The sequence below is a fragment of the Coccinella septempunctata genome, chromosome 6 (genome assembly GCF_907165205.1).
Source record: "Coccinella septempunctata chromosome 6, icCocSept1.1, whole genome shotgun sequence".
In the NCBI taxonomy this organism is placed as follows: domain Eukaryota; kingdom Metazoa; phylum Arthropoda; class Insecta; order Coleoptera; family Coccinellidae; genus Coccinella; species Coccinella septempunctata.
Window position 1 is genome coordinate 18,053,153 of NC_058194.1, and position 237,703 is coordinate 18,290,855.

General features: G+C 35.4%; 10 protein-coding genes and 2 long non-coding RNA genes across 14 annotated transcripts; 6 read left to right on the plus strand and 6 right to left on the minus strand.

Moving 5' to 3' along the window:
• Positions 1-16,568: 16,568 nt before the first annotated feature.
• LOC123315361 lies at positions 16,569-17,503 on the minus strand. Its single transcript, XM_044901024.1, has 3 exons — positions 17,475-17,503; positions 17,054-17,235; positions 16,569-16,870 (listed from the first exon to the last, which is right to left on the minus strand). The coding sequence occupies exons 1-3, from the start codon at positions 17,486-17,488 to the stop codon at positions 16,674-16,676; spliced, it is 393 nt and encodes a 130-aa protein (XP_044756959.1). The 5' UTR covers positions 17,489-17,503; the 3' UTR covers positions 16,569-16,673.
• A 3,675-nt stretch (positions 17,504-21,178) lies between these two features.
• On the minus strand, positions 21,179-24,292 carry LOC123315075. 2 transcript variants are annotated; one of them, XR_006537905.1, is made up of 3 exons: positions 24,137-24,292; positions 23,951-24,078; positions 21,179-21,239 (listed from the first exon to the last, which is right to left on the minus strand). It is a non-coding gene; the product is annotated as an uncharacterized LOC123315075 (long non-coding RNA). The 2 variants fall into 2 exon arrangements; XR_006537906.1 differs by lacking the exon at positions 21,179-21,239 and adding an exon at positions 23,811-23,855.
• LOC123315074 (probable cyclin-dependent kinase 9) lies at positions 21,476-24,130 on the plus strand. The gene is made up of 2 exons (XM_044900633.1): positions 21,476-21,725; positions 23,947-24,130. The coding sequence occupies exons 1-2, from the start codon at positions 21,551-21,553 to the stop codon at positions 24,075-24,077; spliced, it is 306 nt and encodes a 101-aa protein (XP_044756568.1). The 5' UTR covers positions 21,476-21,550; the 3' UTR covers positions 24,078-24,130.
• Positions 24,293-35,772: 11,480 nt separating the features above from the next.
• On the plus strand, positions 35,773-41,260 carry LOC123315499 (trypsin-3-like). The gene is made up of 4 exons (XM_044901214.1): positions 35,773-35,932; positions 36,106-36,277; positions 38,028-38,427; positions 40,936-41,260. Exons 1-4 carry the CDS (start codon positions 35,809-35,811, stop codon positions 41,083-41,085), a joined length of 846 nt encoding a protein of 281 aa, XP_044757149.1. The 5' UTR covers positions 35,773-35,808; the 3' UTR covers positions 41,086-41,260.
• A 5,365-nt stretch (positions 41,261-46,625) lies between these two features.
• LOC123315501 lies at positions 46,626-50,017 on the plus strand. Its single transcript, XR_006537962.1, has 3 exons — positions 46,626-46,747; positions 46,920-46,981; positions 49,615-50,017. It is a non-coding gene; the product is annotated as an uncharacterized LOC123315501 (long non-coding RNA).
• Positions 50,018-51,739: 1,722 nt separating this feature from the next.
• Positions 51,740-54,015, plus strand: LOC123315985. The gene is made up of 2 exons (XM_044901896.1): positions 51,740-52,565; positions 52,749-54,015. The coding sequence occupies exons 1-2, from the start codon at positions 51,778-51,780 to the stop codon at positions 54,013-54,015; spliced, it is 2,055 nt and encodes a 684-aa protein (XP_044757831.1). The 5' UTR covers positions 51,740-51,777.
• A 3,275-nt stretch (positions 54,016-57,290) lies between these two features.
• LOC123315500 (trypsin-3-like) lies at positions 57,291-65,921 on the plus strand. Its single transcript, XM_044901215.1, has 4 exons — positions 57,291-57,422; positions 60,843-61,020; positions 64,985-65,213; positions 65,560-65,921. The coding sequence occupies exons 1-4, from the start codon at positions 57,329-57,331 to the stop codon at positions 65,884-65,886; spliced, it is 828 nt and encodes a 275-aa protein (XP_044757150.1). The 5' UTR covers positions 57,291-57,328; the 3' UTR covers positions 65,887-65,921.
• A 2,671-nt stretch (positions 65,922-68,592) lies between these two features.
• LOC123315986 (trypsin-7-like) lies at positions 68,593-76,060 on the minus strand. Its single transcript, XM_044901897.1, has 6 exons — positions 76,004-76,060; positions 73,416-73,633; positions 72,157-72,295; positions 70,910-71,023; positions 68,962-69,114; positions 68,593-68,771 (listed from the first exon to the last, which is right to left on the minus strand). The coding sequence occupies exons 1-6, from the start codon at positions 76,058-76,060 to the stop codon at positions 68,625-68,627; spliced, it is 828 nt and encodes a 275-aa protein (XP_044757832.1). The 3' UTR covers positions 68,593-68,624.
• LOC123316144 (elongation of very long chain fatty acids protein AAEL008004-like) lies at positions 75,891-83,670 on the minus strand. The gene is made up of 7 exons (XM_044902135.1): positions 83,509-83,670; positions 80,676-80,766; positions 80,393-80,574; positions 78,880-79,017; positions 78,582-78,824; positions 78,207-78,363; positions 75,891-76,088 (listed from the first exon to the last, which is right to left on the minus strand). The coding sequence occupies exons 2-7, from the start codon at positions 80,716-80,718 to the stop codon at positions 76,060-76,062; spliced, it is 792 nt and encodes a 263-aa protein (XP_044758070.1). The 5' UTR covers positions 80,719-80,766; positions 83,509-83,670; the 3' UTR covers positions 75,891-76,059.
• Positions 83,671-86,195: 2,525 nt separating this feature from the next.
• LOC123316142 (beta-1,4-glucuronyltransferase 1-like) lies at positions 86,196-93,397 on the minus strand. Its single transcript, XM_044902133.1, has 4 exons — positions 93,338-93,397; positions 89,538-90,475; positions 89,028-89,181; positions 86,196-86,570 (listed from the first exon to the last, which is right to left on the minus strand). The coding sequence occupies exons 1-4, from the start codon at positions 93,344-93,346 to the stop codon at positions 86,343-86,345; spliced, it is 1,329 nt and encodes a 442-aa protein (XP_044758068.1). The 5' UTR covers positions 93,347-93,397; the 3' UTR covers positions 86,196-86,342.
• A 2,739-nt stretch (positions 93,398-96,136) lies between these two features.
• On the plus strand, positions 96,137-99,908 carry LOC123316143 (venom acid phosphatase Acph-1-like). The gene is made up of 6 exons (XM_044902134.1): positions 96,137-96,355; positions 96,509-96,604; positions 96,800-97,042; positions 97,130-97,442; positions 98,523-98,740; positions 98,827-99,908. The coding sequence occupies exons 1-6, from the start codon at positions 96,257-96,259 to the stop codon at positions 99,022-99,024; spliced, it is 1,167 nt and encodes a 388-aa protein (XP_044758069.1). The 5' UTR covers positions 96,137-96,256; the 3' UTR covers positions 99,025-99,908.
• A 104-nt stretch (positions 99,909-100,012) lies between these two features.
• Positions 100,013-176,571, minus strand: LOC123316141 (acetylcholine receptor subunit alpha-like). Of its 2 annotated transcripts, XM_044902130.1 has the most exons (11): positions 176,520-176,571; positions 174,189-174,298; positions 147,735-147,915; positions 125,235-125,350; positions 120,510-120,678; positions 113,690-113,826; positions 112,653-112,799; positions 112,193-112,336; positions 106,976-107,207; positions 103,777-103,947; positions 100,013-101,041 (listed from the first exon to the last, which is right to left on the minus strand). In XM_044902130.1, exons 1-11 carry the CDS (start codon positions 176,544-176,546, stop codon positions 100,997-100,999), a joined length of 1,479 nt encoding a protein of 492 aa, XP_044758065.1. In that variant the 5' UTR covers positions 176,547-176,571; the 3' UTR covers positions 100,013-100,996. The 2 variants fall into 2 exon arrangements, with proteins under 2 accessions (XP_044758065.1, XP_044758066.1); XM_044902131.1 differs by lacking the exon at positions 100,013-101,041 and having other exon boundaries at positions 103,464-103,947; positions 112,193-112,339.
• Between the last annotated feature and the right edge of the window lie 61,132 nt (positions 176,572-237,703).

The following is a 237,703-nucleotide window of genomic DNA, read 5'->3' on the forward strand; positions in this document are numbered from 1 at the left end:
TCAGGAGAAGTTTGTCGTCATACTTGCTACTTGCATCATTATCATTGTTTTATGTAATATATCGAGTGACGTAGAATTCAAAACACCCAGTAATAATTAAGACATTACAACAATTTTTTCTGTCTTAATGATAGATAATTAACAAAGTTTATACAGGAGAAAGATAGCAAATGCCCCCATATCCCTAGTACCTACTAAATTGCGACTACGTCTTGATATATGTTTCACACATTTGAAAATGAGATGGCGCTGAAAACGCACTGTCAAACTGTTCAATAACAGTTTTCTGTTTTATAATTGAAGGGCGAAATATTCGAATTTCCTTGTATTGGATTCGAATATCCCCAAGAGACCAGTAACATATATGTTATGTTTTCTTCGGAGAGCTAATAGGGAACTTTGTTATGTGTTATTTTTTTGTAACCATTACTTGTATGATACTAAATTTGGGATGTGCCCATGCTGTATGCACGCATTCATATTTTGTGAATGTCATGTTCCCTCTCCATGATATCTAACATATTTGTAACTCTGTTTTATATTTGCTATGTATCAGTTTAAAATCATGAAGATAGTATGGCACCATTAATGTTTCAACTACCGCCGAGGGCGTTGTAAGACGAAACAAATATGGGGGATTGTGAGAAATGTTATTGACGCCGTGTTTTTCATTAGAGAATTTGTATTTATTATCATTTAGTTTATTGAGTTCACTATATGGAAAGTGAAGTGTAGATATTGAACGTTTAATTAGTTATTTGTGTGTCACAGAGAGATTTTTCAGTGAAATTGTAAACATTGAGAAGGAAGTGCTGTGGATGTATAAGTGTAGGTCAATGATTTTATTATACGTCCAGCATATAACCATTTTATTTGAATAAATTATGAGCTGCTTGGTGCCGATGAGATAGGCTATTCCTTCACATGCTGCATGTAATTTGTAAAAATAAATGAATAAATTATATCTTCCGGATTTTCTAATTATTTTTGGGAAACAGAAACAAACCCATCATGATGTAATATATTCTTTTTAGTGCTATAACTTTGTGCACTAATCTTTTCATCAATTTTGTAAACTGAAATTTATGAAAAAGGTAAGTAGATTTTGAACAACATATTTACATAATTCACCGAACTGATGTAAGATGTTTTTGAATTATCTTTTCAACAATGATTGTTAAAAACATACCACGTGAAAACACAAAAATTTCTAGTCCAATATAATTTGATTTGTTTCCCAAGAACAATTTTATTTCATACTATAATACATTAATGTATTACATATAGATCTCATTTGGAACAAATATTTGTATGATCCATATTTGAACTATTTATGCTCTCTTTATAAAGGAGATGTGTTCCTTGTTTGAGGCAGACATAGGAGTTCTACATTTGTGCCCTGGGTGCTATATTCGGGTTATAGGGCAAGGAACGAGGGATATATTTCTACTATATAGCTGCTCTGCAATGTGTTCACCTGTATCGACTTTGTCGAGGCCAGAAAAAGAAACATCCTGAGCGACAAAACGAAAGTAGGCCTTGTTTTTTGAACAGGACGAACAGCGATGTTTTCTTTTGATGTACTGACAACAAGCGGCGCCACTCAAGCTATAGACTCCTAAGGCTCGTGCGCTTGTCTGCCGGCTTGAGCATTACTTGCAAGCCACCGAGTTACATAAGCACGAGCACGAGTAGTACGGTCCGGCCTTTACGTGGGCAACAGTCCTAATTGATTGATGCAGTAAAATGTTTACTGCACATGGTGTACTACTCCATTTCTGTTTGCGTTTACCCCAATATTTGAATGTTCATTATCGTATTTGTGTTTGGTGTAATAGTGTTTCTATTTTTTAAGACTTTAAGACACTTCGTTGCCCAGCAGTGGAGTTAGGTCAAATTGAGGACGCTGATGTTGGTAGTGCTGATATTAACTATTGATATTAACTTGCATGTTTTTTCACATTAGACTCCTCAATACAAATTGAACCATGAAGGAAGTCTGAGTTCACAGCAAGACTTGGAGTTATGGTTATAGACACCAAGCAGAAAAGATGTATATTGCCTGGATATTATACGAGTACTTTAGATTCATTTATTCATTTACAATTTAACCCTCTTCTTCCATAATATCGGTAACTCTGCATATTCTCTTCGATACGAATTTTGATTCATCATCCTAGGCTCTGGTTATAATTTTGGACCAAAATCTTTCAGGATTCGAAACTATTATGAAATTATCAATCATCTGAACTGTCAGATAAGCTTGTGAACGACAAGAATTCATTCTACATGGATAAGCCACACCGTAATCTCAGAGTTCTGAATAGTTGTGATCGTAACAAATCTCTTAATTGGAATAATATGAACGAGAGTGGTGAAATAAAGAATAAGTGATTCAACCATAGGCAGAAATTAGTACCCAAAGCATTGGCTGTGCTAAATTGGCAGAGTTTCTGAGATACTATAGACTTGTTCTGGGGAAAGTTTGTAGAGCAAAAAAGTTTCCTTGAAAGCCTCACTTGCCTCACTCGTTTGGTGATATAGAATTTGAAAAGGAGTTGAGGAGTTGTCCTCCATCCCATATGAGAGAGGGAATGGCAGTAAAGCATAGCAATGGACCAGCTGAGGGAGGGGGTTATGTGTTTATCCGATTAAAATAAATTGGTAGAATTTGACCTATTTAGATAAATTTTCTATAGACTATAGATGCAGTTTTTCAGGAAAAATAGAGTGGTACTATTTTCAATTCTGGAAAATATTTCAATTAGAAGTTATGAATTTTTAAAAATTATCACCCCCAACAGATAAGAGAGAGAAGGTGCATACAGTGAGTTTTATGACTTATAGTATGCAGAGAGTTTACTCACGATGTATCAAAATGTAGGAGGTGATTCCTTCTGCAAAAATATTAATAATTTCTGAAGAAGCATGACACCCTTTTCATGAAAAAGGAAACTTTTCTCACTTTCGTTAAATTTTAATAATATGAAAATCATTATATCACTCGAATTCATTATTATTTACCTTAATAATTATTGGGGATTATTCATATCTAATATTTTTTCCCTGTTATAGATGTTACGGCTAAAGATAGGTGTGAGCATTAACTTAAGATTAGCCGGCTAAACTTAGGTTTAGCTTCGGGTATTTGCTAATGTTATAGTTTCTTCTATCTTTAGCCGGCTAAACTTAACTGTAGCCCATCGGCTAAAAATGTAGAAGCTAATAGAAAAAAAGAAAAGTATTGGCAAGGCTTGAGGCGCGCAAACTTTCGGCATAGAAATAGTAATATAATCAAACTATTAATGTTATGCATTTTTTTATGAATTTCACATATTTTTAATATCAGAAAAGCAATCTGTTAAGCAGTTGAGATATTGAGAATGAACATATTATATTTGTTTCTATTAATTGTGAGTCAACACATTCTTATTAGCGAATCAAAAATCGGAACGCCTGATGACCAAATTTGAGACGAAGATGCTTTTTTGAGTCTGAGGGTAAACTGTACAGTTGATGGTAATATTTGATCTTGTTATTATTCATAATTTGCAAGGGAATTGAATAAGCAAAAGGAGAGAATGAAGACAAAGGTCAAATTCTGTGTTGTAATATAAGTAGCACTACCCAATCTTGTTTGTAGGACTATTTCGCTGATAAGCTTTACGATGGCTGCACTTGAATCTTTCGGGATGATTCATCAAAGGTGTTCAATGACTTGGGAAGAAATATCAGCTAGAAAAACTATTTTTATGTTCATAATTTTTTGTTTGTTCTTTTTTGCAAAAGTATTGAGATTAGAAAGAAATTGCAACATCCTTGAAACTATCGTTTCTATTACGTGGAAAATTTTTCCGTAAACCCAATCATTGTATGGTAGGGAAAATATACTTTTGTTCACAGAAAAAAATACTTTAGATCTAATGTCTAACATTTCATTTCCTTGTGAGGTCATATTCTGATTTTTCACAGGACAATTGACTGTTCCTAGTGTCCTGTGGAAAACTGTATATCTAACATCTGCATGTGAATTGATTCAAAAAAACTCAGGCTCGATTTGAGCAGCATTAATCTCCTTGACAGTTGAAAATAACTCATAAAATGTTGAATAGAAAACCAATGGGCGTTATGTCACGAAACCTCAATACAATAGCATTCGATGCTATTTTGCATAATTCAATTCTAAAAATTGAAACAAAAACGTGGCCGCATGCGTTCATCTTCTCCCAGTCGACCATTCAAAAGACATCAAATAGGTACCTACATTTTTAGCCGTTACGTTTCGTTTTCGGCTAATCTTAAGTTTATGCCACGCCTATCTTTAGCGGTAACAAAGACATTATTTGTAACTGATAATTTCTTTATGGTATTATTTTTGCTGGAGGAACTTAATGTCGGTACTAGTAATTGAGAGTTTGGAGAAATTCAATTTTCCTTTTTCATAACCTTTTTCAGTGTGAATATATTTCAGTGAAAATCGTTTATGCGAAAAAACTAAATGCGAGAAATCCTATAACCAATTTGTTCGTGAAATGAGTAGGAGATACATACCATATTTCAGCAACAAAACCGTGTAGCCGGAAACGAGAATATCATCCGAATATGGATATTTCCGTAAAAATTGAATTCGTGAATCACATCAAACAAATAAAAATTCCGATATAGAGTAAATCCTCGATTCAATAGAGCGATCAACTCGGCCCAATGAAGTCTGTCAAATAAAACGAAACTTTCAACGATTGACGAGAACTTGACGTCCGTTCTGTTGCAGCAGGACGGCACGTTTTTCATTCTGTTCAAGTTTTATGTGGAACGGAATCCCAAACTGGGCACATGCATGAATTCACTCCAATAGGGCGATGTTTACCTAAGTTCCATCGACTCGTTGAGGGAAACCAACCCTGCCAGTCTCATCGACCAGATAACTTATGGCAGGCACATACTTCGCATGTAACAGACGGTAACTGTCACGAGATGTATAAATCACTAAGTATTTCGGTTATTTTATTCGCATGTTCAATTCTCGGCAACTTTCATGCCATTTAATATTATTGGATCCGATATGCAACAAAGAGGGTTGGAACAAAATAACTGTTCACCAAGGACCTCGAAGATATGGCTGGGAACATCACCATTTAATTCGAAAAGTTTTTCAGGAAGCACGCAAAATTTATTGATCAATGAGAACCTATCATAACCTACCATTCTGGAGCTGTAACTTCAGCCACAAATGTTTCAACTCGCCACTTAATTCTTCAGTAGTTACTCTGCTGGTGTGCTTTTATACCTAAGACAACAAGACCACAACTAAAATTATAATAATTTATTCACCCTAGCATACAATACAATTCAAAATTTGAAAGAGCTCAGAAAAGTCATCTAAGGCTTGTGTATGAACTCCCTCCAATCAAAGTAGTGGATTAGCAGCATGACTATGAAATTACAAACACAATGCAAATAATATAATTAACCATCAGAAAAGTTCTTGAACGTTTTGTCTTGAGAAACAGTCAAGTAACCAGCTATTCGTCTACGCTTCAGAGAATGGTAACTTTGTGGTCTTTTCAGATAGGTGGGAACAATATTGTGGATCTGTGGCAATCTATAAAGAGCAGAAGATCTGATCTTCTCCCTGGTAACCCTGAATCCTCTAACCATCACATTTTGTGTCTGCCTTGTGTTATAAGTAGAACACAAGAGTATAACGTTTTTTGGGGATCGATAATACCAAACTTTTTATGTACAGCTGCCTCGGGTCCATTATTCTCAATTCCTTAAACAATTTGTCACTAGAGTACAGCCAAGGTTTCTTGAATAAGATTTTTATAAGTCGCTTCTGTGCTCTCTCCACAGTGTTATAATATTTTTTCCTCAAACCGCCCCAAGCACGAATTCCATACTATAAAACCGACTGCACCAATGCGAAGTAAACAGTGAAACATAAATCCCTAGGTAAAAAAGCCCTGGCCAAACAGATTCTGTAAGTAATTTTTCTCAATCTCTTATGTAATTCCATGCTGTGCACATCCCATCTCAGATGACGATCAATATAAACTCCCAAGTATTTGACAGATCTCACTGCTTTTATTAATATATTGTCGGAGAGGAGCGCTTCAAAGTTCGGCTCTTGTGCACTATTTAATGAAATCGGCAGGAAGTGTGATTTGGACTCGTTGACTGAGAGTAGATTTAGATCAAACCACTTCTTCACAATCTTCAGTTCAGCTTGCGCCAATTCTCCAACCTCCATCCAAGAGTTATGCTCAAAGAGAATACATGTTTCATCAGCATAAGGAATTATTTTGCCCTTCATACTTAACTTCAGCAGATCATTCACATATATAAGGAACAATAGCGGACCCAAAACAGTTCCTTGGGGAACGCCACAACGAATAACCTCCGGTTCACTCACAACATCATAGATCTCAGTTCTTTGGGTTCTATTATCCAGATAACTCTCAAGCAAGTCAAAAGCACCACCTCTCACTCCAATATGAAACAACTTTTTAGGCAGGATCTCATGATTGACGGTGTGAACGCCTTCGATAAGTCGACAGACACACAGAGAACTTTCCTATTTCTGTTAATTGCCTTGTAAATATTTTCCATCAAAGCATCCAAGGCATCTGAGGTTGACCTACCTTGTCTAAAACCGAATTGACTTTCAGAAATGATCTCGAATTTATCTAGGTATTTGGTCAATCTGATGAAGATGACCTTTTCAAATATTTTTGCAAAGACAGTATGACTGACAGAGGTCTGTAATTGCCGGGGTCGCTCCTATCTCCACCCTTGTGGACAGGTGTGATCAATGCTGTCTTAAAACATGAAGGCACAGACCCTACCTGAAAACATGCATTTACTAACTCGACAAAGGGTTGTGCTATCAGAGGTGCCATGTCTTTAGCTAAACTCCCAGTAATCAAGTCACAGCCAGATGATTCAACCTTTTTCAAGGAATATATCAGTCCTGTGAGCTCCTCAATGTTTGTCGGTTCCATATATATGGAGCCAGGCCATGACATATGCTTAAACCCAGAGTCAGAGGATGGGCCCAGAATGGAAGAAGCCAGTTTATGTCCTACAGAGGCGAAGTATTTATTCATGCCATCTGCAATCTGTTTACGGTCATCCGTCTCTACCCCATCAACAACAATTCGGTCAGGAATGGCTCGCGTTACACTATTGGAGTTTGTAACCTCATTGATAAAACGCCATGTTTTCTTGATATCACCCTCTGCAGACCGGACTCTATGACTATAGTAAGAAAATTTAGCCTTCTTCAGAAGTGAATTCAGTTTGTTACGAAAAGCAGTATACAGAGTTTTAATCTCATCGCTCTTCTCCTTTAGGAACCTCTGGAATAGAAGATCTCTTCGGCGTATTGATTTAATTAAACCAGTCGTTATCCATGGTTGTCTATATGTGCTAAATCAATTACAAAAAGGACAAAAGAAGAATGGTTAATGCACCGTCTCTTGGGAGCAAGAATATTGCTGCATATTTCACTCTATGGTTAATTGTTTTGGTGTATTAGAAATATTTTGATTTTAACGAATTGAAAATGAAACTTTACAACATTTCCAATCAATTTTTTGAACAAAGTGATTGGTCGCAAATGAGGTCGTTAACCGCTGAGCCAAAAAAGTAATTGTATGTTTAGCAGGGTAAACCGTATCATAGTACAGTGCTTCCCAGTTTTTTCCTAGCGTACCACTCCACAGGAAAAAATATTTTGTGGACCACATAAGTATAATTATAGATCGATTATGTTTAAGTTTATTATTTTACTAAGCCCTACTAATAAGATATGGAAAAATAAGTATTTCTAGTACTTCAAGAATTCTTTTAATTTTTAGGATTCGCACACTCTGTATATCATAATGTAACAAATTTTTCAAAGGGCTTCTTCAGCATAATCTTCATAAATAAAATGGAGCCCTGTTTTGCGTTGTCATCACATCACGTAAAAACGGCTACACAGATTTTATTAATTTTTCTTTGGAACCTTCCTTATAATCCTCATCCTTTGTAGAAAGTTTTAACGGAAGAGAAATTCAAAAACGGGTAAAATTATCGTGCTGATTCAATATCACAAATATTTTGTAAAAATGATTTTTACATCCTAATTTCTAATCGAAATCAATAGGAAGTTTTGTCAAGAAGACCTACCATTTTATTTCATCATCAGAAATGATTCATGTAGCGGCCGCTATGATGAAATTTGAAGTACTACCTAAAATGAAATTCCTTTCCCAAAGTTATACCTCTGTGTCAATTTTTAAGACCATGAGAAACGAACGCTTAGATCAGCAAAAAATGAAAAAACTTCACTTTAATCTTTTTCCACAGCAATATCTCATTGAGTCCTATACCTATACTTCATTCAAATTTATTTTAGCAGTCGGTTGGCCATGAAATAATTTTCTCAAGTTTTTGTAACTAGAACGAAGATAGGTTGGCACTCATGAAATGTCGTTGATGTCATAACGCCGTTGCCGCAACTAATATCAATTTTTATCACGAAAATGCCGAAAGTGATTGAAAAAAGAGACAGGGTTTCAGGAAGTGCTATTTAGAATTCAGGTCCGCTCATTCAAATAGTTATACCCTGATATTCTAAAATCCACAATACGTCAGACGGTAGCGAACATATTCAATGTAAGAAAATGTATGTAATGTTTCATCTTAATCTAAACGACTTATACAGGGGTCGGCATAAGTCAGGCAACGCTCTCGAAATTTCGACATATGTCCGGCAACGCTCATAAGTCTGGCAACGCTGTCGAAAAAAATCTGAGCACTTACAGTAACCCTTTTTCGAATACCTTCTGTATTATTTTTTAATAAATATATTTTGACGCTGCATTTATTTATCTTAATGCAAATTGGTTGCCTGACTTATGCTGACCCCTGTATTTCAGCTGGATATTTCCACAATCAGAAAGATTTTGAATGAAGAGGATGATTAAGAATTTCCTTCTATTGGGAGACCCAAAAAAGTGGTGGCATTTGAGAATTTTATGTTTGAGTGAATTAATGCGAAAAGTTTACTACAGGATTTTCGATAAATTGCATCGGAGAATAAGTTCCCTAAAATGGATTTTTCTATTTTTCATTTGACTTGTCCTATACAATGTAAATGCCTTAAGGTACTAATAAATACCTAATTATTATTATTACATCAATGTATTAAGATGAATAGCCACAAATACGCGCAAGTTGCCCTGTTACTTGTTTATTCATCGGAAATTTTTGTTCAAAGGTGGAGTTCATCTTAACTTGAAACTTCCTTCAATTCCTTTTACTTATATTGATGCAAGATGATTTTTGTTGAAGAATTTATCATTCTTGTAATTATCTGTTAATTCCTTCGGGAGATATCCATTCCCAACCACTGCATCATATGTATTTCATCTTCGGGTTAATAATTTTGAAATCTACAAATGATGTAAGCCAAATAATATAAGGAACATTAACTCTCCTCAAGCTAGTGCATATTATGATATTATACTGATCTCTTGTATTTTCCATGCAAATAACTGGATTTGGTATGCTTTCAATCAGTTTGTATAAACTTCAATTATGTTCGTCACATATTTTCCGAAGAGATTCGACATTGTGATAAAATACGTAATAACACAAACTTTTACGTAGAACGGGCAACATAGCGTTGATTTAAAACCCAAAAATGTTTTGACAAGCTTCATAACCCCACATTTTCATACTATACAGAGTGAAATATGTCAAATTTCCATGGCCAACCGACTGCTAAAATAAAAGTGAATGAAGTATACCTAATCTCATCACCATATTTCGATTCAAATTATTATTCCTCAGGCAATGTCCCAATAGTTATCAATCAACCTGTATGATATTTTACAAGACTTGCATACATTGATGTATTATGTTTATCAGATACGTGTTGCCTCTTTGAATAGCTTCCTGAAATTTCCTCGTTTTATACGAACAGTTTATAACCTCAGCGAATTTTGAATTGACTTCATGGTATCTAATAGTTGGGGAGCCGACGATGTTAAATCGGGATTTACTCGAGCGCTGTGGGGACCTAGTGGTTTTTGAAGATTAGATTGTATAAAGAAAAAAAAAGTTCTTTGACGTATGCACTTTAAGCGGTGGGGAAAGCGTCTGCAGGTTTTCAAAGATGTAAAAAAAATCGTCAGGTGTACATACTCGGGTGTGTCAGATTAAGATAATGCATATGCCCTACGTGTCTCTGATAATAATAAATTCATGTTAACCAGCGTGTCAGATGTTCATACAGATGGTTAATCTCAGTGTTGCAGACGTGTTGACCCAATAATCTGACACTAATCAGGAGGGGTTTTCTTAATCTGACAGTTTGAAGATGATAACAAGGCAGTTTTTCAATATCTCCGTTCCTGAACCTCTAATCGTTTCTGTATTCATTATGAAAGTTGCAGATAATGAAATTTTATACAATTTTTGTCTGAACCAATTTTTCATACCCTCAACCGTTTTCGAGTTAGAGGGTGATAAGGGCGAGGAGCTTAGCCACAAAGGGGAAAGGCCAAGGTCAAGATAGAAAGCCAGTCTAATGTACATTCATCGTCATATATCTCACAAAACGTTCAAAAGTAGAAAAAATTGCTTCGGATAAAATTTGTAGAAAATATGATGATCTACAACTTTTATAATGAATTCGAAAATGCAAAAAACTTATTTTTGTTACCTTTATGGCTCGATAATGTACACAAATTTTCGTCACGCTTAAATTGTCAAAATAAGAGAATATATACTTTTCAACATATAATTTATCACATATATCTTAATCTGACGTGCGAATCGGGTATGTACAATTATCGTTTTTTTTTTAATATTCTGACAGGCTATCCTAGACAATTCGCCCTATATACAGGTCTAATTTTTGGTATTTAAAAAAAAAAGTATGAAATGAGAACTTTTCCAGTTTTCATACTATATCTACTTACTCAATTTTTTAGATTTAGAGAGCATTTTATCTGATGCTCTTTTCGCCACACTGATCCACCTTCCCCCTCAAATACTACTTTTTTGATCCGCGAAGTAGGCCGACAGAGGGCAAAGCTGAATTTGTCCACGAATTTCTCATCAGTGGATTGAACTCAGTAGGTGGAGACCCTTTCCGGCCAAAAAATTTAAAATTACTGAGGGACCTTTCCGCAAAATGAAAATATATACGATTGTGCATTTCGCCTTAAAATTAAAGGTTATTAATTATATGTATAAAAAATATAATTTGAGCTGAAGGAGGATTTCAATTATTGAAAATCTTTTTTCGTGGTGATCTTCGATCTTCACTTAGACCAAAGTACATTTCATATCAGTTTGTGCTTACGTCTCGAATTTCGTTGAGTGCCACCCGCATATTTTGTTAAAATTTTCAGTATTCTATATCATTGTATCATAATTTCTGAAATGCCACACCTTACTGATCATTCGACCTGAAATTCCATGATTGATTGATAACACTTTCCTGCTGCAACCGTTGTGGGACAAAATATAACTTTTATATTGTATCCTGAATCGCATGAAATAGACACTCCGATTCCATTTCGTTTCTTTTGTTGGTGGTTTCGATGATTGATGATGTTGTAATTACCCAACCTGTATTATTGTGGTGATGGAATAATGGTCCGATTGAAAATTGATAGTCACATTTCGCACATCATGTTCTGTCCCTAAATAGATTGATAATAAATGTAGGGTGGCATATGATTAGATTTTTCTAGTGGAGGGTATGAAAACAAATATAAACCGATATTCGGGTGGAAATTAACCGTATTAAATACTCATTATATTGAGTTTTACATAATTCATAACAGTTTATAAAAAAAACTGTGATATAATAAATAGTGTACTGAATACTGTAGGTAACAAAGGACCACCTTGCCATTTCGCAAATTTCAGGTGTGGAGATAGATAACTTCAAGTTACCGGTAGATTCGGGTGACTTGGGACAGTCCTGTAACTTGGGATAATTACTCCCCTTGCAGATTTCTTTGTTTCTTGCCATTCATAAGTGAAGGGACAAACTTATAAGACTGTGCAGCATCTTTTCGGTTAGTTCAACAATTAGTTCCTGTTGAGTTTGCTGTGACCAGAGCGTTTGAACTGACAGGAAAAATTAACTAATTGAGGAGAGTGAAAGCGCCTTTTTTTTGGCCCTTATACTTCCTAGTGTCCTGTACATATGTTTCACTTTGTGTATGTGTAATTTTTTTTCTGGATACGTGGGATATTTAGATATTAGATATGTCATGAAACAAGATTGTTTACAAATCAAACGGCAACACGGAACTCATTCATTTATTTTGTTGTTTCATAGGATGACTTGGGACAATGCCGAATAGATACAAGCGGCGCATTGGCAGCAGGAATTTTGCCGATTTTTCGCAGGATATTATTATTTACGTTATTTCCACAAAGAAATCACCAAAGAATGAAAGAAATCAAAGTTCCCTTGTTCTGTTTAGTTTTTTTACATTTGAGTTGCAATATATTTATGACTGGAGAATTGATCCATAGCATTAGAGACAGAATTAAATGGTCAGAAATGATCGCAAACATCCATTAGTGGATAACAGCGGAAGAAGAAGAAGAAGATATTTACTTTCGCTGTAATAGGGGTTCATCATTTAGTTTCCTTACCGAATTTCAACTACCTATATAATCGTAAATTCTAATTTTTCAAAACTATACCTCTATTTCATTTGAGAGTTAAGAAATCAATAGATTTCAACAGTGTCTCAAGCCTCCCAAATCGGTAGGTGACATGGGACAAGTATATTTAATTTTTTTCAAAATTTATATCCGAATTCTGAAGCATCCTAATCAATAGTCTGAGTCATTAAGCATATTGGAACCTCAGATAAAAATAGGTCACCGTTTTGAAAAATATGGCAAGTTGAATTTAACAATAGTTAAAGTCACCCGAATCTTACGGTAACGTAAATTTTATAGATTATTGATGGCTTGATTACCTATTGCATATCAGAGAAGGTACAATTTATTTGCAAAAGCACTTCCCTTTCCTTAATTTTCAAAACAATGAAAAAGTCAGTAAACAAGTTGACCTGGAATTCACAATCAAAATTTTTTTCAATAAAAAGCCAAAAGCCAAAACGGCTTTGTGTCGGATTCACAAGGTATCAAAGTGTATTTGAAGAACGAAACAAAGCAGCAAAATTAATCGTTCAAGCTAATAATTTCAAATATATTTCAATACAACAGCCATGTCAACAAAACTTGCTCGAAATTTCGTCCATTAATAAACGCTTTTGAGCGTCTTATTTTCAAGTTAAATAGCAACAACATCAACAAATAAGCAATTGATTGTTCCGTCCTGTCAACGCAAACTTATAAAAAAAAGCGAAAAATTGTCTTATCGATGGAACAATAATGATAAAAAAATGCATTCAGGACAAAATGTTTTTCATTTGGTTCTCTATGCCAAGAACGCACTGAGCAGTGAACTGCCTCTACTTTTTTCTTCTAACCTGCCAGTGTCCACCTCTACTATGAGTACGAATCTTTGTTGGTGTGAAAACCCGGGTGGGAACAGAAAGCACTTAGAGGTGAACCGCCGCATTTCAGTGCCGTCTGGCTCAAACCTTAATCCTGCTGAGTTCCGACATCATTGTCCGTTAAGTCATCACCCACCCATTTCACAAGGATCTACAAACAACATGCATAGCCTACTAGATATTTCATCTGCCTATCTAGTGATAGGGCACAACCTTCTTTATAATTCTCAATGAAACCAGAGAATAGTGTCATCATCATTTTTTTAAACAGTTATTTTTGTGTATGATGTAATGAACCCCAGTTTTCCGAGGAAAATTGAAGTTCATCTTAGTGAATTTTTTCGTTTTAAATTTCCGTCTTTGAAAATATTTTAATTCTCGAATATTCCGTACGTTCATTCCGACAGGCAGAGTAAACGTAAAAAACCGCTTATCTGTATTTTACGTCGTTTTTCTTACATGCCGCTGAAGATTTCAACGTTTTTCATCTGTTGATATGCGATAAACCGGAGCTGACGACGTTTTTCATTCTTGTCGCATTCTGGAATTTTCAGATTTTTACCGTGAGAGGGGATAAGCCTATAAAGGCAAATTTTCCCCCCGCGACGGTCACTTTTGACTTCAGTTCTTCGAGTTGCACTTTTCGACTTCTCGACTGTTACTTCAGTTCGTCGGCTGACTTTTGAATTTTACTTCAGTGCTAACGTGGTTTCTAACTTCTAGTATAAATTCAGTTGATTTTCCGTAGTACTTTCGCCGTTGAGAATAATCATTTTGTGTTATTTGCATCAGTGCTTAGAATTAATTTTTTTAGTTTTTTTTTTTTTTTTAAATCCTTTGAGTTTCGAGTGCTTGAAACAAAGGAGGTAGGTCCCCGTCTGTGCCGTTCAGTTTCTTTGTTAGACCTACGCCGTTACTTCTTTAACTTTGACACTGCTGTACTGTATCGTTTCCTGTTGTATTTTATCGTTCTTTACCCTGTTTCGCGAGTCTGACTTTTCCCTTCGCTATCAGTCATGGCGTGTTAACCCTTGGGGTACTGAAGGGAAAGTTCCGTCAACCCCCCTGTCCGCGTCATGAGTGTTAAGGCCGAAGTCTCTTCTTTTCTGTCAATCATGGCGTGTTAACCCTTGGGGCAGAGAATAAGAGATACCGCAAGTAGTCAGTGAAATCCCGTAGTTGCGCTAAAAATAGACATTTTCTTCGCTGTCAGTCATGGCGTGTTAACCCTTGGGGCAGCGAATAAAAGTCTCGAACAGATCCGCCCTTATTGTGTTTCATTCCCGGAGAAATACAACTACACACCGATACCGTATAGCAAGTCCTTAGCATTCGTCAGTTCTGGTTGGCGCATTTTTATTGAACCGTTAATTTTTCACTACACCCGGTATAAATTTCATAAAGTGCTCGTGACCGGATAAGATTTCCCGAATGTATTTTCACTGATAGAATCACTCATATTTTATATCACACATATCTCCCTTTGACATGTGATTAGTTTCCGAAGTTGTGAATAAACGTTTACATAGTTCGATTTTGACTTCTTCGTTGTCGCTACTACCCTAGACAACACCGAGCTCTGTCTCTGGCTAGCAGCTACCCTGGTAGGTTTGCTATTCTTCCTATTGAAAAGAATAGCTGGCGCTCGAGATTAAGGCTTCTCCGAGAAACGCACGTTACAAAAATGGCGCCCGAGCAGGGACCGTGCAAAATCCAGTAGGAAACAACAGAGGTGAGAAACATTAACCGGACAGTGAGTGAATTCCCGAAACAGTGAGTAAAACCTAAGAACAGTGAGTAACTATTTCTTGAACCGAGAACTGTGAAAAATAAACTTGAACTGTGTTTTATTACCTGCCACTCTGTATTGAACTGTTATACTGTGAATTGAATTTGACTATATTCTGAAAATTTTCCTATTGTTGAAACCTATTGGAAATAATTTAATTAATTTGTGATTATTCCTTTTGCCGATTACTTTATTGAGTTGTTGAAAACTGAACTATTGTTGCGCCTTAATATCAGTGAAAATTATTTCCGATTTCTTATTATTTCTGATTTATTGAATTGAACTGTTTTAATTTCGTATTGAAGGTGAGTGAATTTCCGAACATTGAAAATTTATTGTCACAATTGGTAAAATTTAATAGGTTTGATTTACCTATCAGTTAATAGTGAATCACCTATTACCCTATTGATAACTTGTCTACCGGCTTTCATTTTCTTTTGACCTGTACTGTTGAAACTTACCAATTATTGCTGATTTTTTCTGAAACCTATTGCGATTTATTTTCTGGATATTGAACTTGAAAAACTGTTTGGAAATTAACCTGTGCGTTCTGGTGCGATTCGAATTTCGGGAAATTTTCCGGACTATACGAAACGACTTGCGAGTGTGTGCGGTATTTCGCGAATATTTTCGGACTTTAGTGGGACTGATTGAAATTTTTTTTCGAGTAACGTCGGACTTGTAAAATTTTTGGTGCGATACATCGGGACTTAGATTATTTTGGTGCGCCGGGACTTGAACTTTTTTTTTTTTTCTTTTTTCTTTTCTGATACACCGGGACTTAGACTCTTTTATTTTGGGGTTACACCGATACCCACTTCGAACTTAAGTGAATAGGTTGGCTAACGATTAACTTACCGGGTTGGACTTAGAACTTAAACAGATTGTGAAAGACATACCGAGTGTGAAAGATTGGTGCGTTCTGAATCGGACTTAGTTGAAAATAATATGTCGAACATGGATGTAAACCGGTTACTCAGTGATGAACTTACATACGAATTACAACTGAGAGGACAATCGATACCGGGTACTGTGATGACTAAACGGAGTCTACTACGACAAGTACTTCAGTCTAATGAACCTCTATTACCCCCAACATCATTGAACCCCGCCTCGGAGATTGAGATTTGCCAAAATAAACTCACCGATTTAGTGGAATCCCTTCAGAACTTCAATCATGAGAATGCGGCTAACGAATTTTCGCGAATTTACACCCGATTGATACACATACAAGGAAGGCTGGACTTTATTGTTACTGCAGACACAACACAGTTACAACTAGTTGGACAAATGAAGGCAACTACAGCTAAGGCGTTGGAGACACTAGAGGAGCTACGTCAGAAGAGTAATCGTGAACGGCCGCAACCATCTAACCGACATCGGAGGTCTCTCTTAGATGTGGAGGTGCCCAGTTCGCCTGGTGTGTCACCAATCCAACCGGAACGGATTTCAGGGCTCCGAGAGCCATCGCTTATCGACTTGGGAGATGGTGTCGACCCTCCTGTAGCGGTCGATGTCTCACATACTGGAACACCTGTAAGGAACCCAACATTAGAAGAAGTCATGAATGAGACAAGGCAGACATGTACAGCATTACTGCGACAGTTACCAGCGATACCTCTCACGCAGTCACAGGACTGTAGAACAACAACACCTGAGGGTCTGACACAGGGTAGATGGATTAATTCTACACGAAGGGTGTCTTTTCCACACTTACCTGCACCGTGGATAAGTCCTAACCGACCAATTGTCACTACACCTGCCAGATCAGAACCGGAGTCCCGATCAACAATACCGACTGTCCCTGTACACAAATGGAACATTTCCTTTGATGGCACTGGAAGTGTGACCGGATTCCTTGAGGAAGTGGAGAGGCTGGCTGAATCCCGTAAAGTGTCCCTGGAACAAGTTTTCGAATCAGTTTATGAATTACTACGGAAAGATGCAAGGGATTGGTTTATTCCCAGGAGAGGTACTTTCGAGGACTGGGAAGATTTTTCCAACCAACTGAAAGAAGCATTTCTGCCTGTCAACTATGAGGAGAATCTGTTGGAAGAAATAAAAAGACGAACACAAGGACCTGAAGAAAAGTTGCTCCTATATGTTACCCGGATGCAGAACTTATTCCAGAAACTCACCTATACAAAACCATCCGAGGTGGAGCAGATCCGACTTATCCGACAAAGGTTAATTCCGCCCTTACAACAGGCCTTGGCCTTCCAGGAGACCAAGACGTATGATGAACTTCTCCGTAAAGGAAAAGTTTTTGAACTGGTCCAGTGGCAGATGAGCCAGTACACCCGGCCACCCTCGAAGCCAGGTTTCGTGGAGGAACCTCACCTGACGTACACTCCCCGTCAGCTAAACCGATATCAAGCAAGTTTTTCTGTGGATACCGGAGAACAGGTACAAACAACTGATCATAGGAAATCAATCCCGCCGGCACCAGCTGGCCAGACACGACTTTCTCCGCCGGGGGAAAGCCGTCCGAAGCCACTCAGATCCGGAGAATCAGTAGTCCAGCAACAGGAATCACACCGTCAAATTTCTGGAAACAGGTCCGAAGGTAGATCCGGAACTTCAACACCGCCACCCCGCCGTCGAGCCGAAAATAGCCACGCTGACCGGACCCAATCATCATCAGGAAGGAGAGTGTCCTTCCAGACACAGTGTTTCCGATGTGGTGGATATGGCCACATGCGTCGAGAATGTCGCAGGCCACCAAAAATATTCTGTTCGCGATGTCAGAGGGAAAACATTCTATCACGAGACTGCCCGTGTTCGGAAAACTAAAGGGGAGATTGGAGACGGAGTCGACCACATCTCCCGGAATCTTGACTCCACTGACACCGACCACCTGTAATGATAACCGACCGTTAATAGAGGTCAAAATAGCCGGCAAACACTTCCGAGCACTGATAGATACAGGAGCGACCAGGAGTTTTTGCAGTCAAGCCGTTTCCGATCGGTGTGAAAGTAAAGGAATCACAGGACAAACAATGCACAACAGTTTTGCAGTAATAGCGAACGGAAAAACCACCGTCACGCCGAAACTGTACACCACCACCGTGCAAATTTCCGATTACACACTGCCTGATTTGAAATTCTTACTGGTGCCAAGCTTACCGGTAGACATTATTCTGGGGATGGATGTTCTGTCGACTTTCAAGTTTTCCGTAAATCTCAGTACCGCCGAGTGCTTCCTGGAGGGCCGACTGATCTCGAGGCCGATGACTCCCGTCGAGGCCACCGCGGAGGTTCACACCGCCGAAGAACACCTATTGGAACTGACGGAATCTCAGAAACAAGAACTGGAGGCATTTCTGACCGAGGAATTAAAGAAGTTCGAAGACCTGTATGGTACAACCGACCTGATTGAACACAAGATCAAACTGAAACCGGGCACCGAACCGATCAAACAACGGTACCGACCCCTAAATCCGAAAATGCAGGAGATCTTCAATCAGGAAGTGGACCGTATGTTGGCTGAGGGAGTGATTGAACCCTCCAAGTCACCGTGGAGTTCACCTGTTGTATTGGTCAAGAAGAAAGACGGAAAGTACCGTTTCTGCATCGACTTCCGTGCTGTTAACCAAGTGTCTGTGAAAGATGCATACCCGTTGCCGTACATTTCTGGGATTCTGGACAAACTCCGAAAAGCGAAGTACATCTCCACACTGGACCTGAAACAAGGATACTGGCAGATACCATTAGCAAAGGAGAGCCGTCCGATTACTGCATTTACCGTCCCCGGAAGAGGTCTGTTCCAATTCACCGTGATGCCGTTCGGTTTACATGCAAGCCCAGCCACCTTCCAGAGGTTCCTAGACACCGTCATTGGCCCAGAAATGGAACCGGAAGCGTTCGCTTACCTGGACGATATAGTTGTCCTGGGGGAAACTTTCGAGGAGCACCTGGAGAACTTGAGAGAAGTATTCCGACGGTTGAGAGAAGCTAATCTTCGTCTCAACCCCGACAAGTGTGACTTTGTGCGAAAATCCCTAAAATACCTTGGACATGTCGTCACCTCCGATGGCATCTGTACCGATCCCGACAAAGTGTCTTCGATAGTGTCTTTACCAATACCGAAAACCGTCCGAGAACTGCGTCGATTTCTTGGAGTTGCCAGCTGGTACCGTCGTTTCATAGAGAACTTCTCTGATTTAGTTTCTCCGTTGACTCGATTACTGCAGAAGAAACACCGTTGGAAATGGGGAGAAGACCAGCAGAAGGCCTTCGAGCTTCTGAAACAAAAACTCACAGAATCTCCGATACTGGCTTGTCCAGACTTCACCCAACCGTTCGTTCTGCAAACTGACGCCAGTGACATGGGCCTTGGAGGTGCCCTAACACAAGTGATCGATGGAGAGGAGAGAGTAATCGCCTATGTGAGCCGAACACTAAACCCCGCAGAGAAAAATTACTCAGTGTCAGAAAAGGAATGTCTCGCCATAGTATTTTCCATAGAGAAACTGCGACCGTACCTAGAAGGATTCCATTTCACAGTAATTTCCGATCACATGAGTCTGAAATGGCTTAACTCCATCAAGTCGCCGTCCGGAAGAATTGCTCGATGGGCCGTTTTCCTTCAGCAATTCGACTTCGAAGTCCAGTACCGTAAAGGATCGATGAACAAAGTAGCCGACAGCCTGTCCCGAAACCCGTTGCCGTCCCTAGATTCCGTATGTTTATCCGAGATAGAAACAACTCAGTGCAAATGGTACAACAAAAAGTTACAGGAGGTGGAAAAAGACCCAGCAAATTTTCCTGACTACGCCGTTGAAAATGGAAAACTGTTGCGACATTTCTGGGACTCATCCGACTTCACAGAAGATGGAACCGGCCAACCCTGGAAACTCTGTGTACCATCCGAACAGCGAACAGAAGTACTGCAGGAAAACCACGACTCAGAACTAGCAGGTCACATGGGGATTGCTAAGACGATTGCACGGATAGCCAGAAATTATTACTGGCCAGGGATGTTTAGAGACATTGCGAAATACGTGAGGAACTGCACATCGTGCCAAAAGTACAAAGTTTCACAACAGAAAACCCCTGGTAAGATGCAACCACACCGAATGGCGGATGCGCCGTTCAAAGAAGTATCCACGGACATAGTTGGACCATTGCCACGGTCAAAAAAGGGAAACTCCTACATCGTGGTAATGCAAGACCGGTTCACGAAGTGGGTAGAGTGTCGTCCGTTGCGGAAAGCCACCGCCAAAACTGTTTATTCGGCCCTCTACGAACAAGTCATCCTGAAATATGGTTGCCCAAAACTAGTAATATCCGACAATGGAGTACAATTTGACAGCAGACTATTCAAGAACAGTCTCCGAGAGCTGAATATCGCTCACCGTTTCACACCACCGTATACTCCTCAGTGCAATCCTGTAGAAAGAGCTAACCGTACCCTAAAGACCATGATAGCACAGTTTTGTGAAGCCGATCAACGAACCTGGGATGAGAAGATAGGAGAGTTAACGTTTGCCATCAACACCGCTAAACAGGAGTCTACTGGATTTACACCGGCATTTTTAAATTATGGAAGGGAACTAGAAGTCCCGAGGGCGATTTATTCGACAAACCCCCACAATAACGAAATGAACAGAGAATCCAACCGTATAGAAGAAGCAAACAGAGACATGACTTACCGTACTCAACAGATCAAACATCTCCAGGAGGCTTATGAGTTCGTCCGTACTAAACTGTACCGTGCCTTCCAGCAACAGGCTCACCACTACAATCTTCGACGAAGAGAAATCCGATACCATGTGGGAGATAAAGTTCTACGCCGGGACCGTCCTTTATCCTCTGCCGTTGACAGTTTCGCCGCCAAGTTGGCTCCGAAGTTTTCCGGACCGTTTACCGTTGTTAAAGTTGTTTCACCTGTCATCTACGACCTGAAAGATACAGAGGGTAGAAAAATCACTAACATACACATTAAAGATTTGAAACCATTTCATGCATAATATATAATATTGGCATGATCCGTTAACCGTTCTATAAAGATAACCTCTGAAAGGAGGAAATCCGTTATTTTTTTATCCGTTACCGAATATATATTATTTTTCCGTTACCGAATATACATATGTATATAATTTTTCCGCTACCGATTATATTATTATTTTCCGTTTACCTGTTGATCTGAATAACTGTAGTTGCTCGGCCAACCAGAACCAGTGTTCCGTAAGACAAAAGGTGTCTAGTTAACATGTTTCAGATGGAACATTTACACCTGGGGGAGATCTTGGGAGAAGGCAGCTTTGGGCGTGTCTATAGAGGCCAACGACACGGCCAAGCAGTGGCGGTGAAAAGGACTATGTTGACTCACCACGCCATCCAGGAAGTCGACATACTCAGGTCCCTAGAACATACAAATATAATACCCCTGCAAGAGGCCATCATAGAGGGAGACTACCTTTTTATGGTAATGCCTCTGTGCGACGAGGACCTAAATGCCTTCCTGCGTCGAGAAGGGCCGAGGAACCAGCCGTCTCGGTTCTTCCGCGTGATGCGGCAGTTAGCAGCAGCCGTGGCGGAGTGTCATCGTCGGCAAATAGTACACCGAGACATCAAGCCAGCCAACATCTTACGCCGCCGGTGCCGATTCCTGCTGGCAGATATTGGGTTGGCCGAAACACTTACTACCACCCAACCCCTGCTCACCGAGCCAGCAGGAACCATGGTGTACTGGGCACCGGAACAGCGCAGGCTAGAGCCGTATGACACGTCCGTCGACCTGTGGGCGTTGGGGTTAGTGGCCGTAGAGGTGGCGACCGGCCTACCGTGCCGTCAGGGTGAGGAGGAACAGCATTGGGCCTCATCCCTGGACGACAAATACCGTGCGGAGATGGAGCGGTTGAGACTCCCCGTCCGATGGTACATCGAGGGTTTGCTCCAGGATAACCCGTCCCACCGGAGACCTGCTGCACAGTGGGAGTGGCCTGGAACCGATACCGTCCTGTTAGTTGAAACCGTAGCTCAGCCACCCCCACTGATACCGGTGTCCACACTGAGACCAGCACCGCTTCCACCAGTTGCTCCGTTAACGCCACCACCCCAACTGTCTCCCGTCCCACAGGAACCGCCAGCACCAGGGAAGACACTGATTTTGCCGTCAAGAATAGCATCCAAAATCCAGGCTCAACCGAACCCCCGTCTGTGGTCACCCAGTCTTCGGACTGAGGTCATCGCCCTGATACCGACCACCGTCAAGGGCAGACGCCGGCTCCGGCTGAAGCTCAGGTTTCCCTCCGGCACTGCCCACCGTCTCTGGGTGCCAGTGGATTGAAACCGTAAGAATTATCTTCCTAAAAAAAAAAAAAAAAAAAAAAAGAGAAATTTGCGCCAGTCAAACCGTGTGTTCACCGTATAGAAATGAAAATACCAGGTAATAATGATCTTACCTCTTTTCAGAACACCGTCTGACGGCAGCAACATGAGCGACTCAGACTTTCTGGAACGACTGGACGAGGAGCTGGGTCTTGTCGAGCCACTAAAAGACCAGGAACCGGAATCTCCTCCCCGTCCTGTGCCGTTGCCGTTGGGGGCACTCAAAGCATTTGGTCGCCCCAAACCAAACACCTCTTCCGCTGTCACCGACCGTTCCACATCATCACCCAGGAAGCAGGAACTACAACAGGCGGCTGTTCCGGCTCAGAGGCGGAATGCAATGGAAGTAGACTTTCCAACTGAAAAGAGAAATAAGCAAGATAAACGTTATTTCATAAACAAGGGGAAGATTTCCAAACAACCGGATAATCGTCAACATGATATCCACCGACACAACAACCGTCCAGATAACCGTCAAATAACAACCAAGATTCCAGCCCGAGTACGTACAGTTGGCACAATGGGGCCCAATGTCTATTTAGAACTTCGCCCTAATATGTGTTGGAGATGTGGCCAAGGGGAGCACAGTCGAGCACACTGCACCGGTACCCCGATTCTCTTCTGCAGCAGTTGCGGCCTGCTAGGTACATTAACCAGAAATTGTACTTGTCAGTCTCATCACCGTCAACGCGAGGCTGCCGTCCAATGTGATATCCCCAGCGCATCCACCCAATCCGAACCGCCCCGGAAGAAATCGAACAAGGTCCGTATGCCAACCAGTAGGGAGTTAGCCCTCCGTGCCTGTCCAAGATGTCGAGAACTCCGTGAGGCCAAGGACAATAGCAAGGAGAAATCACGTACAACTGAAGCCCGTCACTAACTTAGTTATAACCGATTACACCGTAACAATTCCGTTCAAATTCCGTACAGGCACCACCGTTGACCGAAATACCGTATCTACAGATTTTTATCCGTTCAACATGCAATTATAAATCAAACCTGTTAAAACTGTCCGAAAAATCTGTTATTTATGTAAGGAATACCAATAAAGGATACTGTTTCACATTACAACTGAGTATATCCGTCTATTAATCCAATAGATCTAACCAATTTCTGTCCTGAACCGAATCGAAATCACTGTACCGTCAATTTAACACTGTTTACCTGAAGAAAACACCGTCTACCTGAAAACAGAGTACCGAGAAAAACCGTTCCAAGAAGAAAAGTTGACCACGAGGAACGATGAAGATTGGAGAGTTTATTGTTAGAAATTACCCACCTGCAAGTTTCATACCGGATCCGAAAGTCTCAGCGTCCGTGCAGCCGGGTCACACCAGTCCATTGAGCCCCCACGTCGATCTGTTGGAGGCTTTCCACCTGTTGCAGCTCCCACGATTCCTGGGTAACCTACAAAACCACGATGGAATTCAAACACCCGCCAAACACAGTTAAATTAGGTACTCACCGGAGGGATGAAGCATGGCACGTTTCCGACCAGCGATGAAGATGAATTTCCACATAGAGAAAGAAGATTTTCCACTATTAAATACCCACATCATGTGTCCACGGAACGCTGAACAAGGTGCTTTGACAAGATGGCGGAGACCTGCGCCGAAATGACTGACGCTGACATTTCTGCGTGCGCATTGGAACTACTATTCCAACCATAGAGAGGATAAGTACTTGAGTTGTAAACTGGTCACGAGTACAGGTGGCGCGCGCGAAAGTAAGGTCATTATTTCTAGGGATAGATAGAGTCGTGAAATTAAGCTCACTATTTCATCGTAAGTTAATTTCTTCCGAGGTGGAGGTGGTGTAATGAACCCCAGTTTTCCGAGGAAAATTGAAGTTCATCTTAGTGAATTTTTTCGTTTTAAATTTCCGTCTTTGAAAATATTTTAATTCTCGAATATTCCGTACGTTCATTCCGACAGGCAGAGTAAACGTAAAAAACCGCTTATCTGTATTTTACGTCGTTTTTCTTACATGCCGCTGAAGATTTCAACGTTTTTCATCTGTTGATATGCGATAAACCGGAGCTGACGACGTTTTTCATTCTTGTCGCATTCTGGAATTTTCAGATTTTTACCGTGAGAGGGGATAAGCCTATAAAGGCAAATTTTCCCCCCGCGACGGTCACTTTTGACTTCAGTTCTTCGAGTTGCACTTTTCGACTTCTCGACTGTTACTTCAGTTCGTCGGCTGACTTTTGAATTTTACTTCAGTGCTAACGTGGTTTCTAACTTCTAGTATAAATTCAGTTGATTTTCCGTAGTACTTTCGCCGTTGAGAATAATCATTTTGTGTTATTTGCATCAGTGCTTAGAATTAATTTTTTTAGTTTTTTTTTTTTTTTTAAATCCTTTGAGTTTCGAGTGCTTGAAACAAAGGAGGTAGGTCCCCGTCTGTGCCGTTCAGTTTCTTTGTTAGACCTACGCCGTTACTTCTTTAACTTTGACACTGCTGTACTGTATCGTTTCCTGTTGTATTTTATCGTTCTTTACCCTGTTTCGCGAGTCTGACTTTTCCCTTCGCTATCAGTCATGGCGTGTTAACCCTTGGGGTACTGAAGGGAAAGTTCCGTCAACCCCCCTGTCCGCGTCATGAGTGTTAAGGCCGAAGTCTCTTCTTTTCTGTCAATCATGGCGTGTTAACCCTTGGGGCAGAGAATAAGAGATACCGCAAGTAGTCAGTGAAATCCCGTAGTTGCGCTAAAAATAGACATTTTCTTCGCTGTCAGTCATGGCGTGTTAACCCTTGGGGCAGCGAATAAAAGTCTCGAACAGATCCGCCCTTATTGTGTTTCATTCCCGGAGAAATACAACTACACACCGATACCGTATAGCAAGTCCTTAGCATTCGTCAGTTCTGGTTGGCGCATTTTTATTGAACCGTTAATTTTTCACTACACCCGGTATAAATTTCATAAAGTGCTCGTGACCGGATAAGATTTCCCGAATGTATTTTCACTGATAGAATCACTCATATTTTATATCACACATATCTCCCTTTGACATGTGATTAGTTTCCGAAGTTGTGAATAAACGTTTACATAGTTCGATTTTGACTTCTTCGTTGTCGCTACTACCCTAGACAACACCGAGCTCTGTCTCTGGCTAGCAGCTACCCTGGTAGGTTTGCTATTCTTCCTATTGAAAAGAATAGCTGGCGCTCGAGATTAAGGCTTCTCCGAGAAACGCACGTTACAATGAGTTTAGAACTGGGACGAGAACCAAGAACGAAATATCAGTATTTGATGAAATTCGTGCTCCTCGAACAGGATTTATTCATATCATGCGAATTTACAAGTCTTCCCCTTTCGAGAATCCTAATTTGAGTTCCTTTCGAAAAACGATGATTTCTGACGTGAGTTTTTTTCTTTAGCCTTGTCAATTTTATATTGGGAGATAATATTAATTGACACAATAAGCTCGAATCCGGAGTTTTCAGTGGGTAGATCTTTTGTCGAGAAAAGAATACTCCTACGCTCCTTCGTTACTTTCAGCAATATTGGATATTTCTGTTTATCCTGTGATAAATTTTTATCCTGCAAAAATTCTTCAATTAATGGAAGTTTTTCCCAAGGAAAATGGAAGGAAAATTTGACATTTTGAGAAATTCATTGGAGAAAATTAAGATAGGTTCCTCTTTTTTAGAACAGAAATAATCTTCACAGATGAACAGTCTCTCAACCCTTGAATCTACTCTAAACAAGTGTTTTATTATTAGAAAATGCTTAGTAAATAATGTTACCAATGAACGGATGAAGTTTTCCCATCAACCAAACAAATAATTATTCAGAGAACTCAAATAACTTCTCTTCTTGGGGTATCATTTGGGCCATTTGTATGAAGACTGAAGAAAATGTTTATTTCTTGAAAGAAATAAAACCCACTCTATCATCTTTTCCAGTCGTATCCACAACTAAAATCATCACCATATATCCTGCAATATGTCAGGAACGTAAATTCATACATATACAACGACAAATCAATAACTCAAGAGATCAGCAAGATCCTACCCTGTCCGTGTCTGTCTTGCCTTGGCATTTCATCCCTTCATGAAAAACCCTAATGATCAGAGAGAATAAACTCGCCAGGAATAAACAAGTCATCTGTTATGTGATTATGATGTCGGCTATGATTTATTTCAGTTTTGCATTGCAATAAAACGGAGAACTTCGTACAACATTATATTTCCCATGATAAAGGAAGGACACGTTAGATGGTCGTACATCATCATTTCTGAGAATCTGTTAAATTCTAATGAATACTAGACATGACAGATCCTTTATGCAGTGAAAATTCAAGGGATTCACATTGCACCTCATTTCTCGCCGCAATCATGAAAATATCTCTCTACCCTTGAAGTCTTTGATGGTGAATTTTATTTCAAAGAATACGGAAAAAATCCCATCCTAAGATTGAGCATAGAAAAGTATGTTGGTGCCCCCCTTGGTGCCCAATTTTGGTTTGGAAAATGCTAGAGCTCAGACGAATGGTGATTTATTTTTCTTTACACTTAAATATAAATATCTACAATAAAGATTGGAAAATTTTCACAATATGACAAATATTGAATAGATGAGGCCAATACTTGATGAAAATCCATAATTGAACTAAAAATAACACGTTTCGCTGTAGCATTCACATCTTCATTTGAATAACTTAAGTCGGTCCTATTTATTCTAAGTACCAGATATTCCGTGCTGGTAGGATTAAATTATCCGTACCTAAATACTTTTGTGTCATTTATGACCAGAAATTGTCAATATGGACTTTCATAAGTGGACGTTGGTTTTGGATATTTTCACCTATTAGCCTTCTTGATCTTAAGAGGAGTTTATATCACGGAACATTCTCGCTATATGTATAAGTCGTAAGGGGGAAATGACTACCAGAATCTCAGATGTTGTCAGAACAGTTGAACAATCAGTAAAAGTTAAATATAACAATAGTTTCGTCGAAAAGATGGCATCGCCTTACGATCGTCGTTTTTCAATTTATTTATTAATGACTTATTCATTCCATGCGATACAAACAGGTATTGCTACCCATCAAAGTACCCACTTTTAGTAGGTTTCGAATTGTAGCCAATAGCGAGGCTTTTCGAGAAATTTTTTTATATGGAAATTCATTGAAAAAATCATTTCACCTCGGAAAGTTAATATTATGAATAAACATTTGTTCTTCAATGAAATCATTTGTTTTTTCGTTGGACGATTGAAAAAATTTCAGTTTTTTCCAGATGACGAACTAATGGAATTGAATTATAAAAAAAACCCCATATGGTTTCTGACGTAAGATATAACTTTCCGCTTTTTGTTTAAACTGACCACTGAAACTGTACATCCTTCTTGAATAAATAAAATAAATGAATAAATAAATATCCAAATCGATGTATTTTTTGAGAAAGGGATTCAATTTCCAATCGACTATGTGGTAAATTACCTTTGTGAAACAATGATTTTCAAAGAGATTCATGATCGTCTGGATCCACAATATCCACAATATAGGTATCGTCAGGTACTTTGCGATCGAAAATATGCCTGATTAAAAAACTGTTATCTGCATTATATTAGTAGCATTGCGATTCCATTTCAATGCACTCAGGAAATTATTATTGCTGTGTCTCTGTGAACAACTTTCATCTAGGCATAATCTTCTGAATACAAAATCTTATATGGAATTCAAATAGCTATGGAATATTATTATTATTAATATTATTGCTTGAAACTAATAAAAAGTGAAGAGTACATTTTTCAGTCTAACAAGATTATTTAGGATTTTTTTGTTTGAAGAAAAAACCTGAATATTCATCCTAATGTTTGGTCAATGGGATTGGTTATACCTTGCGGTATGACCTTGAAATAAAATAGATTAATTCATTATAGGCAAATTTTGAAAATATAAGAACCCTCAAATTTAAAACGTTGGATCTCCAGATAACGATCACAAAAATAAAGATAAAAACATTCATGGAAACAAAGGAAACATGTTATTTTCGTATTAAAACTATACTTAATCATAAATCATCAACTTTCCCAGTAATCCATTCAAGTCAACTAAGTCCTTCTCCAGTAACTGGATCTTAGTTTTCGTTTTCATCGATTATTTTCAGTCTGAGCTCCACTCGTTCGCAGTTCTGTCGATTCTATAAAATTTTACTTACGACTTCTCCGCATGCGAAATTATTATGTTCAATAATTTCTGGTGTTTTGAATTGCTCAAGTGTGCTTCAGTTTTTCAATCACATCTTCTGTTTTCAATAAAAATTTTGAATTGTATCTAAGGCATTCTTTCCTTAAATCCATTCAATTATGGAATATATATTATTATAAAATTTTCCGTAAATTTAATACGAAAACATTCCACATATACTTAAAATATTCCACATTATGAAACTCAACTTTCCCAGCATATCTTGGACACGTTATTTTTCTCTTCATGGGCCCCAAAATAAGAGCATGATCGAACTTCTGGACTATAAGTATAAAATTTGCTGTAAAGAATAATTGGACACATTTATCAATCGAGTGGACTCAACATTAAAGAAAATGTATATCAAATGCAGATTTTATCAAATTTTATTATCAGTTGTTTTGTCATTTTCATTCATACTTTCTTCTTTCGGTTACAATACGAAAACTTTTTCTCCAATTCAATTTTCACCAATTATGTCCACTCTCATTGAGCTCTTGAATTTCTGTGTTTCATTCCACTCAATATACTTCAATTTTCATCAATCTGAAGCAAAATCACTAAAAAATTTTTGGTATCCTGCTCGTCAGTTTTTCGAATGTATTCGATATGATTGAAGGAGAAACGCTATTTAGTGAATTCCTATATCAATATTATAGAGCAAAATTCCGAACACAATTATCAAATGTAACAAACAGTGCCAGTCGAAAACTCCATTAGATCATCCAGCATTCCTGCTGAAGAACAATAGATTCACCCTAATAGATCAGTGGCTTTGACAACATTAAAGCCAACAATTGCAGGCCGAATAGGTACACACTTCTGGTGGACCGCATAGTTACCGCTTTTGAGTCGCAGAGAGAAACAACCGCAAAACCTACGGTTATTGGCGGTCAATAGAGCAATTGGGTTTTAGTTACATCGGATGTTTTGGAACCGAATTGAGTTCGAATTATTAGGTATCCCGTTCCCGAATATTGAGCTCTGTTTGGATAATAGTTTGTCATAATTAATATGCCCTGGTTCCATGTCAATGGACGAATGAACAGGTCCAATGTTGCCAATTCTGAAGTCTGAAACAGAGATAGATTACATATTTTCATTATACCTACCTTCTACCATCTCTAGACAAGTGAAAAAAAAATGTATGAAAAAAAAAACAAAATTCTTGAATCAGCCATATACAACAATGTGGATTGTTTTTATGTAAAGAGACATGATAAAACCACCGCCGAAAATTTTCGTTCTGATAAAACAGTTTTTGAAGAAATATTTTTTTGGTAAAATTTGTTACGTGGTTTAGTCCCTTTTTTCTCTATCCGACCTTGAACATGGTCATTCGGTTTCAGATTTCGCCAATAATTCTGTAGTACCGATAAGCTGAAGCAAAGTCATTTTCGCAGACGCAAATTTCACCATTTGGAAGACATTCCTTTTCCTCTTCCCTCATTTGGGATATAAAATAGAATATCATCCTGCTCGCGTCATTCATTGATGATTTTTAATCGACTGAGTGTTGATCTGTCTTAGCGTTCAGAGTCTCTTTTATTTTACCTGAGTGAATAACGGGTTGCTAGTGTAATTAGTACTTATTATTAATATTCCAATTTGTACGCAAAGCTAATGAAAATCTACATTTTGCGAAAGTAATGACTTTCGAGTTTAGTGAGTTTAATTGTAAACCAATTCCCCCTCCCTTTCGTACTTAGGTGAACCGCACATGAAGCCAACCTCGGCCTAAAGTGACTGGCGGTGCGCAAACCCCTGCTAAGGACGGAGAAACCTGCCATTGAGCTTGGACCTGTAAACCTGTAGTTTTTGAGGCTGAATTACGTCTTCATTTTCCGATAACTGAATATCTTGGTTCTGGCTGCCGAACAAGTCGGATTGCGTTCGATATCGTATATCCTTTAATTTACTCTGTAAAATTACCATCTGGCACTGCCTCATGTACATAATATTAAGGGAATCGCTTAAATAACTGTGTGTAGGAGACTGTTCTATTTCCATCTATTGAACACTTTTATTCGACTGATACCAGCTTACATTTATTTTAATTGGTGTATTTTATGCATTAGTGACTATTGCGTTCCCTATTTCAAGATACTGGATAAATTTGTGGAGTCGGATTTTAACCTTACATCAATATGTAGACGACTGGGCAGTTATCGCTAACAGCTCAGAGGATCTACAGATAATGTTGGACACCTATAAACATATTTACGAAGCTCTAGGCCTTAGACTAAATATCGACACAACCAAAATCCTGGTAAGTCCGCCAGAAGCCTTCAAACAGATATCAGCACCTGGAGGATGAAACTCTAGAACAGGTCGAGGAGTTCAAATACTTGGAAAGCTTCATAAATACTAGGGCTAACCTAGACACGGAAATACACAACCGTATCAATTCGGCATCACGGGCATTCTGAAGGCTAAAGGACAGACTGATTCAAAATCAAGACCTCAATCTGAAGACCAAGACAGCTGTTTACATCTTTGTAAACAGCTGTAAGAAGCTTCTTAGTGGTCGTCCCAACGCTTCTTTACGGAAGCGAAAGCTGGACGCCCTACAGGCGAACAATTAAACAGCTTGAACAAACGCAACAACACCATCTAAGACAAATAACGCACATTAGATGGTTCTACAAAGTTTCAAATGCAGAAGTCTTGCAAAGCGCGAGTTGTATAACAATTGAGACTCAAGTAACGAGGGCCCAACTCAGATGGAGCGGCCACATTCTAAGGATGCAAGACACAAGACTCCCCAAAATAGCTCTGTATGGCGAATTCACAGAGGGAGCCCTGAAACCAGGAGGCGGTTTGAGGATATACTACATCAACCCCTAAAATCAGTTAATGCCAATCATAACTGGGAACAACTAGGGTTAGACAGATTACAGTGGAGGTCTGTGGTCCATAGTTATAATGGAGACTCGATCAGGATACAGCGGCGGCCAGATCTGGTTGGTGACTATCCATGCCCGGAGTGTGGAAGGATCTGTAGGTCACGGTTGGGTCTCTTCAGTCTCAGGAGGGCAAACAGTCGCAATTAGCCCTAAGAAATTATAAGGCCAGGCGCGAATAGAAACGCAGGTTAGTGAGGTGACGCAGCGTGAGTTTTTGTAAAACATAGAAAAAAACCAGACCGCGCAAGTAAAGCGTGACAGTGACTTGTCAGATAGTACGAGCAGCGCAGGAGAAAGCTGCGACACCCTGCGTCACCTCACCAACCTGCGTTTCTATTTGCGCCTGGCTTTAGTCTGTTCGCAACGATAGTTTTTTTTTTAGTCTTTTTGTAGATTTATTCTCTGTAACGGGATACAGCAATGAATGAATGAATGTACATCCTAGATAGTAGAGAACCTTGTCTTCGATTAGAAACCATCAGGGTAGGCTTGCTATTTCTCCTGAAAAGCTAATGAATAGTCAGCGCTCGAGAACTGAAAGAAAGAACCGTTACAGCACAAAAAATCCTAATGAGTTTTGAATCTGTAACAATTATTAATATTTACTCCATTCATGAAACAGTTGAAGTTCCAGGTCCCATACTGGCAAATGTTGAACATAAGGTAATTACGGAACTTCCACTGTTTATAATAGCCTTATCTGATTTCATATTAACAAAATGTTCAAATAGACTTGGAATTAAATCCCATACTACATTCGACCTCAACTCTTATTGTCGCCACTTAAGCAACCTGAATGGACAAGAGATAAGGAAGGGGATTTGTACATCCGCTGTGCACACCCCACGAATTTCATTAACGTGAAAAGTTGGACTGCCACCTCGTTACATAAAAGCACAAGCGATGTCGCTTTCGCAAGATAACATAGGACTATCTGGAGACTCCTGATTTACTATTATTGGAAAGATGTAAATTTTGTAGACTTTTCATTTCGAGCCGGCTGGGTGTTATCGATCGTTTTAAATCCGACATATTGCTTTCAATCTGGATTTAACTCGAATGTCACTCGGTCTGGTTTATTCCTCTTCTCGCAGTATACTGTAACACTCTTCGACGGGGAAAACAAAAGAAATATCTAGAGCGCGAAAAAATTTTCGAATGCATCGATGTTTATCACGTCTTCATCAAAATAATTTCAATTCGGTTAAAAAAAAATGGAAAATGGACTTTTCGCCCATTCGAAGATCTTACTAAACTTTTCGTTAAAAACTTTCTCTAATTTTCCAGAGATACAGATAGTTGGGAAGCCCACGATGCTAAATCGGGATTTTGAAGATTGGATGGAAGAAAGGAAAAAAGAGGTTGTAACTTCCTACTTGATATCATTTCTATTGTATGTTAAAAAAAAAGGTTTTATGATATACCTATGCACTTCGAGCGGTGGGGAAAGCATCTAAAGGTTTTCGAAGATATAAGAAAAAGTTGTGAGATATAGGTACATACTCTAGCGTGTCAGATGAAGATGCTGATAATAAATTATCAGGTCGATCGCGTAAGATTTTTGAGTCGATCTCATAAAAAATAAGCCGATTCTCATCTACAGGGTGAGTCTTTGAATCGTACAAATATTTCAACAGTATATTCTTGAGGTCAACAGAAACACTGTTTTTCTTCACGATTTTTTACTATTCGGCTCGGTTCAAAAGATACAGGCTGTTGAATAACCATAAAAAATGTTATTTTTAGTTCTCAAAAATTCTCACAAACGGTTTTATCGAATGAAATGAATTTTGAAATATAGGTTTTCATTCATTTGATAAATCTTTTCGAATACAAGATGTCACCCAGGTCTTCCATTTTTCTCCTTATAAGCATTTCGTAGCCTGAAAATACCAAAAATTCAAAGAACCCAGCTCTTGAAACTAAGTTGGACGCTATCTGATGAATATTTGAACGTTTTGTATAATCAAAATTTTCTTCATATTTTCTCGTATAATGCGCCGTTTTCGTGTAATTCAAAAATTAAAAATTATCCCTGAAATATGAAAATTGGGTACTTTTGCTGAATAGAACTCTAATGAAAAGATCCACAGATGGCACAGATTTAGCTAGTTATTCTGAAGGTTATATATTAATTTAGTTTTTCCAGGGGTGGCACAGCTCATTATTAAAACAAAAAAGGGCTACCTATATCTTTTTATCAGGGATGAATCGGAAAAAATGGTATAGGAAAAAAGTGTTTCTTTGGACCTCAAGAATCTACTATTCAAGAATTTGAGCGAGTCAAAGACTCATTCTGTATAAATAACTTCCACTACAGTACATATAGTTGCAGTTTATCAAAGTCGATCGATCGGAGTCTGACAATATTTAAGTAGATCGCAGGCGATTCAAGTCTGAGCACCCCTGTATGTACCTACTCGAGCAGGTTAGATTCTCACCCAGATAGTTAATCTCGGTGTTGCAGACGTGTTGACCCATTAATCTGACATTAATCAGGGGGGTTTTCTTAATCTGACAGTTTGAAGATGATAACAATGAATTTTTTTTAAATATCTCTTTTCCTGTAGGTACCTCTTATCGTATTCATTGTGAAGGTTGTAGATAATAAAATTCTATACTATAACTTTCGCTGAAGCAATCTTACATATTTTTAACTATTTTCGAGCTAGAGAATGATGAGCTCAAGGAGCTTAGCTATACATGCGAAAGGCAAGGTCATATATAATCCCGTTCTAATATACATTCATCAGATCTCAAAAACATTTGAACGTAGAAAAAATTGCTTCGGGCAAAATTTGTAGGTAATGTTATGCTCTACAACTTCTAAAATGAATAAGAAAACTATTTGAAGCCCAGAAGAGGAGATAATTCAAAAAAATTTAATTTTGTTACCTTTGTGGCCAATTTTTATTGTTTCGGCTTGCTAAAACTGTCAGATTATATGATTATATTCTTTCTGTTATTCTTGAATCATTAGCTTCAAAATAATAAAATCGCCAACGCGCTCGAGAATATACACGTTACTTTTTATTGCAGGTTTTGCGCCCTCCCATACATTTTCGTCAAGCCTAAATTGTCAGATTAAAAGAATGTAATATCGACACGCTCGAGTATGTAAAATGATTGGTTTTCTTTAGTATTCTGACAGGCTGTCTTAGACAGTTAGACAATGCAGGTCTAATTTTTGGTAGAGCTACTCTACAAGGACCAAGGTATCTCCCCTTATATTAATCTGACACGCTTGAGTAAATCCCGAATTTCCCTCTTGGGCTTCTCAACTAAGATCTTCTCATGTCAAAAATCAGTTTTCAACTCTAAAGTGACATTTCGAAGGCTGAGCAAATTACGATCCTCACGAACATCTATACTTGTTTTAGTATCGACATTCTATCAATACTTTCTGGGGACCAAACCAATAGGAGCGGTATTTTTTAAACATTTCGAAAAAATGTAGATGAAAATAACTCAACATCTAAGGAATTTTTTACTTCAAACCAATTAAATTTCCTAACTCGTTTACTCCGAAATTAACAGAGTTTGATGACTTTTCTAGATAAAAAATCTGAAAAAATAAGAGAAATTTTGGTAAATGCGTAAAAGAGAGATCAACACATCAAAAATTTTTCCTTTTTTTATGCATTTCTACGAAATTTTTATCGTTTATACACCTTCCCATTATTCACATATTGATAAAGAATTGTTTTAACACATTCATCAATACTGGGTATTCTGTTTCTTCTACATAAATCATCAAAATGAAAATGTCAAATTTGACTCATTTACATCAGTGTTCTGATATCTCAAAACGTGAGTATACTCTGAGGAACTCTCAACCTAGGTCAAAATGAAGTTCCTAAATGAAGTTCCATACTCCATTCATCACCTTGTATCCCCATTCTAAATTCTCAAATATCATTTTAGCGTGACTATTTGAAGCAATATAAGATTGATATCTCGCATATCATGCGAAATCATTGAAATTCAAAAGGATCGGAAATAAATCAGACACTCAACAATGGAAAGATAAAATGATTTCATACACAAATAATTTAAGTCACCTTTTCATTTTCATCAAGTTTCCTTCCACGTATCTACGTTCGAAAATGATTCCACTTTCCTTTATTATAATAATTACTTCGCTACTCGCAACCTGTAAGTAGAGTTTCATCAGAATATCGATCAGTGAGTGAAAAGTCATAATTCATTATGCAAATAATAACGGTCAAAATGTTCACATTTTCGAAATGATAAGAACCAATGACCAATTTAAAAGAAGATAGAAATAAGTTATGGAGAATTTGAATTGAATAATAATAATTTTTCAGCTTTATCATTACCTCTCAATGCATCTGGGTCCAACCTTAATATTGCTGGCGGTGAACCAGCAGATATCAAAGACTTTCCATACCAAGTTTCACTAAGACTGGGAAATGCAAAATGTGGCGGAGCCATTTTGAATGAGAAATATATTCTGTCAGCCGCTCATTGCACCTATGAGTAAGTTTCGGATTATACTAACAGTTTTTCCTTTCGAATTAATAATAATAAATGCTATATGCAACGCAGAAAAGATATGCACTTTTCGTTTCAAAGGAACCAATAAGAATATATGTAAATCGATATTGAAAATTTGCTCCTATAGAAGTCTTTTTCTAGAATTATGATCAATCTACATTCGCGTCTATGTACACAGAAAAGAGATTGCTGTTTCCTCGTTTTCTCTCATACTGCAGAGTTGATACTTTCATGTGGCTACTGCCCAGTCCCATTCCCTATGTTTATACTTTCTATACAGGGCGAGTCTTTAACTCGTACAGATATTTTAACAGTAGATTTCTGAGGTCAAAAGAAACATTTTTTTTTACGACTTTTTCCGAATCGTCTTGGTTTAAAAGGTTCAGGCTGTTGAAAAACCATAAAAAAATGTTATTTTTAGTTCTATCTGGTTCTATCTCGAAAACTGTTTTATCGAAAGAGATGGATTTCGGAATATAGTTTTTAATTTATTTGATTAATCTTTTTTTTTTAGATAACACCCATGTCTCTCAGATTTCTCATTATGTCCATACCATGAAAATACCAAAAATTCAAAGAACTAAATATTTGAAGTGGGACGCTTCCCAATGAATACTTAAACGTTTTGTAAAATGAAAGTATTCTTCATCTTTTCTCGTATAATGCGCCGTTTTCGAGTAATTTGAAAATAATAAAGTATATGTGATATTTGGAAAATTGGGTACTTTGGCCGAATGCAACTCTGTTGAAAAAAAAAAAACACAGATGTGTCAAAGATTTAGCTTTTTATTCTGAAAGGAATTTTGTTTCTTCAGTGGTGGCATAGCTCATTATGAAAACTCAAAATGGTTATATCTTTTTAGAGGGGTGAAACGGAAAAACTGGTATAAAAAAGTGTTCCTTTCGACCTCAATAACCTACTGTTCAAATATTTGTTCATACCTTCGGTTTTCACAGTTTTGTAGAAAAATACCAGAACATATCAATATTCATTTAGTCGCGAAAAATCATGTTTCAGATAATACAGAATAATTTCATTTCTATAATGAAGAAACCTTAGAAAAAATTCTCATCAATGACCAAATCATTCTCAACATAAGGTCTGTCCATTTCTAGCACAAATTGTAAGGGTTGCTATTTGAGAGCAAATATAAACAAAATATCGAAAATACCAATTTTTATCGAATATAATCCTTCTTGACATTTTCCAGTAAAAAATCTACCCAGAATCCATCCAAATTTTTTATCGCGATATTTTTCCTGTAAATCATTATTCTTACAGGCAAAGATTTAAAATTGATTGCGAACTAAAACTGATTTCGAGTCGGAGCAAAGAAATGGCATTCAAAATTCAATATTTCGAATCATTGTTGAAATATGTACCAGCTTGAAGCAAAAGCTATTGGCATTTCATTTAACGTCTAATCATAAAATATTGCATATTCATGATAAAATTTATTAAATTATGAAACAAATTTCAGTATTCCGTGAAAAGTAGAAATTGATTTATTGAATTGATATGGCCTATAGGTACCTACTTGATGAAAATCCATAATTGAACTTAAAATAGATTATACGATTCTCACAAAATGTTGTGAAAATGTTATAAGTTTAAAAATAGATTAACTTAACTCCAATTCATTCAGAAGCCATTGAAGATGATTGGTTGAAATAACTCAACTGATATTGAATATTTTCATTATCTCTAATCGTTTCAATTCAATTTTTTTAGTGTAGATCCTAAAGAGATAATGGTGCGTGCTGGTTCGAATTTGCTGAATTCCGGAGGGGTAGTAATAGCTGTAGATGCTACATTCCAACATGAATCTTTCGATCCTGTAACATACGATTACGATATCGTCATACTGAAACTCAAAGAAGACTTAACCTTCACTGACAGTATAAGTCCAATCGATTTGGTACCAGCTGGTTTTATTATCGAGGATAACAGATTAGCTATAGTTACGGGTTATGGAGCAATAGGACCTGATGGACCCTTGGCAAAATCACTACAAAAAGTTGACTTGCCCCTTATTAGTACTGAAACTTGTCAGACAATATACGGCAGTGAATATATTACGGAGAGGATGTTTTGTGCTGGTTATGCCGTTGGTGGTAAAGATGCATGTCCGGTAAGTACGAATTTTCGGATTCGTTTACTTTTTACCGTATTCAAATGTAAGTTTCAGTTGTGACGAAGTGATACAAATTCTGAAAGAAATGATTATTTTTAATACCACAGTAGGTACAAATTACCTACTGGAGAACGGATCTTTCGATTTTAGAGTCGAAGCGCAACAAAATTTGATCTATTTTCATATACAGGATGTATTGAAAGGTGAGGCTTTTTTCATAGAAGGTAAAACCGTCAGAATAAATTGTTTCACCTAAAATCACATATACAAAACTTTCAAGATGATATGTTAGAAAAAATTTGAAATGATTATTTAGGTACTGAAATTGATCCTTATAGGTACGATCCTTGATGGATAATCGCAAAACAATGGACAAAAACTTATCTCATGGTGACTGAGTAAACCATATGATATCGTTTTTCTCATTATCAAGTAACTTCAACGATTTTATGAAAGGGCTCATTTCGATACCAACTGATGGAAAAAGATTTAGGACACAAATGTAAAGAAATAGATAATTAATTCAAAATCTCATCAAAAAAACTCGTCTGAATAATTCATTCACAAATTTTTTCACAATGGTCATCATTCGAACCCTCCAACAAGCGTCCTGAAAATGGGGTGATATAAGGTAACAGTAATAGCACTTTGTCAACATAAGCACATCAACGTTCAAGTATTTGAAAATAGTTCGAAGTTTTCTAGCGGGATTTTTTAAACTTGAACATTGATATCAATGTTCAATGCTATATAGCTTGATAATAAAATCATCAAGTGAAATGTTTAAGCTTCATCTAAGTTTGAGTAAAGCTTTGGTTGAAAATCCTCCTAAAATGGATCAAACCAAAGATTATAGAGTAGAAAGATAGGAAACACCCTCATATCTCTAGTACTATAAACCGACTACATTTTGGATATTGAAAACACATTCGACAATGAGATGGCGCTGAATACATATTGTTAATACAGAAAAACTGTTCGATAATAGTTTTCTGTTTTATTATTGGGGGGCGCGAAATTCGAATTCTGATCCTTGTATTGAATTTCAATATCTACTTTGTTGAGAGAACAAACATCCTGAGCGACAAATCAAAAGTATGGTTTTGTTTTGTGACCAGGATGTTAGTTTTCATCTGAAAATTGTTTGAGATCAATTGATATCAATGGAAGACGCCGTCGAATGTGCTATATTCTTATTTGCAATTTATAAATGCAAAACGAACAGAGTGTTGATTAGTACACAAGGGTATATGATGATCTTACGTCACAGGTGTTATTTCTATGGAATACGTTGTTTTTAATTGATGAAATCAGTTGAATTTGTACAATTTTCATCAGAAATTGATATGAACCAATATTCAATATACCATCATAGCATTCACAATACTGTTTCTTACATAATACTTACAGAATTTTCAGAACCACAATTGAAAAAAACCTTACAGAGGTAAGGATGTTAGCCGGTCAGTATAGATTCTTTATGTTTTTTTATGATTTCTTTATGGTATGGTCTCCTTATGACACAATATACAAATCAATGAACAAAAGCACTCACAGCAGGTTTCATAAATTTTCCAAACAACAACTTGACAGTCACTAGATTCCCAAATCGAAAAATCTTTGCATTTCTGAATATACTGAACGAGCGAGCCCTTCATGCAATGGATGCATCTTGCATACAACAATTTACATGAATGAACAGTTCTCAATTGATTTGCAGTAAAATGTTCACTGCACATGGTGTAGTCATTAATAGTGTTTGTCCTTTATGCCCTGAGAATTTTATCCACTTCGGAGCACTGAAAATAGAAATCAAAGAATGTTACTAGTTTTAATACTTAGGTACATTTCCATTTTCCTTAGAAAAGTAAAAAACTTAATTTCGGGAAATCCATTTTATTTGATCCACAGTTCTCTACCATGTAATGATTTTCGAACGATATTTAGAGGTTTTCACCAAGAAATTAGACAAGAAACTTCAATAACCAGCAACTGCAACGAGCAAGATAATCAAAAGGCGGTTCAAGAATCAAAACATTCAAAACCTGTTTGATCACAATGGCCATCTGAAATCTTACAAAATTTCGTATGTTTCTCCAAATGGTCCATGAATTTATATTTTAACCACTCTGAGGCTCTCAAAAAGATATTTGAAACATAAATGGCGCTCACATCACTTCAGTCGCTTCATGCCATTTTTTCTGCATATATGTTATTGAAATAAATCGATTTCCTCTGGTTATTTTCTTTCGGGGAAGTTTCGAAATATAATAAGAAAAAACAATATAGGTATTTGTAGAATACAGTATCTCCTGATTTTCTCGAATGACACAGTACTAAAGGAACTTCTACGTTATTCGCTAAATCAAAAACCAAAAGAATTTTATCTTTGAGATGCCATATCCTCTACTTCGTATCATAAAAATGTAACGAAAATCATTCGTTTGTCCCGAAGAAAAATATTTGAATCTTGTAACCTTCATAAAACTGTTTTCTCTGTTTCAGGGCGATTCCGGTGGTGCAATAGTTCTAGACGGTAAAGTAATTGGACTCGTTTCGTTTGGACCAGCATGTGCAGCTCCAAACTCACCAGGTGGTTACACGAAAGTCTCGGAGTTCAGGTCCTTCATAGATTCGATAATTGGAAATGTATAAATTTCAAACTGAACCTGAGTATCTAGAAAAGTTTAAGTTGGGAAACTTTGATCACTGACATAATTCATTCAGAAAGTTGTTCGCATTGGATTTTCATACTACTGTATATAGATTTTCATTAAAAACTATTAGTGAACTCAGGTATTCTGTTTCCATTTGATGCGAGGGATTTCTTTAGACTTCTAAAAGACTTACACAATTAAAGTTAACCAACTTAGTTTTACTGAAACTTTTCAGTTATGTATAAATGCCTCTGTGAGATGCACATATTGTGTTTGTGTAGTTTCAATTTGAACAAATAAATGAATAAATGAATATATGAATTAGCATGCAAATTTTCTGGCATTGTATTGGCTATCGCATAGGTATACAGGGTGACAATTTGAAAACTTGCCAGTCCAGTTATGTCTCGATAAGGATGATTTCACAGAACAGGTCATTTTCTATTCGTAGGGGGGACATATTTTGAGCAGAATTGTAAGCCGATATCTCCTCAACCCTAGGTGTAGGAGCTATCACCCCTGAATTCTCAATAGGGAATAATGGGTGGGCTATAACTCAACTTAAAGATCACTTGACCCTCTACGTGAATACAATGGTTTGCAAATTTTTATTTGTGTCCTTGAAGTAGTTACAGGAGCTGACAATTTGAAAATTTGCCAGGCCAATTATGTCACGATAAGGATGTTTTCAGAGAAAATGCCAGGTCAATTCTCATTCGAAGAGGGACATATTTTGAGCAAAATTGTAAGCCAAAATCTCCTCAATCTTAGGTGTAGGGGTTGTCACTCCTAAATTCTCAATAGGGAATAGAGGGTGAGCTATACCTCAATTGGAAGACAACTATAGTATTATGTAGAGGGACATATTGGCGGGTGAGATTTACATTATTACATGAATACTGTGGTTTGCAAATTTTTATTGATTCCTTGAAGAAGTTACAGGAGGTGACAATTTGAAAACTTTCCAGGACAATTATGTCTCGACAAGAATGTTTTCGAAGAAAAATCCGGAACAGGTCAATTTTTAACTCTTTGAGGTGCGGAGATGGCATCAGAAAAAAAACCCAAGTGGAGCAAAAAAAAATTTAATCCCAATTTTCAAATAATTTAACATAAGCTCATTCAAAATGAATAAATAACACATTTAAAACAGTATTATCAAATATTTTTTCATATTTTTGCCTTAACAGGGTGGTACATTATACGTACCACCGATACACTATGTGTTAATTTGTTCTCATTGTTCAACTCACTTTATATTTAAATTTTTCGACCGGTGATATGTCTGAAAACATGATTTATGCTTTGATAACCATAAGAAGGTTTATAGCCAAAAACGTTCGCATTTCTTCAGAGTTAGTTGGAACATAAGGTTTTCCTGTGGCAACTTTGATCTGTTCCGCATAAAGATTTGTCTGGAATACCAGATTGTCTAGGAATTCGTCACTAACAAATTCCCGGAATATTGAGTATGGCGTCAAAGTATCTTTTTTACTCATTATAAAATCGGGAACACCAGAAAAATGTGTGAAGTTTGGAGGAGTTGAAGGTTTTGAATTGGATTGTGACCATGTTGGCGCAATGTAGTCAGTGGCTATGTTTTGGATAGACGGAACTCGAGACGCGTTGGATATAATCCTATCTCTCAGAGTTGAAAGAGGTAAATCACTTTCAGATAGTTCTTCGTCAGTTTCGTACACAGGAATATCTTCTATATCTTGACTTTCATTCATCTCACCAACTTCATCCTCTTCGACCTCCGCTGCATTCTCCATCTCAGATTCGAAATCAGACGGTACAGACTCAAAATGATCTATATTTTCAACCTCTGCCTCTAATTCAGCCAGTGTCATTCCAACCAAACGAAACGTTAGAGGGTCTGTAGGTTTATTCGACATTTTTCTGTAAAAATTTTTTTTTTTCAAAAAACTGCAATAGGAGAGGTGGTACAAAAAACGTACCACCATATTTTCTCTTTTTCTGTAACCGACGAAAATATTTCAATGATTATTTCAACAGCTTTACTCACCAGAAGGTATAGGCACAACACAATTTTCAAAATAACCGCTTCAAAACAAAATTTTTATCACTTAGACACCACAAGAAACAGAAAAACTTGTCGAGACAAGAGAATCAGCATAATATGTAGGATTGGTAAAGTAAACCGCTGTAAATCTTTCACCCGATCGTTGATTCTATAAGCTGTTGCCTCACAAATGTCTCTGCAACTCACGGCAACAGTCAATATCGATGTAGATTTCTGTTCAGTGGGTTTGAAGTGGGTGGTACATTAATCGTACCACCGCCGCGGAAGAAGGTCCAAATTGGTGGTACGTTTTGTGTACCACCTAGACCCAAAGAGTTAAAGGGAGGGGGGACATATTTTGAGCAAAATTGTGAGCAGAAATCTCCTCAAACCTAGGTGTAAGGGCTCTCACCCCTAAATTCTTCATAGGAAATAAATGGTGAGCTAAACCTCAATTGGAAGACAATATGTCCCTCTACATAACACTATAGTTGTCTTCCAATTGAGGTATAGCTCACCCTTTATTCCCTATGTAGAATTTAGGGCTTATAGCCCCTACACCTAGGTTTGAGGACATTTCGGCTTACAATTTTGCTCAAAATATATCCCCCTACGAATAGAAATTGACCTGTTCCGGCATTTTCTCTGAAATCATCCTTGTCGTGACATAATTGGCCTGGCAAGCTTTTAAATCGTCACCCTGTATTGCTTCAAGCCTCGCTTCAAGTGTTTTATGACATTTCACCATAAACATTCAATCTTAGTTGACGTTTCCGAAAGAAAATCAGTTTCGATCTATTAATTTGAACAATATTTCTTATGTTTCTTTCAACACAAAAGACCTCGGGCAACCCATTCTTCCCGCACAATGTCCCGTCGTCTTTTCTGTAACTCCTACAATCTACAATATTCGGTTTGAAGAATTCCTTACCCCTCGGCCGACGTTAATTCGACAAACAACTATCTTAAAAGACTCGTTACTACAGAGCCATTGCTCTGGGCCTGTTTTGTCTCCCTGACTTTGACGCTCCTCCCGAATAAATTCCCAGTCGCATTTACGTCACGTACACATTGAATTATGTATACAAGCAGCACTGTTTCTTGTTGATAACTTTCAGTCTAGGGCTCTATGTCACTTGCATAATTGTAATATATCTCCGGCATTTTTTCTGAAGTCTTCTTTTCGCCATATTAATGGGAATGATATAAATCTTTGAGACGGTGCAATTACTGGGAGAAATGAACATACCCGGTTCATTATAAAAATTCTTTTTCAGATAAACGCTGCTTTGCATATTAAAAGTCGCGAAGTGATGAAATGGACTCGCAAAAAATTATAATGAAGCTATTTTCCTTATCCTTTCCGAAAGTATTTTCGTGTTACGTTATGAATGATTTCACTGAAAATTTATATGGAACTAGCTGACCCGGCAAACGTTGTTTTGCCATATAAATAATTTCCAATTAAATAAGTACTAAATTTTCCAAAAAAAATTTAGGGGTGGACTACCCCTAACATTTAGGGGGATGAAAAATAGATGTTGGCCGATTCTCATAGATACCGGATAAGCACAAAAAATTTCATCAAAATCGGTCAAGCCGTTTCGGAGGAGTATGGTAACGAAAACTATGACACGAGAATTTTATATATTAGATAAATCAACTCTGACCAATTCATCATGAACTTACTTGTTCTATGCGAATCATAAGAATAATAAAATACAATAACAAAACAAATATAATTTATTCAGCATCAATAAGTGCCAATTTTCAAACTCATCGACGTTTTTAAACGTTTTACTTTTCACAACCAGTTACGCAAAGTAAAATATTTCGCAACTGATGATGAAATGATACTTGCTTTCAGAGTAACGGAGTGAAAAATTCAATAATTTCCGTTACTAGACGATTTTAAAGGAATCTCCGAGAGAAGCTTTTAAAAAGTTTTTGGTACTTTTAATTTGAATTCATAGCAACATATCATTTAAAATTAGAAAAAAATGTTGTGTAACACGTTGGGAAACACTATTTTTCGTATTACGTTCAATACAAAAAATAATGCTTTTTCCAACTGGTTGCCCAAATATAATTATTCTTCGTCAATAGAAGTTTATTACATTCAATCATTTAGGAATTCGTCAAAAGTATATATTGTTTCTTCTAGGAGAATTTCCTTAAAACATTTCTTGAACTTTTTTCCATACAGTTTTATGGCAATGGACGTGTTCATAAACGTTTGCCAACCTTGTAAATGTTCCACTACACTCTTACAATTGAAACAAATTTTTTAAAAATATATTTTTCCCTTTCGGTTGCTTTCATCAGTTTACAATACTGTCAAAACTTAGCTTGAAAACACAATATGAATTTTCTTCCATATAATTTTGATTTGCAAGCCGGCGACAATCCAAGGAGTATAAGATGAAGTAGCCTGTGCATATTTCAAATAAAAATTCATATAAAATCAAGTACTCCACCCTCGTAAACGGTACAGTTCGAAGTCATCAGTACATGTGCGTAATTTAAAACGAATTCAGCATTCAAGCATGCTTCTAGAAAGTAGTGCACACTGAAGATATAAGCTTTGTGGCTTCTTTTTACTGACTCTGAAACTCTATGGTGTATATATACGTTTGTGAAAATCCCATCATTCTACATAAACAACCACCCTAGAATATTCAACTCAGTAACAGGATTCGTACCCTTTAAATTATATAATGTGGCGGAATTCAACAAGTTCAGAATATTGTTTCTGCTCGTGGAAATGGTTTAGTTTGGAGAATTGAATATCTAGAATACTGTACTCCAATATGGAGCGAAAGCTGGTAACTACTGCTGAAGAATGATATGAAAATTGGTCGAGTTAAGATTATGTTGAAAACATTGAAATTTTATGTGGTGTATCTGATTGATGGGCTCTGAATTCTGACTAGACACTACGAAAATAAATTGTTCCACATTGTAATCGGATATAAAGTTCGCCAAATTAGCTTCTACGAACTTCGACCTGTTTTTGTTTTCGTGTTCTATAGGGTGAATCATAAACATTGCGAATAAATTCAGTATATTGCTTTTGGGGGTATTTGGAGTTGAAGAGATCGCCTATGTCCAGGCCTTTTGCCTTTGTCCGAAAATGCTTACTTTCCGAGATAATGAATGTATTCCAAATAAATACAGAAATTCTTAATATTTTTCGAACAGAGATATTTGAAAGAGATATCAAGAAAATTGGTACCTACCTTAATTGATTATTTCACGTTGAATATTTTGTCATCAACAAATACAGTGGTGTGGGTAATTGCATTGAACCAGTGCCATTTCCAAAATTAAATTCTTTTCAATTTTTATTCAGTTAATTCAGAACAAAAAGAGTATATATCTACCTATGCGTATTTGCAAGAGGATGCATCGCTTCTCAGTAGAAAAATGAAAACCCTTTCATATGGTTTGGCCTTTATGAGGAACGTTGATCGCAAACCATAAAAAAAACTATTGACCGTGTAATGAGCTTTGCGTCCGTTCCTTATCATAAATACTATAATTCAGCCACAGCCTTCAAGTAATTCATGATCGAATGCGAGAAGTGTCGTGATTTCAGGTCATTAAAGACCGTCTTCTTGATGTAAGTGTTCAGGTTAGTATCATTTTTATTTTTTGAAAAAACAAGTCCTCAAAATCACTTCACTAGGTTCGGTTTCAACACTTTACTAAAAAAATACCATAACCTTTCAGAAGAATTCTCTTCAATTGAATTAAAACCTTAATGTATGAAGATATTTCTAGACAGCAAATGGATCCTCTTCCAGAATGCAAACGAAACTAACTAGACGTGCAGAAGTGACAGCTGTCTGCTGAGTGGAAGCAGCAGGTATGGGATATATTTAATCTTGGTTTTGCCCCCACATCTGATGAATTATCATAACACCAAAGTAAAACACATGCAATTTCCTCTACAAACTTGTAATTAGTAAAGTCCATGGCGACATATACACGTTGTATATTTACGTTTGCGGCTGACCCCATTCATCTGCAATAAATTTCTAAACCCGGAAGCAAGGCCCAAACTGTTGAACTTAATGAATAGTTGCGACATTATCTGAACTAAACTGAAACCAATTTATGCTCTGTATTATTCTAATACCGTTTCAGTTCAAAACAGCGAAATCGAAATTAATTTTGTGGAATTTCACAATTGCCTATTCCGTTGACAATGGTCTTTCGTTTATGATCCAATGAATTGTTTTTGATTGCTGCCTATAGGTATCCGAGTTGTTGAGGTTCACCATTCTGAAGGTTCGTGAGCATCCAAAATATAATGTAACCTCAAATCACTTCCTTATCTTATTTGTACATCAGCATCAACTTCATTTCTCTGAATCTCTTGAACTCGAAAATTTGGATTCGATACCTTACAAACCCAAATACAAAAATATTGTGTGAACTCACGTATTTAACTCTCAAGAAATCGCAGAAAAAAATTTCACTATTGAATCTCGTCCTGACAATAACGACAAATAGTTTATGAAATAGCTGGCTTGAAAACATTGTTGAAATGGTTCTTCTGATAGCACCAGTACATAAAATACCCCATAAGTACTTGACAGAAACTCACCCATGTAGGTATTTAATGAGAAGACGAAATCAATATCAGAATAGCATCTCAAGAAGCATCTCTGAGCTCAGAGAAAAATTAAGGATGTGCCCGAAGTATCTTCTATATAGGTACTAATAATAAAAATAAAATTGATCACTGGTCTCATGTTTCTCTTTGTATGGAAAGCCTGCAACATCTTCATTGTCAGATATCTAAGAAGAATTTCTGAAAATAGTCGAGGGATGAACCAACAACAAGCACATGATCTTTAGCTAGGATAGTGGAAGTTAGGCTCACTAAAAAGTATGGGACACGGTGAGTAGATGCAGTTCTGCATGATATATTTTTATTCTGTGGCTCTTACATAATACAAATCTGGAAACATCAATTATTTCCACCGATGAAGCGAGATTCATGAAGAAATGTAGGGAACCATTTTCATTACACCCATGTTTGGTCAGCAGAAAACCCCCACCATGTGAGAACAAATTTCCAGCACAGATTCTCCTTGAATATTTGGATTCAGTTTGTGTGCTCATTGGGTCATTCTTTTCACGATGTCGAAGGTCCCATGAGGATTTCCTACATTTTCTTCAAGCCCAATGACTAGAAAATGTCACTCTCACTGTCAGACAGAGAATGGAGATCCCCCCAACTACCAAAGGAATGTCTGAGACCATTTAAATAATGTGAATTAATTTAATTGGAAACAAGGAAGGTGATGAAAAAATCAGCAAATCTCAGCTGATGCCAACGTTTCGCAATCATATATTGTTGCTTCTTCAGGTCTAAAAGATACAGAGAACAGTCATATATAAAAAAATCAAATGATAAAAAAATATACAACATCACATAACAGCTAGGGGATCACAAACACCAACGCATATTCAAGAAAATGGCTTATTACAGAGTAACGATCTGCACCAAACAATTTTTGAACTTATAGTTTGGCTTTGGAAAGTGGGTTTGGTGTAGATCGTGACTCTGTAATGAGCAACTTTCCTATAAGTATGTGTTGGTGTATGATTCCCTAGCTGTTATGTGATGTTGTATATTTTTTTATCGTTTGATTTTTTTCATATATGACTGTTATCTGTATCTTGTAGACCTGAAGAAGCAACAATATATGATTGCGAAACGTTGGCATCAGCTGAGATTTGCTGATTTTTTCATCACCTTCCTAGTTCACAATTAAATCAATTCACATGATGTTAAAATGAAGTGATTCTTCGAGTCTATTTAAATAATGTTTTCCCCAAAAATGTGTATGGGGCATGATGGTCTAATTTTTTGGCTCGCACGCGCCCTTCACCTAAATCCTTGGTATTTCTCTCTTTGAGATCATTTGAAAACCTTGGTGTGTCGTGAGGGATACCGTCTAAGAATAAATACATCGAATGAAAAATGCTTGTGAAGTTTTTCCTGGACAAACTGATATTATCATTAGTGCACTTAGCCCTCATTATTACGCCGGGCAAGACTGTTCAACTAATGGTGACAAATCTGAAAAAATTTGTGAGTGGTGAGTTTTTGAAATCTACCTTTCAAGGCAGTTTGCAAAGATTAGTATTAGTCAGGGAGTGGAATTCATCAGAATATATTCCACAAAAAATTTCCTACTGAAAGAATATGCGAATTCGTCAATCATTTTCATTCACAAAGATCGAACGGTGGCTTTGAAAATCTTGAATTCTGAGGGAACAATCATATGAGAATTCCCCAATATAACGAACTGAACGATGGCCAATATACCCCTTCGGAAGCCTCGGAAGGACTGATAAAGGTTTTATCTGGGGAGATAATTATATACTTGCTACCTCTCCCTAGACTTGCAGAATCCAGGTTTCCGGACTATCGAAATATATCGTGAACCCCTCTTTTATGTAATCCCCGATTTTTTGTTCCAGAACGTCCCAGGTAAATTTGCTTCCCGATAGCCCAGTTGCTCCTATCCACCTTCTGAATGTTCCCGATTCCTCAACGGAATAAAAGACAAAAACACACATGTCTTCTGGCACTATAAAATTCCCCACTTCGTCGTATTTCTCGATTGTCAGCGATTTGAAGGAAAATGCTGACTAAGCTTTCTCCCGAGGCAGCTTTCAATATGATTAATCTACAGAAGGGGGTAATCAATATGGGGCTCGCAGTTTCGGCACCGCATTTGCGCCCTCATGGTTGCATGCACAGGTAAATAGGAAACGTCTTTCGTCAGCTGCGAACATATATGGACTTACATAGACAATAAGATACAACGAGAAGCTAAGCGAAATAGAGGCAGTCCTTCAGTTTTTAGGGCAATATATCTAGAATATGTGTGAAGAATTCATGTTATTATATCAAAATATCTAGAGTAATCCTTATAATAATATATAATATGCATATATGCATATGCAAGCTGTTAAGACGTATAGTTGAGTTCTCTCTTCGAGTTGTTCCTTTTTCGTAAATTTCCAGTTGAATATCCAAGAAAACTAGGTGAAAGTGTTTCCCAAACCACTTTGAAAAAAGTTAGTATTTTGCGCGAAGTTTTTTCGTGTGATTAATTGTTGATTTCGTCGAATTTTCGATAGAGAAACGGAACGCAAGAAATTTCCCGATAAGATTGTACATCTGCCAGCTGTAAGTACAGTCTTGTTTACATACACCTCGATTGTAAATAAAATTCGAATTCTACATTCACGTCTTGAAATGGCAAATGAGGTGGCTTGCCATTGCTGTAACAAGCTTTTCGGTAAGCATCTTGTCCTTACATGCTGTTTGTGCCATAACATCTTTGGTAATACCTGTGTCGGATTGTCGAACTCAGAAATTCGCATTATAAGTTCCAAGAAGTCAGTTTCTTGGAGCTGCAATGATTGTCAGAAGATTGGCAATGATATTCAGTCACTGAGATCAGTTATTGTTTCACTGCAAAAGGAAATAATTGAACTAAGAGCAGACATCCAGTCAAACTCCAATCAAGGCAGTCATGTCATTGATGATACTTCCTTCGAAGAAATGATTTTGGAAATTGAGGAGCGTCAAAAGAGGAGGAATAATGTGATCATTTATGGGCTGGAGGAACACGTAACTAGCAAAGTTGCTAATGAGAAAATCAAGCATGACAAAACCATTGTCAAGAAATTATGTGATGATATTGCTCCGGATGTCTCTATTGTGGATGAAAGTACCAAGGTATTCAGACTGGGTAAATTTGATTCGAAATCCCAGAGACCGAGACCATTGAGAGTCACTTTAAATAGTTGGAATGATGCTATCATTCTACTGAAGAAATCGAAAACACTCAGGTCCAGTTCCAATTACCCGAATATAACCATAACATCAGACAAAACACCTAGGCAATTGGCATATTACAGGAAAATAAGAGAAGAGGTTGAAAGGCGTAGATCTGGGGGGGAAGACGTCGCTCTGAAGTTCGTTAGGGGTGTTCCCTCAATACACTCTTTAAACTAGCAACACCTGATTACGGATCAAGCACCTTTCACTGTTACTATCAGAATGTGAGAGGACTAAACTCGAAAATTTTCGAATTTTACAACAACATTTCCAGTGGTGATTTTGATTTTCTGGGTGTGACGGAAACATGGCTACAGGATGGAGTGTCAGACTTGGAGTTGTTCCCGGTGGACTATGATGTGTTTCGTTGTGATAGGGACCTAAATGCATCCGGTCTATCAAAGGGTGGTGGTGTGCTGCTTGCAATTCACAATAAATATAGTGCGACTCGAATCGACTTGCCGGCCGTAAGGGAGTGTATCCCGATCATTGATTTTGTCTGTTGCAAGCTGAAACTTTGGCACTCTGTTGTATTCATAATTGTTGTATATATTCCGCCGAATGTTGCTACAGATTTATACGAATTATTTTTTGATATTTTGGCCTCACAGGAAATTATATTTAATAAAAATCTACTTGTTATTGGTGACTTCAATGCCCCATCATTTAATGAGAGCTCATCTGATCGTAAAACTATCGCTTTAAAATCCTTTTCTCAGATACTAAATCTAAAACAGTTCAATAATAATCCTAATGAAAATAACAGGCTTCTAGATCTTATTTTCTCCAACATGAATTGCGATATCCTAGATGACTCTTTTTCTTTGGTTGATGCGGATTCTCACCATCCACCGATTCATTTTAGTGTTGGGGATCTTGATGTGCGTCGTCGAAATCATAGAATTAATTGTGATGAACTAAATGAATTCAATTTCAGAAAAGCTGATTTCGTGGCGATGTATGGCATGATTCTTGGGGCTCAATGGTCGGATCTCTTATTGACTGATGAGCCGGAGAAGGCTTGTGAAATCTTATATGCAATACTTTATGATATTTTTGATAAAACTGTTCCTCGTAAATCTCGAAGGAGGAGAAACTTTCCTGTTTGGTATGATGCTGAGGTTGTCGATCTTGTGTTCAAGAAAGAAAGAGTGTGGAAAAAATATAAAAGAACTAAAAATATTTCACTGTTATTTGAGTATAAACAGTTAAGAAAATTGTTGAAATCAAAGATCTCTATTGCGCACGCTAATTACGTTCAATCATCAGAGCAAAATATTATTTTGGATCCAGCTCAGTTCTGGGCATTCGTTAATAACAGAAGGGGAAGTTCACGAATTCCTGACGAGATAAGGGACGCTCAAGGTAACATAAAGTGTGGACAACGTGATGTTGCAGACTCGTTTGCCACATATTTCGAAGGTATTTATCAGGTTCCACAATGCGTGCGCACAGATGACGGGGACGTGGGCGTTGACTCGGATATTGTTCATGTTAGTTCAGTTTGTGTTGATGATTTGATACTAGCTGCTAGGAAATTAAAAAACAAGAATACGGCTGGACCGGATGGCATACCTAGTTTTCTCGTCAAAGATTGCATTAATGCTTTAGCTTTACCACTCGTGCATATTATGAATTTGTCATTGAAGACCGGTAAATATCCTTCTGTCTGGAAACTTTCTAAAATTATCCCAGTTCTGAAAAGGGGGGATAAATCTGATGTAACGAACTACAGACCTATATCAATTCTGTCAAATTTTTCTAAACTTTTCGAGATAATTTTATATAAAAATATATTCCCAAGTATAAAGAACAGGATACGTTCTGAGCAACACGGATTTATGCCACAGCGTTCAAGCTTGACCAACTTAGCGGTGTTCTCGCAAGAATTGATTGAGACACTGGATCAGTCTGAACAACTAGATGTTATATATACTGATTTCAGCAAAGCCTTTGATCGAGTTGACCACGGGCGGCTAATTATGAAGTTGAAATTTAGATTTGGATTTTCGGATGGCCTGATAAAGCTCATGAGCTCATATTTATCCAACAGGCTTCAATATGTCAGGGTTGAGAATTCGAATTCGTTTCTATTTCCCGCATCGTCCGGGGTTCCTCAGGGATCGAATTTGGGACCGCTTTTATTTATTTTGTTCATAAATGATTTGCTCGATGGAATGGAGGTTTTGGGTTTGCTTTTTGCTGATGATCTTAAATTCTTTCTGAAAGTCAAATCTTTGCTGGACTGTGTTGAACTGCAGCATGCGATTGACCGATTATATCATTGGTGTGTTCTTAACTGCTTGAGCTTGAATGTTGAAAAGTGTCATGTAATATCTTATACTAGAAAAAAGTTTTCAATTCGGTATCCTTATAACTTGAACGGAAATGATTTGAATCGTGTGACGCAGACTCGGGATTTAGGTGTTCTATTCGACGATAAATGTTCTTTTGTGCCCCACATTGAAAATACGATATCCTCTGCATTCAGGACATATGGGTTTATAGTGCGTAATAGCAAATACTTCTTGAACACTCGTACATTAATATCCCTATTCAATTCCTTGATAAGGAGTAAGCTTGAATACGCTAGCATAATATGGCGCCCTATTTATGAATGCCATGTGAATCGGTTAGAGGCGGTTCAGCGGCGTTTTTACAAATTTTTAGTTTGGAGGTTGGACTCTGTTTACCCTCCAGTAGGTTGCGACCACAAGAGTCTTCTAAAAAGATTCAGTGCTCAGCCGCTAGAAACTAGAAGAGCTCTTTTAGCTCTCAATACTCTATTCAAATTGTTGAATAACAGGATTGACTGCCCAGCACTGTTAGAGAAACTTCCAATTTTAACTCCACGTTTAGAGAGTAGAGGTAGAACACTTTTTTATTTGAGATCGGGAAGGACAAATTTGAGCTTGCAGTCGCCAAGTCATTATATGTGTGATATATATAATCAGATAGCAGATAAAGTTGATTTATTTGTTGATTCCTTGGATAAAATCCAGAAGGCGTATATTGTTGTGGTCGAGTGAATCAATTCAACTAGGGATTTATACAATTTGAATTTTTTTTTTTCGTTTTTTTTTCCTTTTACTGTTGATGTTCATTGTTGTGGGCTCAGTAATTTTGGCATTGTTTCTATTTCCAGATTTGTATTTGCATTTTTTTTGTTGTTGTAATATTTTTCATATATATTTAGGCTGTCATATGGGTTTATATATATTTTTTTAACTTATTTACACTTCCTGTAATTGGGTGTTTTACCTGTTGGAAATAAAGGCTTATTATTATTATTATTATTATATTATTATAATCATATTATAAAAAGCCCCTGTGTAAATATAAATAAATAAGACGATATAATATAGATTTTTGCTCTAACAATTTGTACTGGAATTAACTTCTCCCTTATGTGAATGTGTAGAAAATTGTGTATTGTCAAACACAGACAGAACTTAAAAAAGAGGGAGAAATATCTGAATAATAAGAAAGAGGAATATTATATGAAAAAGTGAAAAAACAAGTTTTTGTTTACGTGTTCAACAGGTGTCACGACTTCAACAGGATTGATTAAAACGTATAAAAAAATTGGAAGAAACAACAATTTTCAGACCTAACCTCAAACCTTAGAACATAAATACATGGAATGGACATTGACGTGCTATGAATGTATTTGTTGTGGTACAAACATCCGATGCTTCTCAGTCTAGCGCGACACTAAGGCAGTGGCGTCAAATAAATAAATTTAGGTAAATAAATATCGACTGTCTGCTTATACTCAGATTGGAGGTTATTTGGGATTGCAGTTAAAAAAACGAATGGATCACTCTTTATTCTTTATACTCGAGCTTTCGGAATGTATTCATTCCTTCCTCAGGAGCAGCTACAATTCAAAAAACAACAGAGATTAAATCGTACAATCAAAAAACAATTTCTCTTACAATGTGAGGTTTTCTCGTTATGGGTATTCGATTCATAAGTCTTCTACTATGGTAATTAGGAATCTTGCGCTAAATCATAAACCTAACTAATGATGATTTTTACAAAATGATCGTCCAGATAAATATACAATCAATTCGGAAAATTTTCCCATGCAATAGTTGACAATTTTCTGATTCTTGGTTATGTCGAAAAATTGCTGACATGTCATGTTGACTGTCATTACTTGTAGTCATAGAATCATAAATTACATTCTTCTTTTTATTTCTTACAATTTATACCTCCATCATTATTCGAGTCTTAACAAATATTCATCTACAGGGAATCTTGATCACAAGTTTTTTAAAACACTCAGTTATTTATTAGTTATTCAGTCATTTATTAGTCACTTAGTTATTTATTATTCACTCAGTTATTTTTTCTGTTTCTTAAGTCTTTTATTCTTTCTTGTTCTACTTTCACACTTCAACACCAGGTGTTCACAGTGACAGTGTAGCAGTTGATAGTTTCCAGAGGCTAGAGTGTTGTTGAAGTGTAAAAGAAGAACAAGAAAGAATAAAAGACTTAAAAAACAGAAAAAATAACTGAGTAAATAATAAATAACTAACAACCAATGGAAATGAACAGAATATCATATGTAGTGCAGGTTACTGAATCTTAATAAAGCCTTAATAAGCCCACCCAAACATTCATTTATTGCTGCATCCCGTTACCGGTAATACATCTACAAAAAGACTCAAAAACAGAACTAACGGTGTGATCAAACTTATAATTTCTTAATGCTACTTGCGACTGTGTGCCCTCCTGTGACTGAAGAGACCTAACCGTGACCTACAGATCCTTTCACACTCCGGGCATAGATATTCACCAACCAGATCTGGCCGCCGCTGTATTCTTCTCGAGTCTCCATTATAACTGTGGATCAAAGACCTCCACTGTGATCTGTGCTCCGAGCTCCCTCTGTGAATTTGCCATACAGAGCTATTTTGGGGAGTCTTGTGTTTTGCATCCTCAGAATGTGGCCGCTCCAACTGAGTCGGGACCTCGTTACTTGGGTCTCAATTGTTGTACAACTCGCGAGCTGCAAGACTTATTTGAAACTCTGTGGAATCATCTGATGTGCATTATTTGTCTTCGATGACGTTGCGTTTGTTCAAGCTGTTTAATATGTCGCCTGTAGGGTGTCCAGCTTTCTATTCCGTGAAGAAGCGTTGGGAGAACCACTGCTCTGTAAACAGCTGTCTTGGCCTTCAGAATTCAGATTGAGGTCATGATTTTGAATCAGTCTGTCTTTTAGCTTCCAGAATGCCCGTGATGCCTAATTGATACGGTTCTGTCTTACTAAGTCTTACCAATTTTGTTTATAATCAATATTTTTGTATCAGAGGATCAGAGGATTATATCTAGCTTTCCTCATCTAGTTATTCCTTTCTTTCTGCAATCTGCTTATACTTATAAACTCTGTGAAGTTATATGAGGTTTCATTGTTTTCCACTTCTTCTTTTGTCCTGCTTCATTTGTAGTTTCCCGAACACAATAACCCTGCACGTCTTGCAAATGTGATGGAAGTGCAGTATTTAGGGCAAAAAAGTTACAACTTTACCAACTTTTCAGTTCTCGTTCTCGAGCATCTTTTAGTTCTGTAGTCTGAATAAATTCTTCTCATTATTAATTAGTTTTTTTATTTTGTTCGTTTTTACACCTATTACGCAACGATTATTTCAAATAAACAGGTATTCTCTTCGAAATAGGCGTATGTAAACCCAATTCCTGTATTTTTTCAGATATTTATTGTAATGTACAAGGCGAAATAGCTTTTTTATGTGAATGGATTGCATTTCAGTAATTTTTCAATGAAAAACTCATGAATTTCAACAAAAGTATATAGTAGTAAATAATTGTTTGATCTGCGAAAATCTCTACTCAGGCAGGTTGCTGCAAGAACCACTCAGTTAGAGAGTCTCTTTACTATTTAAACTGAGAGAGTTCCTTATCAAGGACGAATATGTCAACAGAGCTGAAATCGAAATAATGTTTTTGACCAAAAGCTGTTACTGTTGAAAATATGGTATGAGTCGGAGGCTTAAATTGCATAAATTGCAAAATTTCATGAAATTCAACTTTGTGCTGCTTTCAGTATTGGCATGAATATTACAAAATATTGAATATCTCCTACCGAATTCAATATTAATATTTTTTTAAGCAACACCGAAAAAAGGAATTCGATGAGAAATCGGAACAAACTTCTTTAATTCAATACATATATCGAATAATGTATAATTGTATAAAATACCACGAAATCCATTCCCTTCTGATATTCGCCCACAAACGAAATGGCAATAATCATAAACGTTCACTTTGATTAACAATAAAAACAATAATGGGACGAAATCATGACACAAGGTGATGTCAAATACTCTTATTAAGACAGACTATTTATGTCCGGTATTTTCGGAAATGTTAGCGGTTGTGGGTTATTTGTTCATTTGTGTTTTGTCAGGTAATGAAACACCCTATTTCACTATCAGAATATAACACACAATGGTCTCTATTCGATTTTTGTAGTATACAATGTCAAGTGACAGAGTTTTTGTTGAATGACCTGCCAATAAAATATATTGGATATTCATTCAAGTACATATGTTGCAGATACCTACCATGGACCTACAATGAAATTGGGTGGATACAATTCATAACGTACATATTAACCGCTTTTAGAAGTTTTTTCAAAGAGGTTATCCCTGAAATTTTGAATATACTTTTCTATCCACTTCCAAAACTGATGGAAAAAAATTGTGTCACTTTACGATATTTTGAGTTATATAATAATTGTAGAAATCAAACACGAAAAAAAGTTAAAAAACAAGATAATGCAACTAACAATTTTTGTGTATGCTTTTGGGGAGAATGAAGAAGAAATTAAATCTCAAGCATATCTTGGACTCAGATTTCAAAAATTTGGTGAAGCCCAGAATAGCTTCTTTCGATTATGAATTCATCATGACGCATTGCAGTTTGCTTGATATTGAAATTTTTGAAAATTGCTTCGATGTATAACACTTATGTAGGTATTCTCTAAATTGATGCGTTGCTTTTTTGTACATTAAATATTTACTACTTCGACTTGAAACTACGAAATATCGGGATTTTTCACAAGAAAAGGTTCTACTGTTCAAATGAGATGATATAAGGTGCATGTTTTATAGTTGAATTCTTTTTTTATTTGATTCATCGCCATTTCAACGAAATCAATGTTATCGATATTCATTGAAATGAAAATTGCTAAATTTCATAATTTGGAAATTTCAATAGTAAGTACCTTTATGCTGATATGTTCTCATCATGGTGGAGCTGTGGATGTACTGCTTCTAAAATTTTATTATCAAAGTTGATGAAGATAATAGATTCAGATTGAAACCATTTCAGGGGGATAATTCAAGAGATAAAATTTATCAACGCATTCGTAATATTTTTCATTGGTTCCACAGCCTATTTGCTCTCAAACTCAGAACACTCATGCTTGAAGCACCTTGTATAATATCCGTGAAAATTCATCTGAATTTTCAACTGAGTAGGTATAGTTGTGAGGGAAAATCTTCTGGGATCTTTTTTGTATCTTTCTCTGAAATAACTTTTAGTCCTACAGGTACCTATAAAATATTGCTCATTTTTTTTTCGGGTTGAGTATGTGCATTATGGATCAGCTACGTCACAAGATTCGCAGTTTCTTTTACCTATTTTACTCATTACCTATTGTCAGACAATACCTACTCAAATTGAATATCTACGTTTTCCTTTCATTCGATGGATTAGTGTTTTGAGTCTACTTCCAAATAGTCAATTCAAAAAAATCAACCCGAAGATGAAACGCAATGCAGTGGTTGGAAATGGGTATATCTCGAAGAAATTAACGGATATTAACAAGGATATCAAATTCCTCATTAAAAATCTTGCATCAATGGATGTTAAAAGATTTCAAGTTTCAAGTCAAAAGGCGAACTTCACCTTTAAACAAAAATTTCACATGAATAAACAATTGACAATACAAAACTGGCTTGTATTTATGGCTTTTCATTTTTAATTCTTTAATATAATGATAATAATTATACAGGGTGAGTCGGAAGGAACGGACCAAACTTCAGGTGTGTATTATACACTTAAAAATAATTTCAAAAAACCCATATGTTCTTATGCGATTCTCATTTGTTTTCAAAATATAGCGTAATTTCAAACAAACAAAATTTCCTACATTAACGTGATTTCAATCATAGAGCTGTTTCAACAAATGTTCAAAAATACCGCCATTAACATCTAAACACATTCTATTCGTCTGCGAAGGGCTCTTGTTGCTTTTTTAAGTGATTAATGTCTTTATTCGACAAGCACTGCCGCATTTCTTATGCGTCGAATAAGGGCTTCTCGGGTTTCGACTTTCGCTTTGTGGACTTCATTTTTAACCCAGCCTCACAAACAATAGTCCAGTGGTGTGAGGTCTGGAGATCTTGAAGGCCAACTAATTGGACCACCGCGACCAATCAATACTCCTGGAAACTCTTCGTCCAAATATTTATAGTCCATTCAAGAATGATTGACATCTCGGGTGGCTATGGAATATCGTTTATGTGGATAAACAGTGATCTATAGTCCTATTATGTGTGAATCTATGCACTGACCGACGATAATTTGAATTTTGTGCTGCTATTTATGCTCTTAATTTAATCGTACAAATTAGAAACCTAAGTGTTTCAATTTTGAATGCTGATAAATATGCTCTGAATTCAAATTTTTCTTTTTTTCAAAAACTTGTCTAGGTTATATTTGCATATTCTTGTTCTGTGACTGAAACTACAGAAATTATTGAAGATATTTTGTGATCAGATATAAAGCTGCGTCTGGATTTTCAAGACCTACTGGGATGTCAATCATTCTTGAATGGACTATAAAACATTTTTATTACGCCATATCTTGAAAACAAATGAGAATCGTATATGAACATATGGGTTTTTTACAGGTGTGTATAATACACACCTGGAGTTAGGTCCGTTCCTCCCGACTGACCCTGTATATTTATTGATCCCTTGAGACATTTGCAATATATATACAGTCCCTGGCCAGTTTATAAGACGCACTGAGGATTTTTTCATATTTACTGGTATTGCCCGAGGAAAAAGCAGAATATTTGAATTTCATTTCCACAGAATGTCAGTTTTATCTACGACTCTCATTGAATTGTTCTATTTGGCATTTATTTTTGATGTTGTAGTATTAGTACTTAAGTATGAATCAGTACTATGTCTTCCAGTGGACGTCTTGCATTCTGCAGGTTCGGACGTTATTTCGATAATCCACATATGAAATCATCATCTTCAAATGCAGCAAACCGAATAATTCTGCATTGATAGTATGAAGCTGTCATAGCTTCACAGGGTGGCTCAGCAAAATATTAGGATTTCATGTTTAATCATCAATAAATCAATATTTTTTATTGAATATGATATATCATATGTGAATTCCATTTACAGATGAAGTATATATAACATATACATTCAATTTATTAATTCAATATTCAAAAACCAATAACCTTATAACAAATTTCAAAGCCTGTTTAATTGAGATTTTGCATCGAATCAATGCGTCTAATACTATGGCCAGGGACTGTAGGACAAGTCAAATGACATTCATCGAAAATCCTGTACAAACTTTTCGTTCACCGTAAAATAAAAACTCGAGAAAATTATTTCATGGCCAACCGAGTGCTAAAATAAAAGTGAATGGAGTAGGATATATCGTTATCCCTAATAAAAGTATGTCAAATTTCCGATATTACCCAAAACGGAATTTTTTACTTCTCTCGAAACAACCCTGAAAATCGAACGTTTATTTGGTTGTCGTCCATAAAAATTTTCAACACTTATTACAGATAGAAATGGTGTTCGAGGAACAAAATCCGATTTCAGCTTTAGGATAATCGATGGTATGTTAGCAGATATCAAGGAATTTCCTTACCAAGTCTCAATAATGTATCAGGGTGAACATCATTGTGGAGGAAGTATAATTTCCACGAAATACATCCTTACAGCAGCTCACTGTGCGAACCAGTAAGTAAAACAGGAGGTTAGTCAGACATATAAGGTACTATCATTATATGATTCTACTAAAAAATTAGTTATTTGCCAGGACATAATTTTCTAGGTAGTCTAGGCACTACTTCAAAGGTTAAATTGATGAGGAGGGATTGAATGAACATTAATGAAAACTGAAGATGATTTCCAATTATATGAGAATTTTACTAATAGCTTCAAGTGAATTAAGCTGATACTGTATTACATTCACCCACGTGAAGTGTAAGTGCACACCACATAAAATGAGGAAATTACTCTTGGGCAGAATAGAGGATTTTAGCGCTTGTTCAAACCCATAACCAGGGCATCAGTTTTCAACTAGTGATTAGCATTTTCTGTACTCTTATACTGTCAGCATTGCCCTCGAGCTTGGCGTGAGAAAGTGCTGGTTGATTTAAAAATCGAAGATGTGAAAAACTCCATTTCGGTTGAAAATTCCACAAACAAAATAACGCAAAACTTCTTCGTCAGCCTTCATCTATACACTGTTGTCAGTGGCCATTGTTGTATATAGGCTCATCAGTTCTTCACACTCTTCCCTATCTTTTTTTATTATTCATATTTTTTTTCCGGCTACAGTCACTGCATCCATCTTTTCCTGAGACTTCCAAGGTTTTTTTTCGTTTCTTCATGGCTCTGAAAATTTGAATTGTATGACAATTTTCCTTATACTGCCTCACTATGTGTGCCAATGTTATCTGAAACTGGCTATTCCACGATGTCGGGTCCTAGACATATTTTGGTTTGGGAAATTTTTCCCTTCAAGCCTTCACCGAGCATATGGCCATTGTAATATACAGAGTATCTCAAAATTATTGCAGCGACATTTGTTCGCAGTTTCTCGAAATCAAATTGTTTTTATTTTTGCCAGGAGGCCTCAGCTTTCGGAGTTACAGCTCCTTGAATTTCCTCCATTAAAATAGTCTTTCTTTTTCATCTCAGAATCCGATAATACGAATACGGAATTTGGTACATAGAAAAGTACAGACACAGAATTTTTGATCGTGTTCAGGTCTAATAAAGCACACTGTAATCACTCTCAAAGCGCGAATTGAAATGTTGTCATTATCGCCTCACTTTTCTGCAGTATCGTCGAAAAATTTACTAAAAGTACAGGAAAAGTATCAACTTTTTCAATTAATAAATAACCTTAATTGTGCCTGGAGATGGCTGGCAAGTACCTGAAAAAACGTTGAAAACAATAATGAAAAATGATGACAATAATCCAATAAATCCTTCAATAAGCGATTTAACTTCCTTCAAGGCTGATTTCACTCCACTAATTATACAAGCCAAATAAACTGAATTACACTAGTTGATTGCAGAAAGAATACTATAATCATAATGTCACGCAATCTGAAAGTAATTTTTCGCTATTTTCGATAATACTGCATTGAATACTAAAATCCTGTTCTACTGAGAATATATTATGTTTTTCTGATCTACTGTGACATTTATTTGAGAGCATGAAAAAAAGTGGAAGGACTTTATGTCCCGTGTTTTATTATAATATTGCACTTCTGCTACTGTTATTCCTTTGATGACAAACTTTTCTCCTGAACCCACTTTTTAATATATGTAATAAACTCAGCAGTCGAATATGCCCCTCGAATATCTAGTAACTAAAAGTTCTTTTTATGAGGAACAATAGCATTAGGTATCTGAATTCTCTCTGATTTTGTATTGATATTACTCTTTCGAACTACTCATTCAAATCAACAGAAGCCAGAAAAACAATAAGCTTTTATAAAAGTCTTCTTAGTATACATGGCGACATCTATGTCTTGGAAGTCAGTAAAATATTCCGTGAGATTCATTGTATGCGAAGAGAACTCCCAAAACTTTACAGCTGGATTTATAGGTGGCTACTAATGAAACTGAATGAATCATGTAATTCTAACACTATTTTGATTAACTTTTGATGAAGTTGTACAAATTAAAAGCTTCAGAATTGTAAATGAAGAAGTGGGTACTTTCAGACCCATAAATAATATAAATTATAAACGAATAAATGACAAAGAAATTGCAACACCCAGAAGGAGCTGTTTAAATTTCAAAGTTTTTTTGGTAAAACATAGATAGTATAGCAAGGAGTAAATGATTAAAATTTGGAGAAAAAAACGAAGTGCTTACAATTTTTTTATTACATTTGTTGATAATGTGTTTGTCCAACGTGGTTATCTAAACACCCCTCAACACGTCTTGGCATTGATGTAAGAAGATGGTCTCTATTTCTTCTTGAGGGATACTATCCCCATACCTCAGAGCCGTCGGGGACTGGGATGAATTTCCAAGCCTTCTACCCATGATGTCCCAAACATGCTCTATTGCCGAAAGGTCGGGGGATCTGGGCGGCCATAGCAAAACATTCACATTCCTTATTTACTTACTGACAAAGAAACTGCAACACCCAGAAGGAGCTGTTTAAATTTCAAATTATTTTTTGGTACAACATAGATAGTATAGCAAGGAGTAAATGATGTAAAATTTGGAGAAAAAAACGAAGGATTTACAATTTTATTTATTAAATGTGTTAATAATGTGTTTGTCCAGCGCGTTTATCTTTAGACTCCCCAACACGTCTTGGCATTGATGCAAGAAGATGGAGCATCTTGAGGAATACTATTCCAAGCTACCTGTACTTCATGTCTCCGAGCCGCCAAACTCCGTGGGGGCTGGGGTAAATTTCCAAGCCTTTTACTCATGATGTCCCAAACATGCTTTATGGGCGAAAGACCGAGGGATCTGGGTAGCCATTACAAAAAATTCACCTGGGTCGCTTCAAAAAAGTTAAAACCAACTCTGGCATTATATTGTTGAAATATTGGATTCTCAAGCTGGTTAAGGTAAGGGAGAACATATGGCTTCACTATTTCTTGAAGGTAACGCCGCGCTGTCATATTACATCGAATAAAGACCTACTTCCATGTGTGATAGTAAGCCATAAAATAACACCTACTCCCAGTGTTATGTGTTTGTGCTCAACATCAAAATGAGGTTCACGACTTTCTCCTCGACGTCTTACCCTTTTTCGGCCATCATGTGCATCCAAGGAGAATCGAGATGAGAGACCTGATGCCATTCTATATTCCAATGTTGTCGTTATCTGCACCACTGTAATCGTTGCCGTCCTCGTTGCCGTCTTTCCTCAACCGTAAGAGGTAACACAAGATGGGGTCGATAATGCTGCAGTCCAAAGGACCTTATACGTCGGTAAACCTTTCGGAAAGTTACAGGATGGCCTTGTTCTCCTAACCACTCATCAGCCAAAGATCGAGTTGTCGCAAATCAGTCTCTAATGACCATAAGTCTCAGACGCTGATCTTGAACTTCATTTGTGCCCCTTCGACGTCTGGTGCTTACTCTTCTTCGACATCTCATAACAGTAGCTGGATTTCTGTTCCTACAGTTAGCGATTTCTCGAACTGACAACCCCGCCTCCCGTAGACCAATAATTCGACCTATTTCAAATTCACTTAACTGGCGATATATTCTGGGTACACGTACTCAAGGCATTGTAACAACAACTAAACATCGACTTTGGATCTCCACGAACAGCTGGTTTGTTGTAAAATTTGAAAAATTTGCAAAAAACAAAAAATGTTTTTATGCAAAAACCTTCACAATTTTTCTTTCAAATTTTAATAATTCACTCCTTGCTCCTACTATCTATGTTTTACTAAAAAAAACTTTAATTCAAACAGCTCCTTCTGGGTGTTGCAGTTTCTTTGACAGTTGGTATATAGCAGGTTAACCTTATTCATCATCTGTCTTAATAGATATGAGCATCCTAGTACTACTGGAATCTGATACAATTAGATTGATCTTTTAACTAAGTGAAGAGAAGTGTCTTCAAATAATTAGCACATAATTATAAAGCTTGCAATTTTTTTTTTATAACCTTCGTATTCAAACATTTAGTTATTGTCTTGATTTTCAGAATCCCAGCCAAGGATTTCTCAGTTAGAGTGGGTTCAACTACCATAGACAAGGGTGGAGTAGTCCACGAGGTCGAGAAAGTTATTGTCCATCCCAACTTTACGAGTAAATATGAGAATGACGTTGCTCTACTTGAACTTTCAACCCCATTAGAGTTCAATAACAAAGTGAGACCAGTAAAATTAGCCGAGTATCGTCAAAGACTCCCTCCGGCTGGAACACTAGCATTGGTAATTTCCAATAGTCCTCATTTTATAGTGTGATATTCAAGACTAATAGGTCCTCAGTTCATACTTTAGCCTTATGTTCAAATACGACAGCGATCATCATATTTGCAACTACAAAAAGGGTAGAATTTATAAAGACATATATACTGCCATGAAGTTAATGCTTCTGTAGATTATTTGTGCAGAAAAAAAGGAACAAATGTGAAATGGCTAACTATTACCTAGCTACCATTACCTGGCTGCGAACATCAAAAAATTTCAGAAACTGTAGATAACAACTTTACGATATCGCTGACATAGTGATTTCATGTTCATTCAAATACTTAATGTTGTATTTATATATTTTTAGGTTTCTGGATGGGGAAGAACTAACGCCACAGTGAACGAAATGTCCCCCCATTTACTAGCTATCGAAGTACCCCTTCTACCCCACAAACAATGTCAACAATTGTATCGAGAAAGAAAACACGTAGTTGACAATAAGATGTTTTGCGCTGGAAGAGTAGAAGGTGGTAGAGATTCCTGTTTAGGGGACAGTGGTGGAGCCATTGTGATCAATGAAATTCAATATGGCATTGTCTCATGGGGAATTGGATGTGCACTGAAGAACAGGCCTGGAGTTTATGCTTCTGTTCCCCGGTTAAGAAAATATATATTTATGAATTCTGGAGTATAGTGATGAAATAATTTAAATGAAAAAATAATACTTTCTACGTGTGTTATATTATATTCGTATACTAGAAAGCAATCATCAATGAATTAATGATTGCGTTTCATTAGTAGGGTCAAACATTTTTCTCTACTCTTAGACAGTGAGGTGAAAAAATCATTAAACTTGAGTATAGGTATGCCATGCAAGCTGGAACTGATTGACGTGCGATTGTGCGAAATATAGACGTTATTGAATATCTTTTGTGACCAGATATTGAGCTGCATCTTGACTTTCAAGCCCTAATCGGATGTCAATCATTCTTGAATGGACTATACTAATAATCAAGTCACAAGGATTCAACAGGCAAGCAGGGATGCACGGTATAAAACTTTAGGAGGTTGTCTTGAAGAGATAAATCAACCGAGCCAATTTTCAATTCGGAAATTACTTGGAAATTGCATCACTTAAATCATCGATCGATTGTTGAACTGGATACCTAACACTGCTTTGATTGTAGCTCAGTACGTATAGATAGGTATAGTTCGGTAAGGATCTTACGGTCTATCATACCCTTCATCAGAGCTCTTCTCATAACTGCGTCATCATCCATTTATTCATTCATTGCTGTATCCCGTTACCAAGAATAAATATCTCAAAAACAAAAATATCGGTGTGATGGAACTTATAATTTCTTAGGGCAACTTGCGACTGTGTGCCCTTCTGTGACTGAAGAGACCCAACCGTGATCTACAGATCCTTCCACACTCCGGGCATGGATAGTCACCAACTAGATCTGGCCGCCGCTGTATTCTTCTCGAGTCTCCATTATAAATGTTGACCAAAGACCTCCACTGTGATCTATCTGACGGTAGTTGTTCCCAGTTATCATTGGCATTAACTGATTTTAGGGATCGATGTAGTGTATCCTTAAACAGCTTATACTGGCCTCCTGGTTTCCGAGCCTCCTCTGCGAATTCGCCATACAGTGGTATTTTAGGGAGTTTTGTGTCTTGCATCGTCAGAATGTGGCCGCTCCATCTGTGTCGGGCTCTCTATACTCGAGCCCCAATTGTAATACAAATCGCGCGTTGCAACACTTCTGCATTTGAAACTTTGTGGAAATAACTGATGTGCATTATTTATCTTAGATGACGTTGCTGTTGCTTTTTAATATGTCGCCTGTATTGCATCCAGCTTTCGCTTCCGTAAAGAAGCGTTAGGAGGAACACTTCTTTGTAAGAGCTGTCTTGATCTTAAATTGAAGGGTTATTTTTAAACACTCCGTTCTTTAGCCTCCAGAATGCCCGTGATACCGAATTGATACGGTTGTGTATTTTTGTGTCCAGGTTAGCCCTAGTTTTTATATAGCTTCTCAAGTATTTGAAGAGCTCGTCATCTTCTAGAGTTTCATCCTTCAGGCTGATATCTGCTTGGAGGCTTTCTGGCTAACTTAACAGGATTTTGATTTTTGTTAATATTGAATTTAAGGCCTAAGGCTTCTTTTATATGTTTATAGGTGGCCAAAATCATCTGTAGACCCTCTGAGCTGCTAGAGATAAGTGCGCAGTCGTCTGCATATTGAAGTTTCGTGATAAACTTTGAACGGCTTTTTGCTGTGAGGTGCTTCAGGTCTCCATCAAATCTGAATCTTATTCCAACACCTCTTACAGGCATACCCATCTCAGCAGTTATCGAGACTATGGCGAAAATATTGAACAGTTAAGGCGCTAACAAGCAGCCTTGTTTTATTCCAGAGTTAGTTAAGAAAAGGTCGGTTGTAGAGCCATTATGCTGTATTCTCCACACCTCGATTGGGTCGAAAGCCGCACTGGGATTCAAATAATAGCTTTTCTGAGAGTGGAATCAGACGATTAGATATAATCTTCGAGAAAATTTTACCAGCCTAGCAACGATATGCCCCTGTAATTGTTGGATTTGACGTATCGCCTTTGTTCTTATAGAGGTTGATAACTTAAGCGGCTCTGAAGTCTTGTGGCACATCTTGCGTAATAGTGTTAGGACACTTTTGACAATGTGTTCATTCAGGGCTTTGAATATCTCCGCCGTCTAGACCAGGTGACTCATAATATGATGACTTATGATAACTGCGTCATTGCAATTATCATCGCCCTCCAGATCATCGCCATCCACATCCTAAGTCCTCATTCCTCCTATAACATTCTCGTCCAGGACATTCCTTGTGCAGGCTTGCAATCGAAGTTACTGAATGAACAAGGGTTCTCTTTCCAGCAGAATCTAGACTCGTATGTTTCTGATAAGCCTATTCCAATCATATGCTTCCCAAGGCAACAATGTCTCGTGAGGAAGCCAGTGAGGAGGTGTAACTTATTCTTGAGGAGATTCAAATATTTCTTCGATCCCCAAACTCCATCAAGAATTTTTTGAAATTATCCATTCCTGGAAGATTCTTCCAGAGTGTTTCTTTTCTGGTTTTTTCCTCCTCCAGAAACTCTTTTTTATAGGTGCCTTTTTCAGTAGGAGAAATGTTCTGGGACATAAAGTACGTGGTGCTACCTTTCTGTCAAGAGTGTTGGCTTCTTCGTTTCCTTCAATTCCAGAGTAACCATGAACACAAACTGAAGAAACCTTGTTGTACTTGTCTCTTTCATTGTTCAATATAATTTATTCCTATTGAACAATTGGTTACATATTTTGGAAATGGATGGAAGAATATCGGACAAGTCGTACCAGGATAGAGAAAATAAGAAACTGGTTCAGTGGCTTATATTTCGAAAAAGCTTCTATACATTAGCATTGTATTTTATCCAATTCCTATATTTAGCCACTTTCGTGTATACTCCTGGGAACCGGGGTCTAGCACACCCATAACCCCAGGACACGACACCGATAAGTTTTCCATTCAAGACAAGAGGTCCTCCCGAATCACCCTGGAAGAAGACAAAACTCATGAAGTAATACTGCTAGTGAGAACCAACTAAACCAGCAGACAGCTAGAACGATCATGACAATTGAAATTAGGATTTAGGAGTTTAAAGTTGAACTTGGCTTCAACATGAATTTGTACAACTTGGCCTTACACAGTCCATGTTGATAATGTAACAGCCTTTATTTGTTTACCTGGCATGAATCTTTTCCTCCTTGCGTTTCCCCGGCACAAATCATATTGTCAGTAACGAATCCTGTTGATCTATACAGACGTTTGCATGTTTGTTGCTCTACAATTGGAACTTTGACTTGTCGAAGTGTCTTACTCGTTATACCTCCCCCTTCCTGAAAAAAATAAGGTATGTTCAATTGATACAGCCAGTTCCTTGATCAAGGCTTTTTTCAGTTTTCCTCTTCAAAACAACTAAAACAAGCTTCGAAATTAAGGGAACAAGATTGATGATGAAAATGACCGAAGGATATATGCATAGTTCTAAGCCTAATAATATAAATTTTCCTCAAAAATTTTACATTTATGTAGGTATTACATAATAATATATTGTACAAACATAACATATGGAATGGGACAATCGTTATCTTCATGAAAAATATACAGAAATCTATAATCTATATTGTTCGTTGGTGATTGCGTCTTGCATAATTTACATAACGACGCATGCTTATTGCTTTTTTGTCCTGCGCACTTTCTTTCAGAATTTATCGTCAGCAAGTATAGGTCAGCAATCTATGTTTAAATCTCGACTTCGTTAGTTAATAGATTTCAATATCGGGAAAAGAAGTCAATAATGGGTCTTTTTTTGTGTTATTCTTTAATGAAGTTTTCCTAGCTTTCGTTCACAATTCTGAACTTCTTCAGGGACTGAAAAACATATAAAACACCAAAGTTAATGGACATCGTACCTTATGATATCTTATGATATCGTATGATACTCACACTCAATGTGAATTTTTGAAAAAAGGACCTGGCTGAGTAAGAATAAGATCAGTGGATCTCTGAGGGGATCATAGAGACGAGTTGGATCGACAACGTCGAGTTTCCTAACCTGATTTGAGATTATGATTCTGAAAATTTTTTGGTGTTTGATGATTTTCATGTTTCTGTTTCATTGTGATGTGATTTCTAAAGTATGAATTATAATTGTTCTGGTCGAACTTCTGCGACGAAGTTGATGTTCAGATGATGGACCGTCCTTTTTTCAAAAATTCGCATTGAGTGTGAGTATCATATGATAACATAAGATACGATGTCCATTGACTTTGGTGTTTCATATGTTTTTCCCTGAAGAAGTTCAGAATTGTGAACGAAAGCTAGGAAAACTTCAATAAAGAATAACACAAAAAAAGACCCATTATTGACTTCTTTTCCCGATATTGAAATCTGGGTCAGCAATTATTTAAATGCGTAAATGTTTTCCGAAGCTTTTGTGAAAACATTTCATATATAATTAAATATGAGCCTGATAGCCTCAAACGTCCCTCTGTATTTAAATTTTCGGTTCTTGTTTCAATATTTTTGAACAAATCATAGATTTCACAAAACCTTCACTTGAAGATCATTCAGTTAATTGAAAAAACCTACTCAGAACTTTTTCAAGAATTTACTTACAAGATTAGCCTCAAACTAGAGAAATTCCTAAACATAACCCTATCAGCATCCACCACTACGCTTTTTTCTGTAAAAGGTATGCTAAATATTTTTTTTTCCTCTCATTCATTTATCTGGGATGAGCTGTTGAAACATATTTTTCAATAACTGACTTCACAGATTAGTTAACCATTTAACAATCATTAAGTTTTCAGAAAAAACCCACTCTAAATTTCCTCCATTCCCAGCAGTCACGTGTGAAAGCATCGATTTTTTAAGCCTCTTTTCTTCATAATGTTCCCCGAATTTCAGTTTTATAAGAATCCCCCTCCCTATTAGTGCGGAAAAATATTACTTTTCGCCAATAGCCCAGGACGATTTCATATTGCCGCATTTCTGAACTGAAATGAGTGCGGAAAAGTAGGTGGAAATATATGGATGTCAAGCATGTCATAGTTGAAATATCTATGAAAATGATCAATCCAGTTGTGTGATTGAGCATACTTAAAATTACTTAAATGAATTCAAACTTACGGTGGCGTATCCCCAGCCACTGACAACAGCCAATAATCCAGCTCTGAAGAGTTCGCCCTGTTTTGGAAGTTTCACTATTTGTATGCCATCTCTGACTGGTAGAGGGTTGCACAGCTGCATTCAGAGGTTTAATATAAAGAACTTGTGAAGAAAGCTTTCCTAGATATTTTTATAAAGTGTCAGCCATAAAAAAAGTTTAAGGATTGCGAAAATTGTTAAGTAGTGAGTACCATGTCAAATAAATAAATTTATCGTATATCTCGAGTTATCAGAAAAAACTTTGACATATGAAAAATCCTGCTCAAGAGTTCACATATGTCAAAGCGAAACTGAAGAGAATAGAATTTTATTCTGCTTCACCCCAACCACATGTATGGAGATGTAATTAGACCTCTCTCTCTCTTCAATATTTTTGTGCGTGGAGAGACCAGTCTAGCATTTAACAGGCTCTAGAACCTAACCATTAACTATCTTGACTATCCCATTTTCATGCCCAACCAGCTGTAGGCCAAACTGGAGGTTGCCGAATGATGGGCATGAGAATTGATTAGGGGTGTGTTCATAAACTTACTCCGAGAGTAGAGTATGACTATGGTCCATAGACATATTAATAAGTCTATGGTATGGTCATGCTCAGAGAGCATACTCTGAGGAACTAAAAGTACGTTTGTGAACGCTTCGGGTAATCAGAGCTTACTCAGAGCTTGCTCTGAGTAAGTTTGTGAACGCAACCTCGGTAGGTTCAAGAACCATCCAGGGCAGAACCTTCAATGCTCTTCTTTCAAGCAGGGATGATTGGCACTGGCATAAGGAACTTCACCTACAAGGACCTTGTTGGTTTACTGATGTTTCCAGTACCAAACATAGCTCTGGAGCCAGAGTCTACAGTCGTAACTTATGCGTCAATCACCTGCTTGACAGAAATTTAACTTGAAGTTCATCAAAAGTCGAGCTGCCATCATATCTCTCGCCACGAACATATACAATTTGGTAACAGGTCTAAGCTCTTCAAATTAGGATGCTAATCCAGCTCGGTGCCTCCCAGTAAACACACCAATTATTGGATAGGGTTTTTTAAAACCAGGCTAAGATCTTATAGTGGTTATCTTCACGGGAAATTGCAGACTCAGAACTCAAAAAACCTCTGAGCTCGGTTGTGCCACAATAAAACGCTTTGGTCGCGGTGGCGGGTCTGGTGGATCCGACCGACACGCTCAACAAATTCTAACTGTATCTGTAGACTTTACCTGCAGTATTCCTATGTCATTGTCTTGCGAAAATTTGTTGTAAAGTCCATGTTTAGTAGCTGCACATACAGGAGACGAAACTCCTCCAGTTGCAATATTTGCTGAACCTGCTCTCACTTGAAACTTGTTAGTTTGAAATCTGAAAAAAACATATAAAAGGATATAGATAATTGATTTTGTATTTCAGGAATCCGAGCTTTCCTAGAGTTTCCTGGAGAGATTATAAAATTAAAATTAATTGACTGTGTTATACTCAAATAGTGGATAAATAATAATGTTCAGTCCGGTGAGTAACAAAGAGCTGTCGATATGCGGACGTGAATATATGAAGTTTACATTGGGTTAGGTTTTCATAACTTATTTTGAGGAATATTGCTTGTTCACAATATTGACAATTTCTACAAAAAGATAAAGATTGATATTATTCCTGATAAAGATTGACTTTGATTTCATCATAATTGTGAAATTAGGGCTAATATCAATGTGAAAACCAATCCTTCTGTGCATCTGGATTCCGCCGCAATTCAACCAAAATTCAAAGCAATCCAAAAGGTTTATCGTCCACAGCGAATGAATAAACATTTTACTTTATCGTCAGCATTAATTTAATTAGGATATAAACGAGTAGTCCTATGCAGCAGCACAAAACAGTACTATAAACTGCAGATGCAATAAATAACTTAACTCCACTTTAAGCTGACTTGAGCAGCAAAGCATGAGGCTGACAGAAACTTCATATAGACGATATAGGTCCTTCTCTGTTCAACTTTGCAAGAGCGGGGTGGAGGTTTTGATACTGTTACCTGTTTTTCTTTTCTTAATCGAATTATGTGCAGGTGTAAGCTGGTTTGAACGAAACACTCGCTATTTTGATATGCATATTGCGTAACTGCTCTGCTTTGTTGCTCATCTAACCAGGAATTTAATTGTTACTTCAGTGACATCAAATCTGTAAAGGAAGGTGAAAGAATTGACGAATTGCAACTGAGTCGAAAACTTGAAAGTTCCATGAAGTTTATGTAGATGGATACTTCACAATTTTCTGTTTCTGGTAATTTTAAGCCGTCGTAGTATATAAAATGATTGAGAAATATGCCTGGTGGACCTACCTAGAAGGCACCAAGGAACGTTTATGTTGGAATTCATACAGCATGATTTGATTGGATCAGGTTGAACATCAGACAAAAAACAACTTCGATTTTCAACAAAAAAACTGAGAAATCTAGATCATTATTCTACTATCTGGTCAAATTACTTACCCATCAAGGCAATGAGCTGCAGTAAGTACATAGGAGCGATGAATTATCGATCCACCACATATGTGTTGTCCCCGATATTGCAAAGATACTTGGTACGGAAGCTGGGTGATGTTAGCTGGAGATCCACCTACTATTCGACCATCCAACTGTGGAACGTGAGAAAGTCCATCGAAATCAGGAAGATCTTGAATCGAGTTAAAAAAATTCGGTTGGTTCTCCTATTGATTTATTAAAGAAGAATAAAGAGCATACCATAACGGAAAATAGTGAACGATTGCTGGCCATTTATATGAGCTGTAGTCATTTTGCATCATAAGCAGAAATATTTTTTTACCTATAGAAGAAATTTCAGGGACAAAACGCTCTGTCTGTTTCAAACTGTTACCTCATCATCCGTTTTATAGTTTTTTACTTCAGCTAAACCCTTCACACATTTGAAGATGCTATTGTTATAGCGAAACACTTGTCTTGGTTTAAAAACTCATTTTTGTGAAAATCATATAATATTTTTCAAGTTCAGTTATGGATTTTCATTTCACATCAGTCCAATATAATTTCAAATCATATCAAAATAATGCAATCAAAAAATATAAAAATCTTCATGGATATTTGAATTGTAACGAGAAAACATTTTGGATATATCAATCGTTTTCTCAAATTTTTAGATAGAGAAGATAAACACTGAACAATATCTGCCCTATTTACCAGACTCTTTTCTTATCTTCAAATACAGGTATTTTAGTCGTAAATATTAATGAATGCTAAAATAGACGTAGTTCTCGCAACAAATCGTAGCTGATATAGGATATAGTGCCTACATAAGATGTACTCACCTACTGATAATTCGTAAAATGTTTCAGTAGAATTTTCTATTTTATTCACAGAGTTTGAACATAGACAACCATGAAAACTCAAAATGACGAACAAGAAACGCATCTTGTTAAAATACATTTCCTAAACACAAACGAGAATTTTTAGACCATTCCCTCTTATTTATATGTAAGATATATATTATCGGCTAAGTGGACACTTATGGTTACTCTTATTTCTCAAGATAATAAGAATATTTCAAAATATTTACCAGTAAATGTATGAAATGTATTATGGATAGATAAAATTCTCTGAATATTTGTGTCTTCTTTCATGTTGGTCTTATGACAATTTACAACAAGCTAACGCTCTAATTCAAAAATTATCGTGCATTCCAGGAATAAATGGGAAAAACTGATCAGCCTCTGATTGTTTACCATATTCCGCCAAGGATTGTCATTCGAATTCACCTATCAATTACTACACATATAATATATTATTATTATTATATATTTTCACGTTTCTACAATCATTTATTTCTATATTAACCGAAATGCCTCTCAGAGAAAAAGTTGAACAATGCTAAATCGAGCTATCATTGTTCCATGCTGAATAATGTGAAAAATTTAAAGAATTTTGGACGAATATTGAGATTTTCAGTTCTTCGTAATTTGAGGTCATAAATTGAGAAGTTGAATTTTCAACCACTACACAAGTTCAAATTAAACTTGATATTTCAAATTAATCATCTGATGTCATCTGAGTTGGTTTGTGGGGTGAAGATAAGCATTTCACTCCACAACAAATTTTGGGACAGTTCAGATGTGATGCTGACAAAAAAAGCTCGAATCTCTTGAAGTGCTCGAATAAAATTATTCCACTCTATATACATAAATATGTTTCAACTGTTTTTTAATTATGCATAAGTGAAGCTCGAAATATTTTCGTCTTATTGTATTTGATTTTTGACGTTTCTGCCATGAGCTATATCCTGTGTATAATGATAACTTCCGCGAGCTGTAAAAAGACTTTTACGTCACAGAAATTGTAATTGTCGCATATATAAGTTTTCACCTTTCATTGTACTATTGTAGCTCGAAACCCTTCGAGTGTATGTAGAGTTACCTATCAACATTTGATTTTGCAATGAAGAATCGAGATTAGTTGCAAAAAATAAAATGAACATCGAAATTATTTAGGTGTAAAAAGGTTTCATTGTTCAAGTTTTGAAATAAGTGAATAACAAGAATCTTTTTTTGTCATACAGTCCTTTTTTCAGAAACATTTCGAAGAACTTTGTTAGGAGTGATGCTCTGTCAGTTAATCACTGAAAGAGTACCTAATATTGATTAGACGAGGAATTTGGCGATATATCAAGACCTGGTTGTACAGTTCAGGATTGAGCCGATTTCCACGTTAAATCCAGTTCAACCTGATAATGTCTCAATTCATCTAAGAGCAACTCAGAAGTCGGTTCAAACTTGAACTTCTCAGGTATTGGAACAGACTCGGCTTGTAGTTTTTATCATTTTTCACAAAAGAGTTTGCATTTCGATGTAAGATTCATTATTATGCCAGGAACTCAATTATTTCGTCTTCTTTCATTTTAAGGATGTCATCATACTTGAAGAGGGCATCTTTTGGGGATAACAGAACGTCAGAAAATGTTTTATCATTATTTATTTCCGATTTGATGCTCAATTTCGGAACAATGATTTCCTAACATAAAAAATCAACAAAATCACATAGTTTCAGGCAGAAAATATAAATAGTTGAACCTTCCTATTCGGCAGAGCATCGATGGAATCAACGACCTCATCTTTTTCTTTTTTCATTATTTGGACTTTGATCCACGATGGTTACCTGAAAAAAAATCATATTCTTTCTTATATCATTAAGGTTTCATGTTGAATTAAATCACTTCGGATTAATATTCCATTGATAATAATGGGTGTGTTGTTTTATGTCCAAAGCCACAACAAGGTTAACCATAAAAAAGATCCATATACTAGGTCGGACAATGCAGACCGTTTCGAACTCATTGAACCTCGTCCGTCCAACAAACTATGTTGTTTTTTGTTTTTATGGCGGTAGTATTAGTGTTTTCAAAAAGCCTAGATCGGTGCCTACGTCTGGATAGGGTATAAGAAGCAAGAAGTAGGGGTTTGGGCGTTGTAAATCCTGAACTAAAAACTGACAGAATAGGTAAAAGCATCGAACTAGAAGGGGAAAATGTCAGTCGACATCTTCATAATGAAGAATTAAATTTTTAATATGAGACAAAGAGGTTCTCTGGTGAAAACCCAAATAAAAGATGCTGTACAAAGCGTAAGGTCGGGCATATGTGGAAATCGCAATTGTCTTAGTGAAGCAGCGTTTTTGCTACGAACAACTTGACAGTTGCCACAGTTACCTATTTTTTTGGTATAGTTAATGAGGAGATTAATGAGATTCTCGAGCAAAAGTGATAAATAATAATTATTGTAGTCTGCATCCTAATTATTCGATATAAAGGATATAACTTCCTCGAATGAGGGGAGGCAAGGCTGGTGCAAGACAATCAACAAACATTGGAAATGGCAAGAAGTTATTGAAAGTGAAGACACACTCTTGAGGATAGTAGCAGTTCATGCAATCAGAAATCAAGGAGCATTTCTATTTGGGACTGGAAGGAGAACAGAATATTGGACCGATCAATAGATCATGAGCTAGAAATAGTAGGAACGCCTATCAAGCCATCAGAACAGAGAAGATTTAAGAAGATGTTTTGCTTATTCTGTCTGCTTGAAGAGTCCATGTTCCATCAGTTTATATTGCTAGAGAGACACAATGCGACACATCAAATGATCTTCTTACATTTGATAGGAATTCATGGCAATGTTAAAAAACAACTATTGCCATATAAAGACGTTGATTGATTGCTTGACGCAGTTGTTGGGAATGATAAAGCTCTCATAAACTAGAGTTATGCTTCTTCAACAACTCGCCAAATTCACGAAATAAAGCCAGATATAGTCCTACTAGACATAAAACTCAGAGAATTGTTCATTGTTGAATTTTTCACTCTTGTCGAAAATAATGTGATGATCAAAGAATAAAAGAGGAGCAAGGAAAAACACAAAGACCTAATAATGAGGATGAATTCAAAGACCTAATGTTCGGAAGGGTTATACCTTTGGCATAATACCTGGAGGTTCTGATTATTGGATGTTTAGGAGGAATACAAACTAACTATGTTAAAGAAAAGATTATTTCAGCCTGCAGCACTTTGGCTGACGAGTTGGCGTGCAGAATGCAGAAAGCATTATTGCTCGGATCACTTTGAGTCATCGGGAAGCTTAAACCGTAAGAGCCGCTTGCAGCTCATCTCTTGTGTTAAGGGACGATGTAAGGGAAGGATGAAAAACTATCCCACGATTTTGTGAGAATTTTTTGATTACAGAAAGAGATACTAATACGACCCTATATCATTTGTTATCTGAATTATCGCGAGGCAATGGAAGAAAACTTATCTCGTGATGACTGACTCAACCATATGGTTTCGTTTAGGATATTGGCCCGTTCGATATTTTCGTGGGAGTGATAATAGAAACCTAGGACCTGATGCACCTAATCAAATAGACACGAAAGCACTGAACCATCCATTGTCTCGCCATATGTTTATGTTTCGTTTAGTTTTTCCGATGCCGGAGTCACCTTCCACAGTCTAGTACCTACTTGAAATTTATTGAAATTTTGTCGAATTTCTAGGGGTTGTAGCTCAGTCATCTTGAATATTTTATATAGACAATTTATGTAGAAATGACATTTGAAAACACCCTATGTAAAATGATATGTGTATATATAGATTTTAATTGTATTGAAGGAAACCAGAGTTTTCGGTGCTTATCGACTATTCAGATGTTTTCAGGGGTTACCTTGATTTCATTGAAGACTTCCTATCTGTAGAAAATTTATTTTTTTTATAATAGTCTAAATTACCTGAATCCGTTTTGATATAGCTATTGTAGTAGAAATTTCCAAAGAGATAGATGAAGTAGATAGATTGAGTAACAGCTATAAATCCTAAGGAACTTGGAAAAGAACAGGAACTGCTCATTGTTGGTGCGAACACTACGGCAATGAAACAAAATTGGATCTGAAACAAAATATCTTCATTTCATTCAAGGTCTGACAAACGTACAAAGCGATAGGGCACCAATATTTGGGATATGATATTGCCCAAAATTGTTTATTCATAATTCACATGATGAAAATTTTTCTGACGAAAAGAACCAATGGTTATCAGAATTGGTAACCGCATGAGCTTTATATAGACAATCTCAATAATACCAAAGTTACGAAAATATAGCTTACCAATTGTACCTGTGTAACCATTTTCTTCAAGGTTAAGTTCTTTTTGTAACTAGAATCGTATGCGGATAATAAATAGTAGGTGTACATGAAGGTATGCACAAAGGAGTTAGCTAATCCAAAGTAGGCAAGGTGTCCACCTGGTGATAGTTTCAGCATCAACCATGAAAAGAATACCATGATGGTATGATGGTAAACGTGCAAGTAACTCACTTGACGCCAGCTCTTTCTCAAGATGAAGAAAACCTGAGAAATTATTTGAATTTTAGTTTTTTCTCAAATATTATGATTTCACACCTACGGTATCTAGGAGATCAGAAACTTTCAACCAGTAATATAACTTGGTGAAATAAATGCATCGTTTTCCGAAATCGCTATCTGTTTCATCTTTCTCTAGACAGAAAAAAGATCCAGTCATTGCAACGGTCAGTTTTGCCACCTGCAGTAGAAATACTCAAATTAATGCCAAATAAAAAATACTATATATGTTTCAGTCAGTAAATAGTGATTGTTTTTCAATAAGGAGACTTGAGAGAACATATTGGTGGAGTGATTCGTTGAAATTTGGGGTTATTTTTCAGTTGAAGACTTATGAATTTTTTTTTTCTTATAAGATTCTCAAGAATATAGACTGCCTATAACTTTGCCTGCATATAATAATCTATAGAGGGAAAGAAAGAATTATATTATTATATTTGGGCCACCATCCAAAAGAGCTGTTGGTTTAATGAAATTTTCATTATACCATTGATCTTGTTGGCGCCAAACCAATATTCACTAATCAGTCTTATACAGACGAAAACTGGACTCATTCGTGCACAGGCAGGATCTTCATATAAGCGTGTTCCAGTTCTCATAAACTTGAGAACGACAGCCCAACAATAACTCGAACGCCACTGCTCCCTACCCCATCACGGGTGCCTGGCGGATCTTCTTGCGTTCAAGTTGAAGCTATGCATTCTAACCTAACCCGGCTTATTTGACTAGAAAGTATCCTAGCGCTGTGCGGTGGCTTGCCTGAATGAGCTAATTTGTGATGATGTGAGGAAGGGATTTCGTCGTCCACTATAAGCCGATCTTGTGCGAAGTTGTATATGTTGCTCTTTTATCTATGCAGCACTTCGTTTAACCAACATAGTTAATGTTGGAAGGCTTCTCAACGAACGCTAAACTTGTGAGAAGCAATTCACAATTGATAGGTACTGCACAACACCATACGGACCAAAAAAACATGTACAACTACAAAAAAATAGTTTCTGTAATTTTTTCAATTAATTAGTTTATTCAAGTGTTACAGCTCGATTTTTGTTATCGCTGTATTAGTTTCTATTCTTATGGTTTAATTGCTTCTTCATATTTCATTTGTGAACAGGAATGATTCCGTAAAAATGTAATAGCAACTTAATAAATAAATAAGCCATTGAGTGTCATAAGGACCATAATTTGTGTTTGTGTGTGTGTACATTACGCAAATATGCGCCTGTCGGTATGGTCAGCAATAATGAAAATTTGATTCAAGCGGAAAAAGTAAGATTTATCTCGAATATCAACTTCAATTTTGGAGCAGTGTATATGCAAATGGGGCATTTTAATCTACTTTCTTCATCTTCTAATATACCGGCTTTGTTAATGAGATATGCAGAATTTGAGAACTAGAACTAAAAATTCAAGCTTTTTTCTGAAAATCAGATCTTTTAAGAAACGATTTCCTTCTTCAGCTCAATTCCCATTCGTTTCAGTACATGTTTATCTCTTTATTATGCCCAACAGTAAAACGATTCCCTATAATTATGCCAAATTAGATCAATACATACCTCAATAACGAAATACAGATTTGTGATCACTTGAATAGCGTCAAAAATCATTATAAACGTCCTCACATTGTATGGTTGCTTATTCTTCATGTACCAAGGTCCAATTTTCCTTACTAATAATATATATAATGTAATCAATATTGCTGGTTCCCATATTGAATGTGAACCCTTAATCCTTGGATCTGAAACATATTTAACAATGCACATGCCGTGTACAGAAAGGTTTGTTCAACAAACTGCAATCTATTTCCACTAAATGTAGTAGCCTTTATATCTTACTCACCACTATATTTGTCGATGAAGTCGTCTATGTAGTTTGGGAACATTTTTATTGTTATGTGATGTGATTGCGCTAATTTTTATGGATTTATAGTCTGAAAAGGAAAATTATTAATGGTGCTCAAATATGAGACAGGAGAACTGCTAAAATGTTAATTTATTTCGATTAATTATGTTTTTCCATAAATGAAAGCGATATGGAGACATGTAAGGACATTGGTGGATAATGGATACCAAGTTTAAGAAGATCAAACGACCTCGACTCAATTTATATCGATGTAAGGACATCGACACAATTTTCAGTGTGAGGACGGAAAAAATGTGGCAGTACTATCGTGATTTCTGTTCGAAATAGTCCGGTTCGAAGTTTAATTTGAAGGAAATTCATAAACATTTTTTTCGGAGAGTAAGGAAATGACCTGAAGAATCCTGAAAAACAATTTTATGGCCTCCTTTTTCGAATTCTAGTAATAATTTCCAGAATAATGGTAAGAAGGAAAGTTGGAGATTGGAATATCATTTAAAGGCAAACTCACTATTTCTTTTCGGTTAATAAAGAAAAAGAATACATTTATTCTGGTTGTGATGTCCACGAGTGTCTCGTTTTTGAGAGTCTAGTCTTGTTTTCGAGATGAGCATCTCTATATAGTCTCATACGAAAGTCTGGCATTGGTCTCGTAGTCTCGTGAATATTTGGAATAATAGAGGATTTTTGCTTCCGAATTTGAAAACTTTGGAATCATTTCCTAGTATTCATATCACTTTTTCCTATTTTTTTTCAATACAAAATTTCAAAAGTACGAAAAATTAGTTGTTATCATCGGAAATTTCATCACAATGATCGAGAGCAGAAATTCTACCTGAATATACCTAACCTGTTGTTTAGAATTTCATTATTTACAACTTTCATAATGAATAGAGAAACGATTAGAGGTACAGGAAGGAAGATATTTTGAAAAATTATTTGTTATAATCTTCAAACTGTCAGATGTGTCAGATTAATGGGTCAACACGTGTGCAACACCGAGATAAACCATCTGTATGAAAATCTGACACATTTTGAAACGACCGCTGTAACCATTCGTCACGTCCGAATTTTCAGTTCTTTGAAAAGTAGCTTCCTTTAGGTCTAATTAATATATCCTCCAAAAATCTGACACGATCGAAAAATATATTTTTTTTTGCTATTTTCAACTCTTCCGTACGGCCAGCCCCACCACGCAAACTGTCAGATTAATATGAATTTATCATCAGAGACACTTAGGGCATATGGCATATACAGTATCTCAATCTGAGACGCTCGAGTATGTACACCTAACGATTTTTTTTTACATTTTTGAGAACCTGCAGACGCTTTCCAAACCGCTGAAAGTGCATACATCATAAAACTTTTTTTTTTCTACCATTCAATCTTCAATCTCCACTAGGACTTCTCGACGCTCGAGTAAATCCCGATTTAGCATCGACGGCTCCCCAACTATTACGTAAAAAACGAGCCAGTGTCCTTTGATATACTCATTTCATGACTATTCCATTCATTTGAGCGTTCACAAATACTTAATACTCATTTCTTGCGTTTTTCAGCAAAACCCTCTCAGCCTTCAATAAATTGGTAGAATGAACCTACTGTCTAGATGTCAACGATTTCCTAGGGACTCTTATTCTCATTATTTTTGAGGAAACATTGTTAGGTAGATAAAAGATTAAAATATCAGATAAATATTTCACCTGAGAAATAACATTTAGCAACGCAAAAACATTTTTCTGAGATTCGAGAGCATACTTTTCATGAAATAGAAATATATTTTCGAATCGTTGACCTTAGCTGAAATTTACTGATGCTCACAACCTTCCTAATTCCTATTAACTTATATTGTACATTTTGTTAGGAGGAAGTGATCTTCTGAGTTTAGTTCAAATAAAATTGATATTTTCCTCTGGAACAATGAAGTGTTTTATTGCATTTTTCTCAAAAATACGTTGAATTATTGTAAAATCCTCCAATATTATGAACAAATGATTTTTACCTACATTCTACTCTCTAATCGAAATCACTAGGAAATTTCATCAAAAATAGCCAACATTTCATTTCATCATCAGAAATAATTTATGTAGCGGTTGCAATAACAAAATTTTAAGTAATACATAAAATAAAATTTCTTTCTCAAAGTGATGGCAATGAGAAATAAACGCTTAAATTATGAGAAAAAAAGAAAAAGAATCTACTTTCATCTTTTTTCATAGCAATATTTCATTGAGCCCTACTTGATCCCATCTTTATATTTTGATTCAAATTATCTGATATTTTAAAATAAGCTGTTTCTATCATATTGATTGATGATTTCATTGATGTATTATATCAGGTGTCTCCACTTTTAATATCTTCCTTAAATTTCCCCAATTCATATGAACAGTTTATTACCTGAACGAATTTTGAATTAACTTGATGCTACCTAATATGAGTATATATAAATAACAAAGATTTAATCGAAAACAGCTTAACTCATTATAGAATTCCTAGAAGGCTTGAAATCATTGGAATTCAATTAATCTGTTTGTTATACATGTAGTTGTTTCTAAACTAGATATTATGAGAAATACTTCGCCCATCTGCACAGATTCAGAAGGAAGAATTAAGAATAAGCCATACTTAATTCAGTGTAAACTAGGGTAACTACTATAGAAATTAGAGAATTAATTAAGCCTGCCAAACAGGAATTAATGGATTAAATGCTCAATTTTTGTTTATTCTACCATTAGGATTACCAATTGAAAAATAAAATACTAATAGCGTTAATGTAAAATGTGTGTGCGAGAAATCCACGTTTTAAACTCACAGTAATTGATTGAACATGTAACACTTCACTTCACACTTCATCACCAAACACGCATCATCTTCAATATCATCGAATAAAAGGCACATTCATGTTATTTTCTGAAATATTCATAGGTCGATTTGAATATTCAAATAAAATTATTCAAGTGAATGATAAGTCAACCATATTTGACTTGCTACTTCACTGTATTAGAAGCACCCTTGGCTCTACAGTCTACGTGAATTGAGGAAAACAATGGCGCATTGTTTGTATCATCTGCATATAATGTTATTATTCGGCAATCCGTAGAAATTTTTTTGCACTTCCGTTTTAGCATTCAATAGAATATTGAATATCTCTGAAATCTCTAATTAAATTAATTTAAGAAATATTTCATGAATTTCATTACTATCTACACTACTTTTGTTCGAATGATCTTTCTCAACCATGGCCACAGTTTAGAACTAGCTCTAGAGTAAAATTTGGCGAGAGATTTTCTTTGGTGAGTGTTTTTTTCGAGCTAGATCCTAGAAACGGAAGATTTATCATTTCACCCCTATATAATTTGTTAAATTTGAGTTCTCATAGTTAGAGTTATAAAAAAGCTAGGGACTCCAATGTTTTTGGAAAGCTTTTGCTCTAAATGCTCCGGTTGATGGAAAAAATCAGGTGAATGCTTTCAGAGTCACATTAGTATTTTTTATAAATTAAAAATGTTATCGAATTCAATTGAAACTCCTTATGGAATTCCGTTACGAAAAATTGCTCTTGATTTTGTTTGAATCATACGAAGGCGTAGAAGGGCCACATAATATTTTAAAAATATTTTTCCTTAAATTCCGACTTTGAAGTCGGAATTTAGTTAAATTCCGAGTTCAAAGTCGGAATTTAACAAAATTCCGAGTTCAAAGTCGGAATTTACTAAATTCCGAGTTCAAAGTCGGAATTTACTAAATTCCGACTTCAAACTCGGAATTTTATTCAGTTCCGAACTTCTACAGGGTGTTCTACGACGACGTAGATTTGTTCCTGTATTACAGTTTGCTTTTCTACAAATATTCAAATTCATATAATACAAGGTGTTCCCACATTTATGATGAATGAATAATTATGTACACAGGGTGTACATTATTATTTGAGTTTTCTTCTATGAGAGGTCATAACAATAATATGACAACCTTTTATAGTTATAGTTATAGTGAGAAGGGGTTACAGTTCACTGCGACCTTAAGGTCTATTGTGCCCCCTAACAGAGCTGTTTTCATCGCGCCCTTTACAGCTCGCCTTCCAGATCCAGAGATCTGATGAAATCCAATATCTGGGACGGCTTCAACGAGGATAATTCCCCACTCCTACAAGTTTCTCGTCCAAAGCACTCTTTCCTTTGGCTTGCAATGGCAAAGCATTCCGTAACCAGGTGAATAGGAGTTTCCTCCTCCTCCCCACAGAATCTACACTCGTCAGTGTCCGACAAACCCATTCTCAACAGATGCTTCTTTAGGCGACAATGTCCTGTGAGAAAGCCAGTGAGTAGGTGTAGTTGGTTCTTACTGAGATCCAGATATTTTTTGGATCCAGCAGTTTCAAAGTTCCGAAGGAACTTTTTGGAGTGATCCATTCCTGGGAGATTCCGCCCGAGTTTTTCCCTTTCGGCTTTCTCCTTCTCCATAAACTCCTTCTTGTAGGTGCATTTTCCTATACCACAGAAGGGTTCTGGGCCAGTGAGTGGCGTTTGTGCGCTCTCTCTGGCAAGTTTGTTGGCCTTCTCGTGACAACCTTTTACAGACATGACATGACATGAAAATTTTTTTAGACACAACTGTTTTTTAGGTATATTCCGGATATTTTATGAAAAAATTTCCTTCTCATATGTACTCGTGAGGCTCAATGGACAAGAAATCAGTACACCCCGAGGTACACCCGGTGTGCTTTGATGTTTCTCACATGAAGAGGTCATTACAACGGTGAGAAAACCTCATAAGTATAGGCAGCTCTTTGACGAATTGGTTCATTTCCGAATATGCTGAGATATTCATGAGAGGATTCAGATTTCACTTGATGAATTTCATTGGAGATAATTGTCATTAGGTCCATGTTTCTGAATAATTATGTAATTATGGTCGTAGACAGGTGGAAGTAAGGTTTGGCACAACCTTCCCCCACCCCAGTACTGAAATAGTAACCATAAAATAACATTGAGGTTCCAGGCCTACCCTCTGTATATATTGAGAAATAATCTATGTCGTCGAAGAACAACACCCTGTGCATCTAGCCTGTATCGGTTTCGAAGTAAATAAAATTCCGACTTCAAAGTCGGAATTTTACTAAATTCCGACTTTGAACTCGGAATTTTGTTAAATTCCGACTTTGAACTCGGAATTTAGTTAAATTCCGACTTTGAACTCGGAATTTTGTTAAATTCCGACTTTGAACTCGGAATTTAACTAAATTCCGACTTCAAAGTCGGAATTTAAGGAAAAATATTTTTAAAATATTATGTGGCCCTTCTACGCCTTCGTAGAATCATGTCACTAGAAAATCAAAAAGAATCCCAAAAAACCCATCTCAGGAAAACCCGCCACATGATACTATTTCGCATCAAAGTTATTTCACTTATGGTAAAGAAATAGTTCTTGAAAATGTTTGTGAACCACGGGTGCACGGGTATGCTGAAGAAATATTGAAATGAAAGAAATGAAACAGCAGCCTAACAAAAAAATTGGAAAAACTTTATTCTCTCCGCTTAAAGAAAATATACAATTATAGCTAATGATACTCTCAAAAATATCTCAACGACGTTTCAGTTCGTTTTGCTTCTATTGGACTAACTATTCAATTGTACAAATATTTCTTCCTCAAAACTTCCCCATGCCCACTGGAAATCCCACCTCCGGTTTCTTCACTGGATTTTTCTTGTATTTCACTAGAAGCTCCCGTTTGAATTCTTTGAATTTCTTCATATTCTTGGTGTTTTGAGATTCCCTCCATGGAGGCCTTGTTTTCTTGAGTTGCAGTCCCCAATGTATCGTGAATATTGGTGAAAGAACGTAGAATTGATATCCTGCTAAAAACATCTCGTATACCTGAAAAGAAATGCCTGTTATCTTTTTTAAATCTGAAGTTAATCAATTCTCAAAGAAGTACAGAGTATGTATGTATGCATGTATGTATCCGCAGAGTGTTATGCAGATGTTATGCATCTGAATTAATTTGATTAGTATGTATGTATGATAAATTTCTCTACCTAGTACTACACACCGATTGTAGGGTAATACAGAATTCCTAAGAAATAAGATAATAAGAAGAAAAGAACCAATTTAATCGGTGATCACGTGAAAGCCATCTGCCAATTGGATTGGTTCCTTTTCTGGGTCATGATTCTCAGGAACTAACAACTAATGGTGAGTTCATGCAGAGTTACTAAGAACTAATACCAATCTGATAGACAGTTTCCAAACACGTGCACGCCATCTGCCAAGTAAATTAGTCCCTTCTAAGGTGGTAGTTCTTGTATAGTAACTCTGCATAAACCCACTATAACTCTGTTAAGTCATACAGACTTCCTAAGAACAGAAGCCTAAGAGAAGAACCAATTGTAGTAAGTAATTGGCAAACGGCTATCACGTGATCGCTATCTGCTATCTTTCTTAGGACTTAAGCTAAGGTCACATGCATCCGTTTATCCGACGGCACGATAATACGACGGCCCTCTTATTGGTCCACATTTTTGGCGCCAAAAATTATCCGATGGATGGGCCGGTTCATGTTTATACGACGTCGTATAAAGTAAAAATATTTTAACTTCTGTCCGATATCGGATTAAACATAACCTCAAATCAATGTTTATTTTTCTTAATGTTGGAATGGTCCTATTAAAGATGACAGGTTTTTCACTGTGAATTCCATAATTTTATCAGATCTAGTCATCGACAGAAGACAGAACGTTGTTATAAACCAAATATTGAGGTTATTTTCGATTTGAAGAATTTTCCGCCGTACGCGGAAGCATGTGACATACCGTTTATTGTAACGAAATGTAATGTCAATTCGTACGTTTTTTTTTCGGTCAAACGGATACATGCGACCTTAGCTTTATAGTCCTAAGAACCTCTGCGTATTCCAGGCACTACAGTTTAGGATAAGTGATACATTCGCTTCTTTCTGAAAATATTCGAAGCAACAACCGCTTGACGGATGCTACTTCAACTAATTCAGCAATAGCTTGATTACGAAGGGATTGAGTAAGGAACATATATAAAAGTATGAACTATCAAGAGTGAGGTTTGAAGCTAAGCTCAATACCAGTAAACACAGGACATCCATTGAACATCTATAATTGGTTCAAATGGACATGGACATCCATTGTACATCCATTCATGGACGTACTGTAGATATCCAATAATGGACATCCATTGTACATCCATTCATGAACGTACTCTGGATAACCAATATTGGATATCCATTGTATACTCATTCATCGACGTACTTGGGATATAATGATATTAATTATTGAAGTATTTTGTTAGCTGAAATCCATTTCGTGCTGAATATCAATTATTCTTCTATTCTATTTTTTATGGAGTAACAAACCCTCATACTCAATGATAATAAATATGGAATAATCTACCAAGTACTCAGAATAGCTTTGGTAGATCTGTGGTTGGCATTACTGGCGGTCGGCGGAATCAGGAATGGCAGTGAATGGATAAGAAGTAATTCAGATGCTTACCACCCACCGATATGAATACTGAAGAAGTTATGTTGCTCAGACGAGGTCAAACGAAACCGAAACCATGGTCAGCATCTGATTTTCTTCGATGGATCATCCTCTATTTGGTGGCCCTGACTATGGCAAATTGGCTAGCTCATTAAGATAGTATCACATGTCGATATTCATATCGGCGGGTGGTATGCATCTGAATTAATTCCTATTAATGAATAATGTTTCAGAGCGTATATTCGCAAACCATTAATTTCCTCTTAATTGAAGAAATTTAGGCTTTCCACTATTCCTTTTGAACATAATATGGATTCGATTAATTCCTAAAATTTTCAAAAACTTTATCGTGATGTACGAATAGGATACATGTAATCATTCTAGCGTTAAATGGCGTGAAGGGCGGAAGGCTACCAGAATGAGGGATGTTGCCAGAACACTTGAACAATAAGTAGAAGTAGAATATTACAATAGTTTCCACTTTCATCGAAAAGATGGTATTCTGGTGAAATTTCACCAGGATACGAATTGTAGCCAATGGCGAGACTTTTCGAGAAATTTTTTCATGTGGAAATCCATGGAAGAGATAATTTTACCTCGGAAAGTTAATAACATGAATATTTGTTCTTCAATGAAAAAAAAAATTTCCGTTTGACGAATAAAAATATTTCGGAATTTCCGAGATCACGAACTGATTGAAATGAAATATAATGAAAACCCCATATAAATTAGTGGTTTCTGACTTAAGACATTCATTTTCTCTTTTTTAACTGAAACGATGTAGACCCCTCCGAAAGTATTATACGTAGCTCAATTTGCTCACCTGAGTATTACGAGTATACCCATATCCAACAAACCTTTCATCATGAGGAGGAACTGTATCTTTAGCAACATAAAAAGGTTCATATAAAAACTCGAAGTTGGTAACTTGGTGATTTATGTGCACATCAGGACCATCGTTTCTTGTGTCTTGCCATCTGTAACAAAATGCATTCAACGTATAGCTGAAGAGTATTTGTCCTACTAGATTTCTTTTCTAAGATTTCTTAGGACAATTAGTAATTATTTAGTACTCTGTGTTTTATGACGAGAATAATTCTGTCACTGATTATATTTTGGTGCAAGAGAACCATAATCAAGGGAAAACGCAGTTGTGTTAACAACAAACAACAAAATTCCCACAACTCCACTGCCAATATGAATGAATGAGCAGAAACTGGAGCATATTCTTTTCAATTCAAAATTTCTCACTATCCATCAGACCACTGTTCGATAGTTGATTGAGTATATCAAATATATGTCTGAAAAAATTTTATGCGGAAATAATACTCACCTAGTGAAATTTGTAGCGAATTGATTGAAAATAAAAACTTTTTGATGGAACGGCCTAGCAAGACCCTTATCTGCCAATCTGAGCAGTTCTGACTTATTTGGAGGGAATCGCACTCTTTCATCTAATTCAAAAGTTGGAATAACGAAAGCACAAAGCATATTTTCGCAATGTTCGCTCTCAAAAAAATCGTCCAGCTGTTGAGTCATCCCATAACTGGGAATAATATCGATGTCTGTCAAAAAAACGAAATCACTTTGACAGTTCTTCCTCGCCAAATTCCTCAAATGATTCTGAGGATATATTACTTGGTTCTTCCATCTCATCATTTTCTTTCGATCCTTGTTCTTGCTAAGCTGCATCACTAAACCGTAAGGGTTATCGCAGTCTAATTTACTGAGTAAACTTGCGTTGATGAATATGCGTGATGGAGCATGGTTTTTAGGGAAGGCAAAGTGAAAATTTACTTTTTCCTTGACTTTCGGAAAACACTCTCTGAGGTATGTAGTATATAGTAGAAGATTGTTGAATTCCTCATCTCCTGAGCCAAATGCCGCCAAAGAGATTGGTCCATCCCAGTGGTTGGCGACTTGGATGATCGAGAATATTTTGTCCAAGGAACTCTGAGCTGCCAGGCATGTCTTGTGCTTTTTGCTTAGATTCGAAAATTGAGCTCCCAAAAACACGTTGTCAAAATATTTATACTCTAATTTATTATCCCAACGACCCAGATTTATATCGAATGGAATGTGTGGTTCCCCTTGGGTTGGGAAAACGTTTTCCTTTATTACTTTCGTAGTCAGTCTTTGAAAATCTCTTCGTGGAGTTATTATTGCTCTGGGACACTCCTGATCTCGATTCAACCTGAACGCCAGGAAAATGTTGTAGAAGGTGAGGGCCAACACGGTGATAACACTCAGGTTCCATAGTCGACATATTCTCTGCAAAACGAATCAGATGAGAATGGGTATACAATAACATATTTTATTGGAAATAATGCAGCTCAATGTCTGATTTTGATCATAATGAGAAGATCCGCTGATGTAATTTAGTTAATTCTAAGTTTGCTTTTTACCTTTGAGTATTAACCTCTAATACTCAATGTCTTTACCCATGTTTTTCGGAGGTATTGATTGGAATGGAAACCATGAGATGTTACTGGCCTGGGTTAAAGATTGATTGTACCTATATTTTCATAAGAAGAGAAAACCCCAACATAGATTCAATGCAAAGTGTTATTGTTATGGTTCTTTTTGTGGAAATGTTAACCTTTATTTATCGAGTATAGAATTCTTCTCTTTAAATAGGCAAGAATAAGGTCTTTCAATCTGACTTCCTGATCTCTCGGGAAACGAAGCAAGCGAAAAAGCTAATAATACAATCAAGCGAAAAAGCTAATATTCCTGTTTCTTTACCATTGCAAGCGATTTGGAAAAATGCTTCAAGCAGGAAAATTGTATTAGAGGCTTAAACTACTCGAAACCTTCCAGATACAGAGTTCATTAGAATTCTGTAACTGGGAGGTGATCTTTAGATGGCGCAGTGGTGGATTCAGCTCCTATATAGTATAGGAGCAGTATTGGATGATATAGCAAATGAGAGAGGAGACCAACTGACAGAGGAACTATCTGCCAGGCACAACAGAATACCTACTGAGAACAATGGAGATCAATAAATAAATTGGTTATATAAGTAAGCATATCGAAACAAAAATTATTAACGTCCAGTTCCATAATCCAGTTTGAAATCACTTTAAGCTTAAAGTTGCCTTTAGTGTCATTTCTAGTGGGTTTAAAAGAAGCTTTAAAATTGAAGCGACTTTAGGTTTGATTGTGAAACCGGCCGTTAGTTAAATATACTACTATAATTTTTTTACTTTCTGTTTGTGTCTAAAGCCCGTTTGAAACAGCCGAAAATTCTCTAAAAAATTCACTCGAGAATTCATACGCCGTGAATTCTTTACCGTTACATGCGCACTATCGGTAAAAAAACTGTTCAGTTGCATACAAAATAATCTCTGCCGTTTTCTTACCAAAATTTGGTAGAGAATTCTCCAGAGAATTCTCGGCTGTTACAAACGGGCTTAAAGCCTGTGAAACCGGCCGTTAGTTAAATATACTACTATAATTTTTTTACTTTCTGTTTGTGTCTAAAGCCCGTTTGCAACAGCCGAGAATTCTTTAGAAAAGTTATTCGAGAATTCATGCGCCGTGAATTACGTACCGTTACATACGCACTTCGGTAGAATTCTCTGTTGAGTTGCGTACAAAATAATCTCTGCCGTTTTCTTGCGAGAATTTTGTAGAGAATTCTCCAGAGAATTCTCCAGAGAATTCTCGGCTGTTGCAAACGGGCTTTAGTTTGAAGTTTTTTCATGTAAGATTTAGTAGGTAGCAGTTTCATGAGTTCTTGGCCTGTGTTGCCTGAAAGTTAGAGAATAAATATGTTAACAAATTCTGAGAGAATGAATGCAGAATAAAACTTTTTCAGTTTTGAATCTTTGTATTTCAGTTTTTATGTGGGTGTAACTTTTTAATTTTTATTGTTATCCACCGACCACTAATACTGTTAAGTGAATTTTTATTTCCCTATTCTACAGAAGTAAAGTTGTCCATACTCCATTGGGGTCAGCTATTACTTCTGTTTTTTACATTAGCCACAGACCTAGTCTCTCGAAGTTCTTCTACAACTTTCGCAGAATTTTTCAACAATTTGACTGTTAAATCACCACACTAGCTACTCTTGAAAAATAGACACATTTTTTTAAATAACTTGTACCAAATGTACATTGTTCAATTTGAAAAATTATTCACTGTTTCTCTACAATAGTTGAGATCGGATGTCCAAAAATCAATCTTGAAATTGATTTCCTTGACGCTTCCCAGAGCAGGAATTCATGAGAGCTTAACAGAATTTTTTCTTTCATTGTTGGTATACCACATAAACATAGAATATTTTGTCTGGTGTACGAGTATGAGAGTTAACAACAATAAATCATCGGAAACATAACATGCTTGACAGGAAGGCCAATGTTTTTCCAAGATTCGAAAATAAATGAATTGAATGGAGTAAAAAATTACAATTCAGCATAAAAAGAAGCTCTGAATAGAGAATCGCCTACTCCATTTTTACTGCACAAAATTTAGAGATTGGTGTTGTTACACGAAGACTATGAATTTTACACCGCCTGTAATCTCGACTCTTCCGTTTTCCGTTTTGATAAGCCCGTCTTGTATAACCTTGGTTAATAGATGATATTTTCAACGTCTTTATTGAATAATATGATTCTTTGATGTTACTGATAGTGGGGATTTCGTACAATTACAGCCCAGAAAGAAAGCAGGATGAAATTGAAAACGCGCACAGCCCCAAAACCTTGTTTGTTGATTATCAAATATTCAAAAGTACAGTGCATTGATTTCTACGAAACTCTCTCTGTCGATAGCCTGAAAAAATAATCTATAAACAAAATATGATGCCTGTGACCGCTGCCTGCAGTGAGGGATATGTATTAAACACCCTGTATATTTTTACTCAATGAAATTGAGGGTGAACTTCGGAATTTCTTTCACTGTAATTCAGCACACACATTCATCACAATGCGGTGTCTAAATACATTACTTTACTTAAATCTTTGCTCTGTATGGACTATGAATTGTAGGAAAAATGTGATATACTACACAACTCTAGAAAAAACAATGGAGACCCAACCATAGCATAGTATTGAAATATTTTTATATAAATCCATCAATCCTTTCTATATACGCAGTAGAGTTTCATGCGAGATATAAGTTTTTACTTACATGAGTCATTGAAGATAATAAGTTCAATTACATATCTGCAGTTTCCTTCAATTTTATGGTAGATTCAGGTGACTTGGGACAGTCCTGTAACTTGGGACAATTTCTTTGTTTCTTACCATTTATTAGTGAAGGGACAAACTTATAAGATTGTGTAGCGTCTTTTCGGTTAGTTTAAAAATTCATTACTGTTGAGTTTGCCGTGACCAGAGCGTTTGAATTGACAGGAAAAATTAACGAATTCAGGACAGTAAAAGAGAGTTTTTTAAGGCCCTCGTACTTTCTAGGGTCCTGTAATTGTGTTTCACTTTGTGCATGTGTAATTTTTTTCTGGATACGTAGGATATTAGATATGTCATGAAACAAGGTTTTTCACAAATCAAACGGCAACACGGATCTCATTCATTTATTTTGTTGTTTCATAGGGTGACTTGGGACAATGCCGAATAGAAAAAAGCGGCGCATTGGCAGCAGTAAATATGCCAATATTCCGCAGGATATTATTATTTACGTTATTTCCACAAAGAAATTACTAAAAGATGAAGGAAATCAAAGTTCCCTTGTTTTGTTCAGTTTTTTTACATCTGAGTTGCAATATATTTACTTTCGCTTTACTTTCCTTACCGAATTTCAACTATATAATCACAAATTCTCATTTTTCAAAACTATACACCGTCCCAAGTCACCTATTTCATTTGAGAGTTGAGAAATCAATAGATTTCAACTTTTGTCCCAAGGATCCCGAACCGGTGGGTGACTTATGAGCAGTATATTTTATTTTTTTCAGAATTTATATCCGAGCATGGTATCCTAACCAATAGTCTGAGTCATTAAGCATATTCGAACCTCTTTTTAAGATAAATTGATCAACGTTTTGAAAATATGACAAGGTGAATTTAACAATCTTCTCAAGTCACCCGAATCTACTAGGGTAACAAATATCACTACATGACCGTTCCAATCTTGGAACATAAATACATGGAATGGACATTGACTTTCTATGAATGTATTTGTTGTGGTACCTACAAACATTCGATTCTTCTCTGTCTAGCGCGACACTAAGGCAGTGGCGTAAAAAAAAAATTAATTCATATAGCTCCTACCTTTTCGTATGGAAAACTGATGTGACAATGATGTCAGATTTAACTATGTCAATTGTGATTGGCGACACTAACCAACTATCTCACTCCAATCTTTGGACAACAACAAATGTTTATTTTCCATTCCTTGTATCTATGTTTCAAGGTTCTAATCGGCTTTGAATTGACTTGCACCTCCTTTGCCCTTCTTGTATGTAACTATAATTTCTAATATCTGACTACGCATCTTACCATTCAGTGCAAATGCACGCAAACACAGTTTTGACGCATTATTTCATCATGCGCACTATAATCGGTTTCAATATTTTAAATTTGATTCAAAATAATGTTCCAGTTGAAAAGCTCTTTTCAGTGTCATAATAGTTATTTGTGCAACCAGTTGGGAAAAACATTATTTTTCGTATTTTGCGGTCTTTTTCGCAACTCGCTTCGCTCGTTGCGCAGAAATACGCCTGTTGTACCAACATGCCTCAAAAAATATTGAAAAATACTGAAAAAAATAGAGCTACTCTTCAGCGAATTTGTGAGCAGAAGAAATCACTTGACTTGGTCAAATACTTTAATTTTCAAGCGGCTTTTTGAGGATGTTCCGTACTCCTATTATTCATGGATTTATAATTTATCAGAATTGATTGTAATGGTATATGCGATCTCAATGGATCGCACTCATTTAGGTACTAATCTTCGGTATTCGTATGATCTCGGTTATCACTAGGTGAGCTTCAAAACTCTTCGAAAATTTTTGACAAACCTACTGAGCGAAAGATAATATTAGCACTTCAGTAGTGAATATGAATGGCAATGAAATCAATAAACTCGTCAATACGAAATTTATTCAGCTCGTTATAGTAGTTATACACGATTCCTCTAGTCTCTGATATGTTGATGATGAATTCATTATTCGTTTTGAAAAATATTAATGCGAATGTGGAGGTTGTGATAATTCGATGGAAATTTCCCATTTAATTAACATGACTAGAATCAGTAATTACCTATTATCGTTTTTAAATTCCTTTTGTTCTTATAAGAATAACTTGGACTTTCTTGAGTTATAAGAAATTGTAGTGACCATCTAATTATTTCCAAATTTGCGGAGTGATTGACTTCAAAGAAATAAACATATAAGTTTCAGCTAAATAATTGGTCATAAACAACAAAGACAATATCCTGAAAAATCGAGACATATCTTAAAACTCTGAATACTATTCACACATTATTTTGTGAAATACGCAACTGTTATAGTTGTAAAATATCCCTGTATTTCTATAATCTTGGTTTATAGGTATCGATCTGAAACTACCTATATGTAATAAACAAATACAGACTACAGGTAATATGAAGATTGTTTTCTAAAGAAGCATGAATATCAACTGTGAAAGCTATGAGTATGGCCGAACAATACACTAACGAAGGAAGAGTTAATATCTCATTTTATGAGTGCACAAACAATCAATCTAATGAAAAAGAGATGAAGGAATTTCTCTTGAGGTGAGATCATCAGTAAAGCGGCATTCTTCTTGAAACATTCCATTTTTATTATGAACAATCACTTCGGAACAACTCATTGAAAGAATAATAAATTAGATACACTGTCGTATTGGTTTGTCATTAAGAACCTTTGACTTCAAGGAGATAAACAAATATCTATGTAAACACTACATTATTTTCATTAAATCTATAACTAATCACGAGATACTTTGGATCTTGAATCAGTATTTAACAGAATACATTCTGAGGAAGACTGTTACTTACTCAATTATTTCATTAGAGTAAGTCCCAGTCTCGAAAAAGCTCAGGTAGTGCGTAAGAAAAATCAGCAAAAATGATTCTAAGACTTTTCTTATTATGTTTCGTGGTAGTATTAGCTACTTCGGTACCCATAGAAACGGAACGACTAGATTCATTGAAATTAGTTCATGTGGTAAGTCTTCCATGATAGTTAATTTTATAAAAAATGGGATTATTATAGAAGTGGTAATTCGTGCATGTGAGTATTTCGAGAAGATCCGCATCAGTGAATCCCCATTCAGATTTCTATCTGGTTTCTCGATATTGAAAATAACTTCTTTTCCAGTTTGTGAGGCATGGTGCAAGATACCCTCAAATATCTGAAATTTATCCGAAAGATCCACACAAATTCGATGAAAATGATCTAGGCCATTTGAATAAGGTGAGTTACATATTTGATCCTCATTCACTAATTGGGAAAAGTAGAAGACCTAAATTATCATTCACGTCAAATTGTTGAAATATTTGAAACCCCAATCTTTTCATAACACAATAAAAAAAAAGATTGAGAAGTTAAAAGTGAAAAGCTTTTATGTTGACTTTTTCACATCATACTAACATTTTTCATCTTCTTTAGCGTGGAAAATCTAACTCTTACAAGGTCGGTAAGTTTTTGAAGAAACGTTATGGATCATACTTAGGAGACGTTTACAAACATGGCATCATCAAAGTAATTAGCACTTCTCTACCACGAACCAAGATGACGGCTCTCCTGGTACTAGCTGGACTTTTTCCTCCAACCACATCAGAGCGTTGGAGCGATGAAATCCCAAACTGGCAGCCAGTTCCCTACGATTATATAGATGGTCGCGATGACACTGTGAGTCCAGTAATGTCAAGAAACAACCTCTTATTGACAACATATTTGCAAACTTACCTTACCTAACCTCTATATTTGCTTTTTCAGTGGTTATTACGTCCAACACATTACTGTCCTAAGTACAAAAAAGAGGTGGAGAAGGTTCAGGACTCTCCTGCTATCAGGACTTTATTGCAACAGCATGCTGATACCCTAGATTACATAAGAAATAATACTGGAAAGGACATACAAGATCTGGAGGATGTTTTCAGGTTATATCAGCTTTTCAGTGCTGAAGACTCGTTGGGCTTAGCACTTCCAGATTGGGCAACCCAAGTATTTCCCTACTTCGTACTCAACTTGACATTGCAGAGATATGTCCTGGAAAATTCTAATAATGAACTCAGAAGATTGAGTGGTGGTGAGTATTATTGCTTATTAGCGGCTTATTGGTTTATATATTTTTCTCTCTGAAGTACCTAAATTTTGCGACAGTTTCAAATGTTTCCATTTCTTTTTCACCAAGTTTTCAAATAAGAGAAATCTAAATGTTTACTGAAGTATCTAACACATTCTCTCGAAAATTTCTTCATAAACTGCACAGTTTCTGAAATTATTTTTTCTTATTCGTAGTACCTACCACAAACTCAGATCAATGAAAATTTCTAAGAAATAAAGGTCAGTAAAAAGTTTGGCCTCCTCAAACCTCAGCCACAACGTCGTTGCTTTAGATCAGATTATTGTCTCTTCTCCATGGTTGCTGTAAAAGCCATCTAAGAACTTGATCTATATGTGTATGATTGATGAGAATCCAAAACTCTTTGTAGCTGATCTCAAAAGTATGAAATTTAGGTCTGGCTTCAACCGGACTAACGAGTCTATTTTCGACATAACTGCAAAACCAATTTTCAGATGAAATTGAATCAAAGTTGATTGTAAGAACGTAAAGCAATAACTGATCAAAAATGCGTAGAAGCGGAATTACAAGAACTTGCTTGAAACTGAAAAATGTATCAAAGAGCAAAAAACTATTTTGATATAAGAAAATAAACATAAAAGATTTCTCATAAATGCACATTTGGTTTTCTCAAGATTACTTGCAAAAATTTTTGGAAGTTCTGATCTAAAAACACTTGAAGCTTCTTTTGAAATGACTTTATTATGATGATTCTACAGTTAGAGCCTACTGAGAATCACCTAAATATTTGAGATACCTAAAAATTTAAAATTTTTCACTGGTCCCTTAATTTTTTCCATTATTCAATTCACTGTCAGAAATGAAATTAACAATTAAATGATAGAAATAGTAACGGAATCGATCATTCAAATTGATCTGTATATTCACAGTCAATCAGGGCTAAAACAAGAAAATATCCATGAAATTTAAAAAATACATCGGAAATCAACCTGCAGCAGTATTTTTCGGAAATTGATATTTCATTACAGATAAAAATGCTTGGTCTTTTGTAATCATGCTAATCAATCTCAATATATTTTGCAGGAAGAATGCTGAGCAAAGTTACAGATGGATGGAACAAAAAAATCAACAATAAGATATATCCACCAAACACTAAGATGCTACTTTTCTCAGTCCACGAGCATAATCTTGTGAATCTAATGTTCAGTCTGGGAATATTCAATTACCAATTCCCGAAGTATTCATCAGCAATAATTTTTGAGCTCCATGAGGACAATGCTACGAAAAAGAATTCAGTCAGGGTGAGTAACTTCTTTTCAGAACTATTTCGACATCACAAAAACTACGTTAATAATATCAAAATAATATACAAACACCGCATTTTTAGATTCTTCATCTAGAAGATGTTGACCAACCGCCTTTAGTGAAGAAATTGAAAGATTGCCCTGAAATGTGCCCACTGAATGAATTCTTGGTGCTTTATGATAATGTTCTGCCGAAAAATTATACGAAAGAATGTGAAACCGAACGTAATTTGGATATCCCAGAATGGATTTGGAAAGGCAACAAGAAAAGGAAACACTGACTATACCCCTTGGCAATAAACTTTCACGTTAATCCAAAAAGAAACAGGAAGTGATCCACAGAAGGCAGTGCTTTTGCAATGTCGGTTTTCGAATGTGTTTCACAAAAATTACTCTCAATTCTATTCTAATTTTCTAAGTGCCTTCCCTACGATAAACACCCCACGAAGCTGAAATAAAATTAATATCTCATCATAAATGTAATCAAATAGGATAACAGCAAATAGAGAACTTCAATAAAAATTTTATAAATGGGACAGCAACTTTTATTATGATGGGGCAAATTAACTATTATGAAAATATTATCGTGTGCATTTGGAGTATCACTGAAATACTTTTCATGTAAGCATTATGAAAAGCTATAATTTAGGTAGGTAGTTGTATCGTGATTTCTACTTGAATAAACAACAACATTTCTGAAGTTGCATTTCATATGAAGTGGATGTATTTGCTCGATAAAATTTGTTAAGTGGGAAAAAATGAAACACCATATGATCCGAATTTTTATTTGGCATGATTATAAAATAAAGCAACAGCTTTAACAGAACTATGTCACTCATCCATTTACTAATCACAATTCCTAACAATTACAACTATATTTACAATGTTCCCATTCCATCAATAGGTATTCTATTGGTCTAATTATTGATTCTCGAGGTATTGCTGAAGACGGGAGCTAATATACAGCTACAATACTCTCCACCGATTGATTAAACATACAACTCTTTTCAAAAAATCATATTGCAATACATAAAAAATGCATTCAACGTGTGAAATCAGAAAATTGCCCCTTTTTCTTTGAATAACATAATAATTGTTCTCACGACGTCAATGCTGAAGAGTATCTTGAAGATATTGTAATACAAGCAATAAAGATTATGTTGTACATAAAGTTCTGATTGAACCGTCCTAAAATTAAAGTGTTTACTCGAGATTCACTCAGGTTATATTCCAAAATATCGGAAATTTTTTCGATTTATCAATTGAATGAATTATCAGAGCAGTCTCGTTTATTGTTAATGGCTGTAATGAGATTGCATTCACCTGTAATCGAGTCGTTCGGAAGTTAACAACATGATGTCTTGAAAATGTACCAAACAGATGTAGGACTTATTAGACAATTAGGTAACTAGGGATAGTTACCTAATGTGATGATTATCAATAACGAGTATATTATACAAATTGCAATTTCATGTCAGGTTCCAGATACCCCTGTATGATTAAAAAAATAAATTCATCATGCTCTCTTATCAGTATCCTAATGTTCATGATATTTGCCTTTTTTCGAATGGTTAAATATTGTTTGTCTGATAAGAGCTCCCAATAATCATTTCTTCAACAGGTCTCGAAATTCCTAAGCTATTGTTCACTCATTTATTCAAATGAATTTACTCTGAACGTGCTATTCCAATATTCGTATATTTTCCATAATATTTCTTGCTCACCACTTCATTATATTAATGGCACTACGTGAATACGACCAGTGAATAATCTACAGTATGCTTCGGAAGCGATATAAAATGATAAAAACTCTTCTTTGTATATATTGATACAAAACCTGAATAGGTACATACTATTGTGTAAAATATATAAACGTTACAGCCTATTTACATATTCAGGTATATTTTCGTTTTTTTTCAATATAAAATTCATAAGCATTAACATCATCCATTTTGAAATGTAGGTACATATATGGGGTTCTTAGACAGGATCAGCTCAAGGATTTCCTCCACTTTCACTAATGTAAAGAACCCAAATGTTAATTTGTCAGTATTCCACATTCCTAAGGCAAATGTACCACATGGAATCAAAGGGATATTATCGAGGAATTTGGCACAATTATCGATTGTACTGAAAAATTTGGAACCCAAGAAACACAAGGAACTCACATTTGTTAAACTTATTCTAAAGTTCTCAAAATTTTATGTTGTTAGAATCTGCCAAATCATTCAAAACCAATTAAGGCTCTAGTGGTTAAGTTGCCAAGTTCTGATGAAATTCTCCATTTTCTTTCACTAACTGTGAATTAAGAGAACAATCGTTAGGGAAAAATCAGTAAATCGCAAGATGTGTATAATGTGGAAGCCGTGTACCAAATGCAATTCGATGTATTGCTATTGTCAGCACATCAAACAAAAAAAGAGATTCATAATATAGTCTCTAATTTTGTGAATACGCAAGGCTCAGCTGAAAATTCATTTTGGATGCGCATGTCTAGTTTTTGTGGGGTTATGTTGAATCAGTAGTAGGTACATCCAATTTTAGTTGGGTCACATTTGCCTGCCTTGGATTTTTTTTTCTTTTCTGCTCTTTATCAAACACTTGACCTTGCAAGACTTCTTTGACTCATAAAATATATGGCATTTCAGAACATTCGCAATTATATTCCTCGAAACCTTTAGTTTCTTGACTGTTAAAATGGGAGTAAAATAATGTGTGTCATGTTTTTACAAATTCCGCAATTATTTACAGTTGCGTCATCGCAAGAGCTGTTAGACGATCTGAATATAAAATATACAAACTATTTCCCCTGTAGAAATAAAACGTTTCTTTCGAAATAGAGATTTCTGTTTAACTACGTTGCGTTTATATTCTGTATAATGTATTAAAATATTCTTTACGGAATATAGCAATAGATGTGTAGCAAAAATCATAATAATACTCGTTGTAATATTTTTAGAATAAAAATCACAACTCTAATTCTCATTATAGAATTGTGTTTAAAATAAGCTCGTCTTTCATGGATTCAGATTAAAAAATGGTACAAGTAATTATTTTAACAAAGTACGCAGAACGGGTAAATTCGATTAAATATTTCATAATTTTTTTAGCACCTTATTCTGATTTTTATGATAATCAACATAAAACAGGGATAAAATTTCGTTATGTTTTTTCCACCACGTTTGAATTCCCAAGAACCTAAAATATGTTTGTTGCATTATATTCAGAGCTGCTAATAGCTCTACTGTGACTATGTTTTAGGTTTATCCGTCCATACTGTCACATCCGGTATAGATATATGTTTTAATGTCTTGCACTTTATATTTGGTCACGCATGTAGAGAATAGAGAAGTAACTAATAAATAATAACTTTGCATTTGGATTCTCTTTAATGTATTGAATTCAGATTCACCCACAGAATCGCCGGAAATCAGTGGTAAATCATGAAAAAGATGAAAAAGGGATTTTGTAGTGTTATTGCACTCCAACGTTCCACTGCAAAATTTTAGTTATGGCAAATATATCCCAATAGGAAACAATAGTGAGGCACCGGATTCTGCGCATTATGATCTATCACACAGACAATTTTTGATTCTTTAGCCTTCAGGAAATAATTGTTAGTTTTTCCAGATTCAAACAGGAACCTGAAAACTGCATACTCTTTCTTCAGTAACAAGCAAGAAAACTGAGTGCCACTATTTTGAATGCACTGTTTATTTGCACGATGAATATTATTCTGACAGAAACAAAGCATTGAGAAATTATTCAGGGACGATAGGAGATGATTTTTCGTTGTTCCTCGACCTTAAATATGTATAGGGTATAAATGAATAATAGCGAAAAATTCTTGGGGCGATCCTTGTCAAAAATATATGTTTCCATGAACGTCGAGATATGAGAGTGCAGAAAGATTTTGAAACATAAAATTTTATAGGTGTTTCAAATAATATTCAACTACGGATGTTTTGGTTATTGATATACTGCGGTTGTTTATTGAATAATTCTAGCCTTTGAAAATGATTGAAAGCGAGTGTTGTGTTTTGTTTATCCCATTGGCCATCTCCCACATTTGCACTTAGGAGAGATGGCCAAATGTAATTGTTCGTGTCTTCTTCTGAAATATGAAATTATTTTTCAGTAGCTTGATTTTCAACACCAAAGACAAAAATATCCATTTCGTATTTTAAACCCGGAAATCTTCTAACTCGCATCAATAGTACACCAAGACTATAAAAGATGTTTCTGCGAGTTAACGAGCAATGACAGTACTGGTAACTTCTCCTGCGTACATTGTGAAGGGAAAAAGGATAGGTCCACTGAATAAAACTAAAGAAGCAGAAAGGAATTTGACAAAAAAAAATAAAAAAGCATTGTTCGAAAAATAACAATGCTCCTTCTTGAAATGTTCTGATCATGACATAAAAGTTCATATGGAGAAGAAAGTGGTACTCCTTCTGAGATGGATGAAACTGAATGTGTAGATGTGTAAATGTTGAGAAAGCAACAGCAAAACTAAAAAAAAAAAAAAATTGTTTTTTCGAAATGAATCAAGCTGTCGAATATTAATTTTCGATAACATAATTTCATTTCCGTCAGTTGGCTGTTTTCTACGGAAAAATTTCGAAATTTCAGATGCCATCTTCAAGGACCCACACTATTTTGTGACAAGGAATCACACCTTAAATTTATTCGCAATTAGTCATTTACACCCTCTACAATATGAATAGAAGTCTTCACGGAAAATAATCTCTGAGGGAACTTGGAATTATTTGCAGAAAATGGATAACATGATGTTATTTTTTGGCACGTTGGTGTTATTATAACAAACGATATCTTAAAATGTTATTGGCCAACGGAAAGATGAGAAAATACTTTTTATGGGGTTCGACTCCTTTGCTGTCTCCCAACTGCGCTTATGTACCCAAGACGTAAAAATCGTTTGTTCTGTTACATTTCGTGGATGCCTCTTCAAATATTAATAAACGTCAACAATTTCAACATTTAATGAACTACTGAGGTGGAGGGCAACGTACAACGGTCGTTCTGGCGAATTCCGAAAATTTTTCGTCGATTGGAATCCGATCATCGTAAAGGGATGGGGCTTGAAGTATTATGCCGGCTGTTCCCACCAGAACAGCCAACGTGAATATCCAAAGGAACAGCCTGTCCAACACCATCGCTACGTACTTCCAATCTTCTTTAACCTGAAACGAATATTTTCATCAGCTTTTTATTACTTATATGATATATACGACCCTAGATCATTTGTTATCCGAATTATCGTAAAGCAATAGGAAAAACTTATCTCATGGTGACTGACTCAACTATATGTGGAAATGAAAATGGAAACGGAAATTTTCTCTTTATTCAGTAACTAGAACGATTTTATGAAATGGCTTATATCAATACCAACTGACAGAAAAATACTTAGCACCAAATGTAAAAAAATAGAATATTATAATAGATCAAAGTTTCACCAATAAAATTCTTCTTCTTTTTCGAACCCTCCAACAGTCATCGATCAATATGGGATGAAATACGGTAGCAATAACACTTTGTCTACATAAGCACTTTCCATAAACTGTCTCAATTTTCTTCACCCCGATTCGCACGATACAACAATTTTTTCAAGTGAGCTGATGCAACTAGTCAGATAGACTCGCAAGCACTGAACCATTCCAATGGGCTGGGCAATCCCAGCCATAAGTTTTTGTTATTTTCACAGTCCCTTACTTAAAATTTTGTCAAACTTCTAGGGGTTTTAGCTCAGCCACCTTGGATATTTCTTATAGAAATTACCTATTCTTAATACTACTTTTGAGAACACCCTGTATATGACCCGTTAAATACTTTCGGATTAATTTAAATTGCGAAATATTATATTTTTCGAACATGTTTCTGGAAATAAAAGTTAGTATTTTAATAATTTTTCACTAAACTTTGAATTTGAACTTTTTTAAATGATCCCCACCATGGCGTGGATTGGCGCTCTAGAAACTAGAGGTGTTTACGATAGAATAAGATAGGTACGTAAAAAATCTTCTGTTTTATTTTAAGCTGGAACACAAATATTAGAATTACGATTAAAAAGTGAGATAAACTCTCAGATTGTATTTTATAATAATTTATAGGCACTAAAATAAATATAGAATTTATGTATCAATATCATTTGTCAGTGATTTTGTTATGTACAAATGCCTTATTTTATAATAATTGAAATTGCTTGAAGTAGATATAAAAAAAGCATTAAATTTTCATAAAGGTACCTATAGACTGAACAGATATTTCACCATTCACAAAATATTTTCCCAAGTGAGAACCTTTTCGCGAGAATCGAAAGTTGACATAAAAAAATATCTGTTTACGAACAGTCACATCCATCTGTTTGGAAAAAGTTTTTCTCTAATAACTTTCCATTCCCATGCTTGATAGATTCTCCGATAGCACATTTGGATAACTTATACCCATGAAATGATATCAAACTTTTCACTTATCCGAAAACTTCAAATGTACGGTCTATGTCAATCACCCTGTATTCGGGAGATATTGATATTGAGGTAGTCCTCAATCATCTATGCTAGTGAAGGAGATAAGTTTTCAAAAACCAAAAGCCAAACTTCAATATCGGCAAATGCGGAGTTGAGCAAACTACCTGTTTCACTTTAATTGAAATCCAAATTACTGAAAAATCCCTCATGTTCAAGTCTTGTCTTTGAAATATGAAATACAATATTTATTATTTCAACTATAGTTTCATTCAAAATTTTGAATACAAATTACAGGATATAGTCATTGTTAATTAATGTAAATAGAAGAGACTAAACCTATAATTCATAAAAAAATTAGTGACAAAGCGTAATGAACGTATAGAATGAAGAGTACAGGCTGGGCAAAATTCGTTGTCTACTCAAAGGATCTCGAGAACTGTAGCAGCTAGAAGAAAACAAAGAATGGTGAAAACCGCAGCCTCCTACGATACATCGTTTTTGAGTTTGACAATTTCGTAAAGTTCTCATAACTTATTTGTTTTTGTTAGTTACAAATCTGAAACTTGAACCTTCTGCAGGCACTTTTTTACGTAGAAACCACTGATGAGCTCCAAATATTTTTTTATTTCGAATCATTGGGCGAATTTTCATTTTTTTAATTGCAAACTTTTATTGAATTTGTTATTTTTGAATTGGAGAAAAATCTTTTGTCAGTAGATTCTACGTATGCCTAGGAAGGTTCAAGTTTCAGATTTGTAACTTCAAAAACAAAAAAGTTATGAGAACTTTTCGGAATCGTCAAAATCTCAATTTTTGTTTATAACTCGAAATCTGAAAATTATAGACCAATTCTGTTTTCGGATTTGGATTAGTCATAAAAAAGAATTCAAGAAAGTGTCGTCTATTTTCTTCTAGCTGCTATAGTCCCCGCGATACCCTCAGTAGACAACGAATTTTGCCCACCCTGAACATATAATAAATACATGAGAATTGTGAAAATACTTGACGTGCAGTACATGATATGCAAAGCTCGAAAATTGATATACTTTGGGTATTATCGTTAGCCATTTTGCTAAGGAAAGTTAGATGTCAAATACTTTTTTCTGTATAACTTACCTATTAACTGAACTAGTGTATCCATACGAAAATGTTTTTTGAAGCAATATTACTATTCGAAATACTCTCTACAAAATATCGTGCATTGCAAACTGAATTTTCAAGAAAAAATTAAATTAAAAAATTCCAAATAGTATTTGTATTTCAACAACGTATTTTGATTACAATTAATTCAAATACAAACCCTGTGCAGAGGTTACCATTGAGTTCAATACGCAATAATTTTACTGAATAAGGTTTTCCCAAAATGTGTAACTTTTAGTTTCGAGTGAGCTACGAAATTTTAAGAATTGACGTTTCATGCTTGGATTAGCGTCGTCTTTCAAAATTCCCTAGCCTACTTAACGATGGGTTCTTTGGATGCTATTTTCAGCATATTTCACTTCGATATTAAAAACATTGAATCTCCTATTGTAATTTTCATTGAATTCACCAGCAACATGAGGAATGTAATGTCAAAGTGCCTACTATCTTTAGTCTTGAATTTTCGTGTCGCCGTCAAGGATGATTCCCACAAAAAATAACCAACAAAAGTCCCAGAGTGAAAAGAATGCAATATACAGTCCCGAAGCAATAGCATTTACACTCAATATTCAAATTTATTCAATACGGAGACGATTCAACAAACCTTCGTCGATTCCTCTAGCGACTTGGTGTGCTCCGCAATAAATCTGATGCAGAAACAGGACTTGTGAATCTCTGGTGGGCAGCTCGAATGCGAAAAAGCGGGATTCCGCAATATCGGACTTTTTATCCCGCCCGTATCGCTGTCAATTGCGGGATCGTCCGAGTCCGGGGTCGGAAGGAGCACCGGACCGTGGATTTGGCAGCTACCGCCAAAAGGACCTCCGTCCGCCAAGCTGAAAAGACAGAAAAAAGTTATTCGGAAGATGACGATGAAAAGGATGAAAGAGTGGATATCACGCTGGAGGGTTCCGAACGTTGCTTCGGTCCTTTGAGCAGGATGAATCGCTCAGACATCTGACAGTGGGGGGGCGCCATTGTTTTCGGATTTTTCACAGAATGACACCCACGGTCTTTCGCAGATGAGGATTTTTCTGTTCAGATTTATACTCCTGATGCTCTTCGTTTTATTATCGGATGAAGGGAATAATACAAGGCCATGTTTCTTTCTCATATCAAAGTGGAATTAAAACGCTTACAGTAGCTAAGTCGAAAGTGACTAATTTCAGCCTAAAAAAGACTTAAAAGTCCCATTGAATAGGAAAAAAAAATTGCAGCGTCAAAATTGTACTCCTAAACTTATAGTAGTAGCTCTATAACTAGTATCTATAGCACTAGGTACTATACAGGGTGAGTCTTTGATTCGTACAAATATTTCAACAGTAGGTTCTTGAGGTCAAAAGAAACACTTTTTCCTATACTATTTTATCTGGTTCGGCCCTGATATAGCCATATTCTGCTATTTGTGGGTGATTCCTGTTTGTATTCCTTGTACTTGAAATAAATAAAAAAAAATATACCGGGTAGCCTATCCCAGACGCGGCGCTCATTTTGAGGGAGTAAATAAAGATATTCTGAAAATCTTTTCTTGTGGTGTGTGTAGGGTGTTCAAACGCACAATTTAAAATTATTGTCATATATACAGGGTCTTCGAAAACAAAGATGTGGGCCTAAGTTACACTTTTAAAATGTAATACTCTGTATTTGACTTCAAAAATGGAATGACGAGCTCAAATTATGATGATTTGCTTCAGTATCATTTTATACCTCAAAATGACCATTTACGAGATAATGGCAAAATGGTTTACTAGTTTTGAATCAAAAATCGAAAATTGCTCAGAAACTATCAAGTTTAGATGTAAGAAAATTTTATGAAGATAGTTTCGAAATTAATTTTTACGTTCAACGAGATATAGAAATACCGGGTGTGCCATTTGAAATAAGAAAGTTTTCGACGATTATTTGTAGTTGATGTTTGAGAATTAACTATGCTCACTCTGCATATTCCAGAGTTGAAATTTTCTTTCATATGTAGGAGTAGCCAACTTGTCTACTCGAGAAAAATTCTGTCTGTATCGCTGGCGTAACTAGTTTTTTCATTGATTGCTATTTAAAAACACTCCATGCTTTCAATTTTTTGCCATCATCTTGTAAAGGGTGCTTCTGAGCTATAAAGTAATCCGAAGAAACACATAATAACTTGAGCTTGCCATTTCATTTTTGAGGTAAAATATAAGGTGTTACATTTAAAAAAGTGTGACTTTGATCTATATTTTTGTTTTCGAACAGCCTGTATATATGACAATAATTTTAAATTGCGCTTTGGGACATCCTAAACACACCACAAAAAAAAGATTTTCAATATATCTTCATTTAATCCCTCAAAATGAGCGCCGCGTCTGGGTTGGGACACCCGGTAGGTATATGATAAAGCCATTTTAAGTTTTCATAATGAGCTATGCCACCCATAGAAAAAACACAATTACCTTCAGAATAACCAGCTATATCTCTGTGACACTACAAATCTGTGGATCTTTTAAACGTACCTAGTTTTATTCAGCCAAAGTAATCAACTTTTAAAACTTTCAAATTACTCGGCCCATTATGCGAGAATGCTTTTATGTTATAAAACGTTCAAATAATAATTAGATAGCATCCAACTTATTTCCAAGAGTTAGGTTCTTTGAATTTTTGGTATTTTTTTAGTACGTAATGGTCATAATGAGAAAACTGAAAGATGTGGGTTATATCTTGTGTTCGAAAAAGATTCATCAGTTGAATGAAAAACTATATTCCGAAATTCATTTCATTCGTAAAACCGATTGTGAGATTTTTTTAATGGTTTTTCAACAAGCCTGTATCTTGTAAACCGTGACGATTCGGAAAAAATGGTGAAGAAAAAAGTGTTTCTCTTGACCTTAAGAAACTACTGTTAAAATATTTGTACGAGTCAAAGACCAGCTTTTGTTGACCCAAATCATAAAAATTACGTATATAAAAATGGTCGGATACTTCGACTTTTGATTCCAAGGGCAGAACTTCTTATATCGAATTCAAAATCGTATCTTGAATCCTTAGTGTTACAACCCCATTTCCATTATTTTGAATAGGGAGGGTGGAGTAAGTGATACCTCATTTGAAAGGCCTTACTGTTCCGAGTTCAGCATACATATATGTTTTTTTTTTCGGTCAACCCATTCGTTTTCGAAACATTCACATTTGAAATCTAAATACCCCATTTTAACTTATTTATTTTCTGATTTCGATGATGAATTTACTGTATAGCTACCACACTGGTTATTTTTGAAAAATAAAAAAAAATATTTCTCCCAATGAATATTTTTACCTATTGTTGATAAAAGAATTCGAAACAGAAAGGCCTTTCGAATGAGGTATAACTTATCCCAAATTCTCCATTCAAATTATAGGGGTCGGTATCATTACAGTAAGGGTTTAAGCGATACAGGTTCGAATTTGACCTCAAAAGCTGCCCTCCTGGAACCAAATATCGACTTATCCGAGCGTTTCTACATAATTCGGTTCTGCTAACCTACAGAGCCGCCATTTTGTTTACAATGGCCAACTCTGTACAAACTTTATTGACAATAGTCAATGACGTCAACATCTATAGCGCAATTTTCGGTACAAATTTATTTTTCTGTTCGTTCCTAGAGACAAGTGTGTTATGATAATGACCAAATGTTTGTAATTTTAGGATTTCGAGTAGAAATGTTCTCAAATGATTGGGTCTGGTGAAAAATTGCTGGTCAAAAGTAATTATGTCCAGCCATAGTTTAAATAAAATATACATGTCTTATCACAGATCAGAAAATATTCCTATACAATGTTGTGAACATTATATAATTATTATTATTAAGTTATTAAATTCCATCTGATCTTCGAAAAAATTACAAAAATAGGAACCTGAGGTCATAATGAGCTTTAATATGGTATCACACGACCTATCTTCTCTACTCAAACTTTGAGAATGGCAGCCCCCGTTCAGGGGATGGCTATTTCATTAATGATATATGCCTTAAAAGTGTCCCCCTCCAAAGAAAATCGACCTGTCTCGGCGTTATCCACGAATGTGGACAATTCGCAGGAAATAATAATAATAAAGGTCTTTATTCAATCAATTTCATGGGAACTGAATACAAACTCTTACAACACTAAAAAAATTGAAAAGGCCTGTTTCATTTTCAGAGGGCCACTCTGTTTATATCTACCGCTTCTGCAGATAGTGTATCACCCTAACATGATTTTTCCTAGATTAACCAGGTCAATATCCACGTTTTTTGCACACCCCAAGTGTTCACATGATATCCAATGACATCTCGAAAACTGTAGTTACTATCATTGTACGAAATCGAGAGAAACCCCTAAATGCAATCTTGGATACAGCTATCTCGATACGTATAAAAATAATAGCATGTAGAAGGATAAACCGGGGTAAATCCTCTTTTGATGCGTAGTCGGTGAGTTGGAAATATCCTCCCCATAAAAGAAAAGATCAAGAAGAAATTACGTTATGATCCCCCTGAAGTTATCTGCTGAATCGGCCTTCCCTGGGTATTCTATAATTCGAATCGAAATGTCAGAAAAAATTTCATCAATGAGAAATCGGAGAATTTCACTTGGATTTTAAGGGTTCGTTAAGCGTTTGTACACACAATTCCATCATAAAACAGATTTAAATTGTACATGTCAATATTTTAGATAAGAGACAGTTTTCTATCATTCCACACTTACACATTTTCTCAGAAGATTTATAGGAATTCACAAAAACCTGAACTCCTGAAATGAAAGAACGCTTCGCAAAGTAAAACTTTGATTGATTGCCCCTCAGAGAAAATAGCACTCTTGTCGAAGTCAACTGTTTCGACATGCCCTATTTATTTGAAAACATGCTCGACATGAGAGGAATGTTCTATGAATTGATCTTTTCTTGTAGCAGAAATTACGCCAACAATAGTGGATTCTTTAGGTCAAAAGATACACTGTTTTTTCTTTACCATTTTTCCGAATTGGCTCTTTTTAACACTATTTTTAGTTCTATCCCACAAACGGTTTTATCGAATGACATGAATTTCGGAATATAGTTGTTCATTTATTGGATGAATTTTTATCGAACACAAGATATCACTTACGTCATCCAGTTTTCTCATTATGACCATTAAGAACCATAAAACTACCAAAAATTTAAAGAACCCAACTTTTGAAACTTAGTTAGACAAATAAAATAAAAGTTTTCTTCATATTTTATTTTTGTATAATACGCTATTTTCTAGTAATTCGTTCGAAAATTGAAGAGTATATGTTTATTTTGAAAAATTGGGTACTTTGGCTAAAAACAACTCTTTGATCCACAGATTTATCTGGTTATTCTGAAGGTAATTTTGTTTTTCTATTATGAAAACTTAAAATGGATATATCTTTCTATCAGGGCCGAATCGGAAAAAATGGTACCTATAAACAAAAAGTGTTTCTTTTGACCCTCAAGAATCTATGTTGAAATATTTGTACGAGTCAGAAACTCATTATGTATAATATTGAGAAATAACCTCCAGCATATTTGAATTCGATGAACACGATCATAAAAAAAAACAAAATCACCTTGTGATGTGTATCATTTTGATATGACTCGGGAAGCGCATTCTTTTAAAACGATCAAGTCGACTCTGAAACATCTAAAATATTCATGTGAGCATGCCTCTTGAAATGAGAACAAAAAATCATATTACATATATGTGCTGAATTTACATCTAAGCTGAAAAGAGCCTATATAAGTGTGTGATGCTATCAATCCCACCGTTAATTCACGAATTATTTGATAAAAATTGAATAAAAGAGTTTCTCAAGAGAAAAGTGAAATACTCACGTCCTGGATATCTCCTCTTTAGAGGGAGTCCTGCTTGGAAATCTCCGCTTAGGAGTGGGCTCTTCTCTGTGTAGAGTCGTGTGGTAGGGGTAGAGACATGACGATATTTCCCTGCTTTTCACAAGAAATCTATTCGTAACGTACCTACTGGATAACAAAATTAGATCAGATAAGTGTATACAAAATTTTAGGGAGTTGAATAATGATTGTGGTCTTGAAATCAACAAAAAACGGAGGGTTGAAATTTCAGAATTATTTTTTCGGTATTCTCGATTCCAATGGACCAATAGCGAAAACAATACACAAAAATGTAGTTTATAAATCTACAATGGTCATCCCAATCAAAATATGACACTTTTACTGAAATAACCTTTAAAATTATTTCAGAACTGCTTCAAAAATCCACTATTATTTCGAATTATATGAGGAATGTAGAGCAACTCTTAACTGAATGACTCACCTATTAGTTTCAAAAACATATTGAGGCCTTTTCATCACCAGGAGCCTTGGTAATATGTGAATGAACACCCTCTTCACCCAAGGTGACATTTTGTGCGTTTGTGGTGATCGAAAATGTACATTTAGGACTACAACTGTTACACATATGCTGAAGAAAAAAAAGATTTAGGTTATTTCTATATAAACGACAGCTTTATTCTTCGATAAATCGATTGAGGAATGTGTATCCGTTGTTCTGAGTATTTATAAATCATCAATGTATTAAAATTTTGCCAATCACCAAATCTGTTACCCATTTTTTAGCTCAGTATTATAGGAAAATACTAATTTTGAGTTGAAAAGGGTCATTTCGCATATACAACATAATTCAAGTTACAACCTGCATCAGTTAATACACCTTAATTGTGATCATTTGCCGAAATGTCAAAAGAATGAAGTGGTTGTGGTAGTGAAGCTTCCTTGTGAAGATCAGGAGTTGCTAAAACTGTTAGTTTTGTGCTTCTTCAACCTGTTCGAAAGAAAGTACAAAATTTTGTTTTCAAAAAATTTTTTTATTATTTGGTTAACAATTCGATATTTTCTAACCAGCGTTCAAAAGACTTTCTATTATCAAGGAGGCCAGGGAATGAGGTCTCATGTTCTTCGTCAAAACATGGCGTTTAACTTGTACTATATATCATTATTCGCAGTGATGTATGTATGAAAATCACAATTATATTAATTTCTAGCCGATTTTTTGATATCACAACATTTTAATAAAAATTACAATCAGATTTCAGCAATCTCCGGAATCCTAACTTGATAGTTCTATCAACTTAGATAGAAACATAACTACAAAATGTTAAAATAGTAATAGAAGTATTACGTTTAAGCACAGAATATGGAATTTCAAAAGATCATAGCTTTCTTGACGACCAATTTTTTGGACGCAACTGATAATTGGTGATTGGCTACCATATTTTGAGTCGAGGTATCGATACATACAGAAATTTTTAGCAGTTTGTTATTTCTATTATAGAAGAAATAAGTACGACTTACCTAATCGAAACAAGTATCATAGCAAATATGAGATATTTTCCAAGTAAGGGAACAACTAGGGAAGTTGGTGGTATGATTTCAACAACCAACAAAAAAAACACATGGAGACTAATGAGTATTGAAATCGATAACGTCACCTGAAAAATGAAATAATTGAAAATTGAATTCGTAGAGAGGAATTAAAAATGATATGAGAATCATTCATCTAGTGAGATTATAGCTCGAAGAATATGATGATGATGTACGTAGACTTAATTTCACTCGACAAATGGCCGTTTCATTCAACGGATATCAAATTCTTACGACGTCTAAGCAGAGGATTTCAATGAAATATAGGAAATGAAAGGTGTATACGTTGGGGAGCCCACGATGCTAAATCGGGATTTACTCGAGCGTCGTGGAGACCTAGTGGATTTTGAAGATTAGATAGTAGAAAAAAGAAGAGTTTTTATGATGTATAAACTTCTAGCGGTGGGAAAGCGTCTGCAGGTTTCCACAGATGTCAAAAAAAATCGTCAAGTGTACATACTCGAGCGTGTCAGATTAAGATACTGTGTATGCCCTACGTGTGTCTGATAATAAATTCATGATAATCTGGACAGTTTTCGTGGTGGGCTGGTCCTACGGAAGAGTTGAGAAAGTTACATTTCAAGAGACTGACAATTCGGGTGTAAAAAGAATCGTTACCCTTGTGCATACTCGAGGGTGTCAGATTTTCATAGAGATGGTTAATCTCGGTGTTGACCCATTAATCTGATATAAATCAGAAGGTGGGATTTCTTAATCTGAGAGAGATAACAAAAATGCTTTTCGTCAAATATATCCCCTCCTGTACCTCTAATTTCATTAGAAAAGTTGCTAACTCATTATAAAAGTTGTAGATAATAAAATTCAACTTTTTTCTGAAGCAAAATTGCTTCAGTACTCTCAACCGTATTCGAACTATAGGATGATGAGGGCGAGGAGCTTAGCCATACCACACATATGCGAAAGGGCAAGGTCAATGTAGAATCCCAGTCTGATGTAGAGGGTGATTGTTTATATTTTACCCAATAGCTTTCTCAGTTAATATTGGTCGTACGATAACGTTAGAATAGGCAGATTTGTAGTTTTTTTATGACCATTGAGTATTCAGTACTTGGAAATGCGTAAAAGCATCGTAAACCTAAAAATTTCATTTGAACTCTTATTTTTTAAATGGTATACTCTGTATTTTATTTTCCTTATCCGTAAAGTTCTTTCTTCTAATTTCAAATATATATACTTTGAGGTTATCTCTGGCAGTTTTCTGAATATATAGATATTTTCGTCTACATCTAAGGCAGCTGTGGAACGCCACACGACAACGATGCGATTTCTTTATAGGGTCTGTGAAGTTAGCGAAAAATTGAAAGCACTAATTCTGAAACTATGTGAAATATTTAGTGCCTAATTAGTGCCCATTAGTGCCGTATAAATCTTTGACAGCACCATTGTAATTTTTGAGAAATTGATAATTCAAGTTCTTGGTGCTGACTTCACGCTCAGCACCAACATTTTCAAATTACCATGAAATTAGTATACTAATATTTAGTGCTTAATTAGTGCCTATTAGTGCTTTTGGAGTCAATGGAAAAGAATGAACGGTTTTCATAATATCACAAATTATTTTGTTTGGTGCAGACGCTCAGCACCAACATATTGGAATTTCGTGAAAATTTTTGTTGCAATAATTAGTGCCTATTAGTGCCGTTAAAACGGATGCGATATCATTTTTGGTTTTTCAGTAATTGCCTGATGCTTTTTGAGCAAGTGTGAAGTTGGCGAAAAGTTGGAAGCACTAATTCTAAAACTATGTCAAATATTTAGTGCCCCATTAGTGCCAATTAGTGCCGTATAAATCTTTGACAGCACCATTGTAGTTTTTGAGTTTATTGATTAGGCACTAATTATTGCAACAAAAATTTTCACGAAATTCCAATATGTTGGTGCTGAGCGTGAAGTCTGCACCAAAGGAAATAATTTGTGATATTATGAAAACCATTAATTTTTTTCCATTGGTTCCAAAGCACTAATAGGCACTAATTAAGCACTAAATATTAGTAAACTAATTTCATGGTAATTTGAAAATGTTAGTGCTGAGCGGGAAGTCAGCACCAAGAACATGAATTATCGCTTTCTCAAAAACTACAATGGTGCTGTCAATATTTATACAGCACTAATAGGCACCAAATATTTGATATAGTTTCAGAATTAGTACTTTCAACTTTTCGCTAACATCACGCACCCTTCTTTACATATATTTAAAACATGAAGAAAGAGCTTTACCGATTAGAAAGATAAAATACAGGGTGTACTATATAAAAAAATAACAGTTCACAAAAAATTTTTAGGTTTACGATGCTTTTATGCATTTCCTAGTACGTAATTCTTAGTGCCCATAAAAAAATACTACAAATTTGCCCATTAAAACGTATATATCTCAAAAAAGTTTGGACGTAGACAAAATTGATTCGGACGAAATTTTTGGAAAATGTCAATGATACAACTTCTATAATGAATGCCGAAACGATTTGAATCCAAGGAGCGAAGATAATTCAAAAGGAATCATTTTTTTGTCCAATTTATATTGTTTCGTTTTGGAGAAACTGTCAGATGACTCTGCGCTCGAGAATGTATAGGGAACTTTTTTTGCACGCTCGAGTATATCCGGAATTTCCCTCTTGGGCTCCTCAACTACAAATTTCATGAATCGATATATGATCAGTGACAGTAGGGAATATAAGGAAAAAATGTCAATATATGAGGCTTTTATCATTTTCTAGAGTGTGACCCTGCTTTGGATCGCGACCACTGCGCTATAGATTTGAATATTTATATATCATTAGGATAATCGGAGGCTTTAGTTTCGATTTTTCAGAACAGTACTGACACTGTTCCAAGAGACAATAGAGTTATTGTCTCTAGTCGTTCCAGTTTTATTGTTATTCGAATGCGCTCCAGTGACAATATCAATATCGGAACTCGCCTACAGTACCTCCAATGAAGACAACTTTTAAAGTAAAAAACTCGTTTTTGCTTGTGCAGGCATTTTCTTCTATTGGTTTCTACAGGAGCTTACCAATTGGCTGTTATTACCAAATTTGTTAAAACCTAATTTGGAGATCATCAGTAAGAAGTTGTGGGATATGATATTCCTAATGGAACACAACCCACAAATTGTATATTATGATTCCAATCCCATGAAAACTGAATAGTATATTACCAATATGGACAGCAATCCACTCCAGCCGCACATGAAATGTCAATATCGATGCTTGGCGGCCTCAATTTGTGTGTGGCCCGCATAATTCTGAACAGATGAGTTATTCAACATGTTCGACATTTTCGTACTAGGTCAATCTATTCGCGCGTGAAAATGCACCTAGCTCATTTACAATTCAATGTCGCATCAAAGATGAGACTGCCTCGATGACGGGTTCAGTTCAAGATACTTCTTCACAATGAAAAATCCGTGATCGCTGCTGAATATATTATTGAAGATGCCGTATTCGAACTGATAAAAAAGTATTCATAGGGTACCTACTCAGGAGTGATATCCTTTATAAAAATCATCATCAATATCAAGCAGTTGTTTGCATGAATTGGCGAATGAGACAGTGTTTAAATGAAGTGTTTTCCAACTTGTGGCTCGCTCGGCTCGAGGGGTCCCAAAATCTTGCTTATATTTCAATATAAAATTGATTGTTCTAGTACATACACTATAAAAGAAAATCGATTCCTGTAAGATGATTATATCCTTATTGAATTATAATCTTACGAATCGTACATACGTCGAAAGTAACCTAGGTGACCAGCTATGTAGCAGAAACATATTTTGTGTTCATTATTTCGCTATGTGGATATAACATCCAGATCACAAATAAATATCAGCTACGCTCCTTTATCTGCCCAAAAGAATGATCTTTCAAATATGGATCATGCAAAAGTTTGTTCTATATTAGCTCTCTCCCTAAGACATTCAATGGATATGTAACGGCTAAAGATAGGTGTGAGCATAAACTTGAGATTAGCCAGCTAAACTTAGGTTTATAGTCGAGGACCGGCTGAAGTTCGATAAAATATTCATTTGCGTCAGGGAATTTCATCTTTAACCGCTTAATGTGCACTGCACATTACCCAAAACGGTACGGTTAAAAATGTATTTGTTGGACACGCGGAGGGGTGATGTTTCATGAATGATCGGATGGGAGAAGACGAACGCACGCGGCCACTTTTTTGTTTCAATATTTGGAATTGGAATATGCAAAAGAGCATCGAATGCTATTGTATTGGGGTTGTGTTACATAACGCCCATGGGTTTTCAGTTTAACGTTTAATGAGTTATTTTCATCTGTTTAGGAGATTAATGCTCTTCAAATCGAGCCTAAGTTTTTTTAATTCAATTCACATACAGAAGTTAAATATACAGTTTTCCACAGGACGAGAGCAACCTGGATAGTCAAGTGTCCCGTCAAAAATCAGAATATGACATAAAAAGGAAATAAAATATTAGACTTTAGATATAGAGTATTTTTTCTGTGAAAAAAAGTATATTATCCCTACCATACAATAATTGGGTTTATGGAAAAAAAATCGTTAGTTTCTATATTGTTGCAATTTCTTTCCAACCTCAATATTTTTGCAAAAAAGAACAAAAAAAACTATGAACATGAAAATAGTTGAAAACACTTTTTCTAGCTGATTTTGTTAAATATTTCTTCCCAAGTCGTTGAAGTTGAATCCCCCAGGATTCAAGTGTATTCATCATAAGCCTTATCAGCGAAATAGTCCGGTTAGCTACAAACCAGATTGGGTACTGCTACTTATATTTCTGCAGAATTTGACCTTTGGTATTTTGATGAAGAAGTTCGCGGCACCATTCTTGTCTTCAATCTTTTCTTTTGCTCATTCAATTCTCTTGCAAATTATGAATAATAACAAGATGAAAAATAACTATTAACTCTACAGTTTTCCCCTCGCACTCAAAATAGCATGTTTGTCTCGAATTTTGTCATGAGGCGTTTAGATTTTTAGATTCGCTAATAAGAAAGGGTTGAGACACAGTAGAAACAAATTGTTCATTTTCAACTTATCAACTGCTTAATAGAATTCTTTTCTGCTATTGAAAATATGTGAAATTCATACAAAAATGCATTGCATTAATAGTTTGATTATATTACTATTTCTTTACATTTTTTTGATTGCAGAAAATTTGAGCCCCTCAAGCCTTGCCAATACTTTGCTTTTTTGCTATCAGCTTCTACATTTTCAGCCGATGGGTTGTGGTTACACCTAAGTTTAGCCGGCTAAGGATAGAAGAAACTAACATTAACAAATACCCGAAGCTTAACATAAGTTCTGGCGGCTAATCTTAAGTTTATGTTCACACCTATCTTTAGTCGTAACAGATATAAAAGAAGATTTGTTTCAAGAAAACAAAATTACAGGTTCATGAGAAATACGTAGTAGGTACATATCTATATTGTTTGACTATCAATTCGAATTTGTTTTTGAAAATCCCTTGAGAATGAATCGATCGAAGAAATTAAAGAAAACTACGATTAGGTAATGCCATGTTTTCGATAAAACTCCAAATACTCGTGAAGTGTAGATTATTATCAACCTCAAAATTCCTACATAAAAAGTAAAAATTCGATTTCGGTGAGTTAAGCCATTTCATCCCTATAATGAATAGGGAGTTGATCAAAAAAGCCTATGAATACGGTCATTTTAAACTACTGTTTTCAGTACATCTTTATGTTATAGCTCAGCAAATATACCTGTTGGAAAAAATCATAGTACGCCACTGGATTGCTATAAAAAAAGTGTCTGTATAAAGTTTTCATTTCAACATCCTAGCTCAAACAGAAACGGAGATAATGACCAAAGTTGAAATTTTAATTTTGACCTATAACTCGAAAACAAAAGAAGATAGAGTAATGCAGTTGATGGCATTATTACTTTCTCCACCGTAATGTGCCATGCATTTTCCTCTATCTCGTTGGGTTGAAAAAGTTGTAATTCAGGTATCACCAATTTTTGCCCACCCGGTACACAATATTATTTTCGAGATTAGTTGGTGTTATTTGCTGTTGATACTATGCTAAGAAAACTTGCACAACGAGTTTCACAAGTTTTTATTCCACAACGTTACAACTATAGTTAGGTACTGAATTTCAATTCATTTGGAATTCTTTTCAATGGGTACCATCAGTACCAAAAAATTATATCAGATGTCTCTAACGCAGAAATCGAATAGAAAATTTTGCCAAATAACGAAAATTGGCTGGTTTGGAACAGAAGCCTACCCTGGAAATATCAAGTTCTTATTTTTTTTTCCACAAGTTACAATCTCTGAGCATACAGAAACTTGGTCAAAAATTCTTCTTTTTCTAACCCAAAGCTTTTTCGGCTCGACAGTCTAAAATAGTGGACATTTGAACAAAATAGTATTGCTCCGTTTTCAGGAATAAGCGAGCAAAAAATAAGGGTTTTCATGTTTCGTTCCCGGTCTCCTTTAAATTTTCTCATAAAATTATTATACCCCTGAAAAATAATCTGAATTTTTGTCATTTGAAACCGATAGTTTTCTTCCCATATTCCCCATAAGAGCCTGTTTGAACTATACATAAAAACAGATAATAAACATGTCAACCGGATGAAATAAACTACACGAGTATCGAAACTACATCAAGGAACAGAAATTGAGCTATCATTCTCACGGGCTTCTGCAGTATTCGTGGTGAATTCGAAGTAGAGGCTATGGTCTATGAATGATTGATCGTAAAAGGATGCTTACCTTTTCCCCGCTATCGGATGGAAGGTAGAACGTTAGCACTGTCAGGAAGGAAATCCCCATGCATGGAATTATTATATTCACCGTATAAAATAGAGTTTTCCTCCTCATTGTTATATTGAAAGTTATATCTAGATATGGTTCATCACAGCATGTATAGAATTTTTCATTTCTGAAAGAGAAAAAGCCATAAGTTTAACCAAATATTATACTATTGGAAGTCGAACATAAAGTTACTAACTGAAAAAGAAACTACAACACCCAGAAGGAGCTGTTTAAATTTAGATTTTTTTTTTGGTAAAACATAGATAGTGTACTAAAAAGTGTAAACAAGGAGTAAATGATTAAAGTTTGGCAAAAATCGTGTTTTTTCATAAAAACATTTTTTGTTACTTAAATATTGTAGTCGTTTTTTGCAAATTTTTTAAATTTTACAACAAACCAGCTGTTCTAGGAGATCCAAAGACGATGTTTAGTTGTTGTTAAAATGCCTAGAGTACGTGTAAGCAGAATTTATCGCCAGCTTAGGGAATTTGAAAGAGGTCGAATTATTGGTCAGAATACTAGATTGAAACTTTGGAAGATGGAACCTCAAACCACAATCCTGTGGAATTGACAGTTGGAGAAGAACCAAGAGAAAAACTTCTGGAAATAAGAGAATATACCAATTGTCCTAAATACAGCCATTTAATACAATCGGAAATAACAGAAATTCCAACAATAAGCACTCCAGACGATCTGGAATGTGCGGTTGATAAACTGGAAGAGATTATATTGAAAGCTTACGAAAAAAGCACGAGAAGAGTGAAGAGACCAGCACCAAGTCGTCCGCATGGCGATACGCCTAAAGAAGTAAAAGATCTTATACGAGAAAATCGAAGACTCAGAAGAATATATCGGATGAATAAAAATGATCTGTATAGAAGGAACCTCAACCAACATAGCCAAGTTCTGAAAAATGCCCTGAGAGATCTAAGAGCAAGCAGATGGAACAAAAGGGTTCAAGAACTGTATACAATCGATCATTCTGCATGGAGAATGCAAAAAAGCCTACGAGGAGAAAGGGGAATGGCGTACACCAATACTGATAAGGCAGATGCATTGGCGGACTCGATCGAACGAGAATCGAGAAAAAATTACAGGATAGAGGACTATCGTCCTCTATCAACAAGAGATATAGAGGCTGGAGTACCCCAAGGATCAGTACTTGGGCCACTTCTGTACAACATATACATCCACGATATTCAGAAAAATCCAAGAACCATGCTAACGTTATATGCTGACGACACAGGCATAGCAACTCGACACCGCAACCCAGAAGTAATAGAACGAGTTTCACAAGAGACGATTTACGAAACAAATGACTGGTGCATAAAGTGGAAAATCAAGCTCAATGGACAAAAGAGCCAAGCAATATTACTACAGGAGAGAAGACTGCGACCCACAACGAAACTGGAAGTTGACGGAGAAGAAATCGACTGGAAAAATGAAGCCAAATATTTAGGAATAACGCTTGTCAAAGGACTTACTTGGAAAAGTCATATCAAACAAGCAATCGACAAAACGAAAGCAGCGATGAATAGACTCTGTCCTCTGATAGGAAGAAGAAGCCACATGTCGAAAGAGACAAAATTGAAGATAATCAAAGCCGTTGCTAGGCCTCAACTGACTTATGGATCAGTTGCCTGGGGTTTCGCGGCAAAGAGCCATTCAGGCCACTGAAAACAAGCTGCTACGATGTGCAATAGATGCACCTTGGTTTGTCAGGAATAGATAGATTTATAGGGACCTAAAATGGGAAACCATAACGGAATTCATGAACAGAAAAGCAGAGAAATTATTCGAAACAGCGAAAAACCATCCGAAACAAGAACTCAGGTCACTCAGGAGACTAGTGGACTATGACCCAGAGGAAGACAAAAGGAGAATGCGAATTTACCGAAGGAGACCAAGGGATCAATTAAAAAGAGATTAAAATAACAACAGAAACTTATTGAAATATTCAATAAAGTGTTAATCCAATAAGGGATAAACACATAAATCCCAGCACGATAGTGTGCTAGAAGAAAACCGACTAAGAGATGAACGGTTTATAGGCAAATGCCCGGAACCAAAATTCAAGAAGCAGTTAAGGGCTTTTAGTGGGTCTCGAGCTCAGGAGAGTGAGAAACCCCACACTTGTTCCTCCTCAGGAGATGGAGGTTCGTCTGACAGCAGATTTTCCCCCTGCTACACCAAAAAAAAAACTGTTATGAGATGTCAAGCGTGGTTTGATAATTCCCAAAATCGAAGAAAAGTAGGCACCAGACGTCGAAGGGGCACAAATGAAGTTCAAGATCAGCGTCTAAGACTTATGGCCATTAGAGACCGATTTGCGACAACTCGATCTTTGGCTGATGAGTGGTTAGGAGAACAAGTCCGAACGGTTTACCGCCGTATAAGGTCTTTTGGACTGCAGCATTATCAATCCCATCTTTGTTACCTCTTACTTGGTGCAGAGAACGACAACATTGGAATATGGAATGGCATCAGGTCTCTCATCTCGATTCTCCTTGGGTGCACATGATGGCCGAAGAAGGGTAAGACGACGTCGAGGAGAAAGACGACGTCGAGGAGAAAGACGTGAACCTCATTTTGATGTTGAGCGTCATGTACACCGGACAGTAGGTGTTATGTTATGGGGTGCTATTGCACATGGAAGTAGGTTACCTTTAGTCTTTATTCGAGGTAACATGACAACGCTGCGTTACTTTCAAGAAATAGTGGAGCCATTTGTTCTCCCTTACCTTAAAAGGCTCGAGAATCCAATATTTCAGCAGATAATGCTCGACCTCACGTTGCCAGAGTTTGTTTAAACTTTTTTGAAGCGACCCATGTGAATATTTTGCCATGGCTGCCCAGATCCCCCGATCTTTCGCCCATAGAGCATGTTTGGGACATCATGGGTAGAAGGCTTGGAAATTTACCCCAGCCCAGACTTTGGCGGCTCTGAGACATGAAGTACAGTTAGCTTGGGATAGTATCCCCCAAGAAGAAGTGTAAACCCCTTTTTTCTCCAAATTTCAATCATTTACTCCTTGCTGTACTATCTATATTTTACCAACAAAAAAAAAATTGAAATTCAAACAGTTCCTTCTGGGTTTTGCAGTTTCTTTGTCAGTTAGTAAATAAGGAGAGTTAGTAAATAGAGAACAGAATAAATAGTATCTTCACAGAGCCTATTTAAATCACGGGCATACAGCTATTTGTTTGATAATTTCCATGAGGAGTATGAATCTAGTTCTCACAGTTCCTCTGTTTAATAACATAACTCAAACACTTTTTCGCTAATTTTCAAGTTTCCTTCAGCAAAAAAAAAGTACCTAGTTCTGTAATGAAAAACATGAGTATTCTGATAACAGAATATTTCAAAGATAATTTTCCCTACATGAACTCGTTATAAATTTTACTCCGCCTGAATGATTTCAGTAGAAGGGCGATGAATTGTGGTTTCCAAAAGCTAACAATGGCTTCGTTTTAAAGTCGTTCAATACATCCAGAATCGAATATGACGAGGGGAAATCTTTTCTTTGGGGAGAAATTCAGAAGGGGCACTGATTTGCAATCAAATTATAAAGTTCGCATTCCAGTTATTTTAATAATGTCTTCAACTTCCCCACATTTCCGTTTTCATCGAAAGTCAAGTATAACCACTGCCGAAATCTCATCCTGGAATATTCACAGAGAGGTATTTCATTCGGAGTTCCTTTGTTTAGCGGATGAAAGAAGCTCTTGTTTCAACCCAATAAGCGACTCTGCACTATTGTTTGCAGGAGAAGCAATATACGTGTCTTCTTAAGTCTAAATAGACCAAAACGAGAGGTAAGATTCAGTCAACAAGGTTCGTTTCAAAGTAGTGTAAAGTCAGGGAATCCGCCCTTCACGAGAAACACGACGTAAGGAATGCACGGGTCTGTAGATCATTTATTTCCGTTGAGATAAAAGGATAAGGCTAATACTCTTCAGCTTGAAAAATGGAGATTGCTCCTCTTTGTGACTCATATCAACACAGACGAAAATTTACTAGCCTTTACTAGACATAACAGAATCTGTTCGAATATATGAGGGGAGAAGGACTAAGAGAGACAAAGTGGAAGTCCTTTCCAGAATCGTATACAAGAAAACCCGATCATTATACAGGGCGTAAATGAAAAGTTGCGGTAAAATTCGAGAAATGATAGTATATGAAAATAAATTTTTAAGTTTTTTCAGAAACCAGAGGACTGGCAATAATGAAATGGAGCAGATATTCTATAGGAGCGAGGAGGCAATGAGAAAATACTAAGTTACTTGGTAATTTTCAGTTTGAAGACAATTTAAAGCTATACGACTGACGCTACGTACCTGTCGATATTTTTTTTCTAGAAAACGGTTATTGCCCTTTGACTTTCATTTCATAGATATCTGCCCGTTTTCTAGTTTCTAAGAAAGTAATTGAGAATTACTTTTCAGTTGCCATGCTTAGGGAGCAGGGGCTGCTCGAAAAAATATATAGGTATGAAAGACTATTTTTTGACAACAAATTACCCCTCAGATTTTTTCGCAACTATTCATTATAAAATGTCAACAAAAATGAAGAAGTTTAAAAATTTTTAGGAAATGTCCATTTCGTATTTGTGGTTCAGCATGCGAAAAGAATTAATAATTGAGATATACAAAAAACCTCTTTTTTATCGCTGTACTACTCACCTCACAGCAGGTACTTCGAGTATATCCCACTCTACTGACATATAAAACTCCGATAGATCAACTCCAACTTCGACAATGTTACTGCCAGCCTTCTCGTCCATATGTCTGAGATCCACCTTCACAAAAATGTTGAAATTAAACAAAAACAAATTTTAAAGTCATTCACTTATATCTAATTTGATACTTCATTGCTTACAAATCAACTGTAACTAAGATTGATTATCTAAATCTACCTCTGAATATTTTTTGTTTCATTACGCCTTTCATAGCATTCAAAGGAGTTTTCCTTTGTAAAATTGAAGAAATTTGTTTGTTTGCACTGCAAGTTACCCACCGGGTACACACAAATTGCTGAGCCATGTGTTCATCATCAACTACCAAATATCCGGTAGTTGTAGAGGGTTACATATCAGTACGACCTTCAGATCTATGGTCAGTTTTTACCAATTTGAAAATCTTACCCCAAAATGTATATAATATATTTACCGAGTATCCATAATAAATGTATGTTATGGTGCAAAGTGCTTCGTTAGTGTACGTTACCTGAAGGGGTTAATACTAATGAAGTAAATGGATGACGTCATTTAGAAGATACCATATCCTTATGGTTATGAACCTATGCAAATTCCTGTTTGCATAGGTTCATCTTGATTTCGATCACCATTCTCAAAATATTTATGATATCCTGAAAAGTGGTTTCTGGAACTAGGTCGAACAAGATGTTTGGTGATTGAGTTGAATTGATTTTTTTGATCACCAATAACCAGATTCACACCTGACAAGTCTAACATGTGAGAACAGTATTGGAATTGGAACACGGCATTCGTTGAGAATGGGCTGGTATGGAAGAGCAAGTGGCACTTTCTATGTTAGAATAAAGAACATCATATCGATTGACCTGTAAAGAGTACCTATGACGTTTCGAAGACTTCTATAATGCAAGTGCTGAGAGTGTTGAAAAACGGTTGGAGGACTTAGTCTACAACATCTGGGTCTTTAACAAAGTTCAAGTGACAAAAAACCAGTGTTGGTATATAGAAAACGTCTTTGATATTCAACAACAGGAAAGTAAAGTAGTCAGAGAATCCGATCCTCACAGCAAAATATATGATTTCCAATACAATAATTATATTACTGATGGTAGCAGGTAAGTTTTTCTGAAGCCAGAGCAAGCTAATCCAACAAAAAAACCGATGACCGGAACCCTGCTTTCAGCACTAGTATTTTTCAATTCTGTTACCAAATGATTGCTTTGGTTTTCGAAAACTTTAAATTAAAAAATTGCCGCCGAATTGTATTTTATAATAGAGCAAGAAACACCGAAATTTTTATATTTCGACCATTTTCATTTTTTGTGATGGTGTATTATTTAACGAGTAAACGATGACGTTTGGGTATACGAAAATTTGGGTACTTTGGCTGGATGAAACTTTGTTAAAAAAATCAACAGAATTAAATAACACATTACAGATAAGTCTTGTCATAGATTTAGCGTGTTAGTCTCAAGGGAATTTTGTTGTCATTATAGTGTTCCTTATTCTACAACTTGGCAACATTTGAACATTCTGAAAAATTTTCATTTATTTATTCATATACTAGCTGACCCGGCAAACCTAGTTTTGCCATTTAAATTATTTCTAGGGTAGATAATAATAACTAACTCATCGTGATTGCTCGATTGGTCGTAAGAAAAAGGAATGCCTTTTTTTCTGTTCTGTACAATTTTTTTGGGAATATTTTGTTATATAAACCTTCCCTTAACAATAATAAACACAACAAAAAAAGAATTGTCCAATTTGGTGCGATCGTTTGAACAATAAAGCATTTTGAAGTAAACCATAGATCCTCTTTTATTAATATAGAAGATATTCATATATATAAAAAGTAAAAGCGGGTAACTTGCACTGAGTGCAATAAAAAACGATAATGAATAATTACATTTCTGAGATGAAAACACAGCTTACATGGGTGGTTATAAGTTGAATTTGTCAATTATCGAAAATGAAATGAAAATCAGAAAAATATTCAAAATTAATCAGCAATGAAATTGCAGTAACTCATTTATTGTATTATATCAGAAGGAATGGAAAAAGTGAATTTATACTTATTTCCAAAGTTAAAATTGTATATCTAATGCTGGGAAAAACTTCAGTGTCAGGAATGGCATACCTCATTATTGAAACTCAAAATTTCTGTATCTTTTCATCTCGTACGATCAGAAGAAAGTGTTTTTTTTACTTCAAGACTCTACTGTTGAAATATACCGGGTGACCCACCCAAGACACCCTCATTTTGAAGGAGTAAATAAAGATATTTTAAAAATCTTTTCTTGTGGAGTGGGTAAAGCATTCAAAAGAACAATTTAAAATTATTGTCATATATACAGAGTGTTTGAAAACAAAGATATAGACCAAAGTTACACTTCTTTACATGTAACACCCTTTATTTGAAATGGAATGGCCAGCTCAGATTATGATTAGTTTCTTCAGATCACTTTATACCTTAAAAGCATACTTTACGAGATAATGGCGAAAAATTGAAAATATGGAGTTTTTTAAAATGACAGTATTTTTTCGAGAAGACAACACCTACAGAGTACACCTAAAAGAAATTGCAACTCTGGAATATACAGAGTGATCACAATTGATTCTCAAACATCAACTACAAATAATCGTCATAAACTGTTGAGAAACTATCAGGTTTAGGTGTAGGAATACCTTATGAATATAGTTTCGGAATCAATTTTTGCGTTCAACGAGATGTAGGAATACCGCATGTGCCATTTGAAATAAGAAAGTTTTTGACGATTATTTGTAGTTGATGTTTGAGAAGTGATTATGATCACTCTGTATATTCCAGAGTTGCAATTTTCTTCTACATGTAGGAGTAACCAACTGGTCTACTCGAAAAAATACTGTCTGTTGGGCTGGCGTAAGTAGTTTCTTTGTTAATTGCTATTTAAAAAAACCCATATTTTCAATTTTTCGCCATTATCTGGTAAAGGGTGCTTCGAGGGTATAAAGTACTTTGAGCTTTCCATTACATTTTGAGGTCAAATAGAGTGTTACATTCAAAAAAGTGTAACTTGGGTCTGTATCTTTGTCCTTGAACACCCTGTATATATGACAATAATTTTAAATTGTGCTTTCGAACACCCTTTCCAGAATATCTTTATTCACTTCCTCAAAAAGAGCGCCGCGTCTGGGGTGGGACACCCGGTGTATGTAAAAGGGAACGAATAAATCCATATTCAAATGGAAAAAGTTATCAGCTCAAAATGGTCTGATGGAGATGGTAGTAATAAGTCAGGTTCATAAGACAATTTCCAACATGCAGATAGATCGCTTGACGTGATCTCAATCGAAATTTCTCAACATAATTGACTGGGCATTCAAAGCATTCCGGATCTAGTCGAAATGCCAATAATAGTATTCATCTCACATATCTCTTCCCGCCAAACGAATTTCAGTGCGCCCTCGTCAAGAATATAATTAGTTTGGAAGTTTATACCAGCTACGTTGGTAGCTCCAAGTCTCTTAGTTTGTAAATAATGGTTGCTCATTGCTTAATGTTCTCTGTCTTCATTTAGGCGCCGCTTTGTACACCTTCAGCTTTGTCGTACAAAAATTTAATCTTCGAGGGAATTCATCCGGGACAAGGAAGGAAATAGGGGAGTTCTTAAAAATGGGATTAAATTTAGACAATTCATTCTCAGGCTCCCCACTGAAATAATTCACGCCAATGATCGTCCCTCGAGTTGAACACAAAGTGTTTTTTTCTTGCCGCCAGGCCTCTCTGATAGGCGGTTTTATATTTTGTAACGAATTCTGTCCGACATTGCAATCTAGATTTATAAATGAACGGTTTCAATTAGACGTATCTGATGTATAATAATTTTGGACTAATCTGTTCTCTAATAAGTCATGCCATATCGAGGAGAACGAAATATTTTTTACTGATTTGAAGGATTTTTTTTTCGAAACATTCCCATGTTCATAATGGAAATATTTTTCGTTTTGAATAATCTTAGTGATGAAATACTTCAAATTATTCACATTCTGGGAGTTTTCTGATTCGATCTTACGAAGGTTGTGAAAACTGGTTGAATATTCGAGGTATTTAAACATCAAACATTGAGCAAAAATCGATTCATTTCATCAGTTCTTCCAAATCTTATATTAGTTTTACATAACCAGAGAAGCTTCATCAATCACTTCGACCAAATTCGCTTATTATGATACATGATCACATTGTCCATATGATTGATGTGAAACATTATTTGTTTTACATCACTGTGTCCTCGAGAGTGGTCGATGGTGGTCCAATAAAAAGGGTTTTAATGAAATGCTGTGGAAAAATTCAATACGTCAAAAATAGCATAGGTCTTCCATAGGAAATAATTTTTTGAGCAGCTTCGGTTTATCCCCCTTAGGATTGCACCTGAAAAGCAATTTTCAATATTTTCCTCAAACGCTAGAAAACTGATAGAAATATTGACTGAGATATGGAGCAGAACTTTCATAAGAGCGAGAAAGCTCAATAAAAATTTGTTATTTTTCTAAAATAAAAAGTTTAATTCTTCAATGAAATAATATATAAAAAAAAGATCTTCATGAAAAATTAATTTTATGGGTAATTTTTCCTACGGAATCTGTAGAATGTCTGCTCTATTTAATTTCTCTCAGTTTTCAGCTTTCTACAGAAAAAATGATACGGCTCTTCGAGTGCCATATTAAGAGAGCTTTTCCAAGCAGGGATTGCTCAAAATTTTTTTTGAAATGTCCACAATATATTTTTTTCCTGACAAGGAAAATATGCTGAAAATTAGACAGATAATGCACATCAGATGGTTCCACAAAGTTTCGAATGCAAAGCGCGAGTTGTACAACAATTGAGACTCAAGTAACAAGGGCCCGACTCAGATGGAGCGGCCACATTCTGAGGATGCAAGACACAAACTCCCCAAAATAGCTCTTTATGGCGAATTCACTGAGGGAGCCCGGAAACCAGGAGGCCAGTATAAGCGGTTTAAGGATACACTACATCAATCCCTAAAATCAGTTAGTGCCAATCATAACTGGGATCAACTAGCGTTAGGCAGGTCACAGTGTCTTTGGTACACAGTTATAATGGAGACTCAAGAAGGTTACAGCGGCGGCCAGATCTGGTTGATAACTATCCATGCCCGGAATGTGGTAGGATCTGTAGGTCACGATTGGGTCTCTACAGTCACAAGAGAGCATACAGCCGCAATTAGCCGCAATTATAAGTCTGTTCGCACTTTTTTTTTTCTTTTTTCTTGTTTTTTCTCTTCTTTTTCTTTTTTTTTCCTTTTTTGTTCTTTTTGTTGATCCATTCCCGGCAACGAGATACAGCAATGAAAATGAATGACTGAAAATTAGTGAAATATCCAACTATCACTGAGCCGACTATTTATTTGTGAATTTTATAAAGAAGATGATTTCTTTTTATAGAATATAACCTATTTTCATTTATTGTTGATATCTAAGCTAATTTTGAATCGAAGTAGTGTTCAAAATTCAAAAGCGTTGCCAGATAATGGGCAGTTTGCCACAAGATAATCAGTGTTCATCTTCGTAATTTTTATTGTGCATACTATGCAAGTAATTTCTTCCACCAGATCCCTGAAATAACGTGCTGTTCCATTGAATTCAATAGTTACTTTCTGCATGTTTTTGTGAGCAGGTGCAATTTCTGCTGATTTATGGATTTGGCCTCTTCTAGGGCGTATACGTATTTGTTTGTGTTTATTCCCAACATTTTTCTCCTGAAGGTTTGTACTGGTTTTAAATTACGTGTTTGATGATGCCATTAGACTGGTGTCATTTTCAAGCAAAACACAGGGAACGGTCAATTTTAGTTGATCACCTTATGGCATTAAAATTTTACTTACAACGTCGTTCATCTGTAGAGAGTGACGTAATAATTTTTATTGTATTTCCTGACAAAATTATTATCTACGTTACCAAATTTTACATCATTTGGGTAAAAAAAATTTGGGGTTGTCATCTGGAAAAGATTAAAATGCCACTCTTTGAAAAAATAAATGACGTGAATGTCTAAAATTTTTATAAGTTTGTTCATTAAATAGTGAAATTGGCATGTCCGGGCGTTTTGCTTGGAAACAACATCAATAACGCAGTTACAAATTTTATTCGTTACTTAATCCACACACTGTTTTATGAACAATTCCTTACTTAATCCTCACTGTATTATAAACTTTTTACTGTCTATAGCAGTAGTGTGGTTCAATTTTTGTTGCGGAACTTACTAACTTTGTACATAGCACGATTTAGACTTTTCTAATATTTCTGATTTGTTCACAGAAATTTATTGCCAAGATCAAGTTCCACTTGAAACAGCAAGTGCATTTTACTCGAGAATTGGTTTTCAAGAGTTTGTGTTCCAAGATATTCAATTCTCAGAAAATCTGTCTATTTACGAGATTACTTCAGTTCGGACCAAGAATCGAGTGGAATGCTATAGCAATACTTAAAATTTTTCAAGGTCTCGATTGATACATTACGGGATTGTGAAAAAAATTAGGAAAAATTGCTACCATCATTGCATCGATAGAATATTGTTTTGAATCACACTTACACTGCGCCAAAAAATTAACGCACATTATGGAAATCTCAAATTTATTCTACAACTGAAGGTGTTCTCAATGATAATTATCTTTATCAGAATTATGCATGCATATGTTATCCACTTTCAACGGTTTTCTTCAATACAGATGTTTTTTCCCAGCAGAAACAAAAAAAGATGATATTATCAGATTTTGAATGTATTGGCTCCATTATAAAATCAGTTGTTCTCGATCAATTCTAGTGATCAATAGTTTTTCTTTCGTTTGATTTTTTACACTCGATCGCTATGCAACGCGAAACACGCAATTTGACCCAAGAGGAATGTGCCCAAGCGGTAGTTTTGCGAGAAGAAGGGTGGACATACACAAGAATTGCAGAAAGGTTTGGAGTTTCCCATACAAGTGTGTCCAGATTGTTGCAGCGATTCAGGTATGAATGTCCGAAGATCAGGACAGGGTAGACCACGGATAACAACTGCCATTCAAGAACGTTACTTGAGAGTTTCTTCGTTGAGGCAACGGTTTGCAAACGCTCGCCTCCTTCAAATTCACCTTGAGCAAACTCATGAGGTGCAAATTAGCACTCAGACAATAAGGAATCGGCTCAGAGAATATGATTTAAGGCCTCGTGTCGCGGCAAGAGGTCCAGCTCTTACCCCAGCCCATCGAAGGGCGCGTTTGGATTTTGCGAGAGAGCATATCCATTGGGAAGAGGCCGATTGGGAAAGAGTTCTCTTCACAGATGGGTCTAGATTCTGCCTCTACCATTGTGATCGACGTTCCCTTGTATACAGACGTCCACATGAAAGATATGCTCAGTGCAATTTCCTGAATACTACTGGTTTCGGGGAGGATCGATTATGGTATGGGGTGGAATATCTTTGACTGCTCTCACAGACCTAGTGGTCGTTGATAATGGAGCTATAAATGCTGATAAGTACCTATCTAAGGAACATTCTTGAAGAGCATGTAGTGCCATATGCCCCATACATTGGTGAAAATTTCACGGACGATAATGCCAGACCCTATCGTGCGCGCATCGTTCAGGAGTACCTTGAAGAGGTTGAAGTCTCTTGAATGGAATGGCCAGCAAGAAGTCTGGGAAGGATTAGATCAGAACTCATTTTGAGTATGAACCGTCGTTGCCGAGCTGTAATTAACGCAAGGGGTGGAAATAACAAGTATTAAATCACTTATCAGCATTTCAGTATTTTGAAAATTGTTCATTTCTCTTCTTCCACATAAGATTCGGTGAAATCCTGAATTTTTCTTCCATTTAATGTGTCTTGTTTTGTTCAAAACCTTCCCGAGAGAACATAAAAAATAAGTTATAAAGTCAATGTAGAGTTAACTGTCATTAAAATTGAGATTTTCAGAATGTGCGTTAATTTTTTTGCGCAGTGTATTTTGTATATTTTGAATAATAAAGGAAACGCACAATTCCTGATAATATTAAATGATAAAATTTGATATAAGTGTTATGGAAAATGCGGCATAGTTGAGCGCAATTTCGGAAATAATTTCAATGATCATTCTCCACCTGCTGAATCTATGAGAATATTCCAATAAAGCAGATTCGAACCTGACTCACACTGGAAGCTTACTGGGCGGTTGACCAAATGCTCGCATTGTTTCCTCCTAACTTCGAATGAAACGACTCCAAATATTGACGTCGAAATGGCTCTGCGAAAACGACTTCGGTAAAATTGGAACCGAAAATTTCAATATCGGGCCGGCGTGAAAGAATGGATCTGGGACGAAAATAATTAAATTTTTTCATGCAGCTAGAGTTCATCTCCCATGATTCTCGTGGTTTCACTCTAAGTTTACTCTACAGTAAACTTTACCAACGGTGTTGGCCTGATCAAACACGATTATATTGGAATAGAAAATTGAATACCGTTCGTCGACTGAAAACGAATAGTTTTATACTCGGCAATAAATTCCCTGCTCAATTTAAAAATACTGAAATTTCGTATTTTCAAAATAAAGTCTAACGCAATCAATATTTTTATGAATAAAATCCAGATCCTTATAGTTCGTACCAAAGATTATGGAGTAGAAAGATGGGAAATGAAGCGACTGAAGTGATGTGACCGCCATATAGATATGTTTCAAATGTGTTTGTTAGACACTAATAATGGTTAAAATGAAATTTTGTAAGATTTCAGATGGCCATTTTGATCGAAGAGGCTCGTTCTAGTTGCTGATTATTAAATTTTTTTGTCGAATTCCTTGATGAAAACCTCTAACTATCGTACGAAAATCATTGCTTGGTGAAGAACTGTGGATCAAAGGAAATAGATTCCAGGAAATTAAGTTTTTTACTGTACTAAGAAAAATGGAAATGCAAGTATTGAAAGCGTTAACATGTGACTCGGTCATTGATTGATTTTTATTTTTAGTGCTTCGAAGTGGATAAAATTTTCAGGGTGTGAAAGCCTGCAAAGACTACTGATGACTACATCACATGCAGTGAACATTTTAATGCAAGTCAATTGAGAACTGTTCATCCACGTAAATTTTTGTATGTAGGGAGCATCCCTTGCATGAAAGGGTCATTTAGGGGAATTTATGACTTTTATACGTCCATTCAAATATTCTCAATTGCTACTCCTTCAATATGTATTCAGAAATGCGGAAGTTTCATTGATTTCGATTTGGGAATCGAGTGACTGTCAAATTATTGTTTGGAAAGTCAGAGTTTTCTGTTCATTGATTAATCAATTTGTATACTGTGTCATAAAGAGACAATACCATAGAAAATATTAAAAAAAGAATGAAAGACTATACTGACGGGCTAACACACAGGTCTTGTATACCTCTGTGAGGTTTTTTTCAATTGTGGTTTTGAAACTGTAAATAATATGTAATTGAGTGTAAATGAAATGTGTACCTACCTATATGCTATGATAGTATTGAATATTAGTTTATATTAATTCCTGATACCAATTGTATAAATTCAACTCGGTTTATCAACTCAAAACAACATATTGCACAGAAATAAAACCTTTGACGTATAGCCTATCACCATATACTTTTGTGTCTTAGTCAATGCTCTATTTGTTGTCCATAATTTCAATGTTTTGTAAATTTTTTAATAATTAAGTGATAGCAATTAATTGAAAATGAAAATATGATACACCCGACAGCGTATTTCATTGATATCAATTGATTTCAAATAATGTTGAGATGAAAACTCATATCCTGGTTACAAAACAAAACCATACTTTTGTTTTATCGCTCAGGATGTTTGTTTTCTGGTCTCAACAAAGTCGATATTGAAATTCAATATAAGAAACAGAATTCGAATTTGTGCCTCTCAATTGATAGTACGACTTCAGCGCCATCTCATGGTCAAATGTGTTTTCAATAGCCAAAATGTTGTCAGTTTTTAGTATTAGAGATATGAGGTTGTTTCCTATCTTTCTACCCTATAATCTTTGGTTCGCATTAACCTCAAGTTTGCAATCATTGAATGATCAAATTCAAATTTCACATCTGTGAATTTCCTTAGAGTCGGTGGACTTCTCGAAAGGAACCTACCTGTTCGAGCAGTCACACAAGCAAGGCAGAGGGAAATTGTGCGGAAACAGATTTTTTACATCCATCATTTTTTAGTTACAGTGCCAATTCTTACTGTCTTACTGCGGTCATATCGAAAGTTGCGATAAATGTTAAGTAAAATATGATTTTTGCATATATAAGGCAAAGCGGAGCACGCACAATGTATTTGAATATTTTCAAATATGCAGAGCGTACACACATCCAACAACATACACATGAACGAAAACACAAACAAACAAACGAAGAAATACCAAGAACCGCACTCCATCCTAAGGAACTCCAACACAGATACATACACATACATACAAGCAATAACATCCACGCACACACACATAGGTAAACACGCACACAAAGTGGACCATTGAAAACGAAACAACTGCTCCGTAAGTCGGAAGATCCAAATTGTATGAAAAGCCTCGGATACGTCGATTTTGATCACAGGGAGAAAACTTCTGAGATCAAATTCAAAACCATATCCCTCCAACCCTTACTACAGGTTTCACAAAACCTTGATTGTCTCATCAACGATTTGACACTCACTCGATTTACAAAACGAAATCACTTGAACCTTTTCTTTTCTGAATATATCAAACAAGTAGGGATTGAGAATCATTTAATGGATGCACAAAATCATAATTTGACGCGAGAATGATATTCTGAATGCTCATGACTGAATTATCGACTGAAAACGAATTGACGTTTATCGTTTATCGAATCAAGCGTTGATTCCACGATCAAGCTTGGAATAACCGAGGGTTACCGAAAGTATGAAAGCATTTCAATCCTTGCTCTCAATATAAAATTATTTTTACCTTGATTGCTTGATTGTTGATGGAAGAAATATTTTATTGTCTGGTGTATGATATAGAATAAATTAGAGAAAATTTTATTTATTTACACAGAATATTTAACGAAATGACAAATTCTGTGCAAATTTCAAATTTGAATATGTCAGAAACGAAAGGACTGAATGAAAAAAATGAATATACCGAACTCAAAATAGAAAGAATGGCCTTTCAAATGAGGTATCACCTCAGAACATATAATAACATTAAGGAACTTTTATAAATAAATGTCAAGGGGATTGTGGGACGGAAACGGCTATAGTGGTCTTACAAGTTTTGGTTTGAAAAGTGGCCAACCGAACAAACTATTGTTTAACTCAATATTGGTAATTTGGAGTCTTGAAATTTGCTGGAAATGAGTATTTTGGTTATTTTAGTGTAAATATTTTATATTTAATGCAGTGGAGTCAGTGATATACGGTTTTGATAGGTATTACTGCAGACAATAATACAATATGCATGAAAAAAAATGGTTAGTTGTGGAACTTGATTCTACTTTCTAACACCAAGAAATGAAAATTCACACTTTCTTTCGACAAGGAACCATCCTGAATTTTTTCGCAACTATTCATTGCCTTCTCGTTTAAAAAGTACACTGAAAATGAAAGAAATATCCAACTATCACTGGGCAAGACTATTTGTTCGCGAATTTGTTACAGAAAATAATTTCTTCTTCTGGAATATAACCTACTCTCATCTATTGTTGCTATCTAAGCTAATTTTTAATTGAAGTAGTGAATTCCTGCAATGGTGGTTCAAAAAGCGTTGCCAGATAATGGGCAGTTTGCCACAAGATAATCAGTGTTCATCTTCGTAATTTTTATTATTCCTTCTATGCAAGTAATTTCCTTCACCAGATCCCGGAAAAAACGTGCTGTTCCATTGAATTTAATAGTTACTTTCTGCATGTTTTTGTGAGCAGTTGCAATTTCTGCTGATTTATGGATTTGGCCTTTTCTAAGACGTATATCTATTTGTTTGTGTTTATTCCCAATATTTTCCTCTGGAAGTTTTGCACTGCTTTTAAATGACTTGTTTCATGATTACATCAGTAAATATGATTTTCACTAACATAAGAGATTAAACGTGTTTCGCTATCACAATCTTCGGGTGGGTGAAGGTAAACTTAGTTTACCTTGATTACTATTGTGAGAACTAAACAAGTATCGTGGTTTAACAAGTCATGTGAGTAAAATCATATAATTTTGTTTTCAGCTCAGTTATGTATTTTCATTAAAATGTCATCAATTCACTAACTTTAAGGGTTGACGCGATACAGTTTTGAATTTAATCTTTCAAGTTGTTCCCCTGGAATCAAAAAACGACGTATCCGTGTGTTTTTATACACTTAAAAATTCGGTTCTGCCGACCTATAGACCCACCAACACAAATGAACACACGCACACATGAAGATTAAAAGATTGTAACCCCTCAAAAAACAATAATTAGAATAAACAGTAGGTGGATGTTCTTTTTTTGTTCAGAATAAGGGAAGAGTACTAACATATCAAAAGTATTGAGGGAATATGTGCTGCCCTTATCTAAGAAAACGTGAGAAAAGTTTAATTTTTGACAGCACATATCTCAGAAAGGGTGCATTTTTTCACAAAAAGTGATGTTTCCATCAAAGAATCGCCTGCTGCATTTTTGCCTGCATATGAACGGGAAGGCTATTTTTAAAAGGAATTACTAGGTCGAAACAGATGTCCCCATTAGTACATCTTGAACATATTTCGCTGAAAAAGAGAAAATGCATTAAGAATAACACGTCAATGTGACAGCTTCAATATAATACATATTGTTCTCAACCCATTAACTATTCCCCAACATCACGAAACGAAACGTAAATTTTGCCCATATGGAATTTCAAAATAAATTTCAAAATCTGCCTTCCTACGATAATTTCCTCTTCATTGTTAATAAAATATTAAGAATATTGGCCAACTCCTTTCAGTATTGTTCATAGAAATATAATTGAGAGATATTAATGAACAATAAATACAAAAAATTAGTATGTTCATATGTACATGGAGTACTGATAGTGTTCCAACCTACCTTATTCATTTAGATTCTGTTTAATTACTTTTTCTTGTTAGGCTATCCTTGTGATTTTCATGAATATGAAATGCGGAAAAAGTATGTTGTCGGATCCACTATGTTAATTGACTCCTGATATCAACTTAATTTGTAGGATTTTTATCTTTAACAACACATCAAGAAAATCCAAATCTATACACCAAATGAACCATCTAAAGGAAGCTGAAATTTTGCAACAATACTCCGCAAAAAACAACAGCATATACAAAGTGAGTAAAAAATTTATATCTTCAGTACCAACTATTTCGTAGAGCAACGTTCGAACAGACCAATTTGCATCTTAAATTACGCAACTTTTCCTGTGAAATTGTCATGTACCCAGCATTTAAAGGGTAGTTGAGCTTTGTGAATGCCAGAATTGCCAGAATTGGATAAAATTTTTGTTGCTGAGGAAAATGTAGTCATCGATGAGGTTTTTCATCAACTTTCTTTATTGTAGGGATGAAATTGTTAAACATTTAAAATTCGAATTTTTACTCTTCATATATTTTAAGGTCAGGTGCATTTCAGGAATGATTGATAATTTCTAAGTATGTCATTGATCTGAAAATACATTTGAAGAGTAAAAATAGTTTGAACTATTTCATCCCTATAATGAAATGAGGACTGAAAAAAAACACGGCCTACACATTTCTGGCAGAAAAATGTAGGTTGTGATTCAAAAAAACGTAACTACTCTCCACTGTTAGCAGAATGTACATGAAAACCTCTTGAATGATGCATAGGAGATTGCGTTATTCAAAATAAAAATTGACTTCTTCAAGCCTTTTTCTACAAAATAGTTATTACCGAAAATATGGATTTTGTGCGTTTATTTCACTCACTCTGTAAAATCACACGATCTAAGGAAATGCAAAACAACTTTCATATTTTTTGATATGTACAAGAAATATTTCAAGGTTTCCATATTTTTCTGTGAACCTTCAGCACATGCTTCAAGCAAACTAAGCTCCACATCTATCAGACATTTGAATATCTATAGGTAAACACGAGCTCCTAAATGGAAAAGGTATAAAATATGCGGTGCTTCAAAAATAAATACACCACAATATAATGAACAAGAATAAAGTTCATACTTTAGGAATGAATAAATTGAAATTAATATTCACCAAAAAAAATCAATACTGAAATTTTAAATCTTTTTAATTCGCAAGATAAAAGTGAAAAAATAATGAACTACAAAAAAGTCTTTTTCTAGTCATGAATTTCCTCGCGTCCTTCTATATTGGTTCATTCGGAAGCAACAAATAAAATATTCTTAGGGAGTAGTAGATAATAAAAGAAGCCATTGAGTCATGAAATCGTTTCCGTCCAAAGTACTCGGCTCTCCTTCCGATAGTTCAGTCTGGTATAAAAATTTCAAATTGCATCCATCAATTTAAAACATCTCTTAGGGAGCCTGATTGCTGTTCTCGGGTAAATTAAGGTTTCTGAACGATCTTGGATTTTATTGTGATGAACTCTCACGTCTTCTGGTTGCATTAAGTTTTGAAACCTCAAATGAAATTTGAATTCCTCAGCTACACAATGCTACTTTTGAGAAAAGAAATTTCTCCGCAGATATTGTTAATTAGCATCTGAAGAAATTAAAGCTATTCAGTTTTTGTTGCTTAATGAATTCTTCTTTCATGTCTAACCATGAAGTAAATTTGATTCCCAAGAACTAAATGAGTAAAATGCCTGTTAAAAATTGGGATTGTGGATGAACATTAAATAACATTTGACTGAAATTCGTATAGTTCAAGATTCTGAATGGATTCTGGTTTTGAATGAATGAAAAAGTTTTGTTGCTACGTGTTTGTCTCGGAACTTGAGATGATATGGATAGTAAAAAAAATATGAGTGGATATCTGAATTGTATGGAATGAATTTCGTGATTTCTGCATGAACAACACTGAAAGTGTGTCAGCTGTATTGTGAAGAGTGAAAATTTTATACCTTTCCCAATTTTAAACAGAATATAGTATGTACAATGTGCTGCGTTCAGTATGCAAATCCTCCATCTCAGTAAACGCCCTTGATTATTTGAGAAATATTTGCCTTTCGTAACGTCGCTGAAAAATGTGAGTTGTGAAATATTTGTAATTAATAAACTATGAATGAAAATGATGTCTCATATGATTTCGAGCTCAATTTTCAAACCAAAATCGTAATGTTAGACAATATATGGGGTACTGCCATGCAAAATGGTGGAAGGAAATGAAACGTATAAATTTTATAGTCCCGAACAATAGCATGGCAATAATTATTCTGGCAATTTTGTTTCTGTTTTTAGCCTCAAAATGATTAGCATTGACCTGAGCTGACGCCACTGTTAATTGCTTACCTAATTATTGTTGGTTTGATAAGAAAAGAAACCAAAATATTGCTTGATGATAGAAGTATACGTATTTATTCTTAAATGTGCATTTTTTCGAAAGCATTTTACAATCTTGCGAATGATATTTTGTGACATGAGTGGTAAACAAGGATATTCTATAAATAAATGGAGAACTCCATTTTGTGTTTTTGTCCTATTTTGTCATAAAATGCTTAATTCCTTTAATGATTTTTATAAACTCCTATTGTTTGACAAAAACGATGAAAAAGTATCTCTTGACATTTCATCTTCAAACCTGAATCATTTCTTTGAGCTGAATCAAATTTTTTCATTTTCGAATAAGTTGATGTTTGCTGAATATCTTTCTAACGACAAAGAATAAGAATTTGATATTTGGTAGGCATGTGCAATTTGACCTAGGTACCCCTTAGGAATTTCTTTAAAAAATCAGGATTGCCATTCAGAAAACTATCGATGACGTCATAATAATACCTATTTTTGTCGGAGCATATTCACAACACGAGAATTTTCTTTGATTTATTAAATTTATTTCCAATTATTCCCAAGTTGCGGACACGCAGGCACGTGTTTCCACGACACATCGCTTTAGTGCTCAGTGTCTCTAGAAGTGCTCGCCAACATTTCAGGGCACTAGCCTTTCGAATCACCAAGCACTAAGCACGGTTTTCTAAATTTCTCGGAAACACCAAATGACTTTGACGTTGTTCTCGAAAATTTGCGTATCTCAAGTTAACGTGTCTGAGCTATCTTTCTTCAGAGTCCAATATCACGTTGTTCTTACCCTTATGTGTCAAATTCAAAGAACAATCACTATCAACAAGTTTTTTCTGTCCGAAGTATCAGTAGTTTGTTCGATGTCAATTTTTATAGTATCGAATGTATTCTGTTTTCTAGTTCAACTCGTACAGCTTTTGAAAAGTACGTAGGATGAATAGAAGAATAATTTTCGAATGAGTATCACTTCACGTAAACTGTACAGAAAAAAAATCCGGCCGTCAAAAAGCCTACATCTAATAGATAATCACATTGAAATATCCGTTAAAAGTCAATTATAAATGAAAATTCACCTCTCTTTCTATAAGTTCAATGGAAAAACAGAAAATGGACTCTGCATATTTCTCTTGGCCTTTGAAGTGATATATCGAAATTTGATCGGATTATAAGTAAGCATTTTCAGAAACGAGTTCGACGTGAGTTGAGCCGTGAAATATGTACAATTTTTTTGTCGTCCAATGCAGGACGTTTACTGAGAATGGATCCGCACACAAGAACGAGCCAACCAGAAAGAACTTCACATAAACAGGGAGCGCAAAAAGGCTAAACAAACACGAAAATGGGAAAATATAGCTCCACGCGAACCTTAAACCCGTCATACGTCCAACTTCCCAACTTGAGGACACATGTTTGCACGTCATATGGAAAAAATTCAACGTCGATCGAGCAAGAGGATTTATAAACGGCTGGAGGCTTCCAGACCACCAGGCCCGAGTAGAAGACGGTCGCCTTGGTCATCAGAGTGACCTCATAGTTGCCATCGGCGCTGGAAGAAAACACACTGATAGCGTTCGATTGAATCAGCACTTTGTTTTTATTTCCTGGAAATATGTTGAAAATTTGACGGACCCTATGCTTTGGGTAGTAATAACATGCTGAAGAATATATTTTGAGTTTCAGGTTCAAGTAACTCAATAATAAATATATAGCAAGAGCATCAAAACTACCTACCAATCAATGTTCATGAAATTAATATGATGACGTCTGGATGAATGAAATCCAACAAAAAAAAATCCACAATTTGCTTTCTGTTTTTTTTTTAATAGGATTCAATTGCAATATTGCTCATACTAGACTCATTTTTTCTATAGATTGATACAAAACTGATCCATTGAACAGAAACTATTTTATTTATATATATATATATATCTTGACATATAAAGTGGCACTTCTTAAAACTCCTTGACTGCCATTTACGAACCATTTACGAAAAGTTAAATATTTCACAACTGATGTTGAACAGAGATAGGTATTTGCTTTCAAAGAAAGGAATGAAAAATTACTTTTTTGTGCAACCAGTTGGGAAAAGCGTTATTTTTCTTAAAGAGCGTAATACGAAAAATAGTGTTTCCCAACGTGTTCTCCACAATGTTTTTACTAATTTTAAATAAGATGGAGCAGATTCCTTTCAAATCGTCTAGTGATGGAAATATTTAATAAGGAAGATAAGGGAATAAAAACAGGACCTATTCCCTTGTGACAAGTGTGCCATGTGAAGTTAAAATTTAATTTCTCAGAATAAATTATGTAGTTTTTTAAAGCAATAATGAAATTTCTGTAAGGGATGTAAAAATTATAGATTTCGGGGCTTGAAAGGAAAATCATGATATTCTGAGTACTGCCCTGAAAATATTGATATTTCATGAGCCGTTTGAAAGAGCATTTTGAAGTGAACAAACCAATAAAATATGTTCGAAATGGGACATTGCAGTCGAGAGTTATGGCCATCGCAGATTTAGTAAGTTTTCTGAAAGGCCTGGATGACCTGCATTCACCATTAAGCTATGGCCAACGACTCTGTATATGTCTCTGAAACACCCTGTATATGTCGAAATTAGCACAAAATATGTCAGTACATGATTCAAAAATAACAAAAATTAAATTAAATTCTGTTATGTCTATGAACTATGAACTAGGAACCGAATGAATAGATATATATTTCTGGTGCAGTACATTCAGACAAGAAATTTTTATATAAGAATGTCTCCTTCAGGCTTTTATAAATTGTGTTCTACGACTTTTTCGTTTATGATATCTTATCGGTTTTCGTCAAATCGCAATTTCATTAATGTTCGTTCGTTGACAGACACTAAAAGTTAACTATTACATTCTTCGTAGTTCTATCTAGACCTTGTTTTATTTCGACAATACCAAGCGAGATTTTGATGATCTTTATATGTGCCTTACTCTTTTTTTTATTCTCATCTTTGAAGTAAAGAAAAATTTTCACTGATTTTATCCAAAACTTGTAGCGATGTAATAGGTCATAGAAGATCTGTCGAATTATTTTCAAATTATTTTCAATCATTTATAAAATACAGCTTCGAAAAAATTACCAGAACGGTCGATTATTTCAAAATACATGGATATCAAGTATCAAGTAAAAATTGTTTCAGGTCTGTCAAAAATCCACACCACTGTGAATAATTGAAATATACAGTATCACCCACAAAGTTGTGCAAAAAGATATTATATTTCAAATGAAACGCCCTTTACATTATCACTCATTTCAATTTTTGACTCAATATGAGACATTTTTTATTAACCACATGTTTCACCTGAAATCATCAGTTTTTCAAATATCATTTTAATCAGTTCAAAAATGTTATTAGTGAACTTTAAACCAAAAAGTGTAAGAAATTATAGCCATGACTGTCGTAAATGGCACCATTCATACCAACTGACAATGATACAATTTATCACAAAAATGTTTCAGGATCTTTAAAACCATATTTTCCTTGTTATTCTCGAACTTTTGGAACAAAAATTTCAAGGAAACCAAGGAATTAAGGTTACATATGGTAGATAAAAATTTTTGAAATTGTGTCAACTATCAAAATAAACAATAATATATAAGGTATTCAATTTGAAGAGAATATAGGTATCATACGTCACAACTTTGTGGGAGACATTGTATGTTACAATGTTTCATGAATAACTTGATTTTTTACAGCCCTACAAATGTTATACAAGACTCTCTTTATAAACACTTTCAATTTGAAATACTTGACCGTTCTGGTAATTTTTCTTAATCTAACTGTATGTTATGGATGATCAAGCTGAGAACCAAATTTAGATCTCACATTACAATAGATTTCCAATTTTATTTTTATAATGAGCTTTCTCTAATCGATGACATATCTACCCGATATAACGAATACAATCGATGGTGTGCATAGAACTATTTCGAAGGAAGGAAATCGTAGCTATTAGATTCATTTCGCTACGCCTCGCCACAATTTCAGTAAATAAATTGTTTCTACGAAAGCTGTAAGCTGTCAAATGGGTTGAAATATAGGGGTCCAAGCTTCAGTGACTTCCTCTTTATTGCAGCCTGTATGACCCTATTCCCTGAACCGTAGCATGGAAATGATAATTTTCCCCCAAATTTATATCCTTTTTTTCAACTGGAAATGCCACGATCGATTCGAACGCAAGTGCTACAAATGCTTCATTTATTTTTCTTCTTCGATACGCATGTAATCGCAAGAAATTGTCGTCAAGGCTGTGGAATTTAAAACGCTGATATTTCATGCTTCAACGTTTTTCTTAGCTCCTATCACGCCATTCTGTTGGCATCTTTCATATTGCACAAATCTGCTAGGTTTTACTCCAAAAATCAATTAGTATTCGATGAAACTGTAGGGGTTAATATAATCGATCGTCACTTGATTCAAGAAAATTTCATTTTACACAATATTGAATTATCACCTACTTCTAAATTCTCAGAAACAAAGTATTTCAAGTCCTGTAGTTGTAAAAATGATCATTTGATACAACAACGGTCATTTTAGAAAATGATTAGTATCTCGTTGAAAATGAAAATGTTCAAATGACTTCGAAATTTCCATGACACCTTTCGTTTGAATATGGGTAGATAAAAATCTTCTGCTATGATGAAACGTTTAATTTATAAAACTCGGTAAGAGTTTAAGAGAAAAATATTATTCTGAAGCCTTTTCCTTGCTTAGAATTATTGGGTGAAAAGTTATTATGAAAGATAATATTTCGTTTCACAGTAACTGAACAATGGGATAATCTTTCTTCTATAGTTAAGCCAGATGTTTTCTGTTTTTTCATTTATTCATATTTATATTTACCAGAAATCTAGAGAGGATTTTGGATACTGAGATTACTTCAGTCTAGAATATAGAAAATAATATTTTGAAAGCTCCAAATGTTTGTAAACTGAAAAATTCAGAATCAATTTAAGTTGAAATTCTAATGAATGATAATTGAAATATTACGAATAAAGTGTTCATTAAAATATCAAAAGTGGAACATTGATTTAATAAAAATGATGTTTTTATTCAAATGACCGATAATTTTATTTAAGCGCATACGCTAATTTGTTATATATATAATACTTACGCCATACTAAGACAAAAATAAACGTTATCTGAACAAATTTTGGTTCAATGGTTCAAAAACTGCTAGAGAGTGTTGAAAAACTACATGAAAATCAGTTCATATAGTTGGGTGCCCCAAAAGAATGAGAGTTTGGGAACAATGAAATTTAATTATTTTCATCTCAAACCTGAAACTCAAATAGCTCAAGCCTCAAATAGTGCTGATTCCGAAATAGAAATCGACGAAGTAATAGTTTATAGATTCACATATAATAATATGATTGAGATAATCAAATACGATACATCATTGTTTCTAAGGAATTTTAAAGCTTTCACAATAGAAATATTTATATTGAAATCTTTCACAGCAACTTCATGCTAATGCTGCTGTGTTGGAAGAGAATGAATCCATTGAAATAATGTCAAGTTTATTGCACCTCATATTATTTATGCACATGCTCCAAGTCATACGAGTAGGAAAGGACCATTTCCTGTGTGTTGAATTGGGCACTTGTTTTGCGGATGTGTTTTCAAGTTTAACCAACCGGATCTATGATGCCTCATGATACACTATGTTACAATGAATCCATTGTAAAATTTTATGCAATAATGAATTCAGAAACATATAATGTAATCAATCTCGAAAGTTAAACAGTATACTGTTCAGCGAGTCGATTTCCCACAAGTATAACGTTCTCCAGTACTGGGTGGAACTAAGAAATTGACTAAGAAAAGTTATGTTTGGATTCAGTTGACACGATAATTTTTTTAATCAATACATTCATTCTTTTCGTTATCGAATAACTCTTAATGATGGAATATATTTCAAGGTAAGAATATACAGGTTTTTGCTTGCGAAGTTTCGAGTTCCATGATTATTTCTGGTTTTTTTTTCAGGAGACTGCAGAAAATTTTGGGGAATTTAGATCCAGTTGTACAGTTCAAGTTCAAGCTGCGTTTAAGTTTGCGCCTATTTCAACTTTGACAATTCAGTACAATTTTGACAAGTTGGACTAGGGGCAAAGTTGATATTAGCTCGAATTTGAACTGTACAGGGTGGGCAAAATTGGGGATACCTGAATTACAATTTTTTCAACCCAAGGAGATAGAGGAAAATGCTTGGCACATTACGGTCGGCTTTTTTCGAGGAATTAATAATGCCATCAACTGCATTACTGTATCTTCTTTTGTTTTCGAGTTATAGATCAAAATTAAAATTTCAACTTTTGATGTTGGATGTTGAAATGAAAACATTATACAGACAATTTTTTGATAGCATTCCAGTGGAGTACTATGATTTTTTCCAACAGCTATATTTGCTGAGCTATAACATAAAGATGTATTTTTTCTTATGCATACAGTATATTAAAATGACTTAGAAAGACTGAGGGCGATGTATGATATATTTCTGAAACGGTAAAAAATACGGCTATTCTTTTAAGTCATTTTAAGCTAGGTACTGTTTTCATAAGAAAAAACACAACTTTGTTATAGCTCAGCAAATAAACCTGTAGGAAAAAATCCTAGTTAGCCACTGGATTGCTTTCAAAAGAGTGACTGTATAATGTCTTCATTTCAACATCCTAGCATTAAAATAAAGGGAGATAATGACCAAAGTTGTAATCGCCCAAATTTAAATTTTGGCTTATAAATCAAAAACAAAAGAACATAGAGGAATGAAGTTGGTGGCATTATTAGTTTCTCAAAAAAAGACGACATGACTGTAGTAGTTGTAGTTCAGGTATCACCAATTTTTTCCACCCTGTACAACCGAACCTTAGTGATAGTTTTCAGATAAGAATGGAACTCGCAATATCAAGAAAAAGCATGATAATTTCTATTAAATCCTTTACAATGTTCATTCGTGCTCTGACTCTGCATATTCTCACCTCTCACAGCTTCAGCATACCTACCTACCTTAAAACCGTCATACGTCCAACTCCCAAATTTCAGAACACACGTTTGCTCATCGAAAGGAAAGTACTCGACATCGATCTCGCAGGAAGACTTGTAAATAGCAGGCGGTTTCCATTCGACCAGGCCTTGGTGGTAGATGGTGGCCTTCGTGGCCAGCGTAACCTCGAAATTGCCGTCTGCGCTGCAAGGCAACCAACAACAACACTAACAACCGCAACAACTAACAGAAAATAGGGCTTTTGTGTATGTGTGCATTTTATATTTCCCAAACGATAGAACGAATGCGTTTTTTCTGTTTTACACGAGTGCTTGACAACGCTTCTGGATGTTAAGGCGGTTACAGACGGCAAGCCTTGGCAAACGTCCGCTCGTTCCAACCTTTGCGCATCGTGTGTATGCAAAACATATGGCAAGGCAAAGCCAACGATGGCGCTGGCCAGGGTTCGCCTAGAAGGCGGTATGTTCAACACACATCAAAGGAACTTGTCGAGACTCGCCAGTGGACTAGATCACCGTACACACGACACGCGAATCATATTTGAAATTAAAAGGTAATTTTACAATTTCTATCTAGCTTGTATGGTTTGTGGTAAGCATACCTTAACCTTAAAGGAAGTTCGTAATTTTTGGTGTTTTGTGAAGTACGTCGTGTAGTCGGCTTGCCATGCCGTCTGCAGCCGCCTTTAGGCAATGTGCTACGGAGATTTCCAATATAAACTTGCGAATTATCATGCTTTTACTTATTTATTTCTTCTGCCTTTGTACGATAATCACCTAACAAAGTTAGGATATTTGCTGAGTTATATGGAGCAGCTTACACGAGAACAACTGGATAGTTTTATAAATGTTTCCAAGTTTAGAGCTCAAATATATTCTTTGGGTAGAATCATCAGAGAGTCATTCAAGCTTAATGATTTTAAAAATATCTATTTCAGTTTTTGTGAAATGTGAGTCATCGACTAGATAAAATCGAGTTGAAGTTCGATCAAGATAATTCTCGATCTTTTTGTGTGAAAACTTGAGGGAAAGTAAGGGTAAAGTTTCCAATTGACTTGTATAGAGGTGTATTATTTTTTTATGCATGATTTGTTTATTAATTTCTGTTGAAATATGAAAAGGTATTCTCCTCAGCCTACCGAAACTTTTCGATAGAAGTTCATTAGTTTTAATTTTTTCTTCGCCTCCGTTTTTATAAGTTTATTTTTATAATTATTACAAGCATATATCGCGGAAGGAATGATACTGCCATCAAAATGACAAAATTTCACGATGAAAAAATTAAATCTTCATCAATATACTAATCTAATATTAGTAATTGTAAGAAATAGTGAATGCCTTATATCGGGTGCATTGTTAAGTAATTATTTCGGAACCAAAGATTATAGAGTATTAAGATGGAAAACGAAGCGACTTAAGTGATGTAAGCACTAACTGTGTGTTTTTAAGACGCCAGGACTGTTTGAAATATTCAGTTGAGTGCCATTTGCATATGAAATTTTGTAAGATTTCAGATGTCCATTTTGATCAAAGAGGTTTTGAAACGTTTTGATTCTCGTACCGATTTTTGTTTCTTGGTGAAAAGTGAAAACCGCAAAATATCGTTCGAAAATTATTGAATGGCAAAAAACTGTGGATCAAATAATAAAATAGATTTTCCGAAATTGAGTTTTTTACTCAACTAAGAAAAATGGATGCGTAAGTATTAAAATTCGTAACTTGTGAATCGGTCATTCATTGATTCTTATTTTCAGTCCTCCAAAGTGGAAAAAATTTTCAGGACCTTGAGGCAATGACTTCAGCAAACACTAGTGACTACATCATGTGAAGTAATCATTTTACTGCGAGTCAATTGGGAACACATGAATTGTTGTATGCAGAAAACATCCCTTGTATGAGCGGCCCAAAGGGGAAACTATAAGCTTTATAGGTCCATTAAATGATTCTCAGTTGCTACTCCTTGAATATATTCAGAAATGCAGAGATTTTATTGATTTCGATTTGTGAACCGAGCGACTGTCAAATTGTTGTTTGGAAAGTCAAAGTTTTATGAAACCTGCTGTGAGTGTTTTGTTCATTCATTTATCAATTATTTGTGAGTTGTGTCATAAAGAGACCATATCATAACGAAATCACTAAAAAGCCTAAAGACTGAAATAACACCTTCGACGTATAGCAGATCACTATATTCCTTCGTGCCCCAGTCAAAGCTTCATTTATTGTCCAATTTTTGTAAATGTTTTATAAATTGCAAATAAAAATATAGTACATCCAATAGCGTTTTTCATTGATATTATTTGATTCCAAACAATGTCAGATGAAAACTAACATAACAAAACCATACTTATTTTTGTCGCTCAGGATGTTTGTTTTCTGCTCTAAACAAAGTCGATATTGATATTCAATACAAGAAGTAGAATTCGAATTTCGCTCCCCTCAATTATAAAACAGAAAACTGATATAAAACAGTTTTTCTGTATTAAAAGTATGTTTTGAGCGCCATGTCATTGTCAAGTGTGTTTTCACAGGCCAAAATGTAGTCGGTTTTTATTACTAGAGATATGAGGGCGTTTCCTATCTTTCTACCCTTTAATCTTTGTTCGGAATGTTTTCATGATATTAGTCTTTCTTGAAACACAAAAGCAGAGAGTGATTTTAAACGGCATCAAGGAATACTGTGTAAGTTCAATATCGACGTTTGAAATGACTACTTTCATAAGTTTCCCACAAAACTTTGGGTCATGCGTCAACCTCCAGGTATCCTTTCAGGATATTTGTAAATAAGATCGGAAGAGAAAAATCATGAGGCTATTGTTGAAGATTTAGAACTGATAAAAAAATTACAAAGATTAACGTAAAATTCAAAGTGCAGAACAGAGTGTTGAGCAGGATGTTATTACGGTTATGTTTTATTTGGTGCAATAAATAGAAAGCCTTCGTTAAGGTTCTTCCCAGTCGCCAACAGAACCTAATATAAAGTTATTTAAACTCGGAACAGGATCAAGTTCGAGTTGCACTGCCGCCATGAAAAATTCAAGGTATTTCTCTGCAAGTTCCGTTCCGAAATTCACCCGATAAATTCACGAATATTTCATCAGCGAAAGTCTCGTCATGACCCGAAACCATCGTTGTGAGAAGGTATAAAATATTCAATGTAGTACAAACTCCATTTCCCGCCTAAAATAAATATGTGAACCGTTCGTTGTCCCTCCTATCATTCGATAAGATACGTACATGGATTGTGAAACAATTTTCGCCCGTTTCTCGTGCGATTGGACAGAATGGCGCTCTTTTCTGAATTGTTCAACGCAATAAAGGCACATTTTTCTGGATGATGCCCTTGCTTTTACTGCTGGATATATTCTTGGAGTGGCAGAAGTATAATAAAATCTTCCAGCGTTCTATATGTTTTGGGATATTGATGGCAGTAGGTACAATACATATACTATGTTTCTTACAAAGTCTTCCAGAAGTTCTTTCATTATTGATGCTCGTAGAAGCACTTGAATCACTTGAAGCACCTGAATCACTGGAAGTACTCGATACTTTTTATTTCCACCACTTTTGTGAGCAAAACTCAGAGCATTTTAGCAAAAGCAAATAGATTGTATCAATATTATCTCATTCCTATTGTGAAGCGATGTTCTAGGATTTTTTATAAAAGTGTAACATAAGAATGTGAAATACTTATGTATTGGGTGAAAGAACTTTCATTTTTAAATGTAAGTTATGCACTCATCTTATTTTCCGAGGTTTTGAAACTATTCAACAATAAGAATGTATGTAGATTGTTTTTGTGCCTGTATGCACCATACCAAAATGTTTCATCATACAAAGATGGAATTCTTAAACCATGTTCATTTCATGGAACTTCTTTCAAAATTTAATCTTTGTTTGATAAAAGAAAGCACGATATGGTCCATACTGCTACTAAGCTATATCTTCATTTTCTGTCTTTTAATATTGAAAAATGATTAATCATCACGCTTTCATATCAATTTGGCTCAAACTAATACTCAATTATGTCTTTTCTAGTTGTTAATTGAACACCATGGGCATCTGTTCGAAGTGTGAAACATGCTGCCTAATTTATCAGCTGGCATCCTTTTCTGTAGCTACTGTAAGTGATGATTTCTCTAGAACTGACGCAAAAATCCAAAGATAGCTCTCGATAGTTCAACGGCTGATGACTGTTAAAGTTAAGCAGTCGATGAATGTAACTTTTTTGTTAGGGGATTCATAAGATATGCAATCAGTATTTGAGTGCTGAGTTCGAAAAATGGAAGCAGTACCCTAGTCCTGGTACGATCGGTAGTTGTAGAATCTGATCTGGCGAGAAGTATTTCCCAGCTGTGAACAGGTGAAATTTTGGCTACATGTTCTTTCCAACAGACCAAAGAATTGACAGTTACGACAAGGAGATGTATGGAAACTGTTGGCCTTGGAACATAGATATAAGGAATGGAAAATAAACATTTGTTGTTGTTCAAAGACTGGAGTGTGATAGTTGCTTAGTGTCGCCAATCACAATTGAGATAGTTGAATCTGACATCATTGTCACGTCAATTTTCCGTACAAAAAGGTAGGGGCTATATAAATTTATTTATTTTACGCCACTGCCTTATTGGCGAATCCAAAAATCTAGACGACCTCTGCCGACTGAATTACGAAACTACTTTGTCAGTACTGCAAAGTCAAAACAAGTTTTGTTCCTCATGTTTTTTCTTATCTCACGTTGTCCAACAAAGTATTATAATTATTATTTGGAGAAGTTATATTGGGATTATTGTCTGGGTTTCTGATTAGAAATATTGATACCGAAAAAATATTGGAAAAGGTATTTATACCTGAATACCTGTGCTTTAATCTGGCAGGAGTTAAGTTAAACGATTTTTCTTTGCTAGAGTTTTCTGCTAAATTCAATTGACGATTTAGAAAAACAATTTCATAATTTTCATACTTCCAAATGAATGCTTTTTCCTATCTGTAAAACTTGTTTCATGAGCTGAATCATATTTATGTCTCTTGAGATTTCAGTATGAGGAATACCTCTATATCATAACATGGAATTGAAATACTTTAAATAGAAACTTCACAAACTCAGTATATGCTACCTCAACATTATTAGCTAGGTTTAATTCAAGAAAGAATCTGTGAAATAATAGGATTTTGTGTCTAGGTACAGTGGATCACCAATATCATCGCTCGATTTTATTCCACAATTCATCCCTTTCAAATGAAGTAGGTATTTCCAAGGAATGTTGATCTTTCTTTACGAAACTAAATCAATCAAATTCACTTCCGATATTTCCGATAAATATCTTGATTTACTATAAAAACTCTATTAGGCCGTACAAATCTCGAAAAGAGTACTGACAAACGTCAAAGTTTGTTTTCATTTCGCAGCGCCCTCAACGGTAATTGGATTCGCGAATTGTCGCGCTAGACAGAGTAGCATCGAATGTTAACATAACAAATACATTCATAGCACGTCAATGTCCATTCCATGTATTTATGTTCTAAGCTGTTGGCTGTAGCACCGGTTTCTCCATCAGCTAATCAGGACAACATTACATTTTGAATTTCCGAAAAATAAGAAGTAAAGGAAAATTGATCTCTTTTACTATTTTTCTCTCTCCTTTCCTGCGGATAAACTCCTAGAAAATTGACATTTCTATCCCACAGGAGGAAAACTATTCCTAGAAAAAAACCCAATAATTACCACAATGAAGTTTCAGCAACATTTCATGTCAAAAACACTCCCCCAATAAATAGATGAAAGAATAAATAAATTCACTTTCAGAAATAAATATTCATCATAGGGATAGTACTTCATTGATTGAATTATTACCAAACAATTTTGGGATCAAGTAAGTTCATTAAGTGGATAGTGAGAGAATATCAGGAGAAAAATGTGCAACCTTTGTATGTCATTCTTCTTGGAGAATTTTTCACATTATTTTATGCATTTTTAATGAATTCAAAAGGCGATGAAGAATGAACTTTCTGAGAGATTAATAATTTCAGCTCTAATGTTGCATTGAGAAGGTCAGGAAACGAGGAATGACTCCTCTATAAAATATTCGTATTCCTATTCCACAGTCTGTTTTGAATTCTCCAACTTCGTATGAATTATTGGGTTGTGAAGATGATTTATATCTGTGGAAATCTGAATCTGATGTGAAAAATGAGTTTTCGTTTCAGGGGGATTCGGTGTTTTTCCCAAGATTCTGATTCGTATTCAGACGTTCGTCTATCCAAGCGCACCTTCTGCATATTCTTTCATTATCCTGCTGTGCTCAAATTGGAAGTTTCAGGCCTATGTCAAGTTATCGCTGAAAATGCCGTCAAACGTGATTTATAATTTTCCAGGAAATCATCAATATTTATTGGCAATTTTCCGTCAAGTTCTGTTTTCGTGAAATTTACGCTGTATCCTTCTTGTTGTGAACATTTCTTTTATGAAATTATAAAGATTATATTTCACGATATTTTTCTGACACTGTGAAAAAATTGAAACTATACAGAGTGTATTTGAAGGTGGGGCTTTTTTTTCAACAGAAGGTAAAACAGGTCGAAATGAAGAGTTTCACCAAAAATCATTTCTACAAAACTTTAAAAATGACAAAGTTGACAAAAAAATTGAAAATTATTTCTGAAATAGATCCTGATACGACCCTAGACCGTTTGTTAGCAGTGGGAAATATCTCCTAATTCGACCATGTGGTTTCGTTCAGGATATTGGCTCGTTCGATATTTACGTGGTAATGAAAATGGAAACTTAGGATTGCCAAATTGTTCTCATTAATTTCAAGTAACTTACAAGGTTTTATGAAATGGCTCATTTCGATACCAGTTAACAAAAGAGACTTAGGACACAAGTGTAAAAAATAGAATAATACCTCGAAATCTCACCAATAAAATATTCGTCTGAATTATTGACGAATTTTTTCACAATGGGCATCACAATCTTCTGGTTCGAATATTCCGACAATCGTCGTAAAAATGAGATAGAATGGGGAAACATCATAGAACTTTTTCAACATAACTAACATAAGCACATTCAAGAAACTGCCTCGAGTTTCTACATTTCTTTCACCCTAAATTGCACGATATAACAATTATGATTCTCTCAAAAGTGACCTGATGCATCTAATCCGATGAACTTGGTACTGAACTATTTATTGTCCAGCCATATTTTTATGTTTTGTTTCGTTTTTGCGATGCCGGTGTCACCTTCCACAGCTCCGTACTTGAAGTTGAATGAAATTTTATCGAACTTCTAGGGGTTGTATCTCAGCCATCTTGGATATTTTATATTGACAATTTTTGGTTAGACGACTTATTTTGATGAGTTCTACCTTCTGTCAAATAAAAGCCCCACCTGTGAAATCACCCTGTATAAATTATGTTAACGTCATTCGAAGAAGTGAAATAAAAAATTCATAACAAAAAGACTAAATTGCAGAAAAAAACGCATCACATAACAGGACTGAATAGCGTCAAATGTTGTGATGGTCCTCCCCTAATTATAGTATAAGTTTCTGTTTTTCTTCTAATAGACTATCCACATTTGGAGTCCCGAAATATTCCTGAAAGTAGTAACTGGTGTATGTAGTTACCAGTTTCTGGTAGAGTTGGAAAAAATTTAATTTTTTCACCCATTTAACATTTAAACTTCATTAATGAGAAAATCCCAGATTTTTGGAACCGTCTATTTGAATTATACGAAAATGTAATTTTACAGTTTCGAATTTTTAATTTATTCTCAACTCATCATTGTCCAAAACGTGCTTCAGCAAAAATATTTCAGGATTTTCTTGTTTCTTTTGTGATCCATACAATCCTTTATGTGACATTGCCCAATTTTTGCGTGTTTTGTTGTGTTCACAATCCCGATCTTTTAAGGTCTAGATAGATTTTTCCTAAAAATCCTCTCATTCGAGAATATTTCCAGTTTAAAATTGAAAAATACCAATCATTCGATATTTAGGAGGAAGGATATCGTTCTCCTTTTAAGGAGCAGGACCACAAAAACAACATTATAAGTTCAATCAGAATCCGAACATGTTCTTCACTTCAGATTTTATTCCCAAATGTCCAATAACTGTCGAAAAAGTACGGATTTTTCACCCAAACATAAAATTTCTGAGAGATATATTACTTGAACCTGAAACTTTCGCTTAACTTTCTATCGTGAACTGAATCGAATAAATCTTCTGCTCAAACGAAAGAAGAATCTCAGCAAAAAGTTGCACGTTTCAGATTCGCCAAATATATCGTCTTATCATATTGCAAAAGGTTGAAAGCAGTTCGTTGAACTCAAAGGTGATAAATTTCAATTAGTCGATAATAACCATATACGCGTCAGCTAGATCTGTTATCCTGAGGTCCTGAACCCGGTATATTAATATCCTTCTACTACAAAAGGATTTATTGGGTTTTCGGAATGTAAAGAATGAATGGATGGAGGATTTCAGATGTCAATCTTTCATAACCATCATAGGCAAAACTGACAAGCGAATAGGGACACATCATTTTCCCTACTCAAACTCTGTCAAAAGGGCGATTCAATAAGAGCCATAGATTTAAATTTAGTTCCATGAAGCTATCGACAATTAGTCGATAATAACCATATAGGCGTCAACTCGATCTGCTATCCTGAACCCGATATATTAATATCCTTCTACTACAAAAAGGTTTATTGGGTTTTCGGTATGAAAAGAATGAATGGCTATAGGATTTCTGATGTCAATATTTCATAACCATCTATAGGATAAACTCACAAGCGAGTAGGGACACGTCATTTTCCCAACTCAAAATATTTCTAAAGGGCATTTCCATAAGAGCGACAGATTAGAATTGACCGATCGGTCCTGACTGTTGAACATTATTAACAAAATGGTGAAAAATTTATCGCACTTTCAATTTTCAGTAAATAGAGCGCATCTGCATTTCTGTGAGATGAACGATCAATTTCACAGCAAGCTTCGGCAAGTTGTACAAGGATCAAATTTATACATGTATTTTATCTGTACTTTTTCAAGTTCAAATTGACACTAATCAGAATCAAAATGACAATAGTTGAAGTCAATTTTGAACTGTCCTTAATCAAAGGCAAATTGGCTATAAACAAAATCACGTTGGCATAAGTCGATTGCAAATTTTGATAATCAATAAATTTGAATTGACAACTGTAGGATGAAAATTCGCATGGTATAAAATTAATCATATCGGCATGTCAATGTCAGTTCACTGGGTACATTCGGTATTCGCCGGTTTTTTCAGAAACCCACTGTTTATCCTTATAAGAATTGCTAACTTCAGTTATGATTTCCACGAAACTATATGCATTTTTTTTTCGAATTATAACTTATAATATTTTTAGAGTTCTTCATCGAAATCCAATAGCTTGAAAAACGCAAAAATCTCAATCGATTCCAACCAAATATAAAATCAAATTCTAGTAAGTTTTGTAGTGATATCAATCGATAAGTCAATATCGGCCATATCTCTCTTTTAATTTCCCCTTCTGAAATTGTTCAGAATGCTGAATCATCACGATGTGAAAGGTTTAAAAGAGGATATTTCGTCCGGATTGCCACTTTGTGCGCGTTGAATATCCATGTCACTCAATTACCTTTATGCCTGGAAAATGCGCATCTCTATTCAATGAATTTGTCCATGTCCACTCGTACCCTAAATTGCTCATCGCTCAACGCCACTGATTGAGAGTTATCTTTCGTGAATGATATATTCGGGTGTAGTTATTTTGGCCATTTATACCTTTCAAGTGTTTGTTCACGTGGAAGAATTTTCTTTTTATCATTTCCGATTGAGTTCTTTGTTTTTTCTTTCTTTCTGACGTTCTGACTTTCTGGGTAGCAAAATGCGTATTGAAGATTGGTGATTGCTTTCCAATCCATCAGTAGGGTATGCTTCAAGTGGAATGAATTAGAATTGAAAGCTTTAGCTTTAATCGTTAACTTCTTCACGAAACTATCTCAGGAATAATTTTCCATTGTATAACCGATCGTGGTTTGATTTAGTTTTTATCGTCATACTATTGTTTCCTAAAATCCACTGAATTCTGCGACAATACGCGACATACGGCCATTTGCCTGCACGATCAATCCTTCATATACAGGGTGAGTTTTTATCTCGTACAGATATTTTAAAAGTAGATTCTTGAGGAGTGATTATTCATTTTGAGGCCAGCTATATAGGGGGTGAGTCTTTGACTCACTATATCACATATTTTAACACTAAATTCTTGAGGTCAAAAGAAACTCTTTTTCCGCATTCTATTTTTTTCGATTCGGCCCTTTTTCTGAGTTTTCATAATGGACTGTGTCACCCCTGGAAAAACAAAATTACCTTCGTAACAATTAGCTGAATCTGATACTACATATCTTTGGATCTTTTAAATAAAATTGTATTCATCCAAAGTACCAAATTTTTCAAATATCACAGATACTTTTGAATTTTTGATCATAAAATTACTATGTAGAAAACGGCGTATTTCTTGAGAAAATATGAAGAATACTATTAATTTACAAAACGTTCAAATATTCATTAGATAGCGTCCAACTTAGTTTCTGAAGTTGGATTCTTTGAACTTGTTATTTGGTACGTAATGGTCATAATGAGAAAACTGAAAGACGTGGGTGATATCAAGTGTTAAAAAAAGATTCATTAATTGAATGAAAAACTATGTTCCGAAATTCATCTCATTCGCTAAAACCATTTGTGAGATGGAACTAAAAATTAAATTTTTTATGGTTTTTCAATAGCCTGTATCTTTCAAACTGAGCCGATTCGGAAAAAATGGTACAAGAAAAAAGTGTTTTTTTTTGACCTCAAAAACCTACTCTGAAAATATTTGTACGAGTCAAAGAGTCACCTTGTATACGCCCTGATTTGTATGAAATTTGTGTTGATGTTTATGGACATATTTCAAACAGGTGAGTATGAAGACAGAAACGCTCGTAAGTCTTTTGAATACCGTCCGACAGCTATATATCTGTTGATTCCATTCCATATAAGGTTCTTATGGCTTGTTTTTGTTTCAGAAGAATCTTCTCTGCAGCACCACTCTGTCCCCACACAATAATTCCATACATCCTTGGAATCTAGAATATTAGTTGAGTTTAGCTGTTTCAGTGTTGAATATTTTTCAATTTCTTTATTTAGTAGATGGAGGTTGAAGGATTCTGGCTCAGTTTATTGTGTTATTTCTTGCATAATAATAATTGGAAAGTTACTGCTAGGAATCAGAGAGATTTGTTGGTATTTTCTCTATTAGCGACGAGAAAACTCTGCATTTTCTCAGAATTGAATAGAAGGCCGTTGGCTCGAAACTAGTTTTGCAAGTTCTCGAATGGTTTATTCGATCCAACTTACAGATTATGACCATTTTTTTATCAAATCAGTAAATAACATAAGTGCATATTTTAACTTCAAGTTAGTGTGCAGATCATTTATGGAAACAATAAACAGAATAGGTTCAAGGATTGATCCTTGTGGCACACCAATCCTCATTTCTTTCAGGTCAGTGACGACATCATTCCGCTTTACTGCCTGGAATCTGTTTCTCAAATAGGATCTGAAGATATTCACAATGAAAAAGTTTTCCCAGCAATATTCCTTTGCAAACATTGACAAATGCCTTGCTTGTATCTACACACAAAAGCTCTGCCTCCTCATGGTTATTAAATTCTTTAAAAATTGTCTCAAGTATATCAATCATATGGCAGTATTTGTTGATTTTTGTATGAAACCGTGCAGAGAGTCATGAAGGAGCGAATACTGGTGTTACTATTGCGATTTTGAGTTTTTCAGGAGATATGTCGTGGTTGATGCAGTTGTTGACAATTCTACATAGTGGTCCTTTTATAAATGGAATAACATACCTCAGAAGTGCTACAGAAAAACCGTAGATGTCTTTACTACTTCCCCCTCTTCTTACTCTATTTCTACTTCCTCCAATATTCCGAAATCATTTCATTCGATTATTCGAATTTATCGTTCGTAAGATATTTTTTATGGATTTTCAAGAGTCATATATCTCTGAAGACTCAGCCTTCAAAATCATAGAAGAGTGTGAGGTCGCTGATGAATGCAGAAAAGACCCGAGTAAAAGATCTATTAAATTTCCAATCTCACCGGAACTCACCTTACAGCCCTGATGCCCATGATTCTAGATCCACACCGTAATAATTTCCCCAATTTCATTTGCATAAATTAACTAGGTTCAGGAAGAACAGTCTCTTTCTTCGAAAGAATTTAATAATGAAACCGGAAACATCCTATATTTTCTGAACTTGGCGTCGTCCGTAGCGGGAAGCATGCAAATGGATTGGATGTGTGATTTGTGCGGCGTAATACAAGGCTAACGAAAACATCAATCTTCTTAGATGATGCTCTGTATATTTTATTTCACTAGTACTGCACTGCGGAAACAAACAAACAATCAAATATCTGCCTTCGAAATGGATTGAAATATAGTTTGCTATTATGGTGCTTACTATAGTTCTACGCAAAAGGTAATGTACATTCAATTTCAGAATTATTAATTACTCCGTTCTCATGTTCATTTCATGCATTCATTATGAATGAAATGTGTCTAAGTGCGGGATTATAAAGAATCTTCCAACAGATTTGTAATCTTTACTTGTGCTGCTCAATTGATATGTTCAATCGAGTCTTCTCATTTATTTGCCTCTTCATGAATATATATTTTAGATATCTTATTTTATTTCACACTTTACATAGACCTCTCAATAATTTTCCACATGGAAATGAGTATGTTGCACCAAAATTGTACTTTCTCATATTTTTCTCGTTGATAATGAATGCTGATTTACGGCCGTTTTCAATGAGCCTATGTATTCATTGTTTCAGTTACTGAAGATAGAAAAACCATCTGATTTCGTTTCTATGATCTATCTGTAGATATATTTTATAATGGTTTCCAATCGTCAGTAAGCGATGCGATGGATAAATAGGTTTATTAAAAACGGCTGTTATTTTCATCTCATGCTCATCTCATTGATTTGAATCAGTTTATTTCATTTCTTAAGTCAACTCTCTTGATGACCCCTCACTTACACATGACTATAATTACTGTTATCGAGTTTCAGATTAATGAATCCTCATGTTCTCCAGGTTGGACCCTGGACCTAGCTGATTTCCTTCAGAACACGATGTGAATTTCTCTAATAGGGTTCATTGGACACTGGTAAAAACCATGACACTGGTTGACAGTTTCTCGTCCTTGTTCTACCCGGGAATGCGTGCTCTGGTAATCACGTACTCTCAGTTTGTATGATCTGATCTTACTTTGTATTCTTATAGGATTATGCTCATATTCATTCATTTTCGTCCATATACAGAATAGATCTCAAGCTTTCTACTCTTCTCGAAACCAAAGATTAGTGGTTTCCCTCATTAGTACTCTCATTATGTAACCTTCATAATTTAGCATTTGTATCTCCTATTTTTCTGATGGACTGCTTACTTGTAAGCGGTCCGTCCCTGTAAATGTTGTATTAATTGATGAATTTTGTATTCTTCAATACCAACGTTGTTTATCTCAATCATAAAATTATTGCTCTACTTATAAATGGTATTGATCTCATTGGTGACCAGACTTAGACAATTTAGCTTCCATCGTTCGGTCTGCATCATTATTAAAACTCAGACTTCTCATTAACATTCATTATTCTAATCTTCTGTTTTTCTGGTGGAATAAAGAGGCTCTCGCGATCCATTTTCATTGATTGCTCTGTCGCTGCAAACATTGTGTTAATATTGAATTAGTTGAACTTTCTCAGGGTGTAAGTCTGACTTCAAGTGACTTCTTATTTGTACTACTCTAGATTACCTCTGTTTCAAGTTGAATAACGTCACTCTGAGTTTAAAGATGTTGTTAGTATTTTTGAGAACCTTACCTTTCTAGCCTTGATTATGAGTTAACACTCAATGGTTCTAGTTACAAAAATTATTTCATCACTAACCTACTGCTTTCATGAAAGTGAATATACTATATGTAAGGGTTTCTGAATCATTTCAATATATCTGCCTACAGGAGTAAACCATTAGGAATCTCTGTTCCCTGGAGTTATCTGAATTGTTTTCAGTGTCTTCTCTTTATCACGCGTTTTCCGAATAAAAGCGTTTCTAGATGTCATGAAATCGTTTTGATGTCCTCTGAATGAGCCAGGAATCTTTGCCTTTGAGGAAACAAGCCAAACAGTTTTGCATCTCTACGCGAAAAACTCGTTTCCATCATTGGTGAGAATTTCTTTAGATGGCTGGTGGAATGACAGTTGAGCTTCCAGATGAAACAACCTTTCTTCACTTTCTACGCCCGATACTTGTCCAAACACACATCTGCTTCTTCAACTAATTGTGGTGGCCTGTTCTGAGGCATATACCTTTCTGTGAGATTTTACTGCCTCCCTGCTTTAACAATAGATACAGGGTATAGGATTCCCAACAGATCTAATTAATATTTCTCCGGAAAATTCATCCATCTAACTGGCATTCCCGTCGAGTCAGCCTTTATATGTAAAGTAAGCCAATGAATTTCAGAAATCTACTCCTTACTTCACGTATTGTACATATAACACTTAAGAATACCAAACTCTTGAAGCCTGACTTTGACGACTATGTTGAGAAAATAAAGTGTACCGCAAATATAAAAATTTGGAATAGGTCATCACCGCAGAAGCAAGAAATAAAGTAAATTAAACATAAGAAGACATATGGAAGCAATAAAACCGGAAGGTAATATTTCCTCGGATCAACGGAAAAAGTTAAATTCTGAAGTTCAATTTCAGCACATGCGAGCTTTCCGATATTTCTAACCACTTCGAACAAAATTCAACCTTACAAACTTCATATCGCTAGCAAAAGTGGCGGATAAACTGAAATATCCGTCTACGCGGAAAGCGGAACCAACACATATTACTACAAAAATTTCCAACTTCGATATTAGTTCGCGCCCCAACTTTGCCGTGCTCAAGATCAAAAGTAGTGAGGCGTGTTTTCCGCAATCTCCTGATCATATCAGCCAGAAAAATTTAATTACGCTTGAGGAAACCGCCAGACGTTGCTTCGAGTTCCGAATAATTGAAGACCGTCAATGAAATGGATTCCTGTAACACAAAGTTTCAGTTTTTATCAAAGCGGTTAACTGAAACATGTGTTTTCTTCAGAACAACTGTTAGTCAAATTGTGACAGAATATTGTCGATTTCCTTGCCGTCACATGAACATATTATTATTACCTAAAATCCCTTACGTCAACATAGAGTGATCTCATTTTATTTATGAGAACTATTGTAAGTACTGGACTACTCAGAACAGTAATCTCCTCTTGAATCTCAAATTATTAGGCTCTCTACCTACAACACATTCTTCCAGGGCCGCCGTCAGGACCGGCAAATCGGGCACCCTGTCGGGGTGGCACATTCTGTGGGCGGCAAATCAGTTGATAAAACGATACCAATTTTTTCACATAAAATTTTTTTCTCAAAATCGAAAAGACGAACATTATTAATTATAAGAGTGAAATCGAGAAGGCGGCTTCTTGCGCTTGGTCATCAAATAATTCACATATGTATGTTCTCAAAGTACCAAATAAAAACGCATTTCAACCAGAAACAAGGGGAATACCGCCAGATGGAAAACGATCAAAGATGCCGCATTCTACTCATAAATAACTATCAAAGTCAGCCTGCAAATATCTCCCCCGCTGCGGCCACTCACAGTCCCTTTTTTGGAGTAAATGCTCTCTAGCTAGTCGGTCTCTTTGATAAACGTCACTCACTGTATAGTTTTTGGGGCGGCTTCCAAGATAATTCAAAAAAAAAAATTTATATTCTGCTTGCCAATCTAAATTCGAAATATTCATTCCTGGGAGAAATTTCAAATATTTGAGAAGCAATGGCACCTATCAACTCTTTACAATATGTAGTATATCGTGTTTATACGAATTGAGACTGTTATAGATTTTCATATATTATCTCTTTATCTGTGGAGTTTAGAATTTCAAACTGAATCATATTGAAGGTCAGTTCTATCTGTATTTTTCAAGCGTTTCACTGTATGTATTTTACTGTATGATACCGGCGCCGGCATAGTTAGTAGATATACTACTCTGACAAAAAAGTATCCGGAAATTTGAAATAAAACGCACAAATATTAAACTTCTTCAATATTTATTGAATCTCCTCCAAAATATGCTCCATTTGAAGCGATACAAATGTGCCAACGGTTTTTCCAATCATGTAAACATTTTTTATAGGCGATTTTAGGGCTGGTCTTCAGCTGCTTCTGCGAATTTTCTTTTATGGCGTCTATGTAGTCAAATCTGATTCCCCGGAGCGGTAATTTCAGTCTGACGAAATGAAAAAAGTCACACAGAGCTAGATCAGGAGAATATGGTGGCTGGTCGATGGTATTTATCGAGTATTTCGTCTTAAAATCACTAATAATCGTGGCTCGATGAGTTGGTGCGTTATCGTCATGCGAAATCCACGAATTGTTTTGCCAAAAATCCGTCATTTTACGGCGAATATTCTCACGCAAACGTCTCAAAACAGTTAAATAGATATTCTTATTGACCGTTTGACACAATTTCCTTGATTTTTTCGACGTCTGTTTACGAAATTTCGTTCAAAACACAAAATTTGAGACAAATTCTTTCTCTCTTTTCCATTGTAAAATTCGTAGACTACTACTGAGGTCGACTGCAAGAGAAGCAAGCAGGCTTCTCGGCCAACTATTTTGAAATTAGTGCAAAAAACCGTGCATTTCCTTCTGACGCACATAAAGTGAAGATTCTCTCCTCTGGGGACATTTGAAGTTGGTTGTTTATAAAACAAAGCCCCGAGGTGTAGAACAATTGAAAATAATAATACGCACAACATGCCAACAAAATTTATTGCGAAGAATTTTTCATTCTCTTGCTATCTTAACTATTCTACTCATATTTTTATTTTTCAGAAGTACTTGAGAAAGGTCGATTATATGGCATTTTTGAAGAGGTAATCATATTACTTTAGTATCCACATGGTATCACTCAACCCACCACCTATATTTTCAAGATTTAAGAGATGTTAATACAAATTGATTTGAACCAACCAGACAAAAAGTCCTCTCAAAGTTTACTTCTTTTTGCATTTTTTTTTTGCTTTTGCATGGCGTTCGTGATATTGAGGGTTGTACATTTTAAAATATTTAACGGTATATGGCAAAATTTTATTAAAACCAGTGAGTATCAACTGAATACTTGAATACTCAATTTTATAACCGAATATGTGATTGATAACGTAATTACAACAATTGTAAGATCCCAGTTAGCTTTGAATTAGTCTGTGATGCTTCTTACTTGAGGGTTTTCAACTGAATATCATAGATTTGAAAAATTTATAAAGACCTTATAGAAAAAAATCGTGTCACAAGCAAATAGAAATTTTATATATGTTGCAATGTTTTCAGTGAAGAATTCGATATCCTTAATCCGATAAAGATTTTCCGACTACACAATGGATTGAAGTTTCCATTTCCTCAAAACATAAAAAGAAGTAGGTAGTCAGTGCACCATGAAATATAACGTCGACGAAATTTATACTGAAATTCTCCCGAGCCGCAAGGAATAATTCACATTGGAGAAATTAAACACCTTCTCCTCTGATTACAAGCTGAGCACTGCTCCATTAACTTAACGAGAATAACAGGCACGTATATTGTTAATAGTTCATTACATCCAAGCGCTTAGAATCGCGGTGCTTCGATGGGGGATTTTCACAACCGAAATTTAGGATGAAAATATTAGTCACTTATTCGATATTAATATCATTCTGATTAATGAACCAGTCACCAAACGTAACCGAACTTTTAAGCGTTGATTTGTTACTGTGTTGGAGTTGCTTTCTGTGCAAGAGAGTTCTTGAAAATACGTATATCATCCATTGATATGAAAATCAACAAATGCTACGATCGAACTAGCTAAAAACCAGCACTAGGAGCCTTAACAGAAAGACCAACTCACACCTCGAATAAAATGGATTGATATTGTTATACAGTGGAGCATATTGCAACAGGACGAAATTTTGGGTACGTAAAATGAGTAATAGGTAGCAGTGGCCTTTGTGCACTTGTTTATATGCTTTTTGGTTGCACCCTCTTCTCTTGAATGTAACCTCTATTATCCGTTCGAGATTTTGCTGACAATCTATTATTAAATCGAATAATAGACAATTCTCGCCCAATGAATTAAAACTTCCAATTGACCACCAAGCGCTTCAGTTTCAAAAGATTCCACATAAGTTATCTTTGTATTGAAGTCAGGGAGCAAAATGATGTAGATAATTGAATATATAGATGAAACTGAAAGCAACCACAACGCTTAAGATAAAAACCGACGCCTTCGCCATTTTGTACTGTCTTAATTGCTCAAAAAATCATCTGAGCAATAGTAGGTCACTGAAAACTAAAATATCTTATGGAATATTTCTACAGAATTTTCAGTTTCTGTAACAGATCATCACCTGAACACCTGAAATTCTTTGCTTCTTGCCTTAAATATGGAATAGTAGTATTCTGATCTTCGTTTTTGTTCCCGAAATCTTCCCATATGCTGAGCTCTTTCAGATAGAATGATCATTTCTTTCTATACAGGGTTAGAACTATTCAGAGGCTGACTATAGGAATATCAGAAACCGTTAAAAATAAAGGGTGGCTTAAATTACAAAAAAATAGTACCCCAGTACAATCGCTTTCGTGTAGTTATCTCCAAAAACAAATGAGTTTTGAAGAAAAAATGATAATCTTGATTTTCAGTTTTTTCGAGATATCTCAAGAACTTTCAGAGATATTTGGGAATTGTTTACACCCACCCTCGCATCCTCGAATAAAGCAACTTTTTCGTAATTTAAGCTACCCTGAATCTCTAATGGTTTTCGATATCCCTGTAGTCCCCCTCTAAATAATTCTAACCCTGTATATGACGAAATGGTAATTCAAGGTACCTTATCGGTTCAATGGACCATTCCAGCCATTTGTGTATTTTCGGTTTTTGGTAACGAATAGATGAATAATTATTCAGCTTTCTGGAACTCAGATGGACCACATTTTTGCTTTATGTTTCAAGCCATAGTGGGTTCTCTATCAGCAACTACAAATTAGCAAGACTGACTATGAATAAGAAAGTTGGAGAGTTAACTCTTCCATGGATATCATTCTGCGAGTTGATGAACCATAAATATTAAGAACGCTTTCCTTGATGAATCTTTACAGTGTAGAAACATCTTTGGATTGCCCATTCAGGCTTAGGTAGATTGGACACGTCTAACGGCAACCTTATATCTCTGAAAGTCAACACAACATGAAAAACCCTTTGAATATAAATCTACCCCTATTTTACGCCTCATTTTCTGGAGAATATCAACCATATAAAGTATGCATTACTCAAGTTGCCTGATAAATTTTAATATGAGTTGCTGCGTCGTCACTTCTAAACAGGAGTTTCGTCGGATGTTGTCTTCAAATTGGAGCCGCATTCAGCATGAATATTCAACTCATTTGTGGCAGGAAAATTTACTAATATCACGCCTTGATTTCCTGACGTTCCGTCCTTTCAACATTATTTCAATTACTACGAGTACCTCGTGTTCGGTCTCAGTGTCTAGGTATAAAAATGTTCTTAGATTAGGTTATACAGGGTGTTTTCCAAGGTGAGGCTTTTTTTGACAGGAGGTAGAACTCATCAAAATAAATCGTTTCACCAAAAATTGTCTACATAAAATATCCAAGATGACTGAGATACAACCCCTGGAAATTCGACAAAGTTTCATTGAATTTCAAGTACGGGACTGTGGAAGGTGACTCCGGCTTTGGAAAAACGAAACAAAACATAAACATATTGCTGGACAATGAATGGTTCAGTACCAAGTTCATCGGGTTAGATGCATCCGGTCATAATTGTTGAACGTGCAATTAAGGGTGACAAAAAAATATAGAAAATCGGGGCAGTTTGTTGATAGTGCTTATGTTGGTTATGTTCAAAAAGTGCTATGACGTTTCTCCATTTCATCCCATTGTTACGACGATTGCTGGAATGTTCGAACAAGAAGATTGTGATGCCCATTGTGAAAAAATTCGTGAATAATTTAGATGAATTTTATTGGTGAGATTTTAAGTATTCTTCTATTTTTTACACTTGTGTCCTAAGTCTCTTCTGTCAGTTGGTAAAGAAATGAGCCATTTCATAAAATCGTGCAAGGTACTTAATAATAATGGGAAAAATTCGGCAATCCTAAGTTTTTATTTTCAGTACAACGTAAATATCGAACGAGCCAAGTATGTTTGCTTTGCGATAATTCAGCTAACGGACGGTCTAGGTTCAGATTAGAATTTATTTTAGTAATCATTTCCAATTTGTTTTCAACTTTGTCACTTTGACAGTTTTGTTTAGGTGATTTTCGGTGAAACCAAAACTTCTGTTAAAAAAAAGCCTCACCTTTAAATACACCCTGTACATTGTTTCGTTTCGCAAATCTAATATGAAATATTCACACAGAAAAAGCTGATATCTAGGTCTGAGTTATCAGGAAAAGGAAGAGAGGTATATTATTATCAAGAGGAGTTCCACCTATGAACTTTAATAGTAAATTCATTTTACTTGTTGTTTCGAAACTTTTATTCGCAGTTCTGGCTAAATAAAACCAATAAACTTCCCGTTACAGAGGGTGCACTCTCACAACTTCTTCTACGGGTTCAGCCAAATTCGATTTTATTAGGGTAGAATTCACAATATGGAGTTTAAGGGATATTCAATTTGGCGCTTAATTTATGGATGTGAATTGGAAGAATAAAAGTATAGAGAAATTTCTGGGGAAATTTCAAGAATATAATGATTGAAATCATTAATTCGAATAAACAAAAACGATTGAAGTTGTACACAGTGTGTCCCAGATCGCAACATCAAGCCAAAACCCGGTGATAGTAGGTACTAAATGTTTATCAGAAAAATATGAAAAATAAGTTCAGTCACGTATGTTAGGAATTATAAACATTTATAAGAAAACTGAAGGATGTCGAAAAGGAAGGTCTTTGTGAATAACTGAGCGTAAACTCTACCAACTGCCCGAAATGTTTCACAGGGTGTTAAAAAATTGGACTACAAATACATGTTTTTTTTCACCCTGTATAAATGAACTATCCACAGTTTTGAAAAAATTTTTTGAAGTTTGTTTCAATGCGAAAAAATTTATCTTCAATTTGGCGTAAGAACAAATGAAATCGATGGACAATTACGAAAGATATTGGACCACGAACTTCATGAAAATTTTAGGTAGCCGAGTGTTTTGCCGGTGAGTGTATAAGAGCGTATAAGAATACAGCAAAGTGTATTCCATTTGAGCGGCTATATCCAGCTTCGTTGAGTTTCCATCGGAAATTCAAGAAAAATCCGTTATGGATTAAATGGAATATTACCTTGGCATGCATAATTTAATTTCATAGTGAATATTTGATGAGTCGACTAACGCGAAATCCACGCTGAATATCCGTTCTCGCTAAGCTGGTCCGCTACATCCCGTATTTGTCTGATATAATCCGCTACTGACAAACCATTGTTTTCTGATTTAGCACGCCATCGCTACGCTGGTATATCCTGACAATAAATTTCCGTAACGTTGATGATCACATCAGGTGGACGGAAATAAGCGTTCCATCATTCCTCAGAAAGTTGCTGCAATTCATATTGATGTACTCCGCCACTTTAACATGATGATGTCACATTTGGTCTAGAATGCTGTCGCTCGATGTGACATGGCGCTTGCTAGTGTCGTTTATAAGCTGATTCTGTATGCAACTTTGAAATGTGTCCGACGCTGGAATATTTCGGTAACGCGGCAAGAATATGGATGTGAATGGAAAAACCTTTTCAATGTTCAGACAGTGTGAAAATTTCATGAGAAAAGATGAAGGACAACAAGCTAGGGACAACATTATTTTTGAAGTAGCTATTTTCATTGAGTGATTATTTTTTGTCTCGTTTTTGTAGACTACTAGACACAGAATAATATAATTTTTACTAACAAGAGTTGTTCAACTACGACATGTGTTTATTTTCATAGCGAAACATACCTCATTCTTAAAAAACTTTTGTTGGTGAAAATCATATAATTTTGTTTTTCAAAATCGAGGATGTTCAGATTTTGACATATTACTGTTGTGGACTGTTACCAGATAATTGAGGTGATGATAGTATTGTAAAAACATTTATTGTTTATCGTTCACAATCATGAAATGAATAAGTCACCTGCATGAAGATAAATATAGTAACAAATACGAATATTATCAAGATCTTCACGTAAACTAACACTGCAATATAATCCAACTGAAAAACAGAGGTAATCTAGAGTACCTCGTTCAAATGAGAGGTGAAGACACTCTTGGACACTGAGAAAAGTCAACTATTCAACACAACGTTCACAGTGGCAGAGCAATCAATGAAAATTGATTGCGAGGGACCCTTTATTCTGCCTGAAAAAAGGGAGGTTTTGAATACCTAATGAATTAATGAGAAGTCTGAGTTGCAATAATGATGAAGGCCGAAAGAAAATATAAGAGGTGAAAGCTAAATTCCGTAAGTCTGTTCATCAATACAGTAAATATGAGTGAAGCAATAATATTAGAATTACTAAACAACGTTGGACGTTGAAGAGAGTGCGAAATTTATCGATGAATCTATAGAGAGAGACCGCTCACAAGTAAGCACGATTAGAAGATCCTTCAGTAGAATAAAAGATGCAATTGACAAATTATGAGTATCACATATTGAGAGTTCTTCAATAATCGTTGGTTTCGAGAAGCAGGTGGCTTGAGCTGGCAATTTTTTTTTCCAACTCGGGAGATCAAACGTAGAGATTAATTGAGAAATAAAATAATCCGATTAAAATAATGACATAAGCATGAGTTAATGAAATCAATATTCATTATCAGAGAGAAAGACATGAGAATGTTTACTTCTGGTGCAATATATCCATTGCCAAGTGAGAAACCTAGAGAAGTCTGAAAATTTGTCAATTGCAGGAATATAATAAAGTACATATTTATGACAATGCTTAGACGAAGAGTGATTCGAGTGAACCCAAAAATTGAGCAGTATTCATGAGGATCATTAATTTTTTAATCAATTTTTTATTATCTAACACATTTCATACACAATGAAAACATGAAATGACATGGAAATTGCGAAATTCATAGTTTTTAGAAGACTGAAAATACATAACCTTTCGCATTGATTTAGTTTGCATCAAAATTGAACGGGAAGGTCAGAAAAAGATTTATTAGCGGATATGATTTAATAGAAAATGTAACGAAGGACTTTGATCACAAAAATCATTGTTAACACTAGAGAGTCAAAACGAAAAAGAGCACTTATGTTTCACTATAACAATGGCATCTTGTGATAGCGAAACACAATCACGTGATGATTGAACAACTCATATTAATGAAATTCATATATGTAATTCTGTTTTGAGTTGAATTATGGATTTTCATCAAGCATCGGCTACATCAATTGAAGACTGAAGAAAGAGTTTTATAAACCTAGCTAGTTTCGATATTGACAATGGAGCAATCACACATAAAACTAAACTGTTTTTCGAAGAAATAATAGAGTCATGAGGAAAAGATATTAAAAGTTCCTTCAATTTCGAATGAGTATTTAGTTTGCCTTGAATTTTTCAAGATGTTCCAATTTTATTTATATGACAACCCACAAAAATTTTATGAAACTCATGTCGTTGATACCGGCAAATTGGAGTGATTTCAGTTTATCTTCTCCCACCTGAAGATGCTATTGTGATACCGAAACACTTGTCGTGGTTTAACACCTTATGTTAGTGAAAATCATATAATTCTGTTTTTGGTTCAAGCATATTGCTTTTATGCCTCTGTCTTCGAGATATTTTATAGAGTCAGCTTATATGAAAGAGTATGGAAAAAATCGTAGTATGCGCCGAATTTGCCTGCATGCCAAAAGGTGCCCTGAAAGTTAAGGAATCGACTGGAAAGAAGGCGGTCGAGTTATGTTGAATGGTTCGGAGGTTAGAAATTTTTCTGTAGGTCCAAACATGACGCTATTCTGACATTGGCAAGAGCAAAAAACTAAGGCAGATAAGTCTTTGGAACTTGTGTGTGTTATACGATAATTAAGGCCAATTGGTATCTAATTGATCGCAAGGTACCCCCAATTTCATCCTCGATCATTACACCTATTTATAGAATACACAAGCGTCAAACTTATTCCTGTCAGTATTTTCACTGAAAGGTTGTGGCTCAAACAGAGTGTTCATGAATATTCAATGATTATTCATTAATGGACTGTATAATGTGTTTGTCCATTTAACGCTTTACTCTCTAATGGATAGGCTGATTTATAAGCTGCATATTTGTCGCCAATAATTATAAGGATCGAAATTCAAAAGGCGCATAGTGATTTATTTTTTCAAATGGAGCTTGCGTGGAATCAAGAAATGAACAGATTAGATACTGAAGAGTCCATGAGTGAGTAGATATTCGTTGATAACGTTATGCACACTTGAAAATTCGAGAAATGTTGTTGAATAACTGAAATGTTTACGCAGATGAACATAGAATTCAGCTGGCTATACGTACTTAAAAAACTTCCTATCGTCCATATAAAAAAAATACTATGCGAGGTGAGAAATATTATAAAAAAAAAAGAAAGAGTCAGGAATTTATCAATTTTTTGACTTGTAGTGGAAGGAAATGAGAAATTCATTTATACAAGCAACAATCTGACAATCTATTGAAGGCATTCCATGTTCATGTATTTCGACAGTGTTTTTTTTGTCCTTTTTTATATGCAGATGGCTCTACTATTTGGCACATATTGAATAAATTGAAGAAAAAATCGATTATCTTTGAAATGAATATTCTTGATTGATTCAAGAGCATTTAAAATATAAAAAATCGTAGAACAAAAATATCCATATATATCATGTAGAAGCCGAGGTCAAAAGCAGTATTCTGGGAGGAAAGTCTTTTCGGATTTTCATCCGTGAAATGAAATTGGTAGGCTGAATACATCCCATTTTATATTCGGTCGTTTCAGCTTATACGGTGATAAGTTTGAGTACCTATAATATACAAATTTCAACTTTTACGATCACATAAATTCGAAAGTTTTTGACATTAAACGACCACCATAAGAGTTTTTGATTCATATTTCCGGACATATGAAAGAAGCATCAAAATTTTTCCAAGTCTATTCGGAATATTTTGTCTGTTCGGTACATTACGGGGATGTATTGATATCTACTTAGCTTAAACCAGTTCCATGTATAAAAAAAATATTGCGTTACCATAGCAACGAACAATTACTCACTCAATAAATTTGTCCACCGAAATTGTGAAAATCGAAAAATTGGAGTATCGAGCTATCATCAAGTACCTGTATTTAAAAGGGTTAAGAGGTAAGCAGATTTACGAAGATATGCTTAATACCCTTGATGATCAATGTGCTTAGATTTAACCGAATTGTTACTATGGACTATGGATGAGACATGGGTACATTTCAACCATCCAGAAAAAAAGCAACAATCGATGGAATGGCGACACTCTGGTTCCCCAAGACCTTAGAAGTTTCCAAAAATCAGCTGGAAAAATTATTGCTTCAGTTTTTTGGGATTGCCATGGAGTAATCATGATTTTTTGGATAAGGGCAGAACAATAACCGGAGATTACTATTCGACATTAGATACTGGACACTCTGCGGGAAAAAATTGATAAGAAAAGACGCGGATAGCTATCCAAAGGTGTTTTGATTTTGCAGGACAACGGGTTTGAATTACTAGAACACCGCCCTTATTCACCAGATTTGGCTCCATCCGACTATCATCTGTTTCCTCAACTGAAAAAAAGTTTAAAAGGTCGTAAATTTTCTTCCAACGAGGAGGTAATAAAAGCTGTGGAGGTCTGGTTCGCAGAGCAAGACGAAACATTTTTTTTAAAGGTCTAGAGACGTTGCAGGTTTGCTGTAATAAATGAATCCAATTAAGAGGAGAATATGTTGAGTAATAAAATATTTTGAGATTGAAATTTTGTTTGGTTCTATAGTAGTCTAAGAATTTTTTAATATATCTTCGTACATCCTTTTGATTGTTTAATTAATGATGGCCTGCGATGAGAGTGTATCATTTTCATATTCTCTGTCGGCACCCAGAAATGTTAACAAGCACTCGTGTATCCGATTACACTTGCGTTGAAGTCAGTGTTTAGAAGTGGTGAAGGAGAGGGAAATTTCTTCGCTTACGATAACGTGAATGAATCCTGTTAGTTGTCACGAATTTTGAGACTACAACATCCAGAAAACACTGAGTAAAACTAATAGATTATATCTGTGGATACTCACTTATTGTAGAGAACAATGTCTGGCCTCCATATATGATCCGAAGGTACATGGAGCATATGAACTCCTCCGTATTCTTTGGGCTCCCATCTCAGTTTATAGTCATACCATGACTGAAATGAGTTTTTCGACTAAAAATCATGCCGAATGGGTGAATAGTCTACACAATTTTTTTAGGACTAAAGCATTCAAATCAACTATAGATTTGTCAGTGAAGCAAAAGAAATTAGATATGTATAATAATTTTCATAATATGCGTTGGCAATCCAAGAATGTTAAGAATTTTCTACCACCGAGGAAAAATATCTCTTTACGAATTTATCAAGCTAACATTCAAATAATACAAGTTTGAATAAAAAGTAACACACAGAATTTCTTTCTTTATTATTGGCTCTTCTGTAGAATAATTATCGAAGAGGTCAATTTTATTTGGAACTCTACGAAATTTTTAATCTATGATTTATGAGTTGTTGTTACAAAGAAGCCTCTTTCGTTAAGTAGTAATTGATGAAAGAATGTATCAATAGCATATTGATTTATTTGCAGAGCAGCAAATGAAGTGGCTGGCACAGAATAAAATGTTTCAAGTTTGACTAGTTATAACTGAGACATTTTACTTTGGTAATATTGGATTTTTACCCCGAAAGGCAGACCAGTATTCTTAGCCTGTATTGAATTTCCTGTTTTCGGCAAAGATAGTAATAGAAGGGTGCCGTACAAATTTTTTTTAGTGGTGGTGGGATTGTTAGGTACTAGTCATTATAGAATATTTGCCACTTCTCGAATTCATTGTACTGCTATGGAAATATTGCCACTTCATGAAATCGACTTCAGTCTTGAACTTCTAGCAGAAACTCCGATGTTTTTTGGCAGATGTATTTGGCGTAGAGTATTTTTATTCAATCCCTGCCTATTTCACAGACTGCATGTAAGGAAGCGAAAATTTTTGCCTTGGAATTCAGCAGAAGAGTGAAACTTATAAGTCTTTTCTTATGTTTGGTAGATATCCAGGTTATTGTACCTCGTTCTTTCGATACTTTGCGTTGCTATGAAAATTCCCCAATTTTGTTGAATCTTTTTTTCTCGCGAAATTCGCCTTCTTTCGAATATGCTGAGAAAGGAGAATTTCAAACCCATACAGTCAATATTAATCATGCAGCATGGTCTGAAGAAATGGTAGAAATAATATGCAAAAAAAACGATTTTTAAACAAACTGAAAGGAACGATTTTTAGTGGAGTGTTGGTCTTCCCCTAGCATGAATATTTCCGCAAACTTTAATCAATTTCTGTTTGATGTTTTCTCTGAAAAAACTTCAAATTTATTCAATAGGGTTGATGTCTGGGGATCTAAAAGGAAGTTCATTACGATCATAATTTTCGATTCGGCGGTTGATGATAATACTGCACTAATAATACTGGATGAGGCTCAGCACTACCGCCCATATGGTGATAAACGTGACTGGCTAAAAATTTAACAAACTATAGCAAGAATGTCAAAGGTGATTTCATGAAATCGGGTTATATCCATAGAAAAGCATTGTATTCGAAACGTGACACAGATGCACTGACGTGTTGATCTAAAAATTGACCAACATTAACAAAACTTTGTGAGGCCCTTTTCTGTTATATTATGATCTTCGCCAATATACGGTTATTTTTTGGCTTATACTCACACCCTATACAAAAAAAAGATTGCAAAATATACCCTGCCCCAGTGACATACAAACAAGAAAAAATGCTTTGAATCTCTAGGCAAAAATCCATAATCATCAAAGTAATGTCGAAGTTGTAGCCGTTCAAACTTAGGCAATTTTCAAAAGGTACCACTTATCTGATTCTCCGTTTACTTTTATGATTATGATTTTCATTTAAAATAACTTCTCAATTACTATCCCGCGAAGGCATAGACATGACATGACTATAAGGAATATTCAAATAAAAATTCTAAAAAATCAGACGTAATCTTCACACATTTCGATGTATGAATCCAGTAACATGAATGAAAGAGCGCATCAAAGAGGCGCAGCTTACGGATATTCATAAATATAGCTAACGTAAGGGCGCATATTAATTAGTCGTTGGAAACAGCACGCAGGGAACGTTAGACTTCCCGTTCACTCATTCTGTTGGGTTTGAATGATGTCATAGTTTTCATTATTGTTTGATATTCCAACCGCATGCGGTATAACGACTGAGTGTCTTATGAAAACGCGCCCTCAGTATAATAAATTTCTTATGAAATTTCCTTCTCCAGTGGTAAAAAATTCTCACAATTTTTCGATAGGACCAAAGACTCCTGTAATCTGCAATTTAATCGTGCATCATCAACTCACCTGTTCCACCCACAAATTAGTGGTCATTATCTGATTCTTCAAATTCTGAAACAAGAAAAATGGTCAGTATCTGTACAATATCTTTTGGAGAAATAGGAAAGCAGGAACTGAAGAATCGCATTAGAGATGACAGCGACTTCTTCGATTAAAACGCTGCAGATTTCACTCGAAAGTCCAGTTTTTACAAAATCTCCGAAATTCCAACACAACCCCTGTGGACTCAGTATAGTTCACCTCTGTACCTCTGCACTCTGCACTCTTTCAAAAAAATGTTTCAAGTGTAAATTTACAATCAGAGAAATATCACATACATTTTTATTCTGGAATGTTTCAATCAGCTTAGTACATTTCAATCAATATTCTTCAACGTTAAATATGGACTTTATATTCAGTGGTGTTCAATAGTGTGGGAACGCTGAAACAACATTTCATACAGAATCAACAATGAGCAGTAAATTGGAAATTTTTTCTCTGTGAAAAACTGTTGCCAACGGTTCTTTTTCACTACACCCCTTTACTATTGCTGCCCGAAATCATAGGAAATTTTCAGCAATAAGCCTGGGTTTGAATATTTGCATCAAATTAATAGTTTTATTAATGGAACAGGTGAAATTTGCCAGATTCAATAAAGGCTATATCAACAGAATTGTGTACTGCGCATATTTTCAACCAAATACTGCAATTCATCTGATTATAACCTTTTAATGTGAAAAAATCAATCAATTCTGCATATTCCAAGCGTATGTCTACTTCAAGTTTCTTATAATACAAAACAACCGCTAATCATAATGAATTATAGGGGAGACTGGGGAGGGTTGATACGTTTTTTGGAATTTTTATTCTGGAAACTGAATTATATGAAGAAGCAGGACTTTTCTTATATTATATAATTCTTCAATTAATCGTTCAACAAAATAAATATAGAAGTCGCAAAACATAAACATCTTATTCTGTACAGAACGTTGAACACAAAAACATGCAAACTGTCTCAAGCCTCCCCACATATGGGAGGATTGATACGATGTACTGGGAGAGTAATCGAGAGGATTATTCAGCTCAGTAGGTAGGTCAGCAATGATACTGGCTTGCTTTGGTCCCATAGGTGTAGAAAAATCAGGAAATTGTCAGTTAGTCACTTCCACACAAGAAAAGTCGGCCTCGTTAAATACATGGGGATTGTACGGTTTTTAAAAATCCCTTTGATATGTTGGATGGTGAAGACGCCTTCATGTAGGCCTATCCAACTAGCTACTGAATATTTTTTGAAGATGATACATGTATCAGGCCTCCCCACGACAAATGTCTCAAACCTCCCTGAAAGCAATTTTTAAAGTGATTTATGTTTTCATCTTATACTCATATATTTTGAAAAGCGAATAAAACTGTAGATTGAGTAGTTTTATGCATATTTCCCAATGAAATGTTTGTTTATGCCGAAGAATTAATGCATGATCATAAAACCCTTAGGTAAATTGAGTAAAAACTTACAATTTCTCACCTCGAAACACTCTTCGTTGAATATTTCACAAAGAAACTACTGTTAGCCTTACAGATTAACGTCACGTAATGCCCTCTGCCAAAGAATAGTGTTCACTAGTATAATACTTTTGAAAACGGCTACAGATCGCGGATATAAGCTTGTATCAAGCCTCCCCATGTATCAATGCTCCCTAGTCTCCCCTACTCATAATATAAAGATCGACAATAATAAGAATTAATCCAGATGCATACCACCCGCCGATATGAATATCAACAAGTGTTACGATCTGAATTGAGATAGTCAATTTGCCATCGTCAGGACAATTAAATGGAGAACGTTCCACCGAAGAAGAGCAGATGCTGACCATGGTTTAGTCTCATTCGACCTCGTCAGAGCTGACTAAGATTGACAATCGAATTGTAATAACTGACCTCATTCTGTCAATTAGTGGATCCACATGAAACTTGAGAGACAGCCTGCTGTCTATTACGAGTCTCGTAAAATTTGCCTCTCTATTGTCTAACAGAACATACATAGTTATGTAAATGATCTGGAATTTCGCAAAACCATTAAATAAGTATGATAGTAAGAAGTTATTAGCCTATTGATATTTATGACTACACATTTGAACAGCTAAAATTCCAATTGTGGTCCGATCATTGATCTGAAACCAAATTTGAGCGGAATGAAGTAAAATGCGACACAAAGGCCTCTGTTCCATTAGACGTGCTAGAAATATTTTAGTATCCCGTCAACGATTGAACCATCTTCCGTATTCTCATCATTTTCCTCGGCGAAATCAAGAGTCTATATCCGTATTAAGGCAGAATTCATTCTGTGTTTGTAGCCTAAGACATTGTACATCCAGAAACGTTCAACTTCGACTCTGAAGTCGAGCGATAAGCGTAAGAACTAGTCGGGGATGGCATTTTACCGAGTCAAGTCTCAGTAGATAGTCGACCGCGTTAAATCATTTTATAGCCCTTAATACCACCTGAGAATATCTGTGATTAGATAACGAAGCTAATGGAGTTCCGTTCGCCATATTCTTAAGGCTCTGAGTGCTGTACAATCACTGGAGACATTCTGGGGTTTCTCTAATACACACACGTAATTTACGTTACATAGAATCGCACTTAATCTACGAAATCCTGAATTTATTGCCGGATAAATCTGGCTGCTACCATTATTATGCATCATATCCTTTTTGATTTTGAACAGAAGAGTCCAGGGGTTTTTGAAATAGTAATATCTTAGTTCTGAAAGGAATAAACTACACTGCGCAAAAAAATTAACGCACATTATGGAAATCTCAAATTTATTCTACAACTGAAGGTGTTCTCAATGATAATTATTTTTATCAGAATTATGCATGCATATGTTATCCACTTTCAACGGTTTTCTTCAATACAGATGTTTTTCCCAGCAGGAATAAAAAAATATGATATTATCAGATTTTGAATGTATTGGCTCCATTCTAAAATCAGTTGTTCTCGATCAATTCTAGTGATCAATAGTTTTTCTTTCGTTTGATTTTCTACACTAGATCGCTATGCAACGCGAAACACGCAATTTGACCCAAGAGGAATGTGCCCAAGAGGTAGTTTTGCGAGAAGAAGGGGGGACATACACAAGAATTGCAGAAAGGTTTGGAGTTTCCCATACAAGTGTGTCCAGAATGTTGCAGCGATTAAGGGAGACAGGTATGAATGTCCGAAGACCAGGACAGGGTAGACCACGGGTAACAACTGCCATTCAAGAACGTTACTTGAGAGTTTCTTCGTTGAGACAACGGTTTGCAATCGCTCGCCTCCTTCAAATTCAGCTTGAGCAAACTCATGAGGTGCAAATTAGCACTCGGACAATAAGAAATCGCCTCAGAGAATATGATTTAAGGCGCGGCAAGAGGCCCAGCTCTTACCCCAGCCCATCGAAGGGCGCGTCTGGATTTTGCGAGAGAGCATATCCATTGGGAAGAGGCCGATTGGGAAAGAGTTCTCTTCACAGATGAGTCTAGATTCTGCCTCTACCATTGTGATTGACGTTCCCTTGCATATAGACGTCTACATGAAAGATATGCTCAGTGCAATTTCCTGAATACTACTGGTTTCGGGGGAGGATCGATTATGGTATGGGGTGGAATATCTTTGACTGCTCGCACATACCTAGTGGTCGTTGATAATGGAGCTATGAATGCTGATAAGTATATAAGGAACATTCTTGAAGAGCATGTAGTGCCATTTGCTCCATACATTGGTGAAAATTTCATTTTTATGGACGATAATGCCAGACCCCATCGTGCGCGCATCGTTCAGGAGTACCTTGAAGAGTCTCTCGAATGGAATGGCCAGCAAGAAGTCCAGATCTCAATCCGATTGAGCAGGTTTGGGACAACCTCAATAGAAGGCTGAGAAGTTCAGAAAATCATCCAGCTACTCTTAATGACTTAGGAATCCAAGTCGGAGAAATCTGGGAAGGATTAGATCAGAACATTTCAAGATCACTCATTTCGAGTATGAACCGTCGTTGCCGAGCTGTAATTAACGCAAAGGGTGGAAATACCAAGTATTAAATCACTTATCAGCATTTCAGTATTTTGAAAATTGTTCATTTCTCATCTTTCACATAAGATTCGGTGAAATGCTGAATTTTTCTTCCATTTAATGTGTCTTGTTTCGTTCAAAACCTTCCCGAGAGAACATAAAAAATAAGTTATAAAGTCAATGTAGAGTTAACTTTCATTAAAATTGGGATTTTCAGAATGTGCGTTGATTTTTTTGCGCAGTGTAGTATATATATATAAGTTACGGAGATGCTTTTTGTATCATTTTGAAATCCGCATGAAAGACGTTCATTTCTTAAATAGCCACCACTAATAATGAAGAAAATTGTTGTGATTTTTCTTCCTAAAAATGACAACAGCTATTCCTACGACATGTTGCATAATTTGTAAGTAGATATATTTCATGACGAATATCATACCAAAACTGGAAATTTCAATTGTTTTATTCGAGGAGGGTAACTCATTGCTGAAACATTTAAAAAACCCGAGAGTACAAACCCACATTGCCTTTCTCCTTTGAAAATACATGCTCGTACTCAATAGAGGTGACTTCAATCGGAAAATTAACAGTGGAAATCCCCTGTGCCGAATTTCACGGAAGAAACGTATACACGCCCATGTTTTTAAGGGAATTTCATTTCCTTCTGTTCAGGATCGTTGAATTTAGGGGTAATTTCAATTACTGGAGACAGGGGTTGGTAAGTAAAAGATGAAACGAACTGTTTCGAATCTGTTCGGAAGCCAGCTGGTTGAAGTACGAAGATCAGAGGGACTTGTGCCTGTGAAAATAGTCGAGAACTATTAACATCGGCTAATAGCGACTCTTGGGCATCTTTGTGTATTGAATTCCTGTTAGAAGGAAGTTATCTAACTGCTGAGAACTGGAATAATCGTTCGGAAAACAACCCTGTGGGGAGTCAAGTTCGAAATATATTCCAGGGGAATTCTCTTCATTAACTTTTACTTCAGTTGCTATCCTATCTGTCCGATTTCTTGATGCAAAACTTTTCCATTCGAAATAGGTTCTCCAACATACGAATACAATACTTTTTTTCTCCTCCTTGGAAACAGCATACAAGTGAAGCTGTTAAGTATTCAATTTTACTTTGTCGTATTCCTTATTCTTCAATATATGTATGAATGTTTGTGGGGGTGGAATAGGACGTTAAATAAATCTTAGAAATTTTGGTAACCAGTCAATACACTCGATTTTGACAAGAAAACTACCTGAAATGAACAATACTTCAAGTTTGCTTCTGTACAGGGTCTTTCAAAAACAAGCAATGGTGTTTTCAATCAGAACACCCATTTAGCATACTATAATGTAAAAACTAGCAATTATCTCTTCACGCGGTTGAAAGATCCAACACGTCGTCTACGAAATACCTTGTTTTTGGGACAAATAATGCATAGTGTGGTTCACAACGGTTGTGAACTCTACAGAGCAAGCGCAAATGGATTTTCGCTACCCTAAAATGGAATTGCGTTTGCTCTATACAGTTGACAACATTTGCAAACCACTTTACGAAAAAAACTAGTATATGAAGTTGAGAATAGGACAACAAAAAAATGATTGCAAAATTATAATACATAATACATTGTAAATGTCTCAAGGTACCAATAAATACCTAATTATTATTATAATTATATCAATGTATTAAGATGAACAGCCACAAATATGCGCCAGTTGTCCTGTTTATTGTTTATTCATGTGAAATTTTTGTTCAAAGGTGAAGTTCATCTTGACTTGAAACTTCCTTTAATTATTTTCACTTATATTGATGCAAGATGATTTTTCTTGAAGAATTTAACGTTCTTGTAATTATCTGTTAATTCCTTCGGGAGATACCCATTTCAAACCACTGCATCATATGCATTTCATTTTCGGGTTAATATTTTTGAAATCTACAACTGATGTAACTCATTCAAACCTTAGCCAAAGAAGATAACGAACATTAACTCTCCTCAAGCTAGTGCATATTATGATATTATACTGATTTCTAGTATTTTCCATGCAAATAACTGGATTTGGTATGCCTTCAATCAGTTTATATAAACTTCAATTATGTTCGTCACATATTTTCCGAAGAGATTCGACATTGTGATAAAATACGTAATAACAGAAAGTTTTACGTAGAACGGGCAACATAGCGTTGATTTAAAATCCAAAAATGTTTTGACAAGCTTCTTAACCCCACATTTTCGTACCATACAGAGTGAAATGTGTCAAATTTCCATAGCCAACCGAGTGCTAAAATAAAAGGGAATGGAGTATAGTTAATCATAATATATGACAGAAGACCCAGCTGACTTGTGTTCATTTATTCAGTGAATTTTGGAAGTTCGCAGAATTTCGATTGACACATTATATGTAGAAAGAAATGAAAGGAGGGGGAAAAAACAAAATGAAAAAATAACAATTTCATATTGTCTTTTATTATTATGAATTATTGTATATTATATGTGTTTCTTTGTGGAAGCTTTGAGGAAGGGATGATAAAGCTGCGAAACTTCGTTTAAGGGAACGATTCAACGTCTTATTTCCTAAGCAATTAATTAACATAATATTCATACACATATTATGTTGTTAGGAGGAGTTTATAGCACGGGACCTTCTGGCCATCCGTATAAGGCGTAAAGGGGGAAAGACTATATCAGAATGTGGGGTGTTGCCAGAACACTTGAACGATAAGTAGAAGTTACGAATGTAACGCAATCCAGTTAGCTGCTTTAATTTATGTCACTTCCCTGACATTTTAATTCAAAATATTCAATACGAAAGCATTATTAGAAGTTAGTTTTAATTGGTCGTTTAATTGGCTTTTTATTCTCGATTCTTGTTATACGTTTGTAGAATTTTATTACATATTATATTTTAAAGTTTATTGATTTTGTATTTATTGAATAAAAACTTGTTAAAGAGAACATTCATCGAGATAAGTCAAAACAAAATTATACCAATACTACAATAGTTTCCGTCGAAAAGATTGCAGCACATAACGAACGTCCTTTTTCAATTTCAACAGGATACGGATTGTAGCCAATGGCAAGAATTTTCGAGACATTTTTCCTGTGAATATTCATAGAAGAGATAATTTCACCTCGGAAAGTAAGTAACATGAATGAATTTTTTTCGTTTTGACGAATAAACCTATACTTCATTCAAAATTATTTTAGCAGTCGGTTGGCCATGAAATAATTTTCTCAAGTTTTTGTAACTAGAGCGAAGTAAGGTTGGCACTCATGAAATGTCGTTAATGTCATAACGCCGTTGCCACAACTTATATCAATTTTTATTAAGAAAATGCCGAAAGTGATTGAAAAAAGAGACAGGGTTTCAGGAAGTGCTATTTAGAATTCTGGTGCGCTCATTCAAATAGTTATACCCTGATATTCTAAAATCCACAATACGTCAGATGGTAGCGAACATATTCAATGTAAGAATTTATATAATGTTTCATCTGAATCTAAACGACTTATATTTCAGCTGAATATTTCCACAATCAGAATAATTGTGAATGAAGAGGATGACAAAGAATTTTCTCCTATTGGGAGACCCAAAAAAGTGGTGGCATTTGAGAATTTTATGTTTGAGTGAATTAATGCGAAAAGTTTTCTACAGGATTTTCGATAAATTCATCGTAGAATAAGTTCCCGAAAATGGATTTTTATTTGACTTGTCCTATACAATGTAAATGTCTTAAGGTACCAATAAATACCTAATTATTATTATTATATCAACGTATTAAGATGAACAGCCACAAATACGCGCAAGTTGCCCTGTTACTTGTTTAATCATGTGCAATTTTTGTTCAAAGGTGTTCATCTTAACTTGAAACTTCCTTAAATTCCTTCTACTTATATTGATGCAAGATGATTTTTGTTGAAGAATTCAACATTCTTGTAATTATCTGTTAATTCTTTCGGGAGATACCCATTCCCAACCCCTGCATCATATGCATTTTATCTTCGGGTTAATAGTTTTGAATTATACAACTGCTGTAACGGATTCAAAATTTAGCCAAAGAAGATAACTCTCCTCAAGGTGGTGCATATTATGATATTATACTGATCTCATGTATTTTCCATGCAAATAACTGGATTTGGTATGCCTTCAATCAGTTTGTATAAACTTCAATTATGTTCGTCACATATTTTCCGAAGAGATTCGACATTGTGATAAAATACGTAATAACACAAACTTTTACGTAGAACGGGCAACATAGTGTTGATTTAAAACCCAAAAATCAAAGATTATAGAGTAGAAAGATAGGAAACGCCCTCATATCGCTAGTACTAAAAACCGACTACATTTTGGCCAGTGAAAACACATTTGACAATGAGATGGCGCTGAAAACGTATTATCAATACAGAAAAACTGTTAAATAACAGTTTTCTGTTTTATAATTGAGGGGCGCGAAATTCGAATTATATTTCCTTGTATTGGATTTCAATATTGACCTTGTTGAAACTGGAAAACAAACATCCTGAGCCTGTTTTTTTTTGTGACCAGGATGTTAGTTTTCATCTGAAAATTGTTTGGAATCGATTGGTATCAATGAAATACGCTGTTGGATGTGATAAATTTTTATTTGCAATCTATAAAAAATTTACAAAAATTTGAAATTATGGACAACGAATAGAGCTATGAGCTATGATATTGATTTGGATATTGATTAGGACACAAGAGTACATGATTATCTGCTAGAGGAACGTCAAAGGTGTTTTTTCTGTGAGAACGTTTTGAATTAAGAAACTGAGTTGAATTTGTACAATTTTTATCAAAAATTGATATGAACCAATATTCAATTTACCGTCATAGTATACACATTTCCGTTAATTACATATTATTCACAATATTTTCAGAACCACAATTGAACAAAACCTTACAGTGGTATACAAGACCTGTATTCAAGCCCGTCAGTTTAATTTCTTCATGCTTTTTTATGATTTCCTCATAGTATATGGTCTCTTTATGACACAATATACAAATTGATTGACGAATGAACAAAACACTCACAAAAGGTTTCATAAAATTTTGACTTTCCAAACGACAATTTGACAGTCACCCGATTCCCAAATCGAAATCCATAAAACTTTTGCATTTCTGAATATATTGAAGGCAATTGAGAATCTTTGAATGGAGGTATAAAAGTCATAATTTCCCCTAAATGAGCACTTCATGTAAGGGATGCTTCCTGCATGCAACAATTTACGTGGATGAACAGTTCTCAATCGACTTGCAGTAAAATTTTGCACATGGTGTAGTCAATAGTGCTTGCAGGCCTTTACGCCCTGAAAATTGTATCCACTTCGTAGCACTGAAAATAAAAATCAATGAATGACCGAGTCACATGTTACCAGTTAATACTTACATTCCCATTTTCCTTAGTAAAATTCGTTTTATTTGATCCACAGTTCTTCACCATACAATAATTTTCGATCGATATTCTGAGGTTTCCGCCAAGAAATTAGACAAAAATTTCAATAATCAGCAACTAGAACGGACTCGAAAAACAAAAGGCGATACGCGGTTGTCTATGGATACGAGAATCAAAACATTCAAAACCTGTCCGATCAAAATGGCCATATATAACTCTGACATCTCGCAAAATTTCATATGTCCTTCGAATTAAAATTTTAACCAGTCTTAGAGCCTTAAAAACACATTTGAAACACAGATGGCGCTCACATCACTTTAGTCGCTTCGTTTCCTATCTTTCTACTCTATAATCTTTGCCAAAAATGTTTCGACAAGCTTCATAACCCCACATTTTCGTACTATACAGAGTGAAATGTGTCAAATTTCCATGGCCAACCGAGTGCTAAAATAAATGTGAATGAAGTATATATGTCATAAACATAAACCGAGAGAAAAATTGGATTATCTAGAGCTTCCACATATTTGGAGATTGATTGCACTTGTTAAATAAACAAGAACACAGAAAATGTTTTCTGTATTCTCGAGATTGTACAAAAAGAAGCATAGACAAGCGATGCAGCATTTCGGGTATTTACAGAATAACCAACGAGCAGTCGTTAGCACAAGTCGACGAAAAACCAGGTCATATTCAGCACGAACATTCCTGAACCTAACAAGATTCATTCAACCCATGCAGCACGCACTCATCTGCATGAAGATCCTGCAGATGCTCAATATGGCACGTTAAAGATGGAACGTCGTTGAAATAAACATAGTAATATAAATCCGGCATTGTGTTACATCATCCGGAAATTTAATTAAAACTACCTCCAAAACCAGTCGGTTATTCGCATTCGACACGACAAATGCAAATTAGTTCTGTTTGTTTCATTTTGGAATGATATCAAATAATTGTTATGTAGATGGACAAGAATCAATGCATGTAAATACGTTGTTGGGGTTTTTTGATATTACAGGATGCCCATTCCAGGTTCACCAATGGAACGCGACCGCAAAATAGAATCGCGGATATCCGTCACAGCGCTTCCGTCGTGTAATTAAAATGTCAATCGACCAAAATTTTAGCCTGATAGAAACCTATTAGAAGCAGACGAAAGGCTGAATACTGAATACTGAAAACGTCAGACAAGTCCTTGATGGAAAGAAGCACAATAACGAATTCGACACTTCATTTACCTATTCTTGCTGAAAACATATTGAGGCATAAATATACTTCGCGAAACATTTATTTCATTTCAAATGAAGAAGGAGAATAATTTTCACACAATCATATTATATCCTTATTCGGTACGAATAGTATAGTGATATCTGCTTTTTAATTGTCTTCCAAAAAGAATTTTCATTCGGATATGCAGGTTTCTTCGCGAGATGATGATTCTTTTTTGATTGAAAGTGGAGCTCATTAGAATAAATCATTTTGTGAAAGAATGAAAACGCCTTAACAAAAATGTGTGCGAGTGTGGGAGGGCGCCAAACTTGCAAAAATCCGTTTTTTTGAATTATCTCCTCTCCTGGGCTTCAAATTGTTTTCGCATTCATTATAAAAGTTGTAGAGCAAAACATTTGCTAAAAATTTTGTCCGAAGCAATTTTTTCTACGTTTGATATATGGCGATGAATCTTCCTTAGACTGGGTTTCTACGTTGACCTTGGTCTTCCGCATGTGTGGCTAAGCTCCTCGTTCTTATCGCCCTCTAGCTCAAAAATGGTTTAGGGTATGAAAAGTTGTATAGAATTTTATGGTCTACAACTTCCATAATGAATACAGAAACGATCAGAGGTACGTGAAGAGAAATATCTCAAAAAAAGCCTTGTTATTATCTTCAAACTGTCAGATTAAGAAAAGCCTCCCTAATTTTTGTCAGAATAATGGGTTCACACGTCTGCAACACCGATATTAACCATCTGTATGAAAATATGACACGCTCGAAAGTAACGAGTTTTTTTGCAATTTCAAAGGACCGCTGTGAGCTTGCGTCACGTGGGAATTGTCCGTCTCTTAAAAGTAGCTTCCTTTGGGTCCAATCTACATATCATCTAAAAATCTGACAAGCCCGAAAAAACTTTTTTTTTAACAATTTCCAACTCTTACGTACGGCCAGCCCCACCAAGCAAACTGTCAGATGAGCATGAATGTATAATCAGAGATAAGTAGGGTATATACAGTATTTTAATCTGACACGCTCGAGTATATACTCCTGACTTTTTACAACTTTGGGACCCTGTAGACGCTTTCCCCACCGCTGAAAGTGCATACATCATGGAACCTTTTTTCCACCTCATCTTCAAATCCACTAGTTCTCCACGACGCTCGAGTAAATCCCGATTTAGCATCGTCGGCTGCCCAACTATACCATGAACTGAACCTGCTCTCACCTTCTCAATTCGTACACGCATATTGTCTGCAATAAGCAGGCCAGCGTACTGAATTAGAGGAAATCTGCCATTGTCTTCGTCTGGGTTTTGATCTGAGGTACTATTCGATAATACTCAGAAGCTACTACCAGTATTTAATTAGGATCCATCAATTATAAGCGCTGTTTCATCGCAGAAGGAGCTGTGTGGCTCCGACGAGGTCGAATGAGATCGAAATCGCGGTCAGCATCTGTTCTTCTTTGATGGAATGTTCTCCATTTAATTGTACCGACGATGGCAAATTGGCTAGTTCAATTCAGATCGTAACACTTGTTGATATTCATATCAGCGGGTCTTATATATTTCAATTAATTATTTTATATATAATAAATCATTTAAACAACTATCGCCTATTTAAAATATTCAAGATGAGTGAGTTATGATCTCAAGTATGAGTCTGAAAGGCAGTCGTAAAATGAATCATTGATTCAGTCATTGTATAATGAAGTTAAATTGTTGCAATATGCTTATAATAACTCAAAATGTGAAAAAAGGGAGGAACAAATTCTGGAAGTACGAACTAATAACATCGAATGCAAGATCCATGGACTGGTGTGAATGACATTCAGTCAGCAAAACTCTGAGGAAAAGACAAATTTTACCCCTACCATTGTCAAAGTTTATGAGGCTTATCACAACTCCATGATTATTATCCCAGAAGGAGTTCTAGTCTGTAGCTCGACATAATCTAACAATTCTCTATCATTCATTCATTCATTGCTGTATCCCGTTACCGGGAATGAATCTACAAAAAGAAGAAGAAGAAAAAAAAAAAAAAAAAAAAATTCGAACAGACTTATTATATTATTATTATTATAAGTAATTTCTTAGTGCTGGTTGCGACTGTGTGCCCTCCTGTGACTAAAGAGACCCAACCGTGACCTGCAGATCCTTCCACACTCAGGGCATGGATAGTCACCAACCAGATCTGGCCGCCGCTGTATCCTTCTCGATTCTCCATTATATCTGTTTACCAAAGACCTCCACTGTGACCTGTCAATAAAGTGTTATAATTGTTACAAACTGGATGGAGCTGTTCATCACTATCAGCGACATATTACAGACTTTCTAATAATATGTTCAGTGTCGTTTGAAAACTTGTTATATCGTGGAAAGCAAGAAAATAATGCAGAAGATTGGAATCACAGTATTGAAAGTGATGGCAATATAATTCATGGGTAATACTATTGCCTTTATATTTCAACTCATATTTACGCCACGTGAAACTTTGTAGACATCAAACTAGTTGTGATGATTTTGAATAATTCAGATCCACTTTATTGGTGAGATTTTGAAATTGAATGCGCTGATATCGTCAAAAGCTCATGCTGCCGTAGCAAGATGATTCTTGTTTGTTGTTTTCTTATGTGCGAATACTCCCAACTCATATCCTTTTATTCATGACCTTAATGAATATCCACACTCCTTCGACCATCAGTGATTCTTTGCTCGAGATGAACATGTTAACAACGATAAAGGATGGTCATTCCCAACAAAACACAAAATTCACGACCATAAATCAACAACTCCTATTCTAGAGTCGACATAGGCTGAGCCCTTAATAATTTCACGTTGCCCTAGTCAAATGCGTGTGATGTAATAATAAGCGTTAAGGGTTTACCACACATGGGATTTCCCTGTAACTGCTGTTGACAGTGTCTCTCATAACTCACATTTATTACTTGCTCACCGAGACGAGGTACTGTGATCTTCATAACCCCATTAGAAAAACACCATCAAGGGTGGATTTAGGTATTTAAATGGATAAGCCGAGGGATAAGCAGTAGGAATGAAGAAAATTAGTGGTGATCTTATACATACGCAATGTATGCTATAAAAGAAAAAAGAAATATTATATTTCTACTATGAAATAATAATCGAAATGATCATGAGAGAACATGAAGTAGCATTAAATTTTACTCAGGTGAGCATAGTTACATCTATGATGTTTGGAGATTCGATGAGGAATTTTTACTGGCCATTTTTGCATCTAATTGGGATATTTGATATTTCGGAGGTTTTGGTATCCAGTATAACGTAGATGTGATTTCTGATTTTCATTTAGGGATCGTGACTATGAAGATGTGCTCCTGCCTAAATTCATCATACTCTTCAATGATTATATTTTAGTTGAATGTATCAGTGCTCAAAACACTGTTAGTTATTTTCAACCCATTATTCACGTTAGTTCCGCCAAAACTTTTTTATAGACGGTCCAATTTTAAAGATTTTCTCATCCTCTCTTCTCATTATATACTGGAAATTAATTTTATGAAAATATTTCATATAATTTTGGATGTGCAGATGATATAGCAACCTTGTCAACTCATGAGAATGCTGAAACGGCTTCAGAATATTTTCAACAACACTTGAACGACCTAGAAGATTGGTATAAAAAATGGCGTCTGCAAATAAATGAAACCAAATCAGTACATGTTACATTCACTAATAGAAAAAGCTTATGCCCTCCGGTCAAAATAAACAACGAACAAATACCAGTCAGTTCTGATGCAAAATACCTTGGCATGCATCTAGATCAACGTCTCACCTGGAAAAAACATATTCAAGCAAAGAAACAACAGATCAATCTAAAAATTCGAGGCATGTACTGGCTAATAGGCAGAAAGTCAAAATTATCTATTGAAAATAAAGTTCTGATATATAAGGCAATAATCAAACCAATATGGACCTACGGCATTCAATTTTGGGGATGCGCAAAACCATCGAATACGGGAATTATTCAGAGAACCCAATCAAAAATACTCCGCTCTATAACAGATGCCCCTTGGTACGTCTCCAATCTTACAATTCATAACGATCTAGGAATACCATTCATTACAGAAGAAATCAGAAATCGTTTCAACCGATATCAGCAGAACCTGCAAGGTCACGAAAACAACCTCATTAATCAACTAACTGGGAATCCCTTCAACATAAGAAGATTGAAGAGAACTTGGCCAGTTGACTTGAATTGAAAATATAGTAAAGAAGAATATCAATAGGTTAATATCTTCAACATGTCTGTACATTCATCACGTTTTCTCAATACTTCATAGAAGTAGATTGTGAACCTCAATAAAGAGCTATAAAAAAAAAAAATAGGTATATATAATTTTGGGTGAGGTGAGAAAAAAAGACCATGTATAAATGAGTATACAGTAAGCAGATCCTTCCTTATATACACCATAAATTTTCACCAGAATGGGATCTGTTGTTATATCTCGGTTCAAATGAAATAACTCTCAATCTAATTACTCTGGAGATCTCACTGTCATATCTATGGAATAAACCGAACTTTGTTTGTAGTGAATTCTAGTTTCCGGGAATGCTGTTTAATTTTACCGAGTACTTGAACTCGAGGTTGAAGCGACAACTATCTTCGTGTCTCCTATAACATCACCCCAATGAACTTCATGCGAATATTTTAATAGCATATATCCATCGTTGAACGAGGTCTCTATATGAACTCCTGCTGTAGTTTGTATTAATTTAGCGTGAATTCCTGATTAACATTGTTTATGTATATTTGAATGGAAAGTAAGTAATAATTAGCAAATTTTGTTTAAATCGACTCTATGAATAATTAAAAACCATCTTCCCGATAGTGTCTAACATGGTGATAATTTTGATGTATTTGAACTCAATTTATCGCTCGGATTTTGGATTGTTAGCTAGTAAATAGCAGTGTGTAATAATAGCTGCTAGTAATCTAGCAATCAGTAAACGTCAACAACAAGTGGTTTTAGTCTGTAGCTTGTTGGCTACTCAGCGAGTGGAAAGTTTTGCGTGTGATCATCATAATCGCACTAACCGAGTCTGGATTATAAAATCGCCCACTAGCAGCTTGAAAACTCGCTCAATGTAATTGACTCTTTAAGGGGGACTCAGCAGCCAACAAGCTAGCGAGTAAAACTACTTGTTGTTGTCGTTGTCGATACGTTTTTAATATTTCTGTGTGATATAACACGGGTAAAATGAAATGGGGAGTAAATTATATTGTGGAATTTTTCACGTCCATAACAATTCTATGGTATATAAAAGACAAGGTATATTGTAACACACAATCAAAACGGAAACATTTTCGACGTGTTGATAGTGAACTTTTCCGCCTTTATTTCTTTCAACTCCTTTTTGATGGAATTAGCTGAAATAATGACTTCGGCAAGAACTATCTCCGTTGACATTTTGTGGACACTAAAAGCAGGAACCACAAAGTTGATGAGTACTCACAGCTTGGAACATTGAGAGGCCATTGCAGTGCAACGAATGCATTTTTTGTAGTAAATACAGGAAGGGTAAAGTTCGTTGTCTACTGAGGAGATCTCGAGAACTATATGAGGTAAAAGATGAAAACAGATGAAAACGGATGAAACATTTCCGAGATCTTTTTCGGAGAAACAAAGAATGGTGAAAATCGTAGCCTTCTACGTTTCTGAATAAGCAAAAAATGAGATTTTGACGATTTGGAAGAGTCCTCATAACTCCTTTGTCGTCTGAGTTACAAATCTGACACTTGAACTTTCTTAGGCACTTTTACACGCAAAATCTACTGACAAAAGATTCTTTCCAATTTTAAACTAACAAATTCAATAGATTAAAACGACACTGTTCGCCTAATTATTCGAAATGAAAAAATATTTTGAGCTCGTCAGTGTAATCTACCTAAAAGCCTGTAGAAGGTTCAAGTTTCAGATTTGTAACTTCGAAGACAAAAAAGTTATGAGAACTTTTCGAAATCGTCAAAATCCCAGATTTTGTTAATAACTCGAAAACGAAGAAAGGTATGAGGCTACGGTTTTCACCATGAAAAAGATAGTGTCATCCGTTTTCTTTTAGCTCTCATAGTTCTCGAGATCCCCTCAGTAGACAACGAATTTTGCCCACCCTGTCCATTCGAAGTTTCTCTGACACTGAGGCAATGGCGTTACATTTAAAAATTTACTTACTTCCTATCTATTCGTATTAAAAATTGATGTGACATCAATGTCCGCGTCAATTTTCTCGATTGTGATTGGCTACACTGAGCAACTATCTCACTCCAGTCTTTGCACAACAGCAAATGTTTATTTTCCATTCCATTTTTTTATGTTCTAAGACTCACAGCTAGTTTACTAGCTACTACGATTACACACGAATGGCTAGTAAAGTAGCCCAGCTTTCATTTTTACTCGCAGATAGTTTACAATCTGCTAGTTGGCTTGTGAACATGATTACACTAGGCTAGTTTACTAGCAACTAAATTCGTCAGCTAGCATTCTGATACTCGCTCAATGTAATTGACCCTTTAGATAGAAATTTCCCGAAATTTCATTATTTATGTCGCTCCTTCAAATTGGATTAGATACGGCATGGGCAATGAAATAATAAAGGTTTTGTTTTCATGGCTCAATATCCACTAGAATTGAAAGATATTGTAATTTATTTTCAGAATCATATTTCTTTTAATTAACAGCCGACATTGCGGTATGATATAATGACGAACTTCCCACTGCCATCTGATGAATAAGGTTGTCGAAAACCCTAATGAAAACTGTAAATATCATCGCTATGGTTGGAGAAGACTCGTCAGATGAGGGAAAATTCCTGTTCATGGCTTCAAACTGAAATAGTTATTGTTTCAATTTAGATTCGGAGAACTAAGCCTGAAAAACCAGATTAGTATATTGCTGCAGCTGCAAATTCTCATCAAGCGTGAACGCCTATGCAATAACAGAAAAATGCTGAACGTCGAGAGACCAAACTCAGAAATAACTCATTGTTTTTAGAGAAAACATAAAAGTAAAGGAATTTGCGAGCTAGAGGGATGTGTTACTTTAGAATAATAGTAGTGAAATATCCCCCGGCAATTTTTTTACTAGGACATGTCACTGTTTACTATGCAATCAAGGCTCTCAGGACGACTGACAAGTGCTCTTGAAGGGGTAAAGTTGTATAGTTCCAACGTACTCTGTTACAAACTCTTAATTTTTTATATTTCCTCATGGAAAAATCGAGTGATGTTAAATCTGTCGATCGAGCAGGCTCCTGCCCTACCGATCCATCTACCAGAGAAATGAAAATTCTAGTTCATCAAGGTTAATCATTTCATCCCTATAATGAGAAAAGATTGATGAAAAAACCCCTCAAATAAAATCATCCTCAGAAACAATGCGGAAATATATGAATTTTTTTATATTAATTCTTATCCACTCTGTATAATGTGATTGTGTATCATTATTGATAGTAAAACTGAGTCTGTAATGCATCGCTTTTTGTACCACCACCAAGGGTTACCGGAAACTAGAATTTCTCGGAGACTATACAAGAAGGAAAACGTGTCTCTTATCTGCAGTGGAACCGAACCTCCCTGTCCACTTCAGAGGATGAGCAGGTTAAATGGCAGGGTTTTGTTGAGGGATCGAGCGGGAGTGACCTGAATATATTCTTGAAGGGTGATGAGGAAAAGAAATCGAGGATGAAATCACTTTCTTCATGGGATCTTACTATTTCCGATATCCTTTGAAAATTTATTGGGGGTAAATCTATTTGATGAAAAGGAGCAAAGGAATATCTGTGCATGTCTTGAGAAAAATCCCTTGGGAAAAAAATTTCAAGGAAAAATGGAATTCAGTAGGAGGTTCTACCGTAAAAATGAAGTGATATGAGGATATATTTTCCTAATAGTTGGAGAGCCGACGATGCTAAATGGGGATTTACTAGAGCGTCGTGGAGACCCCGTGGATTTTGAAGATTGTAGAAAAAAAAGGTTCTATGATGTATGTATTTTCAGCGGTGGGGAAAGCGTCTGCAGGTTTTCAAATATGTAAAAAAAATTGTCAGGGGAACATATTCGAGCGTGTCAGATAAAGATACTGTATATGACCTACGTGTCTCTGATAAAATTCATGTTAATCTGACAGTTTGCGTGGTGGGGCTGGCCGTACGGAAGAGGTGAAAGTACTGAAAACAATAATTTTCGAGCGTGTCAGAATTTGAGAGGATATGTTAATTGGACCCGAAGGAAGCTACTTTTTACGAGACTGACAATTTGGACGTGACACAAGGTCACAGCGGCCTTTTGAAAATGCGAAAAAATTCGTTACTTGTACAGGGTGGGCAAAATTCGCTGTCTACTGAGGAGATCTCGAGAACTATAGCAGCTACAAGAAAACGGATGACACATTCTCTAGCTCTTTTTTCATGACTAATCCAAATCTGAGAACAGAATTGGTCTATCATTTTTAGATTTCGAGTTATAAAAAAAAATGTAGAATCTACTGACAAAAGATTTTTTTTCAATTCAAAAATAACAAATTCAATAAAAGTTTGCCCCATTTAAAGAAATGAAAGTTCACCTAATAATTCGAAATGAAAAAATATTTTGAGCTCATCATTGGATTCTACATAACTTCAAAGACAAAAAAGTTATGAGAACTTGCCAAACCCGAAAACGAAGTCTCGTAGGAGGCTGCGACTTTCACCATTCTTTGTTTCTCCGAAAATGAGCTCGGAAATGTGTCATCCATTTTCTTCTAGCTGCTATAGTTCTCGAGATCCTCTCAGTAGACAACCAATATTGCCCACCCTATACATACTCGAGCATGTCAGATTTTCATACAGATGGTTAATCTCGGTGTTGCAGACGTGTTGTTAATCTGATACAAATACGAAGGGGTTTTCTTAATCTGACAGCTCGAAGATGATGACAAGGCTTTTTTTCAAATATCTCCCTTCCTGTACCTTTAATCGTTTCTGTATTCATCATGGTAGTTGTAGATAATGAAATTCTATACAACTTTTGTCTGAAGCAATTTCACATACTTTTAATTGTGTAGAAACCCAGTCTAATGTACATTCATCGCCATATATCTCAAAAACGTACGAATGTAGAATTGTTTCGGACAAAATTTGTGAAATATGTTATGCTCTACAACTTTTATAATGAATGCGAAAACAATTTGAAGCCAAGGAGAGGAGATAATTCAAAAAAACTGATTTTTGGTAGAGGTACTCTTCAAGACCCTTTTATTTTAATCTAACATGCTCGAGGAAATCCGGAATTTCCCTCTTGGGCTCTTCAAATACCATGCAAAGTATGGAATATAGAAACCTTAAATAACATGATTTTCATTATGAGATGAGTTATTACCACAATGAGTTTTATACCACGAGTACATGGTTTCGCTTCAACTTTCAGGTGGTATACTCATTCTAATAATGAAAATCAGGTTATTTAGTCTATAGTTTAGTTGAGTATCGGCCACATAAATTTATGCAATATTCGAATGCAGAAATACATTCACAACATATTCCACATTCTTCAGGAGCAGAAACGGATTTCTAATTAAAAACTCATAAGGCAATAAAACCATTGAATGCCTCTTCACCAACTTCGAGGTATATTGAAATGCTCTGTCTACAAATATTAACGTAAAGGTTGGGAGTTATTTAGCAGAGTACACTTCAGTTCTAATTCACAACCTGGAAATATCTCTAGAAAGCACGAAGTCTCGGCGCTTGATTGCAGGAAATGCCCCCTGCAATTGCTTGTATTACGTGTTGAAATATCATTCCTTCAACTCGATGTTGCGATTCTACATAATGGCATCACATTAGAGGGAGAGCATACGGAGTTAATTGCTACTAACACTTTTAATGAGTCTGATTTCTACCCTTCGCTGATTGGAATAATTTCACGTTACCCCGTTGCGTAGCAAGACGAAGACGATCAAACCATTAGTTGTATATGATCGAAAAGATTCGAATTCAAAACACGTTTCTGAATTCTGGACGAGTTCGAATAGTTCGGGTAAAATGAACAGTAAAAATGGAATTCATTCTGCCAAGTTATCAATTTGCTGGAATATACGAGGATGTATTGATATCTAGTTAGCCTAGACCAGTTCCATGCATAAAAAAAATATTGCGTTACCATAGCAACGAACAATAACTCATTAGAAGTGTCAGAGTGAAGTTTGAGATCAAAAAAGTAAACCAGAGTAACGCAATAAATTAAAAGATGTGCACCAAAATTGTGAAAATCGAAAAATTGTAGTATCGAGCAATCATCAAGTACCTGTATTCACAAATGTTAAGAGGTAAGCAGATTTACGAAGATATGCTAATACCCTTGGTGATCAATGTCCTTCGTATGCGACCGTGAAAAATTGGATTGCAAGCTTCAAAAGAGGTAAATTTTCCATTGAAGATGATGACCGATCGGGAAGACCAGTTTCTGTGTCAGTCCCCGAAAACATCGATGCAGTTCATGATATGATTTTATCAGAACGTCGAATTGGACTAAAGCGGATATCTGAAGCACTGAATATCTCATACGAATGCGTTCATCATATAATTCACGACAATTTGAACATATGAAAAATTGGTGCAAAATGGAACCCAAATGTTTGATTGTTGACCAAAAGCGTGCAAGGGTAGAAGTAACGCTTTCGATGAAAGCGATGATGATTCGATGAAAACGATGTAGACTTCTCAAACCGAATTGTTACTGTCAATGATACTTGGGTATATTTCTACGATCCAGAAACAAAGCAGTAATCGATGGAATGGCGATACTATGGTTTTCCAAGACCTAAGAAGTTTCGTGTCCAAAAATCTGCTTCAGTGTTTGAGATTGCCATGGAGTAATAATAATTGATTTTCTGGATAAGGGTAGAACAATAACCGGAGATTACTGTTCGACATTACTGACCACTCTACGGAAAAAAATTAAAGAGAAAAGACGCGACAAGCTATCCAATGCTGTTTTGTTTTTGGAGGACAACGCCCCTGCACACAAATCTCATGTTGCCATGCAAAAAATTCGTGATTTAGGGTTTGAATTACTAGAACATTCCCCTTATTCACCAGATTTGGCTCCATCCGACTATCATCTCTTTCCTCAACTGAAAAAAGTTTATAAAAGGTCGTAAATTTTCTTCTAACGAGGAGGTAACAAAAGCTGTGAAGGTCTGGTTTGCAGATCAAGAAGAAACATTTTTTTTGAAAGGTCTAGAGACGTTGCAGGTTCGCTGTAATAAATGAATCCAATTAAGAGGAATATATTGAGTAATAAAATATTTTGACATTGAATTTTTGTTTGGTTCTATAGTAGGCTAAGAATTTTTCATTATATCCTGGTAAATGAGGGAAACAAAATAAATATCACAATAGTTGAACAGCTTTTTATATCTATTTTCGATGAAATTTTATCTACTATGCCAACATTTTATGATGAGGAAAACACCTTTTTTTCAAGCGATTATTTACTTTGAGGCCGGCTATATACTGGGTGAATCTTTGACTCGTTAAAATATTTTAACAGTAGATTCTTGAGATCAGAAGAAATTTTTTTTCGATTCGGCCCTGATGAAAAGATATAGCCAATTTAAGATTTCATAATGAGCTGTGCCAATCCTAGAAAGATAAAATTTCCTTCAGAATAACAAGCAAAATCAGTGACAGTACACATCTGTGGATCTTTCAAACAGATTTTGTATTCAGCCAAAGTACCCAATTTTTCAAATTAATTACTCGAAAGCTTTTTGCCGAAGAATACTGTTATTTTACAAAATGCTTAAATATTGATTAGGCAGCGTTCAACTTAGTTTCAAGGCTTAGGTTCTTTGAATTTTGGTGGTACGTGATGGTCATAATGAGGAAACCGGAAGACGTAGGTGATATCTTGTGTTCGAAAAACATTCATCAAATGAATGAAAAACTGTATTCCGAAATTAATTTTGTTCGATAAAACCGTTTATGAAAAAATGACATTTTTTCATGGCTTTTTAACCGCCTGTATCTTTTAAACCGAGACGAGTCGGAAAAAATGGTAAAAGAAAAAAGTATTATTTTTGACCTCAGGAATCTACAGAAATATTTGTACGGGTCAAAAACTCATCCTGTATTTTCTTTCTATTTTTGAGCTACAGATCATTTTAGATGCTCATTCAAAGGTGCACTTTCTGTTAATTATTATGAATACCTATATTCAGATCAATTCACGAGTTTCTGATTTTCTATTCTTTGTAAAAAAATACTCACTTCCAAAAATAGTCCTGTTTGACTTAAACTTCACTTTAATTGAGATGTCGTTTACCAGAATGGATAAACTTTTTATTCCCGATAAGTTTAAGAATGTCAAAGCTTATATGTATCCCTTGAATGCAATAGCGTTGAGTGAATTACTGCTTTTATCAAGTGGAGATTTCGAGTTTCAGATAGGAATAAGTGGGATGCTCTCAGCATGGAAATATAATCTAGAGAATGGACCTGCTCGGCCCATACGGTCATATACTCCATAATAATAGCGGAGGAAAGCCATGAAAAATATTTTATCCTTGGTCACAAAAGCGTCAAGGACTTCCAATTGGTTATAAAAAGGAAGCTTAGCAAGAGCTCTGTATTTTCAGTGGGTCGTATTCAGGTATTCAGCCTATTGTGGCGATTATTTATTGGGACTACTTCACGAAGATATATTACGTTTTCATGTTTTCATGTTTTTTACTATTTGGAAACCTTTATAAAACGCACTCTTCTCTGTGATTTTCAGTAAACTTATACATAATTTCTTTGATATCACTATAAAAAGTTTACAAGAAAAAAATTTCCTATTTTCTTCTATTTCACGGTCGACGTTAAAATCTTCAAATTACTTGAACTTTTCGTACTATGATTCCGGACAGTGTGCAATTCCTCGAAATGTATGTTGCAATTGATTTCAATTTTAGTAATTTTAGTATTGTGATATTTGAGAGATGATACACTTTTTCTAAGCGTATGAATTTCCATTATCTTTGAATTAAGGCATCTCAATTGAAGATGAAGAAAATTGAATAGGATTGGGAAAATTAGTAGTTGAGGCCAAATAGAGTGCAATCTAGCTCCGAATTCAACAATATCCCACTAAAATTTCACTCTCCATTCAGACATAAATAGAGATGTACCTTTTGTTATTCCTAATGGATGATAACCGATGCATTGTTCTTCACACACCTTGATTTCCCAGATGAATAACTCATGCGGAACACGCTTGATAATAATTGAATATGTCCTAATTCTATATGGAATTGTCAGGAGAGTCGTAAAATGTTGGGGGAAAAGAAGTGGTTAAAAACAAAACGTCACCAGTCGAGTTCAAGGTTGGAACTCAGCAGTAGCATGCAAAATATAAATAGAAAGTAATGGTTTCCTATTTCTGAAGATGAAACTGTAGCTCATTCTAGTAGTATCACTAAAAGACTGACAAAGTTTGATGTTAGATTTTAACCCCTATATGCAAAACGTTATCCTCTCTATCTGTGTGTCACTTGCGCAGGGTATTTCTTAAATCCCTTCTTGTTACACATGTTGTGATTGTGAGAAAACGAAAAATATCCGTTTTTTATTGAAGAATTTGGAAATGGTGATTTGTTTATTACACCTTTCACAAAAACCACAAAAGGAAAATAAACGTACACGTCGACTAGAAAATACGATTTCTTAGACGATGTTGAAATAAATCCATCAGTTTTCATGACACAAATTGGACTTGAGGGGATGATAGCGTAGCCATCTTATTGGAGATCGACAATTTTGGTGAAATAATTTATTTCGATGGTTTCACGCTTTTTTGTGCAGGAGGCTAACCTTTGAAAACAGCCTGTATACTTTTTCAGTCGATTAAAATGACCACATAGCCTCCGGAGCAATATACAACATTTGAGAATTATATTCTGAATCCCTTGTATATGTTTGTGAATGCAAAATCGAGCAGCCCTCTACCCTGAAGCCATATTGCAATATTTTCCTGGTTCCATTTCTATCCCGATTATGAGAAGCGTTTGCGAATGCGATTATTATTCATCCGGCAAACCCCGTCCTAATATATAACAGATATGTCGGAAACCGAGAAATAAGTTATATAATATCCCTCCAGGATGAATTAGATTCATATTCAGTGTAATATAAGCGAAAAACTGAAGGATGCTTCCATAAGAAGACTAATAATTACATACATTTGTCAATGTATCTCATAGACAGGTCTATTCTAGCTTTTCAACCCTGATCATTCATCTTTATAACACGGTGGCAGCAGAGCTGCTTGGTATTCGGTTGGAGTTTGGCTTTATTCAACAATTCGAACCTCAATCACATGTCGGTTATGAGGTATGCTACGCACGTTCATTCCAACATGAACTTGTTTCTTGATTCTGGGGATTGTTATTATTATTCTAGTAATGAGGATGTTTTTGGGGGAGAAATTGGCTCAACTAGTTTAGCAGCTCGTACTATCATCAAAATTAATGCTTTCTGATTGCGAAAATGTGTTGTCTAAGAGAATATGTTCGTTGCCAAATTTCATTCATTACGAATTAACCTTTCCACATATGCCCATATACATAGGTTGGCCCCAGTTCGATATAAAGGGTGAGTTAGGAGGAACTATACATATTCCTACCAAGACACATCAAATCGCCATTTTGAATTCTTCTTTTAATAAGTTTTTACAGGTTGATTTCCGGTTTTCACCGAAACACCGATCGGTCAATAATTTGAACGCTTATCTCAAATCTATTGAAGGAATTTTAAGGAATACTGTCATGTACCTTTCGGAAACCTTGTTTTTTTCGTTGGCAAGCGTTTCTACCTGTATATGGTTTTCTCAATGTTTGATGAGGACTATTAAAAAACCCTTAGTAATTAAAGAGGAAACAACCTGAAATTTTTTCCTTATTTTCTCATTGAATTCAGTGTTCACTGGGTGTTTTCAGAACGCTTACTGTCCCTCGAGCCCACCGCGCGTCTTTTATATCGATACGCCCCTGTTCGAAAATATTCTCTCAGCACCGAGCGCCATAAACGCGATGTTCCTGATGTGTATAAGCGGCGGCAGGGGCGTATTTAGGATATTCGGACGTGAAAATACACGTGAAAACACATAACCCTACTTCTGGTGCACTCTGGCATGAATTGTTGTACATATAATTGACAACTCTCAATCTCCGCTTTTCTTCCGTTGTTACTTCTTAGTGAATCGTTGATCTACACGGTTGCTCCAAATATTGTTCGAATAAAATTAACAGCAAATGAATTTAACACCTCATTTTTCGTAGTCAGTAATAAACCCAGTCAACCAGTTTCAGTCACGGGGAAGTTGTTGGGAATTACCACTGCGGAAATGCGACTTCACAATGTTGATTTATAAAAAGGCCACCAGTACTTACTGGAGAGTGCTTAATGTCCGCAACATCGCATATCGCGGGTAATTACCCAGTACATCACATAGTAGGTGTAAAAAAAGCACCCTAGACAGCAACTTTGCGACTTCTCATTTTGGAGGTTTTTGGAACGATCATTTTGACAGAATAAGCTACCAAAGTGTATGCTCTATTGAAGTTATATTTATGTTCAATTTGATAATTACCATCGTGGCAATCAATTTGCACTCTATATTCGAGGCGTTCCGAGGAAAAGTGACCCAAGCTACAATTTTTCTGAAATTGAATTAACAGTAAGAACTGCCTGAAAATGAATCAAAATTTTATATACTCGTAAACTCAATTTCAGAAAAAATGTAGCTTGGGCCTCTTCTGCTCTGAACGCCTCATTTGTACCCTGTGTTTACTCTTTACTCTTACCTACATATATTTCGCATTCTGCTCTCATCCTCAAAAGGGAAATTGAACAACTATATGTATAACTGATGTCTTTTTATTCAAGATTAATATGTTTCATACAAATCCAAATATATAAAATAAAGAACATATATCTTGTTATAAATCTTCATTCCACTTCAGGAACGGCATGGTCCAGCTGAAGAAGAAAAAATCAGAGCTGTATTGATAGTAATAAATTGAGTGTAATGAAAAATCTAACAACAGTAGAAGGTGATTTTTTCCAGCACCAGTATCTAAAATAATAATTTGAAGTTCTCTCGATGATTCAAATCAATTCCAAGTTTGATTTTGAAGGTTGTGAATGTTACTTATCACCTAAATTCATATGAGGTATGTTGAAAGTTGAACGTTACAAAGGTGCAAAAATGGGGAGGATAAGAGGGCCAAGAAGTGATCATGATGTAGTCATTATTTCAATAGGTTATATAACTACTCACCTTTTACTGCACGTTAATTAATCAATAAACGTCAAGTAACACTTAACTAAAACGAAATTTAATAATAGAACAGCTCGGTTAAAGAAATTATTCTAAAAATTCATTCATAAAGATTTTGTTTGTTCATTCTCTCAACACAACGCAGTCACAGCACGAAACAGGAATAGTCACACCACGTTTTGCATAGCGGGATTTAGGTTATGAGTTAACCTCGAGACCACGTGCTGATAAATAGAACATTTCAGACAGTTACTGAAAGTTTTTCTTAGAGAAGTCGCTGGGTAGAGTTCATCGAAATTCATTCACAACACATCATTTCATGTTCTAAAAATATCACAGATTCAATATTTCAAAAATATCAACAGAGAGAAGTCGCATAATAGTAGCTATGTTCACTTCATCGGAACATCTCGATATGATGTTTCATGTAACCACTAGGGATCTAAACTTGAGGAATTCGCAAACTTAACAATATGCGGACGTTAATGTCCACAATGTGAAATCTTAAGTACATCCATGAAACTTCTCAAAGAAGCGCTTCAATGCGATATTTTTGGGTACTCCCTGCGACTTATTGTTACATTTCTGGTTGACTGGGAAATCAATCCCAAAACACAAAATTAAACAGAAATGTCGTTTAGCCTTCTGAAAACAGTTAAATTTGAAACAATTGAAGGAAGGTATATCATAATATTCTTATGAATATTTCTTGATTGATGGGAAATCTCACAAAATTGAGAAGAGTTATTATTTTCACAAGTTTTTCCAACAAGTTTTGAGCCATTTTCTACCCTTCTTCTTACCCTTTTATATGATACTCATTCGTTTACAATACAGAATTTTTTTTTAAAACAAAGACTAGTATGGACAGAAGATCCACCCTGATAGATCAGCCTTTACTTGGAATTCGACGTTTTTTTTGACATCGAAAGTTGAAACAGTATATTTGGCGGTAAATAAAGTTCTAAGGATTAATCAAATTTTCTTCTTTCCAACGTCTAATTTATTCACAGAACTATTACACTAATTTATGTATAGGGTGCTGGGCAAAATTTGTGATACCTTAACTACAACTTTTTCAACCCAACGAGATAGAGGAAAACGCATGGCACATTATGGTCGTCTTTTTCCGAGAAACTAATAATGCCATCAACTGCATTCCTCTATCTTCTTTTGTTCAGTAGCATGAAATAACTTAGAAAGACTGAGGGCGATGTATGATATATTTCTAAAACGGAAAAAAAGGAGATTCTTTCTGAGTTATTCTTAACTACTGTTTCTATACAAAAAATAAAACTTTATGTTATAGCTCAGCAAATAAACCTGTTTGAAAAAGTCGTAGTACTCCACATGATTGATATCAAAAAAGTGTCTCAATAATGTTTTTATTTCAACATCCTAGCACAAACAGAGACGGAGATAATGACCAAAGTTGAAATCGATAAATTTAAATTCTGGCCTATAATTCGAAAACAAAAAAAGATAGTGGAAAACAGTTCATGGCATTATAATGTTATCGAAAAAAGACGAACGTAATGTTGCATTCATTTACCACTATCGTGTTGGGTTAAAAAGTTGTAGCTCAGGTACTACCAATTTTGCCCACCTTGTACAAGGACTTACTCTAATTTATTTACGCACTCACCTACTTACTTTCACTACTTTGGATACCTGTGTGTTTTTCCTTCGCAAACATTTCTACCTGTATATGGTTTTCTCAATGGTTGATGAGGAATATTAAGACCAGAGAAATTAAAAAGGAAAACAACCTGAAATTTGTTCCTTATACTGTTGTAGGATTTTCCATTGACAAATGAATTTCAGTTTTTGGCATAGTACAAAACTTCTCATTGAATTTAGTGTTCACTCGCTCTTTTCAGCACACTTACTGCCCCTCGAGCCCACCGCGTGACTTTTATATCGATACGCCTCTGTTCGAGAATATTCCCGCAGCACCGAGAGCCATATACGCGATGTTCCCGATATTTTCCAGCGGCGTCAGGGGCGTATTCAGGGGATTCGGACGTTACAATACACGCGAAAAAACATCAACCTACTTCTGGTGCACTCTGGCATGAATTGTTATACATTTAGAGACAACTCTCTGTCTTCCGTTGTTACTTCTTAGTTTCAAATCGTTGATCTACATCGTTGCTCCAAATATTGTTCGAATAAAATTAACAGCCAATTAACACCTTATTTTTCGTATTCAGTAATAGAATCAATTAGTGGTGGGTTTGAACGACTTCGAAATTACTTCGATTTCCACAATTTACGAGGGCTATTTGCGTTCCGAAAATTCAACCGAACAAATCAAGCGCCCTTCAAAACTAGCCCAACCTGGCCAACGATTTATGCTAATTTGTAAATGGAAAACATTTTCGCTCTCCCTGGTTTCGACTGCTCCGGAAGGGCGATCGTAAATTAAAGATTGTGCTGTGATTCCGAGCGCCACAACAAATCACCGAGTTCTGGAATTCGAAATTACCACCGGCGGAAAAGCATTTTTCATCATTATTTCGCGATGGAGCAGAATAACCCGCACTATTGGATTCTGGGAGGGATCGGGAATGATCATTCGAATTTCTTGGAAGGATGGAAGGTTGGATGCGTAGGAACATGCGAATTGTATTCGAATTCTCCAAAATCATTTTCTCGAATTTCTGAAGACATACTCTTCGAATTGATACCAGCGCACGTTCATTTATTTTTGAGAGACCTACACCATTCTGTAAGCACAAATTGATTTAAAGTATCTTTCCAAGGCTTGGGCTATATGTATTATTTTAAATCTTCAGAAAGAATGGATTTATCTGAAGAAGGTTGGAACAATCTTCGATTTTGAAAATTTCCGAAAATTGAAAGATGAAAAAATGAAACCATGCTCTTTAAAATTCATCGAAGACCATGAATTTTAAAAAGCGAGTTTTATCTCGCATTTAGGTAAGTATGGAACTCTTCAAATATCTTGGAAACGGATAGCACGATTTTTATAATTTTTTTGATATGGCCGATATGATGGTGTTATTAGCATTGTTATCAAATCTTTCCCTTTTTCGCAATAATAATGAACTTTGTTATTTTGAAAGGATCAAGCATTATATTTTTTGCTTTTTGAAATCCTTAAGAAATACTGAATATTTTTCACGGAATGTTCCCTATAGCTAAATGCCATAATTTTGGAGTTATAGTTACATTCACATTCAAATGATGACACTTTCCTGAGAATTCTCTAATTGAAGAAATGACATGAAAAGTATCTTTCCGATCGATTGTGGCTAGGGCATTATTCAATCCATAGTAACAAAAACAAGATGAAGTTTATGCTCATATTATTTCATTTCACTAGTGAATTGAAAAGTTTTCATTTCACTGAAATTACCCTTGCTACTAAGGGTAATGTCGTCTTTGAAATATGGCTATAATTGAATGGTAGTTATTGATGTACCAAGGACGAAAAACTGTCTATTACAGTCGAGCCCGCAAAGCAGGCGAAACAAAATAGACAGTGTTTTTGCCGAGGTGCATATTACATTTTTTCGTCGACCTCACATACCTTTATGACAGTAAGAAGTTACCCGTTTTATGGTCTCATCTAGGTGTCCGTAATTGACGATTACCTGAGCTGTGGTGAAATCAACATTCAGGGCACGTACTTAATTCACTGGTAAAATCTAGCCGATTTCTTAAAGAATTAATTTCACAACATCAAATGACAGTTACTGTCACAGGCACTTAGGTTTTCATCAAATTTTGTCTTCACAAAATTGATTCAATCGTCCCGGGATCTAATATATTGATCAGTGACGAACAGCCGGACGAAAAGTAAATGAGTACGAAGAGTGAATCAGGACGAAAAGTACTCGCGTTCAAAAATAGTCGACTATTCGTTCGGAACCAGTATGTAGACTGTAATTTTTGTTTTGTTTTTTGTTTGAATTGATAAACCTTCCCTTGTTACTACCGAAGGTTTAAATAATATCGTTGTCAAACGATGGCTATAATTGAATAAATTCGTTTAATTTGAACAATCTATCAATGTTAGACTATGTCGAAATTTCCGAGTTAGGATAATTTTGGTGCTCGAATTCTGAAATTAAGAGTACAAAATGAGAAATTCAGAAGATTGGCACTCACACACAGTAAGATGTTTTCGCATCAGCTACTTTACCGTGGAGACGGTTATGGATTTTGGTTCACTTGTTGCAAATCAGCCATTTTCAGGTAAATTTTATTTGATGACTTTTTATGTACATGCGATTTTATTGTTTTATTTGAAATATATGGCCTGTTTTAGTAAAAGGTAAAAATAATTTAAGATACATAGATACTATCTATTTGTTTTCTGTAATAATCATCAATTTTGGCTATCGTATATTCGATGTATTCATTCTGTGGGATGTAGATCATTAATGTTTTCAGCTTTTGTTTTTATTAGAACAATGACCTTGAAATGTTGAGCTTTTAACCTTCGATAGGATGCTGAAGGGAAATGGATGAAAAATTGTGAAATCTCAAAACGTCGTTCTTACGTGAAATGATAAGTAGTTATGATGATCTTTATGATCAGTCCAAATAGGGAATATTTCTATGAAAGCTCAAATATCTATAGGAAGCTTCAGAATATTAATGAGGTAATGATCGATATATTTAAATTCGATAAAAAATCATACACTTAAAATAAATTTCATAGAAATATCTTTCGTAGTTCCTAATTTGTGGGATCAAAAAACAATGGTCATGCATAATCTTCTGTATAGCTTTCTCTTCTCTTGCAGCATCTCTCGCTGACGTCAATTATTCGCACTCTGCCAAGTGCTTTTTACAGGTCTAACATACAGAAAAACAAAGGTTTGTGAATCTCCATTGATTCTTCAAGCATTTGAGTATAAAAATTGCATCTATGATTTATCCTTTCCAATATCTGTTAGTTTTCGCTCATAACTACAATTTGTTTTCTTTATAGTGATTTAAGTGAACAGTTTTCTGTCCATGGTGGTAGTTAGATCATCCTTCAATCTCCTGGCTTCCTTCAATCTTGTTTTTCTTGTAGATTAGTAAAATGATGCTGTTTTTCATGTCCTTCGTTTTTTTTAACTTGTAACTAATTTAGGAAATAAGATCTTCATTAGGTTTTGTTTTAGAATATTTTCTCAATTCGTTTGGAATAAAATAGAGTCCAAACGCCTCACTTAAGTACCTTCAATTGTTTTATAGCATTCCATTTTTATATTTGACAAAAAGTTAAGGACACATATTGGATCGGAGCATTGTTTTCTGGTACTTGACACACAATTCGGCAAACTAAAATCGCACAACTGCCCGATGAACAGCAATAAGGGTTATTTACAACCCATTCTTCTTCTCGTTGATCATCGGTCTAATGGCACATAAAAAAAACGTATAAAAGTAGGGCTAACTGACCACTAGCCAACCATACCTCTCGTTTCTTGTGATCCTATGCCGTTGAAGAAGTATTAGGACGAAACTTTTCGTTTGCTTTCTCAACATTGATAATAGGTGAAACATACTGTTCTTTTTTTCCTATTCTTCGACATTGGGCCACTACTTGGCGAAGCTGACATCAAAGCGGCAGTGGATAGGTGACTTTACGCTTCATAAGTTTGACCCTGAGAGTAGGAGATAACCCAAGATGCAGACGGTATGAAAACATTACAGTCTCATGTGGCGTTAAACGGTGCGCATCCCGATAGTTCTTTCATGTTCTGTGAATCATTGATCCGCGATCTCCCTTGTGGCAGTGAAGCGGCCCCTTGAAGACGTGACACAAGCGCGCGTTCCACCCTGCCTCAGGACCCTTCCTAATCCACTGTTTCAACATGATAATTCACGACCACATGTAGCCCGAGCTACTTGGATTACTTTGAGCAAAATCTGATCGATCTGTTACCCTGGCACCAAACAAACCGATCTTTTTGACATTTTTATGTTATTGGGGATTTCTAGGAATTATGAGTGAAATACCGTGGATAGAATGCCTGTTTTGGTTCGATTCCACGTTGGTTCTACAACTTCTAGATCAGTTCAAAACAGTCGCCGATTTATTTACTCAGAGTGAGCTCGAGAATAACTTGCCACACCAATGCTTTTCAACTACTTTCAACCGATTCAGTTCTGAGTTCGAACCAGAACAAAGCAATCATATCATTCATTCTTACTCTACCGGTGCTCTAATAATATATAGACGATATAAGAAATATATACCCTCAAAAAACAACACAGAACGCACAAACAGGATGAATTCATATATATTACAGTTTGCTGATGATACCACCCTGATTGCACATGGCAAAACTATATCGGACTTGATGAAAAAACTGGAAAAGATCAAAGAGAATATGACCCAATGAATTAACAAGTGGAGAATAAAAAAAATCCCAAAAAGTCAAAATTTATTATGTTTTACCACAAGATTACTATACAATACTATATTGAAGCCTGTAAAAAACTGCAGATACCTCGGTATGATAATTGATAGCAAACGCAACTTTTCGATTCACATCAACTCTACCAAACAAAACAGTATCACGAGAGCTATCACTTCAGGTCACTCACTTATAAAGATCAAGGCATAGATACAAACACAGCGTCAAACATCTACAAAATGATCTGCAGACCTCTTCTTGAATATGGTCACCAGATACTGGGCTCATGCAACAAAACTACGATGAGAATTATTGAAGTAGCGGAACGAAGCAGTCTACGGAAAATAACCGAGTTGAGACATCCCAACAATCCACTTCACAATCCATCTAACACCATCACAACCCAAATAGAACCAATAGCCGACAGGAAACATAGATTGAATAAGAAATTTTTTAAAGAACACCACAACATAAATATAATTGACTGACGTCCCCCCTGCAGGTACCCAAAAGGAAATTACCTGAACTAACCCTATTCGAACACTTGCTGAATCAAAGATGAAAAACTCAATATACTCTCTTTTAACATATCTACAATGAATTAACTCAACCTGAAAATTAAACCTTTTATTTATTTACATTTTTATACTTTGTAAAATATGACTCTCTATATGGGCAGAAAGAACTAGTTCGTTAGCCCTTTGAAACATTGTTTCAATAAAGTTTACTACTACTACTATATACCCTTATCTGTTATTTGATGATGACAAATGTTATAAGTTAGACAATATGTAGGCATTGATAGATCGCAAATGGGTTGCCTAGCTAAATCAGGAACCAATAGTGTTAAATAATGTTAACTTTCATCAATTTTCTTTCATCTACTACCCTCATTTGTTATTCATGGAAATCAAGCATAAGTCGACAGAAAATAACACGAGGCATCAGAAAAACATGGGTTGCCTAATAGTCAATCTGTTTTAAGATCGGAAAAATAGTCTTTCTGAACTCTTTGTCGCTCTCGCTGCTAGCGCTCAAATCTCAACATATAAAAGCTAAGCAACTATGGATGTGCCCCACTCTTGACCAGGCAACCTAATACTGTGAGATAGGGAATAAAGTAACCTTTCTTTTAAAGAAAAAAACCAATCAAATAACTGATGAGGGTATATAAATGACGGTTGTCTACCTGTTTGTACCCGGCAACCTCATAGGAGTACCAAGGGGAAAGTAGGCAACCCATATTTTCCTGACTCCTCGTGTAATACTCTGTCGACTCATGCTGGATTTCCGTAAATAACAAATGAGGGTAGTATATCAAAAAAAGTTGATGAAAGTTAACATTATTTTACATTATTGGCGCCTGATTTAGCTATGCAATCCTTTTGCAATCAATCAATGTACATATTGTCTAACTTATAACATTTGTCATCATCAAATAACAGATAAGGGAATATATTTCTTATATCGTATCTCGTACTATCGTAATATGAAGAGGTAACAAAGAAGAGAATCGAATAGATAGGGCACAATCATTGTCCAAGTCATCTTTTTTAATTCTACCCAGAATGTAAGATACCAAATGAGGTTCAACATTTGGCGATTGAATAGAGTTACTTACACAAGGAGAATTTTAATAGAATCAATACGAAAATTACTGACATTTGGTTCACAGACGCCTTGGTTGACTTAACAATGGCTTCGATATGCTGGCGGCATGAAGAAGAATGGGAGCTTCTCGAGTGCTTTCAAGGAGTGAGTAGAAAGTAACGAACAAAATTCATATCTTCAGTATCTACAATCATACTTTTTTCGTAGGGGAGGAACTCATGAAAATTGTATCAATTACATGTTTGCATGGTACTACCCCACAAAACAGCCATGTTTTCGATAACATTTCGAGAACATCAAGCATTGACCACAAGATAAATAAAAAAGTTCGAATTACAGCATAATAAGTTCAACCATTTAATCTCTATAATAGAAAAGATTGATAAAAAACCCAACAAAGATATAATTATCATCAGCTACAACTGCTGTATCCATTACTGGCACAAAAGATTTCGCTTGCCATTCGAAAAAACTCAACGACACATTTACACCGTTTACAACTTGAAGAACTGACAAAACTAGGTAGGTAAGGCAAAATTATTTCTAGCCCTTGTGTAGCTACTTTCGATTTCCAGCTGACAGTCAAAGATGGTCCAAAACTTATTCTTCGAATACAAAGTTCGCTATCTGTCGCTATCTATCAATTTGCTAAGATAAATATTAGAATTTTTAGGCAAAATTCGATTGGTAAGACTAGCAAGTTGATGCGAAAACAAACATTCCTCATTCTGAATATGGACGAGTAGGAGGAGGTACAGTAAAATAAACTATAAGTACCTATCAATTTTATGAAGCATCATTCTTGTTGCCCATCCCTTCTAAAGAGTTCAAAAAACATAAGAGTGAACATAGGCAAGGACCGATATGTAAACACAAAAATCTTTTCGAAATCCGAAAGTTGATTCAAATAATTTCTGACCAATGTGAATTTCTAGGGGTGCTATTTTATTACACACAGAACTGAGAATGAACTTCTTCACTCTATCAACAGGAGTGTTTTATTCCCATTGTAATTCCCGAGATATCCGGGAAAAAATCCAATTTCAATACAGCCGGAAATCAATAAACAATACGTCAATGAATCATCCACATGTTCCGATATTCATCTCTATTCTGATGGGTCTGGACATCGAGGTTGATCCATGCATGCATTCCATCATCCGACATTCCGAAATTTCAGCAATGTTCATAGCTCTGACATGTTTGTATGCCATAAACGAATGACCTCTGTCAGAAAATGTTAACGGTTGTCAACATTCAGAAATACAGCGGGCGAAATTATTCCAGAATTGTCATGTCATCCCCATGTGTGAAATTCTGAGAACGTATATACTATGGTCCCTTCACTGAGAAAGATTTGTCTCTTGTGAAGTCTGTGAAATATGATTTGGTCGTGTTATTTCAGGCATACGAATGAAGTCTTCTGCGAATTTGTTGTCTGATCGGTACCTATATCAAAATGACAGCAGTTTGAAAAATAGTAGTCCTTTAATGTTACCAAATCCCCTTCACACTTACGTATACTCCATTCACATTTATTTTAGCAGTCGTTTGGCCATGAAATAATTTTCTCAAGTTTTTGTAACTAGAACGGAATAAGGTTGGCACTCATGAAATGACGTTAATGTCATAACGCTGTTGCCACAACTAATATCAATTTTGATTACGAAAATGCCAAAAGTGATTGAAAAAAGAGACAAGGTATCAGGGTGTGCTATTTGGAATTCAGGTCCGCTCATTCAAATAGTTATACCCCGATATTCTAAAATCCGCAATATGTCAGACGGTAGCGAATATATTCAATGTAAAAGAATTTATATAATGTTTCATCTGAATCTAAACGACTTATATTTCAGCTGAATATTTTCACAATCAGAAAGATCGTGAATGAAAAGGATGACAAAGAATTTCCTTCTATTGGGAGACCCAAAAAAGTGGTGGCATTTGAGAATTTTATGTTTGAGTGAATCAATGCGAAAAGTTTACTATTTACTACAGAATTTTCGATGAATGTCATCGTAGAATAAGTTCCCGAAAATTGATTTTTCTATTTTTCATTTGACTTTTCCTATAAATTGTTGTCCTGTTAATTGTTTATTCGTGTGAAATTTTTGTTCAAAGGAGAAGCTCATCCTGACTTGAAACTTCCTTTAATTCCTTTTACTTATATTCATGCATGATGATTTTTGTTCAAGAATTTAACATTCTTGTGATTATCTGATAATTACTTCGGGAGATATACATTCCCAACCACTGCATCATATGCATTTCATCTTCGGGTTAATATTTTTGAAATCTACAACTGATGTAACATATTCAAACTTTAGCCAAGGAAGATAACGCACATTAACTCTCCTCAAGCTAGTGCATTTTATGATATCATATTGATCTCTTGTACTTTCCATGCAAATAACTGGATTTGGTATGCCTTCAGTTTGTATGAACTACAATTATGTTCGTCACATATTTTCCGAAGAGATTCGAAATTGTGATAAAATACGTAATAAGAGAAACTTTCACGTAGAACGGGCAACATAGCGGTGATATAAAACCCAAAAATGTTTTGACAAACCTCATAACCCCACATTTTCGTACTATACAGAGTGAAATGTGTCAAATTTCCATGGCCAACCGAGTGCTAAAATATGTAAAAGTTAATGGAGTATAGAAAGTTCGATAGAGATATCAAAATAAAAAAAGTTCGAAAAAGAAATATACCTATACCATTTTTTCCGATTCTCGGCCCTGATAAAAAGATATAGCTAACTTGAGTTTTCATAATGAGCTATGCCACCCCTGGAGAAAAAAAAATTCCTTCAGAATAATAGGCTTAATCTATAATACTACACATCTGTGGATCTTTTAAACAGAGTTGCATTCCAGCCAAAGTACCCAATGTTCCGAATATCACAAATATTTTTTTATTTTCATTAAATTAAAATTAAATCACTCGAAACACATTTTACGAGAAAATATAAAGAATATTTTTATTTTACAAAAAATTCAAATATTCATTAGATAGCGTCCAACTTATAGTTTCAACAGGTGGGTTCTTTGAATTTTTGGTATTTTCATTGTATGTAATGCCATAATGAGAAAACTGGAAGACGTGGGTGATTTTTGGTGATCGAGAGAGATTCATCAAATGAATGAAAAATAATATTCCGAAATTCATTTCATTCGATAAAGTATTTTTTTTTACCCCAAAAATCTACTGTTAAAGTATTTGTACGAGTCGAAGACTCAGCCTGTATATGTATAGCGGAATGCGGGTAGGATGCCAAGGCCGTATTTTATTGTTTCATGACAAAGCAAAATTTTCCCATGAATGCTTATTGTGAATACGTAATAATCACTGAAGAGTGATAATGAACTGACAATAAGATATAAATTTCCAAAAACTACAAATAAATACTCATGCGAAATATTCAATAGAAGAATTTATTCAACCACTAAATATGTTCGGGCGCTTTCAAAATAGCATCCACAGGAAGGCGAAAAGCTTAATGACAGTTTTCAGAATATAAAGGCAAATATGTAACAGGCAGAGGCGTAGTAGACCTACTTGCCCTCCTTGGATAATACCATTTACAGCTTTTGAAAGTATGACAAGAACTTTGTTTTTATTGGGGCACAAAAAAAGGAGATGACAGTTGAGGATTTTATTTTCAGAAAAGATCTACAACGACAAATTTGGAATAATAATTCAAGAAATTAACACTTCAGTATAGACACTAATCAATTATGTGAAAGTTAATTTGGAGTATATTTAGATACTGATCTCTTGTATTTTCCATGCAAATAACTGGGTAAGGAATTTGTTCAACCATTTTATTTATTATTATGAATTAATTTTTTATTTTTATATGAACGTTTATTATATTTATCACATATTTTCGTATTCATTTATTTTCCGGAGTAAATTCACATAGTGGGAAATACGTAGGTAATTATTAAGAACTTTATATTTAGAACGGAAAACATAGCGCTTATTCAAAACACAAAAATGTTTCGAAAACCGTCATGACCTCAAACTTCCGTAGTACACAGTATGAAATATGTAAAATTTCCTAGGAAAACCGACTGTTTTTATAAAAGTGAATGGAATATGTGCCTTAATTGCAGTAGAGATTGACAAATATTCCTCTGCAAGCTGAATGAGTGATGCCCTGGTTATGAATTCGAATAAGCGTACAAACACTACTGACTTCACATTCGTGCGTTTTTTATTTTTTCATGGCGTATTCTGAATTTCATCTCAAAGGCGAGAATCATGGTATTTCCACAATATTAATGTTTCACATCTCCGTCAAGTTTTCATATAATATTATTGAAGAACATCGAGTAGACCATTGCAATACGTATTTTTCCAATAGCCTCATCCAATATTAATTCGTTTTACACATACAGAGACGCATCATGCCAGAAAGTTGGCTTCAAAAATCGTTAGCGAAAATGGGTCACATCAACTTCAATTCCCTTCAGATTCATGTAACAATTATTCTTCACGCTAAAGAGCCCCATAAATGATCACCATCGAGCCATGAATCCAACTTGATTTTTCACATTTGAAAGGCGGAATGCGAAAATGACTGGAGAACGACTCGATAATTTCGAGAGGAGAATTTTCCATTCAGAGTTTTCGCCTCCAAGAATGTATCAAATTCAATTAAACGTCGTGAATTGAAGGAAAACATCTGCGAAGTGAAATCGACGAAAATTTCAGTTCAAACATTTCTGAGCGCGAAAAGTGTAATAGTTTTCATAGAACGATTCTAGAGGGTCCCTATTGGCGTCAGAAGGTAAATAGCTAGAAGAAGGGAAGAGTCGTTAATCCCGAGACATCTTGGGTTTATACCCCCGAATTCGGTTCTTTTATATTTGATTATCGGATGATAGGAAAGTGTTCTGGTGAATCGTTTCATCGTTTTTCTTCCACAAATTTCATCAACCTTAACCTCTTTATCTTCAGCATAAAACATAATACCTCTTTACTTAGTGAATTAGTACAGGGTGGCCCACATTGATATATTTCGCGATACTCTAGTCCAGATTTAGAAAAATATTGAAGAGACTTTCGAACTCGATATTCATGGAAACTGAAAACCATCATAATCAAATTTTATAATTCATGAAATTTTTATTTTCATGATAGGAGACATAGGAGTTTATAGAAGGATATCAATCTTCCTTCGCACTAAACTTCATATTACACGAGATGCATCTGTTGGCCAAACGTTTTGATTCATATTAATAACAATTCAAATTAGGGGTCGAACTAAAATTTATGTAATTCAATTTCAGTTAACTTTAGTATTCATATTTCAAACAAATTCGAAATTTGTATTGCTGATTTCATCGGATTTGTCTATTATTTAGATAACGATGGTGCCGAAGTGAAAATTCACCATTTATTGTTTTTAGAGAATCACATTCTCATTGAATAAGCACGGAGCAATAAACATATATTCACATTTTACACAAAATGTGTGACAATGATGAAACATATCGTGACACTAATATAAGCCAAGCAGCACATCGGAATACATAAAACTAAAAAGTGAAACAAGAATCGTGAAACACATTTCATAAAACTTCAAATGGAAATCCACACATCAGAGACATGAGTTTAAAATGACGTAACGGAGGAAGAATTCATAAACATGAAATATTTTCTGCTCGACAGTCCTCACATCAAAGAAACATAAAATATGAAACATAAATCAAAGAACATGAAATACATTTCATAAAATTACAAGAAACGGTTTCAAATGAGAATCCACACATCAGAGAAATTTGTTTCAAACGACGTAACGGAAAAAAAATCGTGCTGAAACATAAAACATGATATAGATTCCGTTATGGTATGTCTCATTTTATGTTTCAAGGAATAAAATATACCTATCAAAGGAGGTTCCAAACCGAATCGAATGATGATGACGTAGAAGGTGGCAAAATCAGGCTCACTGCATTCTGTCTGTTAGCAGTGGCATAGCATAATAAGGAGAAAGTTAAACAGATGATTATTTAAAATAACTTCATCTTTTGTGCAAAAACGTTGCTTATCGAATAAATCACAGGAGTTGATGCAGATCATTTCACAAGTTATTCGGATCAGTGGATGAGAAAAAAAAACAATTAAATTTCTACTACTTCACACTAAGAGACGCAACAATCAAAGTAGGTGTTGAAACTAGGAGAACGAAGCAGTAGAATGTCTAACAGTGACTTAATTTTCCTGAGAAGTCTATTACCCGATTTGAAAAAGCCTAGTGATTGTCAAAAGAGACGGTTTAAGTCAAGAATTTCCGTTTCTTATGATGACATTTCAAATAAGGACTCCATATCTTATTATTCTGCTGCAACAGCGTCGTAAATTATTCTATTTTGAAACAATATATGGACGTTGTAAATGCTGCTGTTTTCGAATAAATTTTTTTTTCTTTACATAGGTATTTGTTAAGTGGAGCTGGAACGAACATGTAGCAAGCAGTAAAATTAACAAGTGGATCAAAAGAAGGAATAATTGGAGGCCAGATAAGAAGCATACCGTAGGAGAGGTCGTCCACAAACTCGTTGGTCAAATGATATCACAAGAATTGTGACAAACTGGATGGATGCTGCTTCAATATATGAGGTCCAAGTCCAACATTATAATCTGATATATAAGGAATGTTTGCAAGGTCATTCCTTAAAATGATAGGAATTTTTCTGGGTTTTGATTTTTTTTACACTGCCTAGGAACCGTGTTTATAATCAACACAATGATGGATGCACCCAGCATCGTCGATTCGTTCTTTTATTTCCCTTTGTTAATGATAATATGGTTACTATTGCAATCATATCATCACTGGAACTCTCATCGATTTCCATTGTTAAACGAAACTAATTTGAATTTAATTTCTTCGGTGTTTGTAGTATTATTGACAATATTGACTTGTATTATTGTTTTGTGATCATAAAGGTCATATAGATGCTTCGTTTACCACTCAAGTAACGTTAATCCAAAAAGCCTTATACACATAATAATTATGTGAATTCGAACACAACTTTGCCTCAAAATGAGTAAATCAATAGCATAATTTATTATTTCAAATTCATTGAATTAGATTTTTTACTCCTTTTTTATCGTGCTTCAGATTGAATTCATAATAGACAACAGCCTAAACTACATTTGTTGGGTCGCACTTCATTACATCGCCAAATTCTATCGCTTTTCTCGAAGTTTCTGAGAAAAACCGACCGATTTTTCCATCATACGATGTTGTTTCATATTTTGAGCTCTAGAATCTCAACCTGTTATTATCAACGTGAAATTCGGATATTCGTTTAACCATTCGACTACATTTGAAGTTCTGTTCCATAGCCACTTTGTTCGGAGAGTTCCATAACCAAACCTACTGAAATAAATTGTTTCGTAGTTTGTACAGTTTCAATTATTCGGTATCAAATGCCTCAGATGCTCTAACTCCTGTAATACCACAAATAATTCAGGATCCAAACCCATCTGACAACCAATTATCCCCTCAGCCACCTTTATATATTGCCTGAGAGAAGTGAATCTCACAGAAAATTGAACAATACTTATCGAGATAGTAATCGGTACTTATTCTACATTATGTTTCACTGAAGTTAATTATTAATCTTCAACATAAATTCGATAAGCTCCAGGCAGAATCCTGTGTGAATTTATCGGTAAAGCTTCTGTTTGTATTCTTCTAGCAGTTGTGCCCAAACATAAATCTTCGATCGGCTATATCTACAGTTCACTCTGTAACTGAACAAACATTCAACTTCACTGCGTACGTTTAAATCATCGATTTCGATTCCCAAACCCCATATTTCTGCAAAATTTCCATCAATTTTTGTTATATTGGAGGGACTAAAGTTTACACAGCAATTTCAATTCAAATTTCCATTACTCCCCTGGATGAATTTCATAAGGAAAAAATTTTGCTTGAGTTCTGCAACCGGACGAAATTGGATGTAGGATTTCGACTTAACTATAACCTTATGGCAAGAAGTGAAAAAACAGGAAAGGTTATATTTATTAAAATTATAATCTAAAATTGCCTTAATAGGGGAACGGATTTTTTCAGAAGGAATATATCCATAAACTAACAAACTCCTTGAAGAAAAAAAACAGTTCACAAACATCACTTCATTACTGCAACATTTCAAAGATGCAAGATCTAAGTGCATTGTCAATTCGTCTGCATATGGATGATGATCATAACGGTTTAAACGTTCATCCAATAATTAGACACTAATAGGCATGAAAATTTGTAACGCAAAGCGGTGATTATAATTTCTTACCTCAATTTGTAATTCTTCAACCTGCCATATTTCTCGACATATTCGTTTGAACTATGCTCTGAAAGTCGTTTCATCAGAAATGAATGCCGGAAATAATGATCACATTCATTTGTATAATTCATTGACAAGAACAACAACAGACAAAGGACCTCTTTAAATGAAAATATATATTTCGAATTAAGCTGATTACAATGTTTAATCTGATATTGTGGGTTATCCAGAAAAGTATAAATTTTTTGTCCGAAAATGTAGACGGTCCATGTTTTTGATTAACCTTAGTCTATCGTAAATCTTTAAGAACGTTACAAATGGTCAAATGGATTGTAAATTTTTAGTAGAATTAAAATTGAGTATTCCGTACAAGAAAGAGTGGAAATGATAAAAGTATTTTTCAGAGATAACGACTATGCGCGAACAACGGCATATTTATTTAACCAACGACATTTTGGAATGTTGCCAAATTCGACGGTACTGGTTCAGTAGGAAATAAAAAGAGGGTGCATAAAAGAGACGAAGCGAGGGACTTAACTGTCTTAGGTCATGTAGCAACGGATCCGCCCTTGAGTAGGCACCTATTAGGAAATTGTCCTTATATCTGGTACTTCATGTACAACAATCGTGAGAATCCTTAAACAATATAAATTCCATTCTTGTAAGATACGATTGGTTCAGGAACCTAATGAGCATAATGATCACGGTTCTGTGAAGTGCTCAGTGAAATGATTAACGCGGTAATCAACGCAACATGTTCGATATCTGTTTTTCGGACGAGTGTTCATTTTACCTTAACGGTATTGTAAACCGGCATAACTGTCGGTATTGCTCAGATGAAAATCCAAGATTATTTCGTGAAACGCCTACTAAGCTTCCTCAAAAATAAAATTTTTGGGCGGGAAATTATGGGAATCACATAATAGGCCTTTATTATACCCGGTAATATCACTAGTTCTATCTAGATCTATTAATAATAATAATAATAATAATAATAACAGATCTTTATTTCAAATCATTCCCAACCTACATACAGGAAAAAAACGAAACGAAATAGTGTCACAAAAGTTGAGAGTCTACCCTACAAAATCTCCCAGGGTATAAGGCTCTTTATTCAATAATAGACTATACAATTGTTTTTTGAATATTTTATGATCTCTTGTTTTCTGCATTTCTGGTGGAAGAGCATTGAACATTTTTAAAGTTCGATATTCAACCTGTCTCTGTGTGGTACTCAAATTACATTTAGGGAGGTTGTATGCCATTGTCCTTGTCTGGTATCTACTTTTCATATTTTTATGTTGTTGATAGAGCTCCTGATTTTTGTGGAAGAAGAGCAAGCATTCCTGTATATATAATGCATATATGGTGAGAATTCCATTTTTCTTAAAATGTCCCCTACATGATTCATTATACTTTAAACCACATAGTATTCTTAATGCTTTTTTCTGTAAGATGAACAAGGTTGAGATGTTTCCAGATCCATAGAACATTAAACCAAATCTAAGTTTGGATTCAATTGTAGCATGGTACACTGTTTTTACAGTTTAATGTTTCAGATACCTGGCCACTATTCTGAGAGCATAAATAGACGGTCCCAGTTTTTCTCCTAAGTAGGCTACATGGTCTCCCCAGTTCAGTTTCTCGTCAATCTGCAGACCCTATTGGAGAACACGCTATTTATCCAGCCTTTGTGCAAGTATTGGAGAATGCGGAAGACCATCAAACGATCATTTTCCAACAAGATGTCGTTTCGTTCAACTGGTGCGTCAGTTCTTGATAAAAAATTTCCCCACGCCTGAATTGGAAGAAAAGCAGTGGCCACCCAGATCACCTGATCTGGATCCACTGGACATTTTTCTATAGGGTCACCTAAAACAAAGATTTACGCTAGGACGTCAAATTACACCAGAAATCTTCAGTAGAGAACGTTGACCTTTTCAGAAAAACTTATATTACTGCATGGAAGTGAAGGGCGCCCATTTACAGTATTTAATAAACTAATCACAAAAGTAAGTACTCTTCCACTATTTTACCTGTCATTTCGTTATCGATAGAAATTTTAAAGCGAAATTTCAAGATCAGATAGTACTCGATGAAATCTTCAAACATGAGGTATCGCAACACTCATCCCTATTCAAAATCAAGGGTTTGTGCTGACCCCCGTTAGGGGGTTGCAGTCGCGGGGATGCAACGAGCGGAAAAGTTGTTCCTCCTCGAATCAGGAATTGACGATTACGAACTAGTTTCCACATTTACATTTTAAAGCCGGAAAATCGAGTATGTATCTCGTTGAGAAAAGCAACTAAATGTATATATAATTTTTAATTAAACAAAAATTATATTCATTTTGTTATCAATTTCAGATATTCAACCCTCAAATGTCAAATGTGATATTCAAAATTGAGATTGGGACCCCCGTTTCTGAGGAATTTAGATGAAACGCTCCAATGTATTGTACTCAATTTTAGCTTTCCTGAACTAACAAGCTTTCAAATTATAAGATTAATGAAAATGGAGCGACATAAGCTTGGAAAACATATCGAAATCGTTGACATTGACTTCAAAAATGATGTAGCAAACAAATATCATATGGTATGGTTCCATTTAACTGTCTATTTAAATAGTCCACACATGGAAAATGTTTCTAGTTGGAAAAAGGCAGTTGGATGGGGTTGCGGCTATAGGGTTGGGGAAAAAAATTTCAATTTTCCTTTCAAAAAATATGGGAAGTCCGGGAGAGTTGAACCCTTTTTCACTCTGAAGGTACTTGAATTGTATCTATCTGTAAATAGTAGCAACTAATTTTTTTTTGCGTGAAGATATCATGCCCAAATAGGTGACGCTAGATAAAAGTGGAGTGATGATGAAATGAACATTTTGAGCAAAGCAATTCTTTTTTTAGGAACCGAATATTGGCTCATGTCTCCCTAACCCATGGGAGAGTTGAACAGAGGGCGAGAGAGACTTGACCATAAGCTTGTTTGTCAGGAAAAACATTGAAAGAAAACGATTTCCAATGACCAACTATTGTCTATGTCGAGGTTTTCATCAAGAGATGTATCAGCGTAATAAATACATTTTTTCTATTTCGGAGTCACTCTACCTTATTTCCTAGATGTTTTTTACTTTTTTGAACCTTTATTTATTTTTTATAGTTTTTCTATTATTCAATTTTCTGTTTTTGAAGAAAACTATTATGTTAGCTCAGTGCGGGAAACTTGGGCCACTGATTATGTTTCCCGACCATAGCATGGATCAAGTCTCCCCCACTCCCTTTCAGCCTATTCAATAGATGTTTTCTTGAAACTTTTACAACTACATATTATTAAAAGGGCTCATCGTTTGTAAAACAATATCAATCAATGAAAGCAATAAAACTGAATAAGACCACGCACCTATTAAACTTTTCAGACAGTGTAACAAAAAATAATTATTCAATTTCTTACTTCCTACAACAAAATCACGTTCAACCCTCTCACTCCCGAACTGTTCTGATGGCGCCCAAAATGGAGTCGCCACTAGTTGTGCCTGGTTACAAGTATATCGCAAGCTATTTACGATACCGGTAGCATAAAATTTGAATTGAAATATTCGAGGTGGTTCAAGTCTCCTACCTGAGCAAATCTCCCGAACTCCCCCCAAAATGGGGTCTTAACTCAATCAACGTGTTTCATTTCAAGTTCAATTGGTTGAAAAACTCATGACGTTTCCATTTGAGAACCGACAGTTGGATGAACTATTGATAGTTTTAAGCGAGTTTTCATTTCGAGTTATTGGTTGAAGAAATATTGATTTCGTTCAGACTTATGGCCAAGCCTTGATATCGCGTGTATTGAATATCAAAAATATCCTACCTCTTTAAGCCATTACAAAACAGAAAGGCTGAAAAAAGCTTTTAATCCAGACGCCACAACAAAAGTAATATACCCACTTTATTTCACATTTCCCACTTTGGCTGCATGACCATTGTGTGTCAATTTCGAAAACAATCTGGCATCCTCGATGGAAAACACTTTCTTATAATTATTGAGTTATCGTGGCACGAAAGCAGTAATTTTCATTGTGTTCAAAGAATATGGGAGTCCCAAGAGATGAAAGAGATAAATGGGGTCCATTCCTTTTGTTCCAACTGTCAAGTGATACTTGAAATGATACGTATTTGCGAAAACAATCCCGGTGGCAGACGACATTGCATTTCTCCTTGAATAAGCCGATAAGCGCTCTGTTCTGGTTTCTCCTTTGTTTTCCCACTGAATGGCAGGGCCAAATTGAACTTTGTTACGCTCATATCGATTCGCTGGAACATATTCAAATTTATTTGATTAATTTCTGAGATTTCTGGGGCGTGAGCTATCGCAATATAGGTCGGTTTATGGCATGTCCCACGATTTAGTGGTGCGTTATTACTAGAAGCGTCTTAATTGAAATTTTATACCGCCACAAAATTCCAAGAGATATCCTGGCTCCGGGAATTAATATTTCCCTGGAATTAATCCTGCGAAATAGGTAATCCCGAGTCGCAGTTGGAAAAGTGTCCAGAAATTGGATTTAATTTTTATTTCATTAATGCGGACTTATAACCTTTTGAATTGTGCAAAAATTTTCCGGTACAGAATTCATGCAACATTTTATGATTAGTGAATTAGTCGGGAAACTATTGAGAATTCAAATGTAGATTGCGATGACAGTTCTAACTAAAAAGTTAATGCAGTCATTGTCATTTTTGAAGGGGATTTTGAGATTTTCGTCAAATAAATCATTTTTTCTCGGTTTATAGATGTTTTTTCTCAATTTTGAAGATGGGTTGTTGAAACTGGATTCAAGTGTGTTAATTTTTATCAATTTTAAGTCAATAAATGTCAGGGAGTATTAGTATTTATAAAAAAATTCCGACTTTATTCTGAATCAGCTCATAAAAGAGAGCAATATTTTTTCAATCCGAACTTCTTTACACGATTAAGGATGATGAAATAGCATCATCATTATCTTTGCTGTCTCCGGTTACCGGGAATTAATCTACGAAAAGACATATAAAAAGAACAGACTTATAAATTCTTGGGGCTAATTGCGACTGTGTGCCCTCCTGTGACTGAAGAGACCCAACCGTGACCTACAGATCCTTCCACATTCCGGGCATGGATAGTCACTAACCAGATCTGGCCGCCGCTGAATTCTTCTCGAGTCTCCATTATATCTGTGCACCATAGATCTCCACTGTGACCTGTCTAACGCTAGTTGTTCCCAGTTATGATTGACATTAATTGATTTTAGGGATTGATGTAGTGTATCCTTAAACCGCTTATACTGGCCTCCTGGTTTCCGGGTTCCCTCTGCCAATTCGCCATACAGAGTTATTTTGGGGAGTCTTGTGTCTTGCATCCTCAGAATGTGGCCGCTCCATCTGAGTCGGGCCCTCGTTACTTGAGTCTCAATTGTTGTACAACTCGCGCGTTGCAAGACTTCTGCATTCGAAACTTTGTGAAATTATCTGATGTGCATTATCTGTCTTAGATGACGTTGTTGCGTTTGTTCAAGCTATTTAATATGTCGCCTGTAGGGCGTCCAGCTTTCGCTTCCGTAAAGAATCGTTGGGAGGACGACTGCTTTGTAAACTGCTGTCTTGGTCTTCAGATTGAGGTCGTGATTTTCACACTCTGATCTTCAGCTTACAGAATGCCCGTGATGCCGAATTGATACGGTTGTGTATTTCCGTGTCTAGGTTAGCCCTAGTATTCATGAAGCTTCCCAAGTATTTGAACTGCTCGACCTGTTCTAGGGTTTCATTCTTCAGGCTGATATGTGTTTGAAGGCTTTCTGGGGGACTTACCAGGTAGATTATATAGGGAGCCGCAACTATGATATCTTGCCTTCTCCATTATATACAATGGCTAAAATTGCGACATCGATGCTAAGAAAACTGGTCCAAGTTGAAATGGAAATCAGAAATGATTTTCTAAATGAATGTTGTGTGAATGTTATCGAAATTCATATATACCTATATCAACTTACTAGGTAGAAAAAGTCCTCTCTGGGGGAAACAGATTTGTTTTTTGTGTAAATCCTTTCATGAGGTTATATATTCAGATTAATTCAACTTCTATTCTTCGTAACCCATTTGAAATGTACAAAAATTTTACCGTGCTATAAGGACGAGATACATATGTATATGTCCTTGAACAAGATTTGCACAAAGAAGGCAAATTATGAAAACTTCACTAAGCATTTCCCATTGTCACGAGATATTCTAAGATATTTTCAACAGATTAAGATATATTTTTCATGAAAACTCTTATTGAAATATCAAAATATTCTCCTTTCCTCGATGTAAATGCATCTTCGCAGTTCATCTGAGTTTTAATGCAGCAGTAGGTACATTTTTTTATTTCCCTTTAAAAGGTACATTATTACAATACACGAATTATCGACTTTGAACATTTGATTTTTGCAGACGAGTCGAAATCCACAAATAAACATAAACATTCAAAATGCATCCAGAATCATTAGTTCAGTCATCCCCATCCTGCTAGACGTTTTGGAACGTATTACGTACAATATTTTTTCTGCATCCATACTACCGCTATTCGTTTCAATCAAAGATTATATAGCAGAAAAAAGGAAAACAAAGCGACTAAAGTGATGTTAGCTCCAGCTGTGTTTCAAATGTGTTACTAAGACCCTGAGACTGGTTAAAATATTTATTTGAGGGCCACTTGCAGAAACATATGAAATTTTGTTTGCAGATGGCTGTTTTGATCAAAAAGGGTTTCAATTGTTTGATTTCCGAGCCGCTTTTTGCATGGTGAATAACTCGTAACATGTGACTCGGTCATTCATTGATTTTTATTTTCAGTGTTCAAAAGTGGATGAAATTTTCAGGATATAAAGCCAATGACTTGAGCAAACACTACTGACAACACCATGTGCAGTGAGAATTTTACTTCCAGTCAATTGAGAACTGTCCATCCACGTAAACGTTGTATGCAGGAAGCATTCCTTGTATGAAGGGTCCATTTAGGGGAAATTATGATATTCACTGATTTTCCATTGCTACTCCTTCAATTATTTCATAAATGATTTCGTTTTGGGAATTGAGTGACTATCAAATTGTTGGTTGTTCAGTCAAAGTTTCATGAAACCTGCTGTGAGTGTTTTGTTCATTCACCATTTTGTATATTGTGTCATCAAGAGATCATATCATAAAGAAATCATAAAAAAAAAGCTTAAAAAAACTAAATTGAGGGGCTAACATAAGAGTCTTGTATACTTCTGTGAGGTTTTTTGATTGTGGTTCTGAAAATTCTGTGAAGAATATGTAAAGATCGGAAATGTGTATGCTATGATGATATATTGAATATTGGGTCACATTGATTTCTAATATAAATTGTACAAATTGAAATGAGTTTATTCCGATTCGAAATAACGTATTGCACAGAAATAACACCTTTGATGCATAACTTTTGTGTCCTATTCGAAGCTATATTTGTCCTTTATAATTTTGAATTTTTGTAATTTTTTTTAAATAACATAAATAAAGAACATCCGACAGCGGATTCTATAGGTATGTATTGATTACAAACCATGTTCAGATGAAAACTAACATCCTGATCGCAAAACAAAACCATACATTTGTTTTTTCGCTCAGGATGTTTGTTGTCTCAACAAAGTTGTTGTCTCAACAAAGTTGTTGTCTCAACAAAGTCGATATTGGAATACAAAGAATGGAATTCGAATTTTGCGCCCTTCAATTATAAAACACAAAACTGTTATGAAACAGGTGTTCTCAATGCCATCTCATTGTCAAATGTGTTTTCACTGATCTTCATGTAGTCGGTTTTTAGTACTGAGGGCGTTTCATATCTTTCTCCTCTATAATCTTTGATTTAAATTTTTTCGACTTGTAAAAGGACAAAATTCACACCAATGTTGCATGACACGCGTTGTAAAATTGTCAAATCTCTTCTCAAAGATACGAAAAATAGTACCAAAAGTGAAAAGAACCGTCTCGAAAATGTTACTTTCGGTACTGTTTTTGTGAAGTATTAGATTTAATAGATCATATCGAAAGTTTAGGGTCGACTGCAGAAAAATCTATTTTTTCAAGCTCTCACTCAATTTCCGGAACGTATCAATTGAACACGATAAAAATGCACTCAAAGAAGAAAACCAATATAGACTGGAATAAAGCAGAATAATAATCTTCGTACGTATTCCCATAAAGGCCTGTTATTGCTCGGATTTGCTGTTATGTCTCTATTGAAATAATTGCTGCTGAAATAACTGACGTTCGCGCTCGAAGATAAAATCGATAATTCGAAGTGGTAGTTTTTATCCAGTACAAACAGCCATAAACTCCGTATGAAATTGAAGTTGATTCGCAATAAAATGAAAAGAACATCATCACATTAATAACGAAGGATTTATTCCGACCCAATTCTCCACCACCGTATTCAATTCAATTTTCGGCTGTGGCGACAGGCTTCGCAGTATTTCAGAGTTATTAAATATTGTGCATATCGTAGGGCTGCTTCATTTCCCTAACATAATGGATTCTATACGATCCGGGTATGATGAAATTTGGAGCGAACGATATGAATATTCATATAACGCATACGTGAAATCAACTGAAGATTTGTCCAAGAAATATTTACTGGCGATTTTCTGTCCCAGAGAACTGCTCATTGATATTGCATATTATTCATTTTGTGCAATAATTTCCGACCTGCAGGTCACTATTAGTAGGTACTGTTACGAACCGCTGAATTCAAATTTTATTTATTTATTATTTTGTTAAATTCCATCAACAGAATCGTAACTTATAAAAAGCAAATTATTTCAATTACGTCCAGTTGCAGGAAAGTCCATTAAAATTTAATACTTCATTAAAATCTTAATCCTCTATTTTCCCCTTCTAAAATGACAGTTTTAAATTTTGATAGGGCATCAAATCTAAATGGACTTTCCTGCAACTGGGCCTTAGTCTATTATATTTCTATGACTATTCTGACTGACAACTCTCAATTATTTTTTTTATGTTTCCATGCCATCCAAAATTTCCTAGCATAGCATCTATGATAAATAATTTCTTATAAATTAACTAAAATTTCTTCTTATTCCTAGTACTCATTGGACAAAATAAACAAAACAATATTATATTGGGGAAACGCAAACCATAACTGACTAACCATACTGATTGTGGAATATATGCTCAGTTCAATTGGCAACATTCATCATGATTAATTATTCCGAATAAAAAGTCTCATTACAGGGGTTATATATTACTTATATTGATCAATTGACAGAACTGAACATATTACAGGCCGTTTCATGAATCGTTAGCCGTATCCTTATAGTGAATGCGGATAATTCAGGCCTTTCAGAAAATTTGTTTGTTTTGTATCCTAAGACTATTGGTTTCGGAGATACGGGGTGATTCATGAATATTGGCCTAAATTTGCGGTAGCCATAACTATGAACTGCAAGGTCCGCTTTTTATCAAACTATATGGGTTTGTCCACTTCAGAATGCTCTTTCAAACGGCCCACGAAATAACAATATTTTCAGTGCAGTACTCAGAATATCATAATTTTTCCTTCAAGCCCCAATATCTATATTTTTTACACCCCTGAACCAAAATTTCGTTATTGCTATGAAAAACTGCATAATTTATTCTAAGAAATTCAATTTTCACTCGAGATGGCACATTTGTCACAAGGGAATAGGAACCGTACGAATTAATATTTTATGTCATTTTCGAAATGCGGTCCTGTGTTTATTTCTTCGGTGATAATATTTATTATCTTTTGCCGAGATTCTGAACTTCTTTTAAATTCTGTTCAATTCTTTTTCATTTTAAACCCTTAGCACCCACTAAGTGTTCGTAAAAAAGTGCTTGAAAGTATGCAAAGTCGAAGTGAATTCTCTTGAAATTACATATTGAATTTAGGTACAAATGATGTTAACCCTCTTGGAAAATGTAATCCGTGAGTGTGAATGAATTTTAACAAAAAAGTGTTTAAATTCATTCTTCCGAAAAACCTTGATCTTATGAGTTCCATCACATTTCCATCACGACACATTTCCTAACGTTAAAAATCAGATTATTCCCCTTCTCATCATCATCATATCGGGATTTTGCTTAACTTCTGCACAGGCTTCTTCTATCCTCTGTCGCAAATCTCCCGTGAAGTGTCTGTCACTTTTTTACGCACACCTAGGGTTAAAAATAAAAAAGGGTTGAACAGAATTTAAAAAAAAATCAAAATCTCAACAGAAAACAATAAATAATATCACGAAAGGAATAAAAACGGGAGCGAATTTTAAATTAAAAAAAAAAACATAAAACATGCTTGAAAGAAAAATCATGATATTTTGAGTATTGCCCTGAAAATATGACATGTCCTGAGTCGTTTCGAAGAGATATCTGAAGTGAACAAACCCATAAAATTTGATCGAAATTAGATCTTGCATTCCTGAGTTATGGCTATTGCAAATTTAGACCAATATTCATGAATCACCTGGTTTCTCCGAAACTATTAATAATATATTTAATAGCCTTAGGATACAAAAGAAGCAAGTTTTCTGAAAGGCCTGGATGACCTGCATTCACCATTAGGCTATGGCCAACGATTCATGAAACACCCTGTAGATTAACATTAATTTTGGAACAGAAATAAATTCGTGTGACCCCACCATCTCTTGCTTTTTTCACAATCAACACTAACACTGCGAATATTTGTCGCAGATTTCAAGGATTAAAAAAAAACTCTTTGATCTTTACCGACTCCAGACGAGGCATACTAGAGAATTCGGATTTGGCAACCAAACAAGAAGGGGGCTAAAATATCGAAGAAATGTCGTCACTTTTGCGAGGAAAATTTATGTCTCAAGTATCTCCACACTGCCATTATGGTCTGAGATAGTTCAACTAAGTTTAAAGAGCACAGAAATTTCAAGCAAGTGTTCAAACTGTATAGCATTGTCTAGCTCCAATAAATCATCAGTAAGATTTTAGGGAAGTAACTAACAATTTTCATTTTTCTTATTAAAGAGATTTCGTCCTCAGTGGAAAAAATAATTGAAATTGTAAGGAAAAATGACATTAAAATTTAGATCGCATAAACCACCAACATCGATACATAAAAATACTTCCTTGAGCCTGGAGTATGGAGTGTACCGAAGTGGACAAAAATATCAACAAAATTGAGTCTCATTCAGTTGATGGCCTAAAATCACAATATCGTGCTTATTTGACTTCATCCACTTCAGACGAAAATGCCAATGGCAGAATCATGGGAAAGTTTTCATTCAGGAGATTATATTATTTACTCTGGAAGAATATATTCATTCCTGTCAGTCAACTTATCCAGAAAACCAAATACTAACGAAAAAAAGTTTTTCAATCATATCACTCGAATAATGGTGGAACGGATTTCATTTCGTCCATATTGCGTTTCCAGCGGAGATATACATCCTCGTCTGTCGCAAATCTGTATTTCTATCATTCTGAGATGAAACTGCCGACGTCCTGACAATCATAAGAATTGAGTTACACAATAAGTTGAAAATATGGTGCGTTCGATTTATGATTAAATCAACTCTGGAGGAATTCTTTTATGAATCGGAAGAAATTTTTTATTGTTACACTGTATGGTGCTTTGATGTAACACTAAAGCATTTTTCATTGCCAATTTTCACAATGTATCATTATCGTCATATACTTTATCACATACAGTCCCTGGCCAGTTTATTAGACGCACTGAGGATTTTTTTTATATTTACTGGTATTGCCCGAAGAAAAAGCAGAATATTTGAATTTCATTTCCACAGAAGTTTTATCTACGACTCTCATTAAATTGTTCTATTTGGCATTTATTTTTGATGTTTTAGTATTAGTACTTAAGTATGAATCAGTACTATGTCTTTCAGTGGACGTCTTGCATTCTGCAGGTTCGGGCGTTATTTCGATAATCCACATATGAAATCATTATCTTCGAATGCAGCAAACCGAACAATTCTGCATTGATAGTATGAAGCTCTCATAGCTACACAGGCTGTCCCAGTAAAATATTAGAATTTCATGTTTAATCATCAATAAATCAATATTTTTTATTGAATATGATATATTATATGTGAAAACATTCAATTTAATAATTCAATATTGAAATTTTGCATCGAATCAATGCGTCTAATTCTAATAATATGGCCAGGGACTGTAGCTTATAGAAAGATTGTTTCAGTTTAGTTTGCTCTTCTTTCTTGATAAGTGAAGTCAGATGACTTCCCTTACAAAAAATACTGACCGATCGCCGCATGGTTGTCCCCCCTATAATCTCTAAAGGATAATTTCCATTTTCACTCATAATAATAATCAATAAGGCTGCTTCGTCAGAACTAGATCGAGTAGTTTGTGTTGCTGATAGTTCTACTCCGTTCAAGATACAACAGGACCTCACTTGTGAACTGTCGAACACTTCACAGAAAGCAAAATGCAAAAACTGATTGGCAAACCTTTGCGTGGAAGGCACCAGAACGAGGTCAATCATGATTACGTCGACATATCTACGTCGAACTACTGGTTGACTTCCGGAAGGTTGTTTCCCGAGACAGAGGGCTTCATCCTCGCCATCCAGGGTCGGGTCATTCGAACAAGGAACTACATGAAATATATTGCCAAGGATGCCTCAGTGGAGGATAATAGCTGTCGTTATGGCTGTGCGACACATGAAACTATCCAGCACATCACTGGGAAATGTCAGAAGTTCGCAGGCACGGAGTACAAAAATAGACATGATGCTGTTGCCAAGATTCTTCACCAATAATTGGCAATAAAATACCAACTTCTAACGACAAAAAAGGTTCCCTATTACAATTATCATCCGGGTGCTATATTGGAAAATGATCATCATCAGCTCTACTGGGAGAGCACCCTTCTCACAGATCGGAATAAAAATAACTCACAATAGACCTCACCTCGTATTGCTGAATAAGGACGAGAACAGAGCACTATTCATCGACGTGGCGATTCCAAATAATAACAATCTTCTAGATAGGCACACCGAAAAAATTTCAAAATACATACAGAGATCTGAAGGAACAAACCAGGTGACAGTGGAGAGTGGAGAGATCAAGACCAACCCTATTGTCATTTCATCTACAGGCCTGATACCAAAGAAACAACTAGAGAATTTGAGCAAACTTCAGTTAGACGAAAATATTTATAGAGTCATGCAGAAGGCGGTACTGCTGGGAACGGCGAGCACTGTACGCAAGTACATGGGAAATGCAAAGGAACACGATCTGCTTCGACAGGAAGTGAGGGTGGATCAGGAATCCAACTGACAGCAAGGAGCCGAGGAGCGGCCCGAACCCGACCACCACCAGGAGCTCGAGAATCTGGAAAGAGCTCCAACAGTGCTTAATCATTTTGATATCTGAGATATCTGGGATAAGTGAATGTTCCTCTGGAGAGGAGTGTGAAGGCCGCAAGACAAAAGTTATAATTATTAGTAGAATCATTGTACTATCTACTAAGGTGCAAAACAGGAAATGTCCATTATATCAACAACATCAATTACGCTGAATTTATCAAATTGGCATTAAAACTACCACAAACTGTGGTCAATTTGAGAAATCCATCGTCATCTCGATCGTCATTGATGTTGTTGATATAATGACCTTTTCCTGTTTTTCACCTTCGAAGATGTTAGAATGATTCTAGATTATCCCAAGTTTCAAGCATCAACATAAAATACACAAACCCTTCCTGATGAAGGGATAATAAGAATTCCGAAAGCTCGAGCTTAAAGAATTAAGAGTAACAACTTGTTGAATTTTGACTGCATTCCCAATCAACCTTTAAATCCTTATCGAATTCACAGTCGACTACATACTTATCTCCGAACTCGTAAAAGCTTACGGAGCTTCTGAGGGGTACTTCGGTACCTATGATATGAATATGAATATATCCATTAGTCCTTTATCGTTATTGATAAAAAAGTAACCGTATCTTCCAGATCTAAAAATAATTTATGGTGGTATTCTGCTTTCATATGTAACCAATCTGTAACTTTTCATAAGCTCATGGACGTTTTTAGTGATCTCTATTTACGATAAGTAGTTCAAAACTAACACTGTAAAGAAGATAGTTACAGAAACATTTCCAGAATTGCATTATTTACGAATCTGTCAATCGGACACTCTCAGATCGATCGCACGCTACAGATTTGTAACTTACAGATGAAAAGCAGAATACAACCATTAGATGGCCAACGATCTAATGTCAAGCCTTTAGTTAGTTGACTTGAAATAAGAATAAAAATAGCAATCCTAACCTAACTCCCCGATCTCATTATAATTTGGATGACCCACTATCTAGATTTTAGATGGCTTCAATTTTTCATAACTTGGTTTCCAACTTCTTTCAGGCGGATACTTAATCATGATCGGATTAACGTTTTAATGGTGATTAGAAAAGTTGATATCCACTCTATTATGAAAAGATAGTATCGAGTGTCCAACCTTGAGATATCGAGTATTCAAATAATTTGAATGTCATTATTCCATGAAGTTTAGATGAGTAAAATTTAGGTTCGATGAATTTCAGTGAGTGAATTTCCTTACAGGGTAGGAGATTTCAAGAATATAAATCATTCATTGAAATCATGCAATTCATAAAAAATGTAGGTTATTCAACTAACGGCCGTTTTCAATGAACCTATCTATCCAAAGTTTCAGATACTGAAGATAGAAAAACCATCTGATTTCGTTTGTGTGATCTATATGTGATACGCGTCATTTTACCACCTCGTAGATTATTCATAGAAATTGAAAAATTTAACATTAAACAATGTTCTGATACATTTATGCTCAACATAGCTCCAAAAAAGAATAGATCTCAATTTGTTCTAGTTCTAATTAAAGAACTACAGTGTCTTTATGAATAATGGAGTGGGATCTGAGTTATTTTTTGGCTCTCCATTCAGTTTAAATCTTCATATTTTCTATTCTTATCATACTTATCACACATACGAAATCATACTGTTTCTATCCGAAACCTTACCATGAACTCTCCTAAATGGTAAAACGTCGATGGTCAACTGCAATATTCCAATCATTTACGTGGACCCCGTACAATACCAGCATTTTATTTTAGTTGTAGTTATCTAAATGCTCGTGGAAATGATAAAGATATGAATTAGTCAATATTTTAAAATAAAAATATTTAGGGGTATGCGTTTTGATAAGGACTGCTAGACATAAGACAATAAAAGAAACAGATTGAAGGAAATTTTGGTAGGTGCATGCAATTTTCTTGTGAATTATTGAAACATCCCGTGTTTCAGATGCAAGGAGATAAAACCCTTGCTAATTCTTGAGAAAAATAATTGAACTACTATAGAATATATAGGTATTCAAATCTTCTCATTGGTAGCTTTGGACGCTGGATCATGAAGTTGTAAAATCCCTTTCAAATCACATTTACTCGAAATGCAAATTATTCGACTCGAGAAGTGTTCCGTAAAATAAATGCTGAAGGTATAAAAGCCAGCGCTTTTATGAGAAATTACACTACTGAATAACACAATAGATCTCCAAGATCCAGATGAGTTTTATGGGCAGCGATGTAACATCTTCTCTGTTTCATCAACTATTCAATCCGCTCCTTTCCTGAAGGATATTATTGAAGATCTCATCATTAAATATACCAACTAAATAGCCAAAAAAGAGGGATGATGAGATAATCCTCACTTCCTTATCCAATAATTTCATAAATATGAGTCCGTGTGTTTTTACTTTGTTTGTTTGTCTGTCTGTAACACCTGAACCAGATTTCACTGTAGTGTAGATAAATTTATCAAATTAGGTTTTTGTGTAACCTTCATTCATATACAGGGTGTTTTTTAATTGAATGTCAATATTTATAGGGGTGATTTTTGGGCCCATTTTAAGAAAAAAACTTCATATGAACATATGTCCTAAACGTCTTATCTTTTGAGATACAGGGTGGTAAAGTTTTCAAAAATGAATCATTTATTATCAATATCTACAATACCACTTCAAATATTTCAATGAAATTGGTCATACATGTATACTATGAATCAAGAGGCATTTTTTAATGTATCACTCTTTTCTTAATTCCCACCAGTGGCGTTCGTACGTAATTTGACCTACCTATTTTGGAAGACATTGATATTACGCCACAGATTTTTAATGAAATAAAAATTATTTTTGAAATTCCCAATCCTTCGTTACCAAAATTGATCACTTGACTTTTTTTAATCCGATTCACGGTTTCCGCTTAAAAAAATGAAAACCGTTTCTCTGCATGATCATAACAATATCCCTAATACATACATATGACAATATCACCATGCAGAGACATACGTAAATTTTATTTTTTAGGTGAAACCTGTGAATCGGACAAAAAAAATTCAAGAGATCAAATTTGCTTATGTCAGTGGCATGTCAGTGGCGTGCCACTGACTGTCTAAATAATACCATCCTGTATCTCAAAAGGTAAGACGTTTAGGACATATGTTCATATGAAGTTTTATTCTTAAAATGGGCCCAAAAATCACCCCCATAAATATTGACATTCAATTAGGAAACACCTTGTATAATGAAGAGAGGACGAAAAATATCGATCTTTCTAAATACAAAATGGTACTTATGTACCATGTACCAACTATTGATTTCAAGCTTTTATGGCCGATGCTGGGTGATCTATGAAAGGTAGAAAAAAATGATCAAGTAGAGATCCAAAAATTAAAAAAGTCCGCAACGGCATATATTGTATTATACTTTCGAGGATAACCCAAGATGTTCTTTAGATAGGTATCACCCATCATGATTTTGATGGGAATTTCAGTATAGAGGAATTTATTCGACTAGGTTTTGTGTGGAATTATTTCTTATAATAATAAGAAATGATGAAAAATATCGATTTTTGTCATGAACAAGTCCTGAATGAAGCCGTTAATTTCAGGTTTTTATGGACAATTGTGTGTAAATTATAAAAAATATAGAGGAAAATTATCACTTATAATTTTGTTGAGCTCAAAAAGTTCTATTTAAAAGTCCGCGACGGCATATATCTAACTTCTGAGGATAACCCACAATAACAAATTTCAACATTTTCAAGTAAATCCAAAATAATGTTCAATTCTCGGTTTCTGACTGGCAAGGAATGAGTTAAAATGAGAATGAATGTCACCCTTACCTGAGGCATTCATTTCTGATGAAAAATATAGAGAATAGTTCTTCAACGTATACCTATTTCGCGAGATATGACGGGTTAACAAAATACAAATTTGAGCGAGAAACATGATGGCTACATCGAGGGAAGTTTTTTTCCAAGAACCTTGTGTGAATTTTTCGGTTATTGAAGTTTGTTTTTAGTTTTGTCATCTTGAGGATTTTCGTTACATGTTTATTTCATCCTATTTCATTTTAAATTTGGGGTTTGTTGATTTTGAGCTCATTTTCTTACTTGATTCATTCTAATGATATCTTAACTAGCGTTTAGCTATGAAATATTGCGAGTACAAAGCGGCGGGTTTGAGCTTGTTATTTCATTTATATTAAGAAGAAAATATTTGTTATTTAGGCCCGGTACTTTCACCTTCGAATAAATTTCATTCAATGTAAATAAGTATCTGTCGAGGTATCTGTCAAATAATTTCCTATCTGCAGAATACCGTATTTCGTTGCTTTGAGATGAAATTATTTGACGATTAACAATTCTATGAAAACACGGTATACTACTTTTCACTGATTAATGTAAAATAAGACACCGCATTCTAGAAATTGTCATAATTCCAACTAGAAATCAAATATTCACACAAAGAATAACCATACATCAAGAATCTAAATAATTCAACCAATAATGAAGTACTGACGATCTAT

Coding starts and splice junctions, on each gene's coding strand:
- LOC123315361 (XM_044901024.1), bottom strand. Junction 16,871..17,053: donor AGGACTTATCCACGGTGCAG/GTAAGTGTGGAA, acceptor GGTTCCTTACAG/GTGTTCCAGTATGTGAGACA.
- LOC123315074 (XM_044900633.1), top strand. CDS start 21,551: ATGTTTCAGATGGAACATTTACACCTGGGGGAGATCTTGGGAGAAGGC. Junction 21,726..23,946: donor AGAACATACAAATATAATAC/CCCTGCAAGAGG, acceptor GTTAGAAATTAC/CCACCTGCAAGTTTCATACC.
- LOC123315499 (XM_044901214.1), top strand. CDS start 35,809: ATGATTTCATACACAAATAATTTAAGTCACCTTTTCATTTTCATCAAG. Junction 35,933..36,105: donor TACTTCGCTACTCGCAACCT/GTAAGTAGAGTT, acceptor ATAATTTTTCAG/CTTTATCATTACCTCTCAAT. Junction 36,278..38,027: donor GCCGCTCATTGCACCTATGA/GTAAGTTTCGGA, acceptor CAATTTTTTTAG/TGTAGATCCTAAAGAGATAA.
- LOC123315985 (XM_044901896.1), top strand. CDS start 51,778: ATGAATTGCGATATCCTAGATGACTCTTTTTCTTTGGTTGATGCGGAT. Junction 52,566..52,748: donor GGACCGGATGGCATACCTAG/TTTTCTCGTCAA, acceptor GTCAAATTTTTC/TAAACTTTTCGAGATAATTT.
- LOC123315500 (XM_044901215.1), top strand. CDS start 57,329: ATGTCAAATACTCTTATTAAGACAGACTATTTATGTCCGGTATTTTCG. Junction 57,423..60,842: donor GTTCATTTGTGTTTTGTCAG/GTAATGAAACAC, acceptor CACTTATTACAG/ATAGAAATGGTGTTCGAGGA. Junction 61,021..64,984: donor GCAGCTCACTGTGCGAACCA/GTAAGTAAAACA, acceptor CTTGATTTTCAG/AATCCCAGCCAAGGATTTCT.
- LOC123315986 (XM_044901897.1), bottom strand. CDS start 76,060: ATGAAAAAAGAAAAAGATGAGGTCGTTGATTCCATCGATGCTCTGCCG. Junction 73,634..76,003: donor ATGCTCTGCCGAATAGGAAG/GTTCAACTATTT, acceptor ATAAATCAATAG/GAGAACCAACCGAATTTTTT. Junction 69,115..70,909: donor GTGGCTGGGGATACGCCACC/GTAAGTTTGAAT, acceptor TATTTTTTTCAG/GAAGGGGGAGGTATAACGAG.
- LOC123316144 (XM_044902135.1), bottom strand. CDS start 80,718: ATGTTCCCAAACTACATAGACGACTTCATCGACAAATATAGTG. Junction 78,825..78,879: donor TTTCTGATCTCCTAGATACC/GTAGGTGTGAAA, acceptor ATAATTTCTCAG/GTTTTCTTCATCTTGAGAAA. Junction 76,089..78,206: donor CTATATCAAAACGGATTCAG/GTAATTTAGACT, acceptor ATTTTTTTTCAG/GTAACCATCGTGGATCAAAG.
- LOC123316142 (XM_044902133.1), bottom strand. Junction 89,182..89,537: donor TTCGCTACAAATTTCACTAG/GTGAGTATTATT, acceptor ATTTTGTTACAG/ATGGCAAGACACAAGAAACG. Junction 86,571..89,027: donor GGTATACTCGTAATACTCAG/GTGAGCAAATTG, acceptor ATTTCTTTTCAG/GTATACGAGATGTTTTTAGC.
- LOC123316143 (XM_044902134.1), top strand. CDS start 96,257: ATGATTCTAAGACTTTTCTTATTATGTTTCGTGGTAGTATTAGCTACT. Junction 96,605..96,799: donor ATCTAGGCCATTTGAATAAG/GTGAGTTACATA, acceptor CATCTTCTTTAG/CGTGGAAAATCTAACTCTTA. Junction 98,741..98,826: donor CGAAAAAGAATTCAGTCAGG/GTGAGTAACTTC, acceptor CCGCATTTTTAG/ATTCTTCATCTAGAAGATGT.
- LOC123316141 (XM_044902130.1), bottom strand. CDS start 176,546: ATGACCACTAATTTGTGGGTGGAACAG. Junction 174,299..176,519: donor CTAATTTGTGGGTGGAACAG/GTGAGTTGATGA, acceptor AACTCATTTCAG/TCATGGTATGACTATAAACT. Junction 112,337..112,652: donor TATGTTTTTGAAACTAATAG/GTGAGTCATTCA, acceptor GTTATCCAGTAG/GTACGTTACGAATAGATTTC.